The sequence below is a fragment of the Podarcis liolepis genome (assembly GCF_965112155.1).
Source record: "Podarcis liolepis genome assembly, chromosome: 14".
Taxonomy (NCBI): Eukaryota; Metazoa; Chordata; class Lepidosauria; order Squamata; family Lacertidae; genus Podarcis; species Podarcis liolepis.
Genome location: NC_139569.1, coordinates 9,363,496 through 9,650,431, shown reverse-complemented (window position 1 = coordinate 9,650,431; position 286,936 = coordinate 9,363,496). Strand labels below are relative to the sequence as shown.

Genomic DNA, 286,936 nt, shown 5'->3' with positions numbered 1-286,936 from the left:
GTGCACACCTGAGCAGCAGTCACACCTGTGGCCCTCCTTAGACTGATGAACTACAACTCCCATCATCCCTGACCATTGGTGATGCTGATGGGAGTGGGGCGTACAATAGCACCTGGAAGGCCACCAGTTAGACAACTTTGGTCTTGGTTCCAGCCAGGAAAGAGGTCCAAGCGCCCTGGACAGCTCCATTCAAAGCTTAAGCTGGATCTGGATGTTGTTTCAGCACCAGTCAGCCTTGGACTGAGCCATGGGTAGGCAAACTAAGGCCCGGGGGCTGGATCCGGCCCAATCGCCTTCTAAATCCGGCCCACAGACGGTCCAGGAATCAGCGTGTTTTTACATGAGTAGAATGTGTCCTTTTATGTAAATTGCATCTCTGGGTTATTTGTGGGGCCTGCCTGCCGTTTTTACATGAGTAGAACACGTGCTTTTATTTAAAATACATCTCTGGGTTATTTGTGGGAATTCGTTCATTCCACCCCCCAAAAAAATATAATCCGGCACCTCACAAGGTCTGAGGGACAGTGAACCAGCCCTCTGCTTAAAAAGTTTGTCGACCCCTGCTATAGGCCTTCTCAATAGTGTTGGGTTTTCTTCGGTCCAAGTACAGTATGGATGGCCCTTCTAATTTTCAGTGGAGTGGCTATTGGGGCTGGCAGCAATGAATTCACCTTTTTCGATTGCTGCAGCTTTAGTGGGGTGGCTGACTGCCCGGTGTCCAGAGGTGTTTCTCAGTTAGGACAGACCTATTGCACAGGCTTTAGAACTTACAGCAACCATCAGCCACTGACACTCAATGTATTGACTGCAGAGGCTGGAGTGCGGGTAGCAAAACCCCTTCATCTTAGACCTGTAATTGAAGGTCCACAGAAGATAAGGGTGAAATGGTCACTTAAGCAGGCTTGTCATTAGAGAGGTCGCTTTGATAGCACGGATGCAGTCCAGAGAGAAAAGAAACTGATAATACTTTGCTCAGCAAAATGAACAAGAACAGCGCATAACTTGAGAAACAAACCATGAGGTTTTGCCTTTCTTCCTTAGGTCAGGACTTGTTCATAGCAGGGAAAGATGCAGCAACCAAGCGTACAGGGGGAAATTTCCTCAGGACTACACAGCCAATCAGAGCACTAGTTGCCTCAGCAAGGGCTGTGCCGTTCTGACTGGTTGCTAGGCAACACCTCCAGTGTTGGCATGTCCACTCAGTAGCGGAGCTTCATGCTCCGGCACCGGGGTGTGTGTGTGTGGAGAGCAGGCGGGGGCAGGGTGTGCAGCCTGCAGGGGCGTGGTGCCCAATACGGGTGGGGGGCAGCCCCACCGGGATCGCGCTGCTGGGGGTGGTGTGCTCCCCCCGCACTCCTCTTCCTCTGCCAGTGTCTACTCTATATCTGGGTTGAGTATGTAGGTATGTGTGTTGGCCATGCCCACTTTGACCACACCCACTTCTGGCATGAGGCCCTCAGAAAAGGTTCTCCACCCTGGCTGTTGCTGGAGGGGTTGTGACTCAGGCCCCATCTGGACGCCATACCACCTTAAAGAGCCACGGCTTCCCCCAAAGGATTATGGGAAGTGTAGTTTATGAAGGGCGCTGAGGTCTGTCAGTTCCTAGAGTTCCCAGAATCCTCTGGGAATTCAAGATGGGGCCTTACAGGAATGGTGGAATCTAATAAATGGTTTCAGAGCTGGAGAGCTCAACATGCGCTGACATGCGCCACGGGCAGGAAGGGCACATGGCCTAGCCCCTGTTTTATATCCGTGTTCTTTCCTCAGAACATTTAATGGCTGTCCAAAGTTACTGAACTGTTTAATGGGTAGAGACAATCTCGTTAAGCTCTTCCAAGGAAGTTGCCTGGGAGCATTTTTAAAACCATGCTCAAAGCGGCTTGCGACAGAAAAAAATACATAACTACAAACATAATAAAAGTAGTCATAGACAAAACATCCAAAAAAATCACAACCAAATTGAACAATGTCCACATGAATCATAAGATCCAAAACGAAGATACAAAAAACTAACAGCAGCAACAACAACAACCTCCTCTCCCAACCAAAGCCCCTAAACAGTATGCCAGAACAAGATTTGCTGCTCTGGATTAGGCCCAAGGGCTGTTTCAGGGGTGGGGAACTTCAGCCCCCAGGAGCTGAATGTGGCCTCTTAGGCTTATATATCTGGCCCTTGGAACTGTCAGCAGGCCACAGCCCTCACTGTCCTTGCTTCTTGTTCTCTTTGAGAGGTTTTGGCTAGCTGTTATGGGTCCAGCTCTGGCGTCAAAGAGCGAGCCAGCAGTAAATCACACTGCTCGAAGCTGGAATTAACACTTGGTTAGCAAAAACATGATCTTCGCAGACCTGGTGGGTCTTGCTTCATGAAATCAGTTGCTGAGATTGAAGGTCCCCGCCTCCACACAGCTATTTAAGCCCCCTCTTCTCCAGGGCTTTCCCTGAGCAATAGAAGACTATGCCTGCATGCAGCCAACCAACCTATCCTCCGTCCTTTTCATGCCTCTTCTGGGTCTGGGAGACCAGGAGGGAAGGGAACTTGTCGCAGCAGTAGAGGGAGACACCCGTGAATCTTCACCAGCCGGACTCATCTCATGCTTCTTGGCCTCCCTCATTCCACTCTCCTGCTTCTGTTTCCCCATTGCCTGGTTATAGGAGAATTAACCCTTAGGTTGCAAACTGAATGATCCCTGCTGTTGCACTTCCAAAAGGCTGCTTATAAGGGAATGCACCCCTTGAGTCAAAAACGCTTCTCCACCCGTACGGAGTTCGCTGTCCCTTCACATGGCTGCTGCTGAACGCCGAGGCCGTGGTAAGCTTCGCAGAGGCTTTGCAACCCTTCAGGTGTTAAATGGATGCGAGGTACGGCCGTTTCATAAGGCAGGAAGGCATCCCCGTTATGCAACGAGTGTGCCCTGCAGCTGACCCACAGGAAAAGCCAAGAAAAAGGGGTCAGGAAATGCTTTTGCAATGCGCTTGAATCACTGCCTGCCCATCGAGCAGCTCTGGCTAAGGCCCCCGGCCAACTTCATCAGCCTTGTGCCAATGTTTTCATTTCTGTGGCATGGGAAATGGAGCCGTTGAGCCTCGTACGAAAGCAACAATGCCCCTTTCAGCACATCGTAAATAACGCCAACTCCATGTCCGCCTCTGAGGGATGTGAGCCTGCATTTATGTTCCACCTTTCATCCAAGGAAAGCTCCAGGGGTCATGCATAGTGCTCCACCCCACCTGGTTTTATGCTCAGAAAAACCCTGCGAGACAGGCTAAGCTGAGAGTGAGTGGCTGGCCCAGGATCACCCAAGTGAGCTTCATGGCTGAAGTTCGGTCTCCTAGGTCCTAGGCTAGCACTCTAACCACTACACAGCGCTGCCCCTCTTGAACGACTCTTGCAAATCATGCCTCTTGCGATGTCGGTGTGACGAATGCAAACAGGTTCCCCTCTCCCAGTGATATTTTTGTAACTTGAGCCAGATGGAGTGTGTAACTAAAAGGGGAACATTATTGCGAAACGGTTTGTTTAGCCTTTAACATCTTGTTCCAATCAAGAATGCTTGCGTCCTCCTCCTCCCCGGCGTCCAATAGAAGAGCCTTCTAAGCTGATGCTGCAAAGAAACTTGGAGAAATTGAAATATCATTTGGGATAGTTAGCACAGGGCAGGGGGGTGGGCAGATTGGGATCCAGCCTCAGATGTCTGGGAAATTTGAAGAAGATCAGCCAGGATTTATCACTGACAAAACTGTATAAAATTGTGTAACAGCAATTCCCCCATTACATTGCTGAAATGAATGAAGTTTTCAGGGTGGTAGTAACTGTAATGGATTTTTGTATTAGGAGGGTTGTTGTTGTTGTTGTTGAATTGATTTTGAGAAATAGAGAATTGTACCAACAGGTCAAGAGCTGGGAGCATCTGAAATGGAAAATGAGCGAGGTTCCATCCAAAGAAGAACAGCAACTTGGAATACACGCAACTTGCAGAGTGTAGCCACAGAAGTCGGTGGACTTCAGTTACTCAGGTCCATCCATTTCAGTCAGTCTACCCTGAGTATAGCAGCTAGATAAAAAGGGACCCCTGACCGTTTGTTGTTGTTTAGTCATTTAGTTGTGTCCGACTCTTCGTGACCCCCTGGACCAGAGCACGCCAGGCACTCCTGTCTTCCACTGCCTCCCGCAGTTTGGTCAAACTCATGCTGGTAGCTTTGAGAACACTGTCCAACCATCCCGTCCTCTGTTGTCCCCTTCTCCTTGCGCCCTCCGTCTTTCACCGCTTATTTTCATCGGAGAAATGTTGGAATGAAGGCTGCTGCAGATGCACCACGGAGTGTCTTCTCTCTGTACTCCTCTCAGCTGTCATTCCTTCTCTTGTCACTGCTATGGACGCACAACCTGACTGTCTGTCTCCCAGCAGTGTGGTTGTCTGCAAGAGATTCCCCCACGTGGCAGTGTTGATATTGCCAGCCTTCCTGTCTCGTTTGCAGGCATCTTTGCAATGCAGAGTTGGTCTGATGCCTGAAGCCAGCTTTCCACAGTTGCTGGAGACCACAAGAGGCAAGAGGGCTCTTGTTCTCAGGTCCTGCTGGCTAGTTTCTCATGGGAGCATTAAGTCCGGCCACTGCGAGAACACGATGCCCCACCAAACCGGTTATCGGCCTGATCCTGCAGTGCTTTTCTTGTGTTTTTATGACCCCCTGGGCCTGATGGGACTGTGCTGAGAGTGAATACAGGTCTAGGGTGGAGGTCAAAAGGGGGACCAAAAGGGGGGGGGAAGATTCTTATGGAGTGAAAAACTGCACTACGGATTTTAGAAATCAAGGCATGGGCAGAGGGCACCTCCATTGCCAGTGAGGAACCTCTGCATTTAATAAGATGATTCCACAATACAGTGGTACCTTGGTTCCCAAACTCAATCCGTTCTGGAAGTCCGTTTGACTTCCAAAACATTCGCAAACCAAGGCTCGGCTTCCAATTGGCTGATTGGCCCCGGAAGCAATGGCGATAGCCGAAACGGACGTCCGGCTTCCAAAAAACGTCCGCAAACCGGAACACTTCGGGTTTGCGGCATTCGGGAGCCGATTTGTTTGGAAGCCAAGCCATTCCAGAACCAAGGTACCACTGTACATTAGGATTCTCAGGTGCAGAGTTTCACTTTTTAAACCATGACTTAAACAATTTAACCAATTAAGTTTTGTTTCATCTCAGTTCCTAGGAATTCGGGTTGGGCTTGATGACAGCTTGATAAGCTGCAAAACCCTGGGCTAGTCAAATCAAGGTGACGATGGCTGACTGACAGCTCTCCTTATTTATGATATTGCAATCACATCTTGCCCTCCTGCCATTTCCATGGAATTCCAAGGCAACAACTTGGCCTGGATTGCTTAGGCGGCCTCTTATGCAGACACTGACCAGATCCCAAATCTGCTAAGCCTCAGGAAAGATGTGTTTAGTATCACTTGGCTGGGATTCCTCCGACGTTCTGTCTGCGTATTAAACTATTCTGTGGAAGCGAAGTCAAGCTATTCCAAAACCTCTCTATAAACAGAAGGAGAAAGACAGGTTGATCTCAGCAGGAAAAGAGGAGAAATTCATTGGGTCTGCTTTTCACAGTGGACTGACTCAGGTCAGTCATCCAGAACTTGCCAAGAGAAATGGAAAGAAACTACAGGGTTAGGCCTGGACTTTGTGCCAAAGGCTTTCGGGGCATGCATTTTATTTTGATTGCTTAAGTGCTTATGCAAACTGTATGCTCAATGGCAAGGCATTGAAACGCATTGAAAATGCATATTTGGGGGAACTTGGGGCAATAGGCATTTTCTATTCTTACCCAGCATTGTGGAAGACCTTGCTCTCTGCAATACATCAAGCAGTAATCCAATCAGTTGCTTCAGAGTTCAGTCGTCTTGTAAAGGCTTATCTTTTTGCCCAGGCTTTCCCTGGCCCTTAAGATTGGAGCCTGATTTAATGTCTTAGAGAATCTCCCAATCTTTGATGTTGTTTTGCTTATATAAGCTTTTATAATGCCGTTTTGTTGATTTTAGGTCCGTATAGTTAAAGCCATGGTTTTCCCAGTAGTGATGTATGGAAGTGAGAGCTGGACCATAAAGAAGGCTGATCGCCGAAGAATTGATGTTTTTGAATTCTGGTGCTGCAGGAGACTCTTGAGAGTCCCATGGATTGCAAGAAGATCAAACCTCTCCATTCTGAAGGAAATCAGCCCTGAATGCTCACTGGAAGGACAGATCGTGAAGCTGAGGCTCCAATACTTTGGCCACCTCATGAGAAGAGAAGACTTCCTGGAAAAGACCCTGATGTTGGGAAAGATTGAGGGCACAAGGAGAAGGGGACAACAGAGGACGAGATGGCTGGACAGTGTTCTCGAAGCTACCAGCATGAGTCTGACCAAACTGCGGGAGGCAGTGGAAGATAGGAGTGCCTGGCGTGCTCTGGTCCAGGGGGTCACGAAGAGTCGGACACGACTAAATGACTCAACAACAACAAATTTGTTTTACTGGATATCATTTTTTATATTGCACATAGAGTACAATATAAAAGAATTTTTTTGGGGGGGAATATCTATTTAAAGAAATACACAAACGCAATAAAATGCTTGTAATCAGGCATATGACTTAAATGCAACATTCTGTGCTTTCATTTGGAAAATCTGCATGGGATGGGATGGAACTGACCTACAACTGAGTGCAAGAGAAAGTGAATTGGGGTGGAATCTGCTCCCCCTTTGCTTTTAGCCATAGGGACGGGCAAATCTGTTTTTCCTGATTTCTTATTTTCCCCCACTCTTCAGTTCTCCACATTTTCACATCCGTTTGATATAGTTTTAATCCCTAAAAATTCACCTGCATTTTGCTGCAAATTTCCCCAAATGTGCACACATTTGTGTGTGCATTTTTGCCTAATGGGCACCTTTTTGTAAAGCATATTTTCCTCCATATAACTCAGCTTTGCAAATTGCATTGCATCAGAATATGCATTTTTATGCACAATTTACCCCAGTGTGTGGTGCATTTTTGCATGCAGTGCTTGGCTGAAGAGTATCACTGCAAAATTCGGAGAAGCTGAAATGCCAGAGCGTGGGTGCATTTTGGCTCGCAGGTTGTTTCAGAAGGTGCAGATCAGGTATTTTTGCCTTTGCAAACTGTCTTGAATCTCTCATCCATGCCTCACCCCAGTTTGATATCTTCAGCTTATCTTGTTTCTGGCTTATCTTCTTTCTTCCTTTAGCTTTTTTTAGCTCCCTGGTTCTTTTCCTCTTTCTTTCCTACCCAGAATGCCAGGCACAATCTTGCCTTTTTGCCCAACGCCAATCCCTGAATTGGATCTCAAGGATGTCTAAGGGAAGTTGGTCGTCAGCCAGAAGGGTGTGTGTCTCTGTGTGGCCTTCTGCCAGAGAGCAAAAGGAAAAACAAACATTTCCTTTTCACAGAAATCGTGGGGTTATTTATAACCACGCAGAGATGTGGGCACAGAGGGCCAGGGAGTTGCCCTCAAATCCTGCTGTTTGGGGCACGCCCCAAAGTCCATGCCCACTGTATACCCAGGCAGGTTTAAGCAAGAACGGTTTCAAAATAGAATTCCAGCGAAGGGCAAAAGGGTGGCTCCCTCTCATCTTTGCCCCAAACTTAAGCAAATGTTACAATCCTTCATTGTGCAGTTTTTAATGTTTGAGTAGGGCCCTGAACCAAAATAACAGAGGTGGCTAACCCCATGCCCAGAGGGCTTGATGTGCCCCCAACACAGCCAATTTTTATGCCTGCCCAAATGTGCATCAGTTTAAGAAACAGTGGTAAAAAAGGGGGGCACAGTAGACATGCTTAGGGTTGTCAGGTCAGGAGCACCCTAGACACTGAGATTTCAGGGCCCAAACCTGAGACCTAGGGTTGCCTCCTGATGATGTCATGGGGCAGCCCCTGGAGACGGAGGTTAATTGGGAGAGGGGAGGAAGGCAGGTTCCTGCCCCCCAGTTGTGCATGCTATACAGTGATACCTTGGGATGTGAACAGGGATCCGTTCCAGAGCCCCGTTCGCATCCCGAATGGAACGCAACAGCGCATCTGTACGTGCACGGGTCGTGTTTTGCTGCTTCCGCGCATGCACGTGATGTCATTTTGAGCGCCTGCGCATGTGTAAGCAGTGAAACCCGGAAGTAACACGCTCCATTACTTCCAGTTTGCCGCGGAGCGCAACTCGAACGCGCTCAACCCGAAGCACATTCAACTCGAGGTATGACTGTAATTTGCAGCCCCCTATTGCTAGGTTGGCGCACGCAAGCTGCATGCACAAGCTGCGTGCATTGCTCACCTGGCGCTTCAAGCCTACCCGCTGCTGAGCATCCCAACAATGATGAAAATTGCTGCACCCACCTCAGGGACCCTTGTGCCAAATTTGGCAACGAGATCTCAAGAGGCGGCTGAACCTGTAGCATACACTTGGACAGAAAGGCAAACCACTTTGCAAAATAGATACAGCACGGTCGCATCTTACGTGCATTTAACTGGCAAGATTTCACCTGTAAGCGGTTGAAGGCCGCCAGATGAAATCCTGCAAGCTAAATGCGAGCTTATAAGATCCTGCCAAAAGTGCAGAAAAGGAGAGCAAAGTTTTCCTAGTCCTTTTCCATTAGATGGATGGAGGGAATGAGGAAGAAAGTTGGTTTGGTTCATATTTTATCAAAATTAAAGGAAATTATCATTTTCAAAGGCACGTGCAAAAATGCATATGTGCATTAAAAAAAATTACAAGGTTGCATTAAGTTAGAGGAAAGTGCTTGCAAAAACATTGCAAAGCAAAATGTGTATTTTAAGCGAAACGCGTGCTCAAAATGCAGCAGTGTTTTTGCCAAACGATTAAAGAAGGGATGAGGATGAACAATGTTGGAGTTCATAGCATAGTTCTATGATCTCATATTTAAAGGAGATCAGTATTTTTCCTGCAGATCTTGGTACCCGTGCACCATTTGAAAGGGAATGCCACAGATATCTTTGTCCCGGCAGCTGTTTTGTCCTTGTAAGCTGCGGTTGTTCAACGCAAGTTCCAGGAACCTGAAAGTGAAACTTAACTTGTTCGCAGAAGTTCCCAGGCTCGTCGAGAACAGAGCCTTTGGCATAACAGGATTTGTTGAGGAGGTGACTTGCCCATCCTAGCTAAGTCCGGGGATTGGAGCTGTTTGTACACACCCCCTTGTGTATTTGCCAGCCTGAAATTTCAAAACAGAAGAGACCGTTGGGAGCTGGGGAGACTTGAAGGGAAACGAAAGCTGCTTGTGAAGCATCTCGTGCATAGAATGCTGGATGCAAGCCCACACTTGAGAAATCTAAGTTACTTAAGGCTGCCTGGGCATGACTGACACCCGGCTCTGACAGCAGGTGATGGGGGAGAGCAGGGCAACAGATACCCCTGAGAGCCCCATAAGCTACCGTATTTTTCGCCCTATAGGACGCACCTTTTCCCCTCCAAAAATAAAGGGGAAATGTGTGTGCGTCCTATGGGGCGAATGCAGGCTTTCGCTGAAGCCTGGAGAGCGAGAGGGGTCGGTGCGCACCAACACTTCTCGCTCTCCAGGCTCCAGGAAGCTCTCCGCAAGCCTTGCGCACCTGGGGGGAGTTCCCCCGGGCACGCAAGGCTTGCAGGCGGCAGCCTGCAGCGCGGGACACGGGGCGCCCTCCGGAGGACGCCCTGTGCTTCACGCAGGTGTCCGCAAGCCTTGCGCACTGGGGGGAACTCCCTCCGGGAGCGCAAGGCTTCGGGTGGCAGCCTGCAGCGCGGAGCAAGGGGCGCCCTCCGGAGGACGCCCCGTGCTTCGCGCAGGTGTTCGCAGCCTGCCGCCCGGCGCATGGGGTGCCCTGAAGCAGAGCGCCCCTTGCGCCGGGCAGACATCGGCCAGCCCCACAAGCTCGGGGGACAGCGGGGAAGCGCAGCGCCGCCATCCCACTGTTCCCCGACCTGGTTTGGGGGGGGGAATAAAGGAAATTTCCCCCCTTTATTTCCCCCCCCAAAAGTAGGTGCGTCCTATGGGATGGAGCGTCCTATGGGACGAAAAATACGGTAGCTTGCTCACCTCCTGGCACAGCAGGTCACAAGAGGAAGAAATTCGTTCAGTCCTCATCCAAATGCAAACCTGTCTCATCGGCACCACAATGTATGGACTGAAACCCAACTAGCTTTTGGATATTTGCACTTCTCCAAATGTTGCTATGCAGTTCTCCAAGCAAAAAAATAATAATGCACGCCCCAAATAAGGAGTGCACAAAAAAGTGTGTGCATTCGTGAAAATGAGAGGAAGGGCCAGGGAGGACCTGTTTGAAATGCAGGAGGTCCCGGGTTCAGTGGCGTAGCGTGGTTTGCTGGTGCCCGGGGTGGGTGTGTGCATGTGCCAGAGGGACGGGGCATGGAGGGTGAATGGAGCCCACTGCGCCAGCCCGGTCCTTGCTGTCGATGCCACCAGAGTGATGCCAGCCCTGAGCTGCTTTGCTATGCTGGCATCTGATCTGAATAATCTGCAGGGCTGGCAGGGCAGTGTGAGCAGCACTCCAGAAAAATATGCCTAGGGCCATCATCCCCTCCCCCTCCCCACTACGACCCTGTCCAGGTTCAATGCCTGACATCTCTAGCTAGTCAGTGCACACAAACATGAGCTGGACAGGTCATTGGTCTGACTAAGGATAAGGCAGTTTCTCGTGTTCCTGAAAATAATGCACAAGCATGCATTTTCTTAGGGGGACTTTCTTGCCAAAGAATTGTGGGCATTAGGCAAGATTGCATAGGGAAATGAACATGAATATTCATGCAGTTTTTCATTTTTTTTTCTTTTCTTTTTGAAATCACCTACTGAGAGGGAGGAGGGGACGCGGGTGGCACTGTGGGTTAAACCACAGAGCCTAGGACTTGCCGATCAGAAGGTTGGCAGTTTGAATCCCCGCGATGGGGTGAGCTCCTGTTGCTCGGTCCCTGCTCCTGCCAACCTAGCAGTTCGAAAGCACGTCAAAGTGCAAGTAGATAAATAGGTACCGCTCCAGCAGGAAGGTAAACGGTGTTTCCGTGCACTGCTCTGGTTTCACTAGAAGCGGCTTAGTCATGCTAGCCACATGACCTGGAAGCTGTACGCCGGCTCCCTCGGCCGGTAAAGCGAGATGAGCACTGCAACCCCAGAGTCGGTCACAACTGGACCTAATGGTCAGGGGTCCCTTTACCTTTACTGAGAGGGAGATGGAGAGAACAAAATTTAAGGTAAGATTTAACATTAAGCCTTCTGCGGCTCAGGGCCCCAATACCTCAAAGACCATTTCTCCCCATATGAACTGACCCAGATCCTGTGATAAATTTATCAGGAGGAATTCATATTGAAATTCTGAATAATGTTCATGAAGGGTTTTGGGGTTTTTTTTAAAAAAAGAAAACAACCCAGTTCGCATTCAAATGATTATTTATATAATTTGCACTTTGCAAATTTGAAACAGTGTTCAGATCGAAACACAGCTGTCCTTTGAAATTTGCACTTCTCCTAATTTTTGCAGCGCAGTTCTCCAGAAGAGTCATGGGTATTCAAATGCACACGCTGCAGAAAATTGTGCATATAAATGCATGGTTTAGTGGAAACAACTTCCCAAAATGCATTATCAAAGAGGGTGGTGAGGCAGTTGCTTCGTAACAATGGGCACATTCAGAGAAGCCTGTGTTGAAACACGGATGAATTATTGCCAGGGCTTTAAAAGGGAACCTCTAGTTGCTGGAGAAATCAAGGTTGGGAAAACGAGAAAGCGAAAGAATCGAAACTGAGAGATCCTGCCATCTCTACCGAGACCCTAAACCCTCCGTCAGCTGGGGCACAGATGACAATCCTTTGCTCTTGAAGTTGACCACAGGCTTTTGAGTTTGCTTACTGACTCCCCTTTTCCAGGAAAAAGAAAGCTAACCAGGCTCCGTTTTGGGGTGTTCAAACCAGCCAAATTTCTTCTCCCCCTCCCCCTTCTCTCCAGCAATCTTACTCACCAAAGTTTTCGGAGCAAACGAAAGCTAAGAATTGCCAACGAAAAAACACTCAGAAACTGGACACTGCAAATGACTCAGGGGGAAGGCATTTCCCTTCTGCTACCTCTGGGTGAATTTGAATTATGGTGCTGGAGTACAATTATGGTGCTGGAGGGAGAATCTTGAGAGTCCCATGGACCGCAAGAAGATCAAACCTGTCCATTCTGAAGGAAGTCAGCCCTGAGCGCTCACTGGAAGGACAGATCCTGAAGCTGAGGCTCCAATACTTTGGCCACCTCATGAGAAGAGAAGACTCCCTGGAAAAGACCCTGATGTTGGGAAAGGTGGAGGGCACAAGGAGAAGGGGATGACAGAGGACGAGAAGGTTGGATAGTGTTCTCGAAGCTACCAGCATGAGTTTCAGCAAACTGCGGGAGGCAGTGGAAGACAGGAGTGCCTGGCGTGCTCTGGTCCAGGGGGTCACGAAGAGTCGGACACGACTAAACGACTAAACAACAACAACCTCTGGGTGAAGTCTGAGAGAGCTGGGCTCTTCCCCATCAAAATATGTGTCCTTGCACCCCTGGCCTTAACCACACTGCTAAGCTAGGTAGCAGGGTTGCTGCCCGCCACCCACTGCAGATCCAGGACAAATGGATCTGTAAGCCTCAATTGCAGAGCCTGGCTCTGGCACCATTTAATGTGTATTTATATCAGAGGTATGAAACCTGTGTCCCTCCAGGTGTCACTGAACTACAACTCCCACCACCCCAGATTATCAGCCATGCTGGCTGGAGGCTGATGGGAGTTGTAGTCCAGCAAGTTCTCAAAAGCCACAGTTTAGCATCCCCTCTAGTTTATGTTATTAGGGAAGTTTTTAATGTATTGCTTTTTTATTTTTATTCTCATTAATTCTGTTGGGAGCCGGCCAGAGTGGCTGGGGAAACCCAGCCAGATGGGCGGGGTATAAATAATAAATTATTGTTATTATTATATTATTATTATTATTATTAGAAGGTGGAAGGCCTTCTGTAGCCCAGTTATTACTAAACCTGATGCCTATGCAGAGATTACCTATGTTTTAAGCTACTTTTTAAACTACAACTAGTCTCTTGAATGTTTTTGCATACTTGTTTTTAAATGGTTTTTCTTTTGATCGGGAACTTTCAAGTTTTGTTTTATATTTTTGTAAACTGTTTCGGGTTGCTCCTCCAATCAAGCAGGCTATCGATTTGGTGAAATGAACAAGCAAAATCTCCATAAAATGTAAAAGCTAAAATGCAAATCGCAATAAGCAGCATTGTCGAAAGATCCACTGATTAGTTCAGTCACTGATATCCTCATCCAGAAGAATGCTGGAAGAGGAAGGTCTTCGCTTGCTTCCTGAAAGTAAACAACGCTTGCAGGAAGACACCTCTTGTTTTGCAGATGTGGGGCCACCACTGAAAAGGTCCATCCACAGCCCCCCAGTGCTGCTCACTTCATCCTATGCAGGGACCACCTCCAGTCCCCTCCCCAAAGGCGGAAGGGCACCACTTTGGAGACCCCTGCGTAAGACCAGGACTGGATTTGCTGTGTGGAACGATGGATGGATGATTACAGGAGATAGATTGTAGAGAGGTGTTGAGCTAAGACAGTGGTGGCCAAACTTTGCCCTCCAGCTGTTTTGGGACTACAACTCCCATCATCCCTAGCAAACAGGACCAGTGTCCAGGGATGATGGGAATTGTAGTCCCAAAAACAGCTGGAGGGCCAAGTTTGGCCGTCACTGAGTTAAGAGCAGCAAGTTGCTTCGCAGATGAACGAGATGACTGCAGCTTTGCTGATGGTGCGCTGAGTTCCCTGTAAATAAGACAGGCTTCTGAAAAACAGCCTTGTTTATTCAGCAGTAAATATAACGTTTGCAGCACTGCAGGGGGGCTCTCTGTGGAGCAGGCTCCTGGCTCCTTGGCCAGCTAATTGACTAACCTCACCAGTTAGTCATCAACTTAAGATCAACAACAATCTGCTAGTCATACATCCTCCTTCTCCTTCCACCGACAGCATTATAGTATCATTGATCACACATGTCAGCATTACTCAGAAAGTGTTCCTGGCACTATTCTGTCTGATCTGCACCCATGAACCCGCTTCAAGTTCCTCTGCAACCACAGTAAGGTTATGTTCTTTTAAATGCCACCAGCCTGCCCCCAAACCACAGCAGTGACTCGGACTTGAAAGTTAGGAGGAGATTGTCAGTAGTTCAGCCTACACTCAAGTAGGACCCTGGCAGAGACACATGCCCGACTGGCATGTTCTCTTCCTCCTGGTCGATCGTTTGGGAGCTTCAAAAGCTTTCTTCAGCCCGAACATCACAGCGACCAATGCCAACAGACATCGGTACATTTAGGGATCCGCAGAGTCTTCGCAGCTTGCGTAACAGACCTCAGCAACTCAGCATTTTGGCTAATCTACTTTATTTACATATAAACACACACAGAGCACTGCAATATGGCTCCCTCTCTCTCTAGCATCAGACAGCAAAAAGAACAAAGAACAATAGTCCCATTTCACGGAACACAGTAACACAAACATCCTGTCTCCGTCACTTCCCACTCTGTGGAGTCAAAACATATACCGTCATGCGATAGATAACAATCCCATGACTGCAATCACGGAGCAGGAATTCTAACAGAAATCTCTGTTTGGGCTTAATATCAGTACAGGCTCAGCAGCAAGGTCTAGAAGTCGAGGGACACTAGAAAGGGATAGTCGTTTCGTAAAGATGCGCATGTCCGCAGAAATTTGCACGGAAACGCTGGGCAGTTTCCACAGGGGCTTTAGAAAGAATTATCAAGCTGGTGGAGAATTGTGGCGAATGGAATTTAAGGCTGGAAAAATTAGCAGCAGAGAGAAGCCCAGATTCACCCATCCCTAGACAGTGGCAGTTCGTAAGACTAACCTTTTTTTTTTTTTTTTGTCCTGAAGGTCAGAATCACCCTTGGCTAACCCTCTAGGGCAGGGGCCAGCAAACTTTTTCAGCAGGGGGCCGGTCCACTGTCCCTCAGACCTTGTGGGGGGCCAGACTATTTTTTGGGGGGGAGGGGAGATGCAAGAGCACCACGAGCCTCGGTCGCTGCTTATCTGTGTCTTGTGAGCGGCAGGGACTGGTGGCGGCGGAGGGACGATGAGTGACATGCGAAAGGGCTCCGGAGACGGGCTGCTTAAAATGGTGGCCGCTCAAGTGCTGTTGCTGCTGACACCAACAAAGCCCAGCCCCCTTCCTCCTCTAGGCAGGGCGGGGAGAAGCCAGGAGGAGGGAGGGAGGAAGCGGTGGCGCCAAGGGAGGGAGAGGGAAAGAACTGTTGACATGCAGAGGGCTGGGAGGCCAGCTGGCAAGCCCCAGTTTGGCTGACTCCTTCCATCGACCTCTGCTCTGACATAAATCAGTGACCTGGGCTTCAGAACCAGGGTACACTATCAGCAGAGCAAACTGCGCACACAGAATAGGCATGAGGCTTGTGGAAGCATACTACAACCACAGATTTATTAATCATAAATCAGGACAAAGAAACATATCATCTCTCTCTCTCTCTCTCTCTCTCTCTCTCTCTCTCTCTCATCTTTTCAGAGAGAACAGGAAAAGCAAAAGCTATACACAATGGAAGTTCCCAGCAAGCTGTGCTGGAATGTAAACAGACCTGTGACACGTAACAGTTCCACATGTCTGCTCCTTAAGGAAATCTCAACAAGAATGCGCACGCTGGCGATCCACGTGGAGATTCCTGGACTGTCCGTGGGCTGGATCCAGAAAGCAATTGGGCCTGATCCGACCCACAGACCTTAGTTTGCCGACCCATGCTCTAGGGGCCACATGGCAAAAGTGGGTGTCACTACCCACCCTATACACCTTGGCACACGCACAAATCTCTCTGCCCACCTCAGTGCTGAGTCTACTTTGACTTGCCTCATTTTTGTCATCACCACCAACATCTGAGCCAGTTTTTAGATTAATGTGGCCCATTATCAGACACCAATATCTGAAGCAGCCCATGTCCAGGGCCGAAAAATGATGGCGTTTTTCCCTCTCCAGTTTTAATATGTTCTTATATAATAACTTTTTTAAAAAAACCCGATGTGCATTAATAAGTGAATGTTTTGAGATGGTAAAAAGTGTTTAAAAGCCATTCGTCTGACTGATTAGTCTGGGTTAGCGACCTGGTGCCCTCCAGTCAATATTGGACTCCCAATCCTATCAGCCCCAGTTGCCATAGTTAGTAGTCAGGTTGTGAGTTGTATCCAACCATGTCTGGAGGGCATCCCATTGGCTGCTGCAGAGTAATTGATTCAGCATTGCAGCTGTACCTGTTTGGATATGTGGCTCCTGGAGATGCACATCTGAAGGTCCTTCGGTGTACAGCCCTAATAGTAATAATAATAATAATAATAATAATAATAATAATAATAATAATAATAATAATAATAATTTATTTATACCCTACCCATCTGGCTGGGTTTCCCCAGCTGCTCTGGGCGGCTTCCAGCAGAATATTAAAATACAATGATTCATCAAATATTAAAAGCTTCCCTAAACAGGGCTGCCTATACTCTGCAGAGCTCAAAATGCAAATGTGAAAAAAATTAAATAACATGAAAGCTTCTCTTGATAAATTTATCACACTGCCTTTCACCAGGTTTTAGCTGTTTGTGGTTATTGCTGCCGTGTCTTGATTTTCTTGTGTACTTTCTGCGATTGTGGAACAGGCAGCATATCCTTTGAAGACTACGAAAATAAATATCCCCCTTGTTCAGCCTGGCGCCAGCCCAGTCCCTGCCTTGTGTGCCAGCTCAACACCTGGCGACACGGTTGCCAACTCCCCACCCCACCCCCGCTTCACTTGTCCCTCTCCTTCACCTTTTAAGACCGCAGTCATTTTGCAGACGCTGCTTTTCCCAGTATGGAGATAAAGCGAGGAGTGTGTGTCTGTCTTCCTGCTTAATTCCTTGGGTGTTTGGTTCATGCATTTATGTCTCATACTTTTTTCTCCAAAGAGCTCAAGGTGGTTTCTGTGATTCTCCTCATTTAATCTCCACAACAACCCTGTGAGGTAGGTTAGGCGGAGAGGCCGTGACTGGCCCAAGGCCGCCCAGTGAGTTTCATTCATGGCCCAACACGGATTAAAGCCCTAAACAGCCTCGGTCCTGTATACCTGAAGGAGCGTCTCTACCCCATCGTTCAGCCCGGACACTGAGATCCAGCGCCGAGGGCCTTCTGGCGGTTCCCTCATTGTGAGGTTACAGGGAACCAGGCAGAGGGCCTTCTCGGTAGTGGCACCCGCCCTGTGGAACGCCCTCCCTTCAGATGTGAAGGAAATAAGCAGCTATCCTATCTTTAAAAGACATCTGAAGGCAGCCCTGTTTAGGGAAGTTTTTAGTATTTAATGCTGTATTGCTTTTAACACTTGATTGGGAGCCGCCTAGAGTGGCTGGGGAAACTCAGCCAGATGGGCAGGGTATAAATAAATTTATTATTATTATTATTATTATTATTATTATTATTATTATTATTATTTGAACCCTGGTCTCCCATGTCCTAGTCCGACACTCTAACCACTGCACCACCCTGACTCAAAAAGCTTGGGAGCGAGTTAGGTAAAACAAGGTGGCAACTTTGCCAAGGGTAGTCTACAAAGTCACGTCTGTGCTCACATCATCTAAACATTTTAGACATGTTAGGAAAAGGCAGGGAAATGCCTGTTTCCTCCTCAGATCTTGGTGGTGGCGGCAAGGTTAGCCTCCCTCGAATTATTTTCCAAATCTATCAGAGGTTTCATGGTGAAAGTGACTCTGAGGTCATGCAACAGTTCCAATGGGAGACAGATGTGTTTTGACTGGGGCTAGCCGCTCTCTTTCCAAGATCCTGCCAACCTCTCTAGTGAAACATCACCAGGACTCTGTTTGACATTTTTGCTGGCAACGAGCCTGGGCTTAATGGACCCATCACGGAGCAGCGTTGGCAGGCAGCGGTGACCTGGGATTGGTTACCTGGGGTCAACTGGAATTCATGCCTCCCAGGCATGTCGGCAGCAGAAGAAAAATACCCAGAGCTGAGCAAATATATTTCTAGGCGAGACGGAAGCATGGCTGCGTTCTTCTCTGAAGGAGAGCTGAGCTCAAGAGTCATCTTCTATTCCACTCCAGTTAACAACAGCAATGCTGGAGAGATTCTATACCGCATGTAATGAAAGATGAACCTACAAAATTCAAGGAAGTAAGTCCAGCCAGGCAAAATCACTTGGGGTACAAAGCAGATCCTTGAGAGGTGTGGCCAAAGAAGAGGGGTGTGGCCTGGGGAAGGTTCTGAGGGCCAGGTAGAGAGGTCTGGAGGGCCGCACTTTAGAGAGTTGGGTGCTGACTGAGCCACAAACGACACTCATTTCCTTTCCCCAACCAAGACTTTTGAGGTTTCTGAAGTTTTTCTTTTCTCTTTTTCTTTTTCAATCCAACATTCTGGACAATCTGTTCTTTGCTCAAGATGTCACAAACTAAGGATTAGGAAGCATTAAAAGGAAAAACAAAAAACGTTGCAATGCATCAACAGGACGTCCTTTGCGGTACTGAGAAGTGGAAAGATGACTTGGATTACACTGCTGCATCAGCTTGCTTCTCAGGGAACGCACTTCCCAAATTGGCAGCTGTTTCCCCAGCCTCTCCCTAAGAAATCTACAATGGGGAAAAACATACTTTCATGTGTTTATCTCTGTGCATTGGCAGGGACGGTGGTGGAAGGGAGACTGAATATGAATGCTACAGTCTGTGATGGATGCCCCAGCACTCCTTTCCAAAGAAATGGGCAGAGAAGAAGGGTGTCATGTTGCAACACAACAGACAAAAGGCCCTTGCTCCAGGATTTTGCAACGAAAGGTGCTCCTTTGCTCAGTGCTGGTGGCTAGAAGACTGAGCCTCAAGAGCTGCTGGTTGTTTGATGAAAAACCGGCAAAGGAAGAGGCAGCCGTCGAGTTTTTACAAATAGCTTGTGATGAGCAGCCTTGACGGGGTTCCAAAAGCATATTTGCTTTAAGAGGAATTAATCTGGGAGTCTGTCTGGTCCCTGCACCCTGCTGAGCTCATGCATTGATAAATCAACAACAGAATAGGCTTCAAGTCTTCTCTGCTTTTCACAAGGCCCTATAAATCAGGAGCTGGCAGTAGCATAGCATGGGTTGCCAGTGCCCGGAGGGAGTGTGGGAGGGAGGGAAATGGACATGCGTATTCAATTGCCTAATGGTGTCCACGTCATATGGGAGATCTCAGCCGCAGTGATCATAAAGGAAGACTTGTTCCATTGTCTAGAGAGATCACTTCCTGATTCGCATGGAGAAGCCGTTTTCAATGGAGCCCAGAGATGGAAGCATGAAGCTGTATTGAGGCAGCACCGGGTGCTGAAATGTTGCACCCCTAACAATTTTGTGCTCAGGGCAACTGCCCCTCTGGCTCCCCCATGCTACGCCACTGGGAGTGGGGAGCCTTTTTCCACATGGGGGTTTTATTCCTTCCTGGGCTATCTTATGGGGGTCACATGCCCATGGGGGTGGGGCCAGAGGCAAAAGTGGGTGGAGCATTTACCTTTGCACACAGACATACCCCTCTTTCTACAACCTTGCTGCAAAAGACTGCTAGCAGTTGTCACACACAATAGTTAGCTGCATTCTCATATTTACTTTGTAAAGTTTTCTTTCGAAACTGCTTCGTGAGTGTGGTTTATGGTTTTCTTAACATCCAAGTGGTGTAATTTTTTTATGAAATACCGGTAACTAAATAAACATTTTAATATGGTTTTATTGCACATTTGTAAACCGCTCTGACATTTTTTATGTTTTTAAAATGCTTTATTAATTTTGCAAAAAAACAATCAACAGAAACAATCCAAGATCAATACAAATTACAAAAAGAAAAGAAAAAAATTAAATCAGATTCCATTATGACTTCTGATCACCCCAACATGTTTCCTGGGTTATATTATCAACTGAACACTTTCCATTGTCTCTCCTAAATTGTCTCAGATTGTCTTGGTTTTGTAAAAATTTCCTACTGTCATGCAGGGGTCAATCAAAACCTGTCAGGGAATTTAGATATCTTTTATGAATAGTGGTCTATAAATATTTCTTATAAACAAAAAAAGCAATACATGGTCTGAACTGGTGCAAGGAAACTTCCTTTCAAAGTTGGCCCTATATTGAGGACTAGAGTCTTATTCTGTTTTCAGAGGCAGCCTTAGCTCAGGGGCAGAACATCGGGCCTGCATGCGAAGAACCCCAGACTCAACCCTCAGCATCCCCAGGTAGGGCTGGAAAAAAGACCCCTGCCTAAAATCCTGGAGAGCAGCTGCCAGCCAGTGTTGACAATACTGAACTAGATGGAGCGATGACCTGACTTGGTATAAGGCAGCTTCCCATGTTCCTTACAATTTCAAAGGCAACGGTCAATATTATTTTGGTTAGCTTTCAACACAGCAGAAGCAAGAGGGGAAGGAAAATGAGCGTCGGTTTGCCGCGAAAGCTCAGCACTCCTTTTCCTGGTTTGTTCATTTCAAAGTGCCTCTGATGGGGCTCCAGAGACCTTTCAAGGCTTTAGTTACATAGAACTAAAACAGGCTTCATCATCGTTCGTCTCCCTTACGCACACGCAGACAGGTTCACACAATAATTGCTTCCACGGCCCATCGCTAGCAGCGTCCCCTCAAGCGCAGCTGAACGACAGCGCAGGAGCCAGAAAGCGGGAGTGTGAAGCCTTCTCCTCCCTTGACCAAAATGATACTTGCAGGAGAATTCAATGGTTCAGCTGCGACTTTTCATCCTGCTTTTCAGCAAGCACGTCGGCAAGAACTTTTTGATATCCAACCTCTGCTTAAAGACCTCCAAGGAAGGAGAGTACATCATTTCCCGATGGAGTCCGTTCTACTGTCTAACAGCTCTGTCAGAAATACCCACTGGAGCAGGAGAAAACAAGCTTGCTCCCTCTTCCAGGTGACAGCCCTTGAGATAGTTGAAGATGGCTAGCCTTTCTCCTCTCAATCTCCTACATTGACTCCCAGTACGTTTCCAGGCACAAGTCAATTGTTGGTGCTGACCTTTAAAGCCCTAACCGGCCTCGGTCCTGTATACCTGAAGAAGTGTCTCCACCCCATCGTCCAGCCTGGACACTGAGGTCCAGTGCTGAGGGCCTTCTGGCAGTCTCCTCACTGTGAGAAGTGAGGTTACAGGGAACCAGACAGAGGGCCTTCTCAGTGGTGGTGCCTGCCCTGTGGAATGCTCTCCCATCAGATGTCAAGGAAACAAACAACTATCTGACTTTCAGAAGACATCTGAAGGCAGCCCTGTTTAGGGAAGCTTTTAATAATTGATGAATTATTGTATTTTAATATTTTGCTGGAAGCTGCCCAGAGTGGATGGGAAAACCCAGCCAGGCAGGGTATAAATTCTTCTTCTTCTTCTTCTTCTTCTTCTTCTTCTTCTTCTTCTTCTTCTTCTTCTTCTTCTTCTTCTTCTTCCTCCTCTTCCTCTTCCTCTTCCTCTTCCTCTTCTTCTTCCTCCTCCTCCTCCTCCTCCTCCTCCTCCTCCTCCCCCCCAGGCTATACATGCATACACAACTCCCTCTACTGTTCCACATCTGGAGAGCTAGACCATGGGTAGGCAAACTAAGGCCTGGGGGCTGGATCCGGCCCAATTGCCTTCTAAATCTGGCCCACGGACGGTCCGGGAATCAGCGTGTTTTTACATGAGTGGAATGTGTCCTTTTATTTAAAATGCATCTCTGGGTTATTTGTGGGGCATAGGAATTCGTTCATTTTCTTTTTAAAAAAATACAGTCCAGCCCCCCACAAGGTCTGAGGGGCAGTGGACTAGCCCCCTGCTGGAAAGGTTTGCTGACCCCTGAGCTAGAGGGTCCTTGCCCCTCATTTAAGCCGAGAAGAGGTCTCTGCAGGCGGCATGTAGAACCTGAGAAGGAGAGCTGTCAGTGTGAATATCTGGGAGGAACTTGGTGACTTCCCGTTCCTCCCATCAGCTTCCTGCACAGTAGGGGTTTTCTGGGGAAGAATGGAGAGGAGGAGGAAGACATTTAGAGATTTCCTAGTGATGGGGAACTCCTGGTTCTTCCCCACCTCCTTCCCTAATGCTCAGCTACTCCGATAGTGTCGAAATTATCACAGTTCTGCATTACACCATATCATGTGTGTGTAGATTTGATTGGTTGGGATGGGGGTGGGTTGCAATTATTTCTTCTCGTCCTTCTCCCCACCCCCAGAATGTGCAAATCTTCCAGAAACCAGCTTGGCAAATTGCTTAAGCTTTGGCTGTGATGCAAGCTGGGAACTTCTCTGGGACGGAAGACCTAACTGGGTTCCCTGCATCCCAGTCAAGTGGGATGTTCTGATCAAGCAAGATTCCTAAAAAGTGAGCTGTCTGTTCTGGAATAAATGGGCGGGTTCCACCCCTACCCCTGGAGATTTCATATGTTATGTTGAGCAATTTCCCCACAGGCTCCCACTGGCAGAAAAATGTGTTCTGTTAACTCGGCCTACTCCCTTCAGGTATCGAACCACGGTTTAGTGGACAAAGGGAGGACTTGCCCACTGTGCTTTGAAAGCCTTTCGGGAATATAAAGTAGGATATAAACAAACGCTATGTAAATTAAATGTTAAAAATGATGGGCTGCATTGGCCACTGATGTTCTAGCTGCTGGATATTTTAATTTTTTAAAATGGCTAACATCAGGGGAGGGGAGGCCTCAAAACCCATTGGTTGCTGTTCTCATTGGTCCAGCAACACCCTAGGTGGTGCCTGATTGGCTGGGCCCACTGCCACTCTTGCCCTGACTAGGCAGTTTATGAAATTGAAAATGGCCGGCAGCAGGAGCTTTGGAGATGCTTTGGAGAAGTTGGGCGGCCTTCTCCAGCCACCAGCCAGTCAGCTGAGAGTTGTTACGTGACCCCTAATCCCCTCAAAGAACTATCATTTCGAAACAAAATAAAAAAATTTCCTTCCAGTAGCACCTTAGAGACCAGCTAAGTTTGCAACTCAGCCTACTCGGCCTGTAACTATCATTTCCATAGTGCTTTAGCAGGGAACTCTGGGAATAACAGCTCTGTGAAGGGAACATGGGTCGATAGGTCAGTTGGTTTGGATATGGAACAACTGATTGGTTCAAAATTGGGAAAGGGGTACAACAAGGCTGTATATTGTCTCCCTGCTTACTTAACTTATATGCAGAATTCATCATGCGAAAGGCTGGACTGGATGAATCCCAAGCCAGAATTAAGATTGCCAGAAAAAATATCAACAACCTCAGATATGAAGATAACACAACTTTGATGGCAGAAAGTGAGGAGGAATTAAAGAACCTCTTAATGAGGGTGAAAGAGGAGAGCGCAAAATATGGTCTGAAGCTCAACATCAAAAAAACTAAGATCATGGCCACTGGTCCCATCACCTCCTGGCAAATAGAAGGGGAAGAAATGGAGGCAGTAAGAGATGGTGACAGCAGATGGTGACAGCAGTCACAAAATTTAAAAAAATGCCTGCTTCTTGGGAGAAAAGTGATGACAAACCTAGACAGCATCTTATAAAGCAGAGACATCAGTTTGCTGACAAAGGTCCGCATAGTTAAAGCTATGGTTTTCCCAGTAGAGATGTATGGAAATGAGAGTTGGACCAGAAAGAAGGCTGATGCTTTTGAATTATGGTGCTGGAGGAGACTCTTGAGAGTCCCATGGACTGCAAGAAGATCAAACCTATCCATTCTGAAGAAAATCAGCCCTGGGTGCTCACTGGAAGGTCGGATCCTGAAGCTGAGGCTCCAATACTTTGGCCATTCGTGAGAAGAGAAGACTCCCTGGAAAAGACCCTGGTGTTGGGAAAGATGGAGGGCACAAGGAGAAGGGGACGACAGAGGACGAGATGGCTGGACAGTGTTCTCGAAGCTACCAGCATGAGTCTGACCAAACTGCGGGAGGCAGTGGAAGACAGGAGTGCCTGGCGTGCTCTGGTCCATGGGGTCACGAAGAGTTGGACACGAGTAAACAACAACATTCTGCATGGATTGGTTGCATAGCAACATGTGCAAATGGCTTTAGATAGCTATTAGGTCCATAAATTACTGTAGAGCATATATTCAAGACAAAAAAAAGTGACAAATTGTTGACAAAGGACAGCTAGACATATAAAGGGCCCCATTACCTTCAGTAGCTTAGGGCCTCATCAAACCTAAATCTGGCCCTGCCCATGCCTGGTAAACAGCATGACCTTCCTATGTCCCAGAAGGCCCTGGGTTCAACTCCTGATGTCCCCATTTCCAAAGAATCTGAAGCCATAAGTCAGGGAGTGAGCTTAGCCGGGGACCTTGCAGAGCCACAGTTAGCCAGAACTGCCCTGAGTGGTCAATGCTCCCTTACTATGCATGAATCAGCTTCCTATTCTCCAGAGATGAGCCATGGATGGGGGCCTGCAGAAGATGACCCAATGTTCCCTCACACGCTCTTCTCTGTAAAGCCACCGTGACAGCGAGAAGAGGGACTCTTGTGACTAAGCCCAAAGCAGGGCTTCTCTGTACACATCGACTGCTTCTTGATTACATTTTGTGGTCTGGCTCCCGAAGCAAAGTGGCCTTGTGAACTTTTGATCCCAAGGTGATCCTCTTCCCGCTTCCAGGATCCGTTATAAACGGCCGACTCTTATGCGGAAGGGAGACCTGGGAAACCCAGCACAAAAGACCCTCACACAACCGGCGTGTCATGTTATTGGTGAAGCTCTTTCACAACCCACTTTTTTCGCAGCAGGGAAAATTTTGTGGGGCCAAGACGGGGTGGATGGGTAGAGTTTGGGCAACCTGCTATTGCCAAGAGGATGATACTATTGTTGCCAATCCTATCTTTTTAAAAATAAAATAAAATATTTATCCTTTTCAGGTTTTTCATTTCCTTAATTTTACAATCATTTTAACATTTCAAAACTTGACTTCCTTCCCCCTCTTTCTACAGTTCCTTAAATTTATTATTATTAACAACAACATATTATTTATACCCTGCCCATCTGGCTGGGTTTCCCCAGCCACTCTGGGCTGCTTCCAACAAAATATTAAAATACAGTGGTCTGTTAAACATTAAAAGCTTCCCTGCCTTCAGATGTCTTCTGCATATCCAAATTGACTTAATTTGCTCATTTATTCATCTACTTTAAATATATACTCTTATAGAACTGCAGGTTATTACAATAATCCTGCCAATGTACTTATCTGTTTACAATTTATCTGTAAATATTCAATAAACCAAAGTCATTTACGGACTCACTTGTCTGGGTAGCACGTTCATTCCCTCAAGATGGTAAATACTTTAGTTCCTGAATCTCTTATTTACAAACTTACACCGACTGTATTGATAGTCTCCTCAGCCTAACAGATACTTGCCAGACTGGATTTGCAGGGAGGTGTAAGCCCCTACATTTCAAGCCATTTTATTAACTGGATTTGCAAGTGAAAAGACAATTGGGAAGCTCTCCCCATTTCTTTCCTCCTACTGAAGAAGAAGAAGAGTTTGGATTTGATATCCCGCCTTTCACTCCCTTTAAGGAGTCTCAAAGCAGCTAACATTCTCCTTTGCCTTCCTCCACCACAACAAACATTCTGTGAGGTGAGTGGGGCTGAGAGACTTCAGAGAAGTGTGACTGGCCCAAGGTCACCCAGCAGCTGCATGTGGAGGAGCGGAGACGCGAACCCGGTTCCCCAGATTACGAGACTACCGCTCTTAACCACTACACCACACTGGCTTTCTGCAGATAAATATTTGAGGTCCTTAAAGTCATGTGGTTTAGACATGTGTGTTTACCTTGTGCATGTATGAACATTTATTCTATATTTGAGACCTTAGAATTCTTATAACAACTGGATGGGCATCTGGCATGGATGTTTTAGCTGAGATTCCTGCATTGGACCAGAGAACTCTGGGGATACCCTTCAACTCTACAGTTCTATGATTCTAGATGGTATACAACTGGCTCCCATACAACTGGCTCCAGAAGAGGCTATCAGCAGCAAAAGGCAAATGATAAGCAAAATGGTATACATGCAGCTTATCAGAAAAGTGCCATGTGCAAAAACGTTCGTATGTATATTAGGAGAAATGTGCCTAAGAAAGCCAACAAAATTTTCCTAAGGAGTTTAAATAAAGAAAAAAAGAAATTGCAAATTGATGCAGGTTGGAAAAATGAGAAGCCAGAATGGATAGATTTGTCACCATTAATTGAAAGTACATCTGCACACACAGAGACACCCTGAATCCCGGGAGCTGCAGTTTGTTAAGGTTGCTAAGAACTGTAGCTCTGTGAGAAGCAGAGATGAGTGAGAAATTCATTTCAGGGTGCATTTAAGACCAAATCTATCAAAGCTGCAGTTTCCACTTACCATACTGATAATTTTATAGTCTTTTTTTTGGGGGGGGGGTAAACCTCTCTGAGGTTTCATTTCAATCATGTGGTATATAGATCTTGTGAAACAAATAAGCAAACTGAAACACAGCTATCCTTCGAAGTTCACACCTGCCTGGATTTTGCAAAGCGGTTGCCCACATAAGCAACACTTGCAAAAAAAATATGCATATTTTAGGAGAGAGTGTGCATAAAAATGAAAATATTTGTGGAAATTGCAAAAAAAAAAAAAAGTGGTTTAGTCAAACCTGCATCTAAAAGTGTTATTTTCAGAGAAATTCACACTAAAAATGCTGATGAATTTTCATGCAGATTTTTTTTAAAAAAACCAAACAATTCACATAGCGCTACAGAATGCAGAGAACCTAATTTAATGTTGGGAAAATGAGATATTGAGAGAACAAAAATGGACAAATCCTTCAATCCTTGCTGAGGGACGAACTACAGTTCCCAGGATCCTTCTTCTTTTATTTTTTATTTTAAAAATAATAATATTTATTACATTTTCCATTTTAACAGTCCAAATTAAACCACATTAAAACCATTCCAAATTATAGTATGACCAAACAGTCCAAATTTCATGCCAAATTATAAGTCTGCAGTATAAGTCTTTAACTTTTCTTTAAAGAAGGGAATGTGCTTTAATGGTATGGTGTGTAATGGGTTAATGGGTAATGGGTTAAGAAGTAACCCATCAGGAGTAGAAATTGCTCCACCCTCTAGCGGCCTCTGCCTTCAGAAATGAGTTGACCTCAGGACACGCACACAACAGAGAATGGCAGAATCACTCCAAGCTCTAACAGCTGCCCCAGAACTAGCCGCACTTGTTCAGCAGTAGACAGGAAATCTAAGCAAACAGCATCCTCTTTTTCCCAGTAACTTGGCCAGCTCAGAATGTGCCTCCCTTATCACCAGCAACAAACAAAACTCTTTTCTCAGGAAAAGCCAGAGGAGTCAGATTCCAGCTGATAACAGATGTAGGTGTAATACAGCAGAAGGAGGCTGATAAGCAAAGCCAAAACCTGCAACAAATGGATAGGAGTTTTCTGATTTCACAGGTTTTTCACAGAGCTCAGGACAGATGGACGTGACCCCCATTTTGTCAACACAACAACCCTGCGGAGTAGTTCAGGCTGCCTTATCTCAGGTCAGAACACTGCCCTGTCGCTTTCTATATCGGTGGCCCTGGCTAGCCTGCATATTTTGACTCCAACTCCCATCAGCCCCAGTCTGCGTGGCCAATGGTCAGGGGGGGATGGGAGTTGGGGTCCAAGAACCACCCGGAGTGTGACACAGATTCTGGGTCTCTGTGCTGGACTCTGACCAGCAGTGGGTCTCAGGAAGAAATCTTAGAATCAGATCCCCTTCAACAGACAGAAGTCCATTTTCTAAGGCACTTGGATATTGGCTTTCTTGCAGGGAAGGAAGACTGAGAAGCTATACTTCAAAAAGCCTCCTGCCTCTTCTAAACACATTTCCCTGCCTCAAGGAATAGTTTTGCTTGCTCTGACTGTGAATCAAATGTGGTGAATTTCCAGAAACGAGATTCACTTCTGTGGCTTATTAGGGATGGGAGAATCTATCAATTTTCGGTTTCCTCGCATTTTTCAAGCTTCAGTTCTCCACATTTTCCAGCAATTTTGCTATTTGCTTTTTTAATCCTCATGAAAACCCACCAGTATATTTTAGAGTGAATTTCTCCCGATAAACACCTTTTTGGGGGTGCATACCGTGCATTTATGCATGTTCTGTTCATTAACATCCTCATCTTTCCCTTAATAGACACATTTTGTTTGGAGAACTCCATCACAAAATTCGGATCAGTGCAGATTTCAGAGAATGGTTGTGTTCCGGTTCTCGTGGTGTTTCGGGAAGTGGATTTGATAGATTGAATGTGTGCCAAATTGAATTTTTCTTCTGTCCCTATTCATCATATGGTTTCAAAATTTGCACACCCACCCACACCCCCGTTTTAACAAACCGTAACGGCTCTAATGCCTTCCTTGCAAGAACACCGAAGAACCAACTATGCCCACTTCTGCAAAGCAAATTCCAAAACCAGCATAAGCTTTCCTTGCTAAAACAGTTATGCAGAGTTAATTGCAAAAGGAGGTGGTGGGCCAGAAAAAAAGGCTCAAGCAAACAGAATTCAGGGTGGTTACTCTGCTGCACGGGCTCATTTCCAAGATCACGGCGAGTGAAGGTTTTATTGGGGGAAATAAACGGGACCTTTTTCCATATCTCCAGTTCAACGCAACAGTAAGGAAATCTCTAGCATTTTCGCTGATTGCATCAGGACATTAAAGGAGGTTCAGGCTGCAGGGCCTTGACTCCACCAAGGTCACAGCCCCATTGTGTCTTTAAAGCACTTCTTCTGGAAAATAAAAGGCTCAGGAGTAAATTCTACACAACTCCAGAGTGGAGTCCCTAAGACTGTTGTGTGTGTGCGCGCGCCTCCTTCCAGCAACTCCTGCAGCCAAGCTGGTACCAAACATCTTGCTCTGCTTTCCTTTGGACCACACCAGCCAGGCCAAGAGGGAGGGGGGGTGTCTTGTCATCTGGGCAGCCCAAGACCTCCGTACACACCGCCCAGGCTTGCAACCCAGGGAGGTCACGTTGGTGCTGTAAACACAGCAAAAACAAGACAGGAGGCAGCCATTATGAGTTACCGGTCTCTGCAGCCACAGCAGGTGCTGTGATTCTCCAGTGGTTTGGCTTCACCCCCAGAGGCAGACTCCGTTGTCTCTCGAGACTGGCAGATGCCAACAACCACTTGAACGACCGTGGCTTGCCCCAAAGAATCCTGGGAGCTGTACAGTGGTGCCCCGCAAGACGAATGCCTCGCAAGACGGAAAACCCGCTAGATGAAAGGGTTTTCCATTTTTGAGCTGCTTCGCAAGACAAATTTCCCTATGGGATTGCTTCGCAAGACAAAAACGTCTTGCGAGTGTTGCAATTTCCCCCCGCTTTCCCCCCTTTTTCTAAGCCGCTAAGCTGCTAATAGCCTTTTAGCCGCTAAGCCGCTAATAGCTGCTAAGCCGCTAATAGCGCTAATCCGCTAAGCCGCTAATAGGATTGCTTCGCAAGATGAAAAAACCGCTGGACGAAGAGACTCGCGGAATGGATTAATTTCGTCTTGCGAGGCACCACTGTAGTTTGTTAAGGGTGCTGACAGTTGTTAGGAGAACTCTCCTCGCAGAGCTTCAATTTCCAGAGCAGCTTAACAGTCAGCCCCTCTTTCCAGGGAATTCTAGGAACTATATGAAACCAGATTTCCTACATTTGCTAGCTTTGACCTAAAGTTCTCTTCCTGCCTTGCACCACACACACTGTCTTTGGACAAGAAACAGGCCTTGCGTGGTCCCATGCTGCACCAGCTCCTTGGACAGAACTGTGAGAGGAGCTTGGGGACTTTTTGCTTCTGTTTCGGATGAACTGCAGCTGTTGGCGTAGCCTGAAGCTGACAAACTGTGGTTAATCTTATTTATGGTTGAGGGGGAAAGTTGGATGTCAAACCATGTTTGATAAAGCTGGCTTGTTTCTCTAGGCTACAAGTAACTATCAGCCAGAGTTTAGGGTTCGAAGGTAACACTAAACTGTGGTCAAATTGAAAGTGGAATCCCAGCTGCACCAAAGAGGTGAGGGAAGAGAAGACATGTGAGCTGTGGGGAAGACTATAAGCTAGCTCCTGTCAGGATTAACCAAGGATGAGGAACAGTTTTCAGCCCCATGGACTGAATCCCCTCACAGACTCCATGCCAGTGGTGGGTCAGAGGGGAAAGTGGGTGGGAGAATAACAAGACTCTTGCCTTCCTATGATAAGGTTCCACACTTCCACCTGGGGGCCAGACAGAGGAGCAACAAGGGCCACATTCTGGCTCTAGGTCTGAGATTCCCCACTTTTGCTGAAAACTGTTATCATGACATCTAGGGACGCATGAATCTGTCAGCTTCAGTTTCTCTCAGGGTTTTTATTTTTCCATTCTCATTCACTTCTACACATTTCCACACCAAGGTTGCCAAAAATATTTGCCTCACAGAAATTCATCAGTATTTCGGTGTGAATTACTCCCAGTATATATATTTTACACCATTTTGCCTCACGTCCGCATTTTTACAAAGCAAGTGTCCTTAACGTAACACATTTTTGCAGGTTATTTTTTCCACCAACATATACATTTCTACACACACTTTATCCTATTATATGCATTTGCGTACAAATTACGCAACTGGACGGCTGCAATGCAAATTTCAGACAAGTGCGAATTTTGAAAGGTAGCAAGGTTTCAGTTCATGTATTGTTTCAGGAAATGTGAGTTCGCTAGGCTCACCTCCCAATGCAAATTGAGTTCCTCCTTCATCCCTAATGGTGTCCAAATGCAGCCATTTTGGTAACTGGTGTCAGTGAAGGATGTCAAAAACCCGAACTGTGTGCAAATGAGCTTCTGGGAATTGTACAAACAGCACACAAATACTAGGCATCTCCATGGGAAAGAGACCAATTCATACATTTGTCCCAGGAGTGTTGAAGTATCAAGTAACTAGTACAACAAGTTCTTCGGAACAAAAGTGTGGAAATTGGAAATTGCATCTCTCTCTGTTTTTCACACTCAACTTTTCAGAATGAATCACAGATGATTTTTTCTGAAACTTCAGATTGCCAAGTCACAAACTTTTGCCACCTCAGTCATCGAAGATATTAGGCACAGTGTTCTGTCTTGACCCCTAAACTTTTTGTAATCTTGGAAAGGTAAGACTTACTCACCCCCTTGAGACTCTGCATGAGTTACTGCTTGGAGCAAGGCTCTGAATTCCTAAGAATCCAGCCCTGAGCAGTGACTCACGCAGGCAGCATCTAGGGTCATCCTGACCCACCTCTCCCTGCCCCAACCGGGAGTGAATCCCCCATGGAGCGATGGCCAACAGCTTGGATGGCTTTCAAAGAGGTTTAGGCAAATTGATGGAGGGTGTGTATGTCAGCGGCTATTAACCGCAAGGGGAGGGGAGGGAGACTTTGTGCTGGCCACCAGGCAGTGCCTTTCCCACCTGCCTTGCCCCTCTCTCCAGCCCTAGGAGCCTTTCCCAGACCATAACTTTTAGGACAGCAGAAGCAGCTGGGAAGAGAGAAGGGGAGTTCAGGGGTATTAAAAGATAAAATACAATTATAAGCTGTGAGTCCTTGTTCTTCAGTTTGACCCTTTTACATCGTTTTGTGCTATTTTACGCATTGTGATTTGTTTTTATTGATTATAGTTCAGTAATTCTTTATTGCAACTGCTAAGTGCAAACTGTTTAATTATTATTTGCTGGTCTTTAATTTTACTGTTTACTATTATATTCTAATGGATTACTGAATATTGCTTTATTTGGTATAAGTTGTTTATGTTAAAGTTATCATGACGTTTTTGTATTGGATCAGATTGTTATTATGTGTTTGATTTTTCCTGTCTATTTTGTTGCAAACCACCCCGTTTGGTAATATTGAAAGGCGGATTGCAAATGAAATGTGAAATGAAATGAAACAAAGGCTTTGTTCTACCTCCACTGTCAGAGGCAAGAAGCGCCTCTGGAGATCAGCTGGTCAGAATTGCAAGTGGGGCAAGCACGATTTGCACTCAGGTCTTGCTTGTGGGCTTCCGACGGGTATCTTGGTGGGCCACTGGGAAAGCAGGATGCTGGTCGAAGATGGGACACTGGCTGGATCAATCAGGGCTTCTCAGATATTCTCTTCCAACAGCTTTATTTAAAAAACACACACCAAAAAAACCACAGATAATTTGTAATCATTTTCAATTAAAAACCGTCCAATTAATGAAAAATCAATTCCAATCATACCAAATCAAAATACAGTGGTACCTCAGGTTACAGAAGCTTCAGGTTACAGACTCCACTAACCCAGAAATAGTACCTCAGGTTAATAACTTTACCTCAGGATGAAAACAGAAATCGTGCTCTGGCGGCATGGCAGTAGCGGGAAGCCCCATTAGCTAAAGTGGTGCTTCAGATTAAGAACAGTTTCAGGTTAAGAACGGACCTCCGGAACGAATTAAATTCTTAACCCGAGGTACCACTGTACAAACAGTACAGCCAACTGAACATTCCAAATTAAAAACAAAAACCAGAAGGGGGCTTCCCATGTTCTGGATATTGAGAGATAATGTTCTTCATTAGTCTTCTGCTTTTCTTCCTTGTTGTTTTCCACTTTCATCATTCCGATCGTAACCATTCTTATCTTGTCCATCAGCCACTGGTGTATGACTCACTATCTTATTTAACAAAGTCCATATATCTGCTAACCTGCAAGTGGCAAAATTTTTATTCCATGTTGTTTTCCATTAGTTGTTTTTAAGACACAGTCCTCTAGGTAGCCCCTCCTTTCACTCCATTGTGTTTTTTTGTTGTCCCGGGTGAATCTCCATCCCTGTCTCTCCCACTTTCTCATTCATCATCGTCTCTATGGGTGCTGCAAAGTTCCCTCTGTCTTTGAGCTCTTTGCTCTCCTACTTTTAAGGCCTGCCAGGTTCTGGGAGATGGAGGGTCTGGAATGATTTCTAGTGACGACGTGTCAGCCAGATGTTGCTACGGCTCTGCCTGCTCCTCCTCTCCCGTTATTTCCCAACTTTCCCCCTCATCGGCCTCTGAGCTGTGACCTCCCTCAAACCCCCGTTGTAAATCTATACTGTCTTCCTCTTTCTCCTCCCTAGAAGGGTCAGGATTGGGAGGCGGTCTCCACCACTCCTCCTCCTCTGCCCAGCCCCTGAAACTTGCACTGGGTGCCGAGCGGAGGGGACAGCCAGTGTGGTGTAGTGGTTAAGAGCGGTAGACTTGTAATCTGGTGAACCGGGTTCGCTTCCCCACTCCTCCACATGCAGCTGCTGGGCTAGTCACACTTCTCTGAAGTCTCTCAACCCCACTCACCTCACAGAGTGTTTGTTGTGAGGGAGAAAAGGAAAGGAGAATGTTAGCCGCTTTGAGACTCCTTCAGGTAGTGATAAAGCGGGATATCAAATCCAAACTCTTCTTCTCTTCCTCTTCTATGATGCAGTGAATTGAGGAGAACGGAAGGCAAGAGTCAGGGGCTACTAAATGTTGGCCTTGCACAGGGTTCCGCTGAAATTTGGAAGACCAGAGTCTGCCCCTGGTGGCAGGCAGAGAAGGCCTAACCCTCCTTCCCATGTTGGCAGAGTGCCTTCAAATATTTTATTTCTTCATTCCTTGGGGTTTCCCAAGCTCATTAAGGAGACACTCATCAAGGAGTTCTCATTAAGGAGAACTCCTGCCCCACCCTAACCTGGATAGATTGAAGGAAAAGGCTCCTTGTTACCCACGTTTCCTAGCAGCAGAAAGGTGCCTCTCAGGGCTTCAACGTCCCTCCTGCCCCAGCGGCTAAATCTCTTCTCCCTTATTCCTTTCAGCTTCAACACCTCCACAACTTGGAGCATGCTTTATTCATTTTTAGCCTTCCACCCCCGCCCTTCCCCTGAACTCATCCCCACTATACATTTAAAGCAGTATTGAACCACTTTAGTCATTGCTTCCCCCAAAGAATCATGGGAAGTGTAGCTCTGTGAGGGGAACAGGGGTCTCCTAACAACTCTCGGCACCCTTAATGAACTACACTTCTCAGGAGTCTTTTGCAGGGAGGAAGCCATGACTGTTTAAAGTGGCATGATACTGTTTTCACACCCAATTAAACCAGGTGAGGGTAGCTGATGGTGAGGGTAGCTGATGGGTCTCAAGCGCTCGGTGAGTTAGGGACTTGCCCTGCATGAGAAGACAGTCTCTGGTGGATTAAGCGGACAAGACTAAGAGTGGGTCCAACAGTCAAGAAAGCGGTTTCTCCAAGTGCTGTAGGGGGGAGTGAGGGGCTGGTAGCCCATCTAGAAGAAGCAAAACTCAGATCCTAAATCTCTGGTGCCTTGTGGGATATCTTTGAGAGAAGACAAGTCTGAAGAGCAAACCCTACACAATACGGAATGGAGTCTTGAAGAAGGTTGGGTGGTGCCTTGTACGCCTCCTTCCAGCAATTCCTACAGCCAAGCTGGTGCCAAACATCCGTGTGGTGTAGTGGTTAAGAGTGGTGGACTCGTAATCTGGTGAACCGGGTTCGCTTCCCTGCTCCTCCACATGCAGCTGATGGGTGACACACTTCTCTGAAGTCTCTCAGCCCCACTCACCTCACAGAGTGTTTGTTGTGGGGGAGGAAGGGAAAGGAGAATGTTAGCCGCTTTGAGACTCCTTCAGGCAGTGATAAAGTGGGATATCAAATCCAAACTACTACTCTTCTTCTTCTTCTTCTTCTTCTTGCTTTTCTTTCCTTTGGACCACCTCAGCAAGGCCGAGAAGGGGGTCTTGTTGTCTGGGCAGCCCAGGACCTCCATAAACACTGCCTAGGCTTGCGCCTCAGGGAGGTCACTTTGGGGCTGCTAACACAGCAGTTTGACTTCACCCCCGGAAGCGCACTCCATTGTCTCTCGAGACAGATGCATGCCAACAACAACTGCTTTCTCCATATAGTTCAGATGAGGTCCCCATGTGGCAGGAGGACAATGACTTGTGGCCTTCCAGATGTTGCCGGACTACATCTCCCATCATCCTTTGCCCATGGGCCATGCTAGCTGGGACTGATGGCAAGGGCGAGGAATGCAGGAAGAGCGGGATCCAGAGGCCTTCTCCATGTTGTTGAAGCCTGCCTTGGGGAGACACCTGACGTATCCAAGCACATGAAACACAGAGAAGGAAAATGACGCAAGCAGCATTTATTCAGCTTTTTTGGGTTTTAGCTTGTGGCTTCTTTCTTGCTTTCCTCTCTTCTTAATAAGCACCAGTCTTCCTCAGAAGATCTCAGGGCAACGGTTCCATCTCTCTCCCCTCCCATGTCTGCCACACAAATAGCAACCGGCTTCACCAAAACAGAATAAAAAGAGGAAGAAAGCCAAGGGGATATTGACAATATCCTCTCCATCACCCTGATGCCAAGGTTCCCACGGCGACAAAATAAACACTGTTGTTGGTTGTTGGAGAGATAGAACAACTGATAAAGCGTGGAAGGGGAAGTCTTGATTCATGAAGGCATGAGTCATGGTTAGAGCGCTGGGCCAGGACCTCGGAGGCCAGGATTCGAGTCCTCCTTAAACCACAAAGCTCACTGGGTATCCCTGGGGCCATCATAGCCTCTTGGGGTCACTGCCTCTCAGCCGCGCAGGGTTGCTATGAGGAGAAAATGGGGAAGGGGAGAACCACGTACCCCACCTTGAGGAAAGGTGGTATTTAAATGTGGGAAAGGAAGGATATGATGCAGACTCCGCCTTCCTTGGGGGGTTGCTGCTGCTCACCTGGATGGGGAGGTCCATATTAGAAGGGCCTTATCCAGGTGTCCCATACGAGGGTTGATGATGTCCCTGTGGGGGCAAAACAGTCAAAATGTTGGGTCGTCTCTTCTTTGAATGTAACGTTCATAGAGAGGAATGAAACAGATGAACAATGTTCAACTGGTAGAACATGAGGCTCAATCTCAGGGTCATGGGTCATTTCTGCTTTTATTTTTTGATTATGTCGACAAAGGTCCGTAAAGTTAAAGCTATGGTTTTCCCAGTAGTGATGTATGGAAGTGAGAGCTGGACCATCAAGAAGGCTGGTCGCCGAAGAATGGATGCTTTTGAATTATGGTGCTGGAGGAGACTCTTGAGAGCCCCATGGACTGCAAGAAGACCCAACCTATCCATTCTGAAGGAAATCAGCCCTGAGTGCTCACTGGAAGGACAGACCGTGAAGCTGAGGCTCCAAGACTTTGGCCACCTCATGAGAAGAGAAGACTCCCTGGAAAAGACCCGGATGCTGTGAAAGATGGAGGGCACAAGGAGAAGGGGACTACAGAGGACAAGATGGTTGGACAGTGTTCTCGAAGCTACCAGCATGAGTTTGACCAAACTGCAGGAGGCAGTGGAAGACAGGAGTGCCTGGCGTGCTCCGGGCCTTGGGGTCACAAAGAGTCGGACATGACTAAACGACTAAACAATAACAACAAAATTTTGTGCTTTCATATTGTGATTTTATCCTGTGAACTGTCCTGAGACCTGCGGGGAACAGGGCGGTATATAAATTTAATAAATTTTATTACAATTTGTATCTTACATTGATATCTTTTGTAGCACAGAATATTTGAAATAAGTGTAAGTTTTATCCTTTGTATTATATTGTACTGCAAACAAGCATTCTCTTTTAATGCTTGGGCTCATTTTAATTATTTATTAAATTTGTATACTGCCCTTCATCCATAGATCTCATACTTTTTGTGTGCTCTGTTTTAGTGGGATTGTGACAGTATAATAAGTGATTGATTGATTGATTGATTGATTGATTGATTGATGATGATCTTCTTTAAAAAATATTTCATCAGTTTTTCACAATTTAAGTTTACATTCAAATATAAAATAAAATAATAAATTGTAGAATTCTCTGAGTTGACAGATTTCCATCCTCCCCTGCATGGAGTCCACTTGTCAACATTTCTCACTGCATATCATGTTTTCCCACAATTTTTTTCATAGTACTCTATTTAAATCCATAGTTCTTTTCACATTGCAAGTGTTCTTTCAACCCTGCTAATGTTTTTAACTGTTAACAGTGTGTTTTCATATAGATTACAAACCTTCCCCAGTCTTTACTGAAGTTTTTGTCATCCTGGTTTCTGATTTTTCCAGTCATTATGGCCATCTCTGCATAGTCCATCAGTTTTATTGTCCACTCTTCTTCTGTAGATATTTTATCTTCCTTCCATCTTTGGGCTAGAAGCTTCTGGGCTGCTGATTGGTGATGATCAATGGGGAGGGCAGCACCAACAAAGGGACGTGGTTCTAAAACTCCCTCAACTCTGTTCAGGGTGGCTAAAAATCAATGATTAAAATATATAAATAAATAAATAAATCAGCCCCCCCCTATTTAAATCAGATTTTTAAAATTTAAATCGGATTTTAAAAATAAAATGCTTTTGGAGGGAAAATCTTTTTAAAGATAGTTTTCTATTTAAGTTACATTATAGTCCAAAGGCTATTCATCAGGAAATAAGGATTTGTTTTAAGTTTTTCATGTGTGCTAAAACTCAGTCTAAGGTTTTTTAAAAAAACATATTGTTTAACCACATCAGTTAACAAACATGGATACATATGCTATAATGTTATTGTTTTAGTTAATTAAATTGCTTCAACTGATATTAAGGAAATGATTATTTTTCTCCTTCCAATAAAGTACAGCAGAAAAGTTGTCCAGATATAAACAGTTAACTTATCAAACCTCACAATAAGTTCATAATTACCTGTTAAGGTATTTCTAATAGTATAACCAGATCAGTAATTTTTGATATAACTGTAAAAACCACTCTGAAAATTTATTATTCCGAAAACGAAACCTTCATCTGGTTGTAAATATTAAGATTGCACCAGCAAGAATGAGTCTTTCTAGTGATTTAAATCAAGCTTGACTGACTAGTGATTTAAATTGATTTGATTTAAATCAAATCCACCCTGACTCTGATCGAAACAAATTCTCCGGTGTTTGGGGGTCACTGCCTGCACCCCAGTCCTTTGAAAGCCACCTGTCTGTTGGCAAAGAGCGGAAGAGCCGATTCAATCCACACTCAAACTGGGAAGCTGCAATTCAGGAGAACATTTCCCTGCGACCTTTGACAGCGGCTTCCAGAGAAAGCCAGCCTGGAGTTCCTCCAAAAGTATCATTAGAAATAAAACAAGGAAGCTGTTTTGCATTTGGGAGTTGACTGTAGATGGACCCACATCAACAGCCGGAGGAAGCAGCAGCGGCTTGACAAAAACATTTTTGCGGGAAGCCCAAAATTGCTCTTCCATCCATCATTTGGCGCATGCATTTCGAAAGCAGAAAATATTTGGAGAATGGAGAATATTTAAGGATTATAAAAAAATAATCATATTGTACCAATCACACCATATGAGCAGAACTTGAGTGATACTTGTAAACACAACAAATACCGTTTGTGGAGTAGATGGGAACAATATTAAAGAATATAAAACTGTGCGGGGGGAAACGACAGTATAAACAGTACAATGAGAATGATTGGAAGACCCGTTTTGTCAGAAGTCTTTTTTATTTAAGTGTTTAAGTAAGTATTAATTAGGAAGATTAAGGGTTTTTTTATGTACATAAATTTGCTTTTTCTTCTTTTTTCTGTATTTTCTTTTTTCTTAATTCTTTTTTCTTTAATTTTCTTTTTGTAGTATGAGATTGTAAATTCTTTGTATAAGGGTGTAATTTAAATTAATAAAGATTATCCAAATACCGAACAACAACAACAACACAAAAAAACACACAAAATATTGCTCTTCCATCCATCATTCGGTGCATGCATTTTGAAAGCTGCTCCGGGCCTGGAAAGGCATTGGCAACCAGGGCCGGACTGGGATGTTTGGCCGCCTGAGGTAACACAGAGAATGCTGCTGCCGACAACAGCTCCGCTGCTGCTGACAAGTCCAGCAAAGGTGGAGGGGGAAGAAAAAAGGAAGCCTCAAAGAAGGCTAGTGATGGGAGCAGTGGCAGAAGCACACTGCTTGCAGGCCCAGATCCGCTGCCCCTAACTGCCAGTGTGATGTGGTGTGGTGTAGTGGTTAAGAGCGGTAGTCTCGTAATCTGGGTAACCGGGTTCGCGTCTCCGCTCCTCCACATGCAGCTGCTGGGTGACCTTGGGCCAGTCACGCTTCTCTGAGGTCTCTCAGCTTCACTCACCTCACAGAGTGTTTGTTGTGGGGGAGGAAGGGAAAGGAGAATGTGAGCCGCTTTGAGACTCCTTCAGGTAGTGATAAAGCGGGATATCAAATCCAACCTCTTCTTCTTGCACAAGAATGAATGTATTGCTCTCGGCTGCCCTTGAGGGGACGATTCCAACAGATGCCACACGAAAAACGCCTATACAGTCATATCTCGGGTTAAATATGCTTCAGGTTGAGCGTTTTCAGGTTACGCTCTCCGGCGACCCAGAAGTAACGGAACACATTACTTCCGGGTTCCACCACTCGCGCAGACACTCAAAATGATGTCACGCGCATGAGCGGAAGCAGCGAAACGCGATCCGCAGACGCGCAGTCGCGTGTTACGTTCTACTCAGGATGCAAACAGGGCTCCGGAACAGATCCTGTTTGCATCCAGAGGTACCACTGTAATAATAATATATATATTTTTTATTTGTATCCCACCCTCCCCAGCCAAAGCCAGGCTCAGAGCGGCTAACAACAGTAAAAATAGCACAATTTACATAAAATCACAGTAAATTAATTAAAATGCATTTGAAAATCAATTCAGAATCAAATTACAGGCAACCATTGGGCTACAGTTCTATGAGGATTACCAAAGGAGGGGGTCAGACTGCACCTTGGCCAAAGGCCTGGTGGAACAGCTCTGTCTTGCAGGCCCTGCAGAAAGATGTCAAGTCCCGCAGGGCCCTAGTCTCTTGTGGCAGAGCATTCCACCAGATCGGGGCCACAACCAAAAAAGCCCTGGCTCTGGTTGAGGCCAGCCTAACCTCCCTGTGGCCTGGGACCTCCAAGATGTTTTTGTTTGAAGACCGTATGGTCCTCCGTGGGACTATGTCCCTGTGGAGATGGCAGTACCGAATCGGTGGCACATGCACTCTCTATAAAGACTTGAGGAATGAGATTATCACCCCTCCCCACTCTGGAAGAATGGCAGATGAAGGTGATAGACTATATGGGACTGGCTGAAATGACTGGCAGAATCCGAGATCAGGGGAAAGAGACGGCGGAAGAAGATTGGAAGAAATTTAAGATCTATCTTAAGAGACATTGTAAAATTACAGATAGGTAGCCGTGTTGGTCTGCCATAGTCAAAATAAAAAAATTCCTTGCAGTAGCACCTTAAAGATCAACTAAGTTAGTTCTTGGTATGAGCTTTCGTGTGCATGTGTATCTGAAGAAGTGTGCATGCACACGAAAGCTCATACCAAGAACTAACTCAGTTGGTCTTTAAGGTGCTACTGCAAGGAATTTTTTTATTGTAAAATTAATGAGTGTTAAACTGTTGCGGCTACAGAAGTAAGCGGATTACAGCTGTAAAGATTAGGTTAAAGGAAAAGAAAGGATTACAATTAGATTAAATTAAGGGTGAGGATTTGCGGAACTACTACTCAGCCCCACTCACCTCACAGAGTGTTTGTTGTGGGGGAGGAAGGGAAAGGAGAATGTTAGCCGCTTTGAGACTCCTTAAAAGGGAGTGAAAGGCGGGATATCAAATCCAAACTCTTCTTCTCTTCTTCTAAATATTTGAAATTGGAATGCAGAAAGGGGAGGTATGAGGAGGTCGGTGAAGTAAGTTTTAAGAGAATAAGGATTTGAAATTATATTTGTTTGTCTTTGTGTGTGTTTGTTTGTATTGTGTTTGATTTCATAATTTGTGAAAACTTAATAAATATCTTTTTTAAAAAAAAGAGATTATCACCCCTCTTTTATTGTCCATTCCGGCTCACCCAGCCACTTCCGCAGTGTCCTTTCTCTTGGCAGATCAAGATGAGCAGGCGACAGCAGAAGGTTTTTAGCTGGGGCAATCAGAATAAGACCCACTATTTGACTATTGATTCAAAACCCTAAAATGTATTTTATATAATTGACTGGTTATTTCTATTCTCTGTATATCGTATTGTTGTTTTATTGCTATGGCTGATGACTGACGCAAGTAAAGATTCGTTCATTCATTCTGCTGCCTCGCCCAGCTGTCCCGAGGCAACCGGTTTATGAGGCCTCATGGGTGGCGCATTTTTGCTGGCAACCCAAACAGCATTTTGAGACCTACCTGCTGCTTCTATGCTAATGCTTTTTAAAGAAAGCAATCACTCCACATTTGTTTTATTTCTCAATTGCATTGTGCAATCTGTAGGAGTCGGGGAGAAATTTCACTCGCACCAAAATGCTTGTTTGTTTGTTTAGCAAAAATATAAATATGCATACAAACATGTGCATATTACATCTGCACTAAAACACAGGCGAATCTTTCGTGTATTTTATGAGGCTTGGTTTTGGTGTTTTTCTGTAAATATCAGGCCAACTTAACGTTGCAGCTTAAAGGGGCTCTTAAAAAGGCAGGCGCTGTTTTTTTTCTGGTGTGGCCAGAGCTGGATTTAGGTTTTATGACGGCGTTTCCGTGCGCTGCTCTGGCTCGCCAGAAGAGGCTTAGTCATGCTGGCTACATGATCCGGAAGCTGTACGCCAGCTCCCTCGGCCAATAAAGCGAGATAAGCGCCGCAGCCCCAGGGTCAGTCACGACTGGACCTAATGGTCCGGGGTCCCTTTACCTTTACCTAAGCTACTGAAGGTAATGGGGCACTTTATATGTCCAGCTGTCAACAACAAATTGTCACTGTTTTTGTGTTCAATATATGCTATATGGTAATTTATGGACCTAATAGGTATCTCAAGCCATTTGCACATGTAGAATGTAGGCACCCTATATATAGAAATGAGCAAACCAGTGATATTTCAGGAAGCAGGCTAGCAGGCAGGGGCCATTATTTACATCATAGGAGCCTATACAACACAAAACACTGTTGCTGTATGTAGGTTTTATTTTATTTGTTTTTTATCTTATGTTTTGGAAATGTTCAATCAGGTTTTTTTCTTTAATTTTTTTCGGGGGGCTCCCAAGAGAGTGGGACCCTAAGCTAAAGCTTGTTTGGCTTATATGTAAATCTGGCACTGGGTGTGACGCATGCTTATTTTTCTTCACATGATCGATATTTCCCAGAATCCTGAGGTTGGGTACATTATCCTCCCCTCCTACCTTTTATCTTCACAACAGTCCTGTGAAGTAGGTCAAATCCTGTTGTTATCCCTGGTTAGTCATAGGCAATGGTTTTGAAAGATCTGCTCTGAGCATGACTAATGTGTGATACAACCCTTTGTCTGAAATCCAAGAGTCACACCCACCCAGTTTGGATTCTGATGGGCCAATGGGTGTGACTCAAAAGCAATCAGGCATTATGTGAACTTTGTCCTAAGCAAGCCCTGGGTATTTTATTTCATTTCTTTCTTTTTAAAAAAGTCCTCACACAGTAATCACTTTATGAGGAACTGATCAAAGAAGAATAGATAAGGAAAGCAATGGATTGTGCGGGACAGGCAAAGTGAGCCGAAATAAGAGAACCTAAAGACAAAGGATAGAAGCCTTTTTCGGACTATTTAAGGAAATATTATTATATGATGAATACGTGAGCAGGATTTGAACTATGAGCAACAGGAGGACCTATATATAGTGGTGATGTTAAGATATAGAAGACAGGGGGCTGCAGAGAGGAATTAAAACACCATGGAAAAGGGGGCGGGAAGTTGACAAAAATAACAAAGAAAAAATGTTTTACTATGTACTGAAATGTATGTGTCGATTTTTTGGAAAACTTAATAAAAAAAATGATTAAAAAAGAAGGAATGTGGGAAGCAGGCCTTGAGACAGACCATTGGGCGATTTAACTCAGCATTGTCCAAACCAGCGCTTTCCAAACTGTGTGTCAGGACACATTTAAGTGTCAGCTGCCAGGTATAGGTGTGTTGCATGAACGCTCTTCTCAGGGCTGGAAAGGGGTTAGTTTAACCTCCGATTTGCTGGTAAAACTGAATTGCTGTGTCACAAAATGATGCAGAGACATCACCTTGCCGACAAAGATCCATATAGTTAAAGCTATGGTTTTCCCAGTAGTGATGTATGGAAGTGAGAGCTGGACCATAAAGAAGGCTGATCGCCGAAGAATTGATGCTTTTGAACTATGGTGCTGGAGGAGACTCTTGAGAGTCCCATGGACCGCCAGAAGATCAAACCTCTCCATTCTGAAGGAAATCAGCCCTGAGTACTCACTGGAAGGACAGATCCTGAGGCTCCAATACTTTGGCCACCTCATGAGGAGAGAAGACTCCCTGGAAAAGACCCAGATGTTGGGAAAGATTGAGGGCACAAGGAGAAGGGGATGGCAGAGGACAAGATGGTTGGACAGTGTTCTCATGTTAGTAAATATGAGTTTGAGCAAACTGCAGGAGGCAGTGGAAGACAGGAGTGCCTGGTGTGCTCTGGTCCATGGGGTCACGAAGAGTCGCACACGACTAAACAACAACAAAATGCTGCATGTCTAAAAAGTGTGTCACCAACATGAAAAGTTTGGAAAGCTCTGGTCCAAACTGCCGGGCTGCAATGGATCTCCATGATTTCACATACCTGGGGATTCAACCTTTCTGAATTGCAAAGGAGATGCTCTAACAGTGAGTTATAGCCCTTCCCCAAGATGCCTTTTCCTCCTGCCTGATCTTGTGACAGAAAGAGAGTGGAATTACCTAGTGGCCTGGGGTTAGGGTGGGGAGTGAGCACGCTTTGCGAGTGAGCTGTCTCAGATTTCCACACCAACGGAGGGGAAAAGGGAGTCATGGTCTAAAACAACAACAACAACAGAGGGCTGGTTGGCAGTGGCTACGGACACGAGCTATAAGTCAGAATTATGAGTCAGAATGTTTTGACAATGTCCTGCACTTACTAAGTTTTGGGATAAAAGGAGCAGATGATATAATTATGACTGTGTGGAAAACTTTAAAAATTTCAGAGGAAGGTATTCTTCTGAACTACATGTGATTTAACAACTGGACAACATACAGTGGTACCTTGGGTTACAGATGCTTCAGGTTACAGACTCCTCAAACCCAGAAATAGTACCTCGGGTTAAGAACTTTGCTTCAGGATAAGAACAGAAATTGCACGGCAGCAGCGGGAGGCCACATTAGCTAAAGTGGTACCTCAGGTTAAGAAGCTTCAGGTTAAGAATGGACCTCCAGAACAAATTAAGTTATTAACCCGTGGTAACACTGTAAATGATTTCTTTGTGCCCCTTACTATGGAGAAAGACTGGCGCTGATGAATGTAAGAACACCAGTAAACACAACCAAGAGCGACCAGAGATTCTTAGAAGACTGGAGTCAATATTTGAACTATTTGAAAAGCAACTGTAATAAACTGATTACGCTAGTAGGACTGCAAGAAGTTCTGTAAGGAGGACTTGGTGAAATATTGCAAGGAAGATTATGAAGAGGATTAATAGTTAATGATAATTAAAAGTAATAGAGAAATCAAGAAATGCAGAATAAGCGATAGAAAACGGAAAATTTCCAGAGGTTGTTGACGCAAGTCTAAAATATTGTATAAGAGAAGAAGTTACGTTAAATGACTGTTGGAAATGATATGTTAAAAAATTAATATATATATAAAAATTAAAAACCAGTTGAAGGGATGGAGGGAAGTCACAAGCTCAGTAGAGCAAAGAATTTATTTGTTTTGTTATTGGTGTGCTGAAATATTGTGTTAAAAAAGAAATTAATAAAAATCATATTAAAAAAAAAAAACAATTCCTTGCTGGAAAATGGCCCCCAGCCAAGAGGAAACCAAGCCAGTAGCCTCTCTTGTCCACCACCCTGTTCTCACAGCGCCCAACCAGACTCTGCCAGTGAGGAACCCAGAAGCAGGACCTGAGCCCAGGAACATTCCCCCCTCCTGTGGTTTCTGGCACTCAGTGGCGTTTCTGCCTCCACCTGCGGTGGCAAAGCAAACTCTCTTCCGTGAATTTGCCTAATCATCTTTGGAAGCCGTCTAGGTTGGCGACGGTCCCGGCCTCCCAGGGGAGCGAGTTCCACCGTTTGACTGCACTGCGTGCGAAGCAGTCATTTCCTTCCTCCGTTCTGAGCTCAGAGCGCTCAGGGTGGCATCAATTGTGGGTTTCCGAGGAAAGCTCCAGCCGAGAGACTCTGCCCACAATTCAGGCTTCCTAGCTGTGGACGGATTTGAACTCTTGTCTCCTGCGCTGAAAAGCTGCACTTTGAACAAGAGAGAGAGAGAAAGCCTCAAAATCAGAGGATCTGAGATAAGAGGCTGGCAGAGCTGCAGCAGCCCATTCAGAGAAATGCAGCTGTACAAGTTCCATTCATAGAATTGCAAAGTTAGAAGGGACACCAAGGATCTAGTCCAACAGGCTGCGATGCAGAAATCTCAACTAAAGCATCAATGACAGATGGCCGTCCAAGCCCTACTTAAAATCCTCCAAAGAAGGAGAGTACACCACTTTCTGAGGGAGACCATTCCACTGTATAATAATAATAATAATAATAATAATAATAATAATAATAATAATAATAATAATAATAATTTATTTATATCCCACCCTCCCCAGCCAAATCCGGGCTCAGAGCGGCTAACAACAGTAAAAGTAACACAGTTTACATAAAATCACAATCAATTAATCGAAATGGATTCTAAAATCAATTCATTCTAAAATCAATTCAGAATCAAATTAATGGCAACCATTGGGCTAGAGTTCTGTGAGGATTACTGAAGGAGGGGGTCAGACTGTGCCTCGGCCAAAGGCCTGGTGGAACAGCTCTGTCTTGCAGGCCCTGCAGAAAGATTTCAAGTCCCGCAGGGCCCTAGTCTGTTGGGACAGAGCATCCCACCAGATCAGGGCCAATACTGAAAAGGCCCTGGCCCAAGTTGAGGCCAGCCTAACCTCCCTGTGGCCCGAGACCTCCAAGATGCTTTTGTTTGAAGACCGTAACATTCTCCGTGGGACATACCAGGAGAGGCGGTCCCATAGGTACGAGGGTCCTAAGCTGTATAGGGCTTTAAAGGTTAAAACCAGCACCTTGAACCTGACCCTGTACTCCACCGGGAGCCAGTGCTGCTGCTATAGCACTGGATGAATGTGATCCTGCAGCAAGGACCCCGTAAGGAGTCTTGCTGTGGCATTCTGCACCTGCTGGAGTTTCTGGGCCAGTCTTAAGGGCAGCCCACGTAGAGTGAGTTACAATAATCAAGTCTGGAGGTGACCGTCGTGTAGATCACAACGGCTAGGTAAGGGAGAGAGAGGTAACAGGTCTTACCATGAGAAAGTTCTTCCTGATGTTTCGTCGGAATCTCCTTTCTTGCAACTCAAAGCTAATAGTTCAGGTCCTGATCTTGGGAGCAACTGAAAACAAGCTTGCTCCATCTTCCAAGTGACAACCCTTGAGATAAATGAAAAGGGCTATTCTATGTCCTCCTTTTTCCCAGGCTAAACATACCCTCAGCCGTTCCTCATAAGCAGGCTTCCTCAAACTCAGCCCCTCCAGATGTTTTGAGACTACAATTCCCATCATCCCTGACCACTGGTCCGGCTAGCTAGGGATCATGGGAGTTGTAGGCCAAAAACATCTGGAGGGCAGAGTTTGAGGAAGCCTGTTCATAAGGCTTGGTTTCTACTTGGCTGCATTCATTCTGGGGCATTTTACAGCCAGGAAGTCTCAGTATCTGAATTCTGAGAACATTATCTCAGTAGCGACACACACACCCTGCCCATAAGGTGGGTGGCTAATACCGCATTTCACAGACTGATGCTGCGGCTGAAAGAAAACGGAGAAAACTAGATGGCTCCATCTTCCATGTGGTAGCCCTCAATGGAGAAGCTTCAGAAACTGCTATGTTCTTCCAACTCTTTGAAGGCCAGTGGCCAGGAATCATAAGTGGGGACAGTGCCCAGAGGCATCCAGTTGGCCGTTGTATGAACAGTATGGTGGACTAGACGGGGCTTTAGTCTGATCCAGAAGAGCTCTTCTTATGTTAAGTACCGTATTTTTCACTCTATAAGACACACTTTTCCCCTCCTAAAAAGTAAGGGGGAATGTGTGTGCATCTTATGGCGTGAATGCAGGCGGGAGGCTCTGCTCAGCACTCCCTTTAAAGAACTGCGTGGAGCGTGTGTGCGGCTCTTGGGGGCTTTTCCCTGAGGAGAGAGAAGGGTTCCCTTCTCGGGGAAAAGCCCCCAAGAGCCACACACCCACTCCGTGCGCTCTTTAAAGGGAGCACGGCTCTTGGGGGAGCCTTAGCCGTGCGCAGCCTCTCCCGGGCAGGGGATGAAGGCTCCCATTGCTGGGGAGAGGCTGCGCAGCGATCCCGTTTGCTGTCCTGGCTTATGGGATTCAGACTCCCCCCTCCTTGTTTTCATCTTCCAAAAACTAGGTGCGTCTTATGGTCTGGTGCATGTTATAGAGCAAAAAATACGGTAAGTTCTGGGCTCACACCAGTGTTCGAAACTCCCGTTGTTCTAGGCACATTTTGCGACAGGGAATTTCATTAGTGCAAGCAGTTTCTGAGCTCTGGGCGCAGTACCACGCCTAAGATTTCAGATCGTAACTGCAGAGTGGAAGGAAAAGAGGACCTTTTTCTGCCTCCCCACTTCCAGCTACTCTCTGGAGACGGGAGAAGAGACCCTCTTAAGAATATTAGGGGGGTGGGAAGGAAGGACTGGACCATATGAAAAAGGAACGTAAAATTTTAGTGGCAGTTCATTCATTTTCAGCTTTGTGTTCTTGTTACAAAAAAAACCTGGGCCTAGACATTCCGTTGACAGGGACGTGGGTGGCGCTGTGGGTTAAACCACAGAACCTAGGACTTGCCGATCAGAAGGTCGGTGGTTCAAATCCCCACAACGGGGTGAGCTCCCGTTGCTCGGTCCCTGCTCCTGCCAACCTAGCAGTTCGAAAGCACGTCAAAGTGCAAGTAGATAAATAGGTACCGCTCCAGCAGGAAGGTAAACGGCGTTTCTGTGCGCTGCTCTGGTTCGCCAGAAGCAGCTTAGTCATGCTGGCCACATGACCCGGAAGCTGTACGCCGGCTCCCTCGGCCAATAAAGCGAGATGAGGACCGCAACCCCAGAGTTGGCCATGACTGGACCTGATGGTCCAGGGGTCCCTTTACCTTTACCTAGACATTCCATTGCTGAACCCATAACCTAGGTTTAAGGTGCCATTTGGCTCCTAACTTTCACATCTGTTTCTAACACTGGCTCACACAAGAACCAACTTTGCGCCATTTCTGCAAGCTAGACGATAAGGGCAATAATCTCCACGGCTTCCCTTCGGTTTTGTGAATCAAATCTACTTTACTATCTGTGGCAAGGCACTCAATTACTGGCTAATTATTGTACTTCTGAAGTGTTGGTCGTTTACTCGAGAGCCAACTGGCTCGGGAGCCCGGGAGCGATCAATCACATTCCACAGCTTAATTACCACATCATAACTTTACAAGCTGGGTTGTATTGATTTGAACAGCAGCGTAGCTATTTTTGGCCCTAAAATCTTTTCTGTCTGCCCATATATAAGATAGTAGCTCCAGGTCTAGGTCTGCAAGGCATCTTCTAAAGTCAATGATGTGTTGGATACTTAACTTTGCTAAATGAACGTCGTGCATCATAAGTCCCCTTTAGATTTCACTTGGACTCTTTCCAAAAATTCCAAGAACAGTTCTTGAATTCATATTCAGTTCAGCGTACCCACAGAATGAAAGTGGCTGCTGTAAAACACATTTTTAAATAAACCAAACCTCTAGTGCTATACCCCAGTTGCGATCAGAAGAATTCTGAGCACCCTAGATGCCACTTCGTGGAGATTTAAGGGAACAGGGCAGATTTTAAGTATACGTGGTGGAATTGCCAGCGCTAACAAAGTATTTTCAGAAGCTATTATAAATCAGGAGAAGGATGCCTGATTGTGAAGGGCCATTGCAACCGTTTGCAAAACCCTAGAGGGCAAAAATTGGTTGGATGTTTCTTGACTGTGAAACAAATCTTACATGCAAAATTTTGGGAGCAGCTGTAACGGTCTCGAACAGAAGAGTGCAAGAAAACATGGATATGTTAAGAATAAGCCCGTATGCTACAAAAGGAAGGGGAAATGAAAATGAAATGCAACCAAAATCCACCCATCAGAATGTCGGCATGACTTCACTGGATTTACAGGATCTTGGCTTGGAGGCAGGAAAATGAACAATGAAGCCCTTGGGTTCTCCAGCCATCTATCTCTCCCAGACATTAGATTATTGGGAGGATGGCACCGTTCCAAAAGCAGTTCACGGTCGCAGGTGGTCTCTCCCCTCGGGACATGATCCTGCGCCTGCTCGATTTCCAAGAACATTTGCGTCATTGAAATACTGAAAAGCAGCAGTTGGAAAAACTTTCCTTCAGCGCCAGCAGATTCAAGTTGACCAGTCAGTCTGTTTTGCTTTATATATGTGATTTATATAATGCCAGCCATTGCCTGGCTTTAAACTTCTGATGAGCAAAGCTATGGCTGGTGTGCATGTGTGTGGCAAATATGGCCCTCAAGAGCTCTCCGTCCGGCCCTCAGAACTGTCCCCAGCCACACCCCTCACTGCCCCATCTTTGCATCCTCCTTGAGTGGTCCTTGCCTGGCTAGAATGTGTCCTTGAACTCTGGTAATCTGAATGCAGCAGCTCCTTCCCAGAGTGATGACTTAACCACTTTGATATATCCAAGGAATGAACAGAAAACAGCCAGGGAGGGTAACCGAGGACACTTTCTAGCTTGCTCCAACCCCAGCCCTTGACGTGCAGATTATTTCCCCTTAACCTGCACATCCTAAGAAGCGCCAACAAGAGCTCTCAGCCAAAGCTGCCAAGAGTCTGTTCTGGGGAAGAAGCCTTTGAACCAGAAGCGACCAAAAGATGGGGTCAGGGAAAAGGTTATTGGTACAAAGCAAAGGCTTTTCAACAGGAGCATAACCTTGTGGAGTCCCAAACTAGGAAGAAACAACAGACTTGAGTTTCTGTGAGAATAGAAAGAAAACATCTTGTGTATTTTGATTACAGGTAGGGTTGTATAGGGATGTGGGTGGCGCTGTGGGTTAAACCACGGAGCTTAGAACTTGCCGATCAGAAGGTCGGCGGTATGAATCCCTGCAACGGGGTGAGCTCTCGTTGCTCGGTCCCTGCTCCTGCCAACCTAGCAGTTCGAAAGCATGTCAAAAGTGCAAGTAGATAAATAGGTACCGCTCCGGCGGGAAGGTAAATGGCGTTTCCGTGTGCTGCTCTGGTTCGCCAGAAGCGGCTTAGTCATGCTGGCCACATGACCTGGAAGCTGTACGTCGGCTCCCTCGGCCAATAAAGCAAGATGAGTGCCGCAATCCCAGACTCGGTCATGACTGGATCTAATGGTCAGGGGTCCCTTTACCTTTACTTTAGGGTTGTATAAGAGCCGGCCAATGCTGCTGGATCCGGCCAATGGCCCTCTAGTCCAGGATCCTGTTCTTGCAGTGGCCAACCATTATCACGATACAGTGGTACCTCGGTTTACAAACTTAATCTATTCCAGACGTCCGTTCTTAAACCGAAACAGTTCTTAAACCAAGGTGCGCTTTCCCTAATGAGGCCTCCTGCTGCCGGTGCCCTTCCACCATTCAGATTCCGTTCTTAGACCGAGGTAAAGTTTGCAAACCGGGACACTACTTCCGGTTTTGTGGAGTTCATAAACCGAATCGTTCGTAAATAGGACTGTTCTTAAACCGAGGTACCACTGCATTACAAACTGCCGTGATCCTCAGATGACCTGAGCACAAGAACACGGTCTCCCCCTGTGGTCTTCAGGAACTGCTTTTCAGGAGCATTCCTGTCTCAGCCGGTGGAGGGAAGAGTATAGTCATCTTGGCTAGTTCTCCTGGGCTGTCGCTGGAGGATCAGGCAGCAAAGAGGCTGCCTGTACTTTTGGACAGAGATGACTTGGCCCCTGTATTTGACGCTCAGCTAACTTCCAGACTGGATTATTGTAATGTGCATCTGCTGAAGATGACTCAGAAACTTAAACTAGTCCAAAATGCAGGGGCCAGATTACTTGCTGGGGTTCCTTTTAGGACTCATACAACGCCAGTTTTAAAACAGCCAGGTACCAGTTTGTCTCTGGGCTCGATTCAAGGTTTTCACATTAGCGTTCAAAGCCCTAAATGACTTTGGCCCCAAACATCTGAAAGATTGCATCCTTCCTTACAGCGTTGAGATCAGAAGAGGGGGACCTCCTCTTGGTAGAAGTTCAAAGGGTGACGGGGTAGGAGAGGCTTTCTCTATGACAGTCCTCAACTTGTGGCACTCCTTCCTCACAAAGGGGCAATGTGGAACCTTCATTACATCGTTTCCAATGTTTGCTGACAATGCACCCCTTTACCCTTGATGCTTGAGATTTTAGGTCCCGTCCTATTCTCTTGACCATGGGTAGGCAAACCAAGGCCCCGGGGGCTGAATCCAGCCCAATTGCCTTCTCAATTCGGCCTATGGACGGTCTAGGAACCAGTGTGTTTTAACATGAGTAGAATGTGTCCTTTTATTTAAAATGCATCTCTGGGTTATTTGTGGGGGATAGGAATTCGTTCATCCCCCGCCCCCAATATAGTACGGCCCCCCACAAGGTCTGCGGGACAGTGGAACGGCCCCCTGCTGACAAAGTTCACTGACCCCTGCTCTTGACTATTAGTTTAACTGATTTAATGCTGGGAGGAATTCTACATTGCACTATGTCTATCATTCTGCCAGGACAAACATTGCAGCTTGCCAGATAAAGCAATCCCCCCTCCCCTTCCCAATTTTGGGGGACACATGGGGGGACAGCCCCACTGGGTAATCATCTGGGTAAGTCCTTGCATAGGGCTTCTGCTTATGGGACTCAATTGCTGAATCCCAAACATTGCTAGGACTTTACAGATGTGAAACGCAACAATTTGCTAGCAAAGGACTAGAGCAGCCTTTCTCAATCTGTGGGTCCCCAGATGTTGTTGAACTACAACTCCCATCACCCCTAGCTAGCAAGGCCAGAGCTCAGGGATGATGGGAGTTGTAGTCCAACAACATCTGGGAACCCATAGGTTGAGAACCGCTGGACTAGAGGCTGCCTTCTCATTCTACGTAAAGCATCCAACTCAACTGGCACCTGAAGCTTCTTTCAACCCTGGTGACGACAGCATCCTTCACTGGGGTAACTGGCTGCCTTAAGAGATCTCAGGGGACAAGTGAGGGGCTGCTGCTTGTTCTCCCTGAGAATCTGCCCCCCCCCAAGGCAGCTGCCTCACTCTGTTTAATGGTAGGGTAGGCCCTGTTCTCTTTATCTGCTTGAGAAGCGAGTAGAATGCATGGTGGTACCCAGAAACTAATGTTAGTAGGATGCGAACTGGATTTATGAGGATATAAACAAAGTTCCTTCTGAAGGCTGCTGCAGCAGGAGAGCACCAAGGACGACGACAAAGAAGCCACAAAATAAACAAGGACATCAGTATGCTAAAATATTTTACATTCCTCTGAAATCTCTTACACAAAACTTTGCCCGCAATTCCCCCATGTGTTCCTCCAAATAAAGCCCTTTAGAGTTATGCCAAAGACCCGAATTTCTCGTGTTTGCTTGCAAAACCACCCCACCCCCCGCCAACAGATGTGCGTACAACTTCAAGTTAAAATTATTTCAGACACAGAATACACGCAAGTTGGATATTAAAGTTTTACAGTGCTATAAATACAAGCGGCCAGCTTGGCTGGGATTCCCAACAGAATGCTCATGCCTCCGAACAAAACGAAAACTAGAACTCAGCAGGCTAGAAGGAAGATTTGCCCAAATGGGACGGACACACACACACACACACCCTACTAAAGTTCCTTGGTCTACGGCCCTTTCCTCCAAATGAAGTGGAAAAGCACCACACGGACAGAAAACTGGTTCGGATCACGACAGAGTTTAGTTTGCTCGGTTGCAGTCATGGCTTTTGAAGGTGGGACTATGACAGTGGCATTAAAAACGAGCAACAGAAAAGAGGGAGAAGCAGCCAGGTACTTCCAAAATACCGTCCATCACCAATTCCCTCAAGTTCCTTCCTCCCGCCTCCCTGCAACACCAGCGTGCAAGGCCAGTCCTGCACTGAAGTTTGAGGTTCCTCCCATCTTTATTTTTAAAAGCCCGCCTCGCACGCTGAATTTTCATCAAGAGACGCAGATGGACACGGGTTGAGGGACGTCGCTAAGCAGCCAGTGACGCCTCCGCTGGCTCAACTGCTCGCGGGAGAGTGCTTGCTCGCTCGCGTCCCCGACGCTCTGAGCCGCGGTTTGACGCACGGCTAAGTTTGTTGTCCGTCGGTCTCTGTGGAAACACCTGGTTCTGCGGCTGGCGGCTGATTGCCGCCGACGGCAAGAATACTGTCCGTGTCTATGGGCGGGACCAGCGTCAGGGACTCCACGCTCAAGGTGTCCGTGCTGTCATTTGAGATGAGGGAGATGGTGGGCTGCGGGGCAGGAATGAGGCTGGGAGATAAATTGGCCGTTTCCGCTTCTGTGCTCCTCTTGCCAGGCTTTGAGTTGTGCGCAGAAGAGTCGTCGGCTGCCGGCAAGTGACCAGAGGATGCCTGAGGCTGCTCAGTGGCTGCTGAGTCATCTGTTCAGGCGAATGAGAGAGAGAAAAGGAAAACAACCATATTATGCCTGGGTGTAATGAGCATTATCATTAACCGAAAAGGGCCACCTCTTCAGATAGGAATCAATGAGGCAAAGAGAGCTGGACTAGGACCTGGGAAGCCAGGGTTTGAATCCCCCCTCAGCCACGAAGCTCACTGGGTGACGTTAAGCCAGTCTCTGCCTCTCAGCCTAACCTACCTCACAGGATAGTTGTGGGGATTAAATGGGGACAGGGAGAAACCGCCTTGAGCACCACTTGGAATTCCTTGGAGAGAAAAAGTGGGGCATAGCTGCAGTAAAAGGATAATACTGTGCATGGCAAACATAATTTCTCAGGGTGGTGAAAAGGAGGCTTGGGCTCAAATCTCAGTTCAGACACAGTCTGGCCTCAAGTCACCTGTGGGTTCCATGATAACCTAGTTTAGATGCAGGGGGAGATTTGGCATCCCAGATGCTGCTGAACTGCAACTCTCATCATCATCCCTGATCTTTGGATGCACTTGCTGGGGCTGATGGGACTTGAAGTCCAGCGAGATCTGGAGGGCCAAAGGTTGCACAAGGTTCCCCATGCCTCCCTAGCCACATAGACAGCTGCCTGACACTGACCCAGACCTTTGGTGCAGCTCTAGTCCTAGTTAATCTGTGGAAAGTGCTACTTGATTACATTGCACCCGTGGCAAGAACCAGGAGCTGTTGTAGCTTAAAACAACAACAAACAAAAAACAGCATGGAAGAAGGGTTAGTTCTGCAGAACCTTCATGCAAATACCAAAACTCAACATTGTGGTTTTAATTGTGCCAACTCAGTGCTTATTTCCAGTGTTTACTTGCAAACTCTGCTTGCCTTGCCTTTCTCTGGCTTCCCTCACTCACTCTCTTATCTCTTCCTACGAAATTCTTCTTACCCTGCTGTTTTGACAGCATTATTTAATCCGTTCTTCTAAAAACGTATTCCACTCTCAAAGGGCTTTTTAATATTAAAATTGAAAAAAGACTATGAGAATTTGACCTTGCCCCTCCAGCAACAAAGAGGACCTCTGATTTGCAACTGTTATCTCTTTCCGTTTGCTGAGATCAGGAAAGGGGCACATCTAGGGGAGGCAGCAGGTCCACCTACAGCAGACTTCCTCAACCTGGCGCTCTCCAAATGGTTCACGCTACAACTCCCGTCAAGCCGTCAGCGCAGGCTGCTGGGAGTGGTAGCACAAAACATCTGCAGGGGGCCAGGGCTGGGGGAAGGCTGACCTATGGTGTCTTCCGGTGTTTCTCAAATTTAGGTCCCCAGCTGTTGTTGGACTACAAATCCCATCATTCCTGATTGCTGGTCCTGCTAGCTAGGGATGATGGGGGTTGTAGTCCAACAAGAGCTGGGGACCTAAGTTTGAGAAACACTGTTAACTAGCTAGACCTTTCTCGATGGAAGACAATCTTACTTGGCTACGAGCGATTGCCAAAGAGGAAGAAGAGCTCTCTCATCTGAGAGTCCTCCTATTCAAGAATACAGAGTGATTTTTAAGCAAGATCTTATTATCTTTTGCTGACTTGTTTGCGGCATAATATTTTAATGCCTCCTACTGCTTGTAGTTATTTCTGTGATATTGTTATTACCATCCTTACTGCCAGGCTTTCCTGCTTTCCTCTCTGAGAAGTTTAAAACTGTAATGCAGGTTTGGAAGGAAATAAAACAATGGTGGGCTGTGAAGCTTTACAGATTGTCCCTGCACAATCTCACTTTCGGTCCTCTTATGTTGGTTGGTACTGAAGATACTGTTCAGGGAGCAATCCCTGACGCCTGTGGGCATCCACTGACAGAAGCAGCCCCCAATTCCAGGCTCTTCGGGGTACAAGGACCCTTGGGCAGAAAAGAGACAGATTTCTGGGAAACAAGAACAGCAACAGAGGCATGGATGGCTATGTCCAGAATAAAGAAAGAAACTGGGTGAAAGAAGCCCTGGAAAGGTGAGCTTTGACTAAAGAGGGAAATAGCTGCACCAAGCAATGCAATTTCAGTGGCTGTGCTTCCCTTAATGCTTCTCTTTGTGTGACTGCTGCAGAACATCCCCAGCTTTTGTGACACCCAAGAGACAACTGCTCCAGGCATTTTGGTTCAGATGGGCACATAATCTCCTCTAAGTGCATCATGCGACACTGCTGGCCTCTAAAAGAGCTGGGGACCCCAGTGACCTCAGAAAGCACTCTCTTATCACTTCCCACAAAAATGTTTTTACCCTGCTGTTCAGACAGCATCATTCACTTTCTTATTCTAAAAAACTTATCCACTCTCAGTGTGCAATTTGTAAAAAAATCCTCATGGATATTCCCCAGCATTTTTTGTGCGATTTCATCTAATACACACATTTTGGTGTGCAAGTTGGCCTCATACGCTCATTTCTACCAAGCGCGTCCTTCTAACATAATGCAGTTTGTACACTGTTTTTCACTATTGTGTGCAATTCAATGGACATCTCGCCCCAGCATTGGCATTTTTGAATGCATTAGCTGGCTGGAGAACCGCATTGCAAAATTCAGAGAAGCGCAAATTTCAAACGGTTGGCGGTGCTTCGGTTTGCATATTGTTTCAGGAGGTCAGACTGGGCAAGTTGGCCGAATGCAAAGCGACTCCAATGTCTCCCTTTCAGCACAAGGTATCTGCAGAACGACCCTCGAAGCAATGCAGTGAGTGGTAGACACAATGGATTTGGCATTCTCAAACGGAACTCTTGCTTGCGCAGAATCAACAGAAATCCTACAGAGAGGCAGGGGTGCTGCATAACTTAAAAGACAACAACAACAACACTACAAAGCCAAAACCAGCAGTGGAAGAAAGGGGAAGAGGGAAGCTGAGAATTAAACTTGAGTACAGTGGGGGAAATGAGAGGGCTGGGTGGAGTTGAAATGACAGACAGCCGTTCCTTTCATGGGTAAAGGGTTGGTTATGCTTATTTTCACAGAAGAGGACTTCAAGCCAATGCATATTTTTAATGTCCGGGAAATATAACTTAATTTTTGCTTTGCTTGGCAGCCCCAAACCACGGCTCTGTAAGGAGAGGAAAAAAAGAGACCAAAAGCTGTGAAGGAAATGGTGACGCCCATTGCTCTTTCTCTCCCTCCCCAATCCTTCCCACATTTTTGGAGAGTAGATATATAGCGGGGGGGGGGGGGGTGCCACCCCTTTAAGAAGGTTTTTTCTTCTTCCTGCTTAAAGGTGCAGGGCTTGTGCCAAAAAAGGAGGGAGAGGAGAAAAGGGCAGAGTTGTTTCAGCTCAGAGTGGGCAAGGGGGAGAAACCAACAACAACGACACCAGTGTTTCCTTGAATGCAAATACAACGCAGACCAGTTCAGTCTGTGCTGGCAAAGTGGTGGGGACGCCTGATCGCAGAGGCTCAGAGGGAAGGATGCAACGGAAGATTGTAGATTGCAGGTCCTCTGAAAGTCTACTCTTGGGCTTGGGATTCTGTACAGTCTGTTGGAGGTCGGGGGGGGGGTGTCTGCAAGAACAGGAGGGAGGGAGGATATATATACACACAGAACCAAGGGAGCTGGGCTAATGCAAACATGTGAAGGAAGTCAGCTGGGAGGGAGTAAAACTCCAGCCAGTTTTCAGTAATGGGGAGGTCGTTGGCAGAACATGGCTTTTTTTAATGTTTAAAATAACAATTACGTCAGGTTCCATCCCTGGAAAGGCCTCTCTCTCTGCCCAGGAGAGCCAGCTGGAGTAGATCTTGCTAGGCTAGATGGGACAATGGTCTGGCCCATTGGAGCCAGTTCAATTCTCCTGGTAAGGGGAGTGGGAGAAGGAAATAACAATGAAAGGAGAAGGGCTGCAGCCCAGCAGTACAACATCTCGCATGAAGAGTGTCTCAGGTTCAATCCTCGGCATTAGAAGAACCTCTTGAGAGCCACTGCCGGTCGGTGGACCAGTGGCTTGACCTGGGAATAAGGCAGCTTCCGCGGCTTCTAAAGCCCAAGGGGAAAAAACACTAGGAAGAATGGGAACTAGAGTGACGTGTTGTGAAACTGAGCCCATGAGAATTGTCAGTCCGGGCCCTGTCTCTGGAAGTGGATGGACACTAATTAGGAGACCAGGGTATGGCCAGTTTCTTCCCGGCTGCACAAATCTAGCTCTGAGGGCCTTCTGGTGGTTCCCTCACTGCAATACATGAAGCTTTGGGAACCAGGCAGGGGTCTTCACGGCAGTGGCACCCACCCTTTGGAACGCCCTCCTGTCAAATGACAAGGAAACAAGTACAGTGGTACCTCGGTTTACAAATATCTCGGAAGCTGAACGTTTTGGTTTTCGAATGCCGAAAACCCGGAAGTAATTGCTTCTGTTTTCAAATGGGCCTCACATGTCGAACGGCTTCCACTGAGCCCCCCCCCCCCATTTTCTCCATTGAAATTGCAGGCTGTCCTTTGCGCCTCGGTTTTTGAACGTTTTGGAAGTTGAACGGTCTTCCAGAACGGATTATGTTCGAAAACCAAGGTACCACTGTAACTATACAACCTTTAGAAGACATCTGAAGGCAGCGGTGTATAGAGAAGTTTTTAATGTCTTACTGTGTTTTTATATTTGTTGGAAGCTGCCCAGAGTGGTTGGGGCAACCTAGTCTGATGGGCGGGGTATATTATTATTATTGTTTCCTTCAAGCCTAGACTGTCCACACTGTACAAGCAAGTTCATCATAGGGGTTAGAAAGTCAGACTAGGACCCAGGAAACCAGGGTTCAAATCCCCACTCAGCCATGAAGCTCACTGGGTGACCTCGGGCCAGTCATCGTCTCACAGCCTTAAAGCATTGTTGTGGGGATAAAATGGGGAGAATCGTGTATGCCACCTTGAGCTCCTTGGAGTAAATGTGGGGCAGAAATGTAACAAGGAGTAAATGAATAATAATGAAACATTTAGGGCCTGCAATGAAGCAGCACGGGAAGAAAGGGCCCCAGGATCCTGTGCCCAAGGATCACCTATACAAGAGATCCTGGGCAGAACTCCCAGCTGCACTGTGGGCCTTAGGATGGGCAAGGACATCACAGAATGTGTATGAGAATCAAAGAGGTCTTTCCTAGCTTCCTGCCCAAGGGCTTGTGTGAGAACATGCAACCCAGCCAACAGTCTCTTAAAAATCACCACGCACAGTTCAGTGTTGGGTGTGGATCAGCCTTCCCGAAACTGGTGCCATCCAGGTTTTGTTGGCTGACAATTCCCATTAGCTACAGAATGGCCAACGGTCAGGTATGATGTGGGGAGTGATCCAATAAAAACTGGACGGCACCAGGTTGTTGGGTGGGTGGGGGGCTGGAGAAGATGGGTTACTGCTGAGACAGCTTTGACAGGTTTTCTTTCTTTTGCACTACTGGAATCTGTACCCGCTGGGACCATCCTAGTCTCTGCTGTCCGATATGCCGGCAAGCCGAGAGACATTGAGTAATTAATGAGCACAATCTCTATAGCACTTCTCAGTTGGGCTATGAGGATTAATTGACTGATCAATGCTATCGACTGAAGCTTTCCCTGTAAAGTAAAATTCACCCTTCAAATTGCCGCAATTCAAAGAGAGCCGAAGATGCAGGCCGGGGAATCTTTGGCTGTCATACCTCAATGCAGCAGGCTGTATAGTCACACCAGCCTTCTTTCGTAGAATTATGGGATAGAATTGGACGAGCTCTGTTTGCAAAGTGGGACTGATGGTGGTAGGTGGAAGAATCCAAGGGACACCTCGCTTTTCACAGCCATGCAAGGTCTGTGAATGGCCTGATGGGAGATTTGCAAGATGTGTACGGCTCACTGTCAGTCTTCACATGTCAAAAATGCACATGGAAGGAGGCTTCTTATCTGCCTTCATCCACCCGAAACATGAAGAAGAGGCATGGGGTGGAGAAAATCAAGTCAAAATGGAAAGGGAGACCTTTTGGGTTAATTTCTACACCTGAATGTTTGTGCGGAAAGTACTTTTCTGTCCCGAAATGCTTATCCTTACTTGCTTTGACTTTGGCGTAAAGAGAAATGCCCCTGAAAGGTAAATAAATGAAGTCCCTGCCACTGTCACCAGTGTTTGGACCAAACAGCACCTGAATGGCAAGATGAACTAGACAAATTAAAGAGTTTGGATAGGGATAGGAAAGCTGTAGCCCTTCAGATGTTGCTGGACTCAGTTCCAGTCAATGTGGCCAATGGTCAGGGGTGATGGGAGTTGTAGTCTAGCAACTTCAGAAGGGCCACGGTTTCCCCCTGCCCTGAGATAGGCATTAAATGATCTGGGGAAATGGAGGGGGTGCCTCAAATTCTCATGAGAACCTAAGGAAGCTCCCCGCTTTGCAAGGAAAAGGCAGATCTCAAAATATACAGAAGCAAACTGATCATGGCCTCGAAGGACAATGGCTGCAAATAAAAGCAGGTAGCAAACAATATTGTAAGGAAGGGAGCCAAAAAGCGTCCAACACACAGAGAAAGCGGCAACACAGACTTTACACATTTAAAAAAAACTGAAAGGAAACACAAAACTCCAATTCCGTCATGCTGTGAACACAGCTTGCCTGAACCAATTCCTGCTAAAAAGTTCTGAGAATTGGGGTTCATTCTCACCTATCTGAACTGATGCTTGAAGCTACGGCAGGGGGGCAGAAATACTCCCACCTCCATCCCTTGATCACCTGCTGTCAGGTGAGTTCCCAGTTGCCGAACGCTAAGCCGCCGACAGCTCAGGTGCCAGGTAAGACCCTTACGCTACCCAAGAGCCAAAAGATACAGGAGTCTGGCATCTTGAACCTTGGGACCACCTTTTCCGGTGGAGACCTGGATAGCCTTCCCGCAACCCAGTGGGAAGAGCTGCTCTTTGTTTCAAGGAAGAAAGCAAGGGAGTGGCTGTGGGGTGAAGCCAGGCTGAACAACCAAGGTGCTCTCTTTCAGCAGAATTATCCAGGAAGGGTGGAAAAGGCCTCTATACACCCTGGATGTGAGATACTGCACTGTGAACAGCAGCTGGCTGTTTCTGCATGCATGGAAGAGGATCGCAGCAACACTCCCTTGGCCCCGTAATCTCTTTTTCGGGGAGGACGAGGGGAGTGAGAAGGGGAGCCATACACCACATACACATCCAAGGAGAAACCTGCCTGAAGGGATTTTGCAAGGACTGATGCTGCTGCAGCTGCTGCCGGAAGGCCTAAACCCAGTGTCCACCGTGACTGTCAGCCTCCGAGAGACTGAAGACCCGCCGCCGTCCTTTCCTGCCAGGCCTAACTAGAGGAAAACACAGCAATAGATCACATGAAGCCATTAACAATTGGGTGGGTGGGGAGAGGGCATGGGGTGGGGGCTCACAGAGACGGGAAGGAAGAAGACATGTTATAGCAGCCTTCCTCAACCCGGTGCCCTCAAGAGGTTTCGGGCCACAAGGCCTGCCGGCCGGGATTTGTGGTCCAAAAGATCAGGAGGTGCCCCAGGGGGTTGCAGGGAGTCTGTATTAAGAGTAAACATCAAAACGACCATCACCAACACCACAAACATGCTCACAAACAGCTGGCATCCTGCGGTCTCGCTCTCTTCGGAAGCCCCGAGAGGCCGAGAAGAGGTTTGCCCGTTACCGAGTACACAAACCGTCCTCAAGAATGCCACGTGTTCAGGTTGGCTCGACTTAGGATTGCCAGGCGATGACAGCGGCTAAGCGCCAGGGAAGGAAACAGGAATGCTTTCGGGTTCAAAACGATGGGGAAGGGGGGAGGGGAACCTCGACGACCCACTTAAAAAAGAGGCAAGAGCAATTTTTTACAGATTTCTCGTGGGTTAGCAATATTCTGTCCCACTTAATGGTAATAAATTGCCAGAGGATGCTCCGTCTCCCACAGAGCGAGCGATAAATTAGGATGTCAGATAAATCTACCCTTTCGAGAAAGGAAGCCTGTAAAATACAGCACTTGGATTACAGTCAAAGCTAAGTGCAGCACATTTTTTTTCTTTAAAAAAAAGAAAAAAAGAAGATCCAATGGGAAGCAATTAAAAAAAAAAAAGAACGGGGAGGAAAGACAGACAGAACACCACGGAATTTTGCAAACACAGAAGATTTCTGGAAAAACATCGTTTCGGTGGAACAAAGAGCAAGACAGAACAACAGGTGCAACAAACATCGTCATGTGTGGGATTCAGCCAGGATGGAAGAACCAGGGTCGTGTAGACGGAATGTGTTTCCTACAGAGGGTTGGAGCTCAGATATTGAAGAACAACATAGGACATGGGAGAGGAGTCAAATTTGTGTGTCCCAAGCAGCAGCAGCCTTACCCAACCACACTAGAAACTCTTCCGTAAGCCGAGGGAGACTGGCAATGGCAGACTGCAATATGGCAGCCCCACACGCCTAAAGTGTCTGTCTAGCACTTGGGGAGACTCAGTAGCGTATTATGTATACAGAGATAAAGTGCCAATAGCGGTGACAGTCATCATAAGAACGTCAAGAAGAACTCGCCCAGCTCAGGTCAATGGCTCATCTAATCCTGCTCTCAGAGTGTGGTCAGCCAGATGCCTACGTGAAACTTGCAACAAGGACCCAAGCACATTCTGATACCCACTGACTAAACTTTACTTTCTCGGATGGGGATGACCCACCTACAGTTGTCTGTGCTCTGATAAGCCCCGCCTGGCTTGACTACTGCAATGAACTCTACAGAGGGCTTTTCCCTTGAAGGCGGCCTGGAAGCTGCAGCCGGTGCAGAGCACTGCTGCCTGTTTGTGGTTTAGGGGAAGTAAGATGGGATCACATTACAGCAATCCTGGAAGCACTGTGCTGGCTGTCAGTGACTGGGTCCTATTCAAGGCGCTGGCGGAATCCAAATTGCTGAATGACTGCCTCTCTCACAGCATGCCTGGGCTGCAAGTTTTGCCAGTGAGGCCCTTGTTTGTGGTGCCCTTGGTGAATGGGACATCCAGGGGAGTGGATGAAGCGGAGCCTTCTTTGTGGCAGCACCCTGGCTAGGGAACTCCCTCGTTGTTGTGATCAGATTGCCCGGCACATTATTCTCATTCAGGGCCAGCTTAATACTTTCTCCAGCTTTTGCAGCATATCAGAACATAGAACATTGCTTTATACCAAAGTCAGACCCATTGGTCCATCTAGATCAGTACTGTCTACACTGACTGGCAGCAACCCTCCAGGGTTTCAGACAGGGGTTTTTCCTAGTGCTGCCAGGAGATGCAACAGTTGGAACCTGAGACCTCTGGCGTAAAAGGCAGGTGCTCTGCCAGTGGGCTACAAGGCAGTCTACTGCTGAATTGCATATTTATTATATAATAGGTTCATCTATTATATAATCTATCCGAGGGTCATCTATCCACACTGTGGTTTTAACGTTGCATTTTATTGTTAACTATCCTGGGGTGGACTAGAAAAAGAAATGAAATTACAACAATATTAATAATAGGCAATAATGGTCAAGATGACGGTTTGTCTTAACCAGAAATGACGTGGGAGGGGATCTAAGTAGATACGATTGTTTAAAATTAACTTTCCCCCCAAATTTATTACCTGTCTCTCCTCTCCAAAGGCAGCCTAAGTCAGCTCACAATAATATTACATTAAAACAACACTATACGTATGGTGGAGAGCGGTTAAAACCAGCAGTATACAAACTTTATAAAACCCACCATGGGACCATATGGTAAATTGTCAATTAAAAAAAAACCTAATAAATTAATAACAGCCTAAAGCCTAGACAATCTTTTTTTAAAGCCTTCATTCTCAGGACACTTCAGAATTTTGGTGGGTGCTGGGATTTGAGCTTACTATGTTGCAGCAATGTGGCAGAGGGTGGCGTGTTTCTTTCTTTTTCCCTTCCCGGCAAACATTTTTCCAATACTCCGCCACCTCCCCAGGCTGCCTGAAAAAAGTATTGTGGAAGGAGTTTCCTCCTGGCAACATTCCCCAGGAGCACAGACCACTCAGTGAGGTGGAGGTAAGAAAAGGCACTCTCAAGGACCTTTCAGCCGCCTCAAAAGGCAGGTGCGTGTGATATAAACTAGACACACACCCTTCAGAATTTCACCAATTTCTTTAGCTCTCCTTTGACATGTTTTGGAATGCAATTTCTTTTCTCATGGCTGAGAAATTTTCAGCAGAGCTCTAATGTGATCCTCTCCCTCTGTGCCTTTTCAGTCCAGAATTCTCATCTCATGTGCCCCAGGGCAGAGGTTCTCAAAGAGTGGGGCAGGAAGATTCAAGGGTGATCAAAGAAACATTTAAACATTTCAGTGCAGTATGGTATGGTATTCAAATAATTTGGATATACAACCAGAAACAGTATTCAAGAGTGCTGGCTATTCTTCCTGCAGTTCTCCAAGACATGTTGTTGTGAAGAGGGTTTTTCAATATGAAAGGTCAGAGAAGAGACAGGCTTCTCTGTGTTGATGAGGAGATGAGAGCTTGTTTGTCGCAAATTAAACCTAACATAAACGAGATTACCCAGCAAAAGCAAGCTCATACATCTTATTGAGTTTATATGCATACTTAAGGTACATATGTAAGAGGCCCATTTATAATTATATTTTGGGAATGATCCATGTTCTTCTGTAGCTGCATTGTTTTATACTTGCTGGATGTCCCACGATCATACTATAAAGTAGTTGTGTTCTGTGTTATAAATCAAGCACTGCTAGGAGTTGGAAGTTTCAGACAACATCCCAAACATGACATTGTACAACCCTCTCAGCCTTCCTCTGTGCTGTCCCTTTTAAACAGGCAAGAAGCTTAGAAGTTCTTCATATCCACATGCATTTTAAAGGGTGTGTGTGTGTGGAATGCGAACACTGTGAAGTTCCTAAAACACCAACTTTTCTCCCTAAAAGAAGAAGGAAAAACAGCGCCCTGGCCCTTTCCTGAGCTCCTTATCTGAGTCATGGATGTGAGCTACGGATAACACTTGCAGCATGTTACCCCAAAAGGTCAAAGGAAGGAAGGCATGAAGGCAGGAAGATATTGCTGTACTGATGAAACAAAGAATGCAACTAATTTGAACATTTTAGCAACAGTTCTTTGGCGTCTATTGTGCAGGATGAGCTGGGAGGATTCTGGAGGACAATGCTTCTGGTGAAAGGTGGAAAGGTGAGGGGTCAAATTTAGTGTAGAAGAGCTCTTAGTAAGCTTTGGGATGACGTAAGAACCCGTCAGAATTACTGCAGGCTGCTTATTTAATGAGTTGGGCAAGCTCCCATCTGCCGTCAGAAGTAACGCGAAAGCTTTATCTCATCTGTGCCTTTTGCATGAGGCACAGTCAATGACAGTGCTGCGGACAAGGGGGAGGAAGGATTGCTTAACCCACAGGCAAAGTCATTTCACTAATTTAGCAACCAAGGGACAGCACAGCGGCTCCCAGATTGTGAAATGCATTGATGGCAAAAGTGGTTTGGGGAACGTGCTTTGATCTGAATGAAAGTGCTCGTAAAAACACACACACACACACACACACACCTGTTTAAGGTTCGCAGCTGGCATCCTTGCACTGAGAAGGGACTTTCCTCACTTCCCAAGACAAAAGCTTCTAAAGTCAGCTAACATCACCGGTTGCTTCCAGAGTTGGCAAGGCTCATTTAATGACAACAAGAAATTGAGTCCTTAGTGTGCCTTCTGTTTCAGCTTTGAAACACCTGCTGCAAACCTCACAGGCTTATTATGCAGCCAATGAAGAATGCATCTTTCCACAATGCTTAGCTGATTTCTGACTGTAACTTTTAAATATTCTCTATCATATTGTTTTGTGTGTTATTTAAAAGTTTCAATTGTTATGAGTAGCAGTAGATAAATATTTGTATAAATAAATAAATAAATAAATAAATAAGAAAGAAACAATTACTTCTGGAGAAGAAAAACCTTTGTTCCTAAAATAAAACAAAGCGTTGATAAAGTAGAACTGTAACAGCCTTAATTTCATAGCACAAACCATGCTTCTCAGCTCCAATACAGCAGTCAGCTTTCAACCAGGTTTTGTAATATTAAAGGGTGAATTGCTGCCTTCAGCATTAGTTTAGGTTCCAGGTGATTAGAGCAGAACCAGATTTCACATTTTTAAGTGAAACTGTGGAGGCGTGGCCGCACTCTACAAATAAGACCCCTTGCTTCTCAGTGGAACAGATAACAGAAGTTAATAAAAAATCCTGACATAATGAAATAAAATATAGTCGGGATGAAAGTTGCCACGATGCAGCCAAGGGGCGGAGGGACACTAGATAGATACTGCGGATCAGTATTTGTGACCTGGAACCAAGAAGAAGAAGAAGAAGAAACAGGTTGATTGTCTGAGCAGCTCATATCCATCACGGCAAGGGCCCAGCTTGGAAAGTTAACTCCTCGTCGTGAAGTGTGTGGTTTTCCAAGGAATACAAGTTCTTTAACAAAACCCTCCCTCTGAAGGCAGAGCTTTCATTTCCCATTGATACTACACCAACCCGGCTTTTTAGGATTTAAACTGTTAGCCGCATGTTTAAGGACTGCTAATGTCACACAGAGCTGCCAGTAATTGCTGGAAATAGATTGTAACAAGGAACAGCTGACTCCACTCCCATTTGGGGGATTTAATTTAATTAAGACCCACACAACTAGGCTAAACATGTGGTGGAGCAAACATCCCACCGGCAGTCCAAATCAGTGCTGTCTATCAAGTGTGGGTGGGGAGAATAAAGATTGGGGTGGGAGGAGGAACTTCTGCACAAAGGCAAAAGTATCTAGGGCTGGGGGAGGGGGGGGAACACACAATCACCTCGTTCTTCTTCCTTGGAAACCTCTACAGAAGATCAATAGCCTGTCAGCAAATGCATTTATATGAAGGCAGGCCAGCATTTGCTTTTAACAAGCCTGTACATTTCCAGAGTTTATGATAGCCATGAAATACAGGTGTGCTGAGTTTAAGATCACTATGGCACAGACAAGCTGCCTGTGGAGGTTTTCTGCAAAAAAAGAGTATCCCTGCAAAAGAAGTTACTTGTGGGAGGGGAAGAGAAGGGAAAAGGAGGAGAGTACAATTCAAAATTTATACAGCAGGACTTGCATCTAAGATCAGGCTGTTAAAACTACACACACAAAATGCAAAGGTTACCAGATATGAGGAATGAAGCAATATTTTGCAGTTGTTCCTGGTAGCCAACAACGCCCAATTCCTTAAAAAGCAAGGGTGGGGAACCTGTGCCCCACCACAAGGTCTTTTTGGACTTCATTAGCCCCAGCCAACATGAAGAATGGTCAGGGATGATGGGAGCTGCAGTTCAACATCATTTGGTGGGTTGCAGGTTCTCCATCCCTGAACTATATCTAGGGTGGGCATCTTGTTTGGCACCATGAACATTCCTTAAAAGATGACCTTGAAATTTAGTTTTCACTCCCATACACACACATTTAGATTAAGCAGTCAGATCATTTCAATGGAAATAAAGAACCAGGATATAAACACAAGTGCCAAAGGACAGAGAGATCACTTTTTTTTTTTTTGGCCAGCTTATTATTGCAGCAGGACTTAAATTTGAACCAGGAGTCCAACTTGTTCTCAGTGTAAAGGAATGTGTGAAATGACACACAGTGCCTTTAAGCATGTGTAGAGCGCCTTTGTCTTACTACTGAGCAGCCGTGCCAGATCTTCAGTTATCTGGGATCGTAGGAATAGGATTTTCAGTCAGGGGAGTGTGGATTCTGGAATGGTCTGAGCTCCAGCAGGCGAAGAAGTTAAGCATTAGCACAAAGCGTTTTAAGGCAGGATCCTGCAGCAAGCAATATTGTTGTCTCATACAATTTGAACCAAGAGAGTGATGGTCTGCCAAGCTCACCCACCTGCCTGACTTGCAGGACTGAAGCCACAACTGGGGAAAACAAAATCTCGTATAATTTGTCCCCCAGTTTTGTATGGACGCACCTGAACCCCCCACCCTCGAGTACCCTTTCCAAAACAAGTTTAATGAACAGGAGATAAAATATTAAGATTAGGAAGTCTCTTTAAAAACCTGCAGGTGGATTCAAGCAGTCTATAAAACAGCCTACAGGAGCTAAGAGCAAGAGGCTTCAATACCTGACGGGCTCTGGACCATGGAAGGAATCGATGTGGAGCTGGTGGCAGAGTCACAGCGCCCGGTGCTCCCGCTGGACGAAGGGGATGGAGATGAAAGCGGCGAGGGGTTGGGCTGGTTGATGCACTGGGCGACGGCGAAACCTGCAAGGGAGGGAAAGCAAGAGTTTACACAGAGGGAAGCTGGCCAGAAATGCAAAAGCACTTCCTCACAGAAGGACAGAGACAATGGATGTGTTGTGGACAGGTGCCATCAGCTGGAAGGAGAAAAACTAAGCTACACTGGCCAACAAGAACAAGAGAAAGCCATGAAATGTTGCATGAGGTTCAGTGCTTTGTTAGGTAAATTAAGGGATACATCTGAAGAGCCCAGTGATCCATCTAGTGTCATCATCCTGCTCCCTGCAGTGGATAACCAAAGGCCTCTTGGAAGCCTGAAAGCAGGACAAGGAAGGAAAGAGAACATCCCCTGTTGTACACATTCACTGGGAGATAGAAGGTTTCATTCAGGAGCCCTGCAGCTTGAGCAGACCAAAAAGTTCCAGCACCTTGCTGCCTGTACTGGCCAACCAGGTGTCTCTAGGAAGGGCTTGAGGTGAACACACCTCTCTTGCCATTGCTCTCCAGCAACTGGTAGCCAAGAGCCAGACTGTCTCTGAACCTGGAGGTTCTACAGAGAAGTCACAATTAACAAATGTGGAGAGACCTCTCCTCTTCCTCCATGAAATGAATCTAATCTACTAAAGAAATGGGGAAAGCATGATTTTCACTGAGAAAAGGCTGAAAGCTCACAGCATTGATTTAGTACATCGGGATTTTTTCTCCCTCCAGGAAAAACCTTTCCATATCACCATCTGACATGGAACCCTCTACGTTTTGCAGAAGAAGGAGACATACCCCATTCACTCGTGCTTCCCATCTCCAAAGGGCTCTCACTAGCCCTGCAGGGTAGACTAGTTCATGAAACACAATGCTCCCTACCCCTCATGAACTGAGAGGAAAACAGGGAGCTGCCCGACCCTGAGCTGGACCATTTCTCCAGAGCTTCAGGCAGGGAATCTTCACCAGCCCTACCTGGAGATGCTGGGGGTTGAATGGACACCTGCATGCAAAGAAGATGCTCTCTCCTACCCACTGTGCTACAGTTCCCTTCCTCCACAGAAGCAAAGCCACAGATACTGTAAATCCCATTCCCTGTGACACTTCAAGCTATTGTTCTGCCTTCTTAAGCTCCTCCACAAAAGCAAAGAGGGATGTCTGGATCAGCAGAAACCCCCCCTCCCCCTTGCTGAGAAAGGGGAAAGGTGCCACAGATTGATTGGATTTCAAAGTAATTTTATTTATTTCTTGTTTATTCAACTGATATCCTGCCCTTCCTCCCAGAGGAGCCCAGGGAGGTGAGGGGTAAACGCTTTAATCACAAAACACTTTTTAAAAGCATTCTAAAAGCAGTTAGAATCATTCTCTGAGCCAGTGATCTCAGGGTTGCCAGGAACAGTGTCCTTCAGTCATCAAATGCCTGAATAAACAGTACTTGTAGCTTATTTAAGTTTGTGACTCCCCATTTTATTTTCCTCGAACAAACTTGTTGATCCCGTTAAACAGGAAAATGAAGAGTGATAAATGGAAACAGCGCCGAAAGAACCCATTAGGCAGATTGACATGAGAAAATTTCCAAGGAATTCCAGGATTCCCTTGAGCAGAGCTTGAAAAGACTCTGGGAGCTGCCTGGTTCCTTCCGAAACTACAGCCTTCAATTGAGGCAAGTGGAAGCTCCCATTCTTGGGTACGAAAGCTGCTCATTCATCCCTGAGCCTACCGACCAGGAAGAGGTACAAGCAAACAGGAGGAATGCCCAAAGGTTGGAGTTGGGCAGCCTAGCTGTGAAACCTCAGTGGCTGCCACATTTGAATCCATTCCACACATTAACACAGCAGTTAAGCCTGGCTCACCCACCAGTATGTCCTTGGCAGGGGACGCCAGTCAATCGTGTGTGGAAACAGATGTAAGCTGCATTCACACTTTTATGTTTCTTTAGGTGTACACTTGAGGTGCATCCTTTTAGCAACATGACCTTCTTCCTTTTCCTTTTTTAAAAAGATGAGAGGTGGCCCTTTAAGAAACAGTGCCACCCCTGCCACTTAACACTGAATGGGGGCTGGGGGGGGGATGAAGGAAATTTATTTTAACAAAGTGCATTTCACTTTATGAAATGGGAGAACTATATATTCCAACTCAGCTCCTTGGGTGGGGGTATGGGATATGAAAGCAACCAGCGTGGTGTAGTTGCTAAGAGCAGTGGACTCGTAATCTGGTGAACCGGGTTCGCTTCCCCGCTCCTCCACATGCAGCTGTTGGGTGACCTTGGGCTAGTCACACTTCTCTGAAGTCTCTCAGCCCCACTCACCTCTCAGAGTGTTTGTTGTGGGGGAGGAAGGGAAAGGAGAATGTTAGCCACTTTGAGACTCCTTAAGGGGAGTGAAAGGCAGGATATCAAGTCCAAACTCTTCTTCTTCATCATCATCCAGTGCTCTGCTGGAGTCCCAAATTGACACCTGTTCAGTTGGGGAAGTTTCCAACCCTGCATTGTGCCTCCCAACTGCGGCTAGTTGTGGGAGCTCCCAAAATGCACTCCGAATATCTTGGCAGCTCAGAGCTCTGCATGAAGCCCCCAGATTGCATTCAGGGAAGCATCTCAGGTTGAAAAGGATGAGGAGCAGCTGGTGATGGAAAACGTGGCCTCCCTCTGCCTGCGACCCTGTAGAAACTGGGCTGAATGGACCAAGAGTCTGGACTTGGTGTAAGATAATGTTTTGCTTCATTGGCACCCCTAGTGACTTCCAGCATTCACTAGGACCAGTGTTTCACCAAAATAGCCTATGCAGGTGCTGGGTATTCCATTCAGGCAAATGGGGCACTGCCCCACCATCCTTAGCAAGTCCCTGCCTGCCAGCTTCCTCCTCTTTCATGCCCATAACACAGCAGGAAGGAGGAGGATGGGGCCAGAACTAGAATGAGCTGGCTTTGTCTGCCATCGACTCTGGTGCCACCTACTGTTGGGCTCCCACCTCTCAGTCCCAATGGGCACCAGCACCCACAGGAGACCTACAGCAGAGGAGGGGAACATTGTTGAGACCAAGGGTCACGTTCCCTTATGGGCAGACTTCTGGGAGCTGCATGCCAGTGGTGAGTGGGGCTGAAGACAAAAGAGGGCGCAACTAGATGCAAAGGTGAGTGCAGCAACAGAAGCGGTTCTTGCACCGTGGATTGCATTCCAGCCATGGAAAACACACACAGGCCCTCTCTGTCCTCCATCCAGGTAAGGAAGAGGCATTATCACAATTAAAGGATGCATTCCCACAGGCAAACACAGTCCAGGGGAGCATGCAGCAGGGCCAGGAAGGGGCATGGCCCAGGGAGAGAGGCACGCGATCCTTGCAGGGCCACATTCAGCCCCTAGCCTGCCCCTTGCTTATGGCTAAATACAATAAAAGGCGATTTGCCTCCCTACAAGGCAGTGTTGTGAATTCAGGTAAGTTACAGGCGTATCCTGCTGAATGCAGCTTGCTAAACCCCCTGAAGAGTCCCAAAGGAATGACACAGGAGTAGCTTAACAATGATTAGCTGCCTGGAGCCAAAATGACCAGGAAACATGATGAGATGACCGAGCTTGTGCAACTCCTGCGATTCCAGAGAACGGCAGGGTACAGGACTCAGGTTCCTGGGAATGTCAGCTGCTGCTTTTTAAACTTGTTTGTAGGTCATAGGACTATGAACACATGCCTGAAAATCACATGGGCAAGACTGCACTGGCTGGGGCTTATGGGAGTTATAGTTCCAAACATCTGGAGGGCACCAGGTCAGAGAAGGCTTCTACAAAGCATGCCAAGTTGCTATTTTCGTAAGAGAATCCAGACTTGTGACTCAGTCTCCACTTCCTCCATAGCTTACAGCTGCTCTACGAGGAACCTGCACCAAGGGATATCCCCCGTCCTTTGTAGACTGAGATGCAGATGCCCTGCCAGCAACATGGGCATGAACTGTAAGGCAGTCCTTGCTCCGCTAGCTTTTGAATACTTCAAGGAATTGAGAACACCGGCTCTTTCAGGGACCACCGGGAGGTAGTGAGGAGAAGCAGGAGTCTGTTGGTTTACTGCCATCACACTCCCCCACCCCTCACTGCACCCTTCCTGGAGCCATTAACATGAGTGACAGAGTTGAGCAGCGTTTTAGATTGCCAGCTCCTTGCAGCAGGGACCTGCCACCTTGCAGTCTGCAAAGCACCAAGTTCATTAATAGCAATAATGATAGCAACTAGGGTTGGCAGAATGGGAGAGGTGGGCCAATCCGACCAATGGACACAATCTACTTCCTGCAAAGCATTCTACAAATGCCACACTGAAATGAACAAGCGGGTATCTTCAGCAAGATATCTTCAGCCAATCAATTCAACCACTTGTGCCAGTGTGATGCCACTTGGGGTTTTAAAACACACACACATAAGCACATAGAAAGCTACTTTATACAATAGATTCTTTTGACCCTTCACTTCCCACTTAGCCCCAGCGCTATCTTGCAGAATACATATGTTCAAGCTTTGCTAAGTCTTCATTAGACAGAAAAAATCTGACGGCTGCAAGGCAGTCAGCCAATGTGGCCATTCTTTGACATGCCCTCGTCATGCCAGTGGCCTAGGCAATAGAGCCAGGAACAAGTTTTAGGTCCTTCTTAAGAGCACTTTGATTCAATTTAGGAGAAGGTGTTTTCTTACTATGCATGGTATGGAGAAAAGAGCAGTGAGAAAGGCTCTTCTCCCTCTCATAGAACTCTAGATCTCATGGATACCTGCTGAATGCTGGAAGAATCGGGACAGACAAAAGAAAGTACCTCTTCACGGAGGATAAAACTATCAATGGGGGGATTGGGGAGAGTGCTATTAAGCTCAGATTCTGCTCCTGGGCTTCCCAGAGGCAATGGCTGGCCCCTGTGAGAGCAGGATGCTAGGTGGGTCTTTGACCTGATCCAAGAGGCTCTCACGTTCTTAAGTATGCATAGCTAAAAGTAAAGCAGGGCTTTACAAGTTGGTAAATGCCAAACCTGCAAGCACGAACTGAGCATGGGAGATGCTAAAGCATGATCAAGAAGGTCACTCCATTCTGCTCCAGTGACTTCACATGAAAGGTTTCACGGCAGATGCTTTTAGATAAAAACCATGAGAAAACCAACCATTTCAGAGATCCAGACCCACACCACGTGTTTGGTGTTGCACAGAATATGATTGTTCAGAGATCACAAGAACTGCTTCCCTGGTTCTCCGAATCCTGCCCAACCCATCCAGGAATGCTTTACAATGAAGTGTCATGGCTCCAGGGTTGTGGACTAGGCAGACACTGGCGAATCTGCTCCCTATTAAGGCATTGTTTATTCATACATCAACAACTTGCAAAAAAATGCTTTCTTTCTTCTTACTGTTTTTACAAAAAAAGCCAAAACCATTGTAGAGGTATTAACTCAGAGGATATGCTCAATGGCGCCTGGTGGTTTACGAAAGCCAACCCAGACTCTAAACTATCCCAGATTGGAATAAACTCTGCGGTGCAGTTATAGACAGTGGCGCTTGTTCTTTTTCTTAAGAAAATATGTATTTGTTTTTGGGTATGGTCTGAATCCCAGGACTCACGACAAATGGGCTGAAAAAAGGAGCTTTAAAAGACCACATAATTGGGTAGGGTGGGGGAGAGGAAGAGGAATCAGATAGTTGCAATTAAATACTTCCTTACCACTTCACTTTACATATTCAGAAATGGATTGAATTTCCAAGAGATTTTCAAAGGAACCACACTTTGCCTGGTTTCACAGTTCTGCAAAAGTACAACACGCTAATCTACAGCAGGTGTGGCTGACCCAGAAAGCGACAAAAAGAGATGCAGGAGGGAAATTTTGTCCTTGTGAACGACAGTGCTTGGTTCTGAATTGCACAAAAAGCCTTCCTCATTTAGGATGAAGCCACAGCTAATTCTTATCTAAGAGGAAGCGACAAGCTCAGTATATATTTTATGGCGCCTCATTTCACCTTGCATGTGATATAATAACCAGCCAGGGGCTTTCCAAACATTTCTTGTTTCAAGCAAACCTACATACAAGCTGCATCTCAGTCAATACCGAACATCTCAATGAATGCCAAGTTTAGATGTTGGGAAAGGCAATAAAACAGAGCACAATGTCAGAGAACAAGTGAGGATAATGTGAAGCTCATGAGCTTGCAGGTTCGGTCTGTAGGCAGTCAAAGCTGGGAGGCAAGTGCCACCACTGCCAGCAGGAAGCAAAGGAGACGAAGGCCACACAGGAGGTGAGGGAAAAGGCTTAGTGAGCTTGCTAGGAAGTTGTTGGGGTTCAGCGTTTGCCTGCAAGGTGATGTTTTCAGGACCAACAATTCTCTGTTAGGGCAGCGGTGACCAACTTTTATAGGAAGTGTGTCAAATGCAAAAGTGCCACCTTGGAGGGCATCACAATGCAATTCTCTATAGTCAAGTCGCATCCATACAAATTTAACTGGTGCTTGGCTGCAGCTCTATTCCAGATCAATTCCAGCCTTTTTCTTCTGCCTACAATTCTCTCTGCTTGCCTCCATCCCTCTCCTCTCCTCCTGTTGGTGGAGGAGTGAGGCAAAGCAGCCGAGACACAGGGAGGGCCATGCCATCCCATGCCAGCTAGTAGCCAGGTTGTGTTTGTTTGTTTGTTTTTAAAAAAGTCATCTGGGGCTATATGTGACTTTTGCAAATATGAGATGCCTCTGGAATGTTACCCCTGAACGTGATGCAACTGGACTGCAGTCTAATGAGCTGGGCAGGCAGGCATACGTATGGGAACTGACTCTACGCCACAGCCAGGCGTAGTGCTATGGTGGTGCCACACACGTTTTCCAGCCTCTGCCACCCATGATTTACAGCAGCCTTCCTAACCTGGTGCCCTCCATATGTTTTGGTCTACAACTCCCATCTTCCCAGATGACAGGTCGCACTGGGGCTGATGCGAGTTGTAGCATCTGGGAGGACACCAGCTTGGGGAAGGCTTGTCTATGAGTCTTTATAAAAAGAGTTTGAGGAGGGCGGGGGGCAGTTTAAAGCAATGCAGTGTTTGAGCACCTAGTTTACCTTTAAATACTGCTAGCCATATATTATTTTAAGAGACCGACATCCTCCCCATGAAAATTTGGCACAAGAAACAGGCTTACCTCCCCCTGACAAGTAATCAATCCTTACTTTTTGTAGCCATGAGCTCCTCCTACATCTGCCTGCGCATCCCCAGTGATGAGCCATAAAAGCAATAAGGAGATGGAGAATAGCAAGACACATGAAATGCATGAAACTGAAAACATTGTCACCAGAAGGATCATGGGGGAGAGTTGCCTAACAGAAATCAAAACTACTGAAGTGGAGATTTGTTCAATAGTATTTGTTCAACAGAACAAGTGCTTATTTTCCTTAACAGGGAACAGCATATGGACACCTGAAGGTCCCTCATATCTAATCAAACTAGTGCTGTCTACTCTGACTGACAGTGGCTCTTTGGGGCAAGGCGGGTGGGTGGGTTGTTCTCAGGGCAGGGGAAGGTCTCTCCCATGATCTGCTACCCGAGGCCCTTTTTGAAGCTATGAAGCCCAAGACTGAGTCTGGAACCTTCTGCATGGGTGCTTTACCACTCAGCCAGAGGCATTTATCCCACCGCTGCAGCTGCCCAGTACTTAGGGCACACAAGAATGGTTTGGGTTGCTTAATGATCTCACTAACTGGCAGTAGCTCCAGCAAGTTTTCCCACTCCATCCACCTGCTACTGGATCCTTTAAAAAAGAAAGGATGGAAGAACAACTGGAGATGCCAGGGCTTCTGCATGCAAAGGATTTGCTCTGCCACTGAGCTCTGACCCCTGTATAAATGTGCAAGGTGGCATCAAATTCGAGGAAGAATGGGAAAGTAAATGGGAGGCCTTTCCGTATCGCAAACAACCACTGACCCTGACCTAAGATTAGGAATCTTGGGAAATTCCGTCGCAAATGGAAATTCCCGCAATTTGTATGTTTGTGCAAGGTCATGAACGGCAATCATGCAAGAAAATAGAAGTGGCATTTGCTATTGTCGGGGCAGGGAGTTTAGTCTGCAAACTAAAATAAGTATGGTAAAATAATTATGGTAAATATTTATGTTATAGTAAGCCTGCAACTTACGCGCCTTTAACTTAGGTGCATTCAGGTTTATGTGCTGCTGTGGTGGGTGGGGCAAGAAAAAAAATACTTTGGCAATCCCACCTGACATTAAATTCAATGTATTTTGACTATTCTTGATTTTCATTTTATGTTTCCCTGCGTAATTGCATGCTTATTTTCTGCGTGAGTTTTTGACATGTCCCTTCCACTGAAACGCATCAAAATTAATTATGTAAATCCTTGCATAGCAAGACAAACGACGTAGGTTTGGTGGAAGCAGAACAGAAACAGCAATGAACCAAGGGCACAGGACAGAAATTGCTGCTGCCTTACAACCCTGCACAAGACAACAGACATCTCTGGAGAAATTAGAGGACAAACTTGAACCCCTGCAAGAACAAGTGGGGAAACCACTGGGTCCATCTTGCCCAGTATTGTCTGCACTGACTGACAGAGGCCCTCCCCCAGCCCCACCTGGAGGACGACTCTCCCTAGATTTAAGATCCTCAATCCTTATTCCCAGTGAGTTGTGACTGAAGAAGGGGGTATTTCAGAAATGATGGGTCAATGGAAACTTTGCCATCATTACTTGAAGAGAGATGCAAAATCTATTATTATTATTTTATAAAAAAATATTGGCAACAGGAAACAGCACCTGGGCCTGCCAGAAAATCCCATGCTTTTAAAAACCACAGTTTCTCTGAAGCAGTCAAACAAACATGTAGTTTAGGAAGACCTTGGGAGCACAAAAAGCATCAGTGTACATTAGTTCATGGTGGCTGACAGAAAGATAGATATGGGTCGATATGGGGGAAATCACCATGTTGCTTCAAGAGGCCACGAGATCAGGTGGAGCAGGCTGGTGGCTGGCAAGAAGGGTAGATTAAATCATCATCATCATTGGACAACTGAAGAACGCCAAATGTGCTCAGAGGTAAGCCTAAAAATGCTAGACTGCCAGAGTCACAGGAAGAGGCTGTTCTGCTTCTCCCTCACTTGAGGCTATTGAGAATCTATTTTGGACACAGAAGCAGAGCTTGACTAAGGGAGAACAAAGCAGGTTTGCTAAATGATAAGTCTACTCAAGTTACTCGCCCACAAACTGCCCCTAGCTCTCCTGCCTACACTTAACTGGTTGCCAGTTTGTTTCTGGACCCAGTTCAAGGTGCTCACAGTGACGCACCTCTTCGCCCTGGCTCCTGATACTTGGAATCGTAGAATTGTAGAGTTGGAAGGGACCCTGAGGATCATCATCTAGTCCAACTCTCTGTGATGCAGGAATATGCAGCTGTTTCGTACAGGGATCAAAACTGCAGCCTTGGCATTATCCGCACCACGCTCTAACCAACTGAGCTACCTAGGGAGGTGTGTATTTTTAGCACCCACCTTATTTCTGTTCTGTGGAACCGTTTTGCTTATTCTTTATCATTGTTATCTGTTCTACTTTTAAAAAATATCTATGATTATACTGCAACCCATCCTGGGACCTGATGGCTAAAGCCAGGTAAGAAATCTAATGAATAAAATAAGTAACTCAGCCGGTCACTTGCGCCATGTCAAGAATCTAAAAGAAACAACCACACTCCTTTCCTAAATCTGCATCTGCTTCCATGTCTAGTCATTTTCTGGAGAAAATTCTTACTCGCCCTAGGGGAGCAGCTGTGCAGTCAGCTGTTCTTATGAAGCCTAGTGGAAAGCTTGTGGTGGTTAATAAAACAATACGTTTCAGCCTCAACTTTCCGTGCTTTGCATCTCCACCGTGAGCAGGGGCCTGTGCACAGGCCACAATCCCATGGGCGTGCAGAAGGCAAGAAATTCAGCTTCCTGAGAATTTTGTGGGGAAAAAGAATACAAGCTAGCTTCCCACCCTCGTGGCTGAGAAGACGTGTAAAACACTTTCTGGTGGGCAGCACTTGCTGAAATCTTAGAAGCCAAACAGGGAGGCAGAGCACAGATTCCAGTGGTCAGGGGTAGAACTACTGCCCATTGCACACCTACTTGCTCTCTCCCTTGGCTATTAAAATGGAAATAAAATCATGCAAAACAGTAACCAAATGGGTGGGTGGGTGGAGAGGGAACTGTGTCATTTTAAATTTGCACTGGGTTAATATAGTTACAGAATTTAGCTTTTCTTAGCACAGAATTCCCATACAGATATCGCCTTCCTTGCAAAACACACACCTGCCACCTACTAAGTTGAAGGCCTCATGCTTTTGAGCACCCAAGAGGGAAGTAGGGCTGCTGGTGGTCAGCCAGCCCAGGAATGTTAACACATTTTCCAGAACAGAATTTGCAAGAGCAATGCTGGCTTGAGCTTGGAAAAGAAGGGAAGGGAGCCAAAATGGCTTCTTGCCTTTCTGCTTTCCTTTTTCTTAAAAATCATAAGGAGGGAGTCCTTGGGGGCCTCCGCATTCCTGCTGATTGCCGAGTTGTCTTTTCGACATTACTAGAGAGGATGCTATCTCAGGACACCCCACACACAGAGCAGGCAGAAAAATCGGAGAGTATCCAAAACCAAACCCCTCGGTCCCCAGAGCTAGACTGTTACGGTAATTTGGGCAGAGAGTTCCAGGAGGCCTGGTACGCCTGAACTTTGGAAAGGTTCAACAAACATCTACGCTCAAGTCGCAACTCTTATATATCTATCTCCACTAATGCAACCTTCTCTGCAAATGGGAAGATGCTGGGCTCTTGGGGAAGTGCAGTCAGATAATTAAGGCTGCCCTCCCCACAGGGACTGGGCTCTTTAAACTTGGGAAGAAGAAGAAGAAGAAGAAGAAGAAGAAGAAGAAGAAGAAGAAGAAGAAGAAGAAAAAGAAGAAGAAGAAGTGCTTTTTTCTGCGCGACGCAGGGGGATGCATACCCCTAAACATTTTGTGAATCCACCTCATTGAGGGACAGAATTTCAATATGAGTAGGAAAATGAGAGTACCCCTAAACATCCCCCCCCCCCGGAAAAAAGCACTGATAATAATAATAATATAGTCAGAGCTGCCAACTTTGGAAGCCATGAACACCCCATGCCATCTCAATTCAGTTTCGGCAAAATGGTGATGCCAACTGTGCCAAGAGATCTTCTGTGGGTCTAGCTAAGATTTAGTGACCTGAAAACAGGCAGTTCTGCTGTTGCCCCGCTCTGCTGAATTGTTGTTGATTAATAATAATAATAATAATAATAATAATAATAATAATAATAATAATAGGATGCCCTTCCTCGGCCATACTTGAAACAACAGCCACCTGTTGCTTCAGACTTCTTCCAAATACTCTGCTTTTTCCCAGACCCGCAAGACTGGACTCTGATTTATGCAAATGAATCTTCTGCATCTGCCTTATTGGCTTCCTCTTCCCCCATGCTTGTAAATTGTTTGCACTGATTTTAATATTGCATTTTAATATTGCTGCAATCCATGTGGGGTTCTTATGGTGAAAGGTGGGTAAGAAACTCGAAAACAGCCACATAACTCACTAGGTTGCCTAAGGGTACACAACTTTCAGCATCATAACCACATCATTAACTCTGGGATGCTATTAGTGACCTACTTTTCAGGGCTGTTATCTGATGCACGGGATGTGCTTTGAAAACGTATGGAAAAGGGCAACGTAAATGTTGATTGGATCATCCAAGATGAGCCAGTTTCTCATCAGAATAAGCCACATAAAGTTGGGAATGAGCAAGGAAACCGCAACTCACACTTGCATCCCCAACCAGCCGTCTCCAAAGCATACCAGTCAGTGACCCATAAGAAGAAAAAAAGCATTTGTTTTCTACCTTAAAAACCCATGCCTTCAAGAGCAACCGCTTTGTTTGAAAATGCGCAATTCACTTGTCTGGTCTTATTCTGGAATAGCCACAAGTACGTTAAGCTCTCAGGATAGGGAGGAATATCAATCCAAATAATAATGAATCAGATCAATGTGGGTGTCCTTGTGACTCAGTAGGGTGGAAACACTCCGTTCCCCTCAAGCACCCGAGATCTATCCTCAAACACTTTGCATTCTGAGCATTAAAACACAGGCAGCATTTTTTCCATGAATAGATGTGCAATGATTGTGAACATTTGTATGATCTTCTCTCTCTCATGAGGCGCAGTTCTGAGGTCACGCCACAATCCAAGCAGTGATTCCTGGCAAAGGTACAAGCTGCAAATTTATCTAACAACTTACAGGAAGGCAAACGGGAATCTTTAGACAACAGGGTACCAGTAACAGGAGGCTTAGTTTCAACCAAGAACTGGAAGCAAACTAAGCCTCGAGAGCAGGAAGTTCAAACCTCAGAACAAAGCACTTGTACATTTTCAACGTTTTCAAACAATATATGGCAAGGAGGAAACAGCTTTGGTTCTATTAGCACCAGACACTGATGAACGGAATGACAACACCTGGATTAACAAAACATGAAAGCACACGTTGCAAAACTCTGGAAGCTCCTTTCTCACCATTAACCATGCAAAGACGAAGGGCCCTGACTTGTGCTGCGCATGATTTAAAGCAGGGGTGGCCACAGCGGTACCCTCCCGATGTTTTCGGCCTCTCTCCCACCAGCCCCCTTGAGCACGGCCAGTAGTCAGGGATGACAAGATCTACAGCAACCCCGCTGGCTACCCCTGGTTTAGAAGGCAAAGGCCGTCCAAAGGCAAGGGCAATTCATCTTCCAAACCACCCCATCTTGGAATGGTAAGCAACGTTTTGCAAGAAGGTAAATCTCTCAGTGGCAGGAGGAGGGATTGGTTTGAGCAAGTGAGCATGGGGTTTCCAAAGTAGCTTGGAATTGGGTGTTTGCTGAACAATGGAGGGAGGGACCCCCCCCCAAAAAAAAATAGCATCAAAGAGCTCTTGGAGGAAATAAACAAGGAACGAGAAAAATATGGAAAGTAGAGGTATAAGATGCATCCAGAACCAATAGGTAATACACACACACACTTAGAAAAATAGGAAGCTTTCACTCCATCTTAGGGACATAGGAAGCTGCCTTATACTGAACCAGACCATTGGTTCACCTAACTCAGTACTGTCTGCACTGACTGGCAGCAGCTCTCCAGGGTTTCAGGCAGCAAGTCTCTGCCTGTCCTACCTGGAGATGCCAGAGGTTGTACCTGGGACCTTTCCCCTGGAAGGCATGTGCTCCACCACTGAGCTAGGCGCCTTCCCGAAAATGCATTAGTTTTGTACTTGATTAGTCAACACTGCTAGTTTGACGGGAGGAATTAATCACTGACCAGATTGGTCTGCATTAGTTCTTTCAAGCAGGGCTGTAAATAGTTGGCAGCTTCCCCCCAGGCAGCATTTAGGATCCGAAGAGCCCCATGTGTATTTTACAAGGCGAGGTTGGTAACGAGTGGAACTGGAACCACCAAAATTTGGCAGGGAGAGAGAGGGCTGCTGTCCTCTTTGAAGCTGCTATCTCATTCATAAACTTTTTTTTTCTTTCAACCCTGGTTGCCCAAGCCCAGAGGAAGGCAGTCATCAATGACATCCAGATTTATTCATTTTTTAAAAAAGATTCTCGTTCACAGGGCTCTTTTAAAAGGCACTGCAAGGCTTTTAAGCTGAAAGAAGCTTCCCAACAATCCTGTGACTTGGCTCTATTAAGGTATCAACAATCATTTCTGAACAAGGGATGGAAGGCTGCCAAAGAGGTTTTCATTCATACATCTACCAGTGCCTATATTTCTGAAGTGACGCGCTCCTCTTGGGAACATCCACTGCGCCTATCAGGGAGGCAGTGGGTGGGGATAATAACAAACCCCAACAGAAAAATATTGAGCAGCCAGAAGAAACCTCAGCCTCCCCAGTCTGCAAAGCCCTCCTGACTCCCCATCCATGGCTACTAGGTAACATCGCAAGCAGCAGGAAGACACAAGTCCTCGGTGGTTGGCTGGGGCTAGGACAGGGGACAAAGGCTCTGCCATGTCTTTCTCTTGGGCTCTGCCAGCCACCACCATTCTATGTTCTCTGTCTCTCTGCCTGATGCCTTCCAGACCCTCTTGGGCGTTCAGATTGGCAGAGAGGGCCTTCTTTGTAGTTCTGCACAACCCCCAGAAGTTCAAGAGGTGCTGCCAGCCCTGGAGACGGCATTCTCTGCGGGGGCCCTAAGCTGAGAGATTCCCTTCCCAAATGGGTACATTTGGGACTTTCATTTTATGGCTTCCATGGTATGCTAAATAGGCCCTTCTTTACTTGGGCCTTCAATGCTCGAGACATACAGGCAACTCCCGTTTTAGGCACAACCGGTATGTGCGCAGAAACGTCATAAAGGCGTCACTGAAACATCACTAACAGGCCGGAATGGGGGCGGGCAGGGGTGGAGCAAGGCATTTGCAGACTCCGTCATTGGGGTTCCAATTCCACACAAGCACACAAGGACCCAGAATGCAACTCCTGTGCAAGCGGGGAGTTGCCTGTATATTTTTAGGCCCCATTCTGTTCCCTTGATTGGCATTTGTTTTATTAATTGGTTTTATTGCTGTGATTTTTTTAAATCGTGGTCGAGGGCATGTATGAAATTTAAAATAAGATAATGATAATAATAGTCATAGGGACGCGGGTGGCGCTGTGGGTTAAACCACATAGCCTAGGACTTGCCAATCAGAAGGTCGGTGGTTCGAATCCCCGCGACGGGGTGAGCTCCCGTTGCTCGGTTCCTGCTCCTGCCAACCTAGCAGTTCGAAAGCACGTCAAAGTGCAAGTAGATAAATAGGTACCACTCCGGCGGGAAGATAAATGACGTTTCCGTGCGCTGCTCTGGTTCGCCAGAAGTGGCTTAGTCATGCTGGCCACATGACCCGGAAGCTGTACGCCAGCTCCCTCGGCCAATAAAGCGAGATGAGCGCCGCAACCCCAGAGTCGGCCACGACTGGACCTTCTCTGAAGCAGCAGAAAACAACCTTTCTCCCACATAGTGGAGGGAGAAAGGTTGTTTTCTGCTGCTCCAGAGAAGCGGACACGGAGCAATGGATCCAAACTACAAGAAAGAAGATTCCACCTAAACATTAGGAAGAACTTCCTGACAGTAAGAGCTGTTTGACAGTGGAATTTGCTGCCAAGGAGTGTGGTGGAGTCTCCTTCTTTGGAGGTCTTTGAGCAGAGGCTTGACAACCATATGTCAGGAGTGCTCTGATGGTGTTTCCTGCTTGGCAGGGGGTTGGACTCGATGGCCCTTGTGGTCTCTTCCAACTCTATGATTCTATGATTCTATGACCCTTTACCTTTTAATAATAGTCATGGTACTGACAATAATAATAATTTCCAACCCCTGTTCTCCCATCACCACCATCTTTTAGTTACCTCCACCGCTGCAGAAAGTATGCATCTGAATAACACTTCTTGGGAATCACAAGTGGGGGAAAGCTGTTTTTCTCAGGTCCCGGTCATGGGTTTTCCACAAGCATCCATTTGGCCACTGTGAGAACAGGATGCTCAGCTCCATGGCCCTCTGGCTTGACCCAGCAGGCTTCTTATTAGGTTCTTACAAAATCAATTAAGGCCAAATATTGTTTGAAATTTGGAAGAGTGGTTTCAGGCTGCCCCCCTCTCTCCCTGGGCTGGGAGTTCTCCAGTGGCAGATGGGATGGAAGAAAGAAAGGAAGGTTTGTGCGTTCTCTTAAATCTCCAAGGATACCTTCAGCAAAGGTGGCGTCTGTGAGTGTGCCCTTCCCCTGCTGCATTGTAGGCAATAACTTCTGCAAGAATAGTTCTGGAAGTCACATCCCGGGGACACAAGATGCTGTTGGAATAGGTCCTAGAATTCCTGCTTAAGTGATGCCCCCCTCCCACCCCCTCGGCTTTCAAAACAAGAAATTTAACGGCAGGCAATTAGACCTTATCACTTTACTCTAATTGCCTATTAAATCTCACATAAAAATGCACTGCGGTGCTGACTCTCAGAAGAGTTCATTCACTGACAAGAATGGGAGGGGAGCCCAAGGGGGGCATCTCCTGGTCTCTTGCGCTAAATGCCAGCTTGGTCCTCTGCATTCAATCATCTTGACAGCACCAACTTTTAACACCCAAGAATGCAGCAATGTGGAAGGTTCTAAGTTGGGCTGTGTATGTGGTGGTGTTGGGTGTTTTTACAGATTTTCTCTCCTGTTGCAGATTATTTTTACTGCTTCCAGGAACAGACTTGTCTTGTAGAACATCTTCTAGTAGTTTTCGGATAGCTGATCTTTGCCACCTTCATTGTGGCTCACCAGGAAGACGCAGAAGGCTCAGAATAGGGTTCTCCCAACGCCGCTGCAACTTCCAGACTGGTGCAGCAGAATCTCCCAAATAAGAGCTGGCTCCTGGGGAACAGTCTGATAAAGGACCCCTGGACAGTTAAGTCCAGTCAAAGGTGACTATGGGGTGCGGTGCTCATCTTGCTTCAGGCAGAGGTAGCCAGCATTTGTCCACAGACAGCTTTCCAGGTCATGTGGCCAGCATGACTAAACCACTTCTGGCGCAACGGAACACAGTGATGGAAACTAGAGCGCACGGAAACACTGTTTACCTTCCCACCACAGCGGTACCTGTTTATCTACTTGCAGTGGTGTGCTTTCGAACTGCTAGGTTGGCAGAAGCTGGGACAGAGCCACAGGAGCTCACCCAGTCACACAGATTTGAACCACTGACCTTCTGATCGGCAAAACCAAGAGGCTCAGTGGTTTAGACCACAGTGCCATAGTCTGATGCTATGTGAATGAAATATGCACAACATCACCCAGAAGCCTAGCTGGTGGTGGGTCCATTAGGTGCAGGGCAAAGGTCCCAAGAGGAGGTCTCTGTTGCACCAGAGTGGGGGAAGAGAGACAGAATCTGCAGAACCAGAGACAGTTTGTAGGTAAGGAGAGTTGTTGCTTCCTATCTGAGGAGGGGCCCATCAGCAGAGATCAATTTTTAAAAAGGGAGTGTGCCAGTTTGCAGCCTTGAACTGAAACGGCTGCTTGGTGCTTTTGGCTAATATAAAACATGGTTCAGAATTCTTCTAAGCAGGGAGATCTGCACCATGGTCTTCTATAAGGAGTTAAGGCATCTTTTGTTTCCTCCAGCACAATTCTTCTTATCAGCTGCAAGCCTACAGAGGCAGGATCTCCAGGGACAGATCCTGAATCATCTACACAGAGCCCCTTGGCTTTGGCAGTGCATTGCCCTAAGATCTGCCCCAGAAACTGGGAGCCTGCCCACTCAGCGCTTCTGTTCATGCACATCACCAGACAAGTCGCTTCCCAACCACCTCAGTATTAAGCATTAAGCATTGATTTTGATTTGTTTGCACAACGATTCCGAGAAGGATATATGACGGCAACTGTTGACCGAGGGTTCATTATGGATTTAAGGGGGTGGTTATATGACATCACATCAAGCAATTCCTACCTCGCACTTTCCAGTCCATTTTTCCCGGGCTTTACTTTACTTTACATTTATTTTTTGGAAGCAGGTTTCTTGCACAAGCCTGCCAGATCCACTTTAACTGTGCAGCTGGAATTTGCTGGTAGTGACTGAATCCTACCCGCAAAACAGCAACAGTCTGGAAGCAGCAGAACATACTGTATTTTTCCATGTATAAGGCGCCCCCTATTTTTTTAAACCCCAAATTAAGAAATTAAGTTGTTTAGCTTTTGGGGGGTGGGGGAGGTCACTTCCACCAATTGCTCATCCGCCTTCCCACCACTGCCAATTGCTTGCCACAGCCACTGCCGATCGCACACCTTGCCACAGCCGCCAATTGTCTGCCTGCTCGCTGCCACCAACAGCCCACCCACTTGCCACAGCCGCCAATCACCTGCCCACCTCGCCACAGCCGCCAATTGCCTGCCCAAGTAACGCAGCCACAGCCAATCGCCAGCAGGCCTTGCCGCAGCCACCAATCACCCGCCCAATCGCTGCTGCCAATTTCCTGCTTGCTGCTGCCATTAATCGCACGTCCCCCCTCTGCATTCACTATGTGTGTATAAGACAACACCCAATTTTGCCTATTTTGTTTTTTTTAGCAGAAAGCATCATCTTATACACAGACAAATACAGTATTTCCCTTAAACGCTCCTTTCCCTGCACCACAGAGGACTGGCATTTCCATTTGTCAGAATGATGACGGTAATCCAACTTCACGCTTCCCCCCGTTGCTCTGCTTTGGCTTAAATGTACCTTTCTCTGACACTGAAAAAACTACCGTTGACGATTTTTGCCAAGCAGCCAACGAAAGCGTTCCCTGTACGATTCAGTGGAATTTTGACTTGGTGCCGCTGCCCAGTTACAAAAACAGCAACGAAGACAGGCGGGAGATCAGTAAGCAATGGCCGCAGCCAAGTGAGATGATGGTGTCAGGGTAAGGTATGTTCCAAAGCAAGGAGCTCAAGGCTGCCTCAGCCCATCTTCTGCTCTTTAATGGTGGCCTTGCACAAGAAAGGCAGAAAGAAAACTGGAGCCAGGTGACCTGTCTGTCTATTAACCTCTGCGTTTTACCCAGGCAGATCAATAAGTGCTTTGCTAAATACCACATTAGTGCGCTGTTCGTTTATGATTGAGCCCAGACGGGTTCCAGGGTACTAGGAAAAATAAACCTCTGTTAACACACGGACCACGTAGGCAGCTATTTCAGTTAACTTCAAAGGTGATTAGCACGCCGCAACCTAACACCATAAAGCCAAGTGTTATGAAACCTGGTGAAATGCAATGCTAATTGAGAAACAGGAATTGTTATTATCTTACACAAAAGACACAGAGAACATTCTATCCGTGTCCGGCTTTTCTTCGGAAGAGCTTATTTGGATATCATGTAGAGATTGGGCAGTGCAAAGGTACTTTGACAAGCACCTGCCAGATGAATTATGGTGGCTTTTATAACTTCTGTGGAAGTCTTGTGCAACACTGCTGTGAACACAACAGGGTTCCTGTTCGCAATTGAAAAAAACAGGCCCAGCCACAGCCCTGTTCAAACTGTTTTCCTTTAAAAGCAACACCATCACAATTAATGAGAATGAGGATATTTTAAGTATCCCAGCCGGGCAGGCAGCTCGGTAAATTCTTGCGAAGTAGCAGATTTAGTTACATAATTTCCCCCCACCCCACCCCGCCAGTCTTCAAGTCGCTGTGAGTGTACTCCTCAGGGCAGGACAGAGGAACAATTTAAAATCATCGCATCGTTAACAGCAGGGTTAAAGAGGGGCTCAGAACTGGCAACAATGTGTGGGCCAAATGGCCCCATGCCATGCCTAGGACCCACGGCTCAGTGGCAGAACACATGCTAAGGCAGGCAGAATGTGCCATCCCAACTCTGTCCTATGTTCTCTGCATCTGGTCCCTGTCCCCAGCCTCCAATTTATAACCCAATATCTGTATTTTCTAATCTCTGCCTTTACCCAACCTCCCCCCCCCCCACAAATTTTATCCACTGCCCAATTCCTTTAATAAAAGCAATCTGTGCTTTTCGCTGTTCCAAGTCTCTGGTACATATCAAATTTTCCACTCAGGTTTTTTTTTTTTTTTTAAGAACGGTTATTTATTCTTCCCACTCTGCAGAATTCCTCCAACAATATCAACAGCGGGTTGTCTCGACTATCTCTTCCTCCAGAAAGGAAGCCAGATGTGTTGGTGGTTGTGATGATGGTGGGCGTGGTCACTTTTGGGGAGTTTCTTCCTTTGCGCCCCTGCTTGCAAAAGAGATTGACTCTCATGTAATCAATCTGCTCGGACCATGGCACAACTTCCTAAACCATACCTTCCCATATGGGCCGAAAGCATGCGCCATGTGGCATGGAAAGTCTTATGCACAGGATTTTCCTTAAGCCAACGCTTAGCTCTCACGCTTTTGAAAGGCTGATAGAGGAAACCTGTGAGCAAGTGCAGAGCAAAACGCTTCGGCAATCGAACCAAGTCCTGGCTCGTTGCTTCTTACACATTGGCAGGTGGCAAGTGGTTTGCGGAAAATGTCCTCGTGGGCCAAATTAGGACCTCTTCCACTTAGGACCACTTGGAGATTTTTGAAGTATTAAGACGTTTATCAATGCTTATAAATAAACCAATAAACCAATAGGCAAGACTGGAAATTGGAGGTTACCCACCACGGGCTTAAACCATGGTTTATCACTTTGGACATAACGTGGAAAACTTTGGTTTAACAAATGAGAAAAGTGCTCGGCTGCAGGAGGAGGATAGAGGTGCAAGAGTACTGTACCTTGCCTGTTTCCATCCCTAAATCATGTTTTGTTGGGCCAGGCAAGTTAGGGTCTGGACCGGGCTGTTGACTGCTGTCAGGGCTGTGCACAAGTGGTGTGCAAATTAAAGTTGAAGTTCTGGGCCAGGACAAAAAACTGAAATCTGCCGCCTGTATCAGAGCTGCAAAGTTGCACAGCTTTCAGTTTGCATACATTTCGTCTGGTTTTGCTAGTCTCAAGGCAAAGGCAAAGAGACTGAAGACACCCACCCCACCTGCTACGACTTAGTTCACCAAAATCATGATTCAGCTGCTCCTCTGGCTTCTTTCAGCAAACACTGGCCACACATTTTCAAGCATATTTGTGAAGCCTTAAGAGCTGCTACCCCCTCCCCCGCCCCAGGCTTCTTAAGAAGTCTTTTTTTTTTTTTTTTTGCATCCAGTTATCATGCTCTGCGCTTTTTTCCATGGTTCCACTGTGTCACATCACTCATGGCTTCAGCTGACAGCTTAACCAGCTAGGTACGCTAATTTATCTCTCAAAGACCACTTGCCAGCAGCGTAGACATGACGTTTGAAGCTGTCAGTCCCTTTCACCCAGGACTGAGAAGTACATGCCTTGGTTCAGAAAGCAGCAGTACAACTAAGCCTTTATCAGAACTGCCCCTCCTGCAGTGCCAAGTGGACACCATGCCACAACTCTCCTCCTCAAAAAAACTCTATAGAGAAAGGATCAGGAAAGATGGGTTTTCAAATCGCAGAGGAAATGGGGAAAGCTGAGCTTCAAAAATGCAGGTGCCAAGTCACCAGTTGCAGCACTGGTGAGATGCACGCTGCAGGAAGGGGGGGGGTCAACTCTAACCTTGGTGAAGGGTTAGCAGACCCGCTGCAGGTAGGGAACGGCCAGACCTCACTGTGGCTGGACATTGCCACTTCCTGTTCCAGTTACACCCCAAATCTGAAGCAGAAGGTGGATCCGGGAGACCAGGTCTCCAATCTCTACAATTCATGAAGACCACCAAATAACCACCAAGTCTCAGCTTACATGGTTCTTGGGAGGATAAATCTGGAGGAGGAAGAGCCACCTTGAGCTTACTGGAGACAAGGTGGAATACAAATGCAGGAACGAAAGTTAACAGCAATCTTGACTTTTATTTTTGGCTAATGCAACATTCCTCCTCCTAAAAAAGGCCAGAGTCACTTCTGCTGAAAGAAACCAGCAGAAGCTAACAGTGCACACAGCTCGCTACACATTGGATCTGGCGGGACGGAGGGCATCCTGACACCAACGTAGCTCAAGTCTGTGACTCAGATGTTTGCTGCAGGATCAATTTGTGGGATGTATGACACAGTAGGCCAGCAACTTAGGCGGGGGTTACAGTCCTGGGATTGCGCCTAAAACCAAAATCATGTATAGTCAAAACCCGTTGGGTTCAATGGCAGGTGGGATTGCCAGTCATTTTTCCTGCCCCTTTTTTTGTTTTTATTTTATTTTATGCCACACACAGAAAGCTGAACGTGCACAAGTTTAAAAAGTGCAAGTTGCTGGCTTACTCTCCTGCAGGTTTGGCCTGAGGAGTAAAACCGATCACTGGGGAAAGGGGCGTGGGCTCCCTCTTCTCAGTCCCATATCCTTGAATAAATGTTTCTAGAGCAGAGCAGAAAGGGACCAGGCCTTCTACCGAGGTGACCATGTATAAATCACTCCTCCAGGTGCCACCATAGCTCAGGGTAGGGCTTCACTGGAAGCACTGCTGACATAGAAACCTCTTCTGCAAAACAAGTCAGAACTTAAAAGAGGAAGAGCCCTGCTGGATCAGACCAAAGGCCTATTTAGTCCAGAGCTGCTCCCATAGCAGCCAACCAGTGGCCTCTGGAAATCCCACAAGCAGGATTATCAGAAAATACCCCTCTTCTGCTTGCAGTCCCCAGCGACAGAGGCAAACAGCCTCCAATGCCAGCAGTCACGACTGGTAGCCATCAATAGCTGCATGCTCCATTATTTTACCTAATTCCCTATATCTTGTGGCAGTGAATTCCACAGTTCAGGTGTGCACTCCATCCTTTAGTCTGTCCTGAATCTCCCACCAGCTTCATTTGATGGTCTTGGGCTCTTAACATCAAGAGAGAAGGATAAAACTTCTCTCTGTCCGCTTTCTCAATGCCATGCCTACCTAACAGCCTTTACAAAACTTTTACTCTGCCCAGGATGCAATACAGATTGGAAACACAGGAAATGTCACAAAATTATGCAAATCCAGGATCTATGCCAAGCAACCCCACATACTCGTACACAATATAAAAAGAACGCTTATTATTATTATTTAAAGTATTTATGCACCCCTTTTCATCAGAAAAGATAATTAAGCAGCTTACAAAGTAAAAAAGACTATGTAATATATTAAAGATTGAATGCAGTGTGGGAAACGATCAACCTCCATAAATAATAAAATATATCAAACTCCAAAACACAGAATTTCATTCACTCAGTATAGTCGCTCAATATCCACATCTACTAACACATGTCTGCACCTCAATTAACCTAAACACATTCACACACACACACACACACACACTCTCTCACTCACTCAACAATGACACATCCCAGCCAGGAGGTTCGATGACCCTCTAGGTTCCTCCCAACACCAAAATTCTTTTTGATTTATTATAAAAAATATTTATATCAGGGGAAAGAATATTTATATCCTGCATTTTAATATACAAATCCTTTTAAGGCAGTTTACAAATAGTGTTAAGCTACTTTTAAAAAGTAAAATAAACAAAATCAATGTTATAAAATGTCACCAGGATCCTTTCAACAGGGCAGTTGGTGATAAGAGCAGCCCTGCATGAGAAAGGGATAGTGTCCTGGGTAAATACACAAATAATATACAAAGGCTGCACTGCAGCACTGGCAACCTAGCGCTACGAGGCTAAAATCAAATTTAATCCAGGACTATGCAATGTTTATGTAGCAATGCAGAAATGACAGTCCTTGCCTGGAATAGGAATTAAAAAACAAGAAAGGAAGGGGGAGACACAGAGTTATAAGGTGCCAATGGGACAGAAATCTAACAGTGCTATCCTAGGCATACTCCCCACCCCCCAAGCGCAAGAAAATGGGGCTAACTCCCAGGTAAATGTGGTTTGAGAAGTTACTGGATTGAGATACCAGAAGATGAACGCATGGGATTAGAACATAAATAAAATTCGCTGCACAGCACTAGGTACAAATTCTGCACGTAAAGGGAACAAAACCAAAAGGTGGATTGACACAGGAGGAAAGAAAGAGGTTATTACTTCAAGGAAACCCAGCACGTCTTAACACATCCAGGATGTCGTCTTCATCTGTGCCAGTTCTCAGGCATGATTAAAGATTTAGGGCAAAGTTTTACCCTAAACCAGGGGTGGGAGAACCAGAGGCTTGCAGGCAAATGTGGGTCTCTGGGCTTCTCTATCTGGCCCTTCAGATTCGCCCCACACCACGTGCTCCTCTCCCTAGACTGCAACCCCTTGCCAAACCTGTTTGTTACTCTCTTTGAATGCTTTTCCCTGGCTGGGAAATGTTCTGGTAATTCCCCTTATATGCCTGGGTGGAGGATGGGGAGAGGGCGTGTGTGTGGCCGACTTGCACGCCTGGGATGTAGGCTACTGTGCGAACGGTTAAGAGTCACACTCCTTGGTCCACCCGCGTTTGCACCTGCTCCCACTCACTGCTGACAGGCAGCCTCCAGAAGGTTTTGAAGAATTATGTATTATTATTATTATTATTATTATTATTATTATTATTATTAATTAAATTTGTAAACTGCACCATACCTGCGGGTCTCAGGGTGGTTACAACATAAAATCACAAATAGATAGTAGAAGTTGCTCCACCCCGTCGTAACTTAATCAGCAGAAAGCCGAGAGCGGCACAGTTTCCACGCGATGGCTGCCGTGACCTCTATAAGCAAATGTACTGTTCTCAATCTTTTTTGTGATTTTATGTGCTCGGTACACACACATGAACGCAGCCAACTTGCAGCTGATTTGGGGAAACAACTTCAACTGTTCTGAATTTGAATTAGGCTAACTTCAGTACTTAATATATCTTTTTTCTGCGAGGGCTGCAAGCTTTAATTGGTTTAACTGGTCAAGAACTCAGCTAAAGGCTGAGTTGGTTTAATTGTTGGGGCTGAGATTTAAAGATAAACACTTTTCCATCTCTTGCAATCCTACCATAGATGTGCTAAATAAAGATGGGCTTTCCTTTTGGCAACGAGAGCTAGCTTTTATTTATTGCCCTGCAATACACTTCCTTCAAAGTATCAAGAAAAGCATTCAAACTGTGCTGGCTGGAGTTCATGGGTGACACCAGATTGGCAAAGCTGGCTTAAGCTATGAAGGAGTATGTGCAGAATTTGAATCTCGCTTTTGGTATAAACTTTGGAGGGTCATGGGCAAGTTTCTCCCTTTCTGCCTTTGCTTCTCCCACCTGAAACATATTACTCGCCTATCCTGCAGGATTATAAATGCCATATGTGGAACGCATTGTATTTCTATAATGCTTTAGAGTTTAAAATTATATTAACCCTTATTATTTATTTGCAGCAGCAGCAGCAAGAGAAATCAAACCACTAATCTGCGTTGGCACAAGCTTCTCTCTCCCACGGTGCTGATTATCTCATGACAGAGGACCTTTTTTAAAGTGTGCCAGCCAGGAAGGGCTTACCTGGGACCTTGTCAACAGACGCAAACACGGAGCGTTGTACAGCAGGGTCGCAGCTGCCACGTCGGGCTTGGTCGTAAAACCGGAACGGCAGGTGCTGAGATGCAGAAGCTGAGCTATGTCCAAAGCCCATCACTTCATTTGAAGGCTGGACCGGAAGGTCTAGGAGAGCTGGGTTTAAACAAGGCACATTTCAAAATCTACATCAGCTGAAGAACCTGGTAACTCAGCTTGTCAAAACCGTGCCTAGGGATGATGGGAGTTGTAGTCCAACAACATCTGGAGGACTACAGACTCCCTATCCCTGGGTTACCAAAATGTAACAAGCTTTCTAAATGGAGATCTTTATCCCCCAGTTGGTATCTCTGCACTAGATCTGCAACATGTTTTACGTATGTACTGCTGTTGTTTTAAATGTTTTTTTAAAGCTTCTATCTGTAAAAAAAGCTTAACTGCTTTTGTGTTTGCAAGTATTTTAACTGTTTTTCTATATGTAACTGTTTCACACATGTTTTATTCCTTGGGATGTGATAGATAGATAGATGATAGATAGATAGATAGATAGATAGATAGATAGATAGATAGATAGACAGACGATAAATAAAGAAATAAATGGCCCTTGCAGCTGTGGCAATTCTCCGAATTCAGATTGTTGCAATCTTTCCACGGAATGGGAGTTTTGATATTATCACACTTGATGGGAAGAATTCACTCCGATCTGGGATGGGGAATGTGGTGTCCTGCAGGTGCGGATGGGCTACAGGACTGCTCATCCCTGACCACCAGCCACGCTGGCCTGAGCTGACGGGAATTGGAGCCAGCCAAAAAATACATCTGGAGGGACACAGGCTTCCCGCATCACCCTTGCGTTTGCTACAAGACAGTTGCCAAGAACAAACAAAACAGTACATAATTGGGAGGGAACAAATTTTTGGAAAAAGCCAACTTTTGATTATGAGGAAGATGTCAATTTTGCAGTGTCTTTTGGTACTGGAGAATCAATGCTGAGTGTTTTTGGAAGTTTCCAAAACTAATGATGTTAACGCTGCAACCAATGCTAGCATGTATCCCATGCTAGTCCTACTCAGAGTAGGCCCATTGAAATTAATGGACATGTAGAATGATGGTACATGTTTTGTTTTAAGTTTATTGCTGTTTTTACTTTTATTTTTTGAATGCCGGGCAGCAGATTTGGGGGCTGTTAAAGGCAGCACAGAAAGCGGGGAGCAGGTTCAAAGTTCACTGGCAGTCCTCTTGTGCAAATCCCACTAAAGCGAACGTAGCTGTGCAACAGCATATGAGTAAATAACTTAAGCTTGCGGGTATGAACAGAGCACTACTATGGCTGTTACAGGTATAGACTTTTACCATGTACGCAACATTGTTCTCCTTTTCTATACAATGCTTGCTTTCAGTTGTTGTTTAGTCGTTTAGTTGTGCCCAACTCTTTGTGACCCCATGGACCAGAGCACGCCAGGCACTCCTGTCTTCCACTGCCTCCCGCAGCTTTGCTTTCAGTTACCAAGCCGGAAATCAGGGATAAGGGGCCTTTTTCATCTCCACAAAAGCATTCTCTTCTGCGCAACCTTTCAGAGTCCACATGCCAGCGGTGGGCAAGGCCAGAAGCAAAAAGCAGGCGGAACAATGAATGTAAATTTTACTTTCCTACAAGGAGACAGGTCTCTACTCACCCAACCCTTTCTATCCCCCTCCGTCCAGGGAGCAAAGCAACATAATCAGAGTTCAATGACATGTTCCAGCCAGGCACACACACACCCAATGAGGGTGCAAAGAAGGGCTGGCGAGAGGTGTAACCTGGTCTCGAGGTTCCCTTTCCCCAGTGTAAAGCAATGCAACTTTACAAGCGGCAAGGAAACACGGTACGTTTATCCGGAGAGCGAGAGTTACCTGCTATTCTTTGCATTTTCATACGCCGAGCCTGGATGCGGCCCTTTGCCAAGCGCTGCTTCGCAATGATGCAACGGATGTGATCCGAAAAGATGAAGGTGGCCTGAAGGATGGGGAAGGGCTTGGAATGGGGGCTGGAGGCTGGCTTGTGAATGATGATATTCAGGGCACGGCTGTCGTCTTCCACTCCGGTCACCTGCATATCCTGGGGTGGAGGTGGAAAAGTAGAGAAGAATGTTTATGGCAGAGATAGAATTAAGACCCACGTTCTTGTCACAGCACCATGCTCACCCAAGGATAAAGTTGGAGCCTAGCAAGGTATGAGAGAACAGAACTGGGTGGGCTATACTACAGGTCAATGGCAGAGCTCAAAATGTTCAATGTAGGAGGGGGTCAGGGTCCCATTTACCAGCATCTCCCATAGCAGGGCTGGGTAAGACCCCCCTCCTGCAAGGCCTTTGTCTAGCAGCATCTTTCAATGTAGACGGGCTAGACAGACTGAGTGGTGTGGCTCAGGCTGCTTCACATTTCACGTTCTCAAAAGGAAGGGACATTGAGGACAAGGAGATTCCTTGCCAAAACACAGGCACAGATGCAACCAGCACAGAGACTGAGGTTCCAGCTACGCCTCATATGAAATGAGTCCTGGCTCGCCCTGTTTTAGCTGTGTCAGTCTAACTCCCAGCTGAGTATTCCTAGGGTTAAAAGGAATTTTCTAAGTGGGAACCACTCCTCAAAGTCCAGCTGACTGAGCCATGAAAGATGGATCTGCCAGCTTCTTTGGGATCCGCTAAACGAGGGATGGGGAACATTTGACGCTGTTGTTATACTACAAATCCCATCGTCCATGAGCACTGGCCATGCTGACCTAGGCAGATGGGAGTTGGAGTTCAGCAATGTCTGCACCAGATGATGTTTCCAGGAAGCCTCCTAGCATTGCTGTACAGTCTTATAGGCAACTCTCCTCAACATCTGTGCTGTCTCCAAATCATTACTCACAGCTGACCCCACTGGGGGGGGGCAGAGAGGCAGCTTTTGCATGGGTCAGAACCGGTGTCAAGCAGTGCAGTGGGTTTCCTGGGAAAAAATCCCCATGCAAATCGGGCCAACTTGCACCTGAAAATGTCCAGTTTGCACTGGAAAATTTCTTCTAATGCCGAGGAGAGTGATCTAATTTGGCACATTCATTTTACATGTGTTTAGTAAACAAAGCTTTGAAACGGTCAAGTATGCCTGATATCGCATTTGTGGCATTCATTGTTACTAATGAACTTATGTGGAACAAAGAGTTTTCCGTTAAGGTAGCCAAGGCAGCAAAGGAAATGAATATTACTCTGACAGGGAGGGAAGTGTGGCAGAAAGGAACTTCCGTACATTGCAGAAATGCTTTCTCCCAGAACCCCGTTCTGAAAATGTATCCCTAGTAGTAGTATTTAAATCACATGTTCTGCGACACACAAGGTAAGACATAAATTCCACTGTATTTAATGTTTAACAGACTACTGTGTTTTAATACTTTGTTGGAAGCTGCCCAGAGTGGCTGGGGAAACCCAGCCAGATGGGCGGGGTATAATAAATTATTATCAATATTATAAATACATTTTGCTGGGACAAGCCTCAATTAAGTAATCTGCCTGTTACCCCAGGAAGCTGAGCCAGACCATTGGGTCCATCAAGAACAGTATTGTATACACTGGCCTGGCAAAGGCTTTTATGGGATATAGGCAGGGGTCTTTCATAGCCCTTCCTGGGGCATTCGGCATGCAAAGCAGATGCTCTACCACTCAGTTGAATGCCATGCAAACAATTCAGAAGGTCCTGTGTCTGCCCCAAACCCCTCCACTTGCAGGAGAAAGGCAGCAAGGCAGAGTGGTTTTGCTCAACTTGGGAGTAAGGCTTGTGCCTCACTGCCTTAAGGCAATCTTTGTTCACCACTGGTGACCAAGGATGCACCTTGTTTTGATGCCTCATCCCCCCTAGAGCACAAGGTTTGATTCATGATACTTGCTGGTTTAAACCTTACCATCTTTTACACTCACCTGGAGAAGACCTGCAAACTTCACCACTCCCCAGCCTAAGCGGGCAACGTCTGGCTCCACCAAACTCATTTGGTAAATATCCACTGCCAGAAACCTCTGGACTTGACCGCCATCTTTTGTGATCACAGTGCAGGCAATTAAATCACTGTTATCTGAAATGGAAAAAAGGAAGGGGGGAGAGGAGAGGAAGCATCATTAGAGGCATGTTGGTTACTTTCCTAGAAAACAATATTCTCAAGAGGTACCTTTGACTGTAGTGCTTTCATATTCTCAACTAGTTTTGTTGACATCTGCACCAATCTACTGCATGCATTTTTTTCTTGCTACGTTGTTCAATACAGCCTTCTCCAACCTCGTGCCCTCCAGATGGCTCTGGACCACAACACTGAGGTCCAGCTCCGAGGGCCTTCTGGCCGTCTCCCCACTGCGAGAAGCGAAGTTACAGGGAACCAGGCAGAGGGCCTTCTTGGTAGTGGCGCCCACCCTATGGAACACGCTCCCATTAGATGTCAAGGAAATCAACAACTACAGTATCTGACTTTTGTAAGACATCTGAAGGCAGCCCTGTATAGGGACTTTTAAAATGTTTGATGTTTTATCATATTTTTAATATTCTGTTGGGAGCTGCCCAAAGTGGTGGGGGAAACCCAGCCAGATGGGCAGGATATGAATATATTATTATTGTTATTACTCCCATAATCCCTTGACAGTTTGCCATGCTAGGGATGATAGGCGTTGGAATCCAACAATATTTGGTGGACAATAGGTTGTGGATGGCTGCAATGATGCTTTTCTGGGAATAAATCCCTCGTGTGTTAAGGCCCCATGCAGAGGTTGTGGATGGCTGCAATGATGCTTTTCTGGGAATAAATCCCTCGTGTGTTAAGGCCCCATGCAGACCCACACACAGCAACCCTAGCTGTCCTGGAAGCAAGCACAGCCTGAGCACAACAGCACTCTCCCCTGCTGTGATTTCCAGCAGCTGGTATTCAGAATCTAGCTGCCTCTGACGGTTGAGGTAGAGTCTAGCCATTGCGGCTAGTGGCCACTGAGATCCTTGCCCTCCATTACTTTGTCTAGTTCTCTTTTAAAAACCATCCACCTTGAGGGCCAGCACTACCACTTGTGGAAACAAAGTCCACAGCTTAACTCGTGTTTTGCAAAGAAGCAGTTTCTTTTGTCTGCCCCGAATCTTCCAACGTTCACCTTCCCTGGATGTCCACAAATTCTAGTACCGTGAGGGAGGGAGAAAGGCTTTTCTCTGTCCGGTTTCTGCACAACATGCATATTTTTATATATCTCGATCACGTCTCCTCTTACTTGCCTTTTGTTCTTAACTGAAAAGTCCAAAATGTCCTGATGTGTCCCCTTCCTATTAAGGAGAGGTGCATTACATACTGACTGAAATAATGTGTTTGTGCTTCTGCAATACAACCAAGCTAAGTGTACACCCATTTCCTTGGAAAGGAGGGGTAAGCCGGCCAAACTACATAGTTTTTGGTTCCTCGTTAAGGGACATCTGGTGCTCCAAGCAACCGTAAACATGCTCTGCATGTATAGGAGCAGCCTTTTGGGTGGGGATGCAAGCTCCTAAGTAGGAGGTGCCACAGAAAAACCTCCATCTCCAACTGGTCCCCAAGAGATGTGAAGTGTTGTAAAGTCCGGGCTAGACCAATGAAAGCATCTCTCTCCCCCCACCCTATTATCTAAACATACAGCAAAATCTCTGTGGGGGAAAATGGCTAGTCTCCACAGACTATAAATAATGTGAATTTCCAGGAAAAGTGACCAATCTGATATTTAATCTTTGCAATGGCAAAAATATCAGGGGGCTGGGGAACTGTGTGCGTTTAGACAAGAGACATTGGAAAACTGAACTGCGAAATGCACTTTAATGCCTCATAGCTCAATTGTGATTGTTCTATAAAAACAGAGGAAGGTTACAGGAATATACATTAAACTGCATCAATGAAGCAGGGGGAGGCAGGTACCAATCAAACAATCAATATGCAGGAAACGACGACACCATTACATTTGAAAGCCAAAAAAGAATATTGCAATTTGATTTGCTTTGAGAACACCCATATAAAATACCCGACAGATAGATTATAATCACATTTCCCGTTAGCTTACAAGCTGCTTACTTAAATTCTGCACAGGGAGTTCATTTCCTGACAGAACCAAGGCTAAAAACTCAAACGCACACAATTCCTAGGAACATAAGAAATGGTGTCAATTCAGCCTTGACATTCCCCTAAATAACATCTAATTGGCAATGCGTTGCCTATTCTCCAAACGGCAATTTCACAGTCATGCTTCACGTCTTGTGCTAACAGATGTGCACAGATGTTGTCAGCACATCGCAAAACAAAGGGTTGACTCCAAGACATTTCAGCGCTCCCTTTGGAGAAAAAACTCATGCCCATTTCTACATCTTGTGGCAGCAAATTCCACGAATCCGTCCTGTGTTGGGTGAAGAAGTGCTTTCCTCTCTCCTAAATCTACTGCCAGTCCATTTAAATGGAGGAACCTACGTTCTAGAATTATGAGAGAGGGAGGGGAGAAAATTCTTTCTTTAACCTTCATTTCCACCATGCAAAATTCTATAAATATCCTGCAAGCAGGAGTGGAGCACAAGAGCTCTCTCCCCTGGCATTCAGAAGCTTTACTACCTCCCACTGTAGAGGTGGGACGCGGGTGGTGCTGTGGATTAAACCACAGAGCCTAGGACTTGCCGATCAGAAGGTCGGCGGTTCGAATCCCCGCCACAGAATGAGCTCCCGTTGCTCGGTCCCTGTTCCTGCCAACCTAGCAGTTCGAAAGCACGTCAAAGTGCAAGTAGATAAATAGGTACCGCTCCGGCGGGAAGGTAAACGGTGTTTCTGTGCACTGCTCTGGTTTGCCAGAAGCGGCTTAGTCGTGCTGGCTACATGACCTGGAAGCTGTACGCCGGCTCCCTTGGCCAATAAAGCGAGATGAGCACCGCAACCCCAGAGTTGGTCACGACTGGACCTAATGGTCAGGGGTCCCTTTAACTTTTTACTGTTGAGGCAGAGCAGAGCCATCGTGGGTAGAAGCCATTGATAGTCCTCTCTTCCATGAATTTTTCTAATCCTCTTTTAAAGCCATCCAACTTGGTGGCCATCACTGTCTCCTGTGAGAGTGAGTGCCACAGCTTAACTATGTGCTGCGTGAAGGACTTTCTTCATCTGTCCTAAATCTTCCATCATTCAGCTTCACTGCATGTTCATGAGTTCTAGTGTTCTGAGAGAGGATAAAAACTTTTCTCTATCCACTTTTTCTAAACATGTTCCCTTTTCCTCACCGGGAAAGTACGCCAACCACCTGAGATAATTTCAAATATCTTTATTAAAAAAATTATAGGATGCCATTTTTGGAACAGTGACAAGAATTGCACACAGTATTTCAAAAGGTAGCTGCAACATAGTGTTACATATGGGCACTAAAACACTGGCTGTTTCAATTACTTTCTATTCCTTTCCTAGCAATTCCTAGCATGGGGTGATAAAAGTCATACTCAAGAGCAGGCCCTCTGAAATCAGTGGACTGACATTTATTTATTTTACAAATTTATGAACTGCTTGACAAGTCAAAGGACACCAAAGCGATGTACAGCAAAAATAAAAAACAAAGAATACAAATTCTTAAAACAAGGAAACCATTAGTCTGGATTTACACTTAGTATTTCATATATGACTAGGTCACGTCTCAGGAAAAACGTGAAACAAACAGTCTTCAGTAGGCATCCATACATCACGATGCTGGGCACCTGTTTAATTCCAGTTGGTAACCAATTCCAGAGGACTGGAGCCGCAGCACTAAGATACCAATTTCTAGTACAGACTAAGCATACCTCTGGGACATGCAGTACTCTCAGCAGTGCCCCATCTGAGCCGTGCAGTTGCCTAGCGGGGATATAAGGGGCAAGCTGACCCTTTAGGTAATCTGGTCTCAAGTTATCTACCCTACAATGTTATCTAGATCCATTAATTTCAATGGGTCGGCTTCCAGGTGCGAGTAACATCATCCATGGAATTTAGCTTTCAGCAGACTTTGATCTCGGAATAGCACATGCTCACTGCGGCTACAGATCCTGCTATTTTGATTGGGAGTACCAATGCCTCTTCCAGAAGCCTGTGCAGTGGGGCGGGTGGAACTGAGATCTCTCACAACTACATCGCTGTTTTATTCAAGTGAGCTGGAGCAGCTGGGCTTGTTCAATGTCGCCGGCCAAGGGAGGGCCAGATGAATTGACTTAAGGCTCAACTGCCTAGAACAACCATTACAGTAAGATTAATTCTTTGAAATACCAAATATGACTGACATTTTCTATTAATATGTATTGCATGTGCCAAGATGGAAACAAGGACTCTAGATTTCCCAGCAAACGCAATTTATTTTCATAACAAAAGAGCGGGGCATTACCAGAATGTCGTATGGCTATTTTGGGTATTCATGACTTCCAGTTAATGTTACTTTGGCAACAGGTTTTTTTAACCCTCCCGTCAAAAACAAAGATAAAGACCCTCACAAATAAAAAATGCCCCTACTTGCCCATTTGTGAAGGGAAACCAGACCTCTTCTCCTAGCTCAGATACCCCTCACTTTAAGAACTGCTTCGCCATTTGCATCACCGCTGAACCCAACTTAGGCAGCCAGGATGATAATAGGGCAGCCTTCAACAATCTGGTCACCTCCAGAAGCTCTTGGAGGTAGATGGAGACTAGGAGTAGAAGAGTCAGGAGATGTGGAGATCCCCCAACATTCTTTACTTGTTCCCACTCCAAAAAAATTTGCAAGTCTCTTCTAAGCTCAACCACTTGATCTAGGAGGCTCCAAACATTCTCTGGGACAAAGGAAAACCATAGGGATCTATCTTATTATGCATTGTGGGCAGCTTTGCAAAGGCCCAGTCTTTGGAAGAGCAGGGAACTCAAGTTATTCTTGCAAAAACTCCTCTCTCCCTTTTCGAGTGAGAAAAAGAGGGGTTTAGCAAACCCCAACAGGACCAAGAAGCCTAGGCATTCCAGTTCAGCACTGTCTTGTTAATCCTTATTTTTCTCTCCCTGAGGCTTTGAATGGCTTTCTTTGGAGAATGCACTTTTGTCGTCATTCCAAGTGCTACTGTTTACTCACTCAAGTCTAGGACGTCGTCGGTTTTAATTAAGTCCTCCTCCCTCGTCAACGGCAGCTGAGTCTCTGGCTCATCCTGGAGGTGCAACGACAGGGACCGCATCATGAAGAAGACTCTGATTGCCTGAAAACACAAGTGAGAAAAGCTGATTCTTTCTTTTTAAAGGTAATAATAATAATAAACCAAAACCTGGCTTAGATTAGGGTGGGGACCTCTGGCCTGTGGGCAATTTGGCCACTGAGGACATCTTCCCCATACCAAGTCCCCCTGCCCCACACCTGACACCATACATATGAGAGGCAAAGTAAGGATGTGGCTCCAGAGGAACAATCGGATGAGCTTCCAGTTGTTCCCTAGGCAAGTGGGGCTTGCTGATAGCACACAGATCTTAATGCCACTGTACAATCTATGGGGAGCAATGGGATTCCTGACCACCATCCGTCCTAGTTTCCTACCCCCCCCTAACGTTTACCAGAATCATGGGGCACTGCTGCTATCCCATCTTAGACAAGGCCCTGCCAGGTGAAGGCTAATGGAGAATCACTCCTTACTCTGGCTTTGTTTTACTGGAAATAAATATTTCTTTTTAGCAGCCCTAGCAGTGGAAGAGGAGGCGGCAAATAATCACCCAATGGTGATTTCATCTGGCCAAAAAGGAGGCTTACTTGAAGGGTCTGCTGAAGGGACCCGATACAGGGACTCCGGGGAATATAACTATGAGTAGGTTCCCTATTTTTTTGCAGGAGAGTGTAGTTTTTTATGCTTTCTGTATCCAGATAATATAGAAGGCTCTGAAAATCAACAGCAGTATCTAGAACTGGCCTGGAAATTCATTGGCAGCCAGTGAACCTGTTTGTTTGTTTTCTTTAATTGAACCTTGTTTTTTCTGCAGTTAAGAGGCCTGGCGGTTGCCTCTGAAACCAATTCTAGTTTCCGAGAACCTTCTGGTGAAAGCCTCGCATCATAAATTGAGCCTGAATAACCTCGGCCAGGCTCATTTTTACTTAGGAAAGGGGGCAACTGGAGCATTCACCTGTGTTAGTCAAAGCAATAAGCCCTAAAGGGCTCTACAAGAAGGAAGTGGTTTGTGGCTTTCTATAGACAAAATGCAGTATATATGTACATGTATATGTATATGTATAAGTATATATATGTATATATGTGTGTGTGTGTGTGTATCTGTGTGTGTGTGTGTATATATATATATATATATATATAAAGAGAAATGAATCCTTTGAATGCAACCTTTGTTTTTAAGAACAAATTTGGGGCATGAAGAGGAAAGGTAACCACCACCACTTATTTCTGCAAAGAGATGACAGATTAAAGGAGAAAGCTTCATCAGCTAAATAGTTTGAGGATCTATACAACTTTGTAACATGCAGAAAACAGCAGTCTCAGAGAAACCAAAGACTGGAACTGAGGGAAGTTGGGGGGTGGGGACGGGTGGGTTTTGTGTGGGAGGGAGGAAAAATGGGGGGGGGGGAGAAACAAGGATGATATGTTTTTGGATAACATGTTTTGTTTTAATTTTGAATAAAAAAAATTTAAAAAGGAGAAAGCTTCAAACAGCTGGTCTAGCTTTGCCTGCTTTAAAAGATAAGTGCATTAGCTTTGGAAATCAGGATGGAATGGCCCAAGGCTCAGAAGAAAAAAAGTGTTTCTGAACTTCAGAAAACAACTCTGCTAGCTAATCAGAAGTGCCTCAAAAGGAATCAAAGTTCTGTTCTAGGAATAAGGGTCCCTGGCTTTCCAAGAAGTGCAAGCAAACGAGATAAGAGGTACATCCTGTGTCTCGAAGTGACAAGGCAGAATAAACAGAAGAGCTTAGAAAAGCCGTCTTGATTGCTGGTATTTCCAAGAAAGTTCTCAAGACCAAAAAGGAAAAAAAAGATGTTGTCGCTAATTCATTTCTTCCTCTCTGAAGATACAGCAATTCTATGTACGCTGAAAGGATGAAAGCGGCCTAAACTGGAGTGTGCCATCAATACAACGGAAGCAAGCACATCTATGTGGTATTGTGTTTTCTGCAGAAAATGAAACAAATCAATTTCCTAGCTAGAGCTCCAAACGGAAGGTTATTTGAGTACAGGTTGTTCAGCTCACCAGGAGCCTCACAGTCAGAACATGGTTTGCTGATCCAGCAAACACCTTAAGAAACAAACAAACCCTACTAGGACAAACAAAGAGTTTTCTTTTTCAGAGCATCTCCAGATCCTCCCTTCGCTTCTGGCGATGTTATCAGAGAGGTGTCAAGAAGCAACTGGAAAATGTAAATGGTGTGCTTAACCTGTCTGTTGTGCAAAGAGCAACATGGGACCTCTCTAAAGATCTCTAGGTGGTGGTGAGGACACCTCTGTAACTCTCTGGCTTATTGTTTATCTAGGGCTTGATTGCACCAAGAAGTCAAATGCCAGCAATCATCAACCCCAACACACACCCATGTCAGAACAGCTGGATGTGTTGCTCCCAAATTTTGTAGCAAATGTGGGGCTTTCTAGGAGAGTAAGAAGTGTGGCTTTCTTTTCTCCCTTCTGGTTAATCAACAGGACTCCATGGCATGGCAGCGACGAATGCTACCAACACTCTCTTAGCTCTTTCCCAGCCAAGCCTTGCAAAAAACACAACGAAACTACTGGGGGAAAGAGAACGCAGGCTTGCTGCCTTGATCCTGTCCCCATGGCAGCTTCTACAGGAAGAAAGGATGCCAAGGGCAGTGCAGCCACAGTCCTTTCTGCCCTATGCCAGCTCTTAAGAGGATAGGCTGGAAAGCAGAGGTGACAAACAAACCCCTGTGTTGCAAAGAGAACGTCAGCAATGTCTAGGCAACACGATGACCATGTACATATTCAATAGACAATCTTTTATAGAATTCCTTCAAACCATAACAAGTCCAAAATGAAATTTTTAGTCTAAAAGTCTCTGAAAATCTTTAAATGAAGCGAGGTACCAGACTATGTACGATGAAAGACAAGCTGTGAAGCTTTGTGTATTCAGCCAATATGATGTCCAACACTGAACAGTGATTCCGGATATTGACTACTCTTTCGTAGAATTCTTCATTATTACATGAGCACTGTTCCACAGCATTTGATATTTTCATTTACATATATTCATTCGAAATAAGATGGGTTTTTGAAGCAATTATATATCCTCCCACCACACTGAAGAATTCTACGAAACAGTAGTCACCTGGGCTGATGGGAACTCCAGACACCTGAAGAGCACCAGATTGGGGAAGGCCTCTGCACACACCCACACCTCTGAGCACATTTGAGGGAGGGAAAGGGGGATAAAAATGTACTGAATTAAAAAAACCTCACCCTCCGCGTTCTTTCCACATCTCCGCAGGGCAGCCTCTTCACAAAGTCAATCCCAGTGAGAGGGGTTCCTGTTGGCGGCAGCAGAATGGAGGCATCCATCATCAAGTACTCGACATTCATGGGCTTAAGCTGGGAAAGGAATTTCACACTTAACATGTGACATAAACCCAAGCGCAACCTTAAAATCAACTGTACCTTTAATACTATTTCCCCACCCTCTTCCTGCGGAAAAGTTGTTAAAATAATAATAGTTAAAAAGTAGCTAACTATTAAAATAATAATAGTTTAAAAACTAGCTAACTATACTACGTCAGACAACAAAAAATTGTGTACATGGAACTTTTCCATCTTGTAAAGCCTGTTAGGTCAGACCAAATGATAATTTGCCATATTTACCACTGTGCTGATATTCCATGCCTTGTCTAAGATGTTGTTATGTATGATAAGCAAATGCTGTGGAATTTTGATAACTTCACACATTATAAATCTATGAGTTCTGAGTATTTTAACATTTCTACACATGTGTGCACACAATTATTGTTTAGCCTCCAGATTATTATTATTATTTTAAAGTGTGGTACTCTAAGATGAGACATGTTAACATTCCCTTTTGCCCCTCTCCATCCACACGGCCATCTCATGAATTACTTACAGTCATGCTTCTGTATTCATCTTCAAACATATCCAGAAAAATTTCTTCGCCCTGTAAAAGGAAACAAGAGGAATGCATTTGCCCCTCCATAAACATTCCCTCTGCTTCTCATTATACAATGGTCTTAAAACTTCCCACCTTGCCCACATTCTTCAAGGACCACTTTTGACCAAACTAGGAATGAAAAGAGCTACAGTTTCCCTATATCTGGACAAGCTGCCAGCTGTTTATCTCCCCCTGTCAAGGCTGCGATTCCTAAACGCCTGGTGGGTGCCTTGCTTGATTTGCCTCATGTGGAAAAACATGGCACCTGGCCTCAATTAAACAAAACAGCTTTGGAAATGGGTCATCGCCACAAAACGGCTTGAGTGCCTGGCAAAGAGGCCGTTTCTGCTGATCTTCCTGTTTATTCCAGACCTTTAAATAGGAAGTCAGCTAAGGGTTGACTCACATGCAAGGCAGCAGCAGCAGCGGCAAAAGGACCCCAGTCACTGGCCGCCACCACCAAAATAGGTAGGATCTCAGGGGCCAGAAAAACTTAGCTGAAGGCAGCGGCAGCACTTCCGTTTTGTGCTCATAAACCAGTATAGTTTATGGTAGAAACCTGCTAGCAACTCTACTAGTATGAGGTGACTTCAAAGGCTACAGAGATGGTGTTGTTGACTATACGTGGCTCATTGGCCCTCAGAATTGCCCACCCTTGGTCTAGATTGGGATAACTATCATGGTGCTCTGTAGGCCCTGATGAACTACAGCTCCCATTAGCACCAGGCAACATGGCCGATAGCCAGTAATGATGGGAGTTGTAGTCCAACATTTTCTAGAGGAGTCCACCATGTTGGCTTTACCAGAGTCTGGTGAAAGCACCATGTAATTCCTGTCCAGTAAGTGATGTCTTAGGTTCTATTCTTATTAAGCTACGAAAAGGCAACCATGTACTTTAAAAGGTTCCCTGCTGGCTCCCTCTATCTTCCCCTGTATTCAGAGGTTAGGGAAACATGGAAAGCATGAGAATACTGCACCTTATAAAAACGCCGCACCAAGTGAACGCTTTCTTCTCTTGCGCCCTAGAAAGAAAAGGATACGGCTCAGTTCTACTTTGTGGCGGGCAGCTTTCAATAAGGCTTTAAAAGCAGCAAATGTCTTTCCCCAATACCATTGTTTCCCCCCTGGAAAGCCAGTTAAAAGAAAGAGAAGGACATCTCACGGCACTCTCCAGTGCAGGGGTGGCAAACTTGGTGGGGGCGGGATTCCCATCAGCCCTAGGCGGTGCAGCCAATGATCGGGATGACGAGAGTTGGAGTCCAACAAGATATGGAGGGCGCCATGTCAGCTACCCCTACCTGATGAGTTGGGCAGAATCCAGACTGCTTCAGAAAGGTTCTAACGTGTTCAGCCCCCAACCTTTACGTGGGGGTTACGTTCCAAGGCACCACATGCATCAGTGAAATTGCATGTACCGTATTTTTCGCCCTATAGGGTGCACCTAGTTTTTTTTGGGGGGGGGGAGAATAAAGAATTTTTTTTATAATTCCCCCCCCCAGGCGCGGGGCTGGGGCGGGGGAAGCCCGAGCTTCCCCCCGACCCCAGCCCCCAGAATAGGCTGCTATCCGCAAGCCTTGGGAGCCCAGCGGGAACTCCCGCCGGGCTCCCCAGACTTGCGGATATCTGCCCGAAGCCCAGGGCGCGCTGCTCAGTGTGCCCCAGGCTTCGGGATGCAGGCTGCTATCCGCAAGCCTAGAGAGCCTGGCGGGAACTCCCATGGGCTCCCAAGGCTTGCGGAGAGCTTCCTGAAGCCTGGAGAGCGAGAGGGGTCGGTGCGCACCGACCCCTCTCGCTCTCCAGGCTTCAGCGAAAGCCTGCATTCGCCCCATAGGACGCACACACATTTCCCCTTCATTTTTGGAGGGGGAAAAGTGCGTCCTATAGGGCGAAAAATACGGTAATTGAAACATATCGAAAAAGCCTGCAAATACCCCGTTCTGCCCTTTTAGCAACATTTCAGTGACGTTTACATTTCTGAGTTTGGTGCGATGTGCGTACACACAGTTGCACACAGTTGGACATGTGTAAACAGGGGGGTTGCCCGTATTAAGAAGGAGGTGCTAACATGTACCAATAGCAACTGTAACCCAGTGACAGCCCACATATTGCTGTTCATACGTTGTGTCGTTTTCATTTTAACTCTTTATTTGTGCTTTTGCCCTGTATTTTTATCTTGTGAACAGCCCTGAGAACTTGTGGTGAAGGGCGGTATACAATAAGTAAGTCCCAGGCTCAATCCCTAGCATCACTGATTAAATTTTCCCAGGACTGGGAAATTACCCCTTCCCTTCCCCAGACCATGATGAGACCAGAAAGACCAATGGAATGATGTGGAACAAAGCAGTCAGATTCGGCACACCCTGGTGACAGAGCTGTAGCAGTTTCTTCGACTCCTAACTCTTTGCTCTCAGTTCTGCTTGTACTAAGGCATGGATTCCAGCCCAATCAGACACTGGTTTAGAGAACAGCTAGCAAAAAAAAAAAGGTCTTAGATTTTTTAAAAAATGAACGTATTCTGGAATTTTCATTTCATCTTTTTACTATGCGTGCTGCCTTGACAGAGTTCTACTCATAAAGGTGGACTGTTAGCAATCAGAGCACTTTTGACACTTTCATACCAGCAGTCAAGAGGAGAAAGGTGTTCAAACCCCACACTCACTCACCTCCAAACAGGCGAGGTGAACATCCTTTATAATTCTACCATGTTTGGACATCACCAGCTGCTTCAGTAGCAAGCAGCCAAGTTCCAATGTAGCCAAGCGAATTTTCCCATCTGTATGTTGGGGGCGGGGGGAGAGCAGCAAAAAGTTAGGAAAAACTTCATTGCATTGTTGAGATCAAGTTGCTGACGTCACAGCTTTACAGGCCAGCGCTTTAGCACCACTAGTCAAATTCAAGTATCTCAGCACTGTGGCATGTTTTAAGTACAAAATGCAAAACACTTCTTGCACTCAAACAAACACTGGAGCTTGGAAAAGAACTGGGAAAGAACTGTTGACTGTTGTTTCTCTTCTGCAGTGTGTGGAAGCCTTTCCAGCTTAGTCCAAACAAAACCCAAACCCACAATTTGGCCAAAGAAGCCGTGCTCTCTAGAGATTAACAGAAAGATTCACTGAGATCATTACAACTAAGAACTTTTAACTCCACCTTCGCATTCTCCCCCCCTCATCTCCCCCCCCCCCCCGTTGTACAGTGGAACCTTGGTTTTCAAACATAATCTGTTCCAGAAGACTGTTCGACTTCCAAAACATTTGAAAACCAAGGATCAAAGGGCTGGCTGCAAAGTCAACGGGGGGGGGGGGATGAAAAACGTGCCTCAGAAGCTGTTTGACTTCCAAGGGACTTTTGAAAACAGAAGCAATTACTTCTGGGTTTTCAGCGTTCGGGTTCTGAATTGTTCAGCTTCCGAGATGCTTGAAAACCGAGGTTCCACTGTACAGTCAAACCTAGGTTCTCGAACGGCTCCGTTTTGGAACGTTTCGGCTCCTGAAATACCAAAAACCTGGAAGTAAATGCTCCGGTTTTTGAATGTTTTTCGGAAGCCAAACATCTGACGCGGCTTCCGCTTGAGTGCAGGAAGCTCTTGCAAACAACTGGAAGCCGTGCCTCGGTTGTTGAACTTTTTGGAAGCCAAACGGGCTTCCGGAATGGATTAACCGAGGTTTGACTGTATCTCCTAAGACCATGAACCTGATGGTTGGGACTGTCACAGATATTTATGAGCTGCTCCGAGAGCCTCTTTTAGCTGAATAATGTTGTTGTCATTATTATTAACAACAACAGGTGTTTACTTCAATTATTTAAATATTTTATATTGCCCCTTGCCGTTCTCAACCATTTTTAAGGCAAGTAAAAGAGCAGCAGTTGAGACAGTAAGGCAGCAGGTTACAAACGCAAGTGAAAAGCACTGAGATACCTGGGGATATCAAAAGGGCTACGGTTCAGTTCCCACATAATGCTAGGCCAACCCATGCAAACACATGAACAAGCAGGTTCCCAGAGAGGAGATCACGGCGGCTTTGCTCCTCCTCCACTCCTTCTGCATTGCAGCGATCTAAGCTGTGGGCTGGCTTGACAGGCTCGTGGTTTGTCTCTCTTCCAAGCAAACCACGGAGCTGTAAGCCAGAAAGGCAAAAGCCTCTGGTTACAGCTCAGAGTTTGTCTGGGGCAAGATGAACCGCCCACCGCGTGTTCCCACTAAGCCATGGTTTGGTTTAGTGTTACATGTGAACCAGGTCAGCCTTTCATGACCTAATTGGAAGAGCATGAGATCAGAGCTCCCCCATGCGATGAAAGTTTGAAGCTTCCCTGGCAGAGGGGAGAGAGAATCTCATGTCCATGCTGAATATCAAGGCTCGGGGTTAGATTCATCACCTGCCTAGGCAGTCCCAAAACCTGTGCTTTGTGTATTGCAGGGGCAGCTACCCCCTGGCCCTCCAGCTGCTGACTCCAACTCCCATCAGCCCTGATTACTGGCCACACTGGCTGGGGATAAAGGCAGCTGGAGTCTGTCAATACTTGGAGTGCGGCAGCTTACTCCTCCCCAACCTCTGGTGTGGTCCATGCTGTTAACAACAGTCTCAAAGCTGTATAAATCCCATGCCTGTATAAATTATGCAAATTTGCTGAACTTGCAAGATCTTTTCTTTTGCCTAATTGTTTTCTGCTTTGGCAGCAGATAGCAAACGCCTCGTTGAAAAGACGCAAGGAAGAAAGGATCTGGGATGTCAGCATTGCCGCCTATTCCAAATTCTTTCTTGCTCAATACAGGACTTGGAGAAGCAAGCTGTAGACACACACACACACACACACACACACACACACACCCCTTTTCAATGAGACGTTTGCTGTAAGTGGCTGCACTGTATCTGGAATTGCTCCCCTTGAGCTCTGGTAGGATTCTGCCCGCAACATCCTCTGTTAAACAACTGATCTTTTTACATTCCCACAAGAAGACTTTGCCTCAAGAGGCTGAGAGTCAATGACTTCTTGTTCTCTGCTACTGCTGATGTGAGCTGTGGTCATTGTTTGAAGATGTCTTTGGCGTTGGCTTGCTGCTTCATGCTTCCATCGTCAAACACAGCTTCCGAGTTCCTGTCTTGAAAGCAAAGCAGGCTCTAGGCTTGTAAATATGTCCTACAGGAGTCTTTGCCAACCTGCTGAGAGCTGTCGTTCTAAAATGCCTGGAGGGCAATAGGCCGACAATGACTACCCTATAGCAAAAGCCCTTCTGGTCCACAAAGGATGGTGCTTTGCAAACTCTTGGTTTCAGCACTTGTTAGCACAAAAAAGAAGATTGACAAAAACCCTCTACCTGGCTGAGCAGCATAGTTCATTATCCTGATGAGCCTCTCAGCGAGCACATGATTGTACGAGGTCTTCTCCTCAGCATCCAGTGCCGAGAGCTGAATTCGCTCCAGCGTGACTGGCTCGATGCCTTTGAAGACAGAAAAAGTGTTTATTGCGGCTATGTGACAGTTTGCCAAAGCACACTTCCAAGGAACCAAGAAGCCAGTAATTAAGAAAGGCAGCCAGGCCTTGGGAAAGCACCAGCTTCCCAAGTTACCCACACATAGATTTTGAAAGACGAGGAGGCAGTGAGAAACAAAAAGATAAAAGCAGTTGAAATCCTCCCAGCGCTCCCCATAAGTCTTTAGAGGCACAAAATGTCCTGATCAACATCACCAATTCAACCACCCAACTGCAAAATCTTGATAACAACCTTGGTAACCACTGCCGGGGTTACAAAACTGCCTTGATGGGCACTGCCTGGTCAGCAACTATTTTTAAAAGGAGAATGAGTGGATCAGGCCTCACCTGTCCCCCGCCCAGGTGGTCTTTTAGCAAGCCAGATATCGGCAATGATAACACATCCCCCCAACTAAGTCTTGATCCCAGCAACAAACCCTAAAGAGTATCTCACCCAGTTGGAAGGAAAGTTGAAATCCCACAACAGGCGGAAGGTGGCTTGTGCTAGGCCCGCAAAGATTGATCAGAACTCTCAATACAACCATGGGAACATAGAAGTGTAGAGTTAAAAGGAACCCTGAGGATCATCTAGTCCAACCCCAGCAATGCAGAAATATTCAGCTGTCCTATACAGGGATCAAACCTGCAACCTTGGAATTATCAGCACCATGCTCTAACCAACTGAGCAATCCAGGCTCTAGTAAAGACTTCAAGGCTGAGTAAAGCATATTCCGCTAGGGCTCCATCTGAACTATACGTTTAAAACAGGAGCATACCACTTTAAACAGCTATGGCGTCCCCCAAATCCTGGGAACTGTAGTTTGTTAAAAGAGCTAAGAGATGTTAGGAGTCCCCATTCCCCTCACAAGGCTACAAATTCTGGAGTGCTTTAACAATTAATCCCTCTTCCCGGGGGACTCTGGAAACTGCACCTGTACGGGGGGGGGGGGGGACAGGGGGCCTCCTAACAACTCTCAGCACTCTTGACAAACTACAGTTCCCAGGATTCTTTGGGAGGAGCCACAACTACTTGAAGAGGTATGAGACTCCCCCTAAACTGATTTTTGAATTCTGAATTTATTGTTATTCACATTTTATACTGTATTTTATGCTGTTTTTCGTTGCATCAATTAAGTGTTTTAAATTTGTTGTTGGCCGCCCTGAGCCTGGTTTTCTGAACCGGGAAGGGCACGGTATAAATAAAAAATTATTATTATTATTAAATGCATGGTGCAGATGGGGGATGTCAGGGAACTGACATCGGAGCTAGAGGCGGGGGGAAGGCTCTCAAATGATGCTGGAGAAGGGCCCAGCAGGGAGAGAGGCAGCTCCGCAGATGGGGAAGCAAATCAGCGCAACACCAGGGATATAGAGGGGCTGATGGGGGAATCGGCGAGAGGGCTCCAGGACTCTTCACCGGACATCAGCGGGGAGAGCACGGGTCCTCCGCTACCCACGCCCACCCTGCGCAGAAGACTTCCGCGCAGAGAGAGTAGGAGGAGACTGGGTGTCAAACAACTTTTATGTTGGAAAAGATTTAAGAAACGCCCACTGACGGATTCTGCTAGTGACTGAGGCAGCCACGAAGTGAAGGGCTGCCCAGACTGAAAGGTTTAGCAAGGCAACAAAGCCTGGAGAGGCGGCAACTTACGCACGAGCAACCCATACACATTACAGGGGCCAAGGACTGGTTTCAACGTATCAAGACGCTTGTTTGCAGCTCACTAAAATAGCATGTTAATCCAACTGCTAAGCGGGAAGCATCTCTTTCCCTGCATTTAGGAATGATTCCGGCATTACATATGATATAAGGCTAGGCTCTCACTCATCTATCCGAAGATCTACGTATAAACTTCGAGTAACATGACAAGACTTGTGAATGGAGATAATCATCTGGGGTTTATAGGTCTTCAGTCCAGTCTAGCTGCAGGGCTGGAACCTAGACAGACAACTTTGCTTGTTTATATCATATAGTATATGTAGCAATTCCATGACAGAGTCTATGGGTTGCAGCCAACTGCTAGCCCTACTCAAAGCTGAAGTTAACAGACATGACTAACTTAGGCCCATTAACTGCAATGGGTCAAATGTGAGTAGGGCTTAGCTGGATACGAGCCTATGGGCATGTGGTTTGAGAATCCACTAGCACAGGCATCCCCAAGCTCGGCCCTCCAGATGTTTTGGGACTACAACTCCCATCATCCCTAGCTAACAGGACCAGTGGTCAGGGATAATGGGAACTGTAGTCCCAAAACATCTGGAGGGCCAAGTTTGGGGATGCCGGCACTAGCATAACAAGCTTGATCAGGTCTAACCCTTGATGATTCATCACAGTTGTATCTCAGCCTTTGCTGCAAAGAGCTCAGGGTGGCGGTGTACGCGGGGAATCACCCTGTTTTATCCTGACCCAGCAATGCAGCAAAAGGAGTGAGGATGAGAGATATACAAGAGTTGGAGGTGGGTGAGCAAGGGCACCCAGTGAGATTCACAACTGAGTAGCCAGTTAGATCTGGGCCTCCCTGATCCAATTTCAAGATCCACTAGTCTTTTCAACACACCAAGAGGTTAGGGCACCTTGAATCCACCCCCACCGTCAGTAGTATATGTTGATCTTAAGCACGGCAGGCTGGTATTCGACAGAACAAGGCAAACGCAACATAAAAGCCTTGGTGAGATGCTGCTGTTATTTCAAAGACAGGCAGGCCACACACAAAAGAGGGAACCTAAGGCAGTGAAGAGCATCTAACCTAAGAAAGAAGGGTTCCCCTGCCCTAGACCACTCCTTTCTCTAATAGGAATACTGTGGTGCCCTAAGCTCTGGTACGGCTACTTCCAACTCCTGTTTTTCCTCTAGTGTCTCAAATTTCATCAGATTAGGTTTCCCCAGGTGGCTGCACCTTCATTCAGGGGAAACCTGACTAGGCATTAAGGACACTGCTTTGGAGTGAAGCTGAAGAGAGGTCTAGGATCTTACCTAGCAGGCATGGGAGTTTCCTGGAACCCCCACCAACCTCCTTTTTTGAAGGGTGCTCCTACCTCTTTGGCTGTCCTCTTGCACAGCCCACCTTGCTGCCTCTCCAGCCTCCTCCCTCCCTTCCCTTGCTAGGTGAGGCTGTTGATATCACCCTGCCCCTCACCAACAACCCCACCTAATCTTCCCTTCCCAGCGGAGCTGCTTTAGGTTGATCGCAGCCAGTGAGCCTTCTTGCTCCAGAAGGTTCTCCACTCCTTGCAGAAACACAACAAGGAAAGAAAGAATCAACCATGGCTATTCCTTGCAGTTCCTTATGTTCATTTCCCAACCGGAAGTTGATGAGCTACAACTCCCAGCATCCCTGGTTATTGACTGTGCTAGCTGGTGTTGATGGGAGCTGGAGTCTGATGTCTGCAGGACACAAGGTTAAGCAAGGCTGCAATGATGGGTTGTAGGCCAACTTCAGGTGAGTCACACTGAGGGCCAACGTTTGATATTCGCCATGCACATTCTGCACCTGCCTATCGGCCACTTGCGACCAAGTGACAATGTGCGGGCACCAGGATGACGCCTGACGTCTACACCATCTGGAGGTGCATACCAGGGGATCCTTGGATCTTGACTGTAGAATCCTACCTGTTATATTTTATCTGCACAAACAGAATGAATTTCAGAAGCCCAAAAGTCACCTTGAAAAATACACCTTTTGAGCAGTGTGGCCCCAAAATGGCAACGAGACATTCGGTTTTGCCAACTGTAACCCTCGTTTAAGGAGCCATATGGCACCTAGCTTATATATCTGAGTTTCTAACACTGCTGGGGGCATAAGCACTGTTTCTTGTATTTATCTATTTTTTAAGTGACAAGATAAGGGAGGGCAAACAGAAAAATGGGGATGGAGGCTGGAACCAGATCAGGAAAGGTGAGTGAGAAAGAAGCAGAAGACAGACAGACAGACAGATGTAACAGGGATAGGGGGTGTTGTGCAGAAGGCTGGGGTGAAAATTGAGTCCTGAGACCTAAAGAGGTTGACAACCATTGCACCACAGCACGTAGGCATGCACAAATTTGGGGAATGGAGCTGACAGAAGGAACTACTGGCTTGTTTGTGCCTCCAAGTAATTTAAAGCCAGATAATATAGCAAGCTGTTCCTGTAACGCAGCAAGCCAATTTCTCAGAAGAGGCTGTCTCAAAATGCCATCCTTGCTTGACAATGCATGGTACAGTAAGAACCTTTTGTAATATTTAAGCCCTGTGCACAAAAAGCTGATTGTCGTAGTTATACATAGCCAAAGAAATCTTTCCGTCATGAAAGCAGGACAATTTGCTCCTCTCCATTTAATGCCTACCAATCCTGAACTCAACTGGCCAAGCATTGCCAGTAAAATCATTTTCAACCTACACTGCACAAATGAGGGACTGGCTGCTCCAATCTTAAGAACACCTATGAAGTGAAACTGATGTTTTATACATATGTTTATTTAAATAAAATCAGGAGAGGGTCACCCACAAGAAAAGAGTATTACACTGTTCTGAAAATTCTACTGTTTTTTCTGCAGCTCAACTACGATACTCTGTAAATAATATCCATGGGGAAAATGTAAGCAAGAACAGATTATGTCATAGATTCCCAGGGATTTTAAAAATCCAATATACACACAAAACCACTCTTCACCACACAAAAGCTTGGGACTTACCATGAATTCTAAAGCTAAAGTCTGGATTAGATCAAGCCAGCCCCTCCCCATCTGTGGAGGACAATACACAGCTCAGAGGACATGGGTTTTGCTGGCTGATTTTTGGATCCCAGCTTTCATTAGCCCCACCATGGCCAAAGCCTGGTGACAGAAGATATAGTCCAACAAGGGTCCCCCAAGGAAGCCAACCCTGTGGTTCCACAGCAGACGTCTCCAATGAAAAAGGATCTCAGGTCGTGATTGAGGAGTAAAAGACCTCTCAAATAGAAGCCGCCAGACCCAGAATGGAGAACCCGTGATCCTTTTAGTGTTGTGGGGACTACAACTCCCTTCATCCTTGGCCACAGAGCATACTGGCTGTGCCTGATGAGCATTTGGAAGTCCAAAGGCATTTAGAGGGCTGCAGACTCTCTATTACTGGCCTAGAGAGTACTGAGCTAGATGGATCCGTGGGTTTGACTCAACAGTATGTGGTTTCAGGTGTTCATGACACTCTACATTGTCTGCAAAATGCTGAAGAAGAAGAAGAAGAAGAAGAAGAAGAAGAAGAAGAAGAAGAGGAGGAGGAGGAGTTTGGATTTGATATCCCGCTTTATCACTACCTGAAGGAGTCTCAAAGCGGCTAACATTCTCCTTTCCATTCCTCCCCAACAACACTCTGTGAGGTGAGTGGGGCTGAGAGACTTCAGAGAAGTGTGACTGGCCCAAGGTCACCCAGCAGCTGCATGTGGAGGAGTGGAGACACGAACCGGGTTCCCCAGATTACGAGACTACCGCTCTTAACCTCTTAACCACTACAGCACACTGGCTCTACTTATCCTTTACGCCTGCAGGTGTGGCAGTGGAGGTGCTGAACTGTTATCTTGCCTCGGTAATGGACTGGATGAGAGCCAACAAACTGAAGCTCAATTCAGATAAGGCTGAGGCACTGTTAGTGGCGAGCTTACACCCCCTCTAAAAAGTGGCAGGAGTGCTCCTGGATCTTTTGCTGTCCCTCGAGGCCCAAGTGGCCTCGGCAGCGCAGAGTGCCTTCCATCAGCTTGGGCTGGTGGCCCAGCTTCACTCCTATCAGGACAGGGATAGCCTAACTTCTGCCGCCTATGCTCTAGTAACATTGAGGTTAGATAACTGCAATGTTGGACTGCCTCTGAAGACGGTTCAGAAACTTCAGCTGGTGCAGAATTCAGCGGCCAGCTTGCTCACCGGGGCAAGACGGGTTGAGCCTATTACATTGATCCTGGCCCAACTGCACTGGCTGCCAATCAGTTTCCAAGTCCAATTCAAAGTGCCAGCTTTGATCAATTCATCATGACCAAACCCAGATCATGAGCTTTTTACAACACCCCTGAAAAGGCTGGCCTACAGTTCCAATCACACCCCAAGGGTTGGCCATGCTGGCAAGAGCTGATGGAAGTTGAAACCCCACTCTTGGGCTCAATCTTACCTTTGTTATGAGACATGGCGTACAGGAGGCACAGCACAAAGAGAGCGTAGTAATCAAATTCAGCACATTCCAGGGCATTATACACCATCTCAAGGAAAGGCCTGGAAGAAAGGGGGTGATGAGTGTTTGTGAGGGGAACATTCCAGCAGCCATGTATCAGGACCCTAGAGGTAAAGGGACCCTGACCATTATGTCCAGTCACAGACGACTCTGGGGTTGCGGCGCTCATCTCGCTTTACTGGCCGAGGGAGCTGGCATACAGCTTCCGGGTAATTATAACTAAAGCACACCCTCAATGTACACAATGCTTTTACAAAGGACAAGAGGAGAGGTTTCCCACTCCATAGATTTTCCAGGAAGGGGACTGAACTGCTCCATTCAGAGACTCAGGAGCGTCGCTTAACACCACCAGGCTGCTTAAATGCAAGAGGCAGCACTTCAAACTAGAAGGTGTGCTGGACATTACGTGGGCCTCAAGTTGGCCTTCAGCTGTGGCACTAGCTAAAATAGCGGCTTGGCAGAGGGAGGAAAAGCAGGAAAGATAATTACAAGTGGTACTCCGACTCCCATCAGCCCCAGCCAGAATGGCCCAGAGTGAGAGATGGTGGAAGCTGGGCATCCCAGCATCATTGGGAGAACCTAGTGTTCAGGTAGGAGCTTGGCTGACAGTGCCAAATCTCCTCCCGTACCTGTTCCAGTTTGACATTTCGGAAGCGGCTGCGCTCTTTTCCTCATCCGTGATGTTTTGCTCAGTGACAGACAACTGGCATCGGTCCATGATGACCATCTCGATTTCTGTGGAGAAACAGCAGCTCATTTAGAAACATTTCTAGGGAGATTGTACTTGTTAGAAGGTGCAGGGGTAGTCAGAAGTTAATGGCTCATCTATTGCCCATTGGAATTCTTGCAAAGGCTGCTGGTCTGGTCTGATAATGCTTTTTTTAAGAAAGAGCACTCAGGATCACTTAGAACAGAGTTGTTACATCTTAACAGTGAAGAGGTCCTATTAACTACTGATTTATAAACTTAACACATGATGATGGCTCACAGGGATTCTAGGTTTTTTTAATAAAAGAGAGAGGAGGGGTAGACAGAAGGAAAGTAGACCATGTACAACGTCACTTCACCTTACATAGAGGTACAGAAAACAAAAGGTGAATTGTATGTTACCTTTTATAGCTCTGCAAGAGAGTGTTTCAACTTAGATGATTCACAAAAGTGTTACAAGCAATAAACAAAGGCAGAATTCCATATCGAGAATTGGTCACAAGGCAATCCGTCATAGAATTAAAAGGGACCACAAGGGGCATCTAGTCCAACCCCCTGCAATACAGGAATCTTTTGCCCAACATGGGGCTTGAACCCACAACTTTGAGATTAAGAGTCATATGCTCTACTGACTGAGCTACCAAGGTGCATTCCCTTTATTAGGGTCAACTGACAGTATTCAGGTCATGAGACAAAATAATAGGGAGTTAACAAACCCAAAATGAACCAAGTGTGGGAAACAAGTTCTGTTCTCGAGAAAAATCATCCATTGCAAATCAAGCCACACAATGTATCTCCAATGTGCACAAGATAAACCCCCAGTAGGAATTGGTGAATTACTGGTTGTGGTTTTCATTTACTGGCATGCTTACCTTCACTCTCCCCAGTGGGCTTGATGCCTTTGGACAGGCCCTCTGTGCCTTCTTGGGCGTCTTCTGGCCCCCTCTCTTCCTCTTCATCCTCCCCAACGTTCTTATAATTAGGCCTCTTCTGCAGCCTCTTCTTGCCCTTATGCTTATTAATTTCCAGGGATCTCTCTAAGGTCTCCGTAGGTTTAATGAAGCATCTGATGCCAGTCTTGAGCTAAAATGTTTGACAAAGGTAAGCGTTACTCTTTAGCAGGAGGCAAAGCAACTCCAGGTGTTTCCTTACAGAGCCACACAGCAACATGTAAGCGGCCCAACTTTGGCTTGGGGAAAACCATTACCATGCCAGAATTCGCACTGTGGACACATCCAGGCTGCCATTATTTCTGGGTGGAGTTCAATCACATACCAGCAAATTCAGGTGGAATGCTTAAGAGCTGATTGGGAGGTTTTGAGCAACAAACCTGCTTCCCCTAAATATCAGACTTGTGTGATAGGGAAAGTTACAGAAAATGCACTGGGAAATGTGCCATAACTCTAACACGACGTCATCTAGCCGCCCTGCAAGCACATCAGAATGAATGCTCAATGAACAGGTCATCTGGAAACATCCTGTGTCTAGAACTTCAACTGGAATCAAAAAAGGTTTCCTAGTCCAAAACAGCAAGGTGTGGTAGCACTTAGGCGACTCGCTCCTTACCTGAAGCATGGAGTTAAGGGTTAGACAAGGGAATTTTGAGATCCAGCAGCTGCCTATTGCTTCTTTCCATGCAACGTCTAAAGGAGTAACTGGTATTCAGAGATACACAGCCTCCAACACTGGGGGTAAAACAAAGCCATTGTGGCTAGTAGCTACTGACAGCCTTACCCCTGGGCTCATGTGCGCCCCATCCCTGATGAGCACTTAGCTATGCTTTCTGTGAGTCTCAGCTTGTTAGGTGGTCCAGACTGGGGATTGTGGTTCACAACAAATGCAGTTAAGTTTAACAAGCCAGTTTCACAGCCCATGGTTTGAAGTTGGCTTGTTTTGAAACCAGCCAGAAAGCAAAACTAAATGCAGCTGACTACCTCTCCTATCTGCAGTTTAGCATGATGTTCAAATGCAGCTGGCGTTTCCCCTTAACCACGGCTGTGTTTTGTTTCAAGCAAAGTCTGAATTCCGCCTACAAAATGAATAGTGTATTACAGTGGTACCTCGGGTTAAGAACTTAATTCATTCCGGAGGTCCGTTCTTAACATGAAACTGTTCTTAACCTGAGGTACCACTTTAGCTAATGGGGCCTCCCGCTGCTGCTGCGCCACCGATGCACAATTTCTGTTCTCATCCTGAAGCAAAGTTCTTAACCCGAGGTACTATTTCTGGGTAAGCGGAGTCTGTAACCTGAAGCGTCTGTAACCTGAAGCGTCTGTAACCCGAGATACCACTGTATAACCAAAACATGCATTTTTAACATTTGGACTGGGACACCTGCTAGGAAAATAAGAAATCAAACCATGCTAACTAAGTACCACCTCTAGGTTACAGGAAGGAGAGAAAGTAGGCTAAGCAGAAAGCAGCAGGAACCAGCCACATCCGATTCGGGCAGGAAACAAGTGGAAACCATTCTGACAGGAAGGAAGGTAAGTGCCGAATGTGACTTCTGCCTCACGTCATGCGGTGTATATTGTGAAAGCACGTGACTCACTGACCCAAGACAACCGCAAGGCAGCGAGACCACCCCATCATGCCACCTCCCCTTGCTGGGAACACAATCACACATCTCAGGTTTCTGAAACATCTCATAGCAAGGCAAGCACGCTCCTCTGTCACACCTGAACACTTCAAGCAAAACCAGAAAACAGTTATTGCTGCTCTGAAGAAGAAAAATAAAGAGCTACTTGCGGGTGCAATTCACCAAGCTTCCCCCTGACTGAAATACATATGCAATTTTTAAAAAATGTTGTTGCATGTATGAGTTCTGTTTTTTCTACAGACATCTGCTGCCCAATCTCACTGGCCGAGGTTTTCCAGCATCACAAATAAAATTGCTACTCCAAATTTCCTTAACTGAACATGGGGCTTTCTACACACCAGTGTGCTCTACCACTAAGCTATGCGAATTACTACGAAATAAAATGTGTGCATCTATTCATAGGGATAAACAGTGGCTCTCAAGCTGCTCCTGTGAAGTGTAAAAAAACAGGGGGAAAGAAGGGTGCATGCAAAAGTTGCCAAGTTCAATCCTACCACATCTCCAAGTAAAAGACTTTAGTCTAGAACCCTGGAGAGCAATACCTGTGCATGTAAATAATACTGAGCCAGAAGGACCAATGGTCTGACTCAGTGTAAGGCAGCTTCCAGTTGACAATAATAGTAATAGTAATAATAATAATAATAATTTCTTATTTATACCCCACCCATCTGGCTGGCCTTCCCCAGCCACTCTGGGCGGCTTCCAACAAAATATTAAAATACAGTAATGCATCAAACATTAAAAGCTTTCCTAAACAGGGCTGCCTTCAGATGTCTTCTAAAAGTCTGGTAGTTGTTGTTCTCTTTGACATCTGGTGGGAGGGCGTTCCACGGGTGCCACTACCGAGAAGGCCCTCTGCCTGGTTCCCTCTAACTTGGCTTCTCGCAGTGAGGGAACCGCCAGAAGGCCCTCGGCACTGGACCTCAGTGTCCAGGTAGAAAGATGGGGGTGGAGACGCTCCTTCAGATACACTGGACTGAAATGATTCTACCACTGGACTCAAAACTGTTATCACTACAAAGGATTCAAGAAGAAACCTCCAAGAAGACACAGATGCAGTACTTGTTTTCCGCATTCTCTCTCATGTCCAGGCTCACTACTTATGCTGCTCAGACACCCTGCTTGTAAATGCCACTCGTACCCCCTTTGCACTAACAGAAGACTCTCGTTAAGACAGGGCTAGCTCCTTGCTTCTCTGCTCTCCCTTCCACCCCCTGTAGCTGCAGTAAGCTTTCTTACAGTGATGAAGGCTCCATTTCATCCCACTGAATCAATGCCCAAAACTGCATAGCAGTCATCCTCCAGATGTTGCTTCATTCCAGCTCAGTTCAGCCCCAGCCCGCAGTCAAAAGTTATAGAGATGAAGGGAGCTGCAATCCAACAACATCTGGAGAGTCAGAGGTTCCCCACACCTGCTACAGAGGTTTCACAACACACACAAACACAAAATTAGCCGGGCTGTACTCTTTCTTCTGACAAGTTTCTCTTATTTGGAGGCAAACAGCTTTTGGGGGGAGGTGGGGGCATCTGCTGCTGTTGTTATTGTAAATTCCCCAAACTTCAACCCTTGCAATCACAAAAAGAAGAGGGTGGGTCCTACAAATATACAGCTCAAGTGAGCTGTAGGTAAAGAGATGCATTTTCAGTATTCAATGAATACAGTGTAAGTGTGGAGGGAGTTGCACATCTTTGGGGCTGCCAAAAATAATACCCTCTGCTTGATCATACACACACCAAACATCTGAGGACAGTGCAGCTGCTGAGAGTCCCCCTCTGTTGACCTTAACAGCCAACGGGGCCTGTAGGAAAGGAGGTGGTCTTTCAGATATTTGGGGCCTATGTCGTTTCATGCTTTAAATATTATGTGAGCACCTTATAATAGTCCCAGGGACCGACTCGAAAGCATTACGGCTGTTTTCAAACGGGGATTACGTGGGTTCTAAATGGAACCGTAGCCAGTAATCTGGCTGAGCATTTTTGACCACCGAGTCACCTTCAAGGGCAGCCCCAAGTAGAGTGCATGAGTACATTGCAACAATCCACTCTGGATACTACATGAGCATTGAAAACAGAGGCCGAGCCATCTCTGTGCAAAAGGGTCCAGATCTGGAAAGAGGAACTCTCAGCCACCTGAGCCTCCAGTGAACAATCTGGGGGTGGCCCCGAAGAGCAGCTGAAGTTTCTGAGTCATCTTCAAAGGCGCCCACACAGTACTGAGTGCAACTGCAGTAATATGCAGTAAATGGGATACATCAGGGACAGCCAACTTCTAAGAGATTGCGATCTACTCACACAATTAAAAACTGGCAGTAGATCTACAACTACTCAGGTCTAAGTTGTTGAGCTTTTTTTCACTGAGGAACAGTGTTCAGGTCAGAGTTGTTGAACTTTTTTTAGGGAGAGAAATTCCATTTTTTAGGGGGATCAGGGCGAAGGAATAAATAAATAAAAAAGGTGTTCACCAGGAGATTGTTAATGAAACAGTCAGCCTCGCAGCGAGAACTACGTCTTCTGGCATAGCGATCTAGATGGCGGCCGGATGGAGGAGCCAACAATCGACCATGATCTACCAAAACCTCCCAGGGATTGACTGGTAGATCATGATCAACCTGTTGGACATCCCTGGGCTACATCATTTGTCTCTGCAGGGCCATAGCTTCACCCCTTCCAATTATGCACCAGGATATATAGAAAATATATATCAGAAAAATGGGTGAAGGACTTTATTGAAGCCCTGTGCTTAATAGTTCAACTTCACACCGTTCCCACTCACAGTTCTACAGCAGCAAGCCCACTCTCTGTTTTGCTAAATGAAGGCTTTTGCTACTGCAGTCCTGGCCAACTCAGCACCTTCCAGACTGTGCTGGCTGAGGCTGATGGGCTCCGCTGCCCTACTTAACAAACGCTGCTCAGTGCACAATATAGTTCCCAGATTGTGAAGCAGGTACAGAGCGCATCTTTTTTCATTTTCTTCTCTCGTCTCCTGATAGGAAACGGACATCCAGAATTAGCAATAGAACATTTCGGTTTTCTGAACGGTTACATTTACATAGAAAAACTATTTTTTTAAAAAAAGAAGAAGACAATGTTTAGTCCTGCGTAACCTCCACCTTCCCCAACCACACACAGACGCAGTTCAAAATAAATCAATTAAAACAAAAAACCTCAAGCCCAAGAAAATTCTGCAAAACAGCTTTGGTGGAAGTAAAACTGCTGCAGCAGAAAAAGGCCACAAGCTTCTGACCACAGATTTCCTAGTAACAGAACCTACTTGAAGAAAAATGGGCGAGACGTAGCATGAGGTAATGTGCTGCGAAGACAAGATTGTTTTCATGTGTAACAGTTATCTCCATTTAATATTTCAGTTCACATACAGGATCAGGTCAACATTCTCACAACATTTCCCCACTTCTCTCTCTTTTTTAAACAGAACAAGGTCTGCCAAACGCAAGCGGCCTGGCCACCTGTTACATACCACAAGCTGCAAAAGTTAAGCAGCCCCCTCGCATGCTCAGATTCTTGCTAAACAAAAACAGGTGCACAAACCCTGACCCAGGGCCCCCTGGGGTTGTGGATGCAAAGGCACACGTGCTCCTTTCACTTACTGAACTCTTCTGGATGTCTTGCTCAGCTTTTGAAAAAAACACCGACAGGTCTCCATTGAGAATAACTTCGGCCAGGGAATTGACCAGAGGCGCATGATGTATGATCAGGAAAACCTGGGATGAGGCAGCAGAAAAGCAGAATGTCAGGATGGAACCTACAAAGAAACTGCTGCTCACAGGACCCCAAGCAGCTTTCTGACAACATGTCTGGGTGGCCACTATCAATCCCCTCAAGATCCATTTTTTGGGGTGCCAATTCCAATATGCAAAAAGAGCACAATGAAGTCCTGGGACAGGGCTGTGCAGGGTTGCAGATTTACTCTCCCCCCACCCTTTTTTTCCTCTTTTTTTTTTGAGAGGGCAGGGAGAGAAGTGTCACATATTTGAAGGCTTCTCCAAATCAATAATCCCCTGCAGTGGAAAGCTAGCACACCAGGAGAAGTCTTATTGGCAAGGTGGTAGCTTTCCATTAAAGTGGGTTGGGTGTTTCATGAATCTCATATATATATATATATATATATATATATATATATATATATATATATATTCATTCATATATATACATAAACAAGAACCTATACTTAAATAACACACAACAGCATAAAGACGCCCACAAAAAAACCTGAATGAAAACTAAAATTAAGCAACACACAAGAAGTACACATTTCGGTTGCTTCATTCATATTCCCTGGAAAAAAATTGTTTTTGTTGCTTCCTACATTGCAGGGGGTTGGACTAGAAGATGCTCGGGTACCTTCCAACTCTACAATTTTATGAGTCTATGATACTGGGGTGGTGGTGAAATTATTTAAAATATCTGTTCTATTTATAAGTTTCAGGGGAATGCCCTTGAGGTCATGTGATATTCTTACTTAAAAGCTAAATGCGTAGGAGTCATTTGAACGTTGCTATCATCATTAAGATATGAAATCAGCTTTCAGCATGTAATTGAAAGAAATCTTTCTTGTTTGTCCACTAGAGAAGCCTCCCCTGCAGTCTGTAGTGGTGCAGTCCTTCTCAGGCTGTTCCATAATGCTCTGTTTGTATGTTGGCTCCTTGGCAAAGCCTTTCCCACGTAAACCTGGTCTTGCCATAACTGCTCTTCCACTGTCTGCAAACTGTCCCCAAGTCTAGAGCTCCCTGTCTCTCTACCTGCTCACCCTTTTTCATCCATGGGATAGCAATGGTAAATATCCAAAGGATGACCCAACTACATAATTGTCATACGTATTATTGGTGCTACACTTTGAGTCACACGCAAAAATCCTGAAATTATCAGCAATACCCCAAATACCAACTATGGATACTTAAAGACGTACTTGCGATAACAGATACAGAGAAACCTGGAGGCTGATTTTCGGACGTTCTCCACCCTAAGGAGAAAAGGGTCAACAGAAAAGTGGTGAGTGTGTTCAATTAATAGCTAGTATCAGTTTACAATGCAGAAATAAAACACTTAAAAATATATATCTGCAAAATCTCCAAGCTGCTTTGGGGGAGCTTTGGACTATAACTCCCAGCCCTTCAGCCATCACAACTCTCTCTCTGCCTCTAGGATGCAAATAATGTGCACAGATGCTGCACTCAACAGATTTGTCTCAGTTCATCTGAAAGATTGTGGCTGAGTGTTTCTCTAGTTAGGCTGAGTACAGCACATAGCTGGCTGCTTCAGACAATTTAGTGGGAAGAACAGCACAAGTGTCCAAGCCCACATTTGCTCCTTTGGGAGCACAGCCTGCCAGATCGCATGCAGAATGAAGAACTACCTTATTGCCACCAGTGGCCAACCAGAGCTCACCAGGAAGCCCAGAGCTCACCCCCTCCCACAATGCTGTCTGCTCCCAGCATCTTTTATCCATAGCAAGACTGCACCTGAACATGGAAGTTCCATCTTGTTCTTAAAAAAATTCAGGCATGCCCTGATGGATCAAAACCACCATTTACTGAATCCAGCATTCTGCTTCTAGTATTGAAGGCTAGAGCCTCAGACTAAGATTGGGCAGACTTGGGCTCAAATAGTGAAGCCCCCCGGGTGACAATGAAGCAGACCTCTCAGCCCAGTGGGGTAATTAAAAAAAAGTGGAGAGAGAATCTTGATCCCCTTAGATGAGGGCTGTGGAACCTCCACCAATCTAGCTCAGTATTGTCTGCACTGACTGGCAGAAGCTCTCCAAATTTTCTCAGGGGTCCCAGCTCAGTCCTTCCTTGAGATGCCGGGGAATGAACTTGGGACCTTCTGCATACAAAGCGGATCCTCTGCCACTGAGCTATGGACCTTCGCCTCTTGATGGCATTGAATTGCAGCTCTCATCAACCCTGACCATTGCCCATACTGGCTGCTAGAAGTCCAACAGCACCTGGGGCAACAGGTCGCCTGCCCCAACATCAAAAATGGGATATTCATTTATTAAATGGAATTTCCAGCAGAAGCCAAAGAGATGCCTTCAGGAGGTGCAGGTCAAGGTGGTTGTCGTTGACCCCCATATCCATAAATGCTGGGTGCATGCTATGAAGTCTATGGCAGACACACAGTTGCCCCTCTGGGGAATTAAAAGCCAGAGGCTCAGAAGGAGCAGGAAAATAACAACAACAAAGACTCAGTGGTTTTATAAGAAACAGCCGGCATCACCTTCCTAGCAGAGGCTTCCCAGGTATTTGCCCACAAAACAACAACATCCTCATCAGTGTTTCTTGGTAAAAGAGCAATCATGTCCTATCCACTAATTCTGTCGCCACTTCTGCTCAGGGAAAATTGCAGATGGCTCCTAATCATTATTCCAAGAATCCATTTCTCCTTTATTTTCCTCTAAAAGCAAAAGGGTTCAAACAGGTTTCTTGTAAACAATGAGGTGATGTAACAGATATGAACCAGCAGCTCTTTCTACAGAACAGTTACACAAGGCTAACTGTGCGAGGTTTAGCAAAGAAGAAGTAGAAGGTTTCAGTTATACCTTTAGAGCTAAGAGAAATGTTCTTTCAACAGAATTATTTCAGGCAGCCTTAAAGGTGCAACTGACAATTAAGTCCCTATAACACTACTTTCAACAATTTTTGTCCTTTTGACACCTCTCAGTTGTTAAAAGATGGTTAATGCCTTACCTTATCTTGATTTACTAATGAATACACATAGAGAGGCAGGAAAAGGCTATTCAGCAGGTGGTCTGTGAGCACCTCATTTAAGAATTCGCAGTTAATGATAAGGATATCGTTAAGGTAATGAAGATGGTCAAGGTGCTCGGCTACCAGGTCACTAAGCTTCCCCCTATTTCTGTGCCTGCAAAAGAGAGAGTTGATTGTAATAAAAACCTCTAAGCGGCTTGCAAAATAAAAATAGAACATTAGAATTATCAATAAAAGGTTGCTAAAAGCAGGTATTTAAAAACAGTCAAAAGCTAATTAGGATCATGAGACCAGGGCCCTGTGGGATCTGATTTCTTTCCGCAGGGCCTGTAAGACAGAGTTCTTCCATCTGGCCTTTGGCTTAGAATCAGTTTGATTCCCTCCCCCTCTTTCTTTTTCTTTTCTCCTCCTGTGAAGAGGCTGCATCCTAATGTTTTAATGTTGTATTTTAATCTTTTAAAATTGTATGTTAATCAACTTGTTTTTATTATTGGTTGTTAGCCGCCCAGAGCCCGGTCTTGGCTGGGGAGGGCGGGGTATAAATAAAAAATTATTATTATTATTATTATCAATTATCAGCTAAAAAGATAGGTGTTGAAATTCCGGCTTCTACATGTCCTTATAGGCTTGCCTAAACAAAAATGTTTTTAGCAGGCATCAAAAAGAACACAGTGAAGGGGCCTGCCTGATGTCAAGGAAGAATTCTGCTGTGTCTTCTCACCTCTACAACCCCCAACTCTCCTGCAAAGTTTTTCGTTTGAAGATTTTTTAGCGCTGGGGAGAAACTGTTCCTCCACAATCAGCAGAATTAAAAGTGCTCCCTTGGAGCCACCGCCATGCTTTCCTCATAAAAACCTATCAGTGCTCATCCCTACAGCTTATTCAGAAGTATATTTTTGCTCAGCAAAAGTTGAGCTCTTCCCATAAACTGTCCGTTAAGTGGAAAGTCGATTCTTGCTCACTTGCTATGCCTGTGACATGCCTGAACTGCCCCTTACTTAGAATCATAGAATCACCGGGTTGGAAAGAACCCAGCGGCTCATCCAGTCCAACAAAATAAAAATAAGATGACAGGGTCCCACACGACTTATTTCACAATTAGTAAGTATGCTGCTGGCTATGCTTTTTATAATGCATTTCATAAGAATTTTAATGGGAGAACAAGAGATGGCTGGCTTGGACAAGTCCAAAAAAGATCTCTGTCAGCTTGACTGAAAGCTTTCAAATATTTGAGATGCGTCTAGCGGCAACAGGATCAAAGTGACTGTCATGACCCCACCTATAATTGCAGCTGGTGGGAACACAGGAACATTGGGAGCTCTCTTAATGCAAATCTTGAGTCTTGGCCCATCCAGCTCAGTCCTGTTTACACTGATTGCCAGTGGCTTTCCAGTGATTCAGCCCAAAGTCTTCCCCAGCTGTGCCTGGAAGCGCCAGGAATTGAACATGGGACATTCTGCATGCAAATAATACGCTTCTACCATTGAGTGACATCCCTTCCCTCGTAAGCAGAGCTTCTCTGCAGCAGTTAATTGCCCCATGGCCAAAGGGCAAGGGCACAGAGCCTCTAGTAACCGTGCAGAGGGCCAACAGCTGCTGGGAAGAGGTGGCACTCCCTAATTTCCAGCAGGAATATATATAATTCTGAGTCAGTGTCAGAGGGTGCTAGCTAGTGTATTGCTAGAACATTAAGGGAAATTCTGTCTGTTTGGACAGAAGGGGGAGGAGGGGGAAAAAGGACCCCACTAAATTTGAAACAATAAAACAGAAGCCATTCAAAGCCATTAAGCTGAAATATAAATATAAAAAGGAACTAATAAGTGTGATAAATAATAGTGATAATGATTAATAAAAATGCCCCTATCCTCCTCCCTGTTCTACAAGAACAAAAGTGAGACAAAGAAGGAGGAAGGCAGTTCCCACCACCCGGGCTGGTTATAATCAGGAAGGTAGGCTTTTAATTATTGCTCCTTATTGAAAGACTGAAAAGTACATGATTACAAATGCACAGAGTAAAATAAGACAAAAAAAGGCAGAATGAAAAGAAATAGTACCTATGTGTGTGGGGGGGGGGGACAGAACAAAAAAAAATGTATACATTACCCCCACCTCCCCCCAAAAATACGTTATTGCAGTTAACCAGAAAGGTGGGCTTGGAGGAACAGAGATGGGGGCTGGTGGGGTAGTGCCCCATTTGCCACAATGGAACAGCCACTAGCACCAAGCTCCCTTCTCCCCTTTCCTCCTGGGATTTTGTTTTCTTTTAATGCATATGCCAATGTATGCAGATCTAATACAACGAACTAAGCTTCCTCGGATCAGGCGACACCCCTCCTCACAACGAGAGTTAGAAAATAGGGCTTACTCTTCATCCGTTTGCACGCAGTTATCCAGTTCAATCACGTGGCTCCCAATAAACCAGACGAGATTGGAGAAGTAAGGGACAGCAGTTTTGTCTCGTATGTAGTGCAGCATCGGCTGGTTGTCCACTTAAGAGGGAGGGGAGAAATCTTTTAAAAGATCCATTTCGAAAAAGAAGTAAAATGCAAATCAAATAAATTCTACTCAGAGCAGATACATTGAAATTAATGGACCTAAGTCAGTCATGTCCACTAATTTAATGGGTTTACTCCGAGTATGATTAGTATTTGATACAACCCACGAATCCCTTTCAATAAATAGGCTGTCTTTCAGTAGCAGAAGCCCAAACCAGATTTATTTCATGCCTAAGTTATCTATCACAGTTCATCATATTTTCCGTCCCTCGTGAGGTTAAACAAGTCCATTAAGGTGACATTTAAGTTATTCCTGCATCGTTCTGAAAACAGGCAGGTGAAACCAGTCATTTCTCACTTTCTAAAGAACTGGACAAAAGTGCAAGAATAAAAGCAATAAGGCTGAAAGTCAAAGTGATTAGCAGACTTACATGACACTGCATTAAGGAACACAGGATCATCAGTGAAGAAAGGGAGGGAAAAAACAGACAATGGTTAACAGGGTTAGGAATTGGGATGGCGAGACATCCTCCAAAGGGCTCAGTAGCTAAAGCACAAAGCATCTAAGCTAGAAGAGGTTAGGAGGAGATAGCAGTAGAAAACCATGCTGTGTGCATGCTACCACCTTGAGCCCACTCCCCGCCTCCCAAGTGACATGGCATGGCAGCCTCCAAACTCAACTCGGGGGCAGCGGTTGTCAGAAACTTCCTCCCTTCAGAGGACTCTTTTCCACATGGATGTATCTGCTGCGGGGTCTCTGACACTGTTTCCCCTTTGTGCTGCCGGGGGGGGGGGGGGACACACGACTGGCTGGCTGAGGGCACTAGCCAAGTCAAAGGGATTGCAGCCGCTGCTTTGCAGCACACCCTGGAACAGACACAGGGTTCAGCTACAGAAGAGCACTGGAAGGGAAGATCATAGGAGAATCATAAAACTGTAGAGTTGGATGGGACCCTGAGAATCATCTAGTCCAACCCCCTGCAATGCAGGAATCCATAAGGTCTATTTTCTCCATCTGCCTCCACATTCAGAGGTCCTGTGCAAGTAACCCAAGTAGGACCAATTCAGCCAGCTAGCCCTGGGGATTACCTAACTGATTTTTGAATTTTATTGTTATTCGTGTTTTTATACTGTATTTTATGCTCTTTTTATAATTGTTTTAAATTTGTTGTTAGTTGCCCTGAACCCGGTTTTTGAACCGGGAAGGGCGGGGTATAAATAAAAAATCATTATTATTATTATTATTATTATTATTACCTGCCAATGCAGGGTCTAGTTCACAAAAGTGTGTGCCACAGTGGAAGGCACGAGCCTTTAAAGAAGGGGTGGGGAAACTTTTACTGCAGCCCAGGGGCCGCATTCCCTTCTAGGCAACCTTCCAGGGGCCACACGCCAAAGGCTGAAATGTGCAGAGCAACAGATGTAAATTTTAACTTTGTACAGTAAGCTAGTTTCTACGCCAACACCCTCTCTATCCTCCATCCAGGTAAGCAAAAGGCATTAATGGAGTTCAAGGACACAATCCAGCTGAACAAAAGCACTCAAGGAGGTTGCAAAGCGAGGCTGGTGAGGAGAGAAGAGGCTGTGGCTGGAGGGAGTCCAAAGGGCCAGACTGAGACGCTTGGGAGGGCCAAGTTTAAGGCTCTCAGACGTGCCACCGAATCCTTTGCAGTTTCAGCTGCAAGGGATTAGCAGCAGCTCCCGTCTGGAACTGATCCACAGATGGCAAGCCCAAGAGGCTCAGTGGTTTAGACCACAGTACCACCCGCGTCCCTGATCCTCTGCTCTACAGTATTTAGGACATGTAAAGCAAAGCATGCCCGCTATGCTGTTTCACTTAAACCAATTACAAAACCTGCCTTTTACTACACATCAGCTGTTCTTTTTTCCTTCCTCAAATATCTTCTCGTGAACTTGGAAACATGTGCTGTTTACATATATAGCGCATATGGGGCAACTGCAGCACTTCTAAGTAGGAATTTCTAGTGATGTTAACTGCTAGAGCTCAAGCTAAAAATAGCCAGCTTAATTCTTGAAGAGTTTCCCGAAAGGTGGGGAAAGGGAAGACCTAGAGAAATGCAGGTGCAAGACCAGAAGAGATGCAGGATTGAAATCTCCAGAGAGGCTTGGAAGTTATTTCACATTGTTCAAATGTTTATGCAGAAGCTGCAGAGATGCATCAATTTGCATACTTAAATGTCAGTAAAATCGCTCTGTATTGCTGGTGCAATAGTGTCAAAGAAAAAACCAAACCCAGGATCTACTGAGGTATTTCGGACATTCAGGGTCTTAAATGTATCCTTCAGCACGTTAGCATTTTATTTTATTATTGGTATCCAAAGGCGAGAGGAAGTAGCTTGGGGGCAGCCCTAAGTACTCCTCCTGCCCTTTCACTTGATTCTTTGGAACTTGGTCACTGGACCTCAATAGGCAAGTTAGCGCATTCAAAATGAATTCCTAATTCATGGGTCCCTCTCAGATTCTAGCATCTTTTATGACTTTGCAAGGATAAATATGGCTCATATTTCCCGAGACAGGAAATATTTTGCTCAATTCTATTCTACGGCACACTGACATTTTCTTCACTGATGAACAAAGGAAGAGAGACACGCAACATTCAAAGAAAGAGATTTGGATCATGCAACTTAACGTTCCCCATTTGCACAACGATTGCACATTCTTCAGCATGTATCATGCATGCATGATCTTGCAAAGAATGACCTCTGGTGGCGCTTACAGTGTATTTCTCTTACAGGCACAACTTCTATAGAACCCTTTAAATACTTTTCACTGCCGGGACACTATTCTGGAGAACTCTTCTTTTAGAGATGAAAGTTTTAAAAGTGGCAACACTCATAGTTTTCTCTCTCTCTCTCTCTCTCTCTCTCTCTCTCTCTCTCGTTTAGTAAACCTGTCAAACTGTTAGGTCTTATTTTCACTTTTGCTTTCAAGCCTCACTATTTACAAAAAAAATTGTCACCCAAGTACTAGCTGTTCTAAGGCTACAGGTTTAGGAAAACCTACCTTTGTAGACGTTTAAAGTTATCGTTCTAACAGCAATCCTGACCATGCTTTCTGGGTGGTTGAAGAATTTAATGGCTTCAGTGTACAGAGCAAAATCATTTGTGTGCTGAAAGAGAAGACAGTTAAGTCCAAGGAATTAATTTATTTTACGCATTTGTATCCTGTCCCTCAATACAAATGTAAATTGTTTTAAACTCTTTTCAACACCGTGTTTTGATGTTGCAACCTGCCCTGGGATCTTAGGGCAAAGGGCGGGTCATAAATAATGATAATTTCCAGATTACCGTATTTTTCCGTGTATAAGACGAGCTTTTTTGACTCAAAAATGAGGTTCAAAATTTAGGCTCGTCTTATACACGGGTAGTGCTGAGGGGGGCATCTCCCCCCCAACAATCAAGTGGCCATTTGCCACTTAAAAACTCAGGCTCCCGCTTCGTTCTGGCGGGTGAGCGATTTTCGGCATTGGCCGCTCGATTTATTTTTTTTTTGGGGGGGGGGGAATCCTGAAAATCACTCACCTGCCAGAACATAGCACACAGCCACTTGTGCTGCAGCTGCCTGATCGCCACCATTAATCACGCTGGCGGTGATTGGGGAGCTGATAGTGGTTTCTGCGAAGCAAGCGGAACCAAAAGGTTGTGGTGGGGAGAGATTGATTGACTGGTTCCCTGCGTCCCCCAACAGAGATCCCCGGCAATTTGCAAGCGCTCCCTGCGGAGAGGCGAATGTTTGGGAGGAAGGCACAAGCCTGAATGGTACAGCGGCTGTAAGCAGGGTCCTTTTCCCTGCCCAAGACAGGCAGGGCACTGTCCCTTTAAGGAGGAGGGTGCCTGGAAAGGCTGTGGTTGGCTGTTTTGCGCTCTCTCTCCGGGCCTGATCAGCCACCTCCCCTCGCCAGGATCCATCGGCTGGTTGGGCTGCCAGCCATGGGAAGCCAGTGCAGCCCCTCAGTGGCCATGCTCTGGCTAGAGCGGCTACGCGCTCTGCCCCGGCGGGCTGCTGCAGGTCCTCCCCAAAAGCTCAACCCCCCTATTTTCTAAATTTTGAGGTCCCCAAAATAGGGGGCGTCTTATACAATGGGGCGTCTTAAAGACGGAAAAATACAGTAGCTAACATAATAAAATAAGGTGCAAATGATGAACAATAAATGATAACAGCAACATGATGAACAATAAATGGTAACAGCAACACTCAGCAGCGCAAGACATCGAGCAGCTTTTTTTAAAAAAGAAAGTGAAAAATCAATTCTTTTTATCATACAAAAAATACAGCCCTTCCTCTCTAGCCCCTCAGCAAAACTCATGTACAGTCCCAACCACTTGGGCTTCAAAGCACAGTGACTTGACAGGTGGGAAGCTCTGCTCAACTGTGCAAGTTTGGTCCAACAAGGGACAGGGCAAGAATTATCTAGCCCACTGGCCAGAGAAGATTCCCCATGCCTGCAATAAAGACAGGCTTGCAATGTTATATTTGCTGAGTGAAAGCAGCTGTAGCTAATGATCAACATGTTGCCTCTTCCACAGAAAAACAAACAAATAACTATGTTAAGATGGAGACATTTAATCTAATGCCAAGTCAGACTGCTTAAGCTCTGGTGCCCTCTCCTGGTAAGAAGCAGATAAAGGACAAAGAAAAGCAGGGGGGAAAATTATTCCATTGCAACACTGCCAAAGTGGTGTCTCGTGGGACAGATCTTTGCTCGAGTCCAAGGAGATAGCTCCTAATGTCCACAGTCTGTTGGGCAGTAGTACATTAACAGTACAGTGCTAGATCAAGGCGAGGGAAACCTGTGGCCGTCCAAAAGTTATTGGATTTCAAATTCCCTCAGGCCCAACCAGCAACACCAGAGATAATACAAGTTGGAACCCAGCAACATCTGGGAGGGGCCAAAGATTCCCAGCCCTAGGTTAGACTGACCTAGCTAAGCTGTAGTTAATTTAAATCTGCATATGTTTTTCCTAGTGAAGTATAGCTAAGTTGCATACTCATGTTCTATTTTGTGTTGCCATATAAATATTTTCATATATTGCTCCCTATTTCTCCCTTCCCCAAGAATCATTCAGGTATAATGTGCTGGTTATTTCCCTTTGTTGCTACTACACTTACATCTTTCACAAAGTGAAATGCATTCATGAGTATTTTGCAGGGGTATTTAAAATAAAACCTTCTAAACAGATCTTAGCTTCTTGACTCCTGCCTGGTCACCATCCTCTTGGCTGCAGGGCCAATTTAAGAACCGCATTTTCACCACCCACATTTCATAGATCCACTGCAGCCACAACTTTTTATTTTCAAGTTGAAAGTGGTTCCTCTGCCTACCTCATTGTAAAAGAAATGAACCGTGTGGTTGTTGAGCTTCAGAGAAAGCGTTTTCAGGAACGAAATGTAGTATGCCATAATCTCTTCATCCGAGAAGTCAAATTTGTGCACAATGATAGAATTTACGTAGTTGTTGGAAAGCAAATAGTCTGGGAAGGGGGGGGGACATATTCATAATCAGTACAAACGTTATAAATTGCACAAAAATGAAGACATTCACACAAATTGTTCTATTAAGCAATGTTTCCTAAAAGTATTCCAGCACCCAATTAGAACAGCCTCTGCCAATCTAGTGCCCTCAAGATGTTCGGCCCCAGTCAATACAACCATGTGGTCTGTGGTGGATGGAAGCTACAATTCAGAAACATCTGGAGGGACCAAGTTCAGAAAGGCTGGATTAAAAAGAAGCCAGACAGCAACAATGGGAACAATTAAAAAATCAGTCTGCTAGAAGCACATTCAAAAGCCTGCACATGAGTTTTTGATGCCATCTTGTTTCTTCATCCCCCTCTAGTTTTAGATAAGAGACTTCAACCTAGTAGCAGATCCCTTTTAAAGTGAAGACATAGCAAAGAATGTGCCTCAACTCCCTAATAGCGTACTTTTCTCCAATGTAAGGAGCAGCCTTTGTTGCATACACCAACTTTTAAATGCTTCTATCACACGACTCCTTCCCAGTTCCATGTGTCTCTATTGCATTTCCCCGCCTACCTCCTCAGAATGAAGGCTTCCTATTTACTGCTCTAAACAGACAGGTGGCTATTTATTTATTTATTTGGACCACAGGAACCTAGAAGGTCTATGAAAACCAAGTTATCTTTTTCAGATTTAGAATGGGTAGGAAGGAGGTGAAATGTGTGGCCCAATAAACTGTCAGGGAAAACAATTTAATAATATTAAGTCAGCCAGAGCCATTTCCATAGGATTACGGCTATGGATTGCTCCATGCCTTGGTTGCCATCCCTATCTCAACCAATAGGGCCCTAATTTGTAGCCCAGCTGACAGACAACAACCATCCAGTGCAAGTTGCAAACTCATAATCTTCAGAACAGCAAAGTAGCACCTCCCAGTTCCTGACCTGGGGAAATGGACACTTAGCCCTCTCCTCACATCCCACTTGAGAAAGGCAGGCAGCAAAGGTTTAGTACTGCAAAACCAAAACTACGCTTATTTTGTTAAAGGCAACATGGAGGCATGCATACTTACAGAGAGACGTTTCATGACTAATGTTCTCGAAAAGGATGTTCAAGGTCTGTAGGAGCTGCACACACACGTAACGGCCAGACTTCTGACGCAGAATGTTCAGAAAGAACACAAACACGTTCTTCTCCAAGAAAAAACTAGAACAACATTGAAAGTTGTTACTGATTTGTTTGCTGTTTGTTACATGAAGGAAATCAATCAATCCTTTAAAAGATTATTGCAAAACATTTCGGCTGCAGTTACTAGGGAGCAAGTCCTGTTTAAGACTGTGGGACCATTGCTGGTGTTGAACCGTGGCCACTGGGTTAAGGCACTTTTTCCCACGTATTCTTTTTTTAAATGGGAAAAATAAGTAAAGATTTAAAAATAGGTTCTATGTTATATTATGGGCTGGAAACTGGAGGCCATCGAGTCATCACAGGCACAGGGAATTGGTCTTTGGCTCCAGGAGATGACATTTGGTATAACTGACTGGTAAATGTCAAGCCTCGCTTCTGAAACACTTAGCTGTCTGTAAAACAGGCAAAGGTACACCATTACTACTTTGAGTTAAGGATGAGTGTGGGGCAATGCTGAAGAGTTATGTAGTACACAAAAACAGATGCAAAACATAGAGCAGAACCACCAGAAAGAAGCAGAGCCTACTAAGGCCTGGTTTGCATGCCACACTAAACTATCATTTAAAGTAAATTGTGTTTTAACACAAGTGAGCAGCATGCTAGTGAACGCTGCTCAGTAGTGCAATTTGCTCCTGATTTTGCCACAATGGGGTAAAAACAAAAGGCTTAGCATTTCATGTGAACCAGCAATTGTGTTTTTTCTCCAAATGCAATAATATTGGAATCCAAGGTTTGTTCAACACAATCAGCCCGTTCTCTGGTTTGTTCCTCCCAGTGTGGCAAGCACATGAATGGAAGAGGAGCAAATAGGGCAATATTAAGCAGTGTGCATAAACACACTGAAAATTCCTAGTAAACCACAGTTTAAATTTAAACTATGATTTAACACTGCGTGTGAACCAGGCCAATCTGTACTATAAGTCCACCGCAGTTTAGAAAATGTATTAGGTACCAATGAGAAACTACTTTTTTGTGAGCAATTTGAGGCTGCAGCTCACTAAACCACAATGGGACTTCTTAAACCAGACACTGAGAACCTGCAGCCATGCTGGCTGGAGCTACTGAGAGCTGGTGGTCATCAACATCTGAAGGGTCATAGGTTCCCCCACCCGTGTAGAAGTAAACACAGCATTGGGCTGCACATCACTGATTTAAATCAAGCTACGATGGTTGCAGTCCAACATGGGCTTACTTGGGATTTAGCACCACTGACTTTCTGAGTACGCATAGGTAGGATTTACACCCTCATTTTACTTCTTCCCTTGCATCAGTGGCGTATCAGCTTATATTTCATACTGTTATATTCTGTATTCAAAAGCAAACACTTAAAAGCTCTTACTCAAACACTGAACTGTCATTTTGGTCTCCCCATATTAGGATCTCAGTTATAGATCGAATAGTCTCCACCAACAGGTTGCGGTTGTGTTCAGTCACAGTGGTATTTTTGGTCAGAACATGATACATATACCTGAAAGACAAGCAAACAAGAAAAAAGATATGAAAACACTGATTGCAACAAGCAGGTTGAAGTGCAGCCAATTGAAATGGCTCTGCTACTTTACTTGCAAATGAACGAAGGCACTCCCTGTGCTGTTGGGACTTCAATTTGCATCTGGCCATGCTGGCTGGGCTTGATGGGAGATGTAGATCAGCAACATCCAGAGGGCTGAAGATTCTCCACCCCTGCTTATGAAACACTATTTTGCAAAAACAATTGCACATCCTGTTTTAAGGTGGTTTCCAGGTGCAAAGAGCAGCCCATTTCCAGCAAATGAAAATTAACAATAACTGATACAAACATCAGCTATTAAACTACACTAAATATGGTACAAACATTCTACTTTTAGGGAGCCTGTCCCATACATACTTGTCTGCCAAAGAATTGCGCTTTCAAAGCCTGCTGCTCACAGCAACGGGTCCCATACAATGGACCACACCGACCACAGTATGGTTTTCCAATCACAATTGTGCCCTAAAGACTTAAGAAATCTGTACTCCATGCTTTGGCAAATCTATTCCAGGCAAAAAGTGTTATTTAGGAGGATGACTACACAACATGCTGATCTTTTTAATTTAGAAAATCAGTTCCAGTATTTCATACGACAAATTAAGAGAACTGCACCAGATGATTCTACTTATACAGATTTAACCACACCTCCTGGAGCACTAACCATGACACTATTTTTAGTCCTTTTCATTTCTGTGGAACTTCTAATCCACTTTATTACAAAGATACAGACTACATTTCTTACACAAGCTCCAAGCTTCCATTGCTAAGACACTGAACAAAATCATAAATTAGATTCATCCAAAGCCTTAGTAAAATATATAGGTATGTAGATTATGACAATTAAGGAGTTAACACAAGAACTGTTGTGATAGATCAGGCTAAGGATGTACCTGGCCCAGTATCCTGTTTCTATAGCAGCTAGGCAGATGCTTCTGGGACATGGCAGGACATGGCTTTTCCCCTTTGTTTGCCCTCAGCATCTGAGATGCAAAGTATACCGCCTCTGAACATTGAAAGTTCCACTCAGCTATCATGGCAAATTTGTCCAGTCCTTTTCAAAGCTTTCAAAGTTGGTACCCATCCCTACATCTCAAAGACAGTGGAGCTTATTCTCTCTTGTGTGAAGTGCTTCCAATTGTCCATTGTCTACGAACAGTTCAGTATTTTTTTTAAGGCTGCTTCAATACACTGGTGCAGCCAGCCATAGCTATCTGGGAACCAGTCAGTCGACTCTGATGAATCAAGCAGCACCTTAAACAAACAACTGCACTAGGAGTTATTTAAAATGCTTGTGGAATGCTCTGAAGAACTCCTGCATCAAGATAATATGAGGCTGCAATCCCCAGGCATATTTTCTTAGTGGTAAACCCCAGTGAATCAATGCCCACATAAAGGAGACTCACAAGATTGCGAGTCCTCACTAAGGCCTTAGAAAATGGATATGGGTTGGGGCTCTTTTTTCACAGAGAAGGAAAACTGAGGCCAAGAGTCAGCAATGTGCCCAGCACAATTTTGTGTCAGAATTGTTTTCCGAATCTTGCCTAGAAAGAAATAGCTCATAGCCTTACATGCCCAAACTCTGCACCCACATCATCAATCCGCATGTGCTCACCCTCCTTATTTTCACCCTACATGACTCTCTGTGGCTTTTCAGCCTTCTACAACACTCACAATCAAGTATGAGTCTCACCATGCTAGGTGACTAAACTCTACAGTCCTAAACAAAGACATACCATACTTTTCTCTCTATAACACGCAGATTTTTTTCTCCTAAAAGTAAGGGGAAATGTCTGTGCATGTTATTGAGCGAATGTGTGGTCCGTGGAGCCGACTGGCCCGAGTGCAGAGGCAAAAATCAGGCAAAAATCCGATCGCGCGTCAGGGAGGAGGGAGCTCTGTGAGAGAGGATGCTGTTGCTTTCCTGCATTCTGCCTCAGGGTCTTACTGCCCACCCTCTGCTGTTTCGGTTGTTGTTTGCTCAAACGGAACAAAGAGCAGGGAAATCCCCTCCCCTCCAGGCAAGCAGAGGGGAAAGGAAAGGATCGTGTCCTTCCTTCTAATTCCTCTCCGTGCTCCGGTGCTGCTGCGTCCAGGGAAGCATTTTAGGGACTCGCAGGCAGCCGGAAAACATGCAAGTAGGAGAGAGAGGGGGGGCTGGCTTGGGTGGGTGTGGGAAAACTTTTGCCTTCCTTTCCTCCCTCCCGTTAAAACCCTCTCCTGCATTCTTAGCCAGCTGCTTCTCTGCACACCCCTCTCGGGCTCCTTGTCCGTTCTGTGTTTTTCCTTCCCTCCCCACTTAAAACGTGGTTACAAAGCACGGATCCACATGGATCCTTAGGATTTTTGCATTGGGTCACCCCAAATTCACCATCAGATCACATAGCATGTCCATGGCTACAGCCTGCACCAAAAAAATCACGCACCCACTGCTCCCTGGGGCTGTAATGGTGCAAAAACGTGGTTACAAAGCACAGATCCACAGGGATTCTCAGGATTTTTGCATTGGGTCACCCCAAATTCACCATCAGATCACATGTCTGTGGCCACAGCATGAGGCACAAAAATTATACATCCACTGTTTCATTCCGAATCCCCCCCCCCCCGTTTTCCTCCTCTACAAACAATGTGCGTGTTATGGTCAGGTGCGTGTTATAGAGCGAAAAATACGGTACACAAATACAAGAACTCGCAAGATATTTCGTCTTGCGAAGCAAGCCCATAGGGAAATTCGTCTTGCGGAACGACTCAAAAAAAAAGAAAACTCTTTCGTCTTGCGCGTTTTTCGTCTTGCGAGGCATTCGTCTTGTGAGGTACCACTATATTCTATGCTGAACACTACATACAACCCATGCAAAACAGAACCCTCATGATCACAGATGGTCAAATCTTGGATATATCTTTTCCTCCTGAGTGCACACCGGACCACACCACATACACAAGGCACCAATCTCCTTATCCCCACTGGACCAAACCTGGAAATCCACATACAGTTGTTTTCCCAGAAGACTTATTTAGCAGATATGCTGTCTGCTTTCCTCTTTGTCGGGAACTGAGCTGGGGTAAGTATGGAGTTATAAGATACTGTCTTAAATCGTTGTAGATGGGACAGCTCAGTAAAATGTGCTCTGTGGATTCTACCTCACCCAATGCACAGTGGCATAATCTCTGGTCATATGGGACTCCTCCATATCTTCCCTTCAGAACCGCTGAGTCTAATCCCTCCAGTATCAGAGGTGGTGCACCTCTCCATATTAGACACGTTTTGCGACTGACACAGGTCCAATTGTGACCCTGTGGAGATCTCTGGACGCCAGGTTGGTGACTGACCTCTCCATCTGGCTGGCCTTCCAGCTTTCTAAAGCAGCTAAACAGAAGAGCTTATTTTTTGCATTTAGATCCCACCTTTTCCTTTCATCCCCCTCCTCAGTTAATCCCTACGACGACCCTGTGAGGTAGGCTGCGACTGACTCCAAGGTCACTCAGGTCATGACTGGGTAAGGATTTGAGCCTTGAGCTCCCAAGTGCTACTCTAACACCACATCACTGGCTTCCTAGAGTACTTCTGTTATGTGACAGCTCTATAAATTAAATAGGTAAATAAATATGAGGAAAGCAAAATGTTACTTAGAAAAGGATCTGAAATATTTTTCAGGTTCTACTTGTGGGTTTCCCACAGGCCACTGTGAGAACAGGGTGCTGGACGAGACGGATCATTTACCTGATGGGCACATCATTCATATTATTTTTGCCTCTGCAGAATACCGTGGTACCTCAGGTTACAGACGCTTCATGTTACAGACTCTGCTAACCCAGAAATAGTACCTCGGGTTAAGAACTTTGCTCCAGGATGAGAACAGAAATTGTGTGGTGGCGGCGTGGCAGCAGCGGGAGGCCCCATTAGCTAAAGTGGTAACTCATGTTAAGAACAGTTTCAGATTAAGAACAGACCTCCAGAACAAATTAAGTTTTTAACCCGAGGTACCACTGTACTGGCAACCTGTGCTGTAACTGGCTGAATTGGCGGCTGGCGTTTAATTTGCAACTGGCTATGATGAACTTTATGGCTGGATCTTGCCTATTGCTGGGTTGGTTTTATTGATTTATGGTTTTATTGAGCTGTTGCATGGTTTCCTTTTAATTTGGCCTCCTTTACTGTGTACATCATCAAGAGAATTTGATTTTTAATCAGGCACCTCATAAACTTAATACAAATCATGTCACTCCAGTCACTCCATCCACCCATAAGAACATAAGAAGAGCCCGCTGGATCAGGTCAAAAGTGGATCTAGTTCAGAACTCTGCTCTCACAGTGGCCATCCAGATGCCCCTGGGAAGATAGCAGGAAGAACCTGAACACAACAGCACTCTCTCTATCTTCCCAGCAAGTGGCATTAAGGACTCGTCCATACCTTGGTTTAATGTAGATTGTGCCTCCTTTAATTTCCACCCACCCCATCCATGAGGCTTTCTCCTCCAACAATGGCTGTCCCATACTTTCTCCTCCCAAAATCTGGAGATTCTCTATGCAGTTGATGCAGCTCTTCTATTTGGATTAACAAAACATAGAGCAATCTCCAGATTTAGGGAGCAGAAATCACGGGACAGCCATTGTTGGAGGAGAAACCTCATGCACAAGGGGGAATTAAATGAGGCACTTAGGAATCTACAATGTGCATTAGGGCAGACAGATTGATCATCTTGTCCTCCATGAATTTGGTTAATCCCCTTTCAAAGCGTTCCAAGTTGGTGACTGCCACTGCCTCCTGTGGAAATGGGTTCCATAGTTAAACTATGTGCTATGTGAAGAAGTCCTTTGTTTATCTGCCTTGAATCTTCCATCATTCAGCTCCACTGGATTTCCACAAGTTATAATGTGACTAGAGATCAAGAAAAACTGTTCTCTATCCACTATCTCCATGCCATGCATGATTTATACACCATCATCATCTAGCCATTCCTTACTCACTTTCCCCCAAGCTAAAAAAAGGAGCCCCCAATACAACTTTTTCCTTCAGCAGGCCTCTTCTACACCCATGGATAGTAGTAGCTAGAGCTCACCCACTCAGTCATGACGCTCAAGCCCAGCCTAACCTACCTCACAAGCTTGTTGTTGTGAGGATAAAATGAAGAGAGGAGAAAAGACTCTATGTACTCCACCTTCAGCTCCTTGGAGAAAAAGGTGGGAATAAAGCAATATATATTTGCCTATATTAAACATAACACATACAGGATATACTAGCACTGACACATATTTATGTACGTGCTATCTGAATGGATTCATTATCTGCCACTTTAAAAATCTTTTATATCTAATTTTGTATCCGTAGAAGCCAAATGAATGCTTTAAATCCTATTTGTATTCTAGAGGTTTATCTTTGCCTTATTGGACCACTGGTGCTTTTACATGTAAGAATTTGTGTTGCTATTGTTAATGGTCACTGGCTACAAATACTAACAAAAGGTAACTACATATGCATTGCACATTACTCTCCCTCATTACTTCCTCAAGTGTCCTCTCTCTCTCTCTTAAAGCCTCTCTCTCTCACACAAAAATATTTATACGGAAAGATATGTTATATATAGATACAAGAGCACTGGATGCGACTTTGGGGGCCGTTCACCACATAACCACCTTGAGGTAGTTGGGAGAAACGGGATATTAAATGCAATAAACAAACAAATATATAAACACGGACACAGGTCCTGCCGTCTGAAAACAATGTGCTGTCAGAGAATTGCTCCTTAGGTGAGCGTTCGCATAACTGATTCCTATGTGGAAATTTCCAACAAGTTCCCAACCAACACAACCTTGACTTCAAAAGGATCAGGGTGTGTGGAACCCAGGGAAACTTCAGAAGAAGAAGAAGAAAAGCAGGCAAGTGGAAAAAAACGCTCCCCCCCCCCACTTGTCTGATCTCCTTCCCTGGTCAACCTGCTGTCAGAAATGCAAACACAAAACAGCAAGGTTCACTTATAAGGCTGCTCATGGAATCGCAGAATCCTGGAGTGGAAAGGGGACCCTCCCGGGTCATCTCACTGTATAATCTGTGTAATCTCACTGTGTACAAGTGACAATAAAGTATTTCAATTTCAATCTAGCCCACTTTACCCCTCGCATTGCAGGAACCTTGCTTGTGCACACAGTCAGTGCTGGATTTACATACAGTATAAGCTAAACAAGCTATAGCTTAGGGCCCCAAAAAAATTTAAAGGGGGAAAAAACTGGATGTACATTTCCAAACTATAAGTTAAAAAACAAATAGAATAAAACCTACAGACAGCAACAGTGTTGTGTAGGCTCCTATTTGTTATGTGCAAATGGCTTTAGATACCTATTAGGTCCTTGTATTACCATAGGGCAAATATTCAACACAAAAACCAGCGGCCATTTGTTGTTGACAAAGGACAGCTGGACATAAAAAGGGCCCCATTACCTTCAGTCCTTTAGGGCCTCATCAAACCTAAATCCGGCCCTGCACGCAGTCCAGACACCTGAATTATGGGACTAACTCTTGGCGTTCGTATAAGCGAGGACCTTTTGGGGAGGGGGCGTATAGTGGGTCCCGCGTGACAGGAGCCCCAGAGGCAGTTGGGAGGCGAGCGGGGGAGGGGCGTCCACCTGAGCCCACCTGCCTCGAGGCCCCTCCCCCCTCCGGCATATGAGTCCCTCACAGCCTCCTCCAGCCCTGAACACTCACTTGAGGTGGTCGAGCGAGTGGATGTTCCGCGAGGCCTTGCCGTGCCCGCCGCCTCCCCAGCTGCGCGACCGCCCGAACATCCTGAGGGGAGAAAAACGGACGGAGGGAGGGCCGCGCTCGGAGACTCTCTCTCGCTCTCAGCTCGCTCTCTACCGCCTCACGGCCTCGGCTGCCGCCGCCGCCGCCTCATCCTCCTTCTCGGCCGCCGCCATCCTCTTTCTCCTCCTCCTCTTCCTCTCAGGCGGAAGGAGACCCAGCGCCCTCCCCGCCCCCACGCCCGCGCGCGCACCCTCGGACATTCCGCCCCGGCGGAGGCGACGGCACAGACCCGGCAGCGGAGCCGCGGCGCGGGGCACGCCGGGAAAAGTAGTTTTCCTCGGCCCGCAGCTACTCTCGCCAAGGCATACGTAGAAGGCGAGCCAGAGGACTGCGAGTCCCAGCGTGCCCCGCGTGGAGGTGGGAGGTGGGAACCCGGAAGTGCGAGGAAGGTTGCGTCCCCGGCGCAGGGCAGGGGGCGGGTCTTTGTGACCTACGCGAGGGGCGGGGCCTTTAAGGCAGGTGAGGGAGGGGCGGAGGAGGGTTCTTCCCCCATAGGAAATGAATTGTTAGCGGTGTAGTTCTTTGGAAATAATTCGGAATTAATTCGGAAAGCGCTTGCAGTGGTTTTGTTTGGAATGATTCGCAATTAGTAGTGCAAGAATAACCTTATTTGCTGTGATTTGGAGGGAGACGCTTAATCGTTGGGCAAAAGATTCCTGCATAGCAAGGACTAGATCAGGCATAGGCAAACTCGGCCTCCAGATGTTTTGGGACTACAATTCCCATCATCCCTGACCACTGGTCCTGTTAACTAGGAATGATGGGAGTTGTAGTCCCAAAACATGTGGAGGGCCGAGTTTGCCTATGCCTGGACCAGATGACCCTGGGGTCCCTTTCAGCTCCATGACTCTATGACATAAATGCCAGTTCGTAATCAATTGTTAGCAGGGTGGTTTTTGTTATTATTTTACAGTGGTGCCTCGCAATACGAAATTAATTCGTTTCGCGAGTTTTTTCGCCTAGCGAATTTTTCGTCTTGCGAAGCACGGTGTCGGAAAAGTTTTGGAAAAGCTTCAAAAATCACCAAAAACCTCAAAAAGGCTACCACACCGCGTTCTATGAGTTGCTCCTCGAAGTCAAGTCTTGCGAAGCAGCTCAAAAACCGCAAAACCCTTTCGTCTAGCGAGTTTTTTGTCTTATGAGGCATTCGTCTTGCGGGGCACCACTGTATTTGCAATTACAGTGGTACCTCAGGTTAAGTACTTAATTCGTTCTGGAGGTCTGTTCTTAACCTGAAACTGTTCTTAACCTGAAGCACCACTTTCGCTAATGGGGCCTCCTGCTGCCGCTGCGCCGCCACTGCATGATTTCTGTTCTTATCCTGAAGCAAAGTCCTTAACCCAAGGTACTATTTCTGGATAGTGGAGTCTGTAACCTGAAGCATATGTAACCTGAAGCGTCTGTAACCCAAGGTAGCACTGTATTCTTTATTTGGGCACCACCTTGAGGGGTTGGCATCTGTCTCTTGAGCACCTGGGGGTGAAGTCAAACTGTTGCATTAGTAGTGGTCTCCCTGGGGTACATGCCCTGGGCAGAGTGTGCATGGAGGATCTGGGCCGCCCAGACGACAAGACTCCCCTCTCCGTCGACAGGAAAGGAAAACAAGACGTTTGGCGCCAGCTTGGCTGCAGGAGTTGCTGGAAGGAGGCGCACAAGGCGACATCCAACTGTCTTAGGGACCCCACCGGATTTGTGTAGCGTTTGCTCCTGAGCCTTTTCTTCTCCTGAAGATGTCCCGCAAGACAACAGAGATATAGGATCAGAGTTGTCCTTCTTCTAGATGGGTTGCCTTCCCAGGTCGACAAGCCCCATCTGCCCCTCACTTCCTTCTACAGTGGTACCTCAGGTTAAGTACTTAATTCGTTCTGCAGGTCCATACTTAACCTGAAACTGTTCTTAACCTAAGGTACCACTTTAGCTAATGGGGCCTCCTGCTGCTGCCGCGCCGCCAGAGCACAATTTCTGTTCTCATCCTGAAGCAAAGTTCTTAACCTGAAGCACTATTTCTGGGTAAGAAAGGTCTGCAACCTGAAGCGTATGTAACCTGACCTGAAGCGTATGTAACCTGAAGCGTATGTAACCCGAGGTACCACTGTACAGCAGAAGGTGTGTGTGCAAAATGACACATATTAGCCATTACAGTTTCTTTTTAAAGAAATGGGATGAAATGACACTTTTCGTTTCCCCGACCTTGCTCCAGGACCTTTAAATCAGGAAGGGTTTATTGATTGATTTAACAAAACTTATATACCGTTTGATTTTAAGAAACCCTCCAAGTGGTTTGCAAAAGATGGTTGATATGCACACACAATACATTTAAAGCACACTGTATCCCCACACAAAAAATTAAAATAAAATCCTGGGCCCTGTGGTTTGTGAAGGGTCCTGGGCCTTGCAGCTACGTGAGGGATAAACTACAGTTCACAGGATTCTTGAGGGGGACTATATATATACCATATTTTTCGTCCTATAGGGCGCACCGGCCCATAGGACGCACCTCGTTTTTTTGGGGAGGGAAATGAATAAAAAAAAATTATCCATCCCCCCCCCACCATGGCTGCCAGTTTTAGGTTTGATGAAGCCCTAAGCTACTGAAGGTAATGGGGCCCTTTATATGTCTAGCTGTTCTTTGTCAACAACAAATTGTCCCTGTTTTTTTGTGTTGAATATATGCTATATGGTAATTTATGGACCTAATAGGTTTCTAAAGCCATTTGCACATATTGCCATGCAACCCGTCCATGCAGAATGTAGGCACCCTATATATAGAATGGAGCAAACCAGTGATATTTGAGGGAGCAGGCAGGGCCCATTACTTACATCACAGGAGCCTATGCAACACAAAACACTGTTGTTGTATGTAGGTTTTATTTTATTTGTTTTTTATCTTATATTTTGGAAATGTACATCCAGTTGGTTTTTGGGGGGGGCAAGAGGGTATAGCTTCTAGCTTGTTTAGCTTATACATAAATCTGGCACTATCATCGGAAAGCAATCCATAAATGATTTAAGTAAACAAATTCAGGTCCTGCCAAGGGAAGCGAGGAACCAGCAATCAGACACATTGACGTGGAAGTCAGTCCCAGCGAGCGCAATGGGACAAAGCGTACAATTGATCCGGGATTGCTCAATCGGCAGGTCCTGGGTTCGAGTCCCCGGTTGGGCAAAAGATACCTGCATTGCAGAGGGCTGGACTACATGACTCTCGGGGTCCTTTTCAATTCTACCCTTCTGTCCAGGCGCCTACCTCACAGGACCGGCCGCAACCCACTGGGAACCCCACCTCCTCCAAGCTCTCCCCCCTCCCCACCCCGCGGCTGTCACTCACCCTCCCCGGCGCCAGCCAATCCGCGCTCGGGAGAGGCGGGCCCCTGGCACTTGCGGGAACAGCTGCTTCTGCTACGCGGAGGGAAGTGATGCGTCTGAGGAGTGTGGATGCAGAAAGAGAGGGAGGAGGAGGGGGGGCGTCCCTTGGAAGAAAAGGGGGGCTGCGCTGAGCGGGGAGGAGCAGCGAGCCCCTTGCATTAAAAAACGGGGCGGGAGCGAGCTTTTGCTTCTTTGAAGACTGGAGGGGGGTGGAAGAGGCGCCTCTGCAAAGCCTTCCCCCTCTTGCGGCGCATCGAGGCCTGAAAAGTGAGGTGGGGGGAGCCAGTTGCATGGAGGGGGGCTGGAGGGCGAAGTTGCTCGCTTGCACCGCCCGCTTCTGGATGTAGAGATTCGCAGAGGCTGGAAAAGAGAAGGAGGGCGCGCTGGCATGGGGGGTGGGCTGAGGACAGCAAGGGCATCGCTGGGGGGCGCCCTCTTCCGTTTGCAGGCTGCTGCAGGGAGGGGTGGGTAGGCAGGTAGGTAGGCAGGCAGGCAGGCGAAGCTGCTGGGCTCTCTTTGATTCTTGGAGATCTCCTCTGGCTGCTGGTGCTGCTGCCCTCCCCCAGTCTCCAGCCTCCGCTGGGCCCGGGCCTCCTCCACGCTGGATGCCCTCTGCCGCCTGCGCCCAGCTGGAGCCGTGGGCCCCCCATGCGCCGCCCCCGCTGCCGCCCTCTATGTTCTACGTGGGCTTGTTCTTCGTCAACCTGCTGATTCTCTACTACGCTTTCCTGCTGGAGTACATCGCCCTCAACGTCGGCATCGTCTTCCTGCCCGAGGACATGGACCAGGCCTTGGTGGATCTCGGGGTGGTCTCCGACCCGGCTCTGGGACTCTACGAGCTGGACAGCGAGGTGGAAGTGCTGGACGGCTACTGGGAATAACTCGGGCCCCCTCCCCGAAAGAGCAACTGGCACGGGCTGGGAAGAGGAGCGTCGCTGCATCCAGATGTGGGCACAGCTGGACGGACCCTTTGTAGACTGCGATGGGGGCACAGGGACAGCCCAGCTGGGCAGGTGCCAGGAAGCCCTCTGCCCCGCCTGCCCCCGTCGTGGGTTTTCTGCTTGAGCTGGAAAGACTGGGGAGAGGGCCACCGACTTTTGGGGGTGCCATGCTAAAGGCAGCCAAGACAGCGACGAGGCAGGAAGAGGGAGCCAGAGTTGGCACGGACGGACAGGGTCCCTTCGGGGCACTGAAGTAAGTGGCATTTTACGGTTTGATCCAGCTGTGCAGTGGGGAAGAAGTTGCATGTTGGAAAGGTCTGGGGGCGGGGGTATGATCCTATATCAGAGTTCTACCGCCCTCCAGGTTTTGTACTATGACTCCCAACAACAGGTGTGTTGGCTGGGGTGTGTGTGATGGGAGTTGTAGTTTGCAACGCCTGTTGGGCAGAGGGTCTTGTACATATTGGCATGCCTCTATGACGATCCAAGCGGTTGCTTTTATCTACCTTCCCCTTTCCCCTTTGGCAGAGCAGGTTCAAAACTCGCCCAGGTAGAAGGGACTGCTAGGTGCTCCCGCCAAACCACAGTGGAACAAAGAAAGGGTAAGATTGTCGGTCCATCTAGCTCAGTATTGTCGACACGGACTGGCAGCGGCGCTCCACATCGACTGGGCTGCCAGCCCTATCCCTAGATACAAAGTAAGAAGCCTCGTGGTGCAATGAGGTTGGTGGTTCAAGCCCACCCTGGGATGGCTGTGGACAGGATTCCCTTCCAACTCTATGATTCTACAGAATCCCATTCCTCGTGATTCGGTATAAAAGGCTGCCTTATAGAGAGTCAGATTGAGGTCAGTATTGTCTACACTGGCCGGCTGTAGCGTTCCAGGGTTGTAGAATGGGGACAATCCCTGGATTGAACCTGCGACCTTCTGTCTAACGCATGTTTAGCACTGAGCACTCTCCGCTATGTGATGCCTCTAATCTGACATGAACACCAGCCATGAAAATGCAATGAACCCCCCCCCCCAAGGCTGCTTGCGCAGTTTCACTCATTCCTAACCTACCCATAAGATGGGGCTGGGGCACCCATTTCTGCAAAACCCCGTCTCCTCCCAACACATTCGGCAAGGGTATTTTGTAGTTCAGATCCGCACCATGCATTTCACACATCCTTAAAAAGTGTGTGGCTTTCTCCCAAAGAATTCTGGGACCTGTAGTTTGTTAAGGTTTCTGGGGACATGTAGCTTTGGTGTGGTGAAACTACGGTTCCCAGGATTCTCCAGCGGGAAGTCATGTTTGCCTGAATGAAAAAGCTTTCATCAGGTGCCAAGAGTGCGGTGAAGGTGCCTGCCTGCCGTCAATAGGCAGGGAGTTCCAAAGTGTGATTTCTTTTTTTCCTTCAATTTTTTAAATTGATTTTAACAAAATTATAGACACACAAACAAACAAACAAACAAACATAAATCATAACCTTATTAAAACTAATCTTATTAACATTAAGTGATTTCCTCGTAGCCCTCTAGTTGAATTTCAGTGCAAATCATTTTAACAGTTTTCCAAATCAAAATTCTTATAAACTTAACTTAATCACTTAACATCTTTCTTACTGATTCAGCATTAAACATATTAATTCATCACATTACATATTTAAATCCTAAGCCTATCTGGTAATTGCAAGCTTTTTCCAATTAATTTAATTTAGCGTATTTAAGTAAATAGTCAATTTCGTCCATTCATCCTGATACTTCTCCTTCTGGTCACGGACTCTTCTGGTCAGGTCGGCTAGCTCCGAAAAATCCATCTTCATCTGACATTCTACCACAGTTGGTACTCAAAGTGTGATTTCTTGCAAATGCAGAATGAGTATTATGCAGAGAGTGTGGATGGAGCCTGAGCATAGCTGTCAACTTACAGATTTGAAAATAAGGGACCAGCAGCCTCGAAAATAAGGGATCAGCAGCCAAAATAAGGGATCAACAATTACTTTGATAAAATACATATTTTGTTGCATGCAAATGGCTTTAGATACCTATCAGGTCCATAAATTACCATATAGCATATATTCAGCACAAAAAAACAGCAACAATTTGTTGTTGACAAAGGACAGCTGGACATAGAAAGGGCCCCATTACCTTCAGCAGCTTATTTAAGGGACATCATCAATAAGGGACAGCAGTGGGACATGGCTCTGGGATAAGGGACTGTCCCACCAAATAAGGGACACTTGACAGCTATGGGCCTGAGACCTTCATGCAAAGCAGATGCTCTGAGCTGTGGCCCTGGCACAGACGACATGGTGGCTGGGCTTTATGGGAGTTGTAGTCCAGAGGGTGCCAGGTCGAGAGAGACAAGATTAAACTCAGATTGAAGTAAAAAAACAACAACAGCTTGGATCTGATCTTATACATCTGCCAGATGTTTCTATCTATTCAAGGCCAAAAGGATTTCTGTTTTCTCTCTACTTTTGCTACCCAGCTAGCTTATATGAGTTGCGCTTGACTAGCAGTTTCAGATGGCGTGAAAAACTTACCTTACCCTCAGGCCGGCACTGTTAGTTGCTCAGTATCTGCTCCCTCAGCTGAAAGGGACATAGTTTTAGCACGGTGCTTGCCATTTATTCATTTAGTAACTGCAATTAAGCCCCATATCTTAAGCACCTGCACCAACCAGATCTACAAGGTAGACCTCTGTTGCTCCCATTTCACAGACGGGAAGACCGAGTGCTGCTAAAGCACATCCTAAGCAGCTGCAGCAGATGGTGGTGCTGGTAGGATAATGCAAGTCAGGACCCAGAAGGGACTTCTTGCCTGAGCACCTGCTTTCATTGCCTTTTTGGGGGAGGGTTGCTCTCTGTTAACCCTCCCAACCTCCTCGCTAGCCGGCCCTCAGCTCCCTCACCTTTCCCTTTAAACTTGAGTTATATTATCACATTTCTTGGTATCTCTCCAGAATATGAAGAGAGGAGCCATTTAAAATGTCAGCAAAAGCAGTTTAAACCATAAACGAATGAGGTTCAGATCTCCCTTCCATATGCAGCTATCAGCATCATGATATATATATTTAAGCACACTGATTTGTATTGAGCGTTGTCGTGAACATGTAACCAGGAAACGGAGTTCTCTGGATCCGGATCAGATAGAAAACCACGCTGGCTGTCACTTCAGTTATTTGGCCCGTGGGCCAGATCCTGACCATTCTCCCCACCACCACCACATTGACGCAGGGGACAATTACAAAGGGGTGCCTATTGGCTAGTTGGGGTTTATATGAAACCCCTTTGAAGTGGATGCAAGTCATGTTTGCAAAGGAACCTTTCCCTCTCTGCAGACCAGCAAAGGTGCCTGCAAAACCATTGGTGCTGCCCGTGAGCTTGGCTTGGCAAACCTGGGCTAACCCCCTCATTGCCCCTGCAATGGACACTCCTCAAGTCCATTAAACTGGCTGGGATGTTGTCCTTGAACTGGGAAGATCCTTGCCTGCCTGGATAGAGGCTTGAAGATGCCTCTGAGTGTTGTGAGGCTGGAATGTAGCAGAGGCAAAAGTTACATCTGTTGCTCCACCCATTATTTGCCTCTGGCCCCGCCCACCACTTGCATGGGTGCCCGCCCCCAACAAAGGTAACACCAAAGGGGAGAAAGGGTTAACATGCCAATACAATGCCCCTCTGTACTGTATATTTCATCCTTTCTCGACCTGTGGGTCCCCAGATGTTGTTGAACTACAACTCCCATCACCCCTAGCTAGCAAGGCCAGAGCTCAGGGATGATGGGAGTTGTAGTCCAACAACATCTGGGGACCCACAGGTTGAGAACCGCTGGTTTAAAGCAGCACCGTACCAATGGAAACTGTCATGGCTTCCCCTAAAGAACCCTGGGAACTATAGCTCAAGAGCTGTGAGTTGCTGGGAGGCCTCTATTCCATGCTGCTACAGTTCTCAGAGTGGTTTCCCAGTCGCTTTCCTCCCCCCAGGGAGCTCTGGGAATGGGAGCTCCGTGAGGGTCCTAACGACTTTCAGCACCCTTCAGTGGCAATCTGTCCATTTTGCCTCAGGCGGCAAAATGTCCTAAGACGGCCCTGTCAAGCCATATCGGTGGTGTAGCATGGGTTGCCAGAGCCCAGGGCAAGGAAATTATTATGCCTCCTTGCAGCACTGCTGCTGGACAAAGCTGCAGAGCAGCAGTGGGACATGTGTGTGCACCTCCTCAGGCTGGGGTGCTGCCACCGCTGTGAGCCTTGCCCTCTGCCCGCCTCCACCACCAGTGGGGGACGCAAGGGCCTACCCCAGTGGTGGCCAAACTTGGCCCTCCAGCTATTTATGGACTACAACTCCCATCATCCCTAGCTAACAGGACCAGTGGTCAGGGATAATGGGAATTGTAGTCCCAAAACAGCTGGAGGGCCGAGTTTGGCCACCACTGGCCTATCCTCCCCACTTCTTGCTCAGTGTGCTGCTTCGGTGAGGCGGGCGGAACGGGGAGCACCTTATTCCGAATAGGATTCCTCGCAAGAAAAGGGAAAAGTTGACAGCTATGGATTTGGTAGGTTTGATGAGGCCCTAAGCTACCGAAGGCAATGGGGCCCTTTATATGTCCAGCTGTCCTTTGTCAACAACAAGTTGCCTCTAGTTTTTGTGTTGAATATATGTATATGGTAATTTACAGACCTAATAGGTATCTAAAGCCATTTACATGTTAACATGTATTTTATCCAAGTAATTGTTACAACCAGTCCATGCAGAATGTAGGCACCCTATACATAAAGGTAAAGGTAAAGGGACCCCTGACCATTAGGTCCAGTCGTGACCAACTCTGCAGTTGCGGCGCTCATCTCGCTTTACTGGCTGAGGGAGCATGTAGCCAGCATGACTAAGCCGCTTCTGGCGAACCAGAGTAGCGCACGGAAACGCCGTTTACCTTCCTGCCAGAGTGGTACCTATTTATTTACTTGCAGTTTGACGTGCTTTCGAACTGCTAGGTTGGCAGGAGCAGGGCCCGAGCAACGGGAACTCACCCTGTCACGGGGATTCGAACCGCTGACCTTCTGATCCGCAAGTCCTAGGCTCTGTGATTTAACCCACAGCGCCACCCTATATATAGAAATGAGCAAACCAGTGATATTTTAGGGAGCAGGCTAGCAGGTGGGGCCCATTACTTACATGATAGGAACCTACACAACACAAAACACTGCTGCTGTATGCAGGTTTTATTTTATTTGTTTTTTTATCTTATATTTTGGAAATGTACATCCAGGTTTTTTCCCCTTTAATTTTTTTGGGGGGCCCCCCAAGAGAGTGGGGCCCTAAGCTATAGCTTGTTTAGCTTATACATAAATCCGGCACTGTCTGAACTGCACAACGCTGTGCTCCCGGTGTGGGGTGAGTCTGGGAGCTGACCATCACGTTTCCTCCATCAGAGCATTTGGTTCCTCTTCACAGGTCCCCCAAAGCACCCCCTCCCTTTGTCCTGAGTCGCAAAGTGCACTTTTGGCCATTTGAGCCGAAATACCGTTAATGCACTGACTTTGCAGAAAGATGGTGGCCAGACGGAGAGCATTAAAAGGAATCTGTCGCTGCCCAAAGCTGTGGCAATTGTTGCAATGCAGGGTATATAAAAAGCAGGCGGCTTTGGCTTGGCACTGCCTGCGCCTCGGGAATCCATCAATGTCATACAGATTTAGCAAGCGCAGGAGATGATCTGGTTTCAAAACAGAAGATGTTATTGACCGCTCAGCCTCCAGGAAAGCTGGGTAAAACGGTTTATGGGTTCCTGCAGTAGGAACGGCAGAATAGGAAAATAATAATACCTGCTTGTATTAGGTAAAGGTAAAGATAAAGGGACCCCTGACCATTAGGTCCAGTCGCGGACGACTCTGGGGTTGCGGGGCTCATCTCACAACTGGCTGAGGGAGCCGGCGTACAGCTTCTGGGTCATGTGGCCAGCATGACTAAGCTGCTTCTGGCGAACCAGAGCAGCGCATGGAAACACTGTTTACCTTCCCGCCGGAGTGGTACCTATTTATCTACTTGCACTTTGACGTGCTTTTGATTCTCTAGGTTGGCAGGAGCAGGGACTGAGCAACGGGAGCTCACCCCGTCGTGGGGATTCGAACCCCCAACCTTCTGATCGGCAAGTCCTAGGCTCTGTGGTTTAACCCACAGCGCCACCCGCGTCCCTCCTGCTTGCATTACCTGTGATAATTGGCATCAGCCTTGGGGAAGGGTTGTAGCTCAGTGGGTAGGACACCTGCTTTGCATGCAGAAGGTCCCAGGTTTGATCCTCAGTATCTCCAAATAGGGTGTGGAGAAAGTGTCCTGTCTGAAAATCTGGAGAGGTGCTACCAGTCAGTTGTGGTATAGTTGGACCCATTGTCTGACTCGATAAAGGAGAGTTTCCTAACTTCCTATTTCAACCTTTTTTCCAGAACCATGCGGGATCAGGGCATGCTGAATAGCTTAACTTTCAAATTCAAAAAATGAGGGGTGCTAAGAAGTTGTAACATGACTTGGGGATTCAAAAGATGATTTGGTTAAATTAATATAATTTAGTTTTTCTTGTTAAGTAAAATGTGTGTAAAACTGCATAGAACTCAATACAAATGGTTGATGATGATGATGATGATGATTATACCTGGCATTTCCAGAAGGTAAAATAAATAATAATAATGATGATGATGATGTGGGGTTTTTGTGGGGGGGTATTGGGTTAGTGTTTTTATTTTTACTAGGCATTTTATGGTTTTATATCTTGATTTTATTCTGTGAACCACCCTGAGGCCCCCCCTGGGTATAGGGTGGTATATAAATTCAATCAATCAATCAATCAATCAATCAATAATTAAATTTCTTTGGTTTTCCAAAAGCAGTTTATGTGCTTCTTACACCAAGCTAAGTATTGTCCAGTCACAAAAATAATAGCAGGTCTGAATTCCTCACACCCAAAAACTTGTTTTTAAGGCCCCTCATTGCAGAAATGTGCAAACATTTACGTTTCAGACCCTAAAATGGCATGCCCTGGTTTTTGTAGGATCTTGCTTTATCTGGGGAATGGCCATAACTCTGAGGTGTGGAACATCTGCTTCAGATGAAGGAGGTCCCAGGTTCAAATTCCAGCATCAGGGAAGGACCCCTGCCTGATACCCTGCCAGTCAGTGTAGGTAACACTAGGAGCTACTCAGAGGGTAGGACCTGAACCCATGGCTTCAAGTCACAAGAAAGGAGATTCCTACTAAACATCAGGGTGAACTTTCGGACAGTAAGAGCTGTTTGACATTGGAACAGACTCCCACAAGAGGTGGTAGACTCTCCTTCCTTGGGGGTCAGATGATTATCTGTCAAGGATGCTTGTTGAGATTCCTTCGTTGCACGGGGTTTGACTAGATGACCCTCAGGGTCCCTTCCAACCGCACAGTTCTATGACACTGACTCAGTATAAGGCAGCTTCTTTTACTCCTAAGAGACAAAGGTGTTTTAGGAAAGTAAGAAGAGCCCAACTCAATTGGAGCTAAGGCTTTCTAATTCAGCATCCTGTTTTCTGTCTCCAACCAGATGCCTGTGTTAGTAAAGGTAAAGGTAAAAGGACCCCTGACCATTAGGTCCAGTCGTGGCCGACTCTGCGGTTGTGGCACTCATCTCGCTTTACTGGCCGAGGGAGCCGGCATACAGCTTCCGGGTCATGTGGCCAGCATGACTAAGCCGCTTCTGGCGAACCAGAGCAGCGCACGGAAACGCTGTTTACCTTCCCACCAGAGCGGTACCTATTTATCTACTTGCACTGGCGTGCTTTCAAACTGCTAGGTTGGCAGGAGCAGGGACTGAGCAACGGGAGCTCACTCCGTCGCGGGCATTCGAACCGTTGACCTTCTGATCGGCAAGCCTTAGGCTCTGTGGTTTAACCCACAGCGCCACCCGTGTCCCTGCCTGTGTTACTAGTCTCCATTAATTCCAATAGATCTACTCTGAACGGGACTAACACTGAGATGCAACCCATCAGGGTTTGAGAATTCTGAAACAGGGAGGGAAATCACTTTCTGTTTCCTGCTTAATTTCATCCTGCTCTGTCCTCTCCCTGGGCGTGCTTTTCTCTTGTGTAACGTTTCCTTTTCCTTTTTTGAAATCCAGATTTGCACACGTTTTCTGCGCATTTGAAAAAGAAGCTGGGAGCACCAGATTACGGGGCAAGACGGCACGGTCGTGAACTTGCATCTCTGCAAGAGGAAACGGCTTCCAGAGCAACGTGGGCTTCCTAACAGCCTGGCTGAGGATGTCCTCAGTATTTGCTTGTTTTTCAGGGATTTGCCATGATTCTGCAGGAAACCGATTATGCACACCTATCAGAATTTGCTTAGAGATTCCAGAAGGGCTTCCAAGTCACGAGAAACACTGCCGGGTCATTTTTAACGGTGAGCCGGGCTGCCAATCACACGTCACAAACTTCCAGGGAACGGAGAAGTCGATGCCGATATGTTGAGCTAGGTGGTACTGTCAGGATAAGAAGCCTGAGTGCAGGCGTGTGGTGAGAGGGGGACCAGATATTGCTGAACTACAAATCCCATCAACCCCAGCAAGCACGGCCAAAGCCCAGGGATGATGGGAGCTGCAGTTCAGCAAAATCTGGAGGGCCAAAGATTTTCCCCACGCCTGATAAAGTGGTTGATGGAGCAGGATGGGGCATGGTTTTACATGGTGGGGGAGACTTACAATTATCCAGATATTTCTGAACTACAACTCCCACCATCCCTGAGCATCAACCATGCTGGCTGGGGGCTGACGGGAGTTGGCACTGAACCACATCTGGAAGGCTCCCAATCCCTGTTTTTTTAAGGGGTGCTGGAAAAACCGCCATGAGATCTCAAGAAGTATTGCAAGAGAGCCCTGGCACATTATTGCACCGTCTGCACACAGTTAGAGGGTTGGTTTTGGCCGTCCCCACAACCTTGCATGTGGTGCCCAGTTTTCACAGACCGGTCTCATAAGGGTAGCTACCTTCGGTTCAGGACCTGGTGCATTCCTTGTGTATCACCAGTACAACTCTGCAATGCACGTGAGTGGTTGCTTTAAAAAATCTCTGCCATGTCGAAGTTTGTGTATGGAAAGTTTGCGTGTTGTTAAAGGAGCCTTCTCCCTGACATGTTAGATTTCTGCAAGCAAGGGAGAGTTTGATGTGGGAACACTTGCATCCAGAGTTGTTACTAGCCCACAGGGACTGCAGTTGCACCCTTCCTATTAATGTGCAGGATCTGCTCTGCCATCATCATAACCTCCCAGCCGACAATCTGCATTTGCTGTTGATGAGCTATAGAACAGGTCACACTTTTCTGAAAGGAAAAAAACCCCCACCCTAATCCCATTAAGCTTCAGGAACTCATTTCATAACCCTCAAAATGTCGCCTTTTAAAGAATAAAAAAATGAAGAGAATTGCAGCGAGTCGGTGCGTCTGCCACACAGTGTTACGGGAAAGAATTGCTTTTGTAAGTATTTTTGTAATTTTGGGAAAGGAAGGGGGTCTTGTTAATTCCCACGTTATTTTGCCTAGTGTTGAAATGCAGTTCTTATGTTTAAAAAAATAATAATGTAAAAAGCAATATATTGATAACCAGCCTCTTTCAAATACACAAGTATGCAGGTCAACTGATCGAGAGTGTTGCTCATTCATTTATCTGTGATGCACTTTCAGTTCCCGTGTCTTCTTGCGGTTATCTTGTGTCGCGCCAGACAGCAGGGCCCGAGCCATTGTGCTCCAATGACAGCAGAATTGTTGAGAAGAAACCTTGAAAGGCGCTGCCTCCTCCATTAGAGGCTTTTAAGCTGAGCTTGGATAGCAGTAGATCTGCTGCATTCTGCCTGCGGTTGGATTTGCAGCCCCAGCTATGTTTCTAGGATAAATAGCCCTCTCTGCAACCATCAAAGAAGGTGCTTGCAAAGAGGTTACCTAAAAGATTTAACACACATTTATTGAAGATTATATGCATATTCACTGAAGGTTGCACACACGGTAAAACCGTGTTCAAATGACTCACAGACAGAGACCGGGAGGGGGCGTGGGAAATCTACAATGGTCTAATAAGAAATGTGTGTACAGTGGTACCTTGGTTCTCAAACGCCTTGGTACTCAAACAACTTGGAACCCAAACACTGCAAATCCGGAAGTAAGTGTTTCAGTTTGCGAACTTTTTTTGGAAGCTGAACATGTTCTGTTTTGAGTGTTGTGCTTCCAATTTGAGTGTTATGCTTCTGTTTTGAGTGTTACACACTTAATAATAATAATAATAAATTTTTATTTATACCCCGCCCTCCCCGGCCAGAGCTGGGCTCAGGCGGCTAACACCAGTAAAATTACAATAAAAACATAATGGGGGGGGGACAATTTAAAATACAGGTTAAAAATACAATTTAAAATTCCATTTGGAGTGTCTGTTTTTCCTATTTATTTAGTGCTTTTGTTTTTGCGGCTCTTTTTTGTTTGTTTTTGTGACTGTGTGGAACCCAGTTCAGCTACTGATTGATTGATTGATTTTGTGACTGCAGTACATTGTTTATTGCTTTCATTATATGGATCAATAGTCTCGTTAGATAGTAAAATTCATGTTAAATTGCTGTTTTAGGGGATGTTTTCAAAAGTCTGGAACGGATTAATCCATTTTGCATTACTTTCTGTGGCAAAGCGCGCCTTGGTTGTGGAACGCTTTGGTTTTGGAACAGACTTCCGGGATGCATGTTTGAGAACCAAGGTACCACTGTATACACAAAAAGACCTTGCACTGCTCCACAGTCTATTCAGCTACTAAAGATCATTTTGCAGAAACTGCGCTTTGCATTCTCTTGTGGCTCCTCAAAACCGTGTCAATCTATTTCCCAAATCCATGCCTCCAGGACAGAGGCCTCCCATAGCCGGATGTTGTCGATTTCCCATTTTCATTCATGAAGCATCCCATGCAAAATGTCAGCTCCTTCATCCACCGTTCGGAAGGATGTGCCTGTCAAGTCATAAACACACACATCTTTTCTGGCTTGCTTTTATTAAGGGTGTAACATCAGAAGAGTCTTGCACCCTGATTTCACAGTGGTCACTCAGACGTCCCGATGGGAAACCTCCATGCAAGACCCGAGTGCGAGAGCCACACTCTCCTCTCCTGTGGTTTCCAGCATCTGCCATTTATCTGGGAGCATCTCTGCCTCCAACTGTGAAGGCAGTGGATTAAGCCTTTGGGGCTAGTAGCCATCGGTAGCCCTCTCCTCCATTAAAATGTAAAGGGACCCCTGACCATTAGGTCCAGTCACGGACGACACTGGGGTTGCGGCGCTCATCTCGCTTTATTGGCCAAGGGAGCCGGCGTACAGCTTCCGGGTCATGTGGCCAGCATGACTAAGCCGCTTCTGGCGAACCAGAGCAGCACACGGAAACGCCGTTTACCTTCCCGCCGGAGCAGTACCTATTTATCTACTTGCACTTTAACGTGCTTTCGAACTGCTAGGTTGGTAGGAGCTGGTACCGAGCAACAGGAGCTCACCCCGTCGTGGGGATTCGAACTGCCAACCTTCTGATCAGCAAGTCCTAGGCTCTGTGGTTTAACCGACAGCGCCACCCGCGTCTCCTCCATTAATCCTCTTTTAAAACCCCCTAGTCTGCATTCTGAAGCCAACGTTTTCACGCGATCTTCTCCCTGCGGTGCTAAACAATGCAAAGACATGGCTAAGCTAGGTCCGTTGCTTTCAATGGGTTTGTTCTGAGCAAAAGCTAGCTGAGTACAACTTAAACACACTTTCCTGCTAAGACCTCTCAAGTGGGCCAAGAGGACATAGAAAGAGTTGGATTAGACCTGCAGTGGCCAGCGAGAGGCATTCCCTCCTGGGAAGCCTCCTGGGAACTGAATGCCTGTACTGGGTTAAAAGGGAAAATGGGTGGGGAACAGAATCAATTTCCAACCTTGCCTTCCAATTGTAGGTGGCGCCAGAGCCAATGATAGGCAGAGCCCATCTGCACTGCACATTTCAATAGGTGGAATGATACCTTGAACCGTTTTTTAAAATAATAATAATAATAATAGTAATAGTAATAGTAATAATAATGCATTTTCATTTTAGTTGATCTGCTTTCAGACCCATTTAAAATTTATTTGGCGTTCAGGTCCCTTCTGCGCTGTACATTTGAAGCACGACGATACCACTTTAAACAGGCACAGCTTCTCCCAGAGAATCTTGGGAAGTGTAGTTTGCTAAGGGTGCTGAGCAATGTGAGGAAGCCCCTTGTTCCCTTCACAGAACTACATTTCCCAGACTGGTTTAGCGGTCATTCCCTCTTCCCAGGGAACTCTGGGAATTGTAGCTCCCTGGTGGGAACAGGGGTCTCCGAACAAGGCCCTAACTAACTACATTTCCCAGGAATCTTTGGGGGAAGCCATGACAATTTAAAGTGGCATAATACTGCTTTAAATGTATAGAGCAAATTGTACCTTAGATCAGTGCTAGCAGAATTCAGACACAGGTCTATATAAACATAAATAACATTTAAACTACATATAGGGACGCAATTTATTCTAGCGGCAGAATCTGGGGGTTTTAATATCTGACCACAGTATCTGAGATGGCTGGCAGACAATTCCAGCTCCACATATTGAACTCCTGATAATGGATGGGGCGGCATGGTCATTTGAGGGGGGGGGGGTGGAATCAGCAGGAATATTTCATTTAAGAGGGACTATCACTTTTTACAGGAGAGCAGAATGCAGGAGCCAAGAACATCCTAAATACCGATTCAAAATACTTACGCATTTCAAAATCCCAACCTTGTTTGGCCCTGGTTTTGCTGGATCTAGAGTAATCTGATTCGAGAATCCAGCTGCTGCAGATGATCTAGAAGTCCATGGGGAATAGTGGGGTTCCATAGCCTGAAAAAGGGGGGTTGAAGAAAAGAAAACAGAATAAGGAAATTTGCTTTGTTGAAGCCCCTTATCTTGAGCAAGGATATACAAATCTGTGGATTTCAGTTTCTCTCAATTTTTTGTATTTACAATTTTCAAATCTCTTCATTTCCATGTAAGTTTGCATTTCTTTCAAAGTCTTCATTAAATATCAGCATTTCAGTACAAATTTCTCCTAATGCAAACAGCTTTGCATGCCCTGTTGCCCCAATACAGACGTTTTCGCAAGGCGTTTCCTCCCAATGCAATGTATTTTTAATGTTATTTTTCACTAATATGCATTCTTATGTACACTTTATCCTCGTGCATGCATCTTTCTGCACATTACTTGGCACCGCATTGCAAAATTTGGAGAAGCAAAGATTTCGAAAGCGGCTGTGTTTCAGTTCATGCAATTTGCAAAGTGTGTTCACCTTTCAAATGTTTAACTGCATTGCATTTCTCCCCCACCATTATTAGTAAAACTACACACACGCACATATGGGTAAGATATGCAAATAATGGAAGAAGGGAATGGGAATCCAGATAATATAGAGAAAAGTTTCACAATCGTGGGTTTTGTGTATTAATGGTAAAGGTAAAGGACCCCTGGACGGCAGTCAAAGGCGACTATGGGGTTAATAATAATAATAATAATAATAATAATAATAATAATAATAACTTAATTTTATTTATACCCCGCCCTCCCTGGCCAGAGCTGGGCTCAGGGTGGCTAACACCAGTAAAATTGCAGTAAAAACATAATGGGGGGGGACCAATTTAAAATACAGGTTAAAATGCAATTTAAAATGCAGCCTCATTTTAAAAGTAGCCCATAGATCAAAACCATAAGGGGAGGGAAACATAAGGCACTCATCTCACTTTCAGGCTGAGGGAGCCAGCATTTGTCCACAGACACCTTTCCGGGTCATGTGGCCAACAGGACTAAGCCACTACTGGCACAACGGAATACCTTGGCGGAAACCAGAGCGCACGGAAACACTGTTTACCTTCACACAGCAGTGGTACCTATTTATCTACTTGCACTGGTGTGCTTTTGAACTGGTAGGTTGGCAGGAGCTGGGACAGAGCAATGGGAGCTCACTCCATCACGGGGATTCGAACCGCCGACCTTCTGATCGGCATGCCCAATTGGTTCAGCCCACAGCGCCACCTGCGTGGTCTACTGGATGCATTGGGGAAGCCATGACTGTTCAAAGCTGTATCATATGGCTCAAAATGCATGGTTTGGATATGACCAGGAACCGCACCCAGCTGAGAGCATTTGCGTGATCAAGGTGGGATATCAAGCCAGCCAAAGACTTACGCCACACTCCGGACGCGGGGACATTTCCTCAAGCTGTCCGTCAGGTGCTGAGCTCCAGCAGCCGTTATCTTGTTGCAATGGATGCTGGAAAGAAACGAGCGTGCCAGCTGTTAGCCTAAAGGAGCCTCCTCTGCTTTGCTAAACCTCAGCAGTAGCAGGGTGGCCCTGGGTTTCCTTACTTCATTTGCTTTAAATATTTAAAACATTTAACGAAAACACACACACACACACACACACACACACACACACTTCAATTCTCTCCCCCACCCCCCGCATTTCCCAGTTTTTCAACCCTAAGCGTTTCATAACATAAAAACAACAAACAGCGCCATGAAAGCAAAGCACCACCAGTGAATGAGGAGGGGGAGAATCATAGAATTGTAGAGCTGGAAGGGACCTTAAGGGTCATCTAGCCCAACCCCCTGCTCTCTGGGAATCTCAGCTAAGGCATCTGGAGCGCCACCTTGAGCTCCTTGGTGGAAAAGGTGGGGTATAATTTAAAGAAATCCATAACAGTAGTCAAAAACACACTTATATATAAATATTTTTTAAAATTATATATATATATATATGTGTGTGTGCGTGTGTGTTTTTATATATATACAGTGGTACCTCGGGTTACATACGCTTCAGGTTACAAATGCTTCAGGTTAGACTCTGCTAACCCGGAAGTAGTACCTTGGGTTAAGAACTTTACCTCCAGAACGAATTAAGTTCTTAACCCGAGGTACCACTCTGTGTGTGTGTGTGTGTGTGTGTGTGTGTGTGTGTACACACACACACACACACACACACATACATACATATAAATAAAAATGTAATGGGGGGGGGGGGAATTGTTCAGAAAGAAGCAGGGGCCTGATTTCATGCAACAGGGAAAGCCGAGACAGAAAGATACAGCCTTACAAGATGTCTGCAGCAAATGATGGTTTGTGATTCATGTAAAAAAAAAGGGTAAAAGGTAAAGGACCCCTGGATGGTTAAGTCCAGTCAAAGGCGACTCTGGGGTTGCGGTGCTCATCTCGCTTTCAGGCCGAGGGAGCCGGCGTTTGTCCACAGACAGCTTTTCGGGTCATGTGTCCAGCATGACTAAACCACTACTGGCGCACAGAGAACCGTGATGAGTGCTAGAGCGCACGGAAACCTTCCCGTCGCTGCGGTACCTATTTATCTACTCACCCTGGTGTGCTTTCAAACTGCTAGGCTGGCGAAAGCTGGGACAGAGCAACAGGAGCTCACTCCGTCGCGGGGATTTGAACTAACAACCTTGCCATCGGCAAGCCCAAGAGCCTCAGTGGTTTAGACCACAGCCCCACCCACATCTCATGTAGGGCAGAAAGAAGGGCATCCCCGAAGTGAGGTTTTGCTTTGGGTGGCTTGGGCAGGTTCTAGTGGGGGAGGAAGAAAGGAGTATAGAAGGAAGGAAGGGAAACCCCACACAGAGCGCCTTGCAGTATTTATTTATGAAAATATTTGCATACCATTATAACATGGGGGGAAATACCTGGAGGATGAAATTAATGGATTATGCGGAACTTGATAAACTAACGGGAAGGATCCGAAACCGGCGGGACCAAAAGTTTACCAAGGACTGGAGTAAATTTACGGATTATTTGAAAAGTATTTGTGACGACCAGACGACGTTTATAGGTTTGCAAGAAGTTCTGTGAGGAATAATATTAGAAATATTGCAAAAATGGAGAAGGAGACGTGATATGTTAAGAGATGTAAAGGCAATATTAAGTTAGGAAATGCGTAAGAGGTGATTAAAACGAAGGATTATCAGAGGTGCTGATGGAAGTCCAATAAGAATGTATTTGTGATAAATTGTGTGGTATGTTTTATAATTTTGTATGTTAAAAACCAATAAAAATATTAAAATATATATATATCATGGGGGGGAATACCAAAGCTGTTTACAGCAATAAAACCACTAAAAAGCCATTATAAACAGACACCAGTCAACCATTGTGAAAATACCTTGAACCTGGCTCTTTGTGGGAGTTATGTGCCCTAAGTCTTCATGGCCAAATGTTTTATACTCACTCAAGCACTCTCAAAGAAGCTGTCTCTGGGAGCACTCTGGCAAAATGTTCTGCCCCCGCATCTCCAATGTTGTTATTGTACAAGCTGCAGGAAACAAAGGCAAGTGTGACCATGGATCCGTCTGAGAAAGAAGCCAGGCAGAGAGCATCGCTTTACAAGAAAGTTCTGCTCGTACGTGTGTTTGTAACCCATCCGAAAGCCTCCGTCCATCTTCAAGTAACAAATCATGCAAACACAGTCCGGCTTGCCCAATGGAGCTGACATTTTTAAATAAAGAAGGTCAGAGATGTTTGGAAAAAGGATTAGGTCGCGGATGGAGAAACTGTAGCCCTCCTGAAATTGTTGGACTATAATTCCCATCGTCAAAAGGACGGTGGAGGCTGGTGTCCTTTGGAACGGGTAAGGCAGGAGCCAGGGATCCCAACACTAGGTGGCGCCAGAGCCCATGACAAGCACAGACAAGTGATTCCAGCCCCAAAAGAACAAAAACAGGAGAAACTCTTGTGGCACCTTAGAGTAGGGTTACTAAACGTCCCCAGTTCCCGGGGACAGTCCCCGGATTTGCAAATCTATCCCCGGGAAATGTGGCAGTGGCAGCCTCTGCAGCCCGGAGCCAGCCTGGTAGCGCAGTTGGCTCTGGCTGGCTTCAGGAGCTGCTCGCTGCCGAAGGGGAACCAGGGATGTCTGGCGGTACAGATCTCCTGCCCCCTTCCCCCTTTGTTTTGACAGATCGGGAGAGGCTCGGGAGTCACGGGCAAGCGGACGCTGCCCAGGAGGGGCGCAAGGTGCTTGGTTTCTCTGCCAGGCAAGGTGCAAAGCCCTTCTTTTGCACTCTGTGAAACATAAATGCGCATAAATAGGAAAACTATAGCTTTAACTATACGGACCTTTGTTGGTATGGACATGCTAAAGATGAAAAGAGCAGCACTCACCTTAGTGTCTTCAGCGAACGCAGCGACGGAAGCGCTTTGGCTAACTTCTCTGCCCCCAGGTCTGTTATTTTGTTCCCCGACAGGCTAGGAAGAAAGCATTGCAAAGTTCAGGACCTGAGCTCAGTTCCTTTGGGGACAAGGGTGACGGCGAGGATGGCATTTCTCCCGCCTTAAACCAGGCAGCTTACTTTAACATTTCCAGGTAGGACAAGTGAGGAAGGACGCTGCTGAGGCTAGTCACTCCTTCGTCTCCGATCTCGTTCTCGTTGGGAGAATCCAAGCTGGAAAAATGACAGGGAAAGATGGTCACCAAAGCTGGGTGACTGAGCGTTGGCAAGAGCCCACTGGGTACCAGGCACCTATGGAAAAGGTAAGGGACTTGCAAATGGCGGGTGACTAAGTCGTGGGATAGGAGAGCTGAAAATAATGTCAATATTGGTAAAGGGCGGTTAAGTCCAGTCAAAAGCGGCTATGGGGTGCGGTGCTCATCTCGCTTTCCGGCCAAGAGAGCCGGCGTTTGTCCGCAGACAGCTTTCTGGGTCATGTGGCCAGCAGGACTAAACCGCATCTGGCACAATGGGACACCGTGACGGAAACTAGAGCACACGGAAACGCTGTTTACCTTCCTGCTGCAGTGATACCTATTTATCTACTTGCACTGGTGTGCTTTCGAATTGCTAGGGTGGCAGGAGCAGGGACCGAGCAACAGGAGCTCACCCCGTCGAGGGGATTTCAACCGCCGAACTTCCGATCAGCAAGCCCAAGAGGCTCAGTGGTTTAGACCACAGCGCCACCCGCGTCCCAGGCACCTACATGGGGGTCTGTGTCCTTTTGGAGATTAGAAGACACTTCTGACACTGCTGTGGCTTTAAGAAATATGGTTTCTTCACCTATTTACACCTTCCGTCTGTATGGAGTCCGTCCAGATCTTATAGCATGGTCGTTTCAGAGGCAGCAGTGCCAGCAGTCAGCCTCCCCCAAAGTTGCCCTTCTCGCTCCTTCTTCCTCCCAGCAATCCTTGCTGTTCCCCCCCCCCAAGCAGTTACCCTGGCAACCTTCCAAATGCCCAGTTTCTGCTGACACCTGGGGCAAGGGGGTAGGAGTTCCCTTGTATGGAATTTAGTGTCCCTCAATTATTCTTTTGATAGCTCAGCCAGCTTGCTTTCCATCAGCTAGCCCAGAAATTCATTTGCAGGCTTGCATTTTACATCCATAACCCAAATCCTAGCATTTATTCATTTCACCCTAAATTTATAACAATATCGTAGTGATATAGAGGGAGTTGTGACAACTTTTTTGTCTTCTATCGATATCCGGGTATATCTTGTTTTCCATCTGCGTCAACCGGAGGCATGGCTCCCATTCACCCCTCCCCACCGCTTTGCCACTCACTCTAAATGTTGCAGCGCAGGAAACGTCCCCAGGATCCCCACCAGCTTTCGGAAGCCCGTCAAGCCACAGACACGACCCAATCTGCACAGCAAAGAAGAATATAACTTGTTGGCTTTTCCCACCCCCTAAGATGTCTCAAGGCACAGCCGACAAAGTTTGTTTCTGTTTTTTCCAAGGGGCTGAGTCAAGTCCCGTCCCCAAACATGTCTGGAGAGGGGTGGGAGAAGGGGAAACAGTATCTTTCAACCACATCGGACCATCAGTTCGTCTTACTCAGTACAGTGGTACCTCAGTTTAAGAACAGCCCTGTTTATGATCAATTCTGTTTAAGAACTCCGCAAAACCAGGGGTAGTGTCCTGGTTTGCGAACTTTACCTCGGTCTATGAACGGAAGCCAAATGGTGGAAGGGCACCGGTGGCGGGAGGCCTCATTAGGGAAAGCGCGCCTTGGTTTAAGAATGGTTTTGGTTTAAGAATGGACGTCCGGAAAGGATTATGTTCATAAACCGAGGTACCACTGTCTTTTCCCAATTGCAATTCAATGTATTCCTGTTGTGTTTTATGATTTTCCTGATATTGTAAGTGAGCCGGAACTGGTCTGTGACCGTAATAATAATAAAATTCATTCATTCATTTTCTACACTGCCTGGCAGTGGCTCTCTGGAGATTTCAGCCATCCTTCATGGGATGGGGAGATTGGAATCTCCCAGTCTCCCTGGGCTGATTTACTGAACTTCCTTCATTGCTAGACAGATACACTTAGGGCTGCTGACCTCACTTCCCCTTCGTTCTCCAGGCCTCCCTTCTGAGAAGCGACATCGTTTGTGTCTCTGCTGCTGAGATGCAAGAGCAAGAACCTTAGCTGATTCGGACTAGGATTCCCCACCCCACCCCTTTTAAGCAGGTATTTCCTGCAATAAACTTAGCTTTCTTATGTTCTTAAAGTAAGCGTCTCAGGACTCAGCTACCGTACATTAGCCAAAAGTAGCAGTTTGAATGCGTTATAAACATGCAGCATTAGATGGCGCTGGAGAGCAAAAAGAAAATTCTATGCGATTTTCCATAGTGGTCCCCGGTCCCCCCCCCCCCCCCCCCGTTATAACAATTTGAGTTCTGACTTATTTGACTTATTTATAGTGGGGGGTTTTCCCCCTGTGTGTAGATCCACCCTCAGTGTGGTTATATGCAAGGTGAAGTGTGCCCCTCCACCATGGATTCAGTGTTAATTTATGTACTTAAACCAGGCCTTTGGCTGATTTTACTGGTGTTAGCCGCCCTGAACCTGGCTGGGGAGGGCAGGGTATAAATAAAAATTTATTATTATTATTATTATTGACACCTGATGCTCTTTGAAATGTGTCATGGGAGGTGGGGATTATTGTTTTGTTTTTGTTCTTATTTTCACTATGTATTTGGTGTTTTTAATATGGCAACTTTATGCTGCGAACTGCCCTGAGTTCTATAGATGAAGGGCGATATACAAATTTAATTAATAATATTAATAATAATAACCTTTCCTGGGTCCTTCTGCATGCAGAGCAGGTGTTCTAACACTGATCTACAACCCTGTTCCCTTGTTCCATGAGTGGGGGGGGGGGGGACAGGACTCAGTTCAGATAAATTGGTCCCAAAAAACACCGACAAAGAGTTATTCCTGCGCCAGACCAAGATTTTAACAAGATTTGCATTCTCCATCATCTGTAGCACAGCTAGATGAAGGCTCAGATTCAGAGCTCAAAGGCAACTGCCCTCTCCTGTGGGTTAATCTGGAACTCAGCGGTACACTGCCTTAGCATACGGAGGTTTCACTTTTCACCAATAGCTGCTAAGAGACCCATCTCCTCAACTGGTTTTTAAAGATCCATTTTTATTATCATTATTTATTATTTTGAAAAAGTAATAACCATAAATAAATAATAATAAAAATGTGCACCCCACCACAAGACCATTCCACTGTAACTACCCAACCACCCAAAATTTGGACACTTCTTGCGATGGCTTAACCCCTTTCCGTTTTTACAGTACAAATTCTACAAACGCCTTCCATATCTCCTCAAAATCATTCCTCCTGCATATTCCTCGTCTTACCTTAATAGCACATGCTAATTTATCATTAATAGCTATATTCCACACATCTTTATACCATTCTTCCATTTTATATTCTTCTTTCCCCTTCTACTTCCTAGCTATAATCATTCTTGCAGCTGTCAATAAATTTGTGAGCGAGTCCTTCCTCGCCTGCAAACCTTCTACCCCATTGTAAATTGATAATAATGCTACCACTGGACTTTTGGTCAGCTTTAACCCAGTGATTTCTGTTATCTCCTTAAAACCCTTTGCCACAAAAAATTGTACATATTTACACCCACCAAAAGATCCATTTTAAAAACCCTCTCTTACTTACGTGAATTCTAATTGTTTAAGCTCTGCGACAGCAGGGATGAGGCGGGCGCTACCGCCAGCTGAATCTGCCTCGCTGAACAAAACAACAAGGAGAATTTGGTTAGATATATTACCAGGGCTTAACATTTTTCAAAAAAGATGAAGATGACACAACCCCAACCCCGGAATGTATTTCTTCTAGGGTGTAAGCCATGCATCTTGAGCTGTCTCAGGAGAAATTGTAGGTATGTTGTACAGTGGTGCCTCGCAAGACGAAATTAATTTGTTCTGCGAGTTTTTTCGTCTAGCGAATTTTTTGTCTTGCGAAGCACGGTGTCGGAAAAGTTTTGGAAAAGCTTCAAAAATCACCAAAAACCTCAAAAAAAGGCTACCACACCGCGTTCTATGAGTTGCTTCTCAAAGTCAAGTCGCAGCTGTATTAACGGTGTTAAGAAAAAGGAAACAAACTTGCAAAAAACGCAAGACGTTTTCGTCTTGCAAAGCAAGCCCATAGGGAAATTCATCTTGCGAAGCAGCTCAAAAACCACAAAACCCTTTTGTCTAGTGAGTTTTTCGTCTTGCGAGGCATTCGTCTTGCGGGGCACCACTGTACTCTGCTATGGATTACATTTATTTATCACATTTATATCCTGCTTGTTTTCTCCAAAGGGAGAAAGGGAAAGGAGATTGTTAGCCGCTTTGAGACTCCTTAAAGGGAGTGAAAGGCGGGATATCAAATTCAAACTCCTCCTCCACTTCTTCTTCTTCTTCTTCTTCTTCTTCTTCTTCTTCTTCTTCTGTCTTAAGAGTCATGACCTTCTGCAAACCACCGTTCTAAATCTATACTGTCCCCCTCTTCTCGGAAAGGTCCAGGAGAAGGGGGATGCAGTCTCTACCATTCCTCCTCCAATGTCCAGTCCCTGACAGTAATATACATTTAGATACAGTGATACTGACAAAAAAAAAATGTTATAAGAAAAAACCTGCCCCCTTTCCCTTATGGGGTATCTAAGAGCCCGTATAGAGTCCTTATGTAGGTTCTCTATCTGTAGGAGTAAATAACAGAGGCCAACCAGAGAATATTGAGAAGCAAAGCAGCTAGTAAGCTTGATCTTCATTAAACTGTTGCAACAGGGTCCTCACTCACCACACGCAGGAGAGAGGAGTTACCCAGAACAAAGGTGTGCAAGCCCTTATATAGACTTTTGAAACTGCCCACCCTGTAGCTCAAGACCACCCCCCAAAACATCATACATACATCACAGAAAGAGGTGGTCCCCAGCAGAAATGTGAGTGTGTTGCTTCTCTCCTGTCTGCCAGGAGATACCTGATAATGCCTTATCTGATTGCCTTTTCTGGGTAGCCTGGCCATTCTTTTGAGATGCTAAATACCGGTACAGTTATACCTCATGTTACGTTTGCTTCATGTTATGTTCTTTCAGGTTATGTCCTGCGGCGACCCGGAAGTACTGGAAAGGGTTACTTCTGGGTTTCACCACTCGTGCATGCGCAGAAGGGCTAAATGACGTCACGCACATGCACAGAAGCAGCGAATCGCAACCCGCATGTGCGCAGACACATCGCTGCGAGTTGCACTCTTTTCATGTTGCGAACGGCCTCCGGAACGGATCCCGTTCGCAACCAGAGGTACCACTGTACTTAGTTCTTGAATCTCTTAGGCATATTGATAGTGTGCTCAGCTTAACAGATACTTGCCAGGCTGTATTTACAGGGAGGTGTAAGCCCCTACAGTCCAAAGACTTTTCCCATTTCCTTCCTCCTTGCAGAGAAATATATTGAGATCAATTTTGGAGAGTCAAAATGGCTTCAGGATTGTTCTCCTGCACCATTTCAGATACGTGGTTTATATACTTACGTATGTGCTTGCCTTGTACATTTACGAACATTTATTTTATAAATATAAGACCTTAGAATTCCTATAACAAGAACAAACCCTCCTACCTTTGCGTCATTTTCTCCTGCATGTCGACAAGAGCACAGAGGTCATCAATGTCCCTCATCGTCTTGGCTTTGAACGGAACAACAATAAACTTCTCAATGGCGGACTGCAGTTGGTCTCTTTCCTCAGCTTCCCACAACTGCCTCCAGAGCCGGATGGCATCGCTGAGGGATGCCCTGCAGAGAATCAACATGCCACACTGAGGTTGAGAGCATCTTTGCGGAAGATGGGAACCTCTAGCAATCCACCCCACAGATTTCAATGGGTTCCTGGGCCCCATGACCTGGAGCTTGGCCGTCACTGAGGTGCAACACCCACAAACATCACCACCCCAAACATACCTGAATGATGCAACATTCTTCAGAGTGACCAGCTGTCTGAATCCTTCTGAGTCAATGGCGCTCCCTCTCAAATCTAAAGCAAACTTCCTTTTGGCTTGTTTGATGACATAGTGGAGAATGTAGACATTGGGTGGGGTGAGAACAAACCCCGAGAAAGAGAGGTCACACTTGAGTTCTAAAGCCATTTGCTTCAAAAGGCAATGATCTCCCGTTTCATAGAGACAGTGGAGAAAATCAAGGAGCTTGTCCGGAGGGAAATCACGCTCCATGAGTTTCCGGACGTAGTTTGAGAAGCTTCTCTGCTTCTTGCTGGCCATTCTCTTGGTGTCCATCTCCCCCTCCTCTCTGAAAAGGACAGAGGATCTCAGTTTGCCCCCTAAAAATAGCAAGCCGGACAAAAAACAAGGTACCAAGCTCCAAGAGAAGAGAAACTTCTTGGATTTGGTGAGCAGCCGAAGGTATTTGGTGAGCGTTTTGTCCTTGATCTCTTTAGCCAGCACCAAATGTAGGGCAACCAGGAAATTTTGGACCACGAAGCTAGGGAACACGTAGCCACATTCCTCTTTCCCGCTGCTTGAGTCTTTTGGGAATGCGAGGGGGACCACCAGTCCGCAGCTGAGAGCAAACTCCTTCACTTCCGTGGATGGAAAGTTGTAGCTCATGAGTGTGTTCTGGTGGTCCTGTCCGGAAGACCAGGCCACCTGAGCTAAAGCAGCAACATCCTGGTGCTTAGGGGATGAACGCATCAGTTTTTGGAGTAGGAACTTGGCCAACAGGCCGGTAAGCGTGGAAGGCAGTTCCTTGCACCCCACTTCAGACACAGCCTCGCAAATGAACCGACACAGGTCAGGAGTGTAGCAATGGCTGAAGAGGTAAGGGCATTTCCTGATCAAAGCCACCGCCTCGCCACAGCAGGGCGATTCTTCAAAGTACTGAGCAATGTACGACTCAGCTTGCTGCATGGAGAACCCTGCCAGTTCGAGCGTCGCGTCCATCTTCGATAAATGCTGCTGCAACTTGTCCTTGGGGCGGGAGGTTAGAAGCACCGTGCAGCCGCTGAGAATCTTCTTCTGGAGGATTCTGGCCAGGATGCCTCCAATTCCCAAGGGCTCCTTGTGGGGCAGGCTGTCTACACCAGATGTTAAGCCATCCCGGTCCTTCAGTTCTTCAAAACCATCAAAAATGAGGAGGACCTTTTCTGGGTACCGCAGAACGTGCCTGTAGATGTCGTCACCACCATCTTGAGGCCCAGTGGAGAGCTCAAACAGCAGCTGCTTGAGGCTGTAGCGGTTTTCAGGGAGGAGGGCCAGCATCCGGCAATCGAATCGGAAAAGGAAGCTGTAATTGGGCAAATGTCCTCTGGACCAGTCCAGGCAGATCTTTTGGACCAGCAGGCTTTTCCCCATTCCGGCTTTCCCCAAGACGACGACGACTTTGGTTCCCAGGCTGTTCTTCCACGGCAGCTGAAAGAGCTGGCTGCTCCCCACCGCAACCTTCCCTTTCTCTCTGAGGTCGCAGGGCCTCAGGTCGGCATTTTTCCCGGCGTTCTTGCTTTCCACGAGGCACAGCGCCATGTCGCGTTCGATGTAAAGGCGGTCCAGGGCAAACTCTCGCTCCATGGGCACAAATTGGCACGTCTCCCGGAAGTGGTCTTTTAGCCTCCTGCGAAACGCGTCCACAGGGCCTAGGATTAAAAAGAAAAGAAGGTTATTTTTATCATACATGGTGTCTTTGTTAAGTTGTGGGTGAACATATCAGACGACACAGCGATTCTTCAAACAGCTCTTGTTTATTCACAGGCCAGAACAGAACTGAACTGAAGGGTTCAGCCAGCCTGCTTATATAGAGCTCCAGTACAACGTAACTGTAACAATTTTCTAAAACTATCCAATCACTGAACGTCACTTTCAAACGTCACTTATTTGCATAACTATCTACAGTATCCCCCTGCTGGCCCAGGGTGAGAACTTCAGTACATAACAGTCTTGTAGTAAGGTTAAAGCTCACTGGGAAATAATATACAAAGAAATGAAAAAGATGTTTAAAATAACCTTTGTAAAAAACAGCAACCCAGAAGCTTTTTCTTTTGGGAATTATAGGGACAGAACTACCTAAAATGCTTGGGATGCTCCAAATAAACTAATTCAGATGAACTAATTCAGAACTATTCGTATTACACCTGAATGTAGTTCCTACAATTTCTGGGTGAGCTAAATGTTCACATCACACTGTGCATGTGTGTGTTTGTTTTAATGTTTTCTTTGTCCCCTTAAGTATATGTTATACCTTAGCAGAGCAGCTTGTAAAATTCTGAAGACTGAAAAAGAAAATGCTGAGGACCAATGGAATGAATTGTGAATTGAAGAGAATTACCGTATTTTCCCGTGTATAAAACTACTTTTTTAAATTAGAAATTATGATAAAAATTAGGGCTGGTCTTATACACGGGTAGTGCAGAGCGGGGATTGGCGATTGGCTGCTGATGCTAGCTGGACGTTCTCAGCATTGATTGGGGCTGATTGGTGGCTGTGTTAAGGGCTTTTGGTGATTGGCAGCCACAGCGGCAATTGGGGAGCCCTGCAATGCGTGCGATTGTCAGCGTCTGTGGGGCAGGTGAGTGATTTTCCGCATCCCCCCCCAAAAAAGCTCAACAACTCTGGGCAATCTCCCCCCATTTTCTTAATTTTGAGTCCCCCAAAACAGGGGGCATCTTATACAAGGAGGCATGTTATACACTGAAAAATACAGCAATCCCTTTTTGGAAGGGGTGAACCGAAACTGCAATTAATTCTCTTTTTTAAATGAACTTGCAAAGCATTTTGACAACTGCATAAAAAACATCCCAAGCAGCACAAAATACTTCCAGATGGACTTTACGTGTGGAGTTTTTTAACAGGGCGCCCACCATCCTTTTGCAAGCAGCTCTTCTTTTATCTTCCTTTCATCCATTCTTTGTCATTCTTAAGGTGGGAAACCCGGCTTTCTGAAATTCTGAACGAACCAGACCAGCAACAGGAAAAACCCCTCAGTGTGGGTGCTTTTTTGCCCATCTTTTGGCCTCTAAGGTTTTGGTGGGTGTGTGGTTTTGATGTGAATAATGGAACATCTGGAGACACTCCTCAAAAACAGGGATGAGGGATCTGTGGCCACAGCTGAGCCACTCCTGCTCTCAAATTACCTGGCTTGCATTGGAACAGGTTAAAAAGCAGAGACACTCACCTAGTCGTTTGTGAGCTTGCTCTGAATGAACAGGTGGGGCTTCAGGTCCTTTGTCAGCCACAACCACATCTAGGAGACAAAGGGGAGCATATTGAAACACAGCAGGCCTGTAATCCCCCTGTAACGTCCCCCCACCGTGGGATAACCAGCCTTAAGTCTAACTTGCTTAAGCCTAATTAATGCATGAAGGGGTTAATGTCATAGAGTAAGCTGTCCTGCCAGGCTTAGCTAGGTCATTCCCCCTCACCTTGGGGACGGGACACGGGGTGGCGCTGTGGTCTAAACCACTGAGCCTCTTGGGCTTGCCGATCGGAAGGTCGGTGGTTCGAATCCCCACAACAGAATGAGTTCCCATTGCTCTGTCCCAGTTCCTGCCAACCTAGCAGTTCAAAAGCACACCAGTGCAAGTAGATAAATAGGTACCACTGCAGCGGGAAGGTAAACGGTGTTTCCTTGCTCTCTGGTTTCCGTCACAGTGTGTTAGATGTGGTTGAGTCCTGCTGGCCACATGACTTGGAAAGCTGTCTGTGGACAAACGCCGGCTCCCTCAGCCTGAAAGCGAGATGAGTGCCGCAATCCCATAGTCACCTTTGACTGGACTTAACCGTCCAGGGGTCCTTTACCTGTTTACCTTGCTGTATCTCCATCTACTTGAGAAGCTCAGTGTGTAAAGAGGTCTGAGCTGCTTGACCCTTCCAGCTCGACGATTCTATGATTGCACCTTGCACCCATGTTCGCATTGCAATAGCAAAGGATTTTAAATGCACAAGCAAAAATCTGATATGAACCACTCATTCTTTTTACTGGAATCCCATAGTCCACTGGATGCATTTTTGACTGATAAAGCAATAGGCCATGGGGGCTGTCAGCAGGGAAAGAGAACAGCTAGCCTGTGGGTTCGCACCTTGCTGGAAGAGATGAGGGTCCAACTAGCCCAGGGTGCTTTGCAAACATCCCAGTAACCAAGAGGAACTAGGGGTGCCTGCCCAAAGCTGGCCAGCAGTCCAGGGTTGACCTTAAGCTCATTCCTGGCGTGCATCATAATCTTACCTTCTAGCTTTGTCTTCTACGTTAAAAGGTAAAGGTAAAGGGACCCCTGACCATTAGGTCCAGTCGTTGCAGCGCTCATCTCGCTTTATTGGCCAAGGGAGCCGGCGTTTGTCTGCAGATAGCTTCCGGGTCATGTGGCCAGCATGACTAAGCCACTTCTGGTGAACCAGAGCAGCGCACGGAAACGTCGTTTACCTTTCTGCCAGAGCAGTACCTATTTATCTACTTGTACTTTGATGTGCTTTCAAACTGCTAGGTGGGCAGGAGCTGGGACCAAGCAACGGGAGCTCACCCTGTTGCGGGGATTCGAAACGCCGACCTTCTGATCAGCAAGTCCTAGGCTCTGTGGTTTAACCCACAGAGCCACCTGCGTCCCTTGCCTTCTACGTTACCACAGCACTAAACCTCTGGGGGGCAGCAGAGAGTGAGGAAAGCAGAGCTGATTCTCCCAGCAGGATTGCAAAGATATTCTAAGATCTCTGTGCCCGACGAATGTCTTCCAAGAGCCAAAGGGAACTTTACCTTAATCATGTCTTTGCATTTGCAAGCGGGGAGGACTTTAAATTTTATTTTTGAGATTAGGGCTGCAGCCCCAATGCAAGGTCATATAACCCTAGCCTCCCATGCAATTCTTCCAACAAGAGTCCCCCCCCCCCCAAGTCCAGAAACTGATATTGCGACCAAGAGCTGTTCTCATCCTGGGGAGAATAAGGGCAGAGAGGGGTGCAGATTATGGACAATTGCAGCAAAAATCATGACGCTTACCAGGACAGGCATTAATGATGGCACCTTCTGGTTCAGCAAGAATATTCCCGTGCTGATCGAGAGGCTTGAAGGCAAAGACTACCTGAATATCTTCCACGCCGAGTGGGCAGTAGTAAAGGTTGGGGCTTGCAAGAGGCTCTGCAAATGGGGAGAGAGGGGTTTGATCATCAACATCGGCTCAGCAACAAGCAACCGTTGCCCCTGTTGCTACAACTGCAACAGCAGGGCTCATTCTGTTTGTAACTCAAGGGTTAATTCCATTAGCGTGAAAGTCAACTAGCAACCAGGCAAACTGACAGGACCTTCTCGTGCTCTGATTTGTAGTGTTGTTCTGAGGGAGTTTCTACACACACACTCCCTGTATGTTTGATTGCATGTCTTCCTGACATTTATAACGCTGGAAGGAAGGAAGGAAGGAAGGAAGGAAGGAAGGAAGACAAGGACGCCGCTCTGTTTATTTCCACTCAAATTATACACTGATCTGTCCCATTTCCTCAACCAAGTGCTTTCAGGATTTCCTTTCCCTCTGGACTCCACCTGGGTTGTTTAAGTGACTTTGTTAACATAGGGCCTGCCTTGCAATGATCATTGACCCTCTCCATCTGTGTGATTGGGAGCTGCCCAGAACAGCAGGATGAGAGCTGCTACACTGGAGTAGCTGAGACTGCCAGCTGGGAACCATGATGTAATCTCCCTTTTATCGTGCATTTGGCAAGGAGGCCTTAAAACAAGATGCAGTCCAGCTCCTCAGCCGCAACACAGGGTTCGGAATGAAGCCCACCTTGCAGTGGGTTGGCATTGCAGTGTGGAAAGCAGAGGGTGCCAATGGGGTGACTGTGAGTGCAGTGGCTCCCCTGAAGTCTCCCTTGGGTGCTCATGAGGCCCCTGAGCTTTCCCACTCACTCGCTTACCCCCTTGGCCTTCAGGGTGGCTACCCTGAAAGTACGTAGAGCTGAAAGTTGGGAGAGTGGCACTGAACTGGAGCAAATGGCAGAACCTAAACTGCAGGTTGCTTGGAAATGCAGACTGTATATCTGCGTGCTTTCACTGCCTCAGGTGGTGCAACGGGTGAGGGCGTTTGGCTGTTAAGCAGGAGGTTGGTGGTTTGAGGCCACTGAGTGATGGTTGTGGGCTGGAGAGTTTGACCAGATGACCCTCAAGGTCCCTTCGAACCTACAATTTTTTTATTTTATTCTATTTTATTTTATTTTGACAAAGTAATAACGATAAATAAGAATAAAAATGTGCACTGCGCCTCAGAGACTGTTCCATTGTAACTACCCAACGTCCGGAAATTTCTACACCTCATGTGATGGTTTGAACCACTTTCCGTTTTAACAGTACAAATTCTACAAAGGCCCTCCATATCTCCTCAAAATCATTCCTCCTGCATATTCCCCATCTTACCTTAATGGCACATGTTAATTAATAGCTATATTCCACACCTCTTTATACCATTCTTCCATTTTATATTCTGCTTGCCCCTTCCACTTCTTAGCTTATAATAATTCATGCAGCAGCTGTCAATAAATTTATGAGCGAGGCCTTCATAGGCTTCCACCCCATCGTAAATTGATAATAATGCTACCTCTGGACTTTTGGTCAGCTTTAACCCAGTGATTTCTGTTATCTCCTTTAACACCCTTTGCCAGATAGATAGATAGATAGATAAATAAATAAATAAATAAATAAATAAATAAAATAATGTAAATATTTACACCCCCACCACATGTGAACATAATTCCCTGTTTCCTGGCATCCCCTCCACCATAACACCGAATATTCCTTGTTCATCTGATTTCACCTGACTGGTGTTAAATACCACCAACCTACAATTCTATGAGCTTCTGAGTCTAACTCTTGGTACCAACCCCAAGCTGAATGATAACATCCAGCCCCACATAGTTTCAGCAGGATTTCAATTCCTGCTTCTCTGATGCTGCCCATTGCTTTGTTTGTTTTCTTGAGCCGTTTTCGGTTATCGCGTTAACGGGCTGCTTTATTGCCTGATATTGTTTGCGGGTAGCAGACTTCGGACCCAGAGATGGGGACAAAAATCATTTACATAAACAAAAAAGCAGCTAGGCGAAAAGTAGAAGTCCACCAGACTGAAGACAAAACACTTCTAAACATCCTTGGTGCCCTGAGATACCTTACTTGAAGGTCCCAGGGTGATCTGAGGTTCTGCTTTTCCAGAGGAGCAAGCAAGGAGGCATGTGGTGTTTGTTAGCATTTAACTCCTCCCATTGCAAGGACCATCTGATTCTTGTTTTTTTTCTGTTCCGTGAGAAAGGAAGCCAGTCTGTGTGACTTCCGTCTCTGGTACTATTGTACTTTTTCTTTCTGCTCTGTCTTGTGATGAGACATGATGTCTGTATGAGGCCTGCTCCTCTCATACGTGTTTGTTATGTTCTTTAATCTGTAATTAGTAGAAATAAAGTAGGTATGCCCAGATACCTCCTCAACGGCGTCTGCGCTGCTTTTACTCTGCTATACTGGGTGCTCGGAACGTGGGTGGCGCTGTGGGTTAAACCACAGAGCCTAGGACTTGCCGATCAGAAGGTCGGCGGTGTGAATCCCTGCGATGGGGTGAGCTCCCATTGCTCGGTCCCTGCTCCTGCCCACCTAGCAGTTCGAAAGCACATCAAAGTGCAAGTAGATAAATAGTACCGCTCCAGCAGGAAGGTAAACGGCATTTCCGTGCGCTGCTCTGGTTCGCCAGAAGCGGCTTAGTCATGCTGGCCACAAGACCCGGAAGCTGTACGCTGGCTCCCTCGGCCAGTAAAGTGAGATGAGCGCCACAACCCCAGAGTCGGCCACGACTGGACCTAATGGTCAGGGGTCCTTTTACCTTTACAAGGTGTTCACAAGAGAGCAGCTGTGAGTCCCAGAACACCAGGACCCCTTCCTGGGAATGCTGCGTGGCTGTTCCAGTGCCGGAGGAGGCTGTGGGGCCTGCAAGAGTGTTCCAATACCATTCCAAAACCCCTCCCTGAGCTTAAACACTCTTAATGCCCCACCACAAAGATACAGGTGAAACTTGAAAAATTAGAATATCGTGGGGGGAAAAGGTGAAACTAATATATGAGATAGACTCATGACATGCAAAGTGAGATATGTCAAGCCTTTATTTGTTATAATTGTGATGATTATGGCGTACAGCTGATGAAAACCCCAAATTAACAATCTCAGAAAATTAGAACATTGTGAAAAGGTGCAGTAGCTATTCAATCCATAACCTGCAATGGGCTCCAGAGCCTTTAAATGGTCTCTCAGTCTGGTTCAGTAGGAAGCACAATCGTGGGGAAGGAACTTTTCCACAATATTCTAATTTTTCGAGTTTCACCTGTACACCTCCTCCCTCCAATGTTAGAGGCAGTTATTCCTCTGAAGATCAGTTACTGGAAATCACAGTTATGCTCGAGGTTCTGCTTCCAGGCTTCCCACTGGGACACCTGGTTGGCCACTGTGCAAACAGACTGTTTGGACTAGATCAGCGTTCCCCAACCTTGGGTCTCCAGCTGTTGTTGGACTACAACTCCCATCATCCCTAGCTAGCAATACCCAGGGGTCAGGGATGATGGGAATTGTAGTCCAAAAACAGCTGGAGACCCAAGGCTGGGAAACACTGGACTAGATGGTCTATGGATCCGATCCTGCACGGCTCTTTTTAGGTAGAGCTCTTAAGTGCTTTGCGAATGAACAAAACTAGTTTATGATATTTGCCTCTGCATAGCAGCTGCTGGAGAGCGTAAAGGTAAAAAGGTAAAGGACCCCTGGACGGTTAGGTCCAGTCAAAGGCAACTGTTATGTACTGAGCTTGATCCTAGAACAATAGGATCCAGAATGCAGCAGTCTGATTGGTCCACAGGAGCTACCCAATCCAGCTCCAGGTGAAGGGGAATCAGCAACCTGATTGGCCTGCAGGAGCAGCCAGTCAGGCTTCTGGAGCAGGTGAATCCGCAAGCTGATTGGCCTACAGGAGCAGCCCGGAATTAGCCAATCACACAGGGCCCATTGTGTAAATAATGTATATATAGCTAGAAGTTTTGGGGAAAGTTTCATTCATTGCTACTATAAAGAGCATGAAATTCACACTTGACTCCGTGTATATTTCAGCGGCTATGGGGTTGTTGGTGCTCATCTCGCTTTCAGGCCAAGTGTATCTGACACTGAGCTGCATTCTCTGATTCCGGAGAAGGCAGCCTCCTATGCAACCTGATCTCCTGCAGCCTTTACGCTTCTGCATCGGCCTCACTTGGATATTTGTTCTCACCATCCGGATAACACACGCTTGGGCTGGTGCCAACAGGGACCAGTTCTCCAAGCAAAGTGTCCCCCAACCCCCCACCCCTTACATGATGCTGTAACTCTAATCCCAAACTGATGCTGGAACTCCAGTTTCCAAACTCTTCCACAGGTCCGTGCACAGCTTCAGCATGCTGCGACGAAACCCGTGCCGTGCCAAAAACACCTCCATCACCTTAACGGAGACAGAAACTGCATTCAGCAATGGTCAGAATGGAGAGAAAATCTCAGTGATATCCCCAGAGATGGGAGTGCCAAGTTTTTCTTGTGCTGCTTACCTTACTTTTGAGGTGGCCAAGGGATGTCTGGGAGAGTCGTCGCCCCCCCCCCCCATTCTGCAGATAATCTCTCGGGTGGCCTGCACCCTGCAGCCTCCCTGGGTGCCCACACTTCCAGAAAGCCCTAAGACACGATCAGCGGAAAAATTATATATATATATTTTAAGTCAGCCTTTCTCAACCTGTGTGTCCCCAGATGTTGTTGAACTACAACTCCCACCACCCCTAGCTAGCAAGGCCAGAGCTCAGGGATGATGGGAGTTGTAGTCGAACAACATCTGGGGACCCACAGGTTGAGAACTGCTGATTTAAGTTAAAATGAAAGGGCCTTCCTTAAAAACAAGGTCAGTGAGTGCACTGGTCTTCGGCGCTCGGTAGTCAGCCTCCCTGGCTTCCTGTACTTCAGTTAAAGCCCAGGGGAAGAAGCGATGATGTAACTCTGCCCATGGAAATTTTATAAATCAGGAGATGAAGGCATCTAGGGAGGCTGCAGAATGCAAGAGAGATGCTTATTGCCATGAAAAATATACACACATCACCCTAAGTCAGCAGGTGTGCTGGTCCTGAGGGTTAACCGTGAGGCGAGGTCCGAATCCAGTCCGAGGTCGAGGGTGCAGTAGGGAGGCTGTCTGTCAAAGCTGAAGCTGGGTCCAAGGTAGGGAGTCGGGTGAGGTCAGGAGCTCCGGCAGAGAGGCAAGACAGGGTGCAGGCAGGAACAGGCTACCAACAACGTTGCTCCCACAACTTGGGACTGGGCTGGCTGGCTTTTATCTGCCCCGAGGCATAGGGTGGCCCCGGTCCACAGGTGACTCGCCTCTCCTGGTCTGGAGGTGAGCACTCCTCCTGCGGGAACTTAGTTCCCTCCGCCTCTCTGCCCTGAGCCTCTGCAGCTCAGGAGAGGCTGGAGGGTTACCAGACCCAGAGGCAACCCCAGCTTCCTCTGACGGGGCTGAGAGTGGAGCACCTGCAGGCAATGGGTCCTCCATCACCTCAGGAGCCAGAGCAGACTCAGCTGATGCCTGCACCTGAGGACCCAGCACAGGTGAGGACCCTTCAGGCTCAAGCCCCAGCCCCAGCTCAGCTGGTTCTAGAGGCAGGGACTCCTGTACAGGCTGGGATTTCTCAGGTTTAGCCTCCGAGTCCGAATCCCAGGCTATCACACCAGGGTTTTTGTTAAGCAGATATTTTTTTCCAGCTGCACAAATTCCCCATCAAACATCCATCAAAACCATCAAATTCCCCATCCAACACCTAGAAAAAAAGCCAGATGAACACAAAACTGTGTTTTGCTCCTTACTTACATCCTGTGTCAGTGATGATTTCTCCATAGGAATCTGTAGTTCCTATTTACTATAGAGCACCTTACCCAATATATACCCACTCAACCACTTCAATCTGCGGAACTGGAACTGTTAGAAATGCCACAAAATCTTCGTTCCACATTTGCAAGAATTTTTTTTTTTTTTTTTAGCATGGCTGCAACTGCACGATGCAACTCCCTGCCTTCTAAAAACACTTTTGTTTAGGCAAGTCTGCCCAGGCACGTAGAACGCTGACATGTGTGTTTGGTTGCCTTTTGAGCTTATTGTTGCTTTCGATTATTTTTGGCATGTCTTACGCAGTTGTGGGTTTCTTTTTTAAAATACAGTGGTACCTTGATTCTCAAACTTAATCCATTCCGGAAGTCTGTTCCAAAACCCAAGCGTTCCAAAACCTAAGTCACGCTTTCCCATAGAAAGCAATGCAAAATGGGTTCATCCGTCCCAGACTAACGAGACCATTGATCCTTAAAATGAAAGCCATAAACAATGTACTGTAGTCACACAATCAATCAAGCAGTAGCTGAACTGGGTTCCACATAGTCACCAAAAAAAGAGCCGCAAGAACAAAAATGCAAAATAAACACCAAAAATAGACAGACCTCAGAGTAACACTCAAAATGGAAATGTGGCACTCAAAACAGAAGCGTAGCACTTAAAACGGAGCATGTTCGGCTTCCAAAAAAAGTTTGCAAACTGGAACACTTACTTCCGGGTTTGCAGTGTTTGGGTTCCAAGTTGTTTGAGTACCAAGGCGTTTGAGAACCAAGATACCACTGTACAGTGGTACCTCGGGTTACAGACGCTTCAGATTACAGACGCTTCAGGTTACAGACTAACCCAGAAATAGTACCTCGGGTCAAGAACTTTGCTTCAGGATGAGAACAGAAATGGCATGGCAGTGGTGGGAGGCCCCATTAGCTAAAGTGGTGCTTCAGGTTAAGAACAGTTTCAGGTTAAGAACGGACCTGCAGAACAAATTAAGTTCTTAACCCGAGGTACCACTGTACTGATAACCCCAAAGGGTACAGAATGCAAACCCACAAGTATCGCTTCTCATACCGAAGGCAGGGCTGATGGTGGTCACCGAAAACTCCATGTGGAAGTCGGGCGACGAGAGAGTGTTGGCCGGGGAGCAGCTCAGAGGGATGGTGATGCAGTTGCCGCTGACGACGCAGAGAGGCGGTGGATGCCCTGAGCGAGGAAGCAAAAGCAGAGCGATGTCACGGGGAGGCAGTTTTGGTGTGACTTCATCTCCAGGCTACTATCAGGCTCAGGACTGGCTTATTTATTTATTTATTTTTAAAAATGTTTGTATACCGCTGTATCATAAAAATGTATCACAGCCAGTTTATGACAACACAGGCATCTCCCTCCTCTCCGCCACTTATGCATGCTCATGCACAATCGTGTACATGAGCGCAATATGCATCAGGAGGCTCAGTTTGATCAGAATAGAGTACACACTTCTAGAGTTAACGCTCAATATATGACTTCTGGTAAATGAGCCACCATAGCGGCTGGAGGGCCGTGAAAACGTGTCCCAGGCTTTTCAGACTCATTTACCCATGTACTTTCTGAAACCAAAGGAGCGCATTGGTTGTCAGATGTGAAATATATGTGCATTAAAGGGACGCGGGTGGCGCTGTGGTCTAAACCACTGAGCCTCTTGGGCTTGCCGATCAGAAGGTCGGCGGTTGGAATCCCCGTGACGGAGTGAGCTCTGTCCCAGCTCCTGCCAACCTAGCCGTTCAAAAGTACGCCAGTGCAAGTAGATAAATAGGTACCACTGCGGCAGGAAGGTAAACGGCGTTTCCATGCACTCTGGTGTTCCATTGCTCCAGAAGCATTTTAGTCCTGCTGGCCACATGACCCAGAAAGCTGTCTGTGGACAAACTCTGGCTCCCTCGGCCTGAAAGCGAGATGAGCGCTGCAACCCCATAACTGCCTTTGACTGGACTTAACCATCCAGGGGTCCTTTCCCTTTTCCCTTTACCAATATTGGCATTATTTTCAGCTCTCCTATCCTATGACTTAGTCACCCGCCATTTGCAAGTATAATTGCAACAGGAAAACGAGATAAGAACATTGTGTGTGGGTTTCTTTGCAGAGAGGACATAGATTTGGAGAGGCAAGTTCCATTATGCATGTCTAATGGAGAAGCAAGCTGTTTTACACTGCCCTGGCTAGGCGCATCTATCTTGCTGCGGTGCCCAGCTATTGACGCAACCCCCACATAGCTGTCAAGTGTCCCTTATTTGAAGGGACAGTCCCTTATTCCAGTGCCATGTCCTGCTGCTGTCCCTTATTGATGGATGTCCCTTAAATGTCCCTTAAATGATGTCCCTCAAATTTCAAAGGAAGCAGCTCCTCTTCCTCCCTCCCTGCCGGCCAGGGAGGAGGGAGGCTCCAACTGTGTTGCTTGGCTGTGTTGCTCACCCAATAAGAAGTCTAAGAATGACTGGGGGGTGGAGCTTGCATGCCTTGTGTGTGGCTAGTTAATGCAAGCTGAGGAGGGTTTTTTTGAATGCTGGACGCCATTTTGTTGCACGTGCTGCTGCAAACTTTGCAGTGCAAAGCCAGGCCGGGGAGCCATCTTAAGTTGAGGCTGCATAGCCCTTGTGGTGCATGTGATTCAGATTCTATTCAGTTGAACCTCTGGTTACAAAGTTGGTTGGACAGTGTTCTCGAAGCTACCAGCATGAGTTTGACCAGACTGCAGGAGGACAGGAAGACTGGAGTGCCTGGAACAGGTGAGGCTGCAGGTCCCTTATTTTGGCTGCTGGTCCCTTATTTGCAAGGCTGCTGGTCCCTTATTTTCAAATCTGTAAGTTGACAGCTATGAACCCCCAACTCACCGAGTTTCCTGCGTTTGGGCTCTGGAGCATCGGAGCAGCTGCCTGTGGGTGGAAAGAAAGGAAGATGAAGGCCCAGCGCCTTGCACAATGACTTCAGTAGGTGTGACTCCTCTCTGCCAGAACAGCAGGGATGGAATTAGCCACACAGCTGGGAGAATCCCTGATATTTGCAGATTTCTGTGCGATTTTAAATTACATTCCTATTGGGTGAGGACTGATGCCAGGACAGATTCTGAGAGCCCTTCCTTTCCCCTAGAGACTTATGAAATAAGAAAAACAGCTTGAAGGTCAAAGGTTCCTTACACCTGCTTTAAAAATAACTATCGTGAGGTTCAGGGAAGTTTTTAATGTGTGACATCTTAGTGTATTTTCGGTCTTTTGTTGGAAGCTGCCCAGAGTGGCTGGGGAAACCCAGTCAGATGGGCGTGGTACAAATAATAATAATAATAATAATAATTTTATTATTATTATTATTATTATTATTATTATTATTATTATTATTATTATTATTTTCATCTCCTGTTATAACATGTTGCTTTCATGCGTTTTCATACATTCTCTTCTGCTTTTGTAAGCTGCCTTGAGGCTATTTGCATAAGGCTGGTTATAAATGCCTAAAATAAAAGCCTAAAATTAACAAGGAACTGCAAGATATTCCGCCCTCGGCTGCTGCGCGAACCCCACCGATTCACCTCCTGCTTACCCCGTTTCTTGGCCTCCCCTGGGGTTTCAGCCGCTGCCTCATCTAGAACCAGGTTTCCTGTTTGGTTTGAAATAAGAAAGGGAAGAACAGGCTGTTTATTTGCGATTAGACAAGGCCGCATCCAAACCTTTAGAGGCTGTGCGTACTGAAGTCTGTTGTGAGATAGACTGCAATGAGGGCATCTCAAATGCAACGCTTTTCTGGGGCACACAAGAATCTTACCGAACAGATCTTCCTCAGGTTTTTCTTCCTGGTCTTTTAGCACGTATTCAGCCAAGGAAGCTAAATTGTTGTGTTTTTTTTAAGAAGAAGAAGAATACAAAGTGAGAAGCTGTACAGGTGAATTCTTCTACAAATAAAAGCTCAAACCTTCCCCGCAGATGTAGGGAACCTCTGGGTGCTGCTGAACTACAACTCCCAGCACCCCTGGACATCAGCCTCAGCAAGCATGGCCAAGCATCAGGGGAGCTGGGAGCAGGGGTGGTGCTCTGGAGGGCACCAGAGACCCTTCTGTGACGTAAGAGCAGCTCGTCCAATCAGCACCTGAGGCTTCTGTACACTGCTTGGGTTGCAAATGCAGAAAAGCAAGGTTTTGTTTTGTTTAAAAAGAAGGTACAAAACATATCGACTAAGGTTGTGCATTAGATTCAGCTGAAGCCCTGAAAAGGGGATGGATGTGGTGTCACCCAGAGCTGGGTGGAGACAGTCCCAGATCGTTATGGGTTGGGTTGTGGGGCTCAGAGCGATCTGGGTTTGTCAGTCAAAAGGAGAAGGAGCCATTGCTGAGGAAGAAGAAGAGGTCAAGTGGGAAAAGAAAGAAAAAGCAGTGAAAAGGTTTAGGAGCATAGCTGTCAACCTTCCCCCTTTTTAAAGGGAAATTCCCTTATTCCGAATAGGATTCCTCACAAGAAAAGGGAAAAGTTGACAGCTGTGGCGCTGTGGGTTAAACCACTGAGCCTAGGGTTTGCCGATCAGAAGGTCGGCGGTTCGAATCCCCGCAACAAGGTGAGCTCCCGTTGCTCGGTCCCTGCTCCTGCCAACCTAGCACGAAGTGCACGAAAGCACGAAGTGCAAGTAGATAAATAGGTACCAGTGGCGTAGCGTGGAGGGTGCAGGGGGGGCCGGTCGCAACATCTGGGGGTTAGGGTTAGGGGGTGCAAATCCACGGGTTAGGGGGTGCAAATCCACGGGTTAGGGGGTGCAAATTACTTGCCTTGCCCCGGGTGCTGACAACCCACGCTACGCCACTGATAGGTACCGCTCTGGCGGGAAAGTAAATGGTGTTTCCGTGCCCTGCTCTGGTTCGCCAGAAGGGCTTAGTCATGCTGGCCACATGATCCAGAAGCTGTACGCCAGCTCTCTTGGCCAGTAAAGCGAGATAAGTGCTGCAATCCCAGAGTCAGTCACGACTGGACCTAATGGTCAGGGGTCCCTTTACCTTTACGTTTAGGAGAGGCCTGCCGAATTGGCTCTGTCTTCCCAAAAGAAGGTTTGAGCTGTGTTTGAGCTGTGTTTGAGCTGTGGAGTACCAATGCAGTGATGCAGTCAGTAAAATCCCAGCTCCTTTGTGACCTCTTTGCAGGGAAGATGCTTGCGAAGGAAGACCCCAGCAGGATTAAACCCTGCCACCAGCCGCTCTTGGTCAGCGGTCTCTCTGTCCTCTGACCCTATGGTTTAATCAAAGCTAAACCCCAAATATACACCAGGTCTTCCCCCTGATAGATTTGAGCCCAGATCTGTGGCAGGTGATCCCTGGGTCAGAGGGAAGTAGTTTGTGCAACCGTAATATTTGCATTGTTTGTTTATTAAAAACCACACCACCATTTTCAAAGTCTTTGACTGTAAGACATCCTAACAAGAAGATCTAAAAGGAAAAGGTCTTGTCCATGGGTAGGCAAACTAAGGGCCGGGGGCCGGCTTTTTCTTTACTATGTATTTTGTGATTTTATGTAGCGATTCTAAAATATAGATGCGCTTTTGCTCTCGCAAGATTGAATGTCTTGCCCTTGGCTGGACTTGAGGGACAATTCCAACAGATTCCACACGAAGAAACCTATGTCCCTGTGGAGATGGCAGTACCAAATCAGTGGCGCATGCCCTTCTGGCTTGCACTCTTTATAAAGACTTGAGGAATGAGATTATCACCCCTCTTTTATTGTCCATTCCGGGTTGCCCAGCCACTGCCACAGTGTCCTTTCTCTTGGCAGATCAAGATGAGCAGGCGACAGCAAAGGTTGCAAGGTTTTTAGCTGGGGCAATTAGAATAAGATCCACTATTTGACTATTGATTCAAAACCCTCAAATGTATTTTATATAATTGACTTTTTATTTTTATTCTTTGTATATCGTATTGTTGTTTTATTGCTATGGCCGATGGCTGACGCAAAGAAAGATTCATTCATTCATTCATTCATTCATTCATTCATTCATTCATTGTGATTTTATGTTGTGAACCACCCTGAGACTTGAGGGTATAGGGTGGTATACAAATTTAACAATATTTAACAAACAAAGAAACAAGCTCCTCTCCAACCATTCCATCTTCCTACCTATTTTATCATAGGCCTCTCCAGTGTCTGCACACAGGCAGACTTGCTCTCCACTCTCATTACTTTCCACTGTGTAAAAGACATCAGGGTTGTTTTCCTGATCGTCAGGTTCTAGAGTTAAAAAAATAAAATGAAAGAGGCATTAATAGTGCACAAAAACATCTATGCAACTTTTATCTTACTACACAAAGCATCAACCGCAGAAACACCTTAAATACCTGCAAAACCCATAGAAATCAGAAACTTTTCTGGCTCCCAGGACCAGATCTTTATCTGGCAACACCCTGTGGGTCAGGATGGAAAGGTGGGCGGGGCAACTCACCTGCCAATCACAGATGCCACTAGAACATCACACTATTGACAGGTGGGCTGTTTTACACGCAGGGGCAAATTTCACCTAATAGGCACACTTTTGCATGTAATTTCCCTAAATATACACATTTCTGCAAAGGATTTTCTCCTGATATAATGCATTTCTGTATGAAACTTTCATTAGTATATGTATTGTCGCACACACCATACCCTTGTATATGCATTTTAATACATATTTCTTGGCTGGAGAACTGCATTGCAAAATTCAGAGAAGTTAAAGTTTCAAAGGCTGGATGTGTTTCAGTTTTTAGAACATCTCAGAAAATGCAAATTGGGTCGGGAACCAAATTTCTCATCCATCCCTGCTGGCAGAGTACCTGCTTAACCCCCACTGTTTTCTTGACCCATTGCTGCTTTGGGGGGGGGGGGGCGGCATTTAGGAAAACGGGTGAAGGCAGAGGTTTAAATACACCTTCCTTCAACACCCCTCTTCCATCCAGTTCCTACCATTGCTCTCGTAATTTCGCTTTAAAGTCTTTGTTGTTGTTTGCTTGTTCCTTTTTTTTTTTTTAAAGAAGCCAGTTGGAAAAACCAGCTCAAAAATATCTGATTTGGCCAGAGGTTGCCCTCAGAGAATACTTTGGATTTCTGGCTCCCAGAAAGTACTGTACTTTTCCGTGTACAGTGGTACCTCAGGCTACATATGCTTCAGGTTATAGACTCTACTAGCGCAGAAATAGTACCTCGGGTTAAGAACTTTGCTTCAGGATGAGAACAGAAATCATGCAGCGGCAGCGGGAGGCCCCATTAGCTAAAGTGGTGCTTCAGGTTAAGAACAGTTTCAGGTTAAGAACGGACCTCCAGAATGAATTAAGTTCTTAACCCGAGGTACCACTGTATAAGACGAGGTTTTTCCCTGCAAAAATAATGTTTAAAAATTGGGGTCGTCTTATACGTGGGTAGTTCAGTGTGGTGATGGGTGATTGGTTGCTGCCACGAGTAGGAGATTGTCAGCCGCTATTGTTCTGGTGATTGGTGGCTGCGGCAAAGGCTGTTGTTGATTGGCTGTTGTTGCGGCAACTGGGTGGGCGATTGGCGGCTGCTGGCGTTGAGCGGGCAGGTGATTTTTGGCCTCTGCGATGTGTGTTATTGTCAGCATTGGCCAGACGAGTGAGAGATTCCCCTCCCCCAAAAAGCTAAACAACTCTGACAATCTCCCCTCATTTTCTTAATTTTGAGTCGGGGCGTCTTATACTCAGGGGCGTGTTATACACGGGAAAGTACGGTACTTCCTGTGCCGCCCTTCATCAGCCATTGACCAGTCCAAAATAGAGGATGAAGAAGACTGGTCAGTGCAGGGGGACTGTGAAAGCAAGGATGAATATTTATGTGGGCAGCAGCTGCAATGTACCCCAAACCAGCCAACCTGGCTATATTTCCTAGATGCAGACAGGCAGAACTGCCCTGGAAAGGCCTCTTCCATTGTTCCTGCGCTTTCATCTTGTCCCCTTGGTTATCTGACTCTTGACGTGTTTTTTGCAGCTTTCACAATAAAAAAAATTATGGGGCGGCAGGCAGATGAGAAAACAAAACAAGCAAGGGATTATTCTTCACGACGCCCGGGGGGGGGGGGGGACGACGGGACACTCACCTGTTTCCACCACCTCCTTATACAGAACCGGTATGTCGACGTCACTGAACAGTAGGTCCAGGTAGCTCTTCCCAGTCAGGACTCCTGGGTCCATGGTGTCACCTGAAAGCATCGCCACCATCATCAGTAAAACGGAAGATGTATGATTCAGCCGCTTCTGGCATCTGCCTGGCTCACAGGTCCCCTTCCGCTCTACACGCTTCCGAATTCCCGTACCCATCCACACACACACACACACACACACACACACACACACACACACACCTTTGCTTAATAAAACTTGTTTCATTTCCTCTATATTAGTGCTGAAACCAGTTAGGACTTGCTCTGTTTAGCTCGTGTTTTTCTCACGCCTCAAAAAATGCCCACATCTGGGGTGGGGTTTTTTCCCTAGCACGGGTCAAAATTGTACAAAAAGGTGTGAATTTGTGTGCATTTTTAAAACGCAGGTGCTGATGTGCCTCAGTGCTCAGTGTTTTAAAGGGAAGTGCCCCCCAGTGCTCAAAAACAGGAAATACACACACACACATATATATATGTATATATACACACACACACACACACAGTACAGTGGTACCTCGGGTTACATACGCTTCAGGTTACAGACTCCGCTAACTCATAAATAGTACCTCGGGTTAAGAACTTTGCTTCAGGATGAGAACAGAAATCGTGCTCCAGTGGTGCAGCAGCAGCAGGAGGCCCCATTAGCTAAAGTGGTGCTTCAGGTTAAGAACAGTTTCAGGTTAAGTACAGACCTCCGGAATGAATTAAGTACTTAACCAGAGGTACCACTGTATCTCTCTCTCTCTCTCTCTCTCTCTCTCTCTCTCTCTCTCTCTCTCTCTGTGTGTGTGTGTGTGTGTGTGTTAAATGCTTGCAACTTGGTCTGATTGGCATGGATAATTTAATAGATAACCTTCATCCGAAGAGAAATCTGCATGGTTCTCCTGCCCCCTTTCACCTCATGGCAACCCTGTGAGGTAGTTTTATCTGACAATGAGAGTGTCTGGGCTCAGTGTCAGCCAACAATGTTCATGGCTGAGGGGGAATTTGAACCTGCAGCTTTCCAGCACTCTGACCACTGCACTGCACTACCTCAGCAATAATCTGTCACAACATCACATTCCCAGCAGGATCCCTGATTGGTTGGGATCCAACAATGAATGAGTCTTTCCAAGTTAAATTTCTTTTAAAAACAAAGAAATATGGCAATCTCTCTTGCTCTCCATTTGAGAGCTCATACCCTCCAACATTTCTCCGATGAAAATAGGGATGTCCCATTCCATAATGGTAATTTTACTATTTATACCCGCCCCCCCCCCCACATCTTATTGGGGTTGCCCCAGCACTCTGGGCAGCTTCCAACATATATAAAAACATAATAAAACATTAAACATAGAAACCTTCCCTATACAGGATTGCCTTCAATAGGCTTGGGAGACAGATAACGCCATACCCTCCAACATTTCTCCGATGAAAATAGGGACGTCCTAAGGAAAAGTGGGACATTCCAGGATTTAATCAGAAACTGGGACAGCTTCTCTAAATAATAATAATAATAATATTTTTTTATTTATACCCCGCCCTTCCTGGTTCAAAAACCAGGCTCAGGGTGGCTAACAACAAATTTAAAACACTTAATTATAAAAGCAGCATAAAATACAGTATAAAAACATGAACAACAATAAAATTCTGAAATCAATTAAGGGGAAATAAGCATTAGATAATCCCCAGGGCTAGCTGGCTGAATTGGTCCTACTTTGGCCAGCGAGGAGACCGGGGAGAATTAGCCGTGGGGTCTCAGAGCGGGTGATCTTCATAAAAGGGGAAGGGGAGGGAAGGGAAGGGAAATAAAAGATCAGGCTGAGGGATGTCCCTGGAAAACAGGGACACTTGGAGGGTCTGAGAGCCGGTTTTGCATTTAACTGTCAAGCGGTCGAGGTGCAAACAGCGGCCAACTAGCCTTGAAGCCCTGGCAGTTTGTGAATCGGTCTTGAGCAAAACCGGCGCATTAGCTAGCTTCACGTTTTGCTTTTCAGAAGAATGAAATGCCGTGCCCATTTAATCCTAAATTGTAGGAGGACGCTGAAAACATTAGAGCGGAGGTGGCGCCCTTTGCCTCCTGACCACGCCCTGGTTGTGGTCACAACATGTGAAACGCCTCTCTGCTTTGGCGGCATCTGGCAGGCCGCTGTGGGGGAAGAGGATGCCAGACTAGACGGAAGCCACTTTGACAGTCCCCCTCAGACATTTCCCTTCTCCCAGCCCATAGACAAACTGCTGCTGTTAACAGGAACAACTTTCTGCGTTTCAATTTGAGTATTGTTTTGGTAGCGTAGCTTGCATGGCAGTTGGCTCCAAGTAAGACAAGAAAGAAAGTCCTGCTGGAGAATCAGCCCCTAAGCAGCTTCTTGGATCCAAGTGCGGGACTTAGCACTGGTATAACAGGAAGCAGGATGCGAAATGAGTTCAAAGTCCCCTCTTCCTTTGCAGGTGGGTATGGAAGACTCCCTGGTCCTGAATGGGGTAACTGTGCCCCTGAAGGACCAGGTATGCAGCCTGGGAGTCATTTTGGACTCACAGCTGTCCATGGAGGCGCAGGCCAATTCTGTGACCAGGTGTCTACCAGCTGCATCTGGTATGCAGGATGAGACCCTACCTGCCCGCAGACTGTCTCGCCAGAGTGGTACATGCTCTGGTTATCTCCCACTTGGACTACTGCAATGCGCTCTACGTGGGGCTACCTTTGAAGGTGACCTGGAAACTACAACTAATTCAGAATGCGGCAGCTAAACTGGTGACTGGGAGTGGCTGCCAAGACCACATAACACCAGTCCTATCTATCTATCTATCTATCTATCTATCTATCTATCTATCTATCTATCTTTTTTCTGGGGTATGCATACCCCTAAACATTTTGTGAATCTAAGTTTGGCCTCATTGAGGGGCAGTATTTCAATATGAGTAAGAAAATGAGTGTACCCCTAAACATTTTAAAGGAAAAAAGCACTGTGTGTATATGTATATACATATACATATACATTGTTGTTGTTGTTTAGTCATTTAGTCTTGTCCGACTCTTCGTGACCCCATGGACCAGAGCACGCCAGGCACTCCTGTCTTCCACTGCCTCCTGCAGTTTGGTCAGACTCATGTTTGCAGCTTCGCGAACACTGTCCAACCATGTCGTCCCCTTCTCCTTGTGCCTTCTATCTTTCCCTAAATCTACACACACACACACACACACACACGAGGCAACCATCAATATTCCACAACCCCACCCCACTCAGAAGCACAAAGCATCTATTTAATTATATTTAACTTCTAAGTCATTTCAGTTTTTCAATGAAGGTACTGTTCCACAAACGGCGTTTGTGTCCTCGGAGGCCCATGACCGTGTTCTATCAGTGCTGTGCATGCGATAAGACCCTGCCAGGTTGAGGGGAGAGCAGTGGTTTCCTTGTGTCTCGGACACGGGTTTCCTGGTCCACTGGCCCAAAGAGGAAGATCAGTGCAGATGGTTTGGTGCAGGGGCGCCAAAGGAAGATGTCAAAAACAGCAGAGCGGTCAGTTAGAAGAAGCTGAGAACTTAAGAGGCAGCTTGCAGAAAAGAACTTGCTGCTGTTAGAGACTAGGGATGGATGCCAAAACAGCAAGCCTTTATTGTGACTTGTCTGCGCCTTAGCAAGCATCTCAACGCATTACTCATACAGGAACTGGCACATGTCTCTTTGGCCAGAGCCTCCCATTGGTCCACCTGGCTGATGCAGGTGGCAGGCATCCAAGTCTTACAGATAGTTCCCTTCCCTAGGCCAATAGGCCAAGCATTCCAAGCTCACAGATGCTTAGCACAGCATCAAAGCAAGCCAATTAGCTGATAACAAAGCAAGAAGGTAAACATAGACAAGCTCATTCTTGCAGCAGAGAAGAGTTAGTCCAAGGGTTAGTCTGACTACCAAAAAAGTCAATTAGCAGCAATAAAATTATGATGGAAAGTGCAAGATAAGAACCCTGAACTGCCAATGGCACTATCATATCACTGAGATGCAGGCAGAAGGCAAAGCCGCCCTGGGTGGGAAGAAAGGGGGAGCAGAGCAGAAGGCAAGAAGCCTTGATTTTTTAAAAATACAGTGGTACCTCGGGTTAAGTACTTAATTTGTTCCGGAGGTCCATTCTTAACCTGAAACTGTTCTTAACCTGAAGCACCACTTTAGCTAATGGGGCCTCCTGCTGCCACTGCACTGCCGGAGCATGATTTCTGTTCTCATCCTGAAGCAAAGTTCTTAACCCAAGGGACTATTTCTGGGTTAGCGGAGTTTGTAATCTGAAGCGTATGTAACCTGAAGCATATGTAACCTGAGGTACCACTGTAAACAACAACAACAAGATTGCCCCTTTCTGTGGCTAATTTATACCTTGGTATGTGTTTTTCTTTTTTTAAATCTACTGAAGAACAAAACAAAACCACCAGAATTAAAGGGAGCATGTTAAACCACAGATCTCAGCTTACATGGAAAAAGCAGAAGGGGTGTGTGCAAAAAAAACAACAACACCACACCGTTTCGATGTCTCCTCTGATTTGAAATGTATCTGTATTCAGTCGCATTCTGAATGCTGGCGAGATCTAACTGGGACATTTTGCAGTTCAACTAGTGCATGGGTAGGCAACCTAAGGCCCGGGGGCTGAATCCAGCCCAATCGCCTTCTCAGTCCGGCCCGTGGATGGTCCCTGAATAGCGTGTTTTGACATGAGTAGAATGTGTCGTTTAATTTAAAATGCATCTCTGGGTTATTTGTGGGGCCTGCTTGGTGTTTTTACATGATTAGAATGTGCGACCGACTGCCGCTGCCACTGCCCAGAGCCCTTGTGATGGCCTGGGACTTGGGCTCGGACTCGGAACCAGAGGAGTCTCAGTCCGCACCGGATCCTTTGCCTCAGGCATCATCTGAACCAAGTCTGGGGCCTGATCCTGAAGAGCCCCAGTCTGCACAAGTTCCCCTGCAACAAGCACCAGCTGGGCCGAGTCAGGGGCCTGAGCCTGCCCTGGCTCCAGATGTGGGGATTACCTTGTTGCCTTCAGCTGGGCCATCACTTACAGCTGCTCCACTACCGGTTGGGTCAGGGGAGGCTGAGGCAGCCTCTGGGTCTAGTAACCCACCGACGTCTCCTGAGCAGCAGAGACTAAGGTCAGAGAGAAGGAGAGACCTGAGTACTCGCAGGAGAAGTGCTCACCTTTGAGCGAAACAGGGAGGTGAGTCGCCGGGGGATCAGGACTGACCGTTACCCCAACAAAGACCTCGCCCCAGGTTGCGGGAGCAACACTGCTGTATGCCAGAGATCCTGTACCTGTCCTTGCCTGGTTTCCTGCCTCGTGTCCTGCCTTGGCCCTGTCGGACTGACTCCTAGCGGAACCTTTGGATTCTGGACCAGTCCTGGACCGCGTTTCACAGGTTACCCCCGGGCCCAGCACAACGCTGGCCAGGGGAGGAGGATGAGGAAGGAGTGGGGGGGAAGCGGCAGTGGCAGCATCTGCAGCGGCGGGGAGGCGGAAGGCAGCGGCAGGGAGGCACGCGCGGTGGATCTGGACGGGCTGCTCCTGCAGAAGGGAGCGGGCAATGGGACAGCTTCTGTGGAGAAGGACAAGGGGCAGCAGCGGGGGGTGCCACCACCCTTTGCAGCTGTGGCGGTGCCTTAGGCCAAGCCCTCAGGCCAAGCCCAACAGAGGGACACAACCTCTCACCTGGCGCCAGGGATGTCAGCTCCGTCGGCCATGCGCATGCTCCTTTCCCGCCCAGGGAACCCGCCATCCACCACAGTGCGGGCTTCCCTCCCTCCAGGACACCCTAAATTTGGGGGCTCTGGGAGGATCTTTGCACCCCGGCGCCACATATGCTAAAGACGGCCCTGAGTGGGAACCTGCCTTCAAATGCAAAATGAATCCAATGTCCTTCCCATCCCAAAGGCTGGACCTCTCCACTGTAAACTGGGCACCACACACTGAGAAATGGGGCTTAGAATCCCCCTTGCATGCTCTTCTTTATGCCCCCCCCTTTAAAAGAAAATTGAATACCTGGGGTTTTGGTGGTGGACCCCTGGGATGTGCTCACCCCAATCCCCCCCCGCCCCACTGTTTGCTTTCAGCCCATATTGCTGCCCCACTCCCCACTCCCCAAACCCCACAACAGGCAACCAACACAATCAGACCCAGCTTTTTCTTATCAGCAGGGCGCCCGTAGCTCTGAATGCCATTTTACTGTATCATAAGAGCACCTGAAGCTTTCTTATCGCGGTAAATGACTCATTGGCTCACCGCCGGGGGGGGGGGGGAGGGAGGGAAACACAACAAAGGACTGGCCTCGGTTAGTGCAACATCAATAGGCATGATGGTACTCAAATTTTTGGTGGGTGCCTTAAGGAAACCCACAAGCACTCTCTGACTCCCCATAAAAAGGTAAAGGGACCCCTGACCATTAGGTCCAGTCGTGGCCGACTTTGGGGTTGCGGCGCTCATCTTGCTTTATTGGCCAAGGGAGCCGGCGTACAGTTTCCGGGTCTTGTGGCCAGCATCACTAAGCCGCTTCTGGCGAGCCAGAGCAGCGCACAGAAACGCCGTTTACCTTCCCGCCGGAGTGGTACCTATTTATCTACTTGCAGTTTGACGTGCTTTCGAACTGCTAGGTTGGCAGGAGCAGGGACCGAGCAACGGGAGCTCACTCCGTTGCAGGGATTCGAACCGCCAACCTTCTGATCGGCAAGCCCTAGGCTCAGTGGTTTAACCCACAGCGCCACCCGCATCCCTCTGACTCCCCATACATTTAGCCAAATCATATCCCTACTCACAACCTTTGGGAAACAGGAACTGAGGGTTCCCATAGGTGAAGGGGATAAGCATGGAGCCAGAAATTTAAGAGGAGGGAGCTGAGCTCTAGGTCATGTTAGCACACTCTTGATCCTCACCCTACTCAGAGAAGAACATATCACAGACACCTGAAAAGCAGCAGGGACCCTTCCAGATAGATGCTCATTCTGCTCCCTCCACCCGTGCAAGATTTACACAGTGTTTGCACAATGCCGTTGGCATGAAAACGCCCTCCTCTATTTCCCTTCCCTCTGATATACTGGATTTAACCCTTTCCCCCAGGGTGAACCTGATAAACAGGCCCAGGATCAGCAAGTCTGCCAGATCGAGCAGCAGCTGAGGGTCCAGGGAGAGGGGGGAATGGGAGCCCCTTCACCAGCCCCACTCATTGGTGGCACCCTTCATCCTCCCGCTGGGTCTCTGGATGCAAGCAGAGCACTTCTACCCATCCATAGTTGAAGTATGTCTGGGGCCCCAGTGGCGGGCACAGAGCAATGCTGCCCCTAGTGGTGGCAGCAGAGGAAACAAGTGGCGCTCACGGCTGCTGCGATCAGACCAAGTCCTGACCTGGCCAGAGGGCACATCTGTGTGAGTCCCACTGTTGGCATCATGCCAAGCTCCCCGAGCTCCCAAAGGCTGGCGCAGGCCTTGCCAACGAGCTTACCAAAAGAACCCCACCCAGTTGCCAACGCCTCATTTGCGGTATCTGAGCAACAGTACCGTAGCACTGAGCCCCTACCTGGAGGCCCGGAACAAAGACAAATCTAGCAAAACACATAAGGCAACCGTGCCTCTGAGGGCAAAAAACCCCGGGTGCAAAATAAGGAGAGCAATTTCCCAGGTGAGGACAAGAAAGCAAAGTAAGAGCTGTTTGGATTTGCTGTGGCTCAAATAGACTTTCCCAGAGGAGGCAACGAAAAACAAACCAACCCCCAAACCGTGGAAAGCACTGCCCAGCACCCAAAGATTTTCCAGTAGGGAAAGCAGGGAACAGGAGGAGAAAAGGAGGCGATGCTCTCGAGAAAGAAGGCCATGTGGAGAGGATGAGAAAGAGGAGGAAAACTGACCTTGGAGAAGCTGACTGTCAAATGGTCCCATTCCGAAAATCTGCAAGGTGCAGGTTTTACAACTGAGATGCTCAAGAAGCAGCTCAGTCGTGTAACAGAAGAGGAACTAATTAAAGTGATCTCTCTGATCCCTCTCTGATCCCTCTTCCTCCCTCTCTCTCTCTGTACAACCCAGAAGTGGGGAGTTTGGGACTGGCCATCACAATACTGGGGAAATCCCGGAAAGGGGACAAAATAGGAAATCCCCTTTTATTCTGGCACCACCGGTCAAGAGCAGGAAGCATCCTCCTCCCTGCTGCACACATTAACTGTGCCACCTGTTGCACAACTCTGAAGGCAGACCCATTTAGTTTCCTAATCTGCCTCGCTGCAAAAGAAATAAACAAACCCACAGTCCTTCCCGCAAGGAGACCTTGCAAAGCCAGAAACTTACCAGACGCTGGGAGAGCCCTCTGCTCCGCTCTTCCCCCTTGAATGTCAAGACAGCACACGAAACCTCAGCCTCAGTCCCACCCCAGGAATAAAAAGAGACCACCACATGAGACCTTCTGTTCACCGTCCATGCAACACGCAGCTCATGAGAGCAGAAGTGAAAGTAGGCAGGAGTGTGCTTTATTTTCACTTTCGGTCCTATTTTGTTGCTTGTGATCCAAATTTATCTTGCATACTTTGTTCAGGAAGCCTGCGGTACACTCCCACATTAACTCCAACAGAATGACTAATTGCTGCATACCACCCCTACCTCCAAGTGATGTAATAATAATAATAATAATAATAATAATAATAATAATAATAATAATAATAAAAAATCTTATTCTTTATGTACCACCCATCTGACTGGTTTTCCCCAGTCACTCTGGGCAGCTTCCAGCAAACTAAAACACAATAAGACATCAAACATTCAAAACTTCCGTAAACAGGGCTGCCTTCAGATGCCTTCTAAAAGTCAGAAAGTTCTTTTATCTCCTTGAAATCTGATGGGAGGGCGTTCCACAGGGTGGAAGGCCCTCTACCTGGTTCCCTGTAACCTCACTTCTCGCAGTGAGGGAACTGCCAGAAGGCCCTCGGAGCTGGACCTCAGTGTCTGGGCTGAACGATGGGGGTGGAGACGCTCTTTCAGATATACAGGACCGAGGCCGTTTAGAGCTTTAAACGTCTGCACCAACACTTTGAATTCTGCTCGGAAATCTCCTGGGAGCCAATGTAGGTCTTTCAGGATCGGTGTGATATTGTCCCGGTGGCCACTCTCAGTCACTAGTCTGGCTGCTGCATTCTGGATTAGTTGCAGTTTCCGAGCCAAAGGTAGAGTGCGTTGCAGTAGTCCAAGCAGGAGATAACCAGAGCATGCACCACTCTGGCGAGACAGTGCGCAGGCAGGTAGGGTCTCAGCCTGCATACCAGATGGAGCTGGTAGACAGCCACCTTGGAAGCAGAATTAACCTGCGACTCCATGGACAGCTGTGAGTCCAAAATGACTCCAAGGTTGTGCACTTGTTCCTTTAGGGGCACAGTTACCTCATTCAGGAGCAGGAATGTCCCACACCTGCCTGCTAGGGTTCGTGTTTCCATTTGGGAATGAGGCACAGCGGAGCCTGTGATGTCTTTAGGATATTTGGCTTATTTACACATCTATTTGCAACCTGAGCCTACGATGGAGAGTTTCCATAGCATTCTGAACACCGCAATACGGTTTTGTTTCTCCCAAAGCCACAGGCTTTGATTCAAAGCAGAAAGCAAACATTGCCTCTGAGTCTCTGCTCGACTCTCTCTCCAGCTTGCTGCTTCACTTCTAAGTCACATTGACCCCTCTAAAACTCCCTATTCTAAACTCTGGCTTTATTTCTCGAGGAGGGGGGCCCTACCCATTTGCAGTCTTGCACCATGCCCCTTAGTCCTCCTTAATGGCCCATAATTTCCATGGGACCCTTTATGTAAGTGGCCTCCATGACTCTTTCTGTCGGCCCATATGGGACCAGCATGAGTGGCCAGGCCTGGTGAACTTTTAATTCCCTACCCCTACGGTTATGATTCGCGGGTTCCCACTTAATTTTATTTTGATTTTAAATGTGAATCAAATTGTATTTTAAACTAATTGTTTGATTTTGTGTTGTGTATAAATAAAAATTATTATTATTATTATTATTATTATTATTATTATTATTATTATTATTATTATTATTATCACCCTGCCAATCACCCTCAGGCTATCCTGGCTAGTCCAAGAATGAGAAGCTTTGATTAATTTCTAACACTACCTGGTTCTAGAGATGAGGTGGGTCTGGTATCCAGCTTAACACCCAACTCAGAACGTTATTTTTGTGGTTTGTTGCAAGTGGCACCCGCCCTGTGGAACACCCTCCCTTCAGATGTGAAGGAAATAAGCAGTTATCTTATCTTTAAAAGACATCTGAAGGCAGCCCTGTTTGGGGAAGTTTTTAATATTTAATTATGTATTGTTTTTAACACTCGATTGGGAGCCGCCCAGAGTGGCTGGGGAAACTTGGCCAGATGGGCCAAGCACTCTCCTCCATGAATCTTATTCTCCAGGCTCTGGCCATTGAGGTCCTAATGTCCCCACTGTGGAAGGACGTGTGGGTCCAGAATTGGCCTCCATGGTCCTTACGGACTCATTGTTAAAACCGTGTTTATGGAAGACAATCTTACTCGACTATGAGGGATCGCCAAAGAAGAAGAAGGTGGTCTAGGACATGGGTGGGCAAACTAAGGCCTGGGGGCCAGATCCGGCCCAATCGCCTTCTCAATCCAGCCTGCAGACGGTCTGGGAATCAGCGTGTTTTTACATGAGTAGAATGTGTCCTTTTATTTAAAATGCATCTCTGGGTTAATTGTGGGGCCTGCCTGGTGTTTTTACATGAGTAGAATGTGTCCTTTTATTTAAAATGCATCTCTGGGTTATTTGTGGGGCATAGGAATTTGTTCGTTCCCCCCAATATAGTCCAGCCCCCCACAAGGTCCGAGGGACAGTGGACTGGCCCCCTGCTGAAAAGGTTTGCTGACCCCTGGTCTAGGAGGTTCCTCTGGGAGTTATAGCTCAACTGCCTCAGGCACAACATCTTCCCATCTTCTGCAGTCACCTCTGAGCCCTGACCCAGACGTGGTTTCATATCTGATGCCCCTGAAGCACCCAACTCTGTGCCCAGATCACTGCTGGCTAAAGGGGTCGTGCCTGCAAGGGATGGGGAAGTGATCTGATTCAGTTTGGATCTGAAGGCAAACTGCCCCTAATCTTCGCTTTCTGAAACAATACAGGAACCAAAACACAGCCCAACCCCCAGCATCCGGACTTCTCCAAATGCCGCAGTGCCAAACAAGCTCAAAGGAAATGCACGTGATGCTCAGGTAAAATGCGTACAAAACGCATCTATTTGTGAAAAGTGAGAGAAGATTGCTTTGCAAAAATGTGGACGGTGCAGGCGAAATCTGAACACAGACTTGCGTGGATCAGGAGGGATCCGTTGATGAATTTTCAAGAGAACTTTAAAAATCAGTAAATCGTAACCTGATGCAGAAATGGAGAGAACTGAATTTAGGATTGGGAAAAGGAGAAACTGAGGGAAACTGATAGATTCACCCGCCCCTATTGCCTTCTCCATTTGCTCTCCATGTGCTAAACATTGATGTGCAACCTCAAAGTCCCTGCTCTCTCTTAGGGTCATAGAACCCCTATTATGACTCATTGCAATGCAAGACTCACAATGAAATAATGCTGGGCAGATGACCATCTGACCTTTGTTTAAAAACCTTCAATGGAGGACAGTCTACCACCTTCCTAAGGAATCCACATTCCACTGTCAAATGGCTTTTATCACCAGGAACTTCTTCCTAATGTTTTCCCCTGCAATCCCCTTTTTGTCATTTGAATCCATTGGTGCAGACATGCCAACAGTCCTACTGTTCAGGATTGGAAAGCTTTGAAGCGCATAGCCCACTATTTGAAGGGGACTTTGCACTACAGACTGAGGTTCACAAGTCAGAAGACTGGATGTCTTGAAATCTTTGCAGATGCTAGTTTTGGAAGTGACACCACGGATGGTACCAGCACTTCTGGAGTGTGCTACATGTACAACCACTGTCTGTTTGACTGGCTGTGCAAAAAGCAGACAACAGTAAGCCTAAGTTCCTGTGAAGCAGAACTCAATGCCCTGTCATTTTCACTCATGGATTGTGAATGGTTGATGCAACTGTTTCAGGACATCAGAGTTTCTGTGAAATGTCCTATACAGGTGTATCAAGACAATCGATCCTGTTTGGCTTTGCTGAACTCAGAGTTGCAAGCAAAGAACCAAATACTTGCAGATTAAGTTACATCGTGCAAGAGAGTGTATTCAGAAAGGACTCATTCAAGTGTCCTACATGCCAGGAAATGAAATTCCTGCAGAATCCTACCCTCTGGAGCAGCCGAAAACAAGCTTGCTCCATCATCCATGTGACAGCCTGCTAAGTATTTGGTCATTTTCCTTTACTAGACTGCAGTGGCGTAGCGTGGGGGGTGCAGGGGGGCCCGGCCGCACCGGGAGCAACATCTGGGGGTTAGGGTTAGGGGGCGCAAATCCACGGGTTAGGGGGCGCAAATTACTTGCCTTGCCCCGGGTGCTGACAACCCACGCTACACCACTGCTAGACTGGGTAGCCCTTAAAATGAAAGGCTCCTTTGCCCAGAAATGCCTTTGGAATAGAGGACTGTCCATTGATAAATAAGACACAAAGTGCATCCCATCACTCGCAGAACTGAGAACGGATGGACGGCAGAATTTCTGCACTGAAAATGTTGAGCAAGTGTATGATAAAGGAAGAAAAAGCAAACTTACTACTCATGCTTCTAGCTGATGCTGCACCATGTTGGCTCAATTGCATGGCCGATTTTTCCACCAAGGTCAACGAAATCTTCCTTGCTAGATCCTCTCTGTCCCTTTCGTGGAGCAATGTCTGGTAGTATTCCTTGGATATGACTCCTCCTTCCAACATGAGGTCTAAAAGCGCCTGAATCTGGGTGGGAGACGCATCACAGATGATTCCTCTGACCCCTGGCAAGATCTTCCCAAAGAGATCCATGCCGGGGACGTCAACGGTGTGAAGACGATTTGAGACAGACTCCGGATTATTGACACTTATTCTGTATGCATGTAAAAGAAAACACGCAAAAAGTTGAAGTGAAAAAGAGTTGTAGCAACAGTTTCTCAGGACTCTTGCAAGTGCATTTCCTCATTTAATTGAAGTTATGAATGTGACTACTAACTAAATCTAACCACAAGGTTTTGATTTAATGCTAGCGCAGCAAGAAATATCTTCAAACCATGTGTGGCACCTATGAAGAAGAATTCAGGGTCCATCTGGTTCCCCATCCCGGTTTCACAGTGACCAAGCAGATGCTCACGAGAAGACCACAGACCATGGAGGAAAGCTGTTGCAAACAAAACTGCCAATATCTATGGTGTGCTGAGACCACATTTAGGCCACATTCAGAGTCATACTAACCCCCCAAAGAATTAGGGGAGCCATAGTTTCTTAAGGATGCTGAGAGTCATAGGGAGGCCCCCTATCCAAGCTACAATTCCATGCATCCCCTGGGAAGAGGGACTGATTCCGAAGCCACTCTGGGAAGGGAACAGGGGTCTCTCCAAACCACTCTCAACACTCCCTTAATGGGCTACACTTCCAGGATTCTTTGGGGGAAGAAGCCATGTGTCATGGTCCGGTTCATGGGCGATCAAAGTCTTGGCTGGGGACGTCGGGACCGAGGGCAAGATGGCGGGGTGGGAGCAGGAACGGGGGTCCAGAAGCCAGGAGTCAAGAAGCCAGTGGTCCAAGGGTCAGGAAGCAAGGAGTCACGAAGTCAAGGCTCTGAGGATCAAGAAGCAAGGAGTCATGAAGTCAAGGGTCCAAGGGTCAGGAAGCAAGGAATTACAAAGTCAAGGGTCAACGGATCAAGAAGAAGGAGTCATGAAGTCAAGGGTCCGAGGATCAAGAAACAAGGGGTCAAGGAGCCAAATGCAACAAGGCAGGAAATGTGTTGCTGTGGCAAAGAGCCAAAGGGAAATGCTGACCTTATATCCCTTCCCGGCTCTTGCCACCAGGTGCTGTGAGTTACCAGTCGGCCTCACCTGTGAAGCTGCGCCTTGCGGGTGTTCCACAGGGCAGTCACCACTACTGAGAAGGCCGTCTGCCTGATTCCCTGTAACCTCACTTTTCACAGTGAGGGAACCACCAGAAGGCCCTCGGCTCTGGACCTCAGTGTCCGGGCTGAATGATGGGGGTGGAGACACACCTTCTGGTCTACAGAGCCTACTGGCCTTTAGGGCTTTAAAGGTCAGCAGCAACACTTTGAATTCTGCTCGAAAACTTCTGCCTATGCTCTGGTACCCTCTAGGATAGATTACTGCAATGTGTTATAGATTGGGCTGTCTCTGAAGGTGGTTCGGAAGCTTCACTGGTGCAGAATTCGGTAGCCAGCTTCCTCACGGGGCAAGAAGGTTTGAGCATATTGCACCGATCCTGGCCCGACTGGCGGGGTATAAAAATGAAATTATGATTATTAATATCCTCATCATCATTGAATGACGTCCCTATTTTTATCGGAGAAATGTTGGAAGGTATGCATACGACAGCTATGTTTTGGTTCTCGTACTGTTTAAGGAAATGCAAATTTAATAGCTTCAGCTTCCAATGCAAAATGAATAGACTCCCTCCTCCTTCCTTTCTCAGAGGCAACTTTGACACGGTTAATTTCTTAAGCTTTCTGAAACTGGGAGGTTGCCAGAGGTAACTGCCAAAAAGATTTCCTTTAGCCAACTGTATATTGCCTTCTGTTAGACAATGGGCCTGAGTTCTCAGAAGTCACGTGATTTTTCCGCTCTGTTTTCTACAAAACACTTCCCTCCCAGATTAACAGGTTAACGCTGGCACGGCAACCGCTTGGATAAATATAGAAGACAAGTTTCGGCTTCAGAGGTCAGCAATTAAAATATGTCAAGAGCAAGAAGCCCTGTGGGTTGCTCAGTCAGTAATGAACGAGATTTATAATCTAAGAGTTGTATGTTCAAGCAAAAGATTAGGCAAAACATTCCTGCATTTCAGAGGGTTCGACAAGATGACTCTCGTGGTTCCTTCCAACTCTACAATTATATGACTGTAAGCGAACGGATCTTGCAAATAATCAGAAAGCAAAAAGATCTTTTAAAAACCGAAACAACCTAGTGGGTGGAGGCAGCTCAGCTATTATTCCGCCCCTCCCTTAAAGAACAGTAAAGTAATTTTGGGAAATGTGGGTTTGTATGCATGTCGCCCTTATCCTACTCTTGAGTAACTAACAACCAGATTCTCTGAACAGGGAGACTCATTGGAAAATTGCTGCACTCTGTCCAGGATAGCAGTGAGCCTGATTCAGGAGCAAGCCTGTCTTTCTGAAATTAAATCATCAAGGGCAATGGCTAGTTTTGGACTGGTTTGACTTCTGCTGTGTTTTATTACCTATTTGTTCAGACCTTCCAAGTGTCCCTATTTTCCCAGGACAACCCCAGATTTACAGAAGCTGTCCTGGTTTCTGATTTGAACCTGGAATATCCTGCTTTTTCCAGTATACCTGAAAGAGTGTCTCCACCCCCATCGTTCACCCCGGACACTAACGTCCAGCTCCGAGGGCCTTCTGGCAGTTCCCTCACTGTGAGAAGTGGAGCTACAGGGAACCAGGCACAGGGCCTTCTTGGTGGTGGTGCCCTCCCATCAGATGTCAAGGAAATAAACAACTATCTGACTTTTAGAAGACATCTGAAGGCAACCTTGTTTAGGGAAATTTTTAGTGTTTGCTGTTTTATTTTGTTTTTAATATTCTGTTGGGAGCCGCCCATGAGTGGCTTGTTAACCCAGCCAGATATTTTTTGGGGGGATATAAATAATTTATTATTATTATTATTATTATTATTATTATTATTATTATTATTATACATCCCTATTTTAATTAGAGAAATGTTGGAGAATAAATATTTGTTTCTTCTTCCTGGTACGCTCTTTTGGGAGCCTGGTGTCAACAAGCAGCATGAATACATCAGCATGAACATAAGAACACAGGAAGCCGCCTCAGACTGAGCTGGGCTAGTGGTCCCTCCAGCTCAGCATTGTCTACACTGACTGGCAGCATCTCTCCAGGGTTTCAGGCAGCGTGTCTCTCAGCCCTGCCTCTCTCAGCCCTGCCTGGAGACGCCAGGGATTGAACCTGGAACCTTCTGTGTGCAAGGCAGACGCTCCACCACTGAGCCACAATCCTCCCCCTTAATGTAATGCAATATAAAAAATAGGGGTTCCCGCAGATGACCTGTTTATTCAGCATTCATCCTGATTTGGTAGTAGAAAGCTTACATAGTAGGGTTGCCATATTTCAAAAGGTGAAAATCCATCTTTTCTTCTTCTTTTTTTTGCAAAATCTTTGAAGAAAATCCACCAAATTCTACACTTCTGACATGGGTTGCCATATGTCTGGATTTTCCCAGACTTTACACTGTTTCCAACAGCTGGATCCTGGCTAAGTCTAGGAAATTCTGGATGTTGGGGAACCCTATTATATGGACGCAGGCGGCGCTGTAGTCTAAACCACTGAGCCTCTAGGGCTTGACAATCAGATGGTTGGTGGTTTGAATCCCCACCACGGGGTGAGCTCCCGTTGCTCTGTCCCAGCTCCTGCCAACCTAGCAGTTCGAAAGCACACCAGCGCAAGTAGATAAATAGGTACCACTGCTGCAGGAAGGTAAACTGCGTTTCTGTGTGCTCTGGTTTCCGTCACAGTGTCCTGTTGCTCCAGAAGCGGTTTAGTCATGCTGGCCACATGACCCGGAAAGCTGTCTGTGGACAAACGCCGGCTCCCTCAGCCTGAAAGCGAGATGAACGCCGCAGCCCCGTAGTCGCCTTTGACTAGACTTAACTGTCCAGGGGTCCTTTACCTTTTACCTTTTTACCTTATATGGTGGTTGGACTATGCCCTGCAGATTCACCCATCCCTAACCCTAGGAGCAGAATATCTGATTTCAAGCTCTGGCAAATATTAAGCTCTCTCCCTCCCCCACCTTTTCTCTCTCTCTTTGAACTTAAGAGACTTTTGGTGCACAACACTACCAGAGACTCTCCCAGGTCAGGAGCGGAGGAAGGGGGGTGCAGTGGATGCGGTCCACCCCGGGTGTCAACACTGATGGGTGTGACAAAATGGCGGGCAGCACTCACCGCGGGGCCTGCAGCTCACCTGAGCCACACATCTCTCCTGGGAAAGACATGGTGGCTTGGGCGCACGCAGGCTCCACGCTGCTCAAACTGTCCACCCACTCCCCCCCCCCCAGCTGTAGGGCAGCTGAGTGGAGGAGGCAGGCAGACTCCAGAGGCCACGCAGTGCGCCCCACCCCTATACGGTATGATCATCTTTATTGTCATTGTCCCATACAGAGCAATGACATTGGATAAAATCTACATCAGACATTCAGAAACCAACAAGCCTGCTATCCCAGCCTGGTTAGCCCCCTAAAAACTCTGATACGCCATAATTAAATACAATATACTCCCACAAAGACTACCTTACACTGCATTTAAAACCATAATCACATTTGGATAACAACTGTTTCTCAGGCGGCTAGTCCTAGCCTTCATAACCCTGTACCTTCTTCCAGAAGGCAGAAGCTGAAAGAGATCATTTCCGGGGTGCGCACTATCCTGCGCTATCTCTGCAGCTTTCCTATGGCACTTGGAAGCATAGACTTGATCCAAGGTGGGAAGAGTGCACCCAATTTTTCTCTCCGCAGTCTTTACAACCCTGGACAGCATTGTTTTTTCCCTGACCATGCAGCTTCCAAACCATACACACAGACCATAAGTTAATACACTCTCAACAGTACAATGGTAAAATGCCATCAACAGGTACTTTGAGAGATTATTTTTCCGGAGGATTCTCAGAAAATATAACCTCTGCTGTGCTCTCTTCATCAGGTCTTTACTGTTTTCTCCCCAGGTTAGGTCATCTCTCAACTCCATTCCCAGAAATCGAAACACCGAGACCTGTTCCAAGACCCCGCCCTCACCCCGCCCTTATGGGCAGATCGCCCTGCCCCTGAGCGCATCGCCCCAGGCGCCCAAGCAGCTTCCTCTGCCGCTGTCCCAGGTTATTTATTTGTTGAGCATTCATCCTGATTTATGGGCAGATGGGGCTCATCAAGCTGGGAAGCTTGCCCATGCATGTAGGAGAAGGAGAACTCTGGTCCTAAATCTCCGCTACCTTGTCAGATATCTTCGGAAGAAGAAAAGGCTCAGGAATAAAGCCTTTTTTTAAAAAAGCATTTTTATTAGTTTTTAACATATTAATTAACATTCATACAACAGAACTTCTCATCTTATACAATATTTTTTGGACTTCCGTCAACACCTCTGATTGTTTTCCGTTCTTATCACTTATTATGCATTTCTTAATTTCATATTACCTTTAATTATCTTTAACTAATAATTCTCCTCATTATCTTTTTTGCAACATTTCAAATAATTCACCTTACAAAACTACTTGCAAACCTACTTGCATAATCTGTTCATCACAGTTACTTTTCAAATAGTCCATAAATTTACTCCAGTCTTCTGAGAATCTCTGGTCCCTCAGGTTTCGAATCCTTCCTGTTAGTTTATCTAATTCTGCATTGTCCATCAGTTTCTTCCTCCATTCGGCTCAGGAGTAAATCGTACACAAATCCAGAGTGGAGTCCTTAAGACAGTTGGGTGGCACCTTGTCTGCCTCCTCCCAGCAACTCCCACAGTTCTACTTTCCTTTGGACCCCATCAGTGAGGGAAACAGGAAGGGGGGAGTCTTGCTATCTGGGCAGCCCAAGATCTCCAGACACACTTCCCAGGCCTGTGCCCCGGGGAGATCACTTCAATTCTTTAGGCGCCCTCAGGAAAGCTGACCAAGGAAGGGAAAGCTTTTGCTGGAGAGAGAGAGAGAGAGATGAGGATGATTTTAATACACACATGGTACCCCTTCATCGCATGCTCCACAGAACATCCAGCTCAGTGGCAATCAGCGGACTCATATTTGAAAATCTGAAACTCTATATTCTTGGGGAGGGAAGCTTCTCTTTATGAGGGGCTTATGTTTATAGTTCCTTTTTTGAATTCCTCCCTTTTTAAAGCAACACCATGGTGTTCTCATTGTTCCTAGCCCTCTCTGGGACCTTAGGGTGAAGGACAGGCAATAAATAAATGAATAATCACAATGCTTTTTTGGTTAATGTGCTGAGGAATATCTGTGTGCAGTGTTTCTTGAAAAAGAGGAACATTCTCTGGATTGTTGCCAGGTAAGCTTTACTCAGAAATCAATATTAAAAAGTTCCTTCCAGTAGCACATTAGAAACCAACTAAGTTTGTTATTGGTATGAGCTTTCGTGTGCATGCACACTTCTTCAGATTAGAAGTATAAGAAAGTATCTAAAGAAGTGTGCATGCACACGAAAGCTCATACCAATAACAAACTTAGTTGGTTTCTAAGGTGCTACTGGAAGGAATTTTTTTTATTTTGTTTCAACTACGGCAGACCAACACGGCTACCTACCTGGAATCAGAAATCAATGACCCTGTAGGACCCATGTCTATCATTTCCAAGGGGGATACTCTGGTGCTGGCTGCAACTTAATGGACTGGGCTTTTTTTTAAAGCCCTTTAAAATTAGAGGCACCTGTCAGCAGTATACAGTCCACAAATCTGCCCTTTCGCAAAGCTGCTCTTAATCTGATAACAGTTAACTCCCCTACCTCACCCCCCCCCCACAAATCCAGGCAAACCCTCTCACTCTGCTCTCAAGTTGTCCTTCCTCCCAGCACACCACCTTCCTTCCATCTCTCCTCTTCTCCCATCAGCCTTCATGGGCGTAGCCAGGATTTGGGGGGGGGCAGGCCTTTTGTGGGGGGGGGGCGGCGGCGACAGAACCTCAGCTTGCTATCTATTTTTATTGATTTTTATTGATTTAGGGAGGGTATCTGCCCCTCCCTGCAACCCAGCTTGGCTACGTCCATCAGCCTGCCCAACCTGCCTTCTTCTCCTGCATCTCCCTGCATCATTGCACTCCCGTCTCCATAGCAACCGGCCAGGAAGGAGAAGGTGGCTTGAGCATCACATCACATCCGCAGAGCCACAGAGAAGAGGAAGGGAGGGAAGGAGCCCAGGCTGCGATGATGAAGCAGGTGAGGGGAAGGAGAAATGCCGCAAGCTGCAGGGGGCTGTGGGCAGGAGAGTGTCAAATGGGGAGGGGGGTATTATGGGTTGTTGTTGTCAATGGGCCTACAGGGTGCATAGGCGTGACAGTGAAGCTGCGGGGCCTCAGTGTGGAAATGGTTGGTGTGAGCTGGCAAGGCTTTTGGTGTGAAAAGGTGAAGGCAGCCTCATTTGGGAATAACCAGATGTCAAAAAGAAAAACAACTACCAAACTTTTAGAAGACATCTGAAGGCAGCCCTGTTTAGGGAAGCTTTTAATGTTTAATAGCTTATTGTATTTTAGTGTTCTGTTGGAAGCCGCCCAGAGTGGCTGGGGAAACCCAGCCAGATGGGCAGGGTATAAGTAATAAATTACTATTATTATTATTAGTCAGTGTACATGACATACATTTGCAGCACACCCCCCCAAGAACCCTGGGAACTGTAGTTTGTTCCAGGTGCTGGGATTCGTAACACTGCTAGGGGTAAACCACAATTCCCATGATTCTTTTTTTTGACTGGGTGAGTGTGCTTTAAACAAACCGGCTATAAAAAGTCTAAGTTGCCTTTAAATAGCTCTAATTTCTGAGGGGAAGACCAGCCCAATTCCAATTTGTGTCGCTTTTGCTGTTGAACACCATTATTATTATTTTTTTAAAAAAACCTCTGCACAGCTTTCTTAGTTGTCTCTTTGCAACACTACTTACATTGTGAATCAGCTGTTGGGCTGCCTCTTTAAATATTTTAACTTTGGTCACCTCCACTTTGCAGAAGGAACTCAAGGGCCTCCTGGAAATTCAGCTTTGCGCAACTGAAGCGTTTTGAAGAGCTCAGTTTCGCTGGCACGACAAACCCATGCTAAAAAAACCCATAAAACTCCTCAGACTTCTTCAGTTCATAAATCTTCCTGTTAATTGTTTGCTCATCCCACACCACGTCTCAACCCATTTCCTGTCACTTTCTTAACCGCAAGAAGTCTGGGTCTAAACAAAGTGGCAGCCATGCTTCTGAATATCGGTTTGTTGGAAATTGCTGTTGTGGGGGGAGTGCTTTTGTGCTCGGATCCTGTTCACAGGTTGAACACCTGGTCAGCCTCTGTGAGAACAGGATGCTGGACTCGATAGGCCATTGGCTTGGCCCAGCAGGACTTTTCTTAAATTCTCATGGAAACCATAGGAGGGCAGAGTGCTCTTGAGCTCTGTTCCCACTTGCGTGTTTCCCATAATGCACATCTGGTTGGCTGCTCTGAGAACAGGATATTGGACTTGATGGGTCTTCAGCTTGATCCAGCGAGCTGCTCTTCTATTCTTTTGATTGGTTGAGCTAGGCTAGATGTGGGGAAGCAGTTTATTTAAAAGAATTATACGAGTTGCTAGAAATGCAGGAAATGAGTGCAGCAGTGGGGCAAAAACTTACAGCCAACCTGAGAAAACAAGTATTATCCAACTTAAAGACCACTAATTCCTACAGTGATATCCCGAAAATTTATAATGAAATCTTCCAAATGTTCGTAGAGCTTAGTACTCCACCTAAAGTTTGGGTACTTAAACATAGCGCCAGTAGTGATATATGGAAGTGAGAGCTGGACCATAAAGAAGGCTGATGGCCGAAAAATTGATGCTTTTGAATTATGGTGCTGGAGGAGACTCTTGAGAGTCCCATGGACTGCAGGAAGATCAAACCTACCCATTCTGAAGGAAATCAGCCCTGAGTGCTCACTGGAAGGACAGATCCTGAAGCTGAGGCTCCAATACTTTGGCCACCTCATGAGAAGAGAAGACTCCCTGGAAAAGACCCTGGTGTTGGGAAAGATGGAGGGCACAAGGAGAAGGGGATGACAGAGGACGAGATGGTTGGACAGGGTTCTCAAAGCTACCAGCATGAGTTTGACCAAACTGTGGGAGGCAGTGGAAGACAGGAGTGCCTGGCGTGCTCTGGTCCAGGGGGTCACGAAGAGTCGGACACGACTAAATGACTCAACAACAACAACCTCGGGTTAAGAACTTAATTCGTTCTGGAGGTCCGTTCTTAACGTGAAATTGTTCTTAACCTGAGGTACCACTTTAGCTAATGGGGCCTCCCACTGCCGCAGCACAATTTCTGTTCTCATCCTGAGGTAAACTTCTTAACCCGAGGTACTATTTCTGGGTTAGTGGAGTCTGTAACCTGAAGCGTCTGTAACCTGAAGTGTTTGTAACCCGAGGTATAATAATAATAATAATAATAGTTATTTTTACACTGCCCATCTGACTGGGTTGCCCCAGATTTCTCTGATGAAAATAGGGACATCCTATTCAATCATCACCATCATTGCTTTCCCCCCCCCTGGGGGCACTCAAAGGTACGCAGTACCAGCACCTTTTTCATCCCCAAATGTTAAAAGTGTGGCACTTACTAGAACAACTGCATGGTGAGTACTGGCACTTTTTCCCCCTTAAAAAAAGCACAGTGGTATTTATTTATTTCAACCCAACAGTGGTTGCTGTTATTTTACTATTCATACCCCACCCATCTGACCGGATTGCCCCAGCCACTCTGGGCAGATTTCAAAGTATATAAAAACATAATAAAACAAACATTCAAAAAAACTTCCCTCTACAGGGCTGCCTTCAGATGTCTTCTAAAGGCTGTATAGTTTCCTGTCTCCTTGGTTCAGGGGTCGCATAGCTCCGTACCCTCCAACATTTTATCAGCTGAAAATAGGAACGTCCTAAGGAAAAGCGGAGCATTTCAGGGTCAAATCAGAAACTGGGGTGGCTTTTGCAAATCCAGGACTGTCCCTGGAAAATAGAGGTACTTGGAGGGGTCTGCCATTATGAGAACAGAATATTAATAATAATAAATTTTATTTATACCCCGCCCTCCACAGCCAAGACCGGGCTCAGGGCAGCTAACACCAAATATAAAAACAATTGATTAGAATACAGCTTAAAAAACAAAATTAAAATACAACCTTAAAACATTAAAATGCAGCCTCATTTCAGTGGAACTCAATCAAAAACTTTTTGGGGGATAAAAATGTCAAGTCTTCACCAAGGATAACTACCCAGACTGGTCCTACATGGGCCAGAAAAAAGCCAGGGAAGTCCCCAAATGGGAGTTCCAACACAGAATGCTGGACCAGATAGGCCACTGGCCTGATGCAGCGGACTCTTCTTATGCCCTTAACCTTTGGCCCTCTGGGTGCTGCTGAACTACAACTCCCATCAGCCCCAGCAAGTGTGACCAATGTCTAAGGATGATGGGAGTCGTGGTTCAGCAATGTCTGGCAGGTCCAGGATTCCTTACCGCATGCCCTAGACTAGAGCAACCGAGCATCGTTGTTCGGGACCATTGTTTGGTCCCCTTCAACTTACTGGCTTCCATTTCCTCCTAAAGTTGCCCGCCACCCAACCATTTTAAGCTTCCCATCTGCTTTGTGCCAAAATATGACGGGAGAATGTTCCAGGGGGTTCACACTGGCTGCGCGCTGCCTTCTTTTAACCTCCCTCCCTTCCCCACATTTGGAAAGATAATTCCCCCGTTTGCTGGGAAAAGCATTCCTCAGATGACATCCCATGCTTGGCTGGACTTTCCCCCTGAACTGGACCTCCTGTGGCCATGCAAGTTTCAGATTCATTTCAGGCACTCCCAATGTAGTAAACGCCTTTCCTAATTCCCCAGGAGGTTCAGATTTCCAGCTGGAGGCCAAATGAATTCTTTTGGGTGTGAAGTAATTGGCCTTCCTGGTTCTGCTTGTGGATTCCCAGTTACTGAATTACTGGATGTGCGTGAACGGCGCTTGGATGTACAGTGGAACCTCGAGTTACAGACTCTTTAGGTTACAGACGCTTCAGCTTACATACTCCGCTAACCCAGAAATAGTACCTCGGGTTAAGAACTTTGCTTCAGGATGAGAACAGAAATCGTGTGGTGGCAGCAGGAAGCACCATTAGCTAAAGTGGTACCTCAGGTTAAGAACAGTTTCAGGTTAAGAGCCAGTGTGGTGTAGTGGTTAAGAGCGGTAGTCTCGTAATCTGGTGAACCGGGTTCGCTTCCCCGCACCTCCACATGCAGCTGCTGGGTGACCTTGGGCTAGTCACACTTCTCTGAAGTCTCTCAGCCCCACTCACCTCACAGAGGGTTTGTTGTGGGGGAGGAAGGGAAAGGAGAATGTTAGCCGCTTTGAGACTCCTTAAAGGGAGTGAAAGGCGGGATATCAAATCCAAACTCTTCTTCTTCTTCTTCTTCTTCTTAAGAACGGACCTCTGGAACGAATTAAGTTCTTAACCTGAGGTACCACTGTATTTCTTTTTCACACATTGAACCTGCTTGAGTAAATGCTTTCCTGCAGGCAATTTCATAGGAGAGCCTGCTGGATCAGGCCAATGGCCCACTGAGTCCAGCATCCTATTCTCCCAGAGGCCAACTAGATGCTTGTGGGAAACCAGCAAGGAGAATAGGAGCATGAGAGCATTGTCCTTTCATGTGGTTTCCAGCATCTGGTATTCAGAGGCATGGCTGCCACAAACTATGGAGACAGAGTAAAGCCAATGTGGATAGTAGCCGTCACTCGCCCTTTCCTCCATAACTTTCTTTAATTCATAGATACAGATATATAGATAGATTTTCGGTTTTATACATTTCAATAATTTTACAATCATTTTAACATTTCAAAACTTGACTTCCTTCCCCCTCTTTCTGCGGTTCCTTAAATTTATTTTTAATATTTTCTGCAAATCCAAATTACCGTATTTTTTGCTTTATAAGACTCACTTTTTCCCTCCTAAAAAGTAAAGGGAAATGTGTGTGCATCTTATGGAGCGAATGCAGGCTGCACAGCTATCACAGAAGCCAGAACAGCAAGAGGGATTGCTGCTTTCGCTGCGCAGCGATCCCTCTTGCTGTTCTGGCTTCTGAGATTCAGAATATTTTTTTTCTTGTTTTCCTCCTCCAAAATCTAGGTGCGTTTTGTGGTCTGGTGCGTCTTATAGAGCGAAAAATGCGGTAACTCTTAGTTTGCTCATTTATTCATCTGCTTTAAATATATACCCTCGTAAATCTGCAGCTTATTACGATAATCCTGCCAATGTTCTTATCCGTTTACAGTTTGTTTTGTAAATATTCAGTAAACCATTTCCATTCTTTTATAAAAAGTTTGTTATCTTGTTTTCATATTTTTCCGGTAAGTTTCGCCACTTCTGCGTATTCGCCATAATTTTTTGCATCCTTTCTTTTTTCGCTGGGATTTCTCTTCTTTCCATTTTTGGGCAAGTAACATTCTTGCCACTGTAGTCGCATACATGAATAAATTTCAATACAGTTTGGGTAGTTCTGTCCCTATAATTCCCTAAAGGAAAGCCTCTGGGTGGTTGCTTTTACAGTCGTTATTTTAAACATATTTTTCAATTCATTCTATGTCATTTAATTCTTTTTGAAGCCATCTAGATTGGCGGCTATCACTCTCGTCTGTGGGGATGAATCTCATCCTCCTTCCTGATTCGATTGATTCTGTATGGTGGACTTCTGGTCTTTGGGGAAAGAGGCTCATGCATGACGTCAACAGCGAAGGAAGAAAGGAATTTCCACTACATCCTTCCTTTGATCAGTACTTGTTTAAAATACGCATGTGTGCTCGTGTGTCTTTTCCAGACTTTAGCAGACGACACTGAAGACGTGTCTCTTGACTTCGGAAACGAAGAGGAGTTGGCCTTAAGGAAAGCAAAGATCAGGTAAATGAAGTAAATTAATTTTATTATTTACATACCCTCCAACATTTCTCCGATGAAAATAGGGACGTCCCATTCCACAATGATAACTTTACTAATTATACCCCGCACATCTTATTGGGTTGGCCAAGCCACTCTGGGCAGCTTCCAGCATATATAAAAACATAATAAAACATTAAAAAAAAACCCTTCCTTATACAGTGGTACCTCGGGTTACATACGCTTCAGGTTACAGACGCTTCAGGTTACGGACTCTGCTAACCCAGAAATAGTACCTTGGGTTAAGAACTTTGCTTCAGGATGAGAACAGAAATTGTGTTCCAGTGGCGCGGCGGCAGCAGGAGGCCCCATTAGCTAAAGTGGTACCTCAGGTTAAGAACAGTTTCAGGTTAAGAACGGACCTCCAGAACGAATTAAGTACTTAACCTGAGGTACCACTGTACAGGATTGCCTTCAGATGGCTCAGGGGTCAGATAACTCAACACCCTCCAACATTTCTCCATTGGAATTAGGAACATCCTAAGGAAAAGCGGGACATTCTGGGATCAAATCAGAAACCGGGACTGCTTCTATAAATTAGGGATGTACCTGGGAAATAGGGTCATTGGAGGGTCTGTATTTATCGATTTTACAATTTGGATTTATATTCCAACGTCCCTCATCCAAAGGTGATGTAAGTCATTCTCCTGCTCCTCATTTAACCCCCACAATGATTCTGTGAGGTAGGTTTGGCTAAGAGACAGAGACTGACTCCAAGGTGAGGTTCATGACCAAGTGGGGATTTGAACCCAGGTCTTCCCGGCCCCAGTCTGACACTGTAACCACTACACCAGCCCTCCAAATTCAATTGCAGAAATGTGTGTTCATAGGTCATAATTATTTGTGATAGGTAGGGGTGGGCCAAGGTTCAGTTTCTCACTTTCCAAGTTCATTTCATGTTTCTGTATCCTTTTGTGGATTTCTGTTTGAGTCCTCCTGAAAACTCACCAGCATTTCATTGCAAACTTATCCAAAAATCACCTCCAGGAAGTGAGTTCAGTGCAAACCTCTTAATCACTGCAATTTCAATCACGATTGAGCTGTGCCGAATCCCTAGCAATGCCCCTACTAAGCAGTAGCATCGCTGAAGCCTGTTTGATAGGTAAAGGTAAAGGTAAAGGTAAAGGACCCCTGGATGGTTAAGTTCGGTAAAAGGCAACTATGGGGTTGCGGCACTCATCTCACTTTCAGGCCGAGGGAGCCAGCGTTCCTCCTCAAAGATGTTGTAGCCCTGCGTTTTCACACTATCACATCCATTTTTTTGAAGGGCAATTTAAGAAAATCCGCAGGGATCAGTGGTTTTGCATATGCACTTGACCCTGGGCAGAGGATGCTACGCATTATATGCTATTCTGTAAATTGTGTGAAACACCTAACCAAAAATATCTGGAGAAAATTTTCTACCCTCAGTGACATCAATATGATTTTATATCTGTTGTCTGGTTTGGACAGGCGCATAATGCTTAACACAGCTAAATTCACAGGGGAGCTTTCCTAACCTAGAAAACCTGGTCACCCTCAAAATTTAAGATTCTATGTTTTTGTGTGTTTTTTTAATGCATGCTTTATTTATTGCATAGGCCAAACCTTTTATTTTCATGTCCAATTATTATGTATATTTTCTGCTTATACTATTCTGTTTGGCTACAACCAGCATTCGGTTGCCTTGCAAGTGAAATTTGAATCTGGATATGGGAGGCTGTGGAAAAGATGCTTTGGCCCCAGGAACATGCCAACTTCTCAAGTCTTGAAGAGTCTCACAACTGTGGAACTGGGGAGACTCTGCACTAAATGAACTATAAGAACTTCAGAAAAGAAGCTCCATTTCTGAAACCTCGGCTGCACGTTTCAATCTACATAGAAAGCTGAGAAGTTTGGGGCTTTTCTGTTGTTGTTGTTGTTAAACCACAGCTGCTAATACGACTCCACGTGCAACTTCATTTTTTACCATATTCCACAAAGGGGAACCCCAGGCTTCTGTTAAAAACAACACCAGACAGAACATACAGATCTATGAGGAAATGAGAGACCCATCGCTACTGTCTCTTTACAGCAAAGGGAGGATCTCAAGTGTGGCTGCTGCAAGTTGTCTGCAAGTAGAGTTTTTAAATGTTTCCATGTATCATCATTTTTAATTTTTTGAAATTACATTCCAATTCCTTTTTAAGAACAAACTTGCCCAGCTTGCCCAAAGAGCCTGTTAAATGCAATAGAAGTGGTTCGAATGACTAAGATGGAACCAATATGTACCGTATTTTTCGCTCCATAAGATACACCTGACCATAAGACGCACCTAGTTTTGAGAGGAGGAAAACACGAAAAAAACTATTCTGAATCAAATGTTGTACTAAACTATTTAAAGCAGCGAAGTGGGCGACTCCTGTCTGCTTTGCTGCTTTAAAGCGAACCACGGAGGAGGGATGGACGGGAGCCATGGCTCTCCTTCCCTCCCTCCTCTATGGCTCGCTTTAAAGCAGCAAAGCGGACAGGAGCCGCTTACACGTAACTCCTCCACGCAGCATTCACTTCATAAGACGCACAGACATTTCCCCTTACTTTTTAGGAGGAAAAAAGTGTGTCTTATGGACTGAAAAATATGGTAATTCACTGGAAAGGTGCATTTAAAAGGTTTTACGCCTATACTTCCATGCTTTACTTTGCTGCATATTTTGTGATTTTAACTGTCTGCTGGAATTCTCTCACCAGAGAGTACTTGCCCCAAACTTGGGTCTTGACTTCTGGGGTGCAACACAAAACAGTTTAGCATATGTTCCGGATCGTTCTCTCCTAGGCACCCTCTGGCCACCTTCTTCCACCTCTTTTTCCGAGTGAGTGCCATCGTGACCTACCTAGTCTGCGACTGGTTCAGCAAGAGTTTCATTGCCTGTTTCGTCCTCATTCTCCTCCTCCTGTCCTTCGACTTCTGGTCTGTGAAGGTAAGGACGCTCTGGGCATCTCACAACTCTAACGTTATGCCACCTTGCGCCATGTTGTCTTTCATCCAATGGCGTGAAACAGTCTGCCATCTCCCCTCCCCTTAGTATCAGTGTTGCCCTTGTAAAGCTCTGCAGGGAGAAGGAGGATAGGGACAAAACCAGGCTCCATTGGCACCGTCAGGCATTGACTCTGGCGCCACCTACTGTTGGTCCTCCTGCCTTCTGCCCTACCAGTCCCAATGGGCACCATCCAACACTGCCTTTGTCGTGGCATAAGTACATAAGTACATAAGAAGAGCCCCGAAGCTGGATCAGGCCAGTGGCCCAGCTAGCCTGGCATCCTGATCCAAAAATACAGATCTATGAAAATGGTGTACCAGTGGTATTTAACTCCTAGTAATAGATAGGTAGCCGTGTTGGTCTGCCTAGTATTTTAACTCCTAGTAAGTTAGCAAAAATGCAAGTACAAATACCTGCTGGAAATGTAAAGAAAAAGAAGGTATCTTTTATCATATGTGGTGGTTGTGTAAGGTAATAAAAGCATTCTAGGAAATGATATATGATGAACTGAAAAAATGTTTAAAATAACTTTTATTTTTAAAAAAACCCCAGAAGCTCAGGAACCTAGAAGACAAAACCTTCAGGAAAGAATGGGAAACATTTTTCATTTATTTAGGAGACCACTATTAGCAGATGAAAACAAACACCGCGGACAATATGGACAGATACAAAATACAGATTATGAAATAATATGCAGTTGAAAAAGTTGACAATAGAACCCATGGAGGGGATGGGGAGCTGTCTGGAGATTCTGGGAAATCTCTAAATATGGATATATATTTGGTATTGTTGCAACTTTACATTTGTGAAATCAAATAAAAATTATTATAAAAAAACCAAAAATACAGACCTCTCTAGCTGGCTGGCTTTCACCCTCTCATTTAGAACGTCACTGGAAGGCTGCTGGTCGGTTTGCGGTGGTGGAACCAGATTGATGAGGATGGGAAGAGCCACTGGGTGTACGAAGCGAAAAAGGTATTCCTTTACACTGTCTTTCTCAGAGCATAGAAGGGCCCTTGCTGGTGGACCATGTGTTGCAGCGGGCAATAGCTCAGTCGGTAGATTCTGAGACTCTTAATCTCCCAGGGTTGGGGCTTTGAGCCTCAGGTTGGGCCAAAGATTCCTGCATTGCAGGGGGTTGGACCAGATGACCCTCATGGTCCTTTCCAAGTCTATGATTCTATTATTCTAAGTGGTTCCCAAACTTTTTCAGACTCAGCCTCGGTTCCATAAACACATCAGCAGTGCTCCCCATCCCTATTAGAAAGCATAATTCAGAATAGTGGCTCACACAAGCCCCTAAGGAAGATAACAACACAGTAAAATTCAAAGCAGAAACAATTAAGTACAGTGGTGCCTCGCAAGACGAAAAGAATCCGTTCTGTGATTCTCTTCATCTAGTGGTTTTTTCGTCTTGCTAAGCAAGCCCATTGAAGGATTAGCGGATTAGCGCTATTAGCGGCTTTTAGCGGCTTATCTGCTGATCGGATCAGCTGATAAGCGGCTTAGCGGCTTAGAAAAAGGGGGGGGGAGGGGGAAAAAACCAGCAGGAACTCGCAAGACATTTTCGTCTTGCGAAGCAAGCCCATAGGAAATTCGTTTTGCGAAGCAACTCCAAAACGGAAAACTCTTTTGTCTAGCGAGTTTTCCGTCTTGCGAGGCATTCGTCTTGCGGGGCACCACTGTACACATTCATTCAAAATCCAATTGAGACCATTTAGTTTAGTTAATTTGACAAAATTGATGGACACGATGCAGTGAGACCAGCCTTTCGAAATCTGATGGTCATTTACATCTCCAGCCGCCCCCTGCTGCTCCCTTGCCTCTTCGCAAGGTAATCCTAGCTAATCCCAAGCATCCCAGGGCAAGTTACTCCTCACTTTGGGAACCACTGGTCTAAAGCATACAGGGAAAGCGCAGGAAGAGGTACGTAATTTCAAGAATTGGGGGGATGGAGATAAGTTTTTCTCCCCCAATAGTATTATTGCTCGGAGTCCTCCCATAGATGGCAGACAGAAGAAAGGACTTCGTCAAATAATATGCAATTAAGTTATTGACTACACCACTGTTGGATGCAGACAAGCCATCCAAAATGGGGGAAACCAAGCAGCACTTGCCTCATTTAGGCCTGCAATTTTTATGCCAACTTATGTGTATAGCAAGGGTGGTCCACATAATATTAATTTAATTATTTATATGCCACTCATCTGACTGGACTGGGTTGCCCCAGCCACTCCCAACAAAATATTAACCTTTAATATTAAAATATTAAAAACACAATAAAACATCAACCATTAAAAACTTCCCTGAACAGGGCTGCCATTAGATGTTTTCTAAATGCCAAATCTGCTCAACAACTTTTGGGGTGTCCTGGATTTTGCTTTTTGAAAAATGGCAACCCTACCCTCTGCCTGCTTACACATTTGGTGACAGACGCCATTTCGCCCAAACCACGCTCATCTGTCCCACACCTGATTCCAGGTGTCGGGGTTCTGGAAATCTATTGCAGTTTTTCATTTAAAATACTGCTTAGTTGTTTCGTTGTTTTGTTTTAAAAAAAACCCCTAAAGCCATGTGCAAATGAAGGCAAGGTTTATCAAACTGTAAAATGAGCATAAAATGCAATTCTGCAGTGACCATTACATTGACGTGGCCAGTATTTCTTGAGTAAACGGAAAAAAAGGCCTTTTTTAAAATGCATGGGACCAACATATCCACCGACACGGTACCAAATTTTAAGGAAGTTTATTGCCGATAATGAGGAAATGAATCTGTTTTCCTAGAATCAGATTATATATGGCAGAAGTTCCCATTTCTGTTTAATTCTGCGTCATTTTCGCAGAGATTTCAGCGGATGGTAACCCACCCCTCTCTTTCCCCCACTTTCCTCCACCATAGGTCCCGTCAACCGTAGCTGCCCCCACCGAAGTCGAAGCCCGGATATTCTGGCTGGGCCTGATTATCTGCCCGGTCATCTGGACACTTTTCTTCTTCAGTACCTTGTTTTCCTTGAAGCTGAAATGGCTGGTAAGGGGTTGGACAAAAGTTTGCAAAAGCCCAGGGGGCAGAGGTGGGGCATGGAGGGAGAGGAATGCCTGTTGCACAGGCAGAAGTCCTTGCACCAATGGGACATCTTTGTTGGATACAAGCCTATACGGATGTGATAAATAATATTGGCTATAGCTCTTCAAACCCAGATCATAGCACAGGGGTCAGCAAACTTCTTCATCAGGGGGCCGGTCCACTGTTCCTCAGACCTAGTGGGGGGGGCAAACTATATTTGGGGGGGGGCGGGGAAATGAACAAATTCCTATGCCCCACAAATAACCCAGAGATGCATTTTAAATAAAAACACACATTCTACTCATGTAAAAACACCAGGCAGGCCCCACAAACAACCCAGATATGCTTTTAAATAAAAGCACACATTCTACTCATGTAAAAACACGCTGATTCCTGGACCGTCCGTGGGCCAGATTGAGAAGGCGATTGGGCCGCATCCGGCCCCCGGGCCTTAGTTTGCCTACCCATGTCACGGCACGTGGAAGAACAGTCATAACTCACCCCCCCCCCCAGCTTCTGATGAAAAAACTTGGGGATCTACATTAAGGGAAAAAAGCAATAGAGTCACAGAAGTCTCTTCAATCTAGGAAGGTAGCCAAGGTTAGGGGTGGAGAAAAAAACTGACTCAGTACACAATTAAAGACAATTTATCAAATTCGCACTGACCTAGACACAGCTGCCCTTTGAAATTTGTGCCTGTCTGAATTTTGCAATGCAGTTGTCCAACTAACATTTACAAGAAGGCATTGATATTAGGGGAAAGCATACATGAAGAGGAAGATATTCATGAATATTATATATATGATTCTGTGAACGGCCCTGAGATCTAATGACGAAGGGCAGTATATAAATCTAATTAATAATAATAATAATAACACAGAGAAAATGCTTTACGTTAGGGGAAATTGCTTGCAAAAATAGGTGCATTCGTCAAAACTGCATTTGTGTTTGTTAGGAGAAATTCACGACAAAATGCTGCTGGAATTTTCCCAAGGATTTCATATGCTTTTGCAAATTTCTGCAAAATGTGAACTGAATTTCATACTGGAAAACGGGAAAACTGAGAGAGCCGAAATTGACTGATCTATCCATCTCTAGTCAAGATAGATAAGTAACTCCCAACAGAATATCTGACAAGATAATTTGTTTTTTTGCATTTCTATCCCACCTGTTCCTCCAAGGAGCTCAAAGTGGTGTACCTACTTCTCTGTCTCTATTATTATTATTATTATTATTATTATTATTATTATTATTACACTCAGTGGTGCATTCTGTGCACTGCCAACACACTTGCTGGTAAACGTCCCAACCTGCTTCTGTTTGCTGTTTGTTGCAGGCTCTCGTGATAGCTGGCATCTGCCTCCAAGCTGCCAACCTCTACGGCTACGTCCACTGCAAATTAGGAGGCTCGCAAACCATCCACAAAGTGACCTCGAGATTCCCGGCTCAACAGATGTTCCAGAGGGTGAGTTAGCGCCAGCTGTTTAGCCAGCCTTGAGTCAAGGTGAGGGACGGCTGGTCCACGTCCAACACCACAAAGGAATGGAAATGCAGATTGCAATTGTGATATGTCAAGACGGACAACATTGCTGTGGGTTGGTGGGGTTGAGTTTGCATGATGCCTCGAGTCCCTTCCAATTCTTGGGCTCCTGTACCCAGTGAGGGTTAGCATCTAAGAGAGGAGGTTGCCGATTTGGTCAGACAAGTTTCTTTGCAAGTCAATGGCCTTAGATAGCCGCTTAAGTCTACTTAAGGGATGCGGGTGGCACTGCGGTCTAAACCACTGGGCCTCTTGGGCTTGCCGATCAGAAGGTCGACGGTTCAAATCCCTGCCACGGAGTGAGCTTCCGTTGCTCAGTCCCAGCTCCTGCCAACCTAGCAGTTTGAAAGCACACCAAAAATGCAAGTAGTTAAATAGGTACTGCTCCGGCGGGAAGGTAAACGGCGTTTCCATGCGCTGCTCTGGTTTTGCCAGAAGCGGCTTAGTCATGCTGGCCACATGACCTGGAAAAACTGTCTGCGGACAAATGTTAGTTCCCTCGGCCTATAAAGCGAGTTGAGCGCCGCAACCCCAGAGTCGTCTACGACTGGACTTAACTGTCAGGGGTCCTTTACCTTTAAGTGTCGTAACTAGCATCCCAAAAGATATGAATAGAATAGAATAGAATAGAATAGAATAGAATAGAATAGAATAGAATAGAATAGAATAGAATAGAATGTGTAGCATTCCTTCTAAAAAGGCCCAGGGCAGAAGAGGGCAGTCTCTCTCTCTCCTTTTCTCAATCAATACAGCCTGAACACAAAGCGATATACTATCATAATTTGGATCCCGAATGCCTTGCCAGTCGAACATTTTGGCTCCCAAATGTCGGAAACCCAGAAGTGAGTATTCCTGTTTGTGAACGTTCTTTGGAACCCGAACGTCCGACGGGGCTTCCACGGCTTCCAATTGGCTGCAGGGCCTTCTTGCAGCCAATCAGAAGCAGTGCTTTGGTTTCCGAACGTTTCGCAAGTTGAACGGACTTCCGGAACAGATTCCGTTCGACTTCCAAGGTATGACTGTATAGTCAAGACCAACAAGCAAGGCTGGATAGGAGAGGAAAAGCAGTAGCTGCTGCGTTCTTCAGTTTTCGGGGGACTGAGCACGGCTAGTTGATGCAATCTAACAGAGACTTCTGAAGGGGGCTTGGGCTGCCGTGACAAAGACGAAAGACATTTTATGTATGTTGCAGGATATGCCAGAGGATTTTCAGAAGACCGTCCTGAAGGGCATGGGGACACGAAACCATTAGAGCAGAAAGAAGTGGGAAAAACTGATTACCGGTAGGAACAATTTGATACCACTGTTCTGGTGCTAAAAGAAGACCATCAGCTTTTTGTTTGAAAAGCCCAGATGCAACACCATCTCCCACCTACTATCTGTTGCACTCAGCGGCACTAGCCACCCACCGAGTCCCTGTCGCCTCCCCTCTTTTGCAAGCTATTCTTGTCTCTTCCTCTATTAGAGATTCTGGTATTCCCCTCCGTCCAACTCATCCCTAGCACAAAAGTTGGCAACTTTGGTCGCGGAGGAGGAACTGAAACAAACCCCTTCCACCCGTCCGTACAACCAGCCTCGGGAGCCATCAGTCAAGGCTCGTCTGCCCCATGGGCTCTGCCAGTTCCAAAGGGCGTTGTTGACCCACACTGTCAACAGACCCCCTAAGGAGAGCCGGAGCATCGTACAGGGCAGGGGTCAGCAAACTTTTTCAGCAGCGGGTCGGTCCACTGTCCCTCAGACCTTGGTGAGGGGGTGGATAGACAGACTATATTTTGGAGGGGGGAAATGAACGAATTCCTATGCCCCACAAATAACCCAGAGATGCATTTTAAATAAAAGGACACATTCTACTCATGTAAAAACACGCTGATTCCCGGACCGTCTGCAGGCCGGATTTAGAAGGCAATTGGGCCAGATCTGGCCCCCGGGCCTTAAGTTTGCCTACCCATGGTATAGATATTCAGTCCAATCCAGATTTCATTTCCTAGTCAGTCATGTTCCTGCTGGCCATTTTATTTCTTCAAAGAACTGGGAGTGTGGGACCCCACTGCTGTTTTTTGAAGGGGCATTGGTCCACAAACAAGTGTATGCACTTTGACACCACCTTTTTCTTGCACTTAGGGAGGTAGTTGGGAGCACTAATTAGTTATATAATCGGCAAGGTTTCCTGCCTGGAACCTAGGAGCCTCTGGCAGTTAGACAGTACCAAACAAAGTGGCCCAATGGCATCAATCTGTGAGAGGCAACTTTCCTCTTTCCTTGAGCCCTTTCTTCAGAATCCATGAGGACTAGAATATTTAATTCTAGAGGCAGATGTCAGTTGTAGAGTATACGTTGCATAAATCCCTGGCATTTCGAGGCTAGGAGAGATGTATCTTCCATCCTGAAGAGCTGCTTCTGGTTCACGCAGACTAAACCAAGTTTGATGGTCAGTTGGTCTGTACAATTTCCTGTGTTCCTGGGAACTAGCAGTAGACATGGAGGGGGCAGACTTTGCTCATGGCCCTGGGGTTCCCTACTCTTTAATGTGTCAGCGTTCCAGTTCACAGTCAGACTAAGAAACAATGCAGCTAGTCCACAGCACAGAACCCCGCTAAACAAACACTAACGCATTTGCTATTTAAATTATAACTCTTAAATGTATTCTGATCTTCCAGATCCTTCACGGAGAAGAGAACCTGCGGTCTAAATATGGATCATCCCCAACAACTTTATTCATCGGCAATTACTGAAAACGAAACTAAGGCGGGCTGAAGCAGAATGCAGAAATGATTGTGAGAAACTCCTTAAAGAGAGAGATGTACGTTTCTAAATAAAAGAACTTTCTACCGAGATATGTGTGTTTTAATTTTAGTTTAGCTTATTTTAAATAGTAGTTTTAAAACTGATTTTTTACCAAAAACTTTATTGTTTTATGTTCTTTGTAAGTAGCTTTCGAGGGCTTTTTTTTTTTTAAACAGCCAAGTGGTGTATAGGTTTTATTAAATAAATAAATGTTCAAGGACTTTTGCTGATGAAGGTAACAGCCCTTAAGGGTAATCTAGCAATCAGAAGCAGACTTGCAACATGTGCTCAGTGTATGCATTCTGAAACAGGCATACTGTGCCGCTGTCCAAAAGGAAGGAGAGATTGGGGGGGGGGAAAGACGACTAAAGCCGGGACATGACTCAAAAAATTTATTTGCTTGCAAATCAAAGGCTTTATATATTCCTATACAGAGAGGCTTAAGGCGATCAACGCTTTCCTAAGGACCCTTCCACAGTTTGCTGTTCAAGTACTGTTTTCTTCCTGCGGGGAGTTGTGGCTACAGAAGTCTTGGATTCCTGCAGAAAGAAACAATGCAAGATGAATCAAAATGCTGCCTCAGGTTTTTGCACTGGAGGCTGGAAATGCAAGCACACACCTCTCTGTGCCTGCAGCACAATTCACTGCATTTTCCACCGGAAGCCATGTTTGACCAGAAGAGGAGCTCTGGTCAGTGGAGAATTTGCCCTGGAGAATTTCCTAGGCCCCAGCATTAATGTACCGTATTTTTCCATATATAAGACGCCCCCCATGTATAAGACACGCCCTATTTTGGGGGACTAAATTTAAAGAAAATGAGGGGAGGTGGCCCAAAGTTGTTGAGCTTTTTAAATGGGGAATTGCACGAGAGCCATCACCCCAGCAGGGCCGTTGCTGGGGGTTGGCAAAGTGGGCAGCTGCTCCCACCACCACCACTGCAGGAGGGAAGCTCCCTAGAGCACGGGCTGCCAACCAGCTGGCTGGCGGCTTCACCTCCACGCTGTTGCAGGAAACGCTCCCTAGAGCATGCGCATCTTGCAGCGGCATGGGGGGGAATTGCGCGCCCGGCAACCAGCTGGCTGGTGGTGCGCAGCTCCCCACGCCACTATCTGTGTATAAGACAACCCTACTTTTTTGACATGATTTTTTAGTTAAAAAAACCTTGTCTAATACATGGAAAAATACGGTACCCCTTCACTCTGCCCATCCTTAGCTGCAGAGATCACTGCAGCGGTCACCTGCCATCATGGGAGAGCTGCCTCCACTGATGTCAGCTCATTTTGAAACAGAAGTATGACTTTGCACAAGGTCAAGTATGACTCTTTAGTTCTCAAAGCGGGGACATTTTAATCAGGAACTGGCAGCTGGGGAGGAATCAGATCTAGAACTGAACACCTAGTAACTCGTGATTTACTTGGTTAGGTGTTTAACAACTTTCAGGCTAGGTATGAGTCACTTCTAGTTAAATGTGCTCAGAATCCTGGACATGCCGTTAGAAAAGAACTAGGGCTCCCAGCTATTCATATGCATCTACAAGCCACAAGCTGTCTTCAGTAACGGACTTGGCTGGCTTGGTAAACGTGGAAAGCATCCATTCGGAGCTACCAAGTGTCGCTTGTGGGTGCACCTTAAAAATATGGAGGAGTGCAAAAGTTTCTCGGTTGCAGACTCTTTCCTGGATACTGTACTTACTCTGGATGATATTCCTGTAGGATAACGTAGCTGGAGAATTCGGTACCTCGGACAAGAACGAGTGTCCCGCGTCACAGCTTTTTCCTAGCCCGGAGGAAGAAACAAGCAAACCCCAGTCAAAGGACACAAATATGGATGCCAGTGTTTGGCTCAATACAGTCTTTCTTCCACCCCACACTTGCATTTATGTTCCAAAGAACCCAGCGCAAGAGGGACGGGAAATTTGAAAGACCTCCAGATGTAGCTGGAAGATCTTTTCCCACTAAATGATAGTAAGTGGCATACATCAGCCTCTCGCCCCATTTACAGCCGCTGACTCTATGCCAGCTGCTACCGCCAGACCCATTAAACTACAATTCCCTGAGACCCCTGGCCATGTTAGCTTGGCCTGATGGGAACTGGACCCTGATAACTTCTGGAGGGCCACAGGTTCATTATCCCTGCATTAAAGAGATTTGCACTGTTTGTTTGTTTGTGTGCAACTTAAATCCCACTGAATATAAACAGTGTACTGAGACTGTGAGCAAGCTCGGAAGGTGCTTCAATGTGCGGCATTACCTATTTGTGGGTCCAGAGGCACCTTGCCCAGGAGAGGCACGTTCAAACTGTGGCACATGGCCTCTGCGCCACCAGTTGTTGGGGGGAATATCTGCGACTCGTTCTGTAAGATGAAGATGCCATTGAACATGAACCCAGCAGATACAAAAAGAAAGAGAGATTGGTTGTAAGCTTGCGGTCAGCAGATGTGAGTCTTATAATGCCTAGTACACTTCAAGTCCAGAACTCCATCTAGATTACAATCCTCAGTACAGTGGTACCTCAGGTTAAGTACTTAATTCGTTCCGGAGATTCGTTCTTAACCTGAAAGTGTTCTTAACCTGAAGCACCACTTTAGCTAATGGGGCCTCCCACTGCTGCCGCGCCACCGGAGCATGATTTGTTCTCATCCTGAAGCAAAGTTCTTAACCTGAGGCACTATTTCTGGGTTAGTGGAGTGTGTAATCTGAAGCGTATGTAACCTGAAGCGTATGTAACCCGAGGTACCACTGTACTGAGTTAGACGGGCCAATGATCTGACTTCGTATAAGGAAGCTTCCTGTCTTCCTAACACTTCCCACTCCTATATCGATAGGGCTGCAGTCCTGTCACTCAAAGTGCTCAGCCAGACGGAAACTGGGGCATATTTTGAAACATCCTTGGTATTAGGGGCCAACTCAAGTTTGTCTCAATGGGCCTTGAGCAGGGGCCACAAAACTCCTGGGAAATACGGATCCAAACCCTGTCAGAAGGTGGAAGGAACCGTGAATTAATACACCAATAATTTGTGTGACAGTCGCGATAAAGCTGGGGAAAATGCAGGGTAGCATCTCATCAAAACAGCTTAAGGGGGACATTCTTCTGATGCTTAATGACCCGGTAGAGCAAGAATAATTCTCATGCTTAAATGTATGCAAGAAATATTACCTTACATTTCGGGCAAATGAAGCCACTCATATTTTCAACTACTCCTATGATTGGCAGCTTCACCTTACGGCAGAAGTTTATCTCTTTCCGAACGTCCTGAAGAGCGACTTCCTATTTAAAAACAGAACAGTAACCCAACAGAATGTTAATTCAGGTTCCCCGGATCTGTTTGATACTCCCCCCCCCCGTTTATTATAATGAGACAGCAGAGCCTATTTCTTCACAGGGATGCTGTACAGTTCATTGAAAGGCCCTTTCTGCACAATTAAAGGGGAGCCAAATGACAAAGCCAGGAACAAGGAGGAGGAGCCCATGAGCCTGCGGCCGTTTTGAACGGCAAAAACCACGCCCCCCCATCCGGATTGGCCAGCCGGGGGGCGTGACGCAGGTACAGGGTTCAATGACACGGGGGCTTGGTTATACCGCGCTCACAACACCTCCCCTCCGTAGAGAGGCTTTCCCAGAGGACAATTGCCCTACAGCCTCCCCTTAAATAAACTCAGGCTGCAATCTGTTTACCCACAAGCCCCGATGCATTCAACAGAGCATATTGGTTAGGATTGCACTATTAGTTGTGCCAGCTCTGCGCCAAGAGCAGGGATGGGAGTCTGAGGTCGTCTGGTTGCTGCCAAACTGTTAAGTCCTATAATCTCCAATATTCTCCAGATATTGCTGGGCTACAAATCCCACCACCCCTGACCTCTGGCTATGTCGGCTGCGGCTGATGGGAGTTGGAGCCCAAACAGCACTGGGGGTGGGGCACAACTCCTCCCATTCTTGGTTTAAAGCAATATTTGAGATTACAGAGAATGGCTGATTACTCTCTTTCTGGGTGGGCGGTGCTTGTGGCCTCTTGCCGATCAGCCGCCATCCCCAGCAGCCAAAATAGCCACCACCTCCAGCCCAGCTACTTAGAATCTGGCAGGGCAGGATTGCCTGCCCAAATCCTTAAATTAGAAGGTGCCAATTAGGGGCCTAATAATAATAATAATAATAATAATAATAATAATAATAATATTTTATTTATACCCCGCCCTCCCCGGTCAGAACTGGGCTCAGGGAAGCTAATACCAATAAAATTACAATAAAACTTAATAGGAAAGTGGGTGGGAGAAGAAAAAAAATCAGTTAATTAAAATGTAGTTAAAATACGGGTTAAAATACAATTTAAAATGCAGTCTCATTTTAGTAGTAGCCCATAAATCGCAACCATAGGGGAGGGAAACATAAGGGTCAGACTGAGTCCAAACCAAAGGCCAGGCGGAACAGTTTTTATACAGTGAAATCAAAGTATTCCCTCCTATTGAAGCTTCCAAAAAAGAAAAGAAAAATGAGATGGGCGGAGCTGAGCAAAAGTCATTTAGTTAGGGCTTATCTCCACCTCTATTTGCCCCACTGCTTTCCCCATGGGGAGCCCAATCTTTATCACTGAATTGGAACAAATGGCAACTGGGTTTTCTGCAGATTGCTGTTGGTTCCGATTTAGCGCTAAAGAGTGTGTTTCCCAGGGGAAAGCATTGGGGCAGAGGCAAAACCACTCAGATCCATGCCTGGGACAAGTGGAAAACCACTCAGACCCACACTTGCTGGGCCCAGGACAAGTGGATGCGCTGTGAGTCTCCTACTCAGCTAAATCTCTGAGTTTTAACCCCTGGAGTTGTGTACCTTACCTGAGGGGTGGTGATTACCACTGCCCCATCTATGTTGGCGGCACTGAGGTACTGTACTATAGATAAGTGCTCATCCGATGTTCCTGGAGGTGTATCTACAATAAGGTAGTCGACTTCGCCCCAGTCCACATCACGGAGAAACTGCTTAATCATTCCTGGAAACATAACACGCATGATTAAAGTTGGGTGTTTATATTTAGCTCCCTGAAACTGTATCCAGCTGCTACCATTTCTGTGACTCAAATGAGAATTGTGTCTCAGCAGTGTTTGCTGTCTCCATTAGAGGTCTAAGAGCATGTGTAACATGCACTAGCAAAAAAAGAAAAGTGGGGGAGGGAACTGAACTCAGAACTACACAGTTCAATTCTGACAAGCATGCTTGAGGTGGTCTGGAAACAACGTATGATTTCCTCCCCCCTCCGGTTTCTGGAGTGGTTTAAGAAGAACTGGAGCAGTGTGTGTAAGCAAACAGACGAAGGCAGATGATGCATGTTCTCAGCTGGTAATCGGTGGAGCTAAGATCCAATGCCTAGAAAATGCTGAATTCTGAAACAGGGCTAGTGGCTTTTTTACTTTGCAGAACAGATAATGCAACAGTTGCTTAAGTTACTTTGATTTCTAGTTTGAAGATGCTTTGGTTGGTTTTAAAACTTTTTGTGTGTGTCAGCTACTTGTGAACTCTGTTGAAAGCCTGTCTCAAGATATGCTATTCATAAATTAAAAGAAATAAAAATACCCTTAAAGCCACAACTCATCTCTATCACGAGCTGACAGAAGTCAGATTTTATCAAGTGTGACTCTACATTGCAGCTTCACAATCCCTCTTTACTTCTTTTCTGTGTGACCACCCCCTCAAGCAAAGCACCAGAAATGTTGCCAGTTCCTATCAAACAGTGAAAGTAACTTAAAATGTTATGAACTAAGGCTTTAAAAAATAACCACTGAGCTAATTGAATTTCAGTCCCTTGCATTCTACGAGGCAAGTTTTGTTGGTACTGATCATTTTGAGATACACACCATTTTTTTTGGGTCCTCTCCAAATAACGGCATCATCAGGGCTGCCGAGTAAGAATCCCACTGACATGACTCCTAAGTTTTCTTCAACGTACTACAAACGAAAGCACATACGTGTTTGGCAAAACGGACAATGTAGATTAAATAAATTATTGCTGCTTCTGAACAAGCAGCTGTGGTTGTCTTACCACTTCTAGCATAGATATGCATGTGTGTGTATAAACAAAGTGAAAACTTGAACATTCTGGTACCCAGCCTAGTTGCCTGATGCAAATCACCTGGCATACAACCAGCCAGTAGGCAGCATCAGGAAGTTCAGCATCAAAATACTTTCCAACACAGGTGAGGCACTGCGTGTATTTCCCCTGCCCTCCCCCAACACTCTTTTTTTTTTTTTTTGAAAGGTGCTGTTATCATTGCCTCCACGAACCAGGAAGCGTATTCACATGATTTTTTAAAAAAACAACTCACCACTGGAGACCATCCAGAACCACTCTGGTGAACCTGAAAAAGTACACATTTTATGTTAGTGTATGTCTGGGGAGCAGGTTTCTGTTGAGGGCTGCATTCCATCAGGGATCTCCTTTTAGAGGCTACATGACAGTGTTGGGTGGAGGCAAAACTAGCAAAATAACAACCGAGGGTGTGCGGGGATTATTTTGTTTTTGTTATTTTTGTATGCATTTCTTTTTCCTGTTTTTATACTGTAAAACTGCCCTGTGATTCTCAGATGAAGGGTGGTAGAGAAATCAAATAAACAAATAATAGCACCAATGGGTGGGGCCACCCCTTTTTACTCCCTCCCTCTCCCCATGTAGTGGGCTGCCAAGAGTGGGACACATTGCTTTTGCCAGGGGTCTGGACAGACTGCTTGCAGAGGACTTTACCACAGCTCCACCTGGATTGGGAACCTCGTGACTGTACTCTAAAGCGCTCTACGTGTGGCTTCCCTTGGGACTGGTCCAGAAGCTGCAGCTGGTACAGAATGCTGCAATCAGTTTTTCTGAACGGAGCATGTGGACACACACACATATTCCACGGCTATGGTTGCCCATCAGCTCCTGGGCTACACTCAAGGCCATGTTGTTAAAATATAAACCCCTTAACCACTTTTAGCAGGTTACATGAAAGATTGCCTGCTGCTGTATAGACCTGTAAGATCAGCTGGGCAAATTCTATTTGCGGCACCGTATCCTACAGAATATCACAGGGTGGTGAACCCCCTAGTGGCATTCTCTGCTATTGCCCCGCTCCACGGAATGCCCTTCCCTCTGCCGTACCTGAAGCAGTTGCTTGAGATGTCTTCAAATACTTCTCTTTTTGCCCAGGCTATCCCTGACTATAAGACTGGACCCTTTCTTATGTGTGTAAGCCCACTTAAATCTGTTTTACTTGCTTTTAAATTGTTTTCTTAGTTTTAGGCTGTATTTTTATTTTAATCGATATTGTTTCCATGTTGTACATACAGCTCAGAGTTGTTGTTTTTAAAAAAAACTATTCAGCCAGTTGGAAATACTTTTATAAAAATAAATCCCTTTTGGCTCCCATCCCCAATTGTCCTCCTCCTCCTCCTCCAATACCTCTGGCCTCACCCCACCAGCACGAACTTAGGTCAAGGGCTAGTATACATAGAACAAGCACACCAGTTATCTAATAAGAACCTCAATACCCTGCTGCTGCTCACAATTTGTGACAGGGAATTTTTAAAACATTACTGGGGGAAAAAGGTAGGTGGTAATACAGAACTTAACATGTAAACTCCCTGAGGCTCACTCCAGGCCTGGATATTTGCAACACAATATACCTGACAAAGAAAGAGAGCCAGAGACCTGCAGACCTGATCATAAGCAGGGTAGACACTATGTGTGGACAACCCTAGTAACAGAAACACATACTCTCCCCCACATAAACCACATTTTTTTTCATTCTAACAAAGGCTCCTGGTGAGCCAAACCCTGCACAGAGACTCATCAAGACTCCTCCCAAGTCATTTTTCATTTTCGAGCTTTTTAACAGAACCTAAATGGTAGTGGTTTATCACCAATTTTGTGCAGTCTAAGCAGCTGTTCCCTGCTGAAAGAACCATTGAAGCAAAGCTGAAAGGGAGCCCTATGCTCATTCAGCCAAAATCTTGGCTTATAAATTTGTATAAAAGTAAGGTAAATGACCTCTGGATGGTTAAGTCCAGTCAAAGGCAACTATGGAGTGTGGCACTCATCTTGTTTCAAGCTGAGAAACCTGGGGTCTGTCCAAAGGCAGCTTTCTGTGTCATGTGGTCAGCAGGACTAAACTGCTTTTGGTGCAACAGAATGTGATGAGTGCCAGTGCATGAAAACACTGGTTACCTTCCTGCAAAAGTGGTACCTATTCCAAAAGACAGCTACAGGGCAGAGGCGCTTCAAGTCTAACAAACCCTAAAGAAACATCTGACCAGGCAGATCAGACATGGCAGTGGTCCCACAGTGTTTTCTTCCATTTATGAAGTCATATCATACCTGTTCCCCTTCCAGGCCCATGATTTTAGGGATGGATGGACCACAGATGTCAATGTCCAGCACGGCAACCTGGAGGGAGTTGGAAGTAAGTTGAGGAAGGGGAAGTTAGAAGTGAGCAAGCAGGACTTGCAACAAAATGTTGCATGTCTGTCCAGGGTTTTTCAGAGCTGTGGACAGTTATGCCCTGTTACAAGTTACTAGACACCTGACATTTTTTGTCCCCTTCTCCCTAGCAGTAAGTCAGCACACTGTGATCACTAAGTATGCTCATTGGGCTGTTTTGAAGTAACCTCCCACCCCTTTAAGGCTTTCCCCCAAAATATTTTTTGTACTGCAAACCTAGGTATTCCCCCAAGCCTGCTGGAATTTCCCTCTTGTGATGGATGGTGCCATTTCTGGCTACATAAGGCCTAGAACTTGAAGCATGACCTTGCCATGATTACGTATCAGGAATAGAGAACCTGTGGCTCTCCAGATGCTATTCAGTCACCTCCCATCATCCTTGCCCCACTGGTCATCCACTTAGTGAAGTACAGTGGACCAACACCAGCTGATGACATGGCTCCCCAAATCTCTTTTCTGATGAGAGCAGCTTTTGCATTTCATTTGGAAACCAAGGCCCCAGAGTCTGGAGGAAGAATGGGGAGGCACACAATGCCAGATGCTTGAAGTCCAGTGTGAAGTTTCCACAGTCTGTGTTGATTTGGGGAGCCTTGTCATCAGCTGGTGTTGGTCCACTGTGCTTCATTAAGTCCAAGGTCAACACAGCCATCTACCAGGAGATTTTGGAGCACTTCATGCTTCCTTCCGCAGACGAGCTTTATGGGGATGCTGACTTCATTTTCCAGCAGGACTTTGGCACCTGCCCACACTGCCAAAAGTACCAAAACCTGGTTCAATGCCCATGGGATTATTGTGCTTGATTGGCCAGCAAACTCACCTGACCTGAACCCCATAGAGAATCTATGGGGCATTGCCAAGAGAAAGATGAGAGACATGAGACTGAGCAATGCAGAAGAGCTGAAGGCTGCTATTGAAGCATCCTGGTCTTCCATAACACCTCAGCAGTGCCACATGCTGATAGCATCCATGTCACGCAGCATTGAGGCAGTAATTGATGCAAAGGGGCCCAAACCAAGTACTGAGTACATATGCATGCTTCTACTTCTCAGAGGCCCAATATTGCACTCTTTGCAATCCTTGTTCTGCTGATTTCATTTAATATTCTAATTTTCTAAGATTGTTAATTTGGGGTTTTCATCAGTTGTACGCCATGATCATCAGAATCATAACAAATAAAGGCTTGACATATCTCGCTTTGCATGTCATGAGTCTACCTCATATATTAGTTTCACCGTTTAAGTTGAATTACTGAAATAAATGAACTTTTCCACGATATTCTAATTTTCCAAGTTTCACCTGTATTTAGAGATGAATTGTCTTCTTTGTCACCATTTGCAATTGAATAATATGGGCTTCAAAAACAAACAAAAGATATAAACAGGATCACACTCACCTGTTTGGTTTCATCTTCAGCCAAGCCATGCGCCAAGTGAGCACTGAATGTGCTCTTCCCTACGCCTCCTTTCCCAGACAACACCAGAAGTTTGTGTTTCACAGCTTTCATTTTCTCCTTGATTTCCTCAATAGCTTAGAAAGAAGAAAAGGCAAAGCACAGAATTTGTGTGGGAAGGATGCCATTCTAAACAGAATCTGTTCCCTCATGCAGCATGAAGGTGCCCAGTTACTAGGAAGCTCTATCAACTACATAACCAGGTTTGCAGATTAATTTCTGCTAAAAGATATTCCTAATGCTGCAGTTCTAATAGCTGCCTGTACAAGTCATGGGATACAAATAAAGTCTGCAGGTGAAGCTTTGCCCATTGCCACATTTGTACAATGGGAAAACAATGTTCAGAAAAGGGAAACCAAAATAAGAACATTAAGAGCCTGCTGGATGAGGCCAATGGCCCATCTAGTCCAGCATTCTGTTCTCACAGAATGGGAAGCTAGCAAGCAGGATTCAGGCACAACAGCACTCTCCCCTGCCCTCCTGTGGACTTCAGCAAGTGGTGTTCAGAAGCACCTGTGCTAACCTTATCCTCCCCCATGAATCTGTCTAATCCTCTAGTTTGTGGCCATCACCCATGTGGGAGGAAGTTCCACAGCTTAACTAAGTGCTGTGTGAAGAAGTACATGATCCAAGTGGGATGGTGTGGCTCTCCTATGAGAGAAAAGGTTACATTTGGGTTTTTTAGTAAATAGGGCCGGGAGAGAGGTTTATTAGGAAAGGAATTTAGAATAAAACCTGTGACTGAAGCAGCCTGGCAGTGCCTCCCTCCCCCCTTGAGATGATATGCTTTAGTTGAGATTTCTGCACTGCAGAATCATAGAATCGTAGTCAGAAGGGACCCCCAAGAGTAATCCAGCCCACCCCCTGCAATGCAGGAATCTTAGCTAAAGCCTCAAGCAGGACTTGACATCTTTCCGCAGGGCCTGCAAGACTGAGCTGTTCCACCAGGCCTTTGGCCAAAGCACAGTCTGACCCCCTCCTTTGGTAATCCTCATAGCCCAATGGTTGCCATTAATTTGATTTTGAATTGATTTTAGAATGAATTGATTTTAGAATGCTGTGTTACTTTATTGTTGTTAGCCGCTCTGAGCCCGGCTTTGGCTAGGGAGGGCGGGATATAATAAAATTTTATTATTTTTTATTATTATGACAGACGGCCATTCAACCTCTGCTTTAAAAACCCTCCAAGGAAGGAGAGCCCACCACCTCCCGAGGGAGACCATTACCCTACCAAAACAGCTGTTACTGCCAGAAATAATAATAATAATAATAATAATAATAATAATAATAATAATAATTTATTATTTATACCCCGCCCATCTGGCTGGGCTTCCCCAGCCACTCTGGGCGGCTTCCAAAAGAATATTAAAATACTATAATACACCAAACATTAAAAGCTTCCCGAAACAGGGCTGCCTTCAGATGTCTTCTAAAAGCCTAGTAGTTGTTGTTCTCTTTGACATCTGGTGGGAGGGTGTTCCACAGGGCGGGCGCCACTACTGAGAAGGCCCTCTGCCTGGTTCCCTGTAACTTGGCTTCTCGCAGTGAGGGAACCGCCAGAAGGCCCTCAGTGCTGGACCTCAGTGTCCGGGTAGAACGATGGGGGTGGAGACGCTCCTTCAGATATACTGGACCAAGGCCATTTAGGGCTTTAAAGGTCAACACCAACACTTTGAATTGTGCTCGGAAACGTACTGGGAGCCAATGTAGGTCTTTCAAGACCGGTGTTATGTGGTCTCTGCGGCTGCTCTCAGTCACCAGTCTAGCTGCCGCGTTCTGGATTAATTGTAGTTTCCGGGTCACCTTCAAAGGTAGCCCCACGTAGAGTGCATTGCAGTAATCCAAGCGGGAGATAACCAGAGCATGCACCACTCTGGTGAGGCAGATAGGGTCTCAGCCTACGTACCAGATGGAGCTGGTAAACAGCTGCCCCGGACACAGAACTGACCTGTGCCTCCATGGACAGCTGTGAGTCCAAAATGACTCCCAGGCTGCACACCTGGTCCTTCAGGGGCACAGTTACCCCATTCAGGACCAGGGAATCCTCCACACCTGCCCGCCTCCTGTCCCCCCAAAACAGTACTTCTGTCTTGTCAGGATGTTGAGCCTTAGCCTCCTTTCTTGGGGCCATGGGTTCGAGTCCTACCCTCCGGAGCGGGAGAAAACTAGCCTGCCCCGTCTTCCGTGGGGCAGCCCTTGAGATATCGGAAGAGGGCTCTCCTATCTCCTCTCAGCCTACTCCTTCCCAGGCTAAACATACCAGGCTCCTTCGATGCAAGGGGGTCAGACTAGATGACCCCCTGGACCCCTCCCAACTCCACGGTTCCAGGCGATCCTTACCTGGGTCGGGTCCCACGGGCCCCCTGGAGGAGCACACGCCCTGGTTGGGGCACCCCTGGCAGGCCTCGGCCTTGCCCGCCTGGTCGCTGCCGGTGCCGGGGCATTCTGGGAGAGGCGAAAGGAAAGAGAAGGCCCCGCGTTAGTGGAAGCCGGCGAAGAGCAACCCGCCCACCACCACCACACACCGCCTACCCCTGCCTTTCCCCTCACCCTGAGGCGGCACGTCCAGCAAGGCCGGCCCTGCCGCCGCAGCCATGGCGGAACCAGCTGAGGAGAAACGCGGCGAAAACACAAATACAGGCACTTCCGGCGAGGGGCGCCACCTTCAAAGAAGTCCCCCTTTCCCCACTTCCGGTTGCGCGCTCGAAAATGGGTCCTCCCCTAGTTTAAGCCGGTGACGTTCATTTCGATTACGGCCCGCGCAAGCAGGAAGGAGGAGGAGGAGCATCCCGGAGCCCCGCCCGATTGCCCGACGCAAAGGTGCGCATGCGTATGCTTGAAGGCGGGTCGGGCGAAGGGATAGCATTGAAAGAAAGGCGAGCTGGGCGACAAGAGTTGCAGTGTCACGTGGCCTGATCTGGCGTTTGCGATTGGATTGCCCCGAGGCGAGTTTGTGCGAGTTCGCTGAGGGAACTCGAGCGGCTCCTTCAGTCCGGGACGGGCGGCGAAAACCGCGTTTCCCGTGACACGTGGGCGTTCGTTCACACGTTATTCCTAAAAAAGTGCTCCCTCTAGCTGAAAACAGCGAGCCATGCTAGCATTAAAAGCACACACACACACGTGAAAATAACCAAAGGCAATTGTAGCCTTATGAGGCTTTGCCCTCGGGTGGGAAAAATATTGCGCCTGGGAAAGGGAAGTGGGAGTCAAGGAATAGTTTCGGAGAAAAGGCTTTTATTTCTACCATCCATGAACTGGTAGAAGGAGCAAGTGTGATAAGTCACAAAAAGCATGCACGAAATTCACAGTCATGTGCACAAGCATATATACCCCTTTCCAGTTCCCTCCTCCTTCTCCCTCAGGAGTCCTCTGAGCATGAACAGAAAGCTGTCTTGGGACTATTGGGACTCTTGGCACCCTTCCCAGGAAAGGGGTTTCAGAGTGTTCAGATATGTTTCAATCTCTTGTTCTGGCATGGTTCCCGGACAGAAAGTAAGTTGCAATGTGGTTCTTTAGCAAGGCCAGAAGGCATGAGAAAGGCCTGAGAAACAATGGACTGTTCTCTACCTTTGTTACAGCAGAGCGAAATGTTTCTGATGCTTAGCTGCTGAGAAAATGATTTTGAAAAGCTTTGAGAAGCTTTGAGCCTGCTTTGGTGGGGGGTGACTTCGGGCCTAGGTGAGGTCACCTGTCCTCACCTTCCTTCACAATGAAAAACTGAAACTTTTTTTTATTCCGTGAATATTTCTGCAAAACAAAAAGATCTACCCATTTCTCCCCTAGTACAATTAAAATAATGATTGGAATGTATTGCCTGCCTTGTACTTGGATGGCGGCTAATGGATTGAAGTTGAATCCTGACAAGACAGAAGTACTGTTTTTGGGGGACAGGGGGCGGGCAGGTGTGGAGGACTCCCTGGTCCTGAATGGGGTAACTGTGCCCCTGAAGGACCAGGTGCGTAGCCTGGGAGTCATTTTGGACTCACAGCTGTCCATGGAGGCACAGGTCAATTCTGTATCCAGGGCAGCTGTCTACCAGCTTCACCTGGTACGCAGGCTGAGACCCTACCTGCCCGCGGACTGTCTCGCCAGAGTGGTGCATGCTCTAGGTATCTCCCGCTTGGACTACTGCAATGCGCTCTACGTGGGGCTACCTTTGAAGGTGACTCGGAAACTACAGCTAATCCAGAATGCGGCAGCTAGACTGGTGACTGGGGGCGGCCGCCAAGACCATATAACACCGGTCTTGAAAGACCTACATTGGCTCCCAGTACGTTTCCAAGCACAATTCAAACTGCTGGTGTTGACCTTTAAAGCCCTAAACGGCCTCGGCCCAGTATACCTGAAGGAGCGTCTCCACCCCCATCGTTCTGCCTGGACACTGAGGTCCAGCGCCGAGGGCCTTCTGGTGGTTCCCTCATTGTGAGAAGCAAAGCTACAGGGAACCAGGCAGAGGGCCTTTTTGGTAGTGGCGTCTGCCCTGTGGAATGCCCTCCCATCAGATGTCAAAACGATAAACAACTACCTGACATTCAGAAGACATCTTAAGGCAGCCTTGTTCAGGGAAGTTTTTAATGTATGATATTTTAGTGTTTTTTTGTTTCAATGGAAGCCGCCCAGAGTGGCTGGGGAAACCCAGCCAGATGGGCGGGGTACAAATAATAAATTATTATTATTATTATTATTATTATTATTATTATTATTATTACCACCCCTGAGGTCCCCTAGGTTGCAATGACTGAAAGTATTGTTAATGTTAAAAATCAATATTAAAAACCCCACGAAACCATCCAAAAACCCTCTTATCCCCAGTGCCGTCTAATATCTTCTGCACAAAGCCATTGGAAGCAGCCACTGGGGGCAAGGTGCCCCCAATTTGCCAATGACACACCGCTCTATTTCTCCATCACCAGAACAAAACAGTGAGTTCTGTGCAGTTCAGTGGGACTCCCATTGAATGAACTTGCTCCCAAGTAATGGCATTCATAGGGCAGGATGGCAGCTGGAGAGCAGGCAAATAGCCCCAGATTCAAATGTCACTATGATAAGCTTGCCAACAACTTATGGGGTGGCAAGGAGAGAGGAAAGCCTCTTCTCTTCTTATTACCAGAAATCTGCAGGTGAGGTATGGGGCAGCCACCTTCTGATTTTATTATTATTTAACACACAAGAGGGAAATTTGGGCCAGGGGAGACTTTCTCACTCACACTTTTAGTCAGCGTTTTCCCCCCTAAAATAATAATAATGTTTAGGGGTACTCTCATTTTGACTCAAGAAAACCACCACTTTATAGTTCGAATTGGGGGAAATAAATAGAGTAAATGGACAAAAGTATAGAGATTCACAAAATGTTTAGGAGTGTTACCGGAAAAATCCGAGGGCTCCCTTGGACAAAAACAAAGACACCAACCAGGATAACTTGGAGCAAAACAGCAGCCTGTAGGCTTGGCCTTTATTGAACTGTTGCAACAGGGTGTTCCCCTCACTTGCAGGAGAGAGGAAAGACCCAGAAAGATGGTGTGCAAGACCTTATAAAAACTTTTGAAATTCCCATCCTCCAGGTCAAGCCCACCTCCAGAAACATCATGCATACATTACAGAAGGGGTTGACATCATGCATACATTACAGAAAGGAGGGGTTGAGGGAGGGGTTGTGGTGGTAACCTGAGTGTCCTGTCACCTGGCTGGTTCCTCCTTTCCCCCTCCCCATGAGTCACTTCCAGGAGACAAAGGGAGTTTGCAGTTTCCTGCCCCCAGAGGGAAGATCTGATCATTGTCCTTTGTTTCAGTCCATGCTGAATCCACTCCCATATGCAAGTTCTTTGTGATCTTGATGGTCTTCTGTCTGGGATTATCAGGGTTGGCATAGCAACTGGGCAGGGCTCCTGTGGATGTGCTGGGATGGTGAAGGGATTATGGCTGACCAGAACCAAGCCACCCCCCTTTGATAGTCCTTGTTACATGGAGTAAAATAAAATGGAACAGTGCAAATCCGATGTATGGTTGATTTTTCTATGAATTTATAACAGAAATGTGGTGTATGTAATGTGTGAGTGTGAGTGTGTGTGAAGTTTGTATAAACAGAATGATTGGGGTGGGGGGGTTCCTGCTACAGTTGTATGCATCCCCCTGCGCCCCCCCCGAAAAAAGCACTGCTTTTAGTAATGATGCTGGCCTATGACCACTTGGGGTCCTCTGGTCTTCCTCTTTGAACAGCTCTCTCAAATGGATACCTTTATATTTTCTATATTTTCAACTGCCATTATATGTGGAATTGTTTTCCATCGCTTTCATCCTGGTTTTTTGGTGGTTTTTTGTTTTGCTTTACATTCATAGCAGTTTCTTTTGGTGTGTTTTATTGTGTGGCTTTGTGATAAAAGGTCAAATCAAATAAATAAACACGGAGTGGATGTTTCTGTTTCGAGTGTGGGGTTTCAGGGTTTGTTTGTTTTTTAAATAAATATGGTGGTGTCTGGATAGGAACTGGGGCAAGCGAAGTTAGCATTCATGGCTATAAGTTTCCATTTGATCTTGGCTTGATACAGGCTGAAGGATCCTTGGGAAATCCAGCATGAAGTGTTTGTTTGCAGGTCTGTGGCAATGGGTGCAAATCCACGGCAGTGTTCACACATGCAGCACACCCAGGGCCGGACTGAGGTTTGATGAGGCTGTAAGCTAGTGAAGGTAATGGGGCCCTTTATATGTCCAGCTGTCCTTTGTCAACAACAAATTGTTGCTGATTTTTGTGTTGAATATATGCTATATGGTAATTTATGGACCTAATAGGTATCTGTCAGGGAACTGACATCGGAAGGAAGGGAGGTGGAAGGGCTCACACAGGTTGGGAGAGACTCAGCAGCTGAAGAGGGAACCAGCAGGGGGAGAGGAGGTGAGCCGAGGGAGGTGGAAGGGCTCACACAGGTTGGGAGAGACTCAGCAGCTGAAGAGGGAACCAGCAGGGGGAGAGGAGGGGAGCCGAGGGGAAGTGAGCAGGAGGGATGGCTCAGAGACACTTCCAGCGAAAACAGTGGGGAGGTTTCAGGACCTCCTGTAGGGACACCCACTCCTCGCCGGAAACTGCCACGTCGTGAGTCCAGGAGACGCGTTTCCGTTAAGGAGCTTCTATGCTGGAAGCGCTTCCGCAGACAGCCACTGTCAGACTCTACGAGTGATTAGAGCAGACATGTTTGAGGAGCTCTGTCACACACAGAGGTTTGTGGAGCCGCACAAACTCTGAGGGAGCACGATTTTACGCACAAGCAGCTAATCATCCCATCACAGCAGTCTGACAGTCTCTGTACGCTGCCTGTGCAGGAGAAAGCATCATGAGCGACCCGGCCGGAACCGGAGGAGCAGGGGCTGGAGCTGGTCCAAGCTTGGAAGAAAGATACCGAGCGTTGGAAGTCCAACTTGCGCTGCAGACGGCGAGGCTTGAGGAGAGAAGGGCTCAGGATGCAGACACGAAGGGGAGAGCCACCCAGTTCCCCAGAAAGGTACCTGGATTGGTGCAGAAGTTTGGGGGGGACCCCAAGGACTACCATGCCTTTAGGACAGAGATGCAATATGCCCTTAATGTGCAGTTGGATGAGTTCCCTGATGAGGAATCGCGAGTTGCGTTCGTGATTGGGCATCTTGAGAAGGGCGCGAGGGATTGGGTTCGACCCCTGATGGCAACGCACAATGACGTCTTAAAGGACACTATGAAATTCTTTCGTGCAATGGATATCATGTTTTCCAGCGATATTGAGGAAGGGTTGGTGCGCAGACAGTTAATGGCTTGCAAGCAGGGAACCCGATCTGTCCGTGAGTACTGGACTGAGTTTACCATGCTGGTTCACAGATTGGGGTGGGATTTATCGGCGGCACCCATTCAGATGCTATTTGAAGAAGGTCTTTCTTCGGCTGTGAAAGACGAACTGTCCCGGAGCCCCAGGGCGGTGTCTATGGATCAGCTGACCAAATCTGCGCTGACCGTAGGAGCGCGCCAGGAGGCAAGAGCCTTGGAGAGGCGGGAAGGGAGAGGGGAACGTTGGAAGGAGTTCCGCATTCCAGACATTCCTGAGCCAGCTTTCCCGCCGGCAGAGCCGATGGAAATTGGAACAGCGCGCGCGCGCGCGCAGTTTCAAAACCCAGTTTTCCACAGGTCGTTGCTGTCACTGTATAAAGGGGACAGAGAAGGGAGGGTCAATAGGGGACCAGCAATGGAGGAGAAGGAACACAGCTACCATGTAGCGGAGATTCTCGATTCCAGGTGGAAGGGAGATCAAGTAGAGTATTTGGTGATGTGGGAAGGGGAGCCGGAGTCGGAAAACACCTGGGTCATGGCAGAGGAGGTAGATGACGAGGTTTTAATAGAAACTTTTCATCAGAGATTCCCACGTAAACCTCAGCCAGTGGCGAGGTTCCGGAGGGAATACTTTGCCACCACCGACGAAGAAGAAGAGTTGGAGGGGTTCGTTGATTCCGAGGAGGAGGAGGATTCAGCGAGCCGGAACGAAGACCGATGGAGAGAATTGTTCGAGACGTCTGAAGATGAAGAGGATTCTTTTCGGGGTTTTAACTCCTCACCGCCCAGAGGAGAGAGTATGGGCGGGGGGGAAGGGGGCCCTGGAGGGGAGGTGGATGTCAGGGAACTGACATCGGGAGGAAGGGAGGTGGAAGGGCTCACACAGGTTGGGAGAGACTCAGCAGCTGAAGAGGGAACCAGCAGGGGGAGAGGAGGTGAGCCGAGGGAGGTGGAAGGGCTCACACAGGTTGGGAGAGACTCAGCAGCTGAAGAGGGAACCAGCAGGGGGAGAGGAGGGGAGCCGAGGGGAAGTGAGCAGGAGGGATGGCTCAGAGACACTTCCAGCGAAAACAGTGGGGAGGTTTCAGGACCTCCTGTAGGGACACCCACTCCTCGCCGGAAACTGCCACGTCGTGAGTCCAGGAGACGCGTTTCCGTTAAGGAGCTTCTATGCTGGAAGCGCTTCCGCAGACAGCCACTGTCAGACTCTACGAGTGATTAGAGCAGACATGTTTGAGGAGCTCTGTCACACACAGAGGTTTGTGGAGCCGCACAAACTCTGAGGGAGCACGATTTTACGCACAAGCAGCTAATCATCCCATCACAGTATCTAAAGCCATTTTCACATGCAGAATGTAGGCACCCTATATATAGAAATGAGCAAACCAGTGATATTTGAGGGAGCAAGCTAGCAGGTGGGGCCCATTACTTATATCTTAGGAGCCTACACAACACAATGTATGTAGGGTTTTTTGTTTTTTTTAAAAAAATGTTTTTATCTTACATTTTGGAAATGTACATCCAGGTTTTGTTTTGTTTTTTCAAGAGAGTGGGGCCCTAAGCTGTAGCTTGTTTAGCTCATACGTAAATCCGGCACTGACACTGACCAATCCAGCAGCTTACCCAAATTCCTGGCATTTACCCCAAAAGTTATGGTAACATACCAAGAGGTTTAAAGACAGAGACTTGGAAATATTTAAACCAGGAAGGACTTTTTTTGCACATTTAATCAGCATGTTACACCACCAGCTCTCTATCATGTGACCTTATTGCCTTATGTTTAGAGTTGACATTTCTGTTTTCGAGCTTGCGTAGGTTTTGAGATGTTAAATATAATAGTATTTGGAAGGAAATCGGGGGCAGAGCTAGCACTGTCCATGGTTTCCATTTTCTCCTGGCTGGTGTGGGCTGAACTTGGGTCGGTTTCCCCCCTGTTGTTGCAGATATGTGACAATCAGTGCAAATCTACACATAGCATTTTATTTCATCTCACAAGATTTATATCCCGCTTGATTGTAAAAAGCCTCAATACTTTTTAACATAGGGTTTTTCAAAAACATATGTTTGCATATGCAGCAGACCTGTGAAACAGCACATGGGCTGAGCTCAGTGACACATGGCCACGCATGCATGCTCAGAGAAAATATTGCTGTTGCATCTAACTTTGCTGATGAAAAATTAGCTTTTATTTGGAAGAGGAGGTGGGGAGAGATGCAATTTCCTGGCATTTACTCAGTGTGGTACCATAATGTTTGTGTCAAATACCAGCGATTTGGGTCGGCCGCTAGGTTTCTCATCCTTTTTCTTTTTCCTAAAATAAAGGCTAGCTTTTTTTTTTGTCAGTGGTCAAATGCATTTCCTCACAGTGCGCATGCCTGGTGCCGTGTCATCGATCTCAACCCATGTGCTGCTTTTCAGGTCTGTTGCATATGCAAACATGTAAAAATGCTAGATCTCTCAAGTGTGGGATCCTTCAGCCCATATCAAGCCAAGATAAAATGGAACTGCTAACTCGGCTTTGCCCCCAGTTCCGATCCAGATACGGCTAGATTATGGTAATGTCAGGTTTTGGGAAAGCGGCTCCCTCCCGTTGGCCGTGGATAAGCAGAACAAAGCAAAAATAGTCTCTTACCATTTAAAGAGATTTTAATTATCACAGTGAAAGAACAAAGAGTCCATTCTCGGAGTAAAGGTGCTCCCAGTTAAGGTTTACACCCTCTTCCCCCCCGAGTCACCCTCATCACTTCCTCGTCTTCCAAGCTGATCTCGCAACCACTTTGCCTTCTGTGCAGCTACTTTATCTAATCTTGTGACCTTGGACCCATCGACTGCATACTTTCCAGTGAACTGGAGTCCATTAATACTCTCTCTCCCGGTTCTTCTCCTCCTAGCTGTTCACCAGCCAGTTATTCCCAACATTTGTCTTCTGAACTATGTCCCTCTGCGAACCACTGTTCCAAATCTATACTCTCCCATTGCTCCTGGGAAAATTCAGGATCCTGAATTCAGGGGGAGGCTCCCACCATTCCTCATCTGTGCAGCCCACCTCAGCACAGTCCCTGACTGATTTTAACCCAGCCACCCCCCAAAATATTTGATCCAGGAGTGGCTTTCTTGCACACTAGACACACTTGTAATGATTACGCCACACCAGACCTTATCGCCCCATGTTTAGAGTTGCCATTTCTGGTTTGGGTTTGTTTGCTTTTTTAAAGATACATAGGTTTTTAGGAAACAAAACAGGCAGGCTGAGTCAACCTCAAAAGACCCCTTTGCTGGGGCCACGATGCCCTCACTAATCTTCTGTGACACCGTCACTGAGTCACAGTGCAGGGGGCAACTGCCTCTGCCTTGTCTCATGCCCCTGACCTCCAAGCAAGGTTGAGTGGCTGGTTCAGGGAGTTAGATGGAATTCCTTGGCACTACCCAGACTGCCAGCTACTGCGGACCTCGGAAGAGTTGCTTGCTTCCAGAGGTGGCCCCAACCTCCATCAGCCAGGACAGCTACCAGTCTTATTACCTGCCAGGCTACCGCTACCTGAACTCATGGCGCCCCAGCTTGTTCTACAAAGTGTCCGCCTTCAGGCCCAACGATGAGGGAGCGGGGCGCCTCTGTGCCCCACTGCGGCCTCCCACCATCCTGCCATCGGTGCGGTCCTCCTTGTACGCTCGCTACAGCCCCCAAGACTGGTACAAAGCCAACCAGCTTCAGATCAAGGGCTCGGAGGCTTACCGGCACTGGGCCGGGAGGCTGAACGCCGACACTGGGAGGCTGGTACAGGACAAAGACCAGTTGACACGGCAGCAGCAGGAAGACTCCGGGAAGAATATCGGGCAGAGGCTAGCGGACATCAATTTCTGGAGGTCCGAGCTGACCTATGAACTCGAACGGCTGCTGTCCGACACCCGCATGTTGGACACAGCCAAGAGGCGCCTAGAATGTGCTGCGGATGAAGCCCAGGGACCACTGCAGGTGGGTGCTGAGGGTGGTCCAGGAATAAGAATAATAATGATTTTATTATTTGTACCCTGCCTATCTGACTGGAAGAGATGCGGGTGGCGCTGTGGGTTAAACCACAGAGCCTAGGACTTGCTGATCAGAAGGTTGGCGGTTCAAATCCCCGTGACGGGGTGAGCTCCCATTGCTCGGTCCCTGCTCCTGCCAACCTAGCAGTTCAAAAGCACGTCAAAGTGCAAGTAGATAAATAGGTACCGCTCTGGCGGGAAGGTAAACGGCGTTTCCGTGTGCTGCTCTGGTTCGCCAGAAGTGGCTTAGTCATGCTGGCCACAGGACCCGGAAGCTGTACGCCGGCTCCCTCGGCCAATAAAGCAAGATGAGCACGGCAACCCCAGAGTCGGCCACAACTGGACCTAATGGTCAGAGGTCCCTTTACCTTTACCTGTCTGACTGGATTGCCCCAGTCACTCTGGGCGGCTTCCAGCATATATGAAAACACAGTAAAACATGAAACATTAAAATCTTCCCTATACAGGGCTGCCTTCAGATTTCTACAGAAGGTTGTATCATTGGCTCTTTCTTTGACGGGAGGGCATTCCACAAGGCGGGTGCCACCATCGAGAAGGCCCTGTGCCTGGTTCCCTGTAACCTCACTTCCCACAGTGAGGGAACTTCCAGAAGGCCCTTGGAGCTGGATCTCAGGGTCTGGGCTGAACAACAGGGGTGTTCTTAACTTTAACACTCTTGGTCTGGTATGCAACTGTGCTGAGAAGCCATTTGGCTTTCTCTTGGGCAACCTCTGTGACCAAAGTGGTGGTCCGCCTTCCCTCCCTTAATAGAACCATTCCTTGTTTCTAATATCAAAACAGCACGACTCCCAGATCTTCAAAATGACAGTCGTGCTTCAAGTCCTTGGGAGTACTGTAATTTATTGCTTGTTTTCAGGGCTTCATTTCAGCCAGAACTCACTGGAACTCAGTCCCGGTACCTCTCAGATGGGTGCCATTGCCATTGTAAGAGAAAAAGGGAGGTTGTGCATGGTGAATTCTGTCACCTCTTTTTCTAGAAAAATAGCACTGCTCGTTTCCAATGTTCTGATACCTTTCCATAAAACCGCAATCAAGGCAATCAGCAGAAACGAGATAACCAACAAATCAAGTATGAGTAAGAAACCACCATACCACTAATAATAATAATAATCTAAAAGCAATGATCTAAATCAGCAATGTCGAACCTGTAGATTGCTGTGGTGCTCCCAGTGGACTGCAGGAGTAATAAAAGTGATCACCTGGTTTCTCCTTAGTGATTGCGGCACACCACTCCGCCGCTGCTTAGAAAGGTTATATTTGCTGCGCTGGCGGCAAGTGGTGAAAGGAGGGAGTGCCCCCCCAAAAGCACAACAACAACTCTGGTGTCTTTCCCTAAAAAAAGCTCAAGAACTATGGGCAATGACAATAGGTAGATCACTGCCAGTTTTATTATACTTGGAGTAGATCGCAGTCTCTATAGGGTTGGTCGTGCCTGATCTAGATGGTCACAATCAACCGCAGTCAAATCTTATTTAAAAACACCATCCAGAACAGGTCCACTGAGAAAAAGCCATTTGTAGTCACGTGGGTTAAACCACAGGGCCTAGGACTTGGCGATCAGAAGGTCGGCGGTTTGAATCCCCGCGATGGGGTGAGCTCCCGTTGCTCGGTCCCTGCTCCTGCCAACCTAGCAGTTCAAAAGCACGTCAAAGTGCAAGTAGATAAATAGGTACCGCTCCGGCAGGAAGGCAAACGATGTTTGCGTGCGCTGCTCTAGTTCGCCAGAAGCGGCTTAGTCATGCTGGCCACATGACCTAGAAGCTGTACGCCGGCTCCCTCGGCCAGTAAAGCAAGATGAGCGCTGCAACCCCAGAGTCGACCACGTTTGGACCTAATGGTCAGGGATCCCTTTACCTTTACCTTTAACACAGCACCCCAGGCCCACTTTGCACTGGGTAAGGGGGAGATTTGAACTGAGTGTTCCTCCAACTAAGCTGGCTTTCTGCCACCCATGGAGCAAGATCTCTCTTTCCCCTTCGTCTGCAAAATGTCCCGTTGGGCAGGAATGCTGAGAACAGGGAGCCCATCAGTGGTAGCTGGCAGAAAGCCCCCAGATGGTGCTGCAACAGCAGCAAGAGTCTTGATAGCACAAGGATGGAAGAATGAAGAAACCCCGACGAAAGAACAGTGGCAAGAGAAATTGATGGACTATGCAGAACTGGCGTAACTGACATACAAATTGCGAGATAAGGACAACTGCGACTTTAAAGAAGAATGGGAACTTTTTACAGATTACTTAAAAAGACAACAAAATGAACTGGACTCCTTGGCAGGGAAAAAAATGTGGGGGGGGGGACAAGGGGGAACAAGGCAGAGAATTTGTTTTATATATATATATATATGTTGTTGTTTAGTTGCATCCGACTCTTTGTGACCCCATGGACCAGAGCACGCCAGGCACTCCTGTCTTCCACTGTCTCCTGCAGCTTAGTCAAACTCATGTTAGTAGCTTTGAGAACACTGTCCAACCATCTCGTCCTCTGTCATCCCCTTCTCCTTGTGCCCTCAATCTTTCCCAGCATCAGGGTTTTTTCTAGGGAGTCTTCTCTTCTCATGAGATGGCCAAAGTATTGGAGCCTCAGCTTCAGGATCTGTCCTTCCAGTGAGCACTCAGGGCTGATTTCCTTCAGAATGGATAGATTTGATCTTCTTGCAGTCCATGGGACTCTCAAGAGTCTCCTCCAGCACCATAATTCAAAAGCATCAATTCTCTGGCAATCAGCCTTCTTTATGATCCAGCTCTCAATTCCATACATCACTACTGGGAAAACCATAGCTTTAACTATATGGACCTTTGTTGGCAAGGTGATGTCTCTGCTTTTTAAGATGCTGTCTAGGTTTGTCATTGCTTTTCTCCCAAGAAGCAGGCGTCTTTTAATTTCGTGGCTGCTGTCACCATCTGCAGTGATCATGGAGCCCAAGAAAGTAAAATCTCTCACTGCCTCCATTTCTTCCCCTTCTATTTGCCAGGAGGTGATGGGCCCAGTATAGCCCCCAGATGGGGTGTAGTCCAGAGGTGGGTGTGGGGCTGGACCAGCCTGAGATCTGTGGGATCTTGGACCAATCTCCCTGCCACTGAGCGACAGCATCGGACACCAATTTGGGCCCATTCGCTGTGCCAGCTCCAGACTCCCGAAGCAATCTTACTGACCCCTCTCTGCTCTGCCGCTTCATAAAGCACCACTGTGGATGGGTGTAGATTTGGACTGCACCCTCAGGTTGTTGCAGCAAGAACGACACATAATATTGGGGGCACACAGAAGAAAATGGGCGAGATTCACTTAACCAGCCCTGTCGCCAGAAGCCCTGAGCGAAGACGACTGAAGAGCGGGTTCTGAACTATCTTCAAAGACAGCCCCATGGGGCCTTGCCAGATGCTTTATCTGTGCGCTTGGGGATCACTTCTTTAACCCGACTGTTGAGAACCTTTGGTTTCGGAACAAAAAAGCGTGCACTCTTCCCTTAAGCTGTAGAAAAGTGCACACAACACACAGGTCCCAAAATTCAGAGAGTAAATGGCAGGCTTTGTTGAAAAGTGACGTGCAGCGGTTAAGGCTGATAGCACCCTTGCCTTGACTCTTCCTAGTCCGGTCTTGCTTTTTGAGTCTAAAACTGGCCACAAGGTGGTGTACTAGTTTCGCTTTTCAAATAGATGTGGCTCAGTTTTCTTTTGGGTAGAGCAGCCAAGACGGGTTGCATGTCCCCTTCAAGCCTGACAGGGGTCTAGAGGCAGAAGTGCAAAGTTTCCAGTAGTGTAGCGAGCCCAGGGTGTGTGGGTGGTGGTCCACACTGGAAGGGAGGGGTCGTAGGGAGGCACAGAAGTCTGTACTGTGCGTTGGGGGTTGGGATTCTGGGGGGCAGGGGAGCTTGAGGGTGGCCCAGTGGTTGTTGGGTGTGTTGTGCGTCCCTGAAATCAGCGGCTGTCCTAAAAAAAGCTGATCCACTTTGATTTTCACCCGAAAGCTGAACAACTTTCGTCTGCCCCGGGCGCCAGTGCGGGTTGCTACACCACTGAAATCTTAGTTTTTTTCCTTCCACGTCCACAACTTTGTTCCATGTGCTGTGATTGGATGAAACAATACTGCTGTCTTCTGAGAGGGGAATTTGACATTCAAGGACATTCAAGCCTTGCTCTATCTGAAGTACTTGGGGTGGGGTATTGTTTGGCAAAAACAGCATACAAAAATTCATATTAGGGGGTTCGCAAAAATCTGTGCATTAGGCAAAATTGGGTACAAAAAAGAAATGTGGTGATTAGGAGAAATTCATACCACAACACCGACGAATTCTCACAAGGACCTTTTAAAACAAATGAATTGCAAACTGATATGGAAACGTGGCGGGCAATCTGGTTGCTGGCTGATGGCTGAAGTTCCCATAATGTCTGCAGCTTAGGCATGCAGTTGGACAAACTTGAAGACGTACAAATCTTCCCTAAGCATCAGCACTTAATAATAAGGGCAGATATGGAAGAAGAAATTAATCTGTGAATTTTCAGGGGGTAGAAATGCATGTAGACAAGTATTTAAATATATATTTTAAAAGGTATCTCCCTGCAAAATACACATTTATTTATTTTTTTGAAGTGACAGCAACATTGGGGCATCCAGGAAGTGTGAAAGTCAGTGGATAACTAGCAGTGCAATACCAACCAGAAGTGCAAAGTTTCCAGTAGTGTAGTGACCTCAGGGTGTGAGGGTGGTGGTCCACACTGGAAGGGAGGGGTTGCAGGGAGGCACGGAAGTCTGTACTGTGCGTTGGGGGTTGGGATTCTGGGGGGCAGGGGAGCTTGGGGTGGCCCAGCGGTTGTTGGGTGTATGAGTAATAAGTCTCATTGATGGGGTTTACTCCCAGGTAAGTAGGGTTAGGCTTGCAGCCTCAGTGCTGTTCTACATCTTAGTTTGGGGAAGTGTGGATCGAATAGAGTTTGTGTCAAAATTCACACACAAAAATTGAATTCCTTGTGTGTCCTTAGGCTGACCCAGAGGGGAAAAAAGGGTCCAGTAATTTAGCCACTAATGGGTCTCCTAATTGCCATTTTGATCATCTAGCGCTTTGGGTCCTAGCAACAAACAAACATCCATTCATCCACTTGTTTTAGTTACAGGTTAACCATTCACAGATATATTTGGAACAGTTTTCTTCCTCTATTAGGAGATCGAACGTGGAAAAGAAAAACACCTTGCAGTGTTTTTCCAAAGACTCACTATTAGTCTTTACCCCTCTGAAGGAGTTATCTGAACCCGTGGTTTTCTTGTCTGCTTTCAGGTGGCTTTGGAATGCTTATACAATCGGGAGAAACGGATGGGCATCGACTTGGTCCATGATGACGTGGAAAAGAATCTCATCCAGGTACAGCGAGCCTTGCCGGCTTTGTGAAATGAGTTTGCAGAAGGTAGCTAGAAAGAGCACTCGAGACAGGTGTTCCGTTTTCTTGATAAAACCCATTTTTTGCATCCTCCCTTGGCTCTCTATCTTGCTCAGAGAAGTCCAAGTTTGACCTGAAATTTCAGAGCAGCAGTTCCCAGCCTCTGGGTCAACGACCCGCAAGCGGATTCATGAATCCTGTGCAAGTGGATCAGGGGCTTTAGGAGTAAGCCCAAAACAATTATGGCTTGTGACTTATGGCTTTTTGTTTTGTTGGCATATGGTCATGCTGTGTTGACACTTGTCATCAAACACCAGAAATGCTAGAGTCTTGCATCTTAAGACCTGGGAACCGCAATCTGGTGGCAGAGAAGACCTAAGGTCCAAAATTCATATGATAATAAATCATATGCATAAACCAAGCACAATTTGAACCTAAAGCCAGATTATAGTACATAGGAGATAGTTGTGTTCCTGAATATTTTTATTTTTATAAAGCTCAAGAGATGTACATCACAGGTGTACATTGGGAAGGGCCAGGGTCAGGTTTTAAAGCTATCCCCAAAGTGCATTTAAATTCCTTTTTTTGGGGGGTAGGGGGATTTTGTGCATTGTTACTCAGAAGTCTAAAGTTTAGCTGCATTAGATTCCTTTTAGCAAAATGCTATTTTCACGCCAGAAACAAGTTTAGGAAAACTGGCCCAAACCCAAACTGATATAAAATTTATAATTATGTTAGTGCATTAAAGCAAAAATCAAAACAAATAAAAACACACACCTTAATTTAAGGACAAATAGATTTATGGATGGAGAACTAAGACTCATTTTATCACATTTGAGATGTGCTATCCTCCCTCAATGGGCATTTATTATGATTGCATTTCTATCCTACTAAGATGTTCAAGGTGGCACATGTCTTTAAACCTCTTTTGCTACCTTGATGCACAGCTGTAGTGGGCGAGGAATCCTTTGTCTCTATTCAAGCCTAAAGCCGTAGAATCAAACTGCCTGGTTCAGGAATTTTGTGATCAGCTTTCCATAAATCACTCGTTCGTGCTAAGATCCCTATTGAGGAAGACATGTGTGGGAAGCAACTTTTGTAGTACGAGAAGCAGAATGCAACCAGGAATCTGTGCACGTTCCCATTGCCCACCGGTCCCCAGATTTCTGGGGTCTGGGGACAAATTTGGAAATGTACAAAACTGTCATGGGTACCACAAAACACGGGTGCTCAACATACTCCCTTGAAAGCACAGGCAAGACATCTGCAGCCTGGGAAGGAAACAAAACACACGCCTAAAAAACCAGGCAAGCCTTCTCCCCAAGAAAGCAACAACATCCCAACCAAACAACAGAAGCAATGGGAAGGGCAGGGAGGCTTGGTGGATGTTGAGAATGTCCGATAAAGGATGCTCTTTCAACCTCCATTTTTGCAGGATCAATGACAGCAGGTGTCTATTTTCCATTACAGGAGGTTGACCTGATCAGAGCATGCCAAGAAAGAATGAGGAAGCTTGCAGAAAGGATTGAACAACAAATTAAGTAAGTTTTTTAAACACACACACGCACAAAATATACATGGCCTTTAAAGGCGGCCGGTGAATTGGGCACCCCGTTCATTTGCGATGTCTCAGCCACCGTTAGAACTCAGCAGCCTTTGCCTTGAGAAATCCTCTTTTAGTGTGTAGTTCTCCAAAGGATGGCCATCAGGTCTCTTGGCAGTTCTCAACAACAAAAGCCCTTTAACCTTCCTGGGTTGCCCGGCCATCTGGAATGGACCCAGAATTCACAACACTACCCAGGAAGTCACACCCAGCCCTCAAAGGGAGGAACAGCAAAAGTTTCCCTGCTGCTAAAAAAAGAAGCAGCATAATTGTTGGTACTACTGGGTTTTCCTTTAACCCCACCCCCCGATGGGGTTTCTATAACTTCACAGCAGGCAGAAATCCAACAGGTAAGGCATTTACTAGCAATAATATTGGTGAATCTTCCTTACCTGTTCAGCTTCTGCCTGGTAAAAGGCACCGGTGTCATTCCGCCCATATTTTAGGCCGAAATCCACAGCTTGTTTTCACGGTTTTTGAATATGGAAATGGAATTTCCAAGACTTCTTCTTTCTTGCCCATTGTCACCTGCAAAAGGCTTTAAAATTGTAAATATGCTGCTATAACAGAAATCCTCGTCCTCCTACACAGTGTTAACAGAGATGCCCAACATGCTCTCGAGAGGGATCTTGGAGACAAGAACTCGGCCCATTTCATCGATGAGAAGTGCTATAACCTGAGGAACACTTCCGACAGCATCAATTTCTACCACGGAGTGGAAAAAATAGATGGAACGTAAGTCTGGGGCACTCTGCTTATAATATCCATTACTAGAGTGGGTTATTGAACATGCTGGGTATATGACAGACACCCAGCCCACACCTCTTAAAATCCAGGGGTGAAAGCAATCCTAATAAACAGAAAGTAAACTTCCTGGATTTTCAAAGATGAGCAGTTGTACCTATTGTACAAAGCAAAGCTTCAGAGGGGGGAGGCTACAACATTTTTGCTTCCAAGTGGATGCAATTAGTGTGTTTGTGAATTCGGCCTTTGAACATGCAGAATTTTTTATACAAAATCCTTTTGTATAATTACAAATTGCATGGTGCCGTGGTGTCGTGGATATATAATATTATTATTTTTTTAAAGTACGCCGGCTCCCTTGGCCAATAAAGCGAGATGAGCGCCGCAACCCCAGAGTCGGTCACAACTGCACCTAATGGTCAGGGGTCCCTTTACATTTACCTTGTGGGATGCGGGTGGCGCTGTGGGTCAAACCACAGAGCCTAGGACTTGCCGATCAGAAGGTTGGCGGTTCGAATCCCTGTGACGGGATGAGCTCCCGTTGCTCGGTCCCTGCTCCTGCCAACCTAGCAGTTCGAAAGCACGTCAAAGTGCAAGTAGATAAATAGGTACCGCTCCGGTGGGAAGGTAAACAGCGTGTCTGTGCGCTGCTCTGGTTCGCCAGAAGCGGCTTAGTCATGCTGGCCACATGACCCGGAAGCTGTACGCTGGCTCCCTCGGCCTATAGAGAGAGATGAGTGCCACAACCCCAGAGTCGGTCATGACTGGACCTAATGGTCAGGGGTCCCTTTACCTTTACCTTTACGCAATTTATTTTGCGTAGTGTCCCACAGCACCCTGGAACACAGGACATCATGCTGGTGTTTCGCAGTAACCCAGGTTCTTATACCTTGCAGAGTGACGGTCCCCGAAACGTGGGCCAAGTTTAGCGATGACAACATCCGGTATTCACAGAACGCACGTGCCAACACAGCCACCCTCTGCAGCGAAGCGGACCACACCCTGGAAACCACTTCCGACGATATGTGGAGGCAGTGGACAAACACGAATTTGGCCTTCGATGCCCGCATTTCGGAAATAGCGGACTCCAAGAACCAGCTGCAGGCACAGCTGGCCAAGGTAGGAGGGTGCTGGTCTTCAAGAGGCTGGGCGGGTTAGGCAGAGGTGCTGAGTGCTGGGGATGGAAGAGACTTTGGGTGGAAATGGAGGCAGGAGTGGAAATTGCCTGTGTTCCCTCCTTCCTCCTGGGTCCAGAATGGAAACCAAACCAGTGAATACCGCCAATATTTCCCAATACAAAACTGCCCAGCTGCTAAGATCCTTTGTCTTGGTGGTCCTAGAACTCTCCCACCTCTTTTCACTCGCTGTAGAAACACACCTCCTGTAAAAATGTAGTATAAATGCCGACAACTGGCCTGCGAGTGCTCCAATTGGAGAACAGCCTTTACCAAAGGTGTCATGGGCTTTGAAGACGCTCAAACTCAGGACACAAGGGAGAAACGTGCTAAGTGGAAAGCACACTTGGCAAACCCTCACCGTGATCAATTCCTACCCAGAAATCTATGTCCCCACTGTGGAAGGATGTGTGGGTCCAGAATTGGCCTCCACAGTCACTTACGGACTCACTGTTAAGTCTGTGTTCATGGAAGACAATCTTACGAGTGATAGGAGAAGAGGAGGAGGAGGAGGAGGAGGAGGAGGAAGAAGGAGAAGAAGAAGAAGAAGAAGAAGAAGAAGAAGAAGAAGAAGAAGAAGAAGAAGAAGAGAGCTCTCCCACCTCTTTCCCCTAGCTGGGCAAACTCTAAATAGGTTTTGGGAAGGAGGAGGGAAGACTCTAGGACTCACTTACCGGGCTTTGGGTAGGCAGCGCAAAGGCTGGGGAGGGCCGCCCAAAAAGCCCTCGAGGGCCATGAGCAAGGATTCTCCTACCATCTTGCAGTGGGGGGCAGCTGTCCTAGATGATAACTTTTGAAGGCTGCTACTTTAGGCATGGTGGGTGCCGTCCTTTCAGTCGAGTGAGCTGGCCTTGTGGATTCCTCAGTGCAGGGATGTGTAGACCACCCAAGCTGCACTGTGATGTCACCATGCCACAGAACCCGGACAAGACCCAACAATGGGCGGTCATAAAAGGCATGAGCATGGGAAAGGTGGCAAGCCCCACTAAGGTTGGGCATGACATGAAAAGGAGGTCCGGCAATCATTTTCTTTTCTCCGTCTTTGCTCTCAGTATGGGAGAGGAGGCACATAGAATTGGAAGGGACCCAAAAACCCCAATGTATCGAAATCTCAATGGAGCAGAAAAGATTATTTATGTATGCGGCCATGGCTCTGTGGATGTTATTGGCCCAGAAATGGAAAGAAGATAAAGACCAGAGAAGAATGGCAGATTAAGTTGACGGATTATTACGAAATGGCCAAAATGACTGGAAGAATCAGAAATCAGGAAGACTAAAATTTTAATAAGGAATGGGGGAGATTTATCATTTATCTTAAAAATCATTGTAAACAGTTAAAATTGTTAGTAGGGTTGGAATAACACTTGTAGTGAATTTTGGATGTAATGGAGATGTAAAAAATTTGAATTATTATAAAAGATGCAGGAGGAAATGACTAACAATAGGACCCACAAAGGGAAAGAGGGAAGTCCAGGAGTTTCTTTGGAATCTTGTTTTTATGTTGTATGTTGGATATGTGATTGAAAAACTTTAATTTGAAATACCAAATAAATGAATTTATTTTTTAAAAAAAGAATTGGAAGAGACCCTGGGGCTCATCTAGTGCAACCCCCCCCCCCCAAATGCAGGAAAACGCAGCTGATCCTTACGGGGATTGAACTTACATCCTTGATGTTATTGGCACCATGCTTCTAACCAACCGAGCTGTCCAGGCTCAGTGAATTGTGACAGTGTGACAGTGAATTGCTGCTTTCAAGTAAAACTTTCTCAATATTGGCCATGATTCTGGTGCTGTTGCTCCAAGAAGAGAAGAAGAATAAGAATTTGGATTTGATATCCCACTTTATCACTACCCTAAGGAGTCTCAGGGGACACAGGTGGCGCTGTGGGTTAAACCACAGAGCCTAGGGCTTGCCAATCAGAAGGTCGGCGGTTCGAATCCCCATGACGGGGTGAACTCCCGTTGCTCGGTCCCTGCTCCTGTCAACCTAGCAGTGGCGTAGCGTGGGTTGTCAGCACCCGGGGCAAGGCAAGTAAATTGCGCCCCCTAACCCGTGGATTTGCACCCCCTAACCCTAACCCCCAGATGTTGCGCCCGGTGCGGCCAGCCCCCCTGCACCCCCCACAATATGCCACTGCAACCTAGCAATTCGAAAGCACATCAAAATGCAAGTAGATAGATAGGTACCACTCCGGCGGGAAGGTAAACGGCGTTTCCATGTGCTGCTCTGGTTCACCAGAAGTGGCTTAGTCATGCTGGCCACATGACCCAGAAGCTGTACGCCGGCTCCCTCGGCCAGTAAAGCGAGATGAGTGCCACAACCCCAGAGTCGTCCGCGACTGGACCTAATGGTCAGGGGTCCCTTTACCTTTAAGGAGTCTCAAAGCGGCTAACAATCTCCTTTTCCTTCCTCCCCCACAACAAACACTCTGTGAGGTGAGTGGGGCTGAGAGACTTCAGAGAAGTGTGACTGGCCCAAGGTCACCCAGCAGCTGCATGTGGAGGAGCGGGGAAGCGAACCTGGTTCACCAGATTACGAGTCCACCGCTCTTAACCACTACACCACACTGGCTCCAAGGCAAAGACACAGCATTATAGAATTGTAGGTCTGTGGAGTTGGAAGAGTTGCATTTCGATGAAATTGATAACCAGATCAACTGGAAGTGAGAAAGTATGAATTCAGAGTCAAAGCACCACAGGTGCCATTCAGGAGAGACTCTTTGGTGCAAATTGCCTCTGCAATCAGTATGCCGCGAATACGAAGATGATCTTTTATGCATAACAAGCCCATTTAATGAGACAATATATAGAGTCACCAAGCAAGATGCACGCACTCTGTAACACTGGTGGATGTATTTATGTGTTTTGTTTTTAATTTTACAGTTGCTGCAGTCATTGTTCTCTTAAAAACAATTAACAAAAAATAGCACAGTTGAAACAACGACGCCAGGGATTGTCGGGAGTGGGAGAGCCCAGGCCTGCAGCATTCTTTAACCTCCCTCATCTTGAATACCACTTGACACATTTTAGCCACCCCATTTGAATGCCAAATTTGCTAGGTGGTTCCTTATTCACACTGAGACGCACCCCTTTTGTGTATGCATGACGCCGCAGCTCTTGCTCTGTGTGTAATTTTGTAGAAGGTGAACACTTGTGTACAGGAGGTGGGGAACAACAGAACGAGAGAGAGAGAGAGAGAAGAAAGCTTCTGGAAACGGTGGTGAGGCGGGGTGATTGGCAGCTCCAGCAGTGGCAGGCAGAAAGGAAGGAGGTGTCTGCCTTCTCCACAGGCAGAAGCTACAAATCCATTCCAGCCTTTTTCTTCTGCCTGCACCTCTCTTTGCCTCATGGCTCTGTCTCCATCTGAGCTCCTTTGGCCACTGTTTGTGGAGAGAGATATTTGGGGGCGAGAAGTTGCTTTTGAGATGTACAAGCAAAGACGAGAAGGAGGAGGAGGAGGCATTGCACCCTCAGCCCTCTCCAGATCTGCCCTGCCTCTGGAAATCTTGGCACAGCTATTTTTCTCTGAAGTTTAAAATCTCCTGTTTTGGCTTCTCGACCCCTCTTGTTCTGTCGTTTGTTTGTCGTTGCCCCCCACCTCTTTCTTGCTCGTCTTGTCGTTTTCCGACCTCCCTTCTTCCTTCATTGAAATAAAATAAATAAGTAAAATATCCTGGGTGCACACCTTAATGAAATGTGCTGCACTCACCCATTGCAGAATATTTTAAAGCGAGGGGCATTACCATAAAAATTGAGTGCAAGGCGTGCTTTGTCCCTGCCTAAGATGGAGGTGTGGTGGTGGAGATTTGCACAAATGGTGAAGGATGCCAGAGGGCAGACTTGTACTTTATTCTCTGCAAGAGATGGGTGTACGGTTTGGCAGCTATATATATATGAACTGATCTCCACCCAGCCTCTGGAGTGTGTGTGTGTGTGTGTGTGTGTGTGTGTGTGTGAGAGAGAGAGAGAGAGAGAGAGAGATTTGCTTCCTAATTCTTGGAATATAGCCACGAAATGATGTAGTTTGGTGCTATACAATCTGGTGACTTTCCCCACCAATCCGTTCAAGTCCTTTCAAGTGATGCGAGTTTAATCTGGACCAATGTGTAAATCGCAGTGTGCGATCCAAAGCCACTTGTAGCAAGAGTTTCTGCCAGGTGTGAAAGGTAGTTGCTCTGTAGAGACAAGCCCCTTTCCCTCTCCCAGCTTCTTCCAGCTTCTTAATTATACTTTTAAAACGGAAAAAAGGAAGAAGACAGGAGACAGCAGCCAGGAAGGCAGGATGACCTTAAAACCAAACATACTATTAAGCTCCTAGTTGTGGGTTAAAAAGACGAGGCAGTGTTTGGTTTGGGAGTTCACTTAAAGGTTCGAACAATATTTTGTTTCGGAGGCTGCCAAGGGAGGAGATTCCTGCCTGCGTTATCAGTTATCCTCTTCCTCTGGGGGCACCATCTGGCAGGAAGGTCTCTTGCAGAAGCCCCAGGGGAACAAATCGGCCCTTTGCCAGAGGGCCCAAAAGGCAGGCATGTATGCGATTCTGAATTAGGGATGGGGGAGAGATTTGATGCGGTTCACATCGAATGTCAAATCTGCCAAACTCGCCTGAGTTTCAACCAAAACACAGCTGCCTTTTGAAACTTGTATTTCCCTGAATTTTGCAGTGACGTTGACCATCAAGTAAAATAAAGTGGGAGTGTGGTGCAGCAGTAAGCCTAAGCTGTAGAACGTTTAAAAACATCTTAAACAATGGAGCTAAAACCATAAAACTTAACTAAAAGCTGGAGGATTTGATTAATGTTGCCGTGGTTGTTGCCAACTCATTGGCAGATCCTTCCTAAAAAGATCCACACAGATTTCCCATTCCGATGTACAGTAGTACAGTGGTACCTCGGGATGCGAACGGGATCCATTCCGGAGCCCCATTCACATCCTGAATGGAACGCAAGATGCGACGGCATGTCTGCTCGTGCGTGGGTCGCGTTTCGCCGCTTCTGCGCATGTGCGTGACGTCATTTTGAGCGTCTGCGCATGCGCGAGCGGCGAAACCCTGAAGTAACGCGCTCTCGAACACGCTCAACATGAAGCACATTCAACTCGAGGTATGACTACCTTGGTTCTCGATCTTAATTCGTTCCGGGAGTCCATTCGACTCCCGAAACCATTCAAAAACCAAGGCGCAGCTTCTGATTGGCTGTAGGAGCTTTCTGCACTCAAGCAGAAACCGCGTTGGACGTTCAGCTTCCAAAAAACGCTCACAAACCGGAACACTTACTTCCGGGTTTGCGGGGTTCGAGAGCCGATTTGTTTGACAACTAAGCCCTCCAAGAACCAAGGTACCACTGTATTCTCCCGCCCCCATTCCCCCAGGCACATTTCTTTCCAAAGAAGCCCTGAGAAGGAAATACTTTCCATTCGAATGGGCCCAGATGTCAGGGCCTGGACTGAGGAGGAATGGTGGAGACAGCCTCACCCCTTCCCCTGAACCTTCCCAAGAAGAGGAGGACAGTATACCGTATTTTTCGCTCCATAAGGCGCACCTGGCCATAAGGCGCACCTACTTTTTTGGGGGGGGGGGGTTTCAAGAAAAAAAAAAGCTGCTCTTGGGGGCTTTTGAGGGAGGTGGGGGAAGTGAGAGAGCCTCGCTCTGTCCCTTCCCCCACCTCCCGCAAAAGCCAGGGATAGCCGCGCGAAGCCTCCCCAGGGCAGCGGGTTGAAGGCTCCCTGCTGCCCTGCGGAGGCTTCGCAGGTTACCCCAGAGCTGCTCAGGAGCTTGTGGGGCTGGCGGGGGAAGCTCGGGTTTCCCCCACTCCCAGCCTCAAAGAGCAGGTCGGGGCTGGCAGGGGAAGCCCGGGTCCCCCCCCCCCCAGCCCCAGGGACTACACATTCGCTCCATAAGACGCACAGACATTTCCCCTTAGATTTTAAGAGGGGGAAAGTGCGTCTTATGGAGCGAACAATACAGTAGATTTACAGCAGTGGTTTGCATTCCAGTCAGAATTCTCAACAAATGTTTTCCATAGTGTTTCCCCTATTTTCCCTAACATAATGTCACAACGTATGGTTGCATAAGTTTTGTTTAAACTAAAGCAAAAGCTCTGGAGAACTGTGAAATCTGTGCTCTAAAACAAGAACAACAGTGGTTTGCAGAAGGTCAAAGCTCAGAGGCTGCAGAGAGGAGAAGCTGGAAAATATTGGGAGAGGGGCAGGAGGAAGAAGAAGCACTGGGGGAGAGGCAGCGACAGACTCAGTGTCCTTGGAGAGCATTCCTGGCCCCGCCCTCCCAGGACCCGGCGGGCATTGAGAGTAGGAGAACAGAAAACTCAGAGGCAGAAAGCACAGATCAACCGACGCAGAGATGATGTACAATAGGAGAGATGGAGGGGGTGGGACTTTACTTGGAGCAACGCCATAGTCTAAAAGAGATGGCATTTCTACGTCTCTCTGTGAATATTGAATAAAACACTTGGTAAGAACTCTTCTCGTTTATCTGCTTCTTGGCTGCCACTGTGGGAGGGATCAGATTCCCTGAACACCAGAGGACAGTGGCAAAAGTCGCATCAGTCAAGGAGGCAGCAAGCACTGTAGGGGAAAAACAACAACTGTTATGTACTGAAGTTCTCACCCTGGGCCAGCAGGCGGATACTGTAGATAGTTTTCACTCAGGTCCACATATGCAAATAAGGAATTGAAAGTGACGTCCAGTGATTGGATAGTTACAGAAGGTTGTTACTGTTGCGTTGTAGTGGAGCTCTATATAAGCAGGCTGGCTGAACCCTTCAGTTCAGTTCTGTTCTGGCCTGTGAATAAACAAGAGCTGTTTGAAGAATCGCTGTGTCGTCTGATATGTTCACCCACAACTTAACAACCATACCGTTTTCTTCTCCTCCTTCTCCTTTCAGACACTGCAAGAAATCTTTCAGACAGAAAATACAATAATGTTGCTGGAAAGAGCCATAATGGCTAAGGAGAGCCCACTCAAGGTAGCCCAGACACGCCTTGAAGCCCGAACATGGCGGCCAAATATGGAGTTGTGCCGGGACGTACCCCAGTACAAGTGAGTGAGCCCCCCCACTCATCTCCCACCCTCCAGATATTGTCGCCTGAAGGCCTATCACATTCCAGATCTATTTGCTGTTGTTGCAAAACGCATCAAGGATTATTAGTGTTACAGGATTCGGGGAGTCGGTTTGGACGCCGTCTTTGAGCTCCCTTCGCTTTCTATTTCTGCAAGATGGAATTCTGCAAACAGCGTTTCTCATACTTGGGTCCCCTCCACCTTTTGTGGGACTACAACTCCTATCATACCTAGCTAGCAGGAGCTGTGGTCAGGGATGATGGGAAACTGTAGTCCAGCAATAGCTAGGGATCCATGTTTGAGAAACACAGTGCCGGTAGAAGTGTTCAAACCAGTTGGTAGTCCCTAGCCAAGTCTCCTAGACATCTTTTTACATGACTAAAGGGACGCGGGTGGCGCTGTGGGTTAAACCACAGAGCCTAGGACTTGCCGATCAGAAGGTCGGCGGTTCGAATCCCCAGACGGGGTGAGCTCCTGTTGCTCAGTCCCTGCTCCTGCCAACCTAGCAGTTCGAAAGCACATCAAAGTGCAAGTAGATAAATAAGTACCACTCCAGCAGGAAGGTAAACGGCGTTTCCGTGTGCTGCTGTGGTTCGCCAGAAGCAGCTTAGTCATGCTGGCCACATGACTCGGAAGCTGTCTGCGGACAAACGCCGGCTCCCTCGGCCTATAGAGCGAGATGAGCGTGCAACCCCAGAGTCGGTCATGACTGGACCTAATGGTCAGGGGTCACTTTACCTTTACCTTTAAGGACACCATCACCCAACTGCTTTATTGCAGGAGTATTATGCAAGATGCCTTTGACGCAATGGGCCCGTCTACACTGCTGTTTGTCCTGTGATTTCTTGTCCAAGAGGAGTTATTTTGTCCCATTGCTTTCCCATGGTTTATGGCTGAACTGGAACAAATGCCAATATGCAGAAAACCCAATTGGTTCCAGTTCAGTAGTAGGCCGTGGGTTTTCCCAGGGAAAGTGGCAGGACCAAAAGAAAGAAGAACTTGGACCTCTGGCTAAGAAAACATGGGATAAACGGGAGTGTGGATGGGCCCAATAATAATGGTGGATTTATTCTGCTTTATGTTTGTTATGCGACGCTTCCACAATGCAAGTACATTATTACTGTCTGGATGAGCTATAGCGTAACAAAAGTGGAACATGAATAAACCAGAACATTTGCGGAATTAAAAGTTATGCGACTTCAGCAGGAGTTGAAATGAAGTTGTGTGATTGCTCTAAAACTTTTGCAGGTGCAGAAGCTGGCCTTCTCTGCCAACTTTTCAACGCCTGCTGAGAGCTTTTATATTCTGCCAGGCCAGTGCAGGCAATTAAGAATACATCCTTTCACAATGGCTAATTAATGTCTGCTTTAAACCTTCTTTATGATGTTTATTGTACAATTTTACGATTGCTGTAAACTGCCTTGATATATTTTTCATGACATAGAGGTATATAAAGATCTTTATCAATAAATATAAATAAATAGTATTGAAGGGGTGATCGTGTACGACTGCCCTGATAGCACCATAAGTGTTTCTCTCTGCATTTCATAGCATCATAGAATAGTGTTGTGGACTATACTTTGCTCCTCACAGAACTACGGCTCCCAGGGGCGCCCTCAGCAAACTACAGTTCCCAGGATTCTTTGTTGTGGGAGAAGTCCTCCGCTTTGGCATGGATGTGACTGTTGTAGACTGCATCTCCCATCATCCCTGACCATTGGCCATACTGGTTGGGGCTGATGGGAGTTGGAATCCAGTGATAGATGGAGGGCACCACGTTGGCTAACCATGCCCTATGTTTCTGCAATGCTTCTGTTCCATTGCTCTTTGCTTTTTTCCTAGCCACAAAGGGGCTCTGTGTGCCTCCCCACCCTGTTTTCCCTTCTCATAAAGTTGGGAGACACAGGATGTTTTGACACCAGGCGCTGGCGGCTATCGTGTTAAGGGTCGGAGAAGCTGTTTGCCGAAATCGTTTTTTCGAAGCCGCCCTCCCCCTCTGAAAAGAAAAAAGGGGTTGACTCATCTTTTCCTAGTGCACCTGTATGAGGCTCAGTGGGTGGGAGTGATAACATCTCCAGCAGCACAAAGCGTTTTACAGGATCTGGCTAAGCATCAAAGGGGTTTTATAGCAGAGCTTGCAAACACGGAATCTGCTCCGTCCTCTGCAAGAGCAGGGACAAAAAAGAGAGAGAGAGAAGAAAAGGAGTGTCACACAATAGGAACACAGCAAGCAGGCTTGTTATATTGAGCTTTGGTCCAGCTAGCTCAGTATTGTCTACACTGACCGTCAGCAGCTCTCCAGGGTTTCAGAAATAATAGTAATAGTAATAATAATAATAATAATAATAATAATAATAATAATAATAATAATAATTGTATGGCACCCATCTGTGGCTTCCAACAGATATAAAAATATCTTACAGTCCTTTTATATCTGTTGGAAGCCGCTGGTGCAAACAAAAATTGCCCTTTTCCCTTATGGGGTATCCAAGAGCCCATATAGAGTCCTTATGTAGGTTCTCTATCTGTAGGAGTAAATAACAGAGGCCAACCAGAGAATATTGAGAAGCAAAGCAGCTACTAAGCTTGATCTTTATTGATCTGTTGCAACAGGGTCCTCACTCACCACACGCAGGAGGGAGGAGGAACCCAGAACAATGGCGCGCAAGGCCTTATAAAGACTTTTGAAATTGCCACCCTGTAGATCAAGACCACCCCTCAGATACATCACACCAACATCACAGAAAAGGCAGTCTAAAACAGAAATTTGAATATTGTTTTTCTCCTGTTGTTGTTTATCTCCTGTCTGGCAGGTTACTTGATTCAATTGCCTGGGGAGCCTGGCCATTCTTTTGTAGTGATAAATACTTACCGTATTTTTCGTCCCATAGGACGCTCTGTCCCATAGGACGCACCTAGTTTTCTTGAGGGGGGGGAATAAAGGAAATTCCCCCCTTTATTTCCCCCCCCCTTTATTCCCCCCCCCCCCAAACCAGGTCAGGGAAAACAAACCAGGTCGGGGAACAGCGGGATGGCGGCGCTGCGCCTCCCCATTGTCCCACGAGCTTGTGGGGCTGGCTGATGTCTGCCTGAAGCGCGGGGCGCTCTGCTTCAGGGCGCCCTGCGTGCCAGGCGGCAAGCTGCTATCCGCAGCACGCTGGGAGCCGGGCGGCAGGCTGCTATCTGCAGCATAGGGAGCCCTGCGGGACCTCCCGCGGGCTCCCCAGGCTTGCTGATAGCTTCCTGAAGCCTGGAGAGCGAGAGGGGTCGGTGCGTACCGACCCCTCTCGCTCTCCAAGCTTCAGCGAAAGCCTGTATTCGCCCCATAGGACGCACACAGACTTCCCCTTCATTTTTGGAGGGGGAAAAGTGCATCCTATAGGGCGAAAAATACGGTAGTTCCTGGGCCAGGTCACAGGCTCACACCCTATTAATATCTTAAATGTGTCCTTAAGACAGGATTTGTGAAGAAAGAGACAATGGGGAGGTTTTCCACTTTGACCTTGCAGAGAAAACATTTGGTCAGTTTAGGAATCAAAATGGTTCCAGGTTGGCCTTCCTGTGCTGATCTATGTATGTGCTTGGTTTGTACACTTATGAATATTACCATATATCTAAGACCATAAAATTCCTATCACAGCCGCCCAGCATGACTGGGGCAACACAGTCGGGTGGGTGGCTTATTATTATAGTTATAGTGGTACCTTGGAAGTCAAATGGAATCCATTCCGGAAGTCTGTTCGGCTTCCAAAATGTGTGGAAACAAAAGTATGGCTTCTGATTGGCTGTAGGAAGGTCCTGCAGCCAATCGGAAGCCCGTTGGACGTTCGTCTTCCAAAAATAGTTCACAGACCGGAACACTCACTTCTGGGTTTGCGGCGTTTGGGAGCCAAAACGTTCGAGAACTAAACTGTTCGAAAACCAAGGTATGACATTACATCATCATTACATATCCTCTAAGATTTGTCTGACGAAAATAGGGACATCCTATTCAATCATCATCAACAGTGTTTTCCCCCCCTGGGGGTATTCAAGGGTACGCAGTACCAGTACCTTTTTCCTCCCCAAATGTTAAAAGTGTGGCACTTACTGGAACAGCTACATGGTGAATACTGACACCTTTTTCCCCTTAAAAAAGCACTGGTTGTTGTGGTTGTTGTTGTGGTGGTGGTGATTTTACTATTCATACCCCACCCACCTGACTGGGTTGCCCCAGCCACTCCGGGCAGCTTCCAACATATATAAAACCATAATAAAACAGTAAACATTTTTTAAAACTCCCCTGTACAGGGCTGCCTTGTCCAGAGCTTCCATCTTGTTCCACCTTGTGGCAGGTGGGAGTCCTGTGGCGACAGTCTTCAATAAAGACCACAACAACCAGTGCTTTTTTAAGGGGGAAAAGGTGTCAGTATTCACCATGTAGCTGTTCCAGTAAGTGCCACACTTTTAAGACCTACTGGCTGCTGTTTTGCTCTGGTATTCCTGGCTGGTGTCTTGTTTTTTGTCCAAGGGAGCCCTCAGATTTCTCCGGTTACAGAGTATCTGTTATGTACCGATGTTCTCACCCTGGGCCAGCAGGGGGATACTGTAGATAGTTATGCAACTGAAGGATTGAAAGTGACGTTCAGTGATTGGATAGTTTGTATGCAAATGAAGGATCGAAAAGTGACGTTCTGTGATTGGATAGTTTTAGAAAGTTGCAACAGTTACAATTGTTCTGGAGCTCTATATAAGCAGGCTGACTGAGCTCCTCAGTTAGTTCTGTTCCAGCTTACAAAGAAAGAGCTGCTTTGGAAGAATCGCTGTGTCGTCTGATATGTTCGCCCACAACTTAACAGTATCTGTGTCCCCCACCCCACCCCCATTTCAGGCTGGTGAATGAGGTTTTCACCATCGATGACACGCTGCAGACCCTGAAGCTGCGCCTGCGCGAGGCTCACGACACGCTCCAGCTGCTCATCCTCAACAAGTCCAAGCTGGAGCACGACCTGCTGGTGAAGGCCAACTCCCTATTCATCGACAAGGAGAAGTGCATGGGGATGAGGAAGACGTTTCCCAGCACCCCTCGCCTGGTCGGCTACACCTGAGCTTTCCCGGCGACCTCTGCTCTGACATAAAAGGTTTGCAAATGATGGGAGAACGTTCTGCTCGTTTCATTGCTATTTTTCTTCTTTGTTTGTTCGGTTAGCCAACTTGACAAAGGAAAAAAAGAGAGGAAAGAAATTGGATGGCAATAAAGCATAAGAGAAACCAAATCGGAGAAAAAGGGTCGCAGGTTTTTGTTGCTTGGGGGGGAAATGCAAAGCAGGGGTCTCTTGCTGTGGGAGGAGCTACAGTCCACGCAATGCATCCTGGGAAAGAATTGGGCACTGGGGCTCACCTTTCTGTCCTGCCTTGACTTCAGGGCTCCATGCTCAAGGAAAGCGCATTTGGGACACCTGTGTGGTGCAGATTTTTGAAGTCCCAGCTTCATTTTTTTATTTGGTTATTTTGGTGGAATCTAGACACATATTGCTGTGAATATCCTTTCTTAAACAGAGTTTAAAAAATATACAGTGGTACCTTGGTTCTTGAACATCTCCAATGGTGAATGTTTCAGAACTCAACACCGTAAACCCAGAAGTAAATTCTTCCAGTTCTAAACACACCTTGGAAGTTGAACGGCTTCCGCTGACGTACCGCTAAGTTTTTCTCAATTTTCTCTATTAAATTTGCAGACTGCCCTTTGTGCCTCAGTTTTTGAACGTTTCGGAACTCGAACGGTCTTCCGGAATGGATTACGTTCGAAAACCGAGGTACCACTGTATATTGAATTTGCCATTAACTCACCATCACCATCTAGTGTCACAATTGTATAACGTTTGGCAAACCCTCATCATGATCAACTTCCACCCGGAAACCTCTGTCCCCACTGTGGAAGGATGTGTGGATCCAGAACTGGCCTCCACAGTCACTTACAGACTCACTGTTAAGACCGTTTACATGGAAGACAATCTTACTTGGCTATGAGAGCTGGCGAAAGAAAGAAGGAAACATTTGTATAATACACTCAAAACATACTTAAAAGGTTACATTTGCAGCTTTATAGCTGAGTCCTTTGTTGTATTATTACATTTCTACCCCTCCTTTCCTCCAAGGAGATCAAGGCAGTGTTCGTGGTTTTTCCGCTCCCATTTTCATCCTGCGAGGTAGGTTAGGTTGAGAGATGGTGGTTATATCCACAACATACATTTAAAGTGCATTGCTTCCCTCAAAGAGTTTTGGGGGCTGTAGTTTGCCCTGCACAGAGCTAGAATTCCATCACCCTTGACAAAACTACAGCTCCCAGCATTCTTTGGGGAGTACGCCATGTACGCCCCAAATGGATGGTTTGGATGTGGGCAGCGAATGGCCTAAGGCTATCCAATGAGCTTCATCTCTAAGTCGAGATTTGGATGCTGGTCTTCCAGATCACAGTCCAGAGATGGGAGACCTTTGGCCCTCCAGATGATCCTGAACTGGGTGCAAATATATATAGCAAGAAAAGAATTGTGGAACATTTGGAAATTGAATATTTTAATGTGATCTCATATGGACACGGATGGAAGAACTTACCGTATTTTTCGCTCTATAGGACGCACTGGACCACAGGACGCACCTTGATTTAGAGGGGGAGAACAAGAAAAAAAAATCTCCCCCCTCTGCTCAGCGCCCCTTCAGCGAAGCGGCAGGAGAAACGAAGCCCCTTCCATTTCTCCTCCCACTTGGCTGAAAGGGCGCTGCACAGCTCTCCCTCTCTGCTGAAGCCAGGAGAGTCTTGCTCTCCTGGCTTCAGCGAAAGGAACCTGAAGCCTGCAGAGCGCAGCAGGAACTCGCGCTGCGCTCCACAGGCTTCAGGCGGCTATCCCTGAAGCCTGGAGAGCGAGAGGGGTCGGTGCCTCTCGCTCTCCAGGCTTCAGCGAAAGCAACGCGAAGCCTCCAGAGCGCAGAGGGAGCGCTCTCTCTGCGCTTCGGAGGCTTCGTGTTGCTATTGCTGAAGCCAAGGAGCCTGCATTCGCTCCATAGGACGCATACACATTTCCCCTTAATTTTTGGAGGGGGGAAAGTGCATCCTATAGAGCGAAAAATACAGTACTATTACTCAGCATGGAGGCTGGAATTATTGGGGGTAAAGTTGACATTAAAGGAAAAAACCCATGGATGACATTTATTGATATTAAAGTCACGTATGGTATCTTCCAAGATGGGTGGTTTATTGAGCATCAATCAGGATTTGTTTGCATGAAGTTTACGGAGAGATTGTACAACATTGGCTCGCTGCTGAGCTTTGATTCTGATTTGTGTGGGGGGCAATCCCCCATCCCTTTAGTTACTGCCAAAAGACCGGTTTTGTGGGGCAGTATATTAAATGCACAGAAGCACCGAAACCCTCTGGTTCTGCCAATGTGCGGTTGATTCCCACCCATAAATAGCAAGAATCAGGAGGCGCCCTTTGAGTCTGCTCAGACAAAGTGCAGAAAGCAATGTTGTCTTCCAAGACTTGTTTTCATGCCTGCGACGGGGCGTGCAGAAACACAGAGCGATTCAGGGCTTCCCGCCCTCCCCTCCCTTCTACCCGCCCCCGTTCTGATCTAAAGGCAGCGCGGAGCAAAAAGTCAAATCCTCCTATGTCACGCAGGAATATATTCTCAGGGAACCCGTCATTAGATCATTGTTTCCTCCGGTGCCCTGTTCAAAGAGACTCTCTTGCCCTAGGCCTCCACCTCCGAGTCTCTATATATAGCCTTACTTTCATTTCTAAAACCGTCTGTTTTAAATTTCTGAAAAGAGATCTTGGGCTGGGCCTCCGCCAAGTTCAGATACTGCGCATTCCTAACTTACAGTGCAAATGGATTCCATACTATTACAAAAGTTGGGTGCCACCCACACTCCCTGCTGGGTGGCAGCAAAATTCCAAGGGGTCGCCCAGGGTCTGTGTTCCTTTGGAGAATTTAGACACGGCGGGGACTGTCGTAGTTTTAAGAAATATGGTTTATTCGCCTGTTTACACCTTCAGGCTGCATGGAGGGAGTCTAGATCTTACATCATGGTCATTTTGAGAGGAGCTGGTCCCCCACAGCAGGGCAGCCCTGGAGTCCGAGGCTTCTCTCCAAATCAGCTCTGCAGCCGGCCTGCCCAAAGTGGATCCATAGCTGTCAACGTTTTCCTTTTTTAAAGGGAAATACCCTTATTCCGAATGGGATTCCTCGCAAGAAAAGGGAAATGTTGACAGCTATGAGTGGATCTAAGGGTGGATCTACACACAGGGGGAAAAGTCAGAAATGAAATCATTATAACAAAAGAGAAAAAAACAACGCTATGTAAAACCGCCAAGAGATTTTCTTTGCTCTCCAGCGCCCTCTGGTGTTGCATGTTTATAACGCATTCAAAGCTCTTGGTTTTTTTTAACTGATGTGTTGAGTCCCCAGTCTTTCTCCCTCCTTTCCAGAACACCTTGCTCCAGAAACTCTCTTTTCCTGTCACCTCACACCCAGTTACCCTGGCAACCGTCCGAACTCCCAGTCTCTGTTCACACTTCAAGGCAAGCGGGGGAGGACAGCTCTCTTGCATTCCCAATGGCCCTCAATTGTTTCTTGATGGCCCTAGCTTGGCCAGGTCATTTTGAATAGGCTAGCCCAAGAATTCCTCTGCAGCTTGCATTTCTCCCTTCACATCCCAAATAATCAAAATTGTACCATTTATTAATCTCTAGGGTTTTGGGGGTCCTACCCCCACCCCAAATCTACAACAATACGATTGGGGAGCAGCAACGACTTATTTTGCTGGAACCACTGCAAAATCAAACTGCCTCCCTCTCTACCCCTGTACAGGGGTACCTCGGGTTACAGATACTTCAGGTTACAGACGCTTCAGGTTACAGACTCGGCTAACCCAGAAATAGTGCCTCAGGTTAAGAACTTTGCTTTAGGATGAGAACAGAAATTGCACGGCGGCAGCGAGAGGCCCCATTAGCTAAAGTGGTGCTTTAGGTTAAGAACAGTTTCAGGTTAATAACAGACCTCCGGAACGAATTAAGTACTTAACCGGAGGTACCACTGTATTTGTAGGAACAACTTAAGGCAGGTTGTGCCAACAACCCAGAATTGCTGATGAGTATGGATGGAAAGATCTGATCTCTCTCTCAGTTTCTCCTTTTGCCAGTCTAAAATTCATTTCCCCACATTTCTGCAGCAGTTTGTTTTTAAAATCCTCCTGAAAATCATTCGGCGTTTCTCCTATGCAGTTTTGACTCATCTGCACGGTTTGTTGGGTTTTTTTGCAAGAAATTTCTCCCAACGTAATGTATTTCTGACGTGTTCGTTTCTGTACACAATTTCCCACAAATGCAGGCCTTTGATTTGGGTGGAGAACGGCATCGCAAAGTCTGGATAAGCGCAAGTTTGGGAGGATGGTAGTGTTTCGCTTCTTATCTGGTTTCAAGAAGGGCAAATCGAATAAATACATCACAAAATGCGAACAGAATCAAATCCCCACCTCCTTCTTTACGACTTACGGTACTGGCATGAATATAAGCTTCCCCTCCCCAATTCTGATCATGAAAAGTTAAAAGCGCAGCTTAAATTCGCGACCTTACAAAAATGGGCTTTTACGCTATCGCTGCTGAAACAGACATACAGTAAAACGGAACGGGTGTGAGTTCCTGCGGAATTTTAAGGGAGCGGCTTATATTCAGGTATTGTCTTTTTTTCCCTTTCCCCCCTTTGAAATTTAAAGGTGTAGCTTATATTCAGGTGTGGCTTATATTCAGGCCAATACGGTACATCTGCATGACCCATGACCAGCTGAGCACCTGAAATTGCCATCTCAGCTTGGGGTACCCTATGATCCTATGGCGTGTTTAAGCACACAGTCCTGAATTACTGTGTCCCCAGCTCCCTCTGGATTCAAAGGGCTGTTTCATCACCTCCACCCCTTCCACAAACAAGGCAATCTCTACAGGATTAGTCTCCTTCAGGAGACTCTTCTGGCGCCTGCTCATTAATCTATTTGCAAATATTCAGGCCGAGCCCTGTGAGGCCCCTTCGGTTTTCTTCATTTTAAAGCACTATGATGCCACTTCAAACAGGTGTGGCTTCCCTCAAAGGATCCTGGGAGCTGTAGTTTGGCACTGAGAGTTGTTCAGAAACCCTGCTGGAGTTCCCTTCACAGAGCTACAATTCCCCGAGTTCCCTGGGAAGAGGGTTTGATTTCTAAACCACACTGAGTATCATAGCTCTGTGAGAAGCAAAGGGGGTCTCCGAACAACTCTTGGCGCTGTTAGCAAACTACAGCTCCCAGAATTCTTTGAGGGAAGCCAAGTGGTTCAATACTGCATTTAATGTCCAGGGCAGACGGGAGCTTGAGTAGATGGAATAGGAAGAAGGGAGGACCAGACCGACAAGACGTGAGGCAAATGGTATCCAGGCCTGGTGAATAATAGGCTGGGAGGGTCTATGACCCATAGTGAAGAAGAAGAAGAAGAAGGAGAAGAAGGAGAAGAAGAATTTATTTATACCCCGCCCATCTGGCTGGGTTTCCCCAGCCACTCTGGGCGGCTTCCAACAGAACACTAAAATACAATAACCTATTAAACATTAAAAGCTTCCCTAAACAGGGCTGCCTTCAGATGTCTTCTAAAAGTTTGGTAGTTATTTTTCTCTTTGACATCTGGTGGGAGGGCGTTCCACAGGGCGGGTGCCACTACCGAGAAGGCCCTCTGCCTGGTTACCTGTAACTTGGCTTCTCGCAATGAGGGAACCGCCAGAAGGCCCTCGGCGTTGGGCCTCAGTGTCCGGGCAGAATGATGGGAGTGGGGACGCTCCTTCAGGTATACTGGGCCGAGGCCGTATAGGGCTTTAAAGGTCAGCACCAACACTTTGAACTGTGCTCGGAAACGTACTCAGGCTCAAGACCTCAGGCTCAAGCTGAGGAACTGAACTATATAGATCAGCTCTTATTCATGTTGGACTATCAAGAGGCATCCCCAAGCAGCATGCTATAATGTGTGGGAAGGGGAGTGGGAGAGCACGCCGCTGCTCCTCACAGCCATGAGGACTAAAAACGTCTTTTGCAGGGTTTTCATTTTCAAATAAATACTTTGGCAACATGCAAGTTTGTCCCCCACCAACACGAACACAAATAATGTCCAGAGTATTTCCTGAGGAGTTGCATATCTACATCTCCAGCAAAATAGCCTCTGATTCCTTCTAATCCTTCTGATTTTTGATTCAGCACAGATGGCACAATGATGTGTGTGCATGCGCATCCACACATATAAATTCGAGTATATGGGAAGGGCAAACATGTCCATTTCAGTTTTTCTCCATTTGCCATTTTCCACGTTCAGTATCCACATCCCTGAATCAGTTTGCCTCCCCCTCTGAAGAAAAGACTTTGTGAAAATTCACCAGCATTCAGGCAAACATTTCTCCTAGAATTTACACGTTTTTACAAAGGAATTCTGCCCAATCGACTGCATTTTGGCATGTTGCTTCCGCTATAACAGATTCGTATTTGCACAAAGTGCTTGGCTGGAGAACTGCGTTGCAAAATTAGGTAAAGGGATGGCTGTGTTTCAGAAAGCATGAGTTAGATAGGTTGGCTTTTAAGCGTGAACTAAATCCAGTTTCACCCCCGGTCCCCAGTTTACAACTGGAGTGAGGTCTGGATCATGCAGGCAAAGTCTCCCAGTGCTTCTTGCAACTAGTGACCCGTCCAGGTTTAGCCAAGCAGTGCGATCGCGAGATGGCCTTCAGATAGTCTTTGCGGACTGCCGTTTCTTCCATAATCTGGCTGCATTCTTTCCCTTCCTCAGCAATGTCAGGGTCTGAGTGGAGGACAAAGTGGCATTTTGTTCCCCTTTCTGGAACAAGTAGTCACTTCGCGGCCACGTGGGGCAAGGAGGGAGGGAAAGGCACAAAATAAGCAATTAAGATTCCTCTTAATGTTGTCAGACTTCCTGCATACAGAACATTCTTCTAAGGTTTGCAGAGCTAACACCCATTCGATGCAGGCGAAGTGTTCTGGAATGTGGAGAGCTGGTAGCCGGGCTCCCCCCGGCCCCAGTCGCTTGCCAAATACCTCACACCTCCGTGCAAAAAAAGATAAATTCAACCTACCATCTTTGGCATGCTCATGGGGAATCAGACCATTGGTCCTCACAGCCGCATTCGGCTGCTGCATTCTCGTTTTAGAAGCAGCCTTCTAAGATCTCAGGAAGGTGTCCACCATCTTTAAGATTTATCCATGGTACTTATGCCTCCCTCCTTCCATCCTAATAGACTTGTGGAGCGGCTTTTGTTTAGGCTTGGGATTGGAAAAGGCACGGCACACGAGGAAAATGGGAGGAGAGGGAGGAGGAAAGAAGCAAGTTCAAGGGCAAGTTCTTAAAGTGCCTTTTGTGTGCTGTTTTCACTAACTCAGCCTAACCTACCTCACAGGGTTGTTGTGAGGATGGTGTGATAGGAATTTTATGGTTTTAGATATATAGTAATGTTCATAACTGCACATACATAGATCAGTACAGGAAGGCCAACGTGGAACCATTTTGATTCCCAAACTGACCAAATCCTTTCTCTGCAAGGTTAAAAAATGGAAAAGCCTCCCCATTGTCTCTTCCTTTAATCTGTGTTTGAATAAGGTGTGAGCCTGTGACCTGGCCCAGGAAATAAGTATTTTAGCACTACAAAAGAATGGCCAGGCTCCCCAGAAAATCCAATCAAGTAACCTGCTAGACAGGAGATAAACAAGGAGAAGAGAAAAACAACATTTAAATTTCTGTGATGTAGGTGGGATGTATCTGAGGGGTGGTCTTAGGTTACACCCCTTCTGTGAGGTATGCATAATGTTTCTGGGGGTGGTCCTGATCTAGAGAAGGGGAATTTCAAAAGTCTTTATAAGGCCTTGCAGGCCATTGTTCTGGGTCCTCTTCCTCTCCTGCGTGTGAGGGGGGTACCCTGTTGCAACAGATCAATAAAGATCAAGCTTACTAGCTGCTTTGCTTCTCAATATTCTCTGGTTGGCCTCTGTTATTTTCTCCTACCAATAGGGAACCTATGTAAGGACTCTATATGGGCTCTTGGATACCCCATAAGGGAAAAGGGCATATTTTTATTTACAACAGATGGCGACCACGCACGAAGGGACTTTTGGTTACCCAGATTCTGGAGGCGAGGAAGGACTGGTTATCCAGCGCGCACCAGGCAGTTTGCCAGGAGGAATAACCAGTCTTCCATCGGTCCCAGGGTCTGGCAATAACTTGGAGTTCAGCGGGGCTAACCAGAGGAAGCAAAGCTTGGATCAGGCCGGCCTTAAACAACCAGTCAAGAGATCCCGGGATCACCAGGACAGCGCTTGCGAAGTGAGTATGAGTAGGAAAAATGGGTAGTGGGGTGGGATTCTGCAAACCACAGCAACCTATACTTCTCAAATCCTTACTTCTTTCCTCACTTTAACTCTTGAAAAATTGCCTTCTCCTCCTTTCTGTCCCCTCGATCTCAACACCAGCCTTAGCCCTTCGGAGTATGCCCAGGCAAGGGTTGTGTGTGACTTCTTTCACTTAATTCTTTATGCCGACCTATTCCTTCGGAGTTTTGCCCAGAAAGGTCGTGCAATTTCTTCTGCACTGAAAACTATAATTCCCAAAACTATAACTCCCAGCGCAGCCGCACCTCTGCCATGGCGATCTTTGTTAGAAATGACCTGTGAACAGAGAACGCAAGGGCGCTGAATTCCTTTCCATCTTTTGTATTCCAGAGTCTCAATCTGGCATTGCAAGTGTGCAAGCGTTCAGTAGGGACTCTGAGTTAGATTGTAAAAGGCAGGGAGGTTGCTGTGGGTTGTAGAATAGAGATTAAGTGAGGTATCCCCAGGTTTTTCCCCTCGGAGATTTGTCCAGGTATCCCCAGGTTTTTCCCCTCGGAGATTTGTGAAGGTATCCCCAGGTTTTTCCCCTCGGAGATTTGTCCAGGTATCCCCAGGTTTTTCCCCTCGGAGATTTGTCCAGGTATCCCCAGGTTTTTCCCCCCTCGGAGATTTGTCCAGGTTTCCGCTTTTCCGGACCCTTCAGAGTTTTGCCCAGGTCCAAATCCCTTTTAATTGAAAATGGGTGCACCTCAGTCAAAAGAAAAATAGTCCTCAGACCCCTGGCGTGAAAGAAGCCCAATTGGTGCTTACTTCCCGCCTGGACTCTGACAGTTTGTGTTTAAGAAACGTTTTTCCTGTGTTTAAATTGTACCTAGGTAACATCCAGCAGCTGCTTATCTTAAATGTGCCATCTAAAATAAAAATGCAAGCTTGCTCCAAATTCTAAATCTAAGGAAGTCATGTTGAACCTTATCAGTCTTAAAAACAAGACAAAATGGAGAATGAAGTGTGCAAATGTTTGTTATTTGAGAGAGGCTCTAAAAGAGAGTTTTTCTCCCAAGTGGTAAAATCCTGTATACGTGCTACTTGTGTTCTGAAAGGAGGATTACCCCACCTCCTTTCTCTAGTTTCAGTGGGGGGGGGGGTGATTTTAAGTCTAATGGTAAATGATGTGTTGTAACTTTTGAGTTTGTGAGTACACCTGTGTTCCAGTCTAAGTTAACCTAATGTTTCTGCTGCAAAAGCCTAGTTGAGCCAACTGCTCTCTCAAGCTAAAATGCAGTGTATGTATTTCATTAAGCATATGCCTATGAAAGTATGGTGTTCCTTCTAAGAAAAATATCTGAGTCCAGTTTTAACTTTGATCTGGTTGGACAGAAGAGTTATTGTAAGGCTCCTGATATCAGTCTCAATAAGATGTCCTGGCCTTTTTTTTCTTAGAAAATGCCCCCCCCCTTGTTTCATTCTGTCTCTTTCAGGGTTTTTTTCCCCTTCTCCTTCTTATTCTGTGCCAGGTAAATTTACTCCCGAGTATGCTTCCTTTAAAGGAAACTGCAAAAGGGGGGGGCATAGATTAGGCTTACTATTCCTCTGCAAGTTCAGGAAAAATTGTTCACTCTTGTATTCCTTTTAAATCAAATCTATGGCTGTTTAAACTTTGCTTTATAAAAGATCCTCTCCCTATCTTAGGAAAAATGTTAACTTCAATCTTCTTTTAAAGATAATTTCTATAGGAATTTGCACTCTTTAGTCTAAGGAAGTAAACTCTCACTCAAACTAGCTTCAAGATCTGCTAAAAGGGTTGGGTACTTTTATTTTCCTTTTCCTTAGTACATGATAGGCGCATGGTTTGTGATAGGCGCATGGCTTGTGATCTCTTCCCCAGTTGTGTCTGTGTACATAAGTATGTGTGTGTTTCTGGTAGTACAAATCTTGCTATGAACCCTGTATTTTAGGGTTGGACTAGATGACCCCAGGTCCCTTTCAACTTTCCCAATTTGTGGCTGATGAGTTGAAATCCAGCCCAGATTGCTCTTTGTTTTTAAAGGTGAGAGGTGAATGTGTGTGTTTCTGGTAGTACAAATCTTGCTGCGAAATCTTGCTGTGAACCCTATATTTTGGAGGGTTGGACTAGATGACCCCAGGTCCCTTTCAACTTTCCCAATTTGTGGCTGATGTGTTGAAATTCAGCCCAGATTTGCTCTTTGTTTTTTAAAAGGTGAGAGGTGAATGTGTGTGTTTCTGGTAGTACAAATCTTGCTATGAACCCTGTATTTTAGGGTTGGACTAGATGACCCCAGGTCCCTTTCAACTTTCCCAATTTGTGGCTGATGTGTTGAAATTCAGCCCAGATTTGCTCTTTGTTTTTTAAAAGGTGAGAGGTGAATGTGTGTGTTTCTGGTAGTACAAATCTTGCTATGAACCCTGTATTTTAGGGTTGGACTAGATGACCCCAGGTCCCTTTCAACTTTCCCAATTTGTAGCTGATGTGTTGAAATTCAGCCCAGATTTGCTCGTGATGCTTGAAGCAGAACTGGTGATATCAGGCATTTCAGGCATTTAAGTGATTACAGTGTTTATCATTTTGTCTATTATTTAAAAAAATCAGACTTAAAAGTCTACTCAAAGTTTAAGCACATAAAAATTCATATAGTTAAGTAGAATTAGCCTTGACCATGACTGAGAATGTTAAAAAAAATTAAATAAAAAAATCCTATGAATTCTAACTCTCTGGCCATTTTTACTCATAAATAAGAGAGCGGTTGATTGTTCCGCGAATGGCCAGAGGGATATTAGCCCTTTCCTGTACATAAAGGAAGCTTGGGCTGAAATTGCTAGCTTTGGTGAATACTTAAATTGCTGAGTTTCTCTTTTTTTTGTTTTAAAATCTAACCCTATTTTAAAAATCTACTCCTTACCTGGCCATTTTTACTCATAAATAAGAGAGCGGTTGATTGTTCCGCGAATGACCAGATAAAATGACCAATAATGATAGCCCTTTCCTGTACATAAAGGAAGCTTGGGCTGAAATTGCTAGCTTTGGTGAATACTTAAATTGCTGAGTTTCTCTTTTTTGTTGTTTTAAAATCTAACCCTATTTTTAAAATCTACTCCTTACCTTTCCCTTCCTTATTCTAATTGAGCCAAAAGATGCAACATTTTCAATGGTATAAAAGGTTTGCTGAGACATGAACTCTGCACATGCACAGAGGCTAGATCAGCTAAAGAAGAGAGAGAGAGGAAGGGGGGAACTGTAAGGGGGGAGAGGAGGTTTCTTCGAGAACTGCAGAGAGAAATTTATCCAAATGCAAAAACTTGGAACCATTGACCGAAATCACCCTAAATGTGTCTTTGCTCCAGGGCTACTTAAGACAATAGAGTTAAGTACTGGACATTCCTGACAAACCTCTCACATGAAATAATTTTCCCTTTCAACAGGTGTGTATATGCCTATGCATTTTAGGAACAGCATTTCCTGACAGACCTCTCACATGAAATAATTTTCCCTTTTAACAGAGTGTCCTTTCTTTTCTCCCACAGCACAAATGATAATGAGGGGATGCAAACAGTGATTTAAATACTCTATAAAAAGTAATTGCATTTGTTTTTCTTTTTGTTTTTCTTCCCTTAAAGGCAAACAGTCACTTTCTTTCTGTTCAGCAAAACAAGTCTGAATCCCTGCTATATTAGTTGATTTCCATCTATCTCTTTGTGGCTTTGACATTTTTTTTAAGTTACAAATAATCTGTTTTCATTTATTTAATCAGTTTCTCCATGATGTCTATGAAGTTAATCGAAGCACAACCAAACATTGTTTGTGGAATGGTACTTGTTTACCTTTGGCCTGAGCATTTCTTACTAATTCTGTCATTTTGGCTAGTGCAAGGTACCTGCACAACTTTAAAATTGCCATTCATTTTTATTGGTATTAACTCATTTCCCAGTATTCCGCTATTAACATTACAGCTGATGTCACATCAAGAAACACTTTTATTTTCATTTGGGATGTTAGAATGCCAAAACAGATTACTTCAGGTTACTTATTAATTGTGTGTCTTAGCATTTATTTATTTTTGGTTCCTCATAGCTCATTTTGTGTGTTTGTGTTTTACTTTGGGGACATGTTCATCACATGTTGAAAGTCAGTCTCATGAAGTTCTTTTATTGGATAGCACATGGTGAATTTTAAGTTTTCCCCATTGTTTTCCCATTTTTTTTCCAGTCCAGTAGTAATATGTGTGGTTTTGATAATATCTTTGTACTATTTAATAATAGTTATTTTCTGAATCTGATGTCTTTGTGTCAAGTCTGTTTTCATCTAACTGGTAATCTAATTTTTTGTTTTCTTTTGTATTTTTTAACCTTTGTATTTTTTTTTCAGTCTAGTAGTAATCTGCGTGGTTTTGATAATATATTTAATAATAGTTCTTTTCTGAATCTGATGTCTTTGTGTCAAGTCCATTTTCATCTAACTGGTAATCTAATTTTTTGCTTTCTTTTATTTTTTAATATGTGTGGTTTTGATAATATCTTTGTACTATTTAATAATAGTTATTTTCTGAATCTGATGTCTTTGTGTCAAGTTTGTTTTCATCTAACTGGTAATCTAATTTTTTGCTTTCCTTTTATTTTTTAACCTTTCTTGTATTTTTACAGTTCTCTTTCTCTACATGTGGAGTAATTTTTTATTTGATAATATGAAAAGAACAACAACAACAAAAATTAAGTGAAGGAAGCAAACAAACTTAGCAGATAATAACAGTAATTATGTGGAAATGTGATAATAATATTGAAATAAATAAAATGCTTAATGTGCTAAGATTTTTTATTATTTGCAGCTTCCCATGGAAACTGGAGGACATCCTTTTTGCCTTTTGCCTCTTTCTTGTCTAACTGTGTTTTTAAGTCTCCCCAAAACCCTGCCCCCTTACAGGATATCACTTCTACAGATGTGCAATGATGAAAAGCAGCAACAACCCCTTCGCCATCACAAGACCTGCAACGCCAGAGTTTTCAAAGTGCCCACAGCTATCTCTTTCAAAGGATATAGACTGCCGGGGGGGGGAGTGGACCTGACAAAGGGGGGAGGAGTTGAATTGCAAGGACATTTTTTCACTTGAACCTTAAGACTGTGCTCCAGGATTCAAAAGATACATACGTAAAAGATCACAATTGTGTCAAGATATGCAACAGATATTTAATTATTTTGTTTTGTATTATGTGTTATTATGTAAGAATGTTGAAATGTGTCTGACAGTGTGATTTCCACAAAGGGGGGCAATTTATTGTGTGTAACTGTTTTTATATTTAATGTCTTATTGCTTACACACCAATGGAGAATTCTCATGCATTTTATACTTTCTAATAGCTCACACTATTGTGTAGTCCAATGTTTAGATCAATTTATAACCACATTGTTCCACCTGGCACTCTGCCAACTTTCCCTATCCATTTTAATATGTGTTAAAAATCTTTTTGCCAATGACAAACTTCTGGATCCATAAAACACCAGGTACATGAAGGTGGATATGCTTTGGTTTAGCAGGAATGATTCCTTATAGACTTAAATTGACTTATTTGGACAACTGCCCTTGTTAAGAATGGTTTTCTTTTAACAGATTGGTTTGAAGAGTTGAGAACCATGGGGCAAGATAAATTCAAATTGGACTCAGTTTGAATTGGGCAAGTGTATCCAGGCTGCAATTAGCTCTCTGATCCTTAAAGTGCAAGTGAGCAACTCCCATGACTGCAAGACCAGAGCCTGTAATAATAATCAGAAATCCCATGGATTTTGGCCAAGGCAAAGACATTTCTCTCAGGACGTGTCCGAAACCTGTGCCAGCTGTGGTGGGTACCAGGCTACATGATAAATATGAAAGCCCTAAGTGGATTCACCAGGGATTGCCACTACTGCGACACCATGCCGATGTGAGACCACAGAAGAGCTACCTTGACACCTGAGAACACAAAAATGGCGGGGGGGAAGCAAACTGCACTTTTCAGTCATTAGTGGACCTTACCTTCCTGCTAGGTGTAAAGCATAGAACACTATTGAGTAAATGGTCTCTCCCAAAGTGTTAGAATGCCACAAGTAATTTAGTAGCAAAACGCAACATGTGTTATTTTTATATGATATATTTATACAAACACATCCATTTACAACATATGATGTTATTATTTGTGGGGCAAAAATTTTTAAGAAAAATTCTAGCCCCAGAGGGGGGAATATTGTGATAGGAATTTTATGGTTTTAGATATATAGTAATGTTCATAACTGCACATACATAGATCAGTACAGGAAGGCCAACGTGGAACCATTTTGATTCCCAAACTGACCAAATCCTTTCTCTGCAAGGTTAAAAAATGGAAAAGCCTCCCCATTGTCTCTTCCTTTAATCTGTGTTTGAATAAGGTGTGAGCCTGTGACCTGGCCCAGGAAATAAGTATTTTAGCACTACAAAAGAATGGCCAGGCTCCCCAGAAAATCCAATCAAGTAACCTGCTAGACAGGAGATAAACAAGGAGAAGAGAAAAACAACATTTAAATTTCTGTGATGTAGGTGGGATGTATCTGAGGGGTGGTCTTAGGTTACACCCCTTCTGTGAGGTATGCATAATGTTTCTGGGGGTGGTCCTGATCTAGAGAAGGGGAATTTCAAAAGTCTTTATAAGGCCTTGCAGGCCATTGTTCTGGGTCCTCTTCCTCTCCTGCGTGTGAGGGGGGTACCCTGTTGCAACAGATCAATAAAGATCAAGCTTACTAGCTGCTTTGCTTCTCAATATTCTCTGGTTGGCCTCTGTTATTTTCTCCTACCAATAGGGAACCTATGTAAGGACTCTATATGGGCTCTTGGATACCCCATAAGGGAAAAGGGCATATTTTTATTTACAACAATGGAAACAGGAAGGAGAACCATGTCTACCACCTCGAGCTCCTTGGAAAATAAAGGTGGTCTATAAATGTAAGAAACAAGCAAGCAAATAAATGTTTCTACACGTTACTTGACTGGAGATGTGGACTGAAAAATTCGGAGAAGTGCACATTTTGAACAATGGCTGTGTTTCAAGGGAAGTAAGAGTCCTGCTCTTTCTGCCTTGCTCAGTCCTCACCTGGGGTCCTGTGTCCAGTTCTGGGCACCACAGTTTAAGAAGGATGTTGACAAGCTGGAATGTGTGCAGAGGAGGGCAGCTAAGATGATCAGGGGTCTGGAAACTAAGCCACATGAGGAACAGTTGAAGGAGCTGGTGTGTTTAGCCTGGGAAAGAAGAGACTGAGAGGAGATAGGATTTGTTGTTTAGTCATTTAGTCATGTCTGACTCTTCGTGACCCCCTGGACCAGAGCACGCCAGGCACTCCTGTCTTCCACTGCCTCCCCCAGTTTGGTCAAACTCATGTTGGTAGCTTCGAGAACACTGTCCAACCATCTCATCCTCTGTTGTCCCCTTCTCCTTGTGTCCTCAATCTTTCCCAACATCAGGGTCTTTTCCAGGGAGTCTTCTCTTCTGGTGAGGAGGCCAAAGTATTGGAGCCTCAGCTTCAGGATCTGTCCTTCCAGTGAACACTCAGGGCTGATTTCCTTCAGAATGGAGAGGTTTGATCTTCTTGCAGTCCATGGGACTCTAGCCATCTTCAAATACCTCAAGGGCTGTCCCAGGGAAGATGGAGCAAGCTTGTTTTCTCCTACTGTGGACACTAAAAGCTGTTTGACAGTCGAATGGACTCCCTCAGAAGGTTGTGGACTCTTCTTCCGTGTAGGTTTTTAAGCAGAGTTTGGGTGGCTTTGAGGTCCAGCTCTGAGGGCCTTCTGGCGGTTCCCTCACTGCGAGAAGCCAAGTTACAGGGAACCAGGCAGAGGGCCTTCTCGGTAGTGGCGCCTGCCCGGTGGAACACCCTC

At 46.3% G+C, this 286,936-nt stretch overlaps 6 protein-coding genes and 1 long non-coding RNA gene across 14 annotated transcripts; 3 read left to right on the top strand and 4 right to left on the bottom strand.

The window, feature by feature from the left end:
* Window positions 1–52,567: 52,567 nt before the first annotated feature.
* On the bottom strand, window positions 52,568–145,430 carry CLEC16A (C-type lectin domain containing 16A). Of its 5 annotated transcripts, none has more exons than XR_014518912.1 (24): window positions 144,978–145,430; window positions 138,109–138,237; window positions 136,654–136,787; window positions 135,447–135,595; window positions 133,128–133,233; window positions 129,974–130,097; window positions 127,588–127,762; window positions 125,808–125,861; window positions 124,489–124,602; window positions 119,157–119,367; window positions 118,206–118,311; window positions 117,517–117,617; window positions 111,246–111,368; window positions 108,595–108,704; window positions 106,909–106,953; window positions 105,887–105,937; window positions 105,235–105,363; window positions 101,914–102,034; window positions 96,757–96,908; window positions 94,718–94,922; window positions 92,813–92,980; window positions 67,766–67,906; window positions 60,845–60,971; window positions 52,568–53,716 (listed from the first exon to the last, which is right to left on the bottom strand). XR_014518912.1 is itself a non-coding variant. In XM_083474188.1 (24 exons), exons 1-24 carry the CDS (start codon window positions 145,055–145,057, stop codon window positions 53,403–53,405), a joined length of 3,165 nt encoding a protein of 1,054 aa, XP_083330314.1. In that variant the 5' UTR covers window positions 145,058–145,430; the 3' UTR covers window positions 52,568–53,402. The 5 variants fall into 5 exon arrangements, 4 of the variants coding, with proteins under 4 accessions (XP_083330314.1, XP_083330315.1, XP_083330316.1 ...); XM_083474188.1 differs by having other exon boundaries at window positions 60,845–60,967; XM_083474189.1 differs by lacking the exon at window positions 60,845–60,971.
* A 3,013-nt stretch (window positions 145,431–148,443) lies between these two features.
* On the top strand, window positions 148,444–159,012 carry DEXI (Dexi homolog). The gene is made up of 2 exons (XM_083474596.1): window positions 148,444–149,636; window positions 157,499–159,012. Exon 1 carries the CDS (start codon window positions 149,048–149,050, stop codon window positions 149,321–149,323), a length of 276 nt encoding a protein of 91 aa, XP_083330722.1. The 5' UTR covers window positions 148,444–149,047; the 3' UTR covers window positions 149,324–149,636; window positions 157,499–159,012.
* Window positions 159,013–159,305: 293 nt separating this feature from the next.
* On the bottom strand, window positions 159,306–204,823 carry CIITA (class II major histocompatibility complex transactivator). Of its 4 annotated transcripts, none has more exons than XM_083474173.1 (19): window positions 204,426–204,823; window positions 191,670–191,771; window positions 189,707–189,817; window positions 187,380–187,439; window positions 187,158–187,214; window positions 186,455–186,496; window positions 184,659–184,790; window positions 177,692–177,829; window positions 175,877–175,945; window positions 172,658–174,341; window positions 172,319–172,492; window positions 170,379–170,450; window positions 167,975–168,055; window positions 166,771–166,863; window positions 166,583–166,666; window positions 165,651–165,734; window positions 163,605–163,688; window positions 162,146–162,265; window positions 159,306–160,354 (listed from the first exon to the last, which is right to left on the bottom strand). In XM_083474173.1, exons 1-18 carry the CDS (start codon window positions 204,667–204,669, stop codon window positions 162,190–162,192), a joined length of 3,387 nt encoding a protein of 1,128 aa, XP_083330299.1. In that variant the 5' UTR covers window positions 204,670–204,823; the 3' UTR covers window positions 159,306–160,354; window positions 162,146–162,189. The 4 variants fall into 4 exon arrangements, with proteins under 4 accessions (XP_083330299.1, XP_083330301.1, XP_083330302.1 ...); XM_083474175.1 differs by lacking the exon at window positions 204,426–204,823 and adding an exon at window positions 200,030–200,279; XM_083474176.1 differs by lacking the exon at window positions 204,426–204,823 and adding an exon at window positions 200,035–200,279.
* A 6,602-nt stretch (window positions 204,824–211,425) lies between these two features.
* Window positions 211,426–227,996, top strand: TVP23A (trans-golgi network vesicle protein 23 homolog A). Its single transcript, XM_083474570.1, has 8 exons — window positions 211,426–211,808; window positions 217,450–217,529; window positions 220,357–220,501; window positions 221,447–221,536; window positions 223,460–223,588; window positions 224,961–225,089; window positions 226,357–226,447; window positions 227,822–227,996. The coding sequence occupies exons 1-7, from the start codon at window positions 211,797–211,799 to the stop codon at window positions 226,414–226,416; spliced, it is 645 nt and encodes a 214-aa protein (XP_083330696.1). The 5' UTR covers window positions 211,426–211,796; the 3' UTR covers window positions 226,417–226,447; window positions 227,822–227,996.
* A 327-nt stretch (window positions 227,997–228,323) lies between these two features.
* NUBP1 (NUBP iron-sulfur cluster assembly factor 1, cytosolic) lies at window positions 228,324–240,545 on the bottom strand. Its single transcript, XM_083474521.1, has 11 exons — window positions 240,407–240,545; window positions 240,197–240,301; window positions 237,800–237,933; window positions 236,284–236,352; window positions 234,260–234,292; window positions 233,792–233,882; window positions 232,775–232,929; window positions 231,105–231,215; window positions 230,199–230,301; window positions 229,641–229,724; window positions 228,324–228,487 (listed from the first exon to the last, which is right to left on the bottom strand). Exons 1-11 carry the CDS (start codon window positions 240,450–240,452, stop codon window positions 228,435–228,437), a joined length of 984 nt encoding a protein of 327 aa, XP_083330647.1. The 5' UTR covers window positions 240,453–240,545; the 3' UTR covers window positions 228,324–228,434.
* A 7,306-nt stretch (window positions 240,546–247,851) lies between these two features.
* LOC310693004 lies at window positions 247,852–259,437 on the bottom strand. The gene is made up of 3 exons (XR_014518952.1): window positions 259,254–259,437; window positions 257,053–257,198; window positions 247,852–248,623 (listed from the first exon to the last, which is right to left on the bottom strand). It is a non-coding gene; the product is annotated as an uncharacterized lncRNA (long non-coding RNA).
* TEKT5 (tektin 5) lies at window positions 248,977–270,913 on the top strand. The gene is made up of 7 exons (XM_083474434.1): window positions 248,977–249,615; window positions 254,958–255,041; window positions 256,528–256,598; window positions 257,252–257,395; window positions 258,301–258,523; window positions 265,483–265,637; window positions 270,529–270,913. The coding sequence occupies exons 1-7, from the start codon at window positions 249,049–249,051 to the stop codon at window positions 270,743–270,745; spliced, it is 1,461 nt and encodes a 486-aa protein (XP_083330560.1). The 5' UTR covers window positions 248,977–249,048; the 3' UTR covers window positions 270,746–270,913.
* Window positions 270,914–286,936: the final 16,023 nt, after the last annotated feature.

Bases quoted from the DNA above. Each gene is read 5' to 3' on its own strand.
- CLEC16A (XM_083474188.1), bottom strand. From the start codon at position 145,057: ATGTTCGGGCGGTCGCGCAGCTGGGGAGGCGGCGGGCACGGCAAGGCC. The intron at 117,618-118,205 runs GTACGGGAGGAG...CCTTTCTTCCAG, and splicing joins GAAATGTCAAACTGGAACAG to GCCTTTCCTTGAGATGGTGT. The intron at 111,369-117,516 runs GTAAGATTGAGC...CTGTCTTCAAAG, and splicing joins CGCCATGTCTCATAACAAAG to GCATCGAGCCAGTCACGCTG.
- DEXI (XM_083474596.1), top strand. From the start codon at position 149,048: ATGCCCTCTGCCGCCTGCGCCCAGCTGGAGCCGTGGGCCCCCCATGCG.
- CIITA (XM_083474173.1), bottom strand. From the start codon at position 204,669: ATGGATCTCTTTGGGAAGATCTTGCCAGGGGTCAGAGGAATCATCTGT. The intron at 187,440-189,706 runs GTAGGAAGATGG...ACAACAATTTAG, and splicing joins AGAGGCCTATGATAAAATAG to CTTCCTTGGCTGAATACGTG. The intron at 174,342-175,876 runs GTGAGTGTCTCT...TTTTAATCCTAG, and splicing joins GCAAGCTCACAAACGACTAG to GCCCTGTGGACGCGTTTCGC.
- TVP23A (XM_083474570.1), top strand. The intron at 220,502-221,446 runs GTAAGGACGCTC...CCTCTCATTTAG, and splicing joins TCGACTTCTGGTCTGTGAAG to AACGTCACTGGAAGGCTGCT. The intron at 225,090-226,356 runs GTGAGTTAGCGC...TGTATGTTGCAG, and splicing joins CTCAACAGATGTTCCAGAGG to GATATGCCAGAGGATTTTCA.
- NUBP1 (XM_083474521.1), bottom strand. From the start codon at position 240,452: ATGGCTGCGGCGGCAGGGCCGGCCTTGCTGGACGTGCCGCCTCAGG. The intron at 240,302-240,406 runs GTGAGGGGAAAG...CGCCTCTCCCAG, and splicing joins GCTGGACGTGCCGCCTCAGG to AATGCCCCGGCACCGGCAGC. The intron at 230,302-231,104 runs GTAATATTTCTT...TTCATCTTACAG, and splicing joins TCATTTGCCCGAAATGTAAG to AACGAGTCGCAGATATTCCC.
- TEKT5 (XM_083474434.1), top strand. From the start codon at position 249,049: ATGGAATTCCTTGGCACTACCCAGACTGCCAGCTACTGCGGACCTCGG. The intron at 255,042-256,527 runs GTACAGCGAGCC...TTTCCATTACAG, and splicing joins TGGAAAAGAATCTCATCCAG to GAGGTTGACCTGATCAGAGC. The intron at 265,638-270,528 runs GTGAGTGAGCCC...CCCCCATTTCAG, and splicing joins CGGGACGTACCCCAGTACAA to GCTGGTGAATGAGGTTTTCA.